The sequence below is a fragment of the Oreochromis aureus genome, linkage group 4 (assembly GCF_013358895.1).
Source record: "Oreochromis aureus strain Israel breed Guangdong linkage group 4, ZZ_aureus, whole genome shotgun sequence".
Lineage (NCBI taxonomy): Eukaryota > Metazoa > Chordata > Actinopteri > Cichliformes > Cichlidae > Oreochromis > Oreochromis aureus.
Window position 1 is genome coordinate 28,950,871 of NC_052945.1, and position 288,358 is coordinate 29,239,228.

A 288,358-nucleotide genomic window follows, 5' to 3' on the forward strand; every position below is an offset into this window, starting at 1 on the left:
CTAGTTTTATGCCACATGTAATGAGACTATATATGTATGTGTGTGTGTGTAGTCACTTGAGGTACTGTAATACTTATGTCATGTTTACCTTATAATAAAGTAAGAAGTAAAATATAAAGTACTATACTCCAGACTATCACAGCGAGTAAACATCTGGATCAAAACAAAAGAAAAATGAACTTTTGCCTACAATTCTTTTTTCTTGCCTCGCTCTGCTTCAGGTTTCAGGTTCCTAGAAAGACAGTTTTCTGCCACCATCGGGGGAACGAGCAGCCCCTGAACCCCCCAAAACAAATGAAGTTGAAAACCCACCGAACCCACCAGCCCGTCTCGGCTCCCTGCACTCCTCTCGTCTGCTCTCCCTGAAAGCCCCTGGGAAAAGGTTGCCAGCCCCCCACCACATCAACCACAGTGCTCTGACATGCCTGTCTTTGTGCACATCAAGGGGAACTCATCTTCAGTTTGTGCTGCTCACACCAGGAGTCAGATGAGTTGCTTGCAGAAAATACAGCCACACGGAGAAAAGCGTTGGTTTCAGTTCATGTGTCTTTGATTTGATTTCAGTCTGAGGTCAGATTCGGGCTCCAGAAGATATCAGTTCAGAAATGCCTTTTTTTTTCCAGTTGTGTCAGTGAGAACTTGCAGTGGGGAATTCTGACAATTTTGCTGACAATTTGGCAAAAAACTCAAAGAAGTCAAAGAAGTCTTCTTTGTTGTTAATGACAGTCGAACTCTTAAGCAGTGACTAACATCATTTAGGTAGATAGGATAGATGATAGAAGATGTTTTCATCTTGTACATTTAATTACTCTTTGTGGCTGACATTTCCAGACAAACAAGGGTATTCATCTTGTAAAATGATAAGCAATAGTGTAAAATTGAGAGGTCGTGTGGAGTTTATGAGATATGTAAACCGTGGTACTTTTCCCAAGTAAGTTTCAGAGAAACAGCCGAGAGTTCGTCATGCCCACAGGGGGCACACTGTTAAAAGCTGTACAAACAGGGCAAGCTAACATCTGGGCTAATTATAATCTGCATTTGATCATGGTACAGAGCAACCAAGCGCTGTGGCTTCTACTAAACTTACATGCCATCTGCACATATGCTGATTTTAAGTGGTTTTTATGAATAGTAACATCTTGAAGCCTGTAAGTAGTACAATTTAAGAATTTTTCTGCTGTCAGTCAAGGGGTTTGAACATTTTTGGGGGCTAAAATTTGGGCAAAGATTCAAGAGATTCCGCTTTTGCTCAGCATTCGCGCGTGCAAGCTGTAGAATGAGCTGTGAAATTCTGATCTATTTCTGTCTCTGCCTTCAGTTTGATTGGTTAATGTTTTTCTCTCTTCTGTCACTCGAAATAAGCCCGATCTTCCCTGGGAGGGTGTTTTTACCAGACATGGTATTTTTATTATGATCAAGATAAATGAAGAACTGATTAGTTTATGATACTGATTTCTGTGATATCAGTGTGATAGTACAGATCAAGTAGATTAACTTTTTTCCAGTCTTCTTTAGGCGTTTTAGAGAAAAGCAGACATGCTGTGCTGGGTACATAAAGGGTAAAGTACTTCCCCTTCAGTTCAAGTAAGGTAGGCTGTGTTTGATGTACAGTGAAAAGCACTAGTTTTTGCCTTTGCCATATATATGCATATTTATTTACTACTTTTCTTGTAGACTGTAGATTGTAGATTTTGTTCTGGAAACCATAATTAATATAATTTGGGATCATTTTCACAACGAAAATGTCACATGTTTGTAAAGTGTGTTCAAATGTTGGGGTATTTGTAAACTATAATAACTTGTACATTGCCATGCTGCAGTTTAGTTTGGCCCATTCAGGCGTTTGACAAACTGAGACAAGTAACAAAGAAAAACACAAAAAACAGGGGCAGCAGATGCAGTTTATGTGATAAAAACGAGTCATTTTAGCCGGTTGCTAGGTGAATGCTCGGTGACAAGATTGTGTCATAATATATCCTGCATAATTCAGCTTTTGTGGATATGAAACTAAAACAGTAGGAGTGTCTAAATGGTAAAAAATGGATTAGATGATTGCCAAGCAACATGATGACATAGCTGATGTAGATGAGAACCTTCAGGGGTCTAAAGATGTACAAGACTGCCAAGTTTGGCTGCTTAACTCCTGATGGTCTAGGAGGAGTCGTCTCACGAAGAAGCACCGAAACACACAGATAGACAGAGATTTGGTGCATGATAACAATGTGAAAACCCTTTGTCACTTCTACTTCGACTAACCTTTGCTATGCTTTAAAAACAAACCGCCTCTAGTACCGCTTTCAGACTTGTTACTTTGGTTATTTTAGTTAATTCTGGTAACTGTATGGGGTGGGCGGGGGTGCGTCTTGTCTTTGGAAGGAGAAGAAGGAAGTTGAAGTTGATTAAGCGACACAGTGACTCAGCTATTTTGCCTTTATTTTATTTACAATATAAAGATTTTTTAATTATTTAAATGATTAATTCCTTCTAAACATTTACAAAGTGCAGATTACTTAAAAAATACGATTACGCATAAAGTGTACGATTATAACATGTAATGGAAGGTTTTTTAAGGCTGAAAATGTTAGCTGTATGGGTTCAGGTATAATTTAGGGAAGAATAAAAAATAAAAATATAAACTAAAACTGTGTGGGATAGGGGGATACCACATAAAAAAACTCCCACACGCTCACACACACGACAGGTAGGTTTACTGTGTAACTGCTACCTCAGTATCTCAGAAGTAAAGGTTCAGATGTTCACATGAGAACAATGAGATATTCAAACTTTCCAGAGAATGCTTGGTGTATTTACAAGTACACCCACATATGTAGTCATTAAATCCAGCAGTGACACAAGCAAATTTCTCCCACATTAAATAAGGTTTCATCGTGACTTTGGCATCATGACAACTTAACCGATAGCCCCAAGACACCAGCTGATCAACCCTTTCTTTCTTTTATATTTTTACATTTTTATTTATTTATTTATTTTTGTTTAGGTTTGGATTTTACTGGGGTAAAAACCCCCATACAAAAACAAAAAACTCGTATAAAACTGTCTGTTAAAAAAGATGCTTACAGTGAAAATAACTCATTTTTTACTAATAGATGCGAATGGGTCAGGGTGTTTTGCCACCTCGTGCCTCCAGTCAAACAATGCTCAGCAGCCTTTCAAAATCAAATCAAATCTCTTTGTGTCATGTCATCAGTCGATGGGTGTGAGAAAGTGAAAAGAGGACGTTGTCAGCTACAAGGACACAAGAAACACTCTCAACATCCAGCTGCGCAATACAGAGGTAAGAAGAGCAATTTACCTGGTATCCACTTGTTACTGTGTCATAGTTAATCTCAGCTCTATTTTTTTCCACATTTCTATTTGCACCTAAAACATGACAAATGTAATCATCTGGTGCACTGTGACATTTGTGCAGGATATTATTTCAGTAGATAGCGAGGTTAAAATATTGTTACTTACTGTCACTCAGGCTAAAGCTACCGGAAGATTTAGAGGCAACATTTTTAAGCAAGTTTGAATAAACTAGTTTTACATCCATGCTGTTGCCTCGCCTAGTTGCCTTTTCTGTTTTCATTTTCAGGGTCTTCGCTTCCTTGTTAAATAAATGAAATTCTATAATGCTAAATTTCAGAGCTACAAATATTCACCCCTTATGCGGTGACTAAAACAAAAAAGGTCGGTCACAATATGAATCAGTTGTTTTCTGCACGCACTTGTTTCATTTTGAAAACGTGCGAGTCAACATGCGAGGTCAAAATCCTTAATGGCGCCGCTGCTGTTATTATTCTTAAAAAAAGAGAGAGAACATCTAAATATATTGTTTGCACTTCAAATAAAAGTATAAAAAGTAGCAGAAGTGTCAGTTTAGAAGATGTATGACACCACAACAGGGTTATCCTCACTGAGGGCTTTGTGCAGGTGGCAGGCTGTATTTGTTAAGGAAACCTCAAGCTTTGGCATTGTAACTGAACACGTACAGGTGCACAACATCTAAGTGCACGAGGCTCTAAAAGTGACATGAAAGAGTTGGCTTATCAGACTCCTGCAGCTTTCTGATACATGATTTTTTTTGCCTCCCATCAGTTCAGTCGACACTCTGCCATGCCAAGGTCGTTCCTCGTCAAGAGTAAAAGGACTCACCTCTTCAGCCCGTCTAAGGATGCCTTTAGACAGCAGTGCCTATCCCAGAGAGATGCTGAGGTGCCAGCGGCTGGGAAGGACGGCAGGCGCCGTGAAGATGCTACGCAGCTTTCGTCCCCCATCTATGGGGTCAAAGATTTTGCGGCCGAAGCCTACTTGCCGTGGAATCGGGTGGCGGTCCGCTCTCACAGTGACCCCACGCAGGACCGTTGGCCTTCAGGTATGAATATTTCTAGCGTTGTGTGTGTATGTCTGTGTACACCTGGGCTTGAAATACTACCGCAGTAAATACGCAATGTGTGTCAATGTGGCTTGTTATTTAAAACAATACTTTTATATATGAGACCAAAGGAATTCCGGTTACACCAAAGTTCTTTGTTTTTCTCGTACTCAAAGCCACAAAAAGAAAAGCAAAAATGGTTCAGAATGATTCACACATCAATGAACTAATGACATTTGTATTCTCATTCTTAAAAAAAAAGCCCCCTTGGAGAAAATAAATGCTCCTCTGCTGGTCTCGCCGTGGTTGGCAGACAGACACCAAGCATCTGAGAGAGAGCGAGAGTTGGAGAGACTGGTCTTCATGTTAGTCAACCACACATCGCACACTGACCTCAAATCCCCCGTCAGTGATTGCCCGCTGTGCGAGAAGGTAGGAGGCCTGTGGGTTGTGAGAATTATTAGTCTTTGCTGTCGATGTTCTTATCAGTGTCACAGAGAAACACACAAGTGGAGAGAATGCTCTGAACCGCTTCATCTGTCTGTGCGTTCTCATGAGGAGGAATTTGAAATGAGTCCTGATCTCTCTAAAACTTTGTGATAAGACGATTTTGTTTGCATTTAGAATGAACGAGTTCGTATACGATCATAAGCTGTATACTAAGTTTGAAGCTCATATCCAGAAAAATCTCTCTGCTTTTGAACCAACATCAATGACAGCCCAAAAAACGTTTATGCTCTTTGAATTGAACACCATTTGTAATCAGCTGTCCTGTTTCCTAACTGGAGCCCGGCTGATGTTGGATTTTTGAGCCCACACTGATTTCAATAATCTATAAAAAGACATAAAAGATTAAAAAACAAAACAGAATTTTGTTGTTGACCCTGTTTGTGTGAGCCGAGCTGGAAATATTTGCTAATGCCCTCCTGGACAGAATGATACGGAATATGTATTGAGGGTTTTTATAATAATTTCTAAATACGACAAATGTATTTTTGGCACATCTTATTATTGAACAGATGACACGTTTGCTTATAACAGCGGTATGTGTTCACAAGTTTGAACTATTTATTGTCATTTCTAGCAGCATCGCAAATACAAAAGGTTTATTACAATAAATAATTAATGCAAAGCTGGCTGACGCCTAACCCGCGTGTTCTCCAAATATTAAGAAAAGACCTTTTATTACCTTTATTCAAATGTTTTGCTGAAGATGAAATTCAATTTAAACAATCGAGGTGCTTCAATAGGCGCCATCTGGAAACAAACGAAGAGTGAGTGCAGTGTTTGCAGAGCATGCTTAGAAAGCTGAAAGTAACAGTTCATGCAATATTGCATCAACCTACATGCGCCAGTCTGATGCAGCCTGCAAGGAATATTGCGATTTACTCCAGTTACTCACAAAAACAATTGCACTTTTAAAGGATTGTGCACACTGTTTGAGCACCACTGGAGAATTGGCGCAGCTGTAGCTCATCATGTTTTGTGAATGCTTTGACATCTTAGGAAATGAGATAGATGAGATAAGTTATAACCCAACGACTGGAGACGAGAAGGAAGCAGCCAGCCCAGCTCTGCCCACGGTGCCAAAATCTGCTTACAAGCGCCTCTCGTTGTTTTATTATGGATCAAACAAATGAAATGCAACAGTACACTAACATTAGGCATTGATTAGTTGTTGCAATCAATTTCCAAGGCAATGGCGTTTTGTTACAAAGCAATTTTCCATACTCATGAGCTGTTTAATTCCCCTTATTTAAATTGCTACTCACTAGTATTCTTCTTCATTGTCTGCCTCCCACAGTCCCTTTCAGAAGTCTTAATATCAGGAGCTGGTCTACCGGTTTGTAATGTTTTCTCTTCTCCACTGGCAACATCCCCCACGGCCACAGACATCTCCCACATGCCCTTTGGCTTCAGAACAATCGGCAGCTATGGTAGAGCTAAGGTACAGTAGCCTGATAATACTCAGACTCATAATAAGCTGCAAAAAAACTCAACTTAATAGCTGTGTGTTTGTGTGTATAAATGTGCAGGAGCGTAGCTTTGGCTGCAAGGTGTGCGGAAAGGTGTTCAAGCGTTCGTCCACCTTGTCAACCCACCTCCTCATCCACTCAGACACTCGACCCTACCCCTGCCAGTACTGTGGCAAAAGGTTCCACCAGAAGTCAGACATGAAGAAACACACCTTCATACACACAGGTGGGTGAACGCAACAGTTTGATTTAAACCGTGCTCTTAAATGCTCCAGCTCTGAAAAAAAAATGTTCTCCTGCCCCCTTTTTTTTCCTCATCTGCTCAGGTGAGAAACCGCATGTGTGTAAGGTGTGCGGTAAAGGATTCAGCCAAAGCTCCAACCTCATCACCCACAGCCGAAAGCACAGCAGCTATCGGCCGTTCAGCTGCCCCCGTTGTCAGCTCAGCTTCCAGCGGAGGGTTGATCTACAGCGCCACCAAGAGACGCAGTGTGGTTACGGGGACATGTACACTCAAACCTGAGCCCACGAAGCAAAGAAAGTAAAAGTGGGCAGGGTGACATCTGTTGTAAATGTAAAAGTCTGAAAAATATGCTTTAAGTAATAATGCTTAGAAGGGAATAAAGGCGGACTGGTTTGCTTGAAGAACTCTACAGGGACATCTTTGATTAAAAAAACCTCCCAAAAGTCATTCACAAATGATGATAAGGTTATTTTCTAAAGATTTTTTGCAAAGCACAAGTGTTCTGAAGGTAATGAGATGTTATTTCCATTGCAATATACGTGCACTTGTGCATGATTGTCCCATTATTGACTGAAGAGCATGCTTAATGTCCTGCAGCTGGGTCATGACACAGATGACTCACGGTGATCACTCACAGGATTCCCCTTGACTACTGCATGCACATGAAGTCTAGTTTGAATTTGCTTTGTGAAAATAAAAGAAAAACACTTGTGTGAACATTTTGTTACGTGTTTAAAGTTGCAATATTGTTACATTAAAGGGGTCAGTCGCTTAAAAAAGAACAAAAGACATCCTTCCTGTTTTGGTGTATCAGCTGCAGAGTTGTGTGCCTTATCTTTAAGCTAATGGAAGTAATTGGTGTCTTGCGGCTTAGAGGAGCAGCAATGGCTAATTGAGAAGAAAAACCAACAAAAATCACACAGGAACTATTTTCTTTCTACACCAACCAGCCATCTATCTTAGCAGGTAGCTCCAAGACAGGCCATGCTTAAGGGAGCACATGTGTATGAAAGTGTACTGAGGCGGAAGATCGACCCAGAGGTCAAGTTTAAGAATGATCTCATTCCACCCAAACGTCAGCAGGTTCAGCAGTTTAGTTACAAATATGAGACGCATATTTATAACACAGGCTGCTGGGTTGAATTGCAAATGTGCGTTTTCATATCAAAATGTCGATGTTTCTATGCAGCTCCTTTCCTGTGATGTTGTGCTGTAAACTATGACCATAAGACATGAAAGGATGCCTCCATCATTAAAACCATTTTCTTTATCACGTGAAATGAGAGCTGCTGACGAGTCTTTAAGCTCGGAGTCTGTCCCTACAGAGCATCTATTATTTTTTTAAATGTATCAAATCAGACAATAATAAATATATCAAAGTAGACTGAGGGCTTAATTTTCCTGTAGTTAAATGTAATTTCAGTGTATTTTATTTAAAACTACAATCTGATTATATTTAGCTACAAAAGCTTAAAGGCAGTGACACTGGAATAAGGGGGTAAGAAATTTATTATACTGTAAGTAAATTTAAGTAATTTTGTAAGTAAGTAATGACTGTTTAAACATAACCCTCAAAATGAGTGTTTCCTGTAAAAGACTGGAAAATTAGGCAAAGCTAAACCGCTCCCAAAAAGGGAAGCGTACAATGTAAGATGCTTTTCAAGAAAATTATCAAGATATTACACAGTGCTTAAAACTACTTCGATGTCATTTCTGTCTCCTTCACTGTAAAGTACCAAGAATTTGACACTACTTACAGACTACTTCAAATGAGTTTGAGTATCATTATTGCTTTGTTTCCTGTAAAAACCTGACTTGTTACCCCCTTATTCTAGTGTGCCTACCTTTAAGTATCAGTAGGTTAGTACATTGAATTATTATAATTTCAAATAAAGTACACCGAGATTCCATTTAATGAAAGGGAAATTAAATCCTAATTTGCTGACTGTATTATAAAATGTTACCAATTGGACTTTTTCCAATAAGTGCAATACTGTTAAGTTACTGCGTACCATTTTTCCCTGATGCTTAATAGTGTCATCCTCTGCATGTGCAAATGGTGTTGGAGAGAGGACAGGACGGACGGGACTTAACAGTGAGACGTTTATTTAGGATGGGTGAAAAACCAAACAAGAATACAAAACAAAAGGCAAAAGGAGACTCAGACTAACTAAACTGGGCAAAAGTAAACACTAGGAACATAGAACATGGAACCTGAAACATGGAGGGAGGTGAACTGACGTTCCGGCGAGGGACAAAGGGGAACTGACACAGTGAGGGTGATTAGGGAAAGCACGTGGGAACACAGGAGGGACAAATCAGGAATGACGAGACAGGGGAAACCAAACTGAACACACACATGAGACGAGGGACTGCCAAAACAGGAAGTAGCACGCCCACCAAGAGGATAAACAAACATGGAAACACACGACAGACTGGAGGAGACAAAGGATGAAACAGAGGGAGAAGAACGTGGAGAGCACAGAGACAGGACGTGAGAGACAGGGCGAGAGACAGGGCGAGAGACATGACAGACGGGAGGGGACACCAAGCAACAAACCACAGACAGCAGGCCATTGGAGTGGGAACATAAACCGATAACCCTAAAGTAACTTAAAACTAACCCATAGACCTCTAATAATATAACAGGGAAATGACCAAACTATCATTTCTAGTGACAAGAACTAAACAAGAAAACCAACTTTATAAAATCAAAAAATAAATTTAACAAGATTCAAAAGGTCCAAAACACAGAACACAGTACCACAACAAATTCATGGTATTTCTTGAACTGAAACATCAAAAATGGGGAAACAAGTCTGGTCTTTTTTGCACGGTATCGGCCACAGTCTGAACCCCTGAGCAAGGCACAGAGATACATTTCACACCCCGGATGCTGACTACATCTCTGTGATGACTGCAGGATGTAAACATCATTGGCCCCGTCTCCGGTTGAGCTACGAAACAGCCCAGCAACACTTCTCAGTTTTCAAAGACAAAATTAAGGTTACTGCACCTTTCAAAATAAATCAGCACAACTTTGTCAAAGGTGTTACTTTTGTTACTTCAAACCCAAAGATAACAATCAGCCACGGCATGTTTCCCTTAAGCTTTGCTAAGCATGTCTTTGTCTATGACTTTGACGTTATGGTTATGCTCAGAACTTGCTTTACATTTGTTTTTGTGAGAAAAAGCTGAGATGGTTACATTTTTTTGAGACACGAGAGAGAAAGATTGAGACAGATTTTAGCTCATTTAATACTTTTTATGTTTCCCACATACACAAAAGATTTCGCACACAGATAAATGCAGTTTTAACATCCAGCTGATTCACAACATAAATAATGAGAACAAGTGTAAAAAGCTGACTGTTCAGACCGGCACACTGTGACCTCATCTTTGACCTCGCGTTCACTCTATGTGGGCAAAAACGGTAACGTGCTTTCAGAGTGACTCGCTCGACCATGTTTAGATTCTGTCAGATTCATATATGTGCCTCCACATGTGATGATTGGCTGCCGCTTTTGAAATGACTCTGCATCATGGTTGACAACACCACACAAGACAAAGAAGCTCCTTTTCACTTTGAGTCAAAACTCTTGACTCTTGGCTGCGATGAATAAGTGGCGCTGTATTCACTTTAGCATATACAGTATCAGTCCTCTTACATTTCGGATGCACGGCAACGAGCCGCACTCGTGAGGAGAAATGCCCACACATGCACGCACACACACACAAAGAGAGAGACAAGGCAGCTGCACACACAGAAGTTGCTGAAACCTCTGTCCCACTTCTCCGTTCTCAGATTTGCAGGAGGAAATCCTGAGAAAGAGATAAAAGAATAACACTTTTCAGACCTGTCGGGCATATCAAAGTTGAAATCTGCAGGTGCTCGACATAATGCTGATATATTTTCTGGAAACGACGGCGCTTCTAACCACAACAGTTTATTTTAAATGCACAGCTTTGACATTAGGTCTTTGCAGCCCAGCTGGAGTAAGACGTACAGTTCAACGGCACGGCGGTAGATGCACACCTCTTTAAGTGAAACAGAGTTAGAGTTTATAAGCTACCAAATGCCACTGCTTTCACTTTAATGGTGGTTCAGTCATCACCCCAAAATAACAAGTGGTCTTATTAAAGTGGTGAAGTATATGCATCAAATTGTATTTTTGCACTAACCATCTCATTCCCAAAGAGTTATTAGACAAATACTTGGGATTTCTCAGTATGGTGTGCAGTGTGTCCTCAAAAAATTGAGGAAACTGGACAAGTTGAACGCAGCCACAGCCATCTGTAAAACACGGCGGAGGCTCTGTCATGGTTGGAGCAGCATTTAAGCCAGAGGTGTGGAGGATCTTGTCAAAATTGATGGAATTATGGAATTTTCCTTAAATACAGCATCTCCATGCATGTAAGCCTTTCATTAAACTGCTGGACAGTAACAGAAATTAGGCTGACCCAAATCCTCAGCACAGCAATGCAGGTTAACTGTTGATTCTAGATTGGCTGTAAATATGGATCAGTGTCTCTCTGTGTTAACCCTCCCATGATCTGGCAACCTGTTCAGAGTATACTCCTCCACATGACATGTTCCCCCAAAACAGACCCAGTGAACTTCATAGTGATGACCAAGTTTTATATTTCCCCCTCAAACTAGGAAGTTGCACTGCCGGCACTCTCTTCTTCAAGACCTTTGATGCAAGCGTGATAGTTTAATCCGAATATGTTCACGAAATGTAACAGTAATAAAATATGTGCTTGACACAGTGTAACACATTTAGTGATTCCCCTTTGAATTACCTTCACCATCAGCTCTTACCTCACACTGAGCTCGAGGACTGATCAGACACTGAAGGCGGGTTCCAGATGTCGTGTTCTCCACGAGTCTGGTCTGTTAGATGATCTCTATAAGATGCTGGCCGCTCCGCTGTGGAATAATACAGAAAATATGGTGTATCCTGTTTTTCATCTTTGAAATTAATTTGGGTTTACTGCTAAAACTGCTCTCTGTTCAAAGCACACGATGCAAATTTAGCAGCGTGAATACATCCACAGATTAATATGCTTTAATTTCTGTGCCTTCAAACTGAAAATGTGAAATACGTGAGGTAGATGAATGAACAATACACACACAAAAAATATGTTTTAGATTCTGATCATCAGGAAATACAATGATAATATCTGTTACTGCTGATATCTGATATATATAAGTGAAAATAACTAAAAATATGATTTCCTTAACTGTGCTGCTGTTTCTTCCATAGACTTTCATAGAGTACTCTGTGACCAGTTGGTGTATAAACCTGTATTTAAATGAAACTTGATAAGATGACAACATACAGAGAACGCACAAGCTGCCTTCATTACCTGTATAATTGTAGATGCACCACAACCCCCCCATCAGACCGACACCCATTACAAAGGCAGCAAAGACGATTCCCATCACTGGTCCAGTCTCCACCACCTGGTCTAGAGACAGAGTGTGATATATATTTTAAACACAAAGACAGTAACATCACCAAAATACAGTAAATGATACTCACTGCTGTGCTCCGGCTCTGGTCTGGTCGGCGGAGTGACGCTGAGTCTCTTGATTCTTTGGCCAGTAGGGTTCCTCATTTTAGGTGACAGTGAACTAATAGGGTGGGTGACCACCATGGGTCTGGAGAGGTTTCTGATCTCACACTGAAATGGGAATACAGGAAAAGGTTAATGCTTTAGTTTTACTGGCTTCACCTTTCAATGTCATGATATCAGAGGAAAATGTAAGTGTTAAAAAGCGTAAATAATAATAAAGCAATTGTAAAAAGAAAGTAAACCCTGTTTCAGTTCTAAAGTTTTATACATCAGGGCACATTAAACATACTCTGGTCCTTAGCAGGTATGAAATGAGGTAAATATAACCTCAGAAGTACAAAACAAGACATATGAATCTGTGTCATTATTTATTCAACAAAAATCAGAAAATTAAATGTTGAAGCTGTGTGAGTATATCCCAAAATTCATTAGCTTCTGGAATCATCTTTTCAGTTTAATTCAAATATTTTATATAGTGTCATATCAAAACAGTTGTCTCAAGGCAGTCTGGTATAATAATAATATTTTTTGTATTCTTACAAAGTTGTTTCAGTTAACTGAGGTTTGCAGGCATTGATTTATGCACAGCTCTCTTAAGGCCCCATCACAGCATTTCAGCCAGAGTGAGGTCTGGAATCTGACTGGGCAGTTGTAGATTTGCAGCTGTGCTTGCAATCATTGTCTTGTTGCATGACCCAGTCTGGGTGAAGCTTGAGCTGTCGGACAGATGGCCTAACATTTGACCGTAGAACAATTTGGGATACAGAGGAGTTCATGGTTGACTCAGTAACTACAGCATGCTGGAAAACAAACCCAAATCATGAGGGATTTGGTATTCACCAAACAGCATAGCCAAACATCTCTACTTTGCTCCTGTCCTTCCAAAGCACATTGTTCCAGAGGCCTTTTGATTTGTTCAGATACAAATTTTCAAACCCAAGTCATTCTGCCATGTTTGTGTTCCAAACAGGTCACGCCTATTCAGTCTTTTTCTAGCTGCACTGCCATGAACTGTAATATTTAATATGCTAACTGAGTCCTGCAGAGTCTTAGGTTCTGAGATTTTTGCAGGTTATCTAACTTTAGGACCTGATAAGGACCAGATTATGTCCCCTGATATACAAAACGGTGTCCTGGTTTTTACCATGACTCTACTACCAAACTATAATATAAGGTTGCACATTCAAACATGTTTTTAGTGAATATTTGGCTCTTTATTGTTTTAAATAAAGCTGACCTACTTTCTTGCACAGCTTGGTGTGAAGGCTAACACGCTTCACTTTACCTACATTTTTTAAAATCTAAGACTAGGTAAGCTAACTGGCTCCTAGCTTTAGGTTTCTCAGTGAGCTTTCAAACAAATAATGGTTATTAATCTTCTCATCTAACGCTCCATGAGAAGCCTAACAGGCACTTTATACAAATGACCAAGCTACAGTTTCCCTGTTTCATGTTAGTGCTTTTGACAAGATGATTTATTTGCTATTTCTTCTGGGTTTTTTTACCTGATGCCCGGGTGATCTAGATAGAAGCAGAGGCATGCGTGGCCTGCCCTGACAGTCATTCTTTATGGTTTCCTTCATGGGTTCCCCTCTAGTTGAGTCAGAGACACAGAGGCGAAGGCTGCAGTGGAGGAACTGCATTGAGTCGTTATAAACTGGTCGTAGAATGAAGCTGAATCTTAAGGGCTGTATCTCCTCCTCCTCTCCCACACTCATGGTCCTCTTGTCTCTCCCTCCTCCACTTTCTGCTTTTTCACCTGTTTGATAAATTCTGCCATTTCCCAGGCCCTCCGTCTCTTCCGTTTCCTCTACTGCTTCAACGTTATCTTCAGTCTCCTCTTGCTCATGTTTTGACTTCGCACTGAGGGTCAGTGAAGGGTCAGAGGAACAGCCGTTACTTATCACAGTCCAGAAAGGCGATTTTTTGGGGTCTGAGAAAGAAGAGACTACACATGACTTCACTTCCACGACATCTGCGAGAGGTGCTTTAGCTGAAATCTGCAGCAGAAAAAAATGATGCAGAATACATCATAGTTATAATTAAGTATGGTAGCTTCATGTTCATTAGATTCATTTTAAAAAATAGGCTGTGAAGAAGTTAGTGCGACAGTTTACACGACAATATCAAATAGAAGCAGAGAAAAGACATGAAAAAGACCTGGACATAGACACGCTGGTCAGCGGTGATGACACACGGACCAATCCGCCTCTGCTCGTAGCTGTCTGTGACAAAAAGCTGCAAAAGAAGAACAGGCCCAGATCTGTGTCTGGGTGTTGGGAAGTGGCTTAGGTCTGGGGTGGGCCACAAGCCCTCTGGCACCCAGGGGACCAGTTCTGTCTGAACTGTGTTTACATTCTCATTAGCAGCAGCGCTGCTCGGAGGGCCAGGGACAGCAGAAAAACAGCTGAACTGAAAGAAAACAGCACAAGGTTATGTATGAAAAATCTTGCATGAAAACTGTAAAGTATGAGATGAATTTAAACAGACACACAGACGTCTCACACGTATGCCAAGTGGACCTTTGGACTTCTCAGTCTCATTGAGTGAAAGGATGGTCTGAGGTTTGTCCCTCCATAGTAACAGCTGGTCAAAAAGCACAAACAGAGAAATCAAACTCAGAGTCACTCTCAGTCTTCCCTCCTTCTCCTGGGGCATATCTTTCCACTATGAAAATGAGTCTTTCAGGTGGTGTTTTCCTCACAAAAGAAATTTCATTTCATCTGTATGCTGACGATTGCCAGCTTTATCTACCTTTTCAGTCACTCTGATAGCTCCTCGGTTAGACTCCTGCTTGATTTATCTTAGCGATGTTAAGTCAAAGATGGCTCTAAATTTTTAAAATTTTAATGAATATAAAACAGAAGCAATTATATTTGGTCCCAATCGTTCCTCTGGTACCCCAGATGTAGACCTTGCTGCTCTGACTCCTCACCTGAAGAGCTCGGTTACTAATCTTGGGGTAAAATCGACTCTGCACTTTGTTTTGATGGCCACGTAAATGAGGTGGTGAAATCTTCATCCTGTCCCCTCAGACGTCTGTCGAAGGTTAAGCCTTTTCTTTCCAGGCATGACTTGGAAACTGTCATTCATGCTTTTATAGCCTCACGCTTGGATTACTGCAACTACCTTTTAATAGAGGTTGGCCAGGGCACTCTGTCACTCCTGCAACTGGTGCAGAATGCTGCGGCACGGTTTTTAACTGGTAAAAGAAAATTTGAGCACATTACTCCGCTTCTGGCCTCGTTAAACTGGCTTCCAATTGAATTTAGGATCTATTTTAAAATCCTTTTACTGGTTTTTAATTCATTTTTACTCATTTTTAATTAATTTTTATTAGCTGGCCTTTGACTCAGTGGGAAACTGACAGTTATTTTATTGTTATTTATTTATATTTCTGCTGCACAGCACTTTGGTGGGCCATGTGTTGTTTTTAAAGTGCTATATAAATAATTATGGTATAGTATGGTATGGTAAGGAAGAGACACAAGGACAGATGAGCTGAAGCTCAGCATTAATACCAACATATTTACCTCGGCATACCAGTGAAACATACCAGTTTGCCAGTATGTTTCAAGGCTCAGCCCCGCCTGCTTCATCAGCTCTTCAGCCTCCCTGCCTGAATTCTAACCCTCAACAGCAAACTAGCCCAGATTGCCTCTTCACCTGCATTAACCCACAGTCTGCCTGACAATCTCCAGCCAAGTCAGCCTCACCAGCTCCACCTCTACAGTAATAAATGTCATACTGCTTGTGGGTTCAGCATTTGGACATAATTTGAATTCACTGCTTCAGCACATTTGCCTTAAGCCTGTGTTGTTTGTCTGTTTTTCAATCATGTTTCCATCCAGCCTCCCGCCTCTGAGGGGACATTTGCTCTCACTTAATTTGCCTCTGCGCAAACACCCATTTTAGGCTTGACCTCAGCAATGTTCTGGTCACGATGACCTGGGTCGCAAGTCTCACCAGGACAACTTCCACTTACCACAAATTCAAGGGGCTGTTATGCACCAAATGCCTTTTTTTCCTGTACCATGAGTACAGTTGTTTTGAACACAGACGCTTTCCTAACTGTGTGCTGAACGTTTTCCTGTTTGTCCCGTTTCCTCCCTCCAGATTTTTTTTATTTATTTATTTTTTGACAGCTTGTTTTGAATTACATCCACAGCGATGCAGATTTTTTTCAAAGACAAGATCTGTATCATTCTTTTCCTCGTGTGACAGAAGATATAGAGAGGAAAGTTAGGGTTTAAGTAACAAACAAAGACAGAAAATTCTCCAAAGTTTCAATGGTTTTTTTTTGTTATCGAAATGTCTTATCTCACCGTGTTTTTGTACTGCACCCCTCGAGGCTCTCCCAGGAGCAGGCCCTCTGTCCTACAGGAAATGACTGGGAACACTAAAAGGAAATGGCTCCCATTGGACTCAGCCTGGCAAGTCAGGTCACGCAGAGTCACGGCAGCCACCGGGACAGACAAGCTCTGAAAGAGAGCACTGATGTGAGGCACTACAGAATATCACAGTGTGAACAGCTGCTTTAGGTTTGTAACTGCTTCTAATTTAGATTTTAAAAAAGTTAAGACCTGCAGAATGCTTCTGTCCACCGTCACGCTGACGCGTCCGCCCTCACAGCTCACCGTGAAACCCTCCCGACCTTCTCCTGCTCTGCCGCCACTGTTCAGCCACTGCCTCAACCTGCGCTCCTCTGCCTCAGGAGGCCTCGCAACCAGTGGATTCGTCACTGAAAACTTATCTGTGATACAGAGAGGAGATCAAGAGATGAAACCATTCACTCACACATCAAAATCCTTCATTCAGCTGTAAATACTATGTGGAGTAAATACTATGGAATAGTTTAAGTGACAAAAGACCAAACAAATGATATATACTTTCTTTTGAGTAAAAAAACGAAATTCAAATGTTCAGTTCATACAGTCCGTTCTCACTCCTGAGGCGTAACATCCTGACGATTTGTCACGTCCCGCGGCGTGGCTGAGGAACGCGAAAGTTGACCTACATGCCGGGTTATGGGTGAAATCCAGTAGAATTACGGTCCTGGGGTACTACACATCCCAGCCATGTATTTCAGCCCTAACCATAACTTATCCCTAACCTTAACCAGCACTTTAATAATGTTAAATAGTGTTTGCCAAAGCGAGTTAAGCAAAATGAACGAACATGTGTAGATTGATTCCAAATGGTTCTCATGTGTCCTCATTTTTCCAATCTCGTCATTTAGGGACGTGTTGGGTGCCCGGAAGCGTAACATGTTGGCGATTTGTCAATATTACGCTTTGGGAGTGAGAACGTGTTGGTTCAGACACAGAAGAGTCCCGACCTGCTTCTCCCTCAGCCAGCCAGATCACAAAGTGATTGGCCAGGTCGGCCTCAGTGTATGAGGTCACCGTGGTGAAGCCACTCTCACTGGCCCAAAGGAGAAGGTCAGAGATGCTAGACAGGTCAGGGTCGAGTGTGCTGGCCACTGTTAGGCCAGGCTCAGCTGGGTAGGGTGGAGACACGCTGTTGGAGGACTGTGTAGACAGCAAGATGAAGCATAATACAAGTAAAGATCAAGTAGAGTCAAGGACACTATGGCACAGAGCAATACAATAAAGTATTTTAGACTATGGCCAGTAACTCTAGGACCAGCTCTTTTTAGATTTGATCACAATGAGAATGATTCGTATCCTTTGATTATTGTTGGCTGTGTGTTAAAAAAACAAAACAAATTCCACCATGATGGTGATGTAAATGACAGCTGATGCCCTTACATGAACAGAGATGCGACCCTGGACGCCATGAGCAGTAATGGCCCAGTTGACGGGCACAGAGCTGCTGAGAATCAACACAATCTTGTGCACTCTTGAGTTGGCCACTGGAGGCACAAGTGATACAGTCACCTCTACCTGCATGGAGCTGATGAAGAGTGGACAGAGAAAACAACGTTTAACCCAAACAGCATCATCTGGGGCCAAATAATTGAACTAGTACAGAAAAAAAAGAAACTGCAGTTCCTTGAATCACCACTGGGGGGGCGACTCTAGCGTTCCATGTCAAATTACCCAACTTTAAACCAGTTACAAATAGAGGTGGGTTTAAAAAATTGATTTCCCCGATTCAAATTGATTTTAGCACGAATAAAGCAATATCGATTCATGAAATCCTGAATCGATTTTTAAATATAAATGTATTTTGCCAGAAACAACAGAATCTCAGCTTAAAGCCCACAAAATGATTTTAACGACCACCAAACAGCTAAAACAGCAAATGAGAGCAGAAACGGATTCTGCAAAAAGACGTAAGCACAAAGCACGGATCGTTCAACTGACATCACGTACACGGACGGTGCTGAAAGCCGACATCTCACAGATTCTGATGCTGCAGGTTTTGTCACTTTCCGACCAAAATTCACTGAACCAGCAGCAAAAGAAGATCAAAACTACTTCACGTTCGATAAACATCGTCACTAATTCCCTCTTACTTTTGCTGTTTTGCTTCCACTACGATAAAATCCCACTTCCTGCACAGCTTTCTCTCTCTCTCTCTCTCAGTGTACTTTAAGAACAGTTTCCCGTCTCACATCTCGGTTTTCTGCATTATTCGCTTCCTTATTACGCACCAGTCGACTGTTGTGTTCAGCGCTGTTGCACGTTGTTTTTTGTTTTTTCTTGAAAATAACCTCAGACAAGAAAGCCTCATTTCTGATGTTCATACCAAAGAAACTTAAACTTTTACAAAATATGCCAAATTGCAAAACGCTTAGCTGTGTCTCTAATAAAACCTCTGTAATTTTGCTCAACCTACATCAGGTAATTTTCATATATATTGATTCACGGTTTGCTTCCGCTTTTAATTTTCTGCAGAATATTTTTAAGGCGATTATCTGCTAAAAAAAACCCAGGCCAGGAAAATCTCCTTCATGTTTTTCTGTGTTTTATGCTCTGTTACTTTGACACAAAGGCATCTGCTGTGATGACTCTGATGAAATCTCACAAATGTCAGCCTTCTTTTTATACATAGATATAAAAATATGGATATGTACCGATAAATGATCATAATTATAATATTTCTGACTGAGTCAAAATTGAATCGAATTGGGACCTTGTGAATTAGAATGAAATTAGTTGTAGAAATCAGTGACGATACCCACCCCTACTGACAAATATCATCATTTCTGCCTAGAAAAAGCAAGATGGAAAAACCCAAAATGCTAAAATAAAAAATGGCAAACAGAGAAACACAAAACAATGGCTACCATCATTTATATACAGGCTTTGGGTTTAACTCTACATGGCTGTAAATAGATGCTAATTTCTGCTTTTGCCAGGACATCGAGAGGCTGCTTGTTCTCACCCACAGAGGCCTGAGCCTGATGAATGGAGCTTGATTACGTGGACCTCAGGGCTAGCCCCGCCTACATGCAAGTGGGCACAACCGTGCACTTCCTGTGCCTGCAAGTCAGAGGTCATGTAGTTGCGAGAGATGAACATGGACTGCAGCTGACACACAGCAGGCAGGTTTGGATCTGTAATATGGAGACAAAGTAAGAGAAAGTTTTGAAATGGAAGCTGACCTAATGCAAAAGTCTGGTGGAAGCAAGAGGGGAAATGACTCATCAGACTCATAAGTCGCCAGATGTTTGCAGATGTTTGGATTCATCATTTGTTTATTTTACCGTAAACTATTTTTCATTTGTGGATATTTTTGTGTATAAAAACTGCAAAGCTTAAATACAAAATCACCACTAAATTTGATTTTTGAGTACAGGGATGTGGGTTTGGTGGCTCACCCTCTCCCAGTTGAAGGTAGACTCGATTGCCATGTGATGAGTGTGTCAGAGAGGACAGGTTGCCATGATGCTTCAGAGCCCAGCGATGCAGCGCACGGGGACGAAAAGGCAACGAATGCACCGTCTGGACGTGCAAACGCAGGGCGCTGGACTGTACGCTGGCGTTTGAGGACACCTAGCAGTTGAAGGCAAATATATAATGAATGAAACTGCATTGTGCGCCCAATCAAAACTGCTTTTCTGCACACTGACTGACCTGCACCAGGATCGGGAGGTTGGAGGGCAGTCTCTCGGCCTCCAACCACCAGGTAACTGGGACTTTGGAGATGAGCACTAGGTGGACAACCCTCAGAGGAGAAGGAGACAGAGACAGAGGCTTCATCAGCACTGTCACCTGTAGGGAGGAGAGGAAAAGGCAGTCCGCTGTACGTTCAGCACGTTAAAGGGTAAATGTACTTCAGACAGTTAGAGTAGCTCCAAAGCTAACCACATGTAGCAAACCTAACTTAAAATATACCAAACACATTTACAGCACTTGCACAAATAAAAATGTAACAAATAGAATAAAATAAAACTTATTTGTTAGTCTTCTATTTGTGTGGCTGTGTAAGCAGCTAGAGCAATTAAATACATTTCAGCATTTTTGGTTGGGAAGCTAACGCTACTTAAGATGTTTGGTAGCACTTTATAATATGACCCACAACTAACAGTGTAATTCCCCTGTAATTCCAGTCAGTTTCACTGTATTATACCTGAAATGACAGTGTAATTATATGTACCTACACAGGCTTCCCAGCAGATACAGTAGAATAAAGGGGTAGCAGTTCAAGTTTTCACAAGAAAGAAGAAATAATTCTATTGTAAGAGTCAATGTTTCCTCATTTTACAGCGTAAGTGTAGCTTGTTTTCCCACTAAATTACCCAGAAGTCACACATGTCTTACAACTACGTACAATATAGTTATTTCTTTCGTCTCAGATCATCTCAAGTTGTGTTTTTTAACATGGCAGTCAGTTCACTACACTCTCGTGGACTCTGTAGTCACAGATCTCGATCCAAAAGATCACCTTTGGGATGTGGTGGAATCAGAGACGCAAATGTGTGACGCTATCGTCTCAATATGGACCAACATCTCTGCAGCCCCCTGTTAAAGCTAAAGCTGTGCCTCAAGGAAGAAAGGTAGCTCTAAAGGCAATGGTGGGTCCAACACAGTTGCAGCAAGATGTACCTAATTAAAGGAGGAGGGAGTGTACATCTCCAATGTCACAGTGTACTAAGCCTGTAAATAATCGTCTGTTCCTCATCGTGTTTGACATTTCAGTTACATTTTTATCATAATTAGTCATTCTAGACTTACATGAGGTTTCATGGAACTTTGACCCTCTTCCTTCCCCCAACCAGTCACAGAGGTTTCTTCCTGTTAAAAGGGAGTTTTTCCTTCCCACTGTCATTAAGCATTTCCTCAAAAGGGGGTCATCTGATTGTTGGTTTTCTCTGTATTTTTGTGGGGTCTTTAGCTTCCCATACAAAGAGCCGACTGTAGATGTAATTTCACACAATATAAATAAAACTATCATCATCAATCATCAGTGAGAGCTTTTGCCATATTTAAAGAAATTCCCTCAAGACTGTTGTGACTTTTATTATAAAGAAATGTCCACAAGATCATGCTGAGACTTACTATTATTTATGTATTTTGATGTTTTCCCATAAAATCTGCCTTTTTATAACAGAATCAAGCTCAGTGGTGCTACAGTGAAATTCTGCAGGTAATGTCTTTGTGATGTAAATGGAATTAAATGGATTTAAAATGCTTATTTGAGATAGTAGAGATGTTTAAAACGAAACATTATCGTCACATTTTAAAGGAAAGCATTTGGCGAAGAAACCTTATTGTTCATGTGTGTTTCTGCTCTTAGGAAAGTTTACAATCAATAAGCAAGTGACTGGAATCAGGTTTTTTTCAAGCTTTCTTACAGCTTATTTGAGTCAGAAATTTAAAGCTAAACCTGGACTCAAATAAACGACCCCCTGCTCCTGAAGCCGGGGTCCTTGGTCTTTGCTAAGTAATTGTTAGCCGGCTACCTTGTTTTCTGGGCTGTTGGTCACTCTTCTTAATGCAATGACATGAGTCTCCTTGTTTCCGCGTTCTCTAGCAGCACAGCCGGGGCCTGCCTCGAACCTTTCCAGCAGACCCTGAACAGGGTGTCGAGCGCCCACTGGACCGGCGACCGAGCACTGCGGCTCTCCACTCTGAGCTGGAGAGGAACAGTGCATGCATCACTACAAAATGTGTTAAACCTGAAATATATATGCACAGGAAGTACATTCATATCTGCTGCAGCAGGGTGATCACTGTGTAAAATAACAAATAAAGACATGAGTGCTTCCCCATGTAGGCCTCGCTGAGTTTCACACTCTCCGTCTGTATTCCTCCTTGTTTCATTGTGTTTCTTCTCCTCCTTTCTCTCCCTCTAATGTGTGGGTGACACAGTACTCTGATGCTTCTACATTTGCACAAATCCCTGCCTGGGGGGATGGGAACTTGTCCAAGAGAAAACTATGTAGCAATTTTCAGTTTCATTCTGACACTTCAAGGAAAGACCTTTGACTTGGGCACAGGAAATACCACATTTACAATTCCCTACGTCTTCACGACACAGTCCTCATTGTTGCTGGTCTAGAAGATAAATACACATCTTGCTGTGTCTCCTGCTGGGTGTCGTTGGACTTACCTTCTGGGTGCTCCAAGAGGAAAGAGAGGAAGAATAAAGTCCATCCAAGTCCAGACAGTGAAGGCATCATGACAGCTTCTTCACCAGACTGACCGAATGCTTTTCAGTGTGACACCTTAAAAACACAATCATACATGCAGTTTATGTGTGATTTTTAACTTAGAGTTATCTCAGTATGCCTGTTTTGTGCCAGAACAGACAAACTTCAGATAAGCTTGATTAGTAATGATCAAAATAGGGACTGTTGGTTGAAAAAAGCAAGCAACCTTGATATACTCTCACTGGACACATTATTAGAGACATCTGTTCAACTGGCTGTTAATGTACATATCTCATCAGCCAATCACATGGCAACAAGTAGACATTGTCAAGATGTCCTGGTGAAGTTTAAACTGAGCTTCAGACCGGGGGAGAAACCTGACTGATGTAACATTGACATGGTTGTTGGTGCCAGACAGTGTGGTTTGAGTATTGCAAAGATTTCCCCAAACAATGATCTCTAGGACTTATAGAGAATGATCCGAGAAAGAGAAAGCAGCAGCTCTCAGGGAGAAAATGCCTCACTGATGTCAGAGATCAGAGGAGAATAGCCAGAATGTTTCAAGCTGAAGATGACAATAACTCAACAACCACGCTTTACAATCAAGGCATGAGTAATAGCATCTCTGAATTTACAACTCTCTCCCACATAAACAGGAACTCATCTGTACCCTTAATGATGAGTTTTGACACCTTAGTTAATATCAATAAAGACGTTGTTTGACGATCATTAGAATAGTTTCTGTGTTTTTCCAAGGGTAGTTGCATAGGCAGAGACCACCCTCAATAATTTCTGAAGCAAGCCCAGTCTATAACAAAAACTGCCCGGCTCAGAAAAGAGATTCAAGGGCTACTCTTAGTAGGCTTTAAAGGATAAAAAGTTAATGTACCCATCACCTGATGGGGGTGACACACCATCAGGTCACATCATGGATGTGCAGCAGCTGTTTGATGCTATCACATTAATATGGACCCAAAACTCTGAGTTTCCAGCAACTTGTTGAATCTTTGCCATGAAGACTTCATGCAGTTCAGACGGCAGAAAGCTGCTGAATAGAAAGGTGCACCTAATAAAGTGTCAGGTTTAAAAAAGAAGAAGAAGAAAACATTTAATAGCAATAATTAACAACCAATCAACCAAACATGTTCCTCCGGGAAAGATTTTTACAAAATGAAATGTCACAATAAAAAACAGTTTCGGTCTTTTAAATAATATAAAAATATTTCGTCAAATTTTATGAAATCAAAGCTTTTGTCAAACCATCCTGACTTAAGTGCACTGACCCCTGACTTACTCTGTTCAGCTTTTTTTTCCCTTTATGCTCGCAGAAATGCGTTGACATGGAGCAGAATGTGCTTGAGCATCAGTCTGATCCATGCATGGTCCACCAATTTACTGAGAAGCAGTCCATACTGCTCAGGAAATCATGCAACACATCCTGAACAGCGCTCTGTGTGAGAGCTGCTAACTTGATTCATGCTTTAAGATAGTGAAGCATTGAGACTGGTGTTCTCATAATTGTATTTTTGTGGCAGCTGTTAAATTCCAAGAAAGTTCCTGACAGAAAAGTCGTGCTAGTCGAGTCTTCAGGAAATTGCAGGATTCCTAAAAACTCTCTCCCCTCCAGCGGTCTGCGCTCTTGGGGTGAATACAGTCACTCACCTGCGGCGCTCCTCGCAGGGACAGGCTGACTGCTGGTCCAGCTGTTTGCTTCAGACTTCACTGTATTCACAACTCTGCGCACACCCTTCTCATTTCCTAAACACACTATCACACATCCTCAACATGTCAAACCGACCAAATACAGAAATAAGAATAAGGGGGAAAAAAGTGCAACTCTCAGCTGTGCGGGCCATCGGTCATCTTTAGCCCGCTGAGGTGCGCCTTGTAAGAAATAGATTTCTCCGGGTGAAATTCATTTTACACATGGAGTAATACCGAAGGGGAGGGAGGAGGGGGTGTCGGAGGGTGGGCAGCTGTAAAGACACAATTGAAGGGGCAATGGGAGGGACTGCGGGATGGTGTGACAGAGTGGAGAGAGAGACGGCGAGGAGAGGAATAAAAGGCTCTGGAGACGTCTCCAAACGTAGATGGTAACAGGAAGGAGGAGTAGAGGGAGAGAAGGAGGGAAAAGGAGGGAAAGAGGAGGACCAGGGTGGACCTCAGGAGTTTGACTGGCAGGGGAAATGTGAGGGTGATACCGGGAGGCGGGGTGGAGGGTGGTGGGGTATTAAAAAAAAATCAGACACACACAAACACACACGTTAACTGGCATGTCTTCTTCATTAACTGGCAGACATTTTTCCACCGTTGCTCAGCACGGTTTCAGATTTCTAAAGAAAACATGATAGCAAACCAGTAAAAGCCCACAGCAACTTCTCCCCAATAAGCAGCCTGTCAGAGCTTGTTCATCATCTATGTTATGTGTGGATGGGCAGGGGCGTGTGTTTTTTAGGAACACTGTGTTGATGGTAAAATGTTGTTTTTTCTTGGCTTTCAAAGTGGAAAGAAGTGGTAACAGTGAGCATACATAGTCACGGTTGTGATTTTGCTCACCTGAAGACCATAAGAACTGCACTCACAGTGCAGCTCCATCTTTGGTCTCCCCACCATCACTGCTGAGCCCGCTCGCTGTGCAGTGTGGTGTTGAACAGGCAATATAAAGTTTTTTTGCCTTCTGGCCAAAAATGTTGCTATGGGATAGTGATGTGTCGGTCGCGAACGAAATGGCTCTTAGAGCCGATCTTTGAAGTGAACCACGCCAGCCGACTCCTTATTGGGAGCCGTATTTTTTTTTCTTTCTCTCACCCCCTCTCGCGCTTTTTTTCAGCTTCTCTCCCATTGACTGTAGAAAACATGGACGACGCGACAGCTCCCCAAAAATGAAGCCAAAACGTCTCTATCGCCCCCTGGTGTCTGGCTGCAGTATAGGTCATAAACCCCGCCTCCTCCATGTTAGCGGATGGGACTGGGGTCAGACTAAAATAAATTTATTCTCCTTAGATAATTTTTTTCCAAAGATTCTTTTTTTTGTTTTCAATAGTTCTCATCATGCTGATTGATGTCCAAGGGGTCTCCTTTCCCATAAGTTTGATTCTAATTCCTACAGCGGCGATGTTAAATTGGGGTGAAACGTCATCATAGCAGCTTTGACTGACAGCTGCAGTCACGGAGAAACTTGCGTATCTCTGTTCGGGAATAGCAGATAGAGCGTAGGCTCTGAGAGGAGGGCCAGCGTTTACGCTACGAAAACACGACCGAGTGTTTTAACCTGACAGCCTGAGGTGTTCTTCAGTAAACTGGACTACCCGACTGAAGGACCCGAGGCCCCGCTGCACTTTTTAGGTAAGTTAAACGTGTTTGTAAGCTAATCCGTAACTACCGTCCTTAGCTAGGTCCGGAGACCTAGCTAGCTAAAATGAGCACTCGGCTGTCAGGGTTCGTTTAGCTAATCTGTGCAGGTGAATGAATTTACTAAAGAAATCAAGAGAAACGCCCCGGGCTGCTCAGTCACTAATTACTGTTACTGTACTTTTATTACAAGTATTATACTTTAAAAACAACAGGCTGCACCCTGCTGCAGCTCCTGTGCAGAGCTGAATATTAAATATGTGCAAACAACAGCATGTTTTCAGTCTCTTGCCACATCTGTAAAGACAGTAACATCTTTTTTAAAAGCTTGTACTTCAGTAACTCCCCATTAATCAGGAACTATGGATTAAAGTACTCTAGTGTACTGTAATACTGAAAAAATGTAAGAGAAGAACTTCAGATCCTGAGTGTGTGAGGACAGAAGAATCAGCTTCATTTCAATTTTGAGGGATAAAATTTATATCTGAGTTTGATGATTCTGTTCTCTTTGTGATTACAGGGGCTGCCCTCAGATTCAGACCTCAGCACCACCCGGTGACAGCAGACAGATCATCCAACATGTTCACATGTTAACTGCAAAATGAACTGATGAAAACAGTACAAAGGTTAAAGTACCACATGTGCTGTCAGTGAAAGCTGCAGCTGTTTTATTGATAAAGTTAAAGACAAAAAAACAAAAGGTTTAATCACTCATGTGTCACTATATATCAGCATTAACAGGACCTCAGTTTGGTGTTTCACAGAGCTGCTGATCTCAGACCTGCACAGCTTCCGTTTTAAACACTTGATGTACTCAGCTGCATGAAGAGCATATGAGATTTTCTCTAACACAGTTTAATAAAACATGATGAAGGTCAAAGGTTGTCAATTGTATGTTGAACTACAAACTTGTCATCTGGAGTTCTTTCACAGTTTTTTGCAGATAGTGTGTTATTTACCATAAAGTGATTAATATCTTTATGTAAAAGTCTGGAGCCTCTGGGGAGTATCCGAGTATTGACCCTGTGTATTGTTTGGAGTTTAGTCTGTTACTGTTACTATTTTTACCATTTCGTCTTGGAGCAACTGTAATCCACATAATTTCCTTAGGGATTAATAAAGTATTCTGATTCTGATTGTTTCAGGAGACATGACCTGCCCTTATCCAGTGACGCATCTGCTTACCTGTAACTTTTGCTCATTTCTCCTCCTCTTCTTTTCTCTTTTTTCTAAACTGAGCACCTGATGGCTTTGAACTTTTCTTGTCCATCTTTCATTGGTTTTAATTTTGCACTCCAGTATGAACACCCATCCCCCAACCCGAGGATCACCACAGCATCACCTAATAGACCTACACCTTAGTTCACAGATTCACTTTGTCTAGGGTTTATTTCTGCAATTTAACACAACCCAGGATTCAAATCATGAATACATAATGGGCTTGGATTGATAACATTATAAAAGACACGTGCTCTGTTTGGAAGCAGCCGGCTCTCCTCCCCTTTCGACGCGTTGTGTGAGACTTTAAATCATCAAACTGTAAATTATAAATTTTAAATTGTTATTGATCCCTTTACCCCTGGTCCTAAAGTGTATATTTATTTTCTTACTCTTCTTATATTTATTGTTTGTTTACTTGCACTGCTGTAACTGGAGCCTCGTCGTCTCGTCTCTCTATATACTGTACTGTATATAGCGGAGATGACAATAAAGTTTACTTTGACTTCAGCACAGCAGCAAGCAGGCGCACCGAGGGCTCTCGCGCTCACTTTTTTGCGTAGAATTTCGAAAAAACATCAGTACAAATATTAAGTCTGTACCATAATGTCTGGTGTTCTCGTGTTTGTTGTTGTTTTTTTTTTATTTTGTTTTATTTTGTGGGTTGGTTATTAGATGCTGCTCCAGCCTCCCAGAGAATCCCCCGCCGGCCCGCCCTCTCCTCCCTGTGCCGCAAGCAGCAGGCGCACCTCGCAAATGGAGGGCACCCTTACTCCTAACAAATGGCCATGCGAACACCAATCGATGCCTATGTAATCCCCAAAATGCGCTGGCATGATGTCGGGGCAGCATGGGTATGAGCAACTTTTTTTGGAGATGCCTGTGATGCTGCCCCCACCACGATGCTGCCCTGGGCAACTGCCCATATCAAAAACCGCTACTGGTCTTAGTTATTGTTTTAATTCTTTTATTGTCCTATCATTGTTTTACATTGTTTCTTTTTAATGACATTTTTATATTGTTAAGCACTTTGTGCAGCATCGTCTGTCTGGAAATGTGCTATATGAATAAATTTGACCTTGACCTTGACCTATGTATTACATTTTTAAAATTACAATACAAATTTAATGCCACAAACCTGAGTTGTCATATACATTTGTGAGCAAAATCCCCAACTGTTAAGATCTCATTGATATTTGTTAATGCTGTGATTAAATATTTTGACTAGAAACAAGACAAATATACTTGGTAAGATTTTGAGTTTTTCCAGTGTACCACCCTGACTGAGATCCTGCACTGCAAAAACAGTTATACTTGAAACAAGCCAAATATTCTTAAATCTGACGATAGTTTCTTGTTTTGAGGGAAAAAAATCTGCCAATGGGGTGAGCAAAAGTTGCTTGAATAGAATTGTTAAAACTAGCAAATGAATCAATGCCTTTTAACTAGACAAAACTGTCTAAAATTTATGCTTAATTGAAGAAAATTTGACTTATTACAAGGAAAGAGTCTGATTTGTTTTTTTCTTGATTGCGCTAAATATAAGAATTAAATCTCAACTCTGAGATCAATAATTAGAAAAAATTGCTGAGAATAAGACACCATCTGTTCAAAAAGCTACAAAAAATATGGGACTTTATCTTAAAGCAAGACACCAGAAGCACTCTTAGTTTTTGCACTTTTATTGGCACAGCAACGGGTCATAAGTCAACTTTAACAGTACTGAGGTCTAATTCCAGGAGAATCATGTCTAACATTACCTACATTTGAGCAGGGTACTGTGTAACATGGCAACTGTAAGAAGTGCATATTCCAGATACGTTTAACAGGAATAATAACAGTATAAAATACGCACGGCTGAATGTATCAAAAATACATCTTGCTGCAGCTTGAAGCAATCAGCATTCCAAATCCTAGATTGCATAACTTTTTAGAAGAACAGCTTTAAAGATCACACAAATAAATGTGTCTTACATCAAGATGCAGCGGTCAGCCACTAATCAGAAGGTCGGTGGTTCGATCCCAGGCTGCCTCCTGGCTGCATGCCAAATATCCTTGGGCATGATACTAACCCCATGTTTGCCTTCTGGTGGTGGTCAGAGGGCCCGGTGGCGCCAGTGTCCGGCAGCCTCGCCTCTGTCAGTGCGCCCCAGGGCAGCTGTGGCTACAGTGTAGCTTGCCATTGCCAGTGTGTGTGTGAATGGGTGAATGACTGAATGTAGTGTAAAGCGCTTTGGGGTCCTTAGGGACTGAGTAAAACGCTATACAAATGCAGGCCATTTACCATAACAGAGTGGAAAAGATTACAGCACCTGGTATTGCATAAACAGATTATTTTGATTTTGTACAAAAATGATGATTACTTCACATTTTAATATTTTTAATGATAACATTATTAGGTTTTTAATGTCTGTTATTGCAGAATAAAGATTTCTTATGAAAGTTTTGTTTTGTTTTGTTTTTATCTTTAGCGCCATTCTAAGAAAATGACCAGCATTTCTTAGAATGTCCTCAATGTTAGACACATACAGGATGTCATGCTGAAATGTAAAGCACTTACAATACAGCCCACTACAAGCAAATTATTCCAGCCTAATTGATGACATTTATGGCATTTGTTTTCTATGCTCACTGATATGCTGCTAAGTGCTTTGCTCCCTGCTTTTAAATCAGATGTCACTCTGAACATAAACACAAGCTACATGTGATGTCTCTGATGTGTATCTGTTTCTACCTGTGCTGATGCTAGCATGACTAAAGCTAGCCAAGCAGCAGTAAATATGTGAAGCAAGGCAGAAGGATATACTCATCAAATGAACAGGATCATAAGAATATAAGACCACAAGCACTGCGAAACAATGACACAACTATTTTTTTTTTCAATTTTTCCAATTTATTTTTTTCACAATTGTCCAAATGAGTCTGTGATTGGCCTTAGTACCGCTGAAATCATATTTATATACAACTAAATATGACTCAGCAAATATGTTTTAAATGGATGATTCCTCACTTGATGACAAATCATCCATTTCCATATTTGCTGAGTCCTAAATTTGATGTCAGTGAGCTTATCAGTGGTTGGTGTTAAAAAAAAGCCCCCAAATCCCCTATGAGCAAGCACTTGGCGACAGTGGAGAGGAAAAACTCCCTCTTAATAGGAAGAAACCTCTGACAGAACCGGGCTCAGGAAGGGGTGGCCTTCTGTCTCGACCGAGTGGGGTTCAAATGTTCACTGACAATTTAGTTGTATATAAATATGATTTTTAGGACGTGATGTTGAGACCAATTAGGTGAAATTGGAGACGCAGCCTGTTCTGCTTCTTCTTGTTCTTCTTCTTCTTAATTGGCAGTATCTCCGGCAGGCTCTTAACTTCAGTCTCGAGTTCAGCCACCTTGGCAGTGAGCATTTTCTGTTCGTTCAAGATTCCTGTACAGAGAATGCAGCTGACTCTTCTTTTCTATCTTCTGTTGTTCTGTGGTGCTTTTTTTTTCTTCCAGAGGCTCCTGCAGAGACATTGCAGTGGATGGCAGTGAGTCCTCTTTTTCCATCTTCTCCTGTTCTCCAGTGTCTTTTTCTTTCAGAGGCTCACATTTATGCATTTCATTTGCAGCGGTGGAATTTTGTTCTTTTTGCTGCTGTGGGATTTTTAGTGAGGAAGCTTTGGCTTCTTCCAGCTCTCGCTCAAGAGTCTCAACCTTCAAATCATGAAGGGATTTGTTGGAGCAGAGCTGGGATTTGAGGTCACTAATTTCTGTGTTGAGTGTCTCCTGCTCCTGCCTATGTTTAATGGCCTGTTCTTTGAGCTGATTTTGAGCTGCTAGGAGCTGTTTCTGGAGCATCTCAATCTGCTCTTGCTGAATTCTACATTGGACCTCAAAGTCAGCCTCCTTAGAGGACATCAGTCCTACAGAGTCAGTGTGTGAAGCCTCTGTGGTTGGAGTGGCAGACTCCACACACTGCTCTGTGGTATGGTGGCTGATTTGTTCCTGCAGGGTAACCATCACCTCATCCAGTTTGACAATTGCTTCACTGTCATTTGTGAGAGCCTCTGTCTCACTGATGTCATTGGGCTTATTACTAGAAGCCTCCTCCAGCTGCTCTATGAGGTCTTTAATTGTTTCCTCATGACTTCTCTTGTTCTCGTGCATTTGTGCATGAAGTTTGTTCACCTGAAACTGGTGATAAGAGGCCCTCTTGTTTGCAGCTACCATTTTCCAGTAAAGGTCATTCTGATGGTATTGGGAGGCTTCCAGTTGCTGTCTGAGAGCAGCAATCTCGTGCCAGGGATTAAACTGGACACTGCCCTGATGGGGTCTAAATGTGGGACTGGGCTGATATTGCCAAGTCCCTCCATTAGGCCCAGGGTTTGGTCTGCTGGGGTTCTTCACATTTCCCTCTCTCTCCATATTCATGTCCTCCTTTACATTTGAAATGGTGAGGGATTCAGCTTTTTCCCTTTCAGGAGTGGCTTCAGTGCTTTCTTGCATTTCTTCATTTTTCGGGTTTGCTCCATCACCCATGCTGTTTTGAGCTTCAAGAAGAGCCCGGGCATATGCCCGAGTAATTGGTCTTCTTGGTTCTTCAGCCACTCTTTTCTGTTTTTGCTTTTTTTGTTTCTTTGGTTTCACAACCATTTCCTTTTGTGGTTGTGCCACAGGAGACTTTTCAGGATTTGGTCTTCCGGATTTTTCAAGCTCAGGTTTTGGCCTTTGCAAGATTGTTATTTTTGGTGTGATGACCATTTCCATTTGTGCTTCTGCCATTGTAGATGCGTCAGCGTTTGCGTCTGCGTTTCTCTGCGTCTGCCTTGTCTTTGTTTTAACAACCAGGTTGTTTTGTGTTTCTGCCATCCGAGATCCACTAAAGTTGGTTGAATGTCTCCCCTATTTAAGGGTTTTGCCAGTAGAATGTGCACTGTGACTGTTCCTTTGAAGTGCTGTTCCTTTGAAGTGCTGTTCCTTTGAAGTGCCATGATTGGAACAATTCAAAATAAAATGCCTACAAACCTACTGTAAAGGAAAGGCTTTTATTTTGTAGCACATACTGAATTAGAGGGGGGAGGGGCAGAAGGGAGAGAGAGAGAAAGAGAGCCAGGGACAACAACGTCACATTAGAAAGGTATAGTAATGGTCCACAACTATTTTCAGTTGCGGATGATAAAGGATTCAGAAAGTTTATTCATGCAAGCCCATATGACAGAGAATGTGCATCTTCTTTTTGTTTTGCATATTTTTATTTATATTTAATTGTGTTGTGGTTTGCAGTGTTTTATGTTGTTTCACTTTAAATTTGTTTAAAAGGAAAAAGCTGAAAATTTAAATTGTTAAAAGTTGAAATGTAAATAGTTGGTTTTTGTATTTTAGAATTTATTTTTTACATTTTATGTGGAGTGAATAAATAAAAGTATATTTACGGTGGCCCCAAGAGACAAAACACGTACAAACTCCGAAGCATGTACAAACTCCAAAACATGTAAAAACTCAGAAGCGCGTACGAAGCACAACAGAAGTGCTCCAGGATGCTAGGGGCAGTGTTGAGCTTTTGTGTATAAATACACAAACAATACACATATGCTTTCAATTGTGTAATTTAAGTGATCTAGGTAGCTCTGTTTAGGAAGGTCAGTTAACGCTAGCAATGTGCTTTGGAGTTTGTACGTGCTTCGGAGTTTGTACGTGCCTTTTGGAGTTTGTACGTGTTTTGGAGTTTGTATGTGCTTTGTCTCTAGGGGCCACCATATATATTTATATGTAAACATATAAATAAATCCATGTTTTGTTTTTTTTTACATTAGTAATTTCTTTTGTGCATAATTTTATATTGTTGTTGATAATAAAGTAATTAAAGCAACAAAACAACCTGAAGAGCCGGTTGGGAGCCGAAAGAGCCGGTTCTTTTTAGTGAGCTGAGCCGAAAGAGCCGGTTCTCCAAAAAGAGCCAGAATTCCCATCACTACTATGGGAAAGGGAGTCTGAACCAAAGCCGTAGAGTTGTGAGCACAACAACTAAACAAGGAGATAATTCTGCTATAAATTGCAGAAAAGCCAAAGAAATCAGGCATGATTTCACGTTGTTATGGTAGTTCAGACAGTCCAAATACCAAAGTTTTGCTTAAGACAAAAATCTTAAACTGCGCTTTAACAAATGGGCATATCTTCTGAAATGTGAAGCCGACATGGATGTGCCTGAAACCTGATGTCTTTCTAATGGTCAGCAGGGGGAGACTCAGCTGGCTGCATGATGAAATGTGATTGTCCCACAGTGTACGGAAACACAAAACCTCAGCTTCCTCTCTCTTAAAGCTTTCCTGATGAGTCGCGGAGGAAAATCTAATATTTCCTCATGATGTAGAGTTTCGAACAATCCAAAATGATAACTGCACTTCATACATTTCTCTGATGTTTACAATTTCTACATCCTTGTTTTTTATACAGTTCATTAAGCCAATCTGAAATGAATGGGGGCTGTACCCAATCAAAATACAAAGATTCTCATCATATCGTTGTAGGAGATGTCACAGTAACAGTATTAAAATATAGAAACATTATGGTTACTCAGCTATGTATAGGTGCCATGTCTCCATTTGGGAGTCTTGCCTGGCGCAGGCCTTTCTATGTGGAGTTTTCATGTTCTCCCCGTGTCTGCATGGCTTCACCATGGGTAGTTCAGCTTCCTCTCACTGTCTACAGAGTTATGTCAGGATGATCAGGGATCCTAAATTGGTCATGGATGTGAGGTAGATAAAGTGTATCAAGTACTGAATGAATGCATGGTTAAATGTGGTATGTAATCTGAAAGGCTTTTAGAAGTCAGTAAGATTAACCTCCTAGGACCTGGTGTCCACATATGTGGACATCACATTTTGGGTTGTCCAGACCAAAATACTAAATTTTGCTCCACAAGGGCCTGATATCCATTTACGAGGACATTATACTGTCACTGTTCTATCGAAATTTAAAACGAATGTGCTCATATGTGCATCTCATTTTTCTCAGAAACAAAAATGAGGTAAAAGAAAAAAAAAAATCAAAAATGTTTTTACATTCATCAGGTCTCAATCAGCCAAAATAGCACAGAGAAATTAAAAATGCATGCCATGAGAAGAGTTTGGGTCTCAGGAAGTTAAAAAAGTCTGACTTACCTGGACAGACTGCGCAAACGTTGAGCAACCAGTCATTTCTTCATATTTTGCTAGGAAAATGGAAAACAGGTGCCATGATATATTGAAACACATGTAAACATACATGAAGATACAGCACATGAGGCAAAAACAAGTTTGTACAATTCTATGTGTGTCAATATTTGGTGGGACCACCTTTATTCTTTAACTCTCTGAGGCATCTTTCTTGTCATTTCTTTAAGTAGTCTTCAGGAAGAGTTCTCCAGTTCTTGAAGGACATTAAAAGCTTTTCTTTGGATATTTTCTGTCTTTGCTCCATTCTCTGTGAGATGATCCCACAGTGCTTCATTAATGTTGAGGTCCGGGCTCTGTGGAGGCCAGTCCTTGACAGTTCCACTGTGTGTTTTTCTGTCCTGGTGTCCCTTTACTGCATTGGCAGTGAGTTTGGGATCTTCATCATACTGAACAATGAAGCTGTTGCACATTAGATGCGTTTCCAATGGTGGATGAAAAACTAATGGTACATTTCTGAGTTCAGAATTTCATCAATTTTGACAAGATCCCCCCGACACCACTGAAAATATACAACCCAAACCATGACAGAGCCTCAGCTGTGGGTGTGGACACTTACTCTCCTGACCTCCTCCGTTCATACTGATGATGATTTGTTCACAAATATTCACAGTTGGATCCATCACGCCATCAGACCTGTTGACACGAGTTCTTGTGTAACTTCGTACACCTCAGTCTTTTCTCCCTGTTTGTCTTGGTTGAGATTAGCTTCTCCACAGCCAGCATTCCCCTGAGGCCATTTCTGATGAAATTTCAGGGAACAGTAGACGGATCAACTGAAGGTCCAGATGACTCACGTTCTGTGTCAGGTCTAAAGTAAGACTTTCAGATACTGTTCATGTGCTGTGAATAGTTTGTAGGCCAGACAATTCTTCTTTTGTCCTCCACTTGTCCAGTTAGCTCAGATTTTTTAAGGACAGACTGCACACCATGCCGAAATCTTTGTTGGTGTAAAAATACTATTTTATGTCTGTCAAAGTGTTTTATCTTAGAGTCAACTAAATAAATGGGAACAAACTGTGGTTTAGTGACAGGCTGCAAGTAAATAAAGTGCAATTTTTAAACATGATTCTTTGCTAAAATGTCTGTGTCTGTGTACTTTAATTGCACAATAGTTCCACTAAAGCACCAATAATGATACCAGCTGGGACCCTGAGTAACTCAGACATGTTTAGTCATCCTTTTATATTTTACCTGGGTTTTTTTTTCCGTCTAGGCCTTAGTGAACAGGGATAATCGATCCACTCCCCACATCCAACATGCTGTGAGGTCAGTGCGACACAAGAAAGAAATTACATGCACATCTGTGTGCTGCTCTCCAGCAAATCAGCCTTCAATTAAAGTAATCAGTGAAACTCTGGATGCATCTACGACATTCGCTCCTCAGTCAAAACTCTTTGGACTGTTCTTTCTGCTGCCAGTAACAGACTACATTGTTAGTTTTCATTTTTATTTCATTTTACTTATTGTTTAAAACATTTCCAATTGATTTTTTATTCATTTTAATGTCACTTTTAGTCCTTTTATTTGTTACAATATGGGGGTTTCAGGTATTACGATAAACACCGAACACTTTTAGCCTAACAAACTATTTGTACTGAAGCTTCCTGCTTGTTGGCAAATGTCACTAAGCTGATATAAAATTAAAATCAAACACACTCCCTGATTATTCTTATTTTATCTTAATTCTGTAGGCTCAAAACATTTTTTCAGATTTTTGTCTAGTTTTTCATTTTTCTTTAAGTGAACCAAAGTAATTCTTCACACTTCTTTTTGAGTTCATTTTTAGTTTAATATAAAACCACAAACCTATTGTAAAGAAACATTTTCTATGAAGAACCTGGAGTTCAAATTATTTCTTCTGTCTGGACTGACAGGTTTCCTTTATCGCTCACATGTGTGCGCGACCAATTTGCTGATGTAAGAATATAAAGCAGATATGTGTGTGTGTGTGTGGGGGGGGGGGCATTAAATCACCAACTTTTCCAAAGTTTGGGTTCACATTTTTACTGAGTCAACACATTTCACCAGCAAATGACAGAGGAAGAAACACAGATGAGGGAAAAACAAAACCTTAAAATCACAAAAATTGTAAAAGCTTCCTGTCTCTGAAAAACGATTGGAGTCAAAAATCTGTGTTGTACCAAAAGTCGGTGGGAACGCAAAGACGACTGAGCAAGACCCTCCACTTGCTCCTGCCTTTCTTTGGCTTAATCAAAAGAAGAGAGCCCCTCTTTCCTCTGGCTCCCCCTGGTGGTAATGTACGGGTGGTGCACGATTGCGGATCACGTGGATACATTCATGACTGAGGCAGGGGACAGTGCACACAGCTAAACACACACTGTAGCAGCAACAGACAGCAGAGATAAAGGGACGACAGAGTTGAGCAAATGCAGGAAGAAAAGAGCGCTTCCTGTCAGAATCATCACGTTTTTCACTCTTTGTGATTTTGAGGCTCTGTGAGCGTTTCAAACAAACAGCAAGATCTGATAACCTGGATTATCTTCAGTTCTTCTCATGACCCCCCCTCCCCCCAAGACAGTCTGTTTGTCACTGCCTATGTTTGGAACGCGCAATCATTGACGCTCGGCCCGGCCAGTGCTTCGTCTCATCATGAGCACATGGAGAAGAGAGTGATCCTCGCTTCTCATCAACATCAAGTTCCTCTGTGCTTTTACAGCAGCCTTTCACTTCTCAGTGTCCTCTCAGAGTCTGTGGCTGGCAGTGGGGAGCTAATAACCCTTTGACCTCTGACCCCAGACCTTAGCAGAGGTCAGAGACGTAGTCAAAATCCTTAAAGTAATCTTGCTCCCTACGGGAGAGGGCTCGGCGCTCGCGGGGCGGCGTGAGGGTGGGAGGCTCGTTGGTGAACTCCTCGTCGAAGTTGCTGACGTCTTCTTTCCCCCCGATGTTGGGAACGAACGGGGGCGGGACTTTTCTCTGCAGGAGCGCCTCCCAGTCCATTGCCTGAATGGGATTTAGGTTTAGGTAGCTGTCAGTCAACGTTCACACTGTCTCGCCAAGGAAAAAAAACACATTAAAGAAAAAACGCTCACCCTGAAAAAAGGCTGCTTTTTGACCTCTTCGGCATCCTTTTCTCCAGAACCGAGACGTCTTTCGGGATTTCTTCTCAACAGCTAGAAAAAAACAAAAATGTCACTTATGAGCACAAAAAAACGTGAAGACGTATCGAAAACTTCCTAAAAATCAAACAGAAATACACAAAAGCCCAAAATAATTTAAAAAAAGAATCGTCAGTCTGACCCGTCTCATGACGCCAATGGCCTCAGTGGTGAGGAAGCGCGGGTAGCGGACTTCATCGTTCACTATGCTGTCAAAAACCTCCTCTTCATCATCACCTGGGAAAGGAGACTGAAACAAACATTATACTTTACACGTCTGTAAAATCTGATTAGGTTAGCAAACACATAACATCAACCAGGAACAACTAATGATTGTAAATAATTTTTTATCTTTATGTTATTTCATCCAACATTTTGAATTCAGGAAAAAAAGGCTTCAAAATGTGACTTTTTTGATGGTTTGACTGAGTGAAATATCCCATTAATGCATGCAGGTGTCTGGTCTGTTTAAATAAATGTCTCCACTATGAGAATGACCCAGTGTGATAAAACGGTAAGTACTCAGCTATCAGGGAAACAGCTGCTTTTGTGACACTGGCTAAAAGTAAAGAGATAGCGTCTGTGAGAAGTCTCGTGAACAGGTTTTAGTCTTGGAGGTCCTGCCGACTGTTACTGCCTGTATTATGTTACAGCTCAGCTGATGGTAGAAGTAGAGGGACGAAGAGGACACAGATGAGACTGAAATATGAGGTAAGTTTATGATATAAGGCTTAATTTAATTATTCTAAAAAGTACAAAGTTTTATTCCACTATATTCTGTATCATGCTCATCATGTATTACAGTGGTATTACACTGTAACTTGGTTTAACGTTTAACCAACCACACACTCAATATATTTATGGACAAAATGCTGACTGCAAGTAATTTGATTACATGTAAAATTTTCATAGAATATTGATACACGAGTACAATAAAAATGTTACATTTAACGAAATCAGGTCAAATGAAATTTACATGATGGGTGTAAATTAAATTTATGCCATGGATTTTGCTTTAATGATTCATTATTAAGATAAATAAACATTAGAGTTTAAAAAGTCTGGTAATTCTTTGTTTTTTACATTCATCAGATCCCAACCAGCCCAAATAGCAAAGAGAAATTAAAAATGTATGCCATGGAAGAGTTCAGATCTCAGGAGGTTAAGTTGCTTGAAGACTTTTCACCTCTCATCCGAGAAGCTTCTTCAGTTCTAGGGTCAAATGGTGGAGAGTCCCAGATTTAAGCCCTATGGGAGTGTCCCCCCGAGAGGGACAAAGGACCCTGTAATGACCCTCTACCTAATCCCACGAGCCAAGGTGTGAAAACAGGTGTAGGTCACAATCAGCCAAGGTTTCGGGTGAACTCATTGTGAAACCTAGCCCCACCCTATCATGTGATTACCTGAGGTCAGAAGGCCCAGGACGTTGTACAACATTTTTCTAATGTATAATAATACATCTTAAGCGGCTTATGCCATATCATCATCATATCATATATCATCCTTATTTAAGTAAGACAATAACCAGACCATGTTACAGCACTAAAGAGTTTGGATGCCTAATCACCCACTGACTACCTCTGCTGCACGATGACATAAAAGGTCTTGATGCATGCTCAATCATCCAGGTAAGTAAATCTCCAAAAGTTGATTCTGTTCAAGAGACTGAGACTGAGACTGAAGAAGTCACTTGGATGAGTGACGAAACGTTTCTCCCACTGAAAACGCTACGTCCAGATGAACAGAATCAACTTTTGGAGATATGGGATATAAGTCCCACATCAAGCACGAAAGAGAAAATATTCTGCTTTCAAGCCTTAAGCTAACGGCTTCATCTGCTATCAAACGTTCTAAAGTGTTCTGAAACAGTAAACATGCCCCTGTCATGACTTTTTATGAAACCTAAAGATGGCATCTTCAGTGTTAGTGTTCCATTTTTTGTCATTTTATTTGACATCCAGGCAGGAGATAAGAAACTCGGAGAAAGATGGATATTCATGACATTTACACAACCTTTTCCCCACTCCGGTCATGCTCAGTGGGAAGCTCAGAAGCTGCTGCGTTCCAGGTAGTAAGTCATGTAACTCTGGGAATCGGGGATCATCTGATCCTCTGCATCTGAGCTTGGGTCATCGCTACATGGATCATATCTGCTATCTGACCTGATGTACCCTTTCTAACATGACAACAATCACGTGGGTGAGAGCAACGTCAGGAGAAAATGGCCATCGTGTGAATGTGGTGACTGACTAGTTCTCACCTCTCCCACCAGCATCTCATAGATGAGCACCCCGAGGCCCCACCAGTCGACTGCCCTGGTGTACGATGTGTCTGTGAGCACCTCTGGGGCCAAAAACTCAGGAGTCCCACAGAATGTGCTGGTCCTGTCTCCATAACCCATGCCTCAGAAAAGAAAGAAACAAAGGGTGACCAACGTGTGAGGGTTGAGTCGGATTGAACCAAACAGAAGGGAACAGAGGGTCAGTGTGATCAACATATGATGAACACTCACCTTCTTTACAAAGCCCAAAGTCAGCTATTTTAACATAACCCTCAGTGTCCAGCAGCAGGTTGTCCAGTTTAAGATCCCTAAAGGAAAAAAAGGAATCAGATTTATGTCGACTATTTCAAAGAGAAAGGAAACGTGTTGCGCGTGGAATGCAAAGACGGAGGCGATACAAACACTCACCGATACACAATCTTGTGGTCATGAAGGAACTGCAGACCCAAGACCACACAGGCAGAGTAGAACCTGTTGTACAGACGACAGAAAGAAAGACACACAGAAGAAAAGTGTGAAGCATGACTTCGGTCCCATTCCTCCAGGTGTATAAAGTCAAGCACTGAGCCATTCATGAAAGAATGAGTCACGCTAAAGAGCTCGCTGAATTCGAGCTTCGGTTTGTGAGATTTCTTCCCGCCTACATATCCCACAATTAACCGTGTTATTGTAGAGTGGAAGCATTTAAGACCAACAGAAGCTCAGCAACAAAGGAGTGTACTACGCAAAGTCACAGACGCTCTGCTGACTCAAAAACTGCTTCAAACCTCTGTACACTTTAACATCAGCAGGAAAACTGTGTGCCAGGAGCTTCATGGCATGGGTTTCCATGGAGGAGCAGCTCCTGTAGATACGATGTGTAGGTGAACCTATACCTTAGTATACATGCATGACAAAGCAGAACTCACACAGCACGTTGCTCAGAAAAGACGTCTGCATGTATGTGCATCATGAGGTCTCCTCCTGCCGTGTACTCCATGACAAAACACACATGTTCTGGCGTCTGGAAGCATGCAAACAGGTTGACCAGGAAGGGGTGGTGGGAGCCGTTGACGATCTCAAAGATCCGCTTCTCACACATCAGACTGGAGACGGACAGACAGAGGAAAGGGGGAGGGACGGGGAAGGAGGGGGGGTGCACATGAGACAATCATTGTGTAATTATGTGGTGAATGAGCTCTTGTCGTGCAGCAGAGATGTGGTTAAGGTGGTAAAGCACAGCTACCTCTCCACTTCATCACGCGCGACGATGTCTCCTTTCTTCAGGGCTTTGATGGCGTACTGGCTGCCGGTTTTTTTGTACTCCGATAGCAGCACCTGAAGAGTCCAACAAAAGCTTTCATTAATCACTTCAGAGTTTTTGCCGAGTAACTCTCTGCTAATGGAAATGAACTGGAAAAAAGTAACAGAAGGCAGGTATAATTCGGTAATTTTGTCTTTGTGATCAAAAAGCATATCTAATAAAGCACTCAGTACTCTCCCTCCTACCCAACCTGCCTCAGCCTGAAACCTAGAGCCTTTTTCTTTTCAATAAATCTAAACTTGGAGCAACACTGCATTTATCCGGGAGGTATTTTTGCAGTAGGAGTGAGTATTTAGGGAAGTATGGTGGTTTATTTGGTTCATCGTAGGTCTATTATGTGTTCCTTGGGCTTCGTTCAACAGTATGAATGGACAAATTTGTGCTTTATCAGTATTTTCTGACAAGAATATCTTCGTACTCTGCAACGAAATTTAGAACTGCCTTGAACTATGTCCAAGCTGGCTGAGGAAATGCTTTACCTAATATATTCTATTCTAAAAGGTAAAGGACTAAGCCTGATGTCAATACTGATATTTGGTAATCCAATATTCCAATATTGGCGAAAATGTTTTGTCTTACAGACACATGAAACATAAACAGATTTCACTAACAATTCTTATGGGTAGTTATTTATTTACTTGTTTACACTCTCCCCGACTCTGCTCAGATTAGCAGGTCGTTTTGTTTGTGGCTCCAAACACCTGTTGCCACGAAGGAAGTTACAAAGTGCCCTCTGGTGGACAAATAATGCAAAGTCAACACTCGTTAAACGATTAAAGGGTGCTTCCCTCATCTCTTCTATCATTTTTAAATGTTCATTTATCTGCTGTTATAAATGAAAACGTTCTCAGCTATTTACATCAACAGATCTTAGTTATTATAGATATATATATAGATATATATAGCTTAGATCAGCAGATATACTGGCTAAGATTAGTAGGTATAATTTCCCACTCACAAATCGGTTGGATTCTGTGAAAAATCCTTGAATTCAAAGCGCTCTTTTCTCTGTGATCCTAAGGTAAACGTGTTTCCTCATAGAGAAAAACTGAAGTGTGGCAGGATGTACGTTGTAGATTGCTAGCACTGATTTACAATCAGTCAGCTCTGCTACCAAAGAATGAGGCCCACAGAGCTAAAACAGGCTGAAATGCTCCATGGAGCTGCATGGAGCTTGTGTTTATCCGACACACTGCTAATATTAAAATACTTATTTACACAACAGATGTTTATTTTATCATTTTGCAAATGAAACACAGTACCTTCCCGAAGTGGCCCCTGCCGAGAACAGCGATCAGCTTGAAGTCCTGCAGGGAAACAGGTCCTCTGCTGGGTCTGCGAGAGGGAAATTACTATTATACAGCAAATGCAATAAATGTCTTTCATAACGTTCAACAAAATCTGTTACATACACCAAAATCTCGCTTTTTTGTTCTGCGTTTTAGCGTCTAACACAGTAAAGCATGTCTCATTCTGGGGTGACATATGCAGTAATCCATATTAATGATGACTCAGCGCTAAAATCAGGTGTTAAAAAAAAGAGGTTACAAAATATGGCCATATTGTGTGAGGGGGTGTCTTCCTGGTGTCATGCTGTGCTGGCAATATTGCAAAAGACATGCTCAGGTGTGCATTCAAGTGTGTGTGTGTGTGTGTGTGTGTGCGTGTGTGTGTGTAAGACAGAGAGAGATAAGGATCTTCGTCTATTTCCGCACCTGCTTAAAGAGTTGTGGGACCGTGATCTGATTGGCGTCTCCTGAACAGGGACTTCTGGTATGGACGGAGGCTCAGTGACCGGCGTCTGTTCCTGTGATAACAGGGGAGGGGAAATGTGAAACACCAGCATACTGAATGACAAGAGAGTACACAGAGGGGAGATAATACCAACAAGGGAATACAGCAAAAAGAGGGCAAAATGATGGCGAACATCTGTAGAAGCAGACAATCAGTCAGTGATGCTCATCGAGCCTGATGGTCGGATCCCCTGTTGGCCGACAGCCTCGCTCCTCCCCTCTCCCCTGTCCTCCTCGCTCCCCTCTCACTGCTAATTAGTTGTCTAAAAAACATCAGAGTAATTAATCTCATAATACTTCAACCCCGCTGAACACACCATCTGCCACGGGCCCCTCTCCGCCTCTGGCTCTCTCTCTGCTTGTCTAAATCTGTCTGTCTGCCTCCCTGCCCTCTTATATTTAAAGTCACACTAGCTCTGCTGGCATACAGTGTACTGACAAGCCATGTTGCACACAGTGCATAATATGGATCATTACATTTAGAATGCAAGGAATGAAATCACCAAATAAAAGCTTATATTTGAAAAGATGATATTTTGTCTCCTTGTTTAGTTCCTGTAATAATGTAATATTACTTAAAGGGAACATGGTGCTTTATAATGTAAAGTAAAGACCCTACAATAAGACAGAGAAAACTCCAACAATCAGACGACCCCCTATGAGCGAGCACTTGGCAACAGTGGGAAGGAAAAACTCCCTTTTAACAGGAAGAACAGGAAGGGTGTTCCCATGATGCATTGAGTATTTCTTCTTCAGTCACCTTTCTCACTCACTATGTGTTAATAGACCTCTCTGTGCTGAATCATACTTCTTATTAACCTCTGTCTCTCTTCCACAGCATGTCTTCTATCCTGTCTTCCTTCTCTCTCCCCAACCGGTCGCAGCAGATGGCCCCGCCCCTCCCTGAGCCTGGTTCTGCTGGAGGTTTCTTCCTGTTAAAAGGGAGTTTTTCCTTCCCACTGTCGCCAAAGTGCTTGCTCATAGGGGGTCATATGATTATTGGGTTTTTCTCTGTATGTCTTTTTTTTTTTTTTTTTTTTTTTTTTTTTAACCTGTCCCGTTTGGTTCTTTTGCCATCAGAATTATTGTCTAAAGGCGAAGAAAGATGCCCAACGGATTTATTTTTACCAAATGGACCATCCCAGCCTTGCCGTAATGGTCCATTTGATTCAGCTTTTATTGTTTATTTTATTTTCACTTGCTGAATACGGGACAGACTTGACTGGTGGAAAGAAAGGGAGAAAGAAAAGGAAAAAAAAAAAAAAAAAAAAAACCTGAGAAGAGGGACGGGAAAAAGGGCAAAAACAAAACCAACAGAATAAGCAGACAAAAAATACATATATCGATCACCTGGATCACCTGTTGAGAAAGAAAAAAGAAAGCAAGCAGAAGAAAACGAGAGTAATAAACAAGATCACAATGATATATGGGAATATGACAGTAAATACTAAATATTAAACATTATTGTGCAGCACGTGAGATCGACAGCGCACAGTGTGCTTTGAGGTAGGAGCCAAAAAGGGTGTAGTTTGTGTGTGTGACCACCCGTGTGTGCACCTGTGAGCATGACGCGCTTTTGTTTTAAAAGGTTCCTTCATGTAATGATCTGCTAGAGGGTGTGGGGGCCACTGGCCCGTCCTCCAGGGCATGAAGCAGGTATGGAGGAGATCAAAACTCCAGACATCCAGAGGCCCCAGAACACAAGAGACCAAGGAAGACCAACAGAGGGCAGCCGCGCCACTATACCAGAAAGAGCTGAGGAGAGTCCCAGATGAGGGGTCACTCAGCAGCCGCGGAGCAGAAGCCAGGGGGGGTTGCAGTGACGTGCCCGTGAGCTCCGCCGGCAGCCAGCTGTGCCTGAGTGACCGAGCCCCGGGCCGAGAGGCCAAGGGCACCCCATCCCAGTGGCCCGAGCGAGCCCCAGGCTCCATGCCCGATAAGCAGCCGCCAAGGAGTGGGCGGTGGGTACCTGGCGCGCCACCCCGGACACAAAGAACCACCAACGCACCGATGTCTGAGGGCGTCTGCCACCGGCAGGGGAAGTGGTGGGGGGAGATGGGCCTCCAAACCTTGGAGGGCCTGAGATGTCCCCAGAGAGGTGGCGTCTGATACCCAACCTGACATATAGACACAGACAAACAGGCACACACAGATACAAACATCTATTCCCACCCTCATGCTCTCATATACAATTACTCAACACTCACCCAACGTGGAGACAGACATAGAGAGACACTGTACATACAATCACACTCCCCAAGCGTACTCTAAGCCCCGGGTCTAGGTACCCTTGCCCCTGGATGGGGAAACTGCGCCCAGACCCAGGTGGTGTTACCTTTTCCCTGCGGTGGGAGAAGCAGACTGCCCCGACTCCGCAGCAGCAGACCCCAGTTGGACGGCCAACTCCTCCTCCTAGCCCCCCGCTCCAGCAGGCCGCAGAGAGAACGGGGTGTAGGAAGACTCCAAACCTCCCTCCACCCGCTCATATGTAGTGTTGATGTATGTGTGTTCTAAGGTGCATTTAAAACCCAGGAGGGCATGGTATGTTCTCTGGGCTCTGTATGTCTTATTGTAGGGTCTAGCCTACAAGATAAAGCGCCTCGAGGCGACTGATGTTGTGATTTAGCGCTGTATAAATAAAATTAAATTTTTTTCACATGCTAAAATATCAGAAAAAGGTCTGGTAGCTCATTGCCCACACAGTCTTGTATTTTTCATAATGTCCTTTTTTTTCTATAGTAGAAAATTTCTACAGTACGTACAGCACATACTGGAAAAACAGGAAAGTTTTTGCCATGTAATTGTTTATCTACTCCTTATTTACTTTGGTATAGCATGAATGGTCGTGGAGGACATATTAATCAATAGAAAAAGCTGCAAACTTATAAAAATATAGTTAAAAGTTCAAAATCTATGCACTTTACTTTTTCCAATTCTCCAATTCCAATTCCAGTGGGCCAGACTGGAATCTTTGCCGGTCCAATTCTGCCCCCCTGGGCCTTATGTTTGACATTAGCCTATTCACTTATGTAATGCAATTATAAATAAATTAAATGTTTTAATGTCGCTGGATTTAAACCAGAATAAATTGTGTATTTTTGATAATTGTTATAATCTTTAAAGCAGTTCCTGAAAATTCTTTTCCTTTTTTTCTTACTAAACTGCATTGTTTTCAATAACAACTGTTTCCCTTTTATAAGTAAGTGAAAATGAAATAAGTTTAATTTTCAGGCTCAGTTGGTTCTTTGCTTCGCTGCTACAGCTCCTCTATTTTCCACCTCTCTATTCTTCACTCCCACACTATCACCCTCTGCAGACTGTGTTCTTCACACTGGGAAAATCACACAGATTTGGACTTGATCAAATTAAAGCTCCCCTCCATCCAATTATGTCTCATTAAAGCTGTCTCCCTGAGATTTCAGTTCTCCATTTGGCTAATTATTCATTCTTTCTGTTTCTGTCTCCGCTCAGGCCCCTGCTAGGCCGGTCTTAGATTTCACTGCAGCCCACAGGAAGGCAGCCTGTATGACAGGGAGCACTGTTTTCAAGACAGAGGCTGCAGGTAGGAAAACAGGGAAATGGTAACGTGATAGTATAAAGATGCCCATCTTTCCCCCAGTGGAATCTCTGCATCTCACTCACCACGGGAGGAGGTGAGTCCACTACATCTGTCTTGACTTCAGGTTTGACCAGATGGTCAGTTTCCAGGTTTAGCTTCTCCACTGAGATTTCCCTGCAGAGTGCACAAAATAAAGAACAAAGGAAGAAAAAAACATCAAACTTTGTGGAGGCACAAATAAAAGCATTACCGTATTTTCCGCACTATAAAGCGCACTTAAAATCTTTTAATTTTAACAAAAATCGATAGTGCGCCTTATAATCCGAAAAATACGGTATTTAGTTACTGGTAAAAAATGAAGATGAATACACCGCCAACAATAAACTCAACTTCAAGAATACCTCTCAGGTGTAACTCACACTGTCTAAATGATGCAATAATAACAATAATAATAATGACAATATAAAAATATAAATAATGGCAGACATTAAAAAGTTCTTTAAAGCTACATAAGATCCACCACCCATTAGCAACTGATCCAAAGTGGTCAAATATTGATTCCTTTAATCAGCTGTACACTGATCAATGACCACGACTTAAAATAAACATATCCTAAATTAATAACTGAAATGCATTAAGGCATACCATATGCATTACAGTTCACCTGCAGTTACATACCCTGCGCTGGTTGTGAGCGGGCTGCTTGTGAAACTGGGCGTGCTGCTTCCGCTGGGGATGACGTTTCTCAGCAGGCGGACCCAGGTAGCGATGTCCACGTTCATCTGACGGGCGCGCAGGAAAGCTTTACCTAAACGTACACATTGCCAAATGTGAAAAAGAAACTCTTCAGCTCAGCTGTCAAATGACGTGACTCTATTGCATGTGACTTTATCATGTGACTGTATTTCGTGTGACTTTTTTTTTTCTTAATTTTTTACTGCTTTTAACTTGTACTTTTTGCCGTGATAAAAAAAAAATTCCCGCGTGTGGGACTAATAAAGGTTTATCTTATCTTTAGAATGTGTGTCTCGTAAATTAACAGATGATATTATTTCAAATCCTGTGGTTTATAAACAAAACTTCACATGCAGCAGGCTTGAAGCGAGTCAAATATAGCAATCTTAATTTATAATAACTGATGTATGTATCATTCAGCAATTCACTTTATTTATACAGCACCAAATCACAACAACAACCACATGAGGTTGCTTTGTATTGTAAAGTAAAGACCCAACAATGATAAAGAGAAAACCCCAAGAATCAGTGGGAAGGAAAAACTCCCTTTTAACAGGAAGAAACTGAACCAGGCTCAGGCAGACTTTGCTGCGACCACATGGACACAAAGGTGCTAGAGTTGAATTGCTTACCTTGCAAACAGTGGCCGATACACTTTACCCACTAAGCTATACCAAATAATTTTTTAAGACACGCATTCCTTTTCCTTTTAACCTGACGGCATCTGAATGTGTGAATGTGCACCCCGCTCAGACGTAACAACACGCAGTAATAATCACTGTCAACATGGCAGAAGTGAAAAAGCACGCAGGCACTGAGGGGAAATTACAGTTGTGCATTTGTCTCTCCAACATGCTGAGTTGTCAGCTTAGCTAACAATAACTTTTTAAACAGGGGAAAAACCCTGCCATGTGAGACACTCGCTTTAAGTCTATGCCTCCGACTAATCTGACAACATCCTCAAAGTTTTCCTCTTTGTGTTCAAAAAGGCTTTTGAACTAAAAAAAAAAACATTCAGAGAGAGCAAAACAGACAGTTTGAAGTTTTTGTTGGAGGTACATACAGACCTTTCCAAAACCTCCTCTCATGCTCATGTCAAGTTTTGAAGCATAAAATCTTCGCCACTGCTCACCAGTGCTGGCAATAATCCCAGTTAACACTAATAGGAGCTGCTTCAAGAAGCTCTTTGTTGTGCATTTATTACAAATCTGCAGCATCAGATGACAGAAACCTCTCATTAGCTTCTCCAAAGTGAGATGGCTGCACACATTTGCACGCGACGCAGAAAAACATTATTAATTACCAAAAATTAATAATCCCCGACATGCTGTCAGTGTCTAACAGCAAATGACACCAAGATCTTTACTTCACAAAGAGCTCTAAGCTTTTTTATTTTGCCAAGACAATTATGGATGTATTCCTATAACCTCTCTAATTATTAAGGCAGCTACCAAAAAACAGCTGCAGTTAAGAAAACTCTGACCTCATGCATTATACATCACTTGGCGTACTTTCCATCAGTTCTGAGTACATCTGAATGAAGCCGTGAGGAGCAATCATGCAAAGAGGATCCGTGTCTGAATGACGGATCGCAGTCACAGACTGACGAAGCCAGCGGTGGTGACTGAAAAGGGCTTAATGCACACACGCATCTCCTTCTTTTGGAGAATTCAAGTCTCCTTTTCCACAAGTAGATGGCGCTGCACGTGCACATGGTTTTACACAGCTCTAAAAATTGATCCACTTCTCAAGAAAACATGTGAAACAAGAAAAGCAGCGAGCTGGGAAAAAGATTTTAAAGTCCAAACGTGGATATAAAAAGGTTGTGTGTGAACACTGGAGCATACCGTGCTGCTTAGAAAAGACTTTCTTCTGCCTCTGGAGTCTTCGGCCTCTCTCTATGACTGGATTGAAGAAGGTCACCTGAAACATGCACAGTTACACGTTACAACTCCAGTCTGCGCCTGAGGTTAAAAACACGGCAACTGTGTTTTTTAGGTACTTTTGCATTTTAGTGTTTGCAGGCAAATATGAATGATGAGACTAAAAGGGAGCTGTAATGTTCACGCATGTGTCTGCCCAGTACCTCAGCCAGCAGCAGCCCCTGTGGCTCCAGTTCCAGCTGGACTTGGTGTCTTTGGTTGTCCAGGAAATCCTCCAGCTTCAGGTACTTCAGAGCACACAGGGAGCGATAATCCCTCCAGTACACAGCGATCTCCATCTCCCTGGACTAATCACAAAACACGAACATTTGATCGCTTCGATACATTAATAAAACCAAGTCCGCAGTTTTGCTTCAGGAAAACCGTTAGAAACAGGATCTAAGCTCATGCTTGGTTATCGCTATAGGAACGATCTTGGCAGCTCAGTGATAGTGTAAACATTTAACAGGCAGTTTCTTGATCGTGGTGGTTGTGTCAGGCTGTCAATGCAGAGCAACACAGTCTTCTTCACTATCTTTCTAACGCCCCTCCGCTCGCCAGATTTGCCTTTCTGTGACTTGGACAACTCCCTCCTCCCCACCAGAATGTAAATCTGGTTGAATGATCATAATTTTGACACACTGGAAGAGAACCAGTGGGCATCACAGAGGCACAAGGACGAAGAGGGCAAGACTTCCAGGGAGAGATTTATATATAGCAGCTGTGCTGGAAATCGTCCAGAGTTGCGCTAGAAGATGATACTGAAGGGGAAATGTGTGAATTTAAACCAGGTATGGCATTTGGAAACAAATCCCAGTGAAAAAAACAAAACAAAATCTCTGCTCTATTTTAAAATGAAGGTATTTTTCTGGGTAACAACCCATCAAATGCACTGTAGCATGTGTAAAAGCCCATGAAAAGCACTGCTTGACAGCTTAGGCTTGAATCACAGTATTTCTGTGACAGTGTAACAGATTGAGAGTGTGCTTTGTCGTACTCTTTCCAGCTCTAAAGTGAAGGTCTGGTCCCAGGCCTGCTCTCCAACTGTTCTCCAAGCTGTCTGACCCACCACTGTGTTCTCCAGCTTCAGCACGGCGCTCACTTCCGCTGTTAAAGATACACAAACGCTAAGTAAAAATGCCGACTGCCAACCGGGGGCTGCATTTTATTAAATTATAAGCCTTAAGCGTCAGTTTGTTTTAGTTACTACAGTCATCTAGAGTTTAATTTAATGGGAAAAAAAGACCAGGAACACTTACACGAGAGGTCCTCGTTCTTACTGGGGATCTTGAGGCTCATGCTGCTGGTGCTCCGGCTGTACAGGCCGCTCAGTTTGAATGAGGAGCGTCCATCTGGTGTGGAGTAAGAAGGCAGAACGACAGGGGTCCCTCTATTTCTCCCTGGGACGACCTCCAGCAGTCCCACACAGCCCAGAAGACGAACCTGAAGACTGCCTAGAAAGAAAAGGCAAAGAGGAATTAACCTTACGTTTTTCAACAATAAACTATGACTGAATATGCTGAAAGCTGTTTTATTCTCCTATTTATCCTGTCTACCTGTAAGGGGTGATGGTTTGATCAGGGTGCTGTACTGGTTATGGACATATGGGGTGCTGTGGCGGGAGCTGAAAGCTGAGGAGGAGGCCAGCACTAGCTCCTCTTTGATGAGGCAGGCTTTGGGATGATCCTCGGGCAGCTCCAGCAGTCTTTGTTCCAGAGAGCATCGGAGCAGGTCCAGACGCTGGGACGAGCCGCTCAAACCACACTGAGCCTGTGGAGCGCAGAAAGAACACAAAGCTGTGAGACTGGAGACAGAGTCCAGATTTTTTTAACATACTGTCCTGTGCTAAAGTCTTTCTTGTAAATGGTGAAAGTCATGTCCTAAAAAACAGGAAAAATCCAGCAAAGACCTGAACCAGGACCTGAGAGATTAACAGGTCTGTGGGTCAAATGGGCTTTCGGCTGAACCGTCAACTGTTCACTGAAGCCTTAAAAGAAATGGTTTCAGTGGATGCTTCAATAAACTGCTGCATCCATTTCCTATTTTTCTTGCAAAATGAGAGAAGGCTAAAGACTTCTGCATGGAACTGTAAATGTATGCACTGATCTTTTTAAAGACACTGACATTATTTAGCAATGCTTAAAGGAAAAAAGTCAGAATTAGAAAATGTAACCAAAAGGGAAAGTATCCATCTCCCTTTGAAATGAATACTCTGGATTATGTGGATGTGTTCGCACCAATAAAGGTACGGTTTTTTGCTTCTGCCTTTTCCAAAGAAACACTGACACTTTAAGGCTTGGTTCAGTATTTAGGAACAAATATTATGACTCTCACTTTGTTTTAGAGAGATACGTGACTGATACCACCACAAAGGTCCAGCTAGTAATTGGTTAGCATTGTTTAACTAACATCTGTGACTGGAAATTTTGAGAAGCAGCTAGCCTGGATCTGTTTAACTGTAACAACATTCAGCACAGAACTCAGTATTTTCTATTACATCTACCCAAAGGAGAGACCCTGTTTTCAGGGTTTAAAACAGATGATACTGCCAGGACAGTAGATCTCTGACCCAGAAAAGGGTCAACCATCTCCTCTCTTACCTCAGCAATGGCCTTCTTATCTTGGACCTTTCCCGCACCCAGCAGCCGCATCATGTTCTTGGCTCCCTCAGCCATGGCGTGCTCCACACGGTAGTGATGCCACAGCTCCTCCACACGCAGCTCCGCCCCACACAGGTCCGGCTTACCTGAGCCAAGGTGTGAACAACACACAACATGAACAAAGGGCACAAATGACTAAATATGACACAGAAACAGAAAGTTTAACGAGGCTTTTTTCCAACACTGCACTGGATCCTTTGTTTCCATTTGCTCATAAATGTAACCTTAAACACTGTGAGAGTTCCACAGGAGAAATCTAATTAAAGACATAAAACAAACAAAAGATGTTTTACACTTGGTCCCCCAATGCTAAAACCTCTGTGGTGGGGTTTTAAAGAACAGGCTGTTGATCCTCATCAAGCTGGAGACGGTTACAGAACCATATGTCACGAATTTGATCCTCACCAGTCAGATAAACTGTGTAAGAATGAAGGCCACTTAAAGAGCACTGTAACTCTCCACAATCTGCAAACCGGTCAGTTAGCAATGATTAGCTAATTAGCCAGGAGTGTTAAGGCCTGCGTAGCTTCCAGGAGGCTAAAAGACATTTGTCACGTTTATGAGGAATTTATCAGGAATCATCACCATCACTGAACACGAACAGTGTGCATTGCAGGTCTGCAAGCACAAAGCACTACTCTCATTAAGGAACCATGCTAGCCTGCTTGAATGAAGGCTAAATGATCTTTAGATCATTTCATCTGCAGATCATTTAGATGAAAGCTGTTTAAACAATGCTGTGTGGATGAATGAGAGCAAAATGGATTTCTCGGCCACGCAGTAAGACAACAATCTCCAAACACACAAGTTGCTCTACTCAAGTTTGTTTAAAGTCCTGACCTTAATCCCAAAAAACTACTGTGGAAATATCTGAGGTGAAAGGCTCACGAGATTGCAGATAACCCCCCCCCCCCACAGACACGTAACATTTGGTAATTTTGTCTCATGTGTCAAAGCAGTACAGAAAATTTTTCCAAGAGAAAAGTTCTGTCGTATCGTAGTACTCATTTGACATTGTGTTTTTGTCTGCCTCATTTAAATCAAACATGCAGCCTCTTTTATCTCTGGTTGAGGTCGCTGCCGACTTGTGGAGAAACATCTGACTCATATCTGGCGCCAGTAAACGCTCCACCGTGTCAGCTAGCTCGTCTGACACGCAGCGCTGGGTACGTTGTGCACAGGTCCTTGTGAGTGAGCGTGTAAAATAAACATTAAAGCTTAAATGCAAAGACTTCCACGGAGCTGAGAGGAACTGGAAAGTTGGGTAATACCCTCAAGAGTGACTGCATTTATGCACCAACAGTCATGTGATCCCTGTTAACATAAAAATGGCGAACTTGGCAGTTTTAAAAAAAGCTGAAGAAGCGACACGTTGGAAAAAAAGTGGCACAGACTACTCCTCCCAATCGAGGTGTGTGTCTTTATGTCAGCGAGCTTGGTGTCCTTTCTAGCGTCGCTGCTGATCTGAGCTTTGTTTTATCCTGCCTGCTTATTCTCTTTCATCTCTTCCTCCTTCCTTCCCAGCGCTTGGCTCTGTTGTCATCTCTGACTCAGTCCTTTCAGGCTCACTCCCTTCCTGGCTCCCCGCATCTGCTCGGCCTGCTCTCTAACCTCTGTTAAATGAGCCATGGCTTTTAGTTGTTGGGCAACATCAAGGGGATGCAGGAACATCAATAAGACTCTAACCTGAGAGAGTGAGGGGGCTGTAATGGACACTGCGCTTGTGTGTGTGTGTTTCTGACTGGAAGACTATACGCTGTGAAGTTCTGAACCAAGAATTGATCCGCCCGCATCATAAAATATGCAGTGTTTATAAGCTGAAAGACTGACAGGTGGAGTAAAGGAGGAACTGAAAGATGAGACAAAAGCACGATAGGTACTTTGGTTGTCCTCAGACTGCTCCGTTGCCTGCATGGCCTTTCGGATCTGCATGCGGATGATGTCGATCTTTGTCTTGCTGTCCTGCAGCATCTGCTGAGCTGTCTGGAGAAGCTTCTTGTCCTGAAAAGCGACAAGAGATCATGTCACAGGTTGAACACTGGAAGGTGCAGATGACAGTAAACATAGTGAGTAAGACTTTTGGCTGGTGGTTGTCATAGTTAAGTTACCTTGGTACCGCCACTGGAATATATTGGAATCATGTTCTCTGCTCCCTGTTTGACTTTCAGCTCAATGTTCAGCTGCCGCTCCAAAGCAGCTATGCGGTGCTGATTGGTGGACGTCTGGTTGACGGGTCCTGGAGACTTATTTGAATCTGCTAACAGAAAGAGAGTCGGGTCAGGAGGTCAGGTTGCTTCTGATGCAGTCTTTCAAACATCACTTTTGTCAAATGGTCGAACATGAAGCTAAAAAACTGTGTGCAGGTTTTCTTTTGTTTGTTTCTTTTTTACTTGTTTTACTCCATAAAAGGCCAACATACAAGACATTTATAAGTTTTTACATATTTCCTGCCTAAGGAGGCATCAGGTTTCAGTTTAAGTTTCAGTTACAAGTGAGTAAAGTTTATATATAAAGACACTTTCAGATCGGTATTTTCCATCCATCCATCTTCTTCCACTTATCCGGGGCCGGGTCGCAGGGACAGCAGCCTAAGCAGAGAAGCCCAGACCTTCCTCTCCCGGCCAACTCCAAGGTGTTCCCAGGCCAGCAGAGAGATATAATCCCTCCAGCGTGTCCTGGGTCTCCCCCGGGGCCTCCTCCGGGTGGGACATGCCCGGAACACCTCACCCAGGAGGCGCCCAGGAGGCATCCTTGTCAGATGCCTGAACCACCTCAACTGGCTCCTTCCGATCGGTGTTTTATGAAGCATAAATCTAGTAGCAGGAATCACCTAAAGCTAACGGATCTTTTTAAAATTCCTGACTTTTTTAGAAAAAAAAACTAAAGCTGAGAGTTCCTTATAGCTGAAACGGTGCATTATTCAAGCTTATGTTATCATCACATCATAACTACAGTTCTGGAGATGAATTAAGGTGTTGTTTTCACTTCTTAGTTTCGTTTCACAACTATTGTATAATTCTTAGGCACCATGTAGAAATATGAGTTTAGAAAGGTGCTGATCTGATAAAACAGGAATGGAATCCCTGGTGCCAAACAATTTACCTGCTAAACATTAGCCCTGATATTATGAGCATGTTGGTATTAACATCTCAGTGTTATCTAAAAGGAGGAAACACAAAAAGTCCTCCAGCAGCACAGGCAACATGTTATGTATGCTCTAAATCAGACACAGTAAAGCACCGTACCTTTGTTTTCTTCATGGCCTTTGACCACAATGTGAGCATCCAGCTCTTGGAGCTGAGCCTGGAGTGACTCAAGCTTCCGCTTGGAGCTGCGGAGCTGTGAGTCCACCTGCTGGGCATTCCTCTTGTCGGTAGTGGCCCTGCGCAGATTCTCTGCACCCTCCTTGATCTTCAGCTCCTTGCGGATCTCTCTGCGGATCTTCTCGCGGTGCTCATCCAGCCGCTGCTGCACACTGGAGTCTGAAAAGTCTGAGTTTTGGTCCAGACCGAGCTGCTGGAGCACTGACAGCCTGTCTGTGTCACTCTGAAAAAGGAAAAAAAAGGAGACGGTGGTTATTGTTAAAGAGCCTAAAGAGAAGGCAAAGGTGATTTCCCACAAGAACATGAAAAAAAGGTTCTATATTTAGGCTGCTGTGTATGAGAAGGATTATTCAGTTTGACCTAAGAAACTAACTTGCAGGGTGACATTTCCAGCTGAGAGCAAAGCTGAGGTTATGACAGTAAAAGCTGGAAACAGTCACCCTGCACATATTTGACAAAGTGAAGCACTGCAGGATAAAAGGAGAGGAAAACTGTACGTCTGTGAGAGTATCGTCAACATTTGAGACCTGCCAAGCTGACGTGGTGAAGCAGCATCAAAGCAGAGGCAGCACTTAAGAGTGTAAAGAGCTGAGTGCTCACATCAGCTCTCCTGCTGATCAACACTAACCAGATTACAGAAGATTAGAACAGCAACAATGCAAACTAAAATCAATCAGGGTCTCCTTCTGGACAGGTCACTAGTAAGCAAACATAATAGTAAGCATACATGAGATGCAATATTTAGTAGAGAAAAAAACATAGAATATCACAAGAGTTTAATTTGAGCTTATTTCCAGCATCATATTTTTTTTCTTGGTCACTAATAAAACAGTTTTATATGATTAACAGTTCATAATCATCCTTATTTTTCTTATACTGGGCCTTGGTGCAGCCCAGCAGTTCGTCCTATGTCAGAAACAAGCTGTTTTAGCGCCTTTTTCAGCAAGCCAACTTTCTTCTGATTGGCTGTGTGTCTCAAACAGAAGGTCTGAACAAAAGGTGGACGGACTGTGTTGATCAGAAGTGAATACATTTAGATGTAAAAGAAAGGAGGAAGGTGTTACATCAGGGGTGTCCAACTCCAGGCCTCGAGGGCCGGTGTCCTGCAGGTTTTAGATCTCACCCTGGGTCAACACACCTGAATCAAATGATTAGTTCATTACCAGGCCTCTGGAGAACTTCAAGACATGTTGAGGAGGCAGTTTAGTCATTTAAATCAGCTGTGTTGGATCAAGGACACATCTAAAACCTGCAGGACACCGGCCCTTGAGGCCTGGAGTTGAACACCCCTGTGTTACATGTTACATTAGCAGCTAACGCTAGCAAGCTCGGCTACCAAACTGCATCCCTAGATTGTGTGTGAGCAAAATACAGTCAGATACCTGCTAATATTAACTAGGAATAGTACAAAGTAACACAGTTTTACTCACAAAATCAAACTAAAAACTTCTTCGATGGACTGTACAATTAACAACGCAGGAAGTCAAACTGACGTTTTGCAGATATGTGATTGCTAGCCATCTGACATGAACTCTCATGCCATTCTGGATGTGAAACCATCATGACAGCAATGTAGGGTCATGTGATTAAGATCTAGAGACCAGTCAGTAACCATCTGGCAACCAGTCGTAAGGGAAAAATGAATATTCCGACGACCAGTTGCTGAGTGTTTGCTGGACCTTGATGGGAAATCCTTTGCTAAAGCCTCAATAAAACAGACATAGAGAGCGGTCAGTGGCCTCCTGACAACCACTGGTCACTAGGGAAAACTGTGTATCTCCAACCAGCTGTGGTTGCTTTGATCGGTAGCAGACTGCTGTGGTCACCCACAGTTTGAACACACTAACTTTTCTACAAACACACTAACTTTTCTACCAGCTATTCTCCAAGCAGTAGTGAAACTGTGAAAAGTGTGACACAAAACGGAAACGGAAAATGTTTGCTGGCAAAGTAAAAGATGCACCTTCCAGTACTGTCTGCACAATTGTTACTTAGAAGACAAATAGTCTCCATTTCTGGTTTGTGTCACAGTTTCTCAAGTAACTGTGTTTCTCTCAGTTTTTCTCAGCAAGTATTTGCAGTCATGTTGACAACTTCTATCCAAACTGCTGGCAGCCATGCCAATCTGATAGTGACCAAGGCAATCATAAGGATGCTTTTGGTGGAAGACCCTCTTTGTGACCCATTTCATCTAGTGATAACTAGCAGCCTCAAGGACACATTCACCAATCTGTTCAGAAATACACATTTTTACCACACAATATCATGTCCAGTACGCTAAGCAACTCTTGTGTATGATGTCACATCTCTAATATTTTTGACATAATTTTGTTAAAGCTGTTCCAAAAGGCACCAACAGCTATGGCTGACACTGAGTTTTATTAAAAAACCCTGCAGACAGACAGGCACACAGCCCTAACCCTCGCTAGCAGCTGAACACATGTAGCAGTAATAGATGTTCACAGCACAGAACAACACTCTATGAGGAGGTCAATAAAGCTAAAGCTTGTTTAAAACAACTTTTAAACGACCCAGAAATATTAAACAGTTATCATACACGTTTACCTGGCTGCCACAAATGTTCTCATTAGCTTTTTAACTCTTAGCAAATACCTGCTACCACGTTAGCCGCTAAGTTACGATTAACGTAGTGGCTAGTGGCTATGGCTAAAATAAAAGCTAGCTGAGAGCTAGGCAACAAATATTATCAGGCCTGCACATCTGTAATGTTAACAGACAGCCTTAATTTACCAAGGTGGCTGTAATGTATGAGTTACCAATAATAATAATAATTTGCAGCTAACTGGCTATAAAGATTAAAAAAAATTGTAGCAGGCATTTCCATTTCTTCCACCAAAGTAAATCTGTAAAAATGCTTATTTCATTACTGAAGTTGGACATTTTAACACGGGAGTTTATTGGTATCGATTTGTTTTTCGAGACGGCCACTGGAGGAACTTATTATTTTAAATTTGGCCATGTTTAAAGTAGGCATCGTTCATTTAAAAAACATATAAACATGACAGAAAATAAGGGAAAGCATAATTAACCTGCTCTTTTAAATTATGTGCATGGATTAATTTAAAAGTTGTTAACAACAGCTGTATCAGTTGTTACAGGCTACACCTTCATCAACGCATCGTGTAACTTGTCTCCCAGTAAAGCTGACCCTCAAATGCCAGTAGATAGCTAACATGTGAAATGGCCAAAAGGAAAAAAAGAAAGCAGGCAGCTCACAGTTGCTGTATTTTGTCTGTTTTCTTATAGAAAGCAAAATTTAACTAATGATACAGCGCACTAAAACCAGCTTCACGTGCAATGACCACAAGGCCAAATGCAAATAAAAAATGTTGATAAAGAAGCAAAAAGCTATGCTAGAGGCTACCAGTTTGGGAAAGGCCTCACTGAGGATTGGCGGCTCCAAAGAAGACTTTGACCTCTGTGCTTAAACTGATTTAAGCCGGTTGATTTAGCTCATATTTCGAACTCAGTATGATGATGTTGCGGAACAGGCGACTGGAAGTTAACTGGAGACAGCAAGCGAGAGTCATTAGATGGGGAAGAACTTCTATGTGTACCGACGGCTGAGCGTGGAAGGTGGACAGAAGGAACCTGTGAATCCGTGGAGCTAAACCTTTATGGCAGCAGATGGGAATGGGCACTGATGCATCCACAGAGCCCCCGATGACCACGCAGTAGACTTTAAAAATAGGAGAAGTTGGCTGGAAAAAAGTTCAGAGATACTAACTGAACCCTCTCCTGCCAACATGAAGAAAGAGGAAAGTAAGCATTTATAGGCATACAACAGGAAGTGAAGCGTTTTGTGGTGTGGCTCCGCTCCTGAACTTCAGATAATCTCCAGCGAACTCAAACTACAGCAAACGTCTTTGGCAATTTGGTCAAATTTGTCAACGCAACCATCATGAGGAGACATGGGAGATGTGTCAGTTGTGTTCTGCACATCTTTTATCTTACCCTTTATAAATGCAGCCCATAAAACCAAATAAAACCCGATGACACTAAAAATGAAACAAAACATTTTTAAACAGCAAAACCAAGATCAAGTAGGAAACTAAGTGAATTCTTTAAAAGCTGTTGTAACGTCAGAGGGCTCTCAGCTACACTGTGCTGGAGTTTAAAGACGAGCTGCTCAGGGCCTTTCCCTGCACTGTGCAGCCAGCTATCCAGCTTAGCGGATCTGATTACAGCCGCTTAGGTCTCCGTGTCCATCCAGCCACACACAGGCTACGGCTACAGCACTGTTCTCATTAGGCCATAATCCATCGGCAACACAATGCACTACAACCAAACCACATGGCACAGGCCGAGGGCTTGTGGGATTTTAACTGCAGATTTAATGCAATGTTACATCACTGCACAGCTCTGAAGCAATCAAACTGAGCGTGTCTCACAAACTTGTTGTTGAAAAAGGTCAACTATGTTATCTTGCTTGGTCTAGAAGAACAACAGACGCACTATTTTTATACACGTATATAGATGTAGGCATGTACGTATGCATGCACACGGCTGTATATTATTAACATCGCTGATGATGTGGCAGACCTGAACAGCATGAGCGCGCCAGCAGCGGCCATTCATGGCAGAAAAGAAAGCGGAGGCAGCGACACACCATGAACGGCAGGAAGGGAGAGTTTGCACTCTGACGTAGTCCTGCTCGACACAATACAACTTAATCCCTGGTGTTTTACAACAAAGAACCTCTGGAGTGAGGTATAAGACAAATCAGGCAGCAGGGTGAAATCACAACAGTGGACGGCAGTCAAAATTCACAAGTGATTCACTGTGAGACAGTAGATGTTTTTACAGGAAATGAACGAGGAAACTGACAGAAAAGAGAAGGGCCACAGTAACGCAGGGAAAGAAAGCGGCGGTGTTGAGGCCTGCTCCGGCCACAGTGGCCTACCGAAGACTCTGGATCACCCTGCTCAGGGCTATCAATCAACTGATCCCGTGGCAGGTCTTCCAATGCACAGTCCTCACTGGCCATCTTTGGCCTCCCTCCGGCTTTGCTCTTGGGCCACCTCCACACACACACACATACACACACCCAGCACTGACAGCAGCACCAATCAGACAACACAAAGTCCCACTCCTGCCTCCCCCAAATCCAGGATGTCCTTCCCGCCAGGAATCAAAAGCCAGGCTAAATCTGGAGCGAGTGAACGAGGTGGAGGAGAGGAAGAAAGAACGGCATAGACCGAGCCCCACCTCGCTGCTTCCTGTTCTGCTCTTTGCCAGATAGAGACTGAGGCGTCATGCACTCTGTACACACACACACACACACACACACACACACACACATTTAAGTGGTTTTGTAACTGAGAGAGCTCACAGTCACTCTGCTTCCTGCTACCGAGTCCCCATAGCTGAGAGACAGGCTGTTGTGATAGAGTCTACTACCAGAGCAAGTTCTTGTGTATTTTTGGCATATTCGTGCATATGGAACTATGATACACACACAGATTTTGTGCATCCAGGTCAGAATTTCTGCATAGATAATAAGACACTGTCAGAAAAAGTGTTGGATTAAGAAAATAAACCTCTAAGTGAGTAGGGATGTGTCAAAGGACAAGCTGATGGATCTGCATTCCCTGGCATAAAGACTGAAGCAAACAAACTCTTCTCACTTGAACACTAAGTCATGGATATCAAAAACCTGCACTCGGAGATTGCCTGCAAGTCTATTTGAAGATGGCACAAAAAATGCTGAGCAGTCACTTCCCATACACGAACAAGCAGTGATCGCACATCAGCAGCACTGACTGATCGCGGCTGTTCCTGAGGGCAATAGATGGTCTCACTGCTGCCTGACTTCTGTACTCTTCCTGCCAGCGACAGACAAGCAGGTCATGGGTTTATCTGACTCAGACACTCAGCAGCGCAGTGGCACTGACCTTCCAAGCCCTCACTGTGCGGCAGATAGCCCTCTCTGGCCCCCGTGTATCCACCATCGCAACAACATGAGACATGAGAAGGAAACCAACAAGCATACACAGTGTAGCATTTAAAGAGGCACCAAAGCACATCCAGTTCTTCATATTCACTCATTTTACAGCAGGGGGAATAGGAAGTGAAATAAGATGAAGTTATGCCAACCTATGCAAAGCACAGGCAGTTAGAAATGTTCTGATAACAGATGTCCACACTGTGAAACATATCTGTGTGCGGGTAATAAAACATTTCCTTACCGGGCAGCTGTGACTCTCAGTGGCTGGTGTTTTGCGTGGACTGGTAGCTGGGGAGATAGCAGCCCCCATGCATCCATGCTGTCTCTCACCTCTACAGATATGGCTGAGATGTCATCATTAATTCGACAGCAATGAAAGTGGAAACTTCCAAACTGATCTCAAACTATCGTGAAGCCTGTCAACACAAAACTGTGTCTCATTGTGTCGGTGAAATCGCAGGGTGTGCAGCTGCTAAAAGTGTACTGACCACATTATCAGGAACTAAGATCATATCACTTCGCATACACATACAGCTCTTAAAGTTACAGTCAGTTCATCTGATTAGGATTCAAAATTAACACATAAAATAACTGTCAATCAACAGTGCCAACCCTCAGCCTCCAAGGAGATCCACATAATGTATCAGTTAGAAAATCCTAGGTGACTTTCTTCTTCAGCTATTGCATTCACAGGATTTTCTTGACCTCTGACCTTGAGGTCAAAGTCACTGAGATTCAAGCTTGTCTGAGATTTTTAACAGATTTTTACATATGAATTTAAAAATCCTAGGTGGTGTCTTTCACAAGTTATCAAGTTAACAACATTTTCAGAAAACTTGACCTCTGACCTCTGAAGACTTTTCGGTGATTTTTCGGAGTGATTTGAAAACCCTACGACACCTTGTTTACGAGTTATCATGTTCAAAAAGCTGGATGTCAACACACGTCTTGGAGGGTCATGACAAAACCCCTTCAGCAGTTCATGGCTGTGGAGTAAAAACTAACAATTTAAATCAATTCAATTCAGTTTTTTTTACATAGCACCAAATCACAACAGCAGTCGGCTCCAGTCACTTTATATCGTACAGTAGAGACCCTGCCCCCCAGTTTTCTCTAAGTCGAAACTGACATTGCTTTTCAAATAACAGCTGAAGGAAGGAAGTTCACCAAAGCCGAGCTTTATTGTGTTAGCTGGCTCGGCAGAACCTAAAACCTGCATCATGACGGTGGTTATCAACTGTGCTTACATAAAGAGGAACCTTTCACTGATCATGTGACTCTTCTTCCACACAAAATCATCCCCATGAGCGACACCTGCGTCAATCAGAGACACTTATCAGATTATTATGATGACATAGTCAACAAAATCTGTAAAGAACTTTCACTCTCTGTGCTGCCGTTCATTTCTAAGAGCTCTGAAACTTTAAAACGGATACATATTTAAACATTAATGTTACCATCCCATAGCCTAATAAAGGAAATGTGGAAATTGCCTGACTTTGTTGGCAGATCAAAGTAAAATTAGTTTCAAGTTGCCCATATAAAACATATTCCCCCAGCAGATAATCTATACTGCACTTAAAACATGCTGTAAACAAGAGAATCAGGGAAAACGTGGCACTTGCAGTTTTAACCAACCAGGTTAACTCATGTTCAGCATCAGTCACCACAGTGATTTCGCCGGATAAAAAGAGAGCGACAGAAAGCTCGACATAGATTGCTAACCCATTAATCCCGCTTCGTACTACACCCCTCTGAAACCCAAGTTGTTGTTTTTTTAATTGTAAAACACAATACAATCTTCTCCCCATGCACTGTGTCCAGTCGGGCCACTATTTTTAGATCGCTCTACAGAAGTCCGGCTCTGTCCCCTTGCACGTGTGCATCTGTGATGCAGGCTGGATATCCACTGTGTCAAAACAGGAAGCTTTCAACTTGATTTTGCTGCTAACTTAGCATTTTAACAACTGTTTATAGCAACTTTTTTTAAAAGGAAAAAAACACCTCATGACAAATTTTAAGGCTTTTACTGCCTGAGCAGAAGTCTTCTTCCCCTGCAACCATGTACTCACTGTTTAGAGAGTGAAAGAAGGCTGTGAACAGCAGCAGCAACCAGACTGAGAGAAAAATAACAACTTTATCTTGGTATTCAGGATGAGCCTTGATGAGTTTGAATTGATAAACTTGATAAATGACACAAATATCTGTATGAAAGAAGGACAGTTTAACTCAGTTTTTCCTTGTTTGGCACCTTGTCCTCCATCAGCGATCAACACCTGCTTGTTATCCATAGCCTTTCATAACAATGACAGGGTACAGAGCAGGGTATTTTTCTGTGACCTGGACCGCGCCTTTCATCCAACTGTCCCTGCTGTCCTTCTCATGCTGGCCTGGAGAGTCTTAGCACCCTTAGCACCCGCAAATTGAAGGGCTGCCAGGGACTGGAGGCCTTAGACAGATGCTCAGACAAAAGTCTGACATCGAAAACATCATCTTGGCTTAATGAGATTAAAACACTGTGTAAATTTTACATTCCATCTGTGAATTGATTAGATAAGAAAATACTCTACATAGACTTTGCCATGGCGATATAATAGGATGAGATTATGAATCTGAGAGAGGAATTCCATCCATAATTAATATACTAGTGTTTAATCCTCCTTGATTTTATTTTAAAGTTCAGTCACTGCTAACTGGCTAGCCCTGGATCTTCTAGTCTTATGTTTTTCCCACCACATCGCGGTGGATTTCAATCCATCAGCTGCTCATCCAGCTGTCAGACTCCAGTGCCAAGAACAAGGACCACTGGCTAAAGCTGGAATTGTTTCTAGATGAAACAAGCCTATAAGAGTCAAAGTGTGGAACAAAACAACTCCCAACTGCTATCTTCATCTCTCTCTCTCTGCAACCCCTTCTGTCTTGGCCTGTCTGTATTTTCTTTGCTTTACACCTAGTGTAATAATAATAGTGTTACTCCCTCTTTCCTACCTCTCTTAAGCTTACCGTCCATCCATCGTGCACATATCTCTGGTAACAGAGGCTGCCCAGTGATGCCGGCGGGTGACAGAAAGCTATCCCTTTGATTAAGTTTTAATGGCCTGTCAACTCATCTTAACTCGCCTGGAGCTAAAAATAGAGATTAGGTCCATTTTGTTGGGTGTGCAGGCGGTCAGGGAATGCTTCATTCTGTGAGCACTAGCTCTGTCATTTTATTACTCACTCGCTCACAAACACCTGCAATTCACAGGCAACAATTGTAATGAGGAGGCTTGGGAATGGACTTTCTTCCCTGAATCGAGTTATGAATAATTTAATAAATGAACCCTAAGCTGCGTTTTGCATGAGGAGGCGTTTGTGTGCCTGAAAGGGGGATTTGGGATTTGTTGGAAGTTGATGAAAATACATTTTCTTTCATAAAGGTTAAAAGTGAAATGCAAGGTCATGATGTTCATTTTAGTGTGTGCAGATGTGGGCCATTTCTAAAGAAGCTCTGTAGTGTGATAAACCTCACCTGAGCAGAAGTGGATATTTATTGGAAAAGTCCAGACAGACTGGTTATTAGAACGTGAAGAATGAGCATAGAGACAACGAGGGAAGGTAAAAGAGAAAGTTAGGAGTTCAGATTTATCTTAATAGTGCCATTAATCTATTAAATAGTGTGTGTGTATCTGTGTCTAAAGGTGTAAGATACAAAACAGACAATTTGGGAGAAAAAAACATGCAACTTTTGAATTCTCCTCAGAAATCACAGAGGTATCAATCTCCTCTCCTTGATGTCTGCACAGAGCCTCATTCAAGGATTTAGGTTAAGAGGGGAGGTGGGGGATTTGTTTGGAGGATGAGGTGGAGAAGGACTAAACAGAGAATTCCAATTAATCCCTGAACTTACAAACACACACACACAAACACACTTCTGCCCAGCAAATAAAACAAGGCAATGGATACAAACAGAAAACAGTGAACAAGCTCGACCACAAAGATACATTAACTCTCATTTCCAAGACTCACACCCACAAACACACAGGCTTAATGTACTGTAACTGATTGGTAATGAATAAAACAGCACTGTAAAGGACCATGTCAGTTGGATGTTGAGGGTACTAACAGGAGGAAGTGTTGCTCTGCATGATGTTGGCACAGCAGATCAGAGGGAAGTTGGATTTCAAAGTTAACTTGAGGACACTGTTACAGTCAGCGAGACTGAGCCGACTCCTACGTGAGCCTAGTTTCACTACCGAGCAGTAGAGTTAGGTATGATCTTTGACCGATGCCATTCTGTCCACCAAAAGCTACAGCAAACAGATCAATCGCTTATTTTAGCTTTTGTCTTGCATTTTGTTTTCTTGCATTGCACAGGCATACAGTGGTAATAAATAAGAGAGAACCAGAAATAAGGGGGAATCTCGAGCCCCCCCAACTTACACACTTATCCCACATTCATCTACATTACATTCCTGGCCATTTTAGGACATTAAAGTAACAGGGTGCAAAATAGTATCATTAAATGTCAATGCATTGCAGACTGCAGACAACTAAATTCTGTTTTCTTACCCATCGCAATTTAAGTACATAATCCTAGCTAAGCTGGCTGCTGAGGAGTCCATACAAGTAGATGAGTCAGTGAAGCTCGCTTCTGACCGATGAAAGTGACACTGAGATGAGTTGTTGAGGATATCCTGAACTTTTCTATTAGTAAGCACTGCTGTTTTTGCCTCTGTTAGCCTCTGTTAGATTTTTTTAGCAGCTGTTAGATTTTGTTAGCCACTGTTAGATTCCATTAGCCACTGTTAGTTTCTGTTAGCCGCTGTTAGTTTCTGTTAGCCGCTGTTAGTTTCCGTTAGCTGCTGTTAGTTTCCGTTAGCTGCTGTCAGTGAAACTTTCTTTGAAAATTGTTGGACCCGGACATTTAGTGAATAAACCTGTCATATGATGGGAGGATGTAATCAAACTGTTTTTCAGAGGGGAAGTTTGAGTTTTAGGATACTCGAGCCATTGAGGGGCATAATGTTAGCTTACAACCAACTTTTGCTGTATTAAATAGCTTGTTATCAACTGTCTGGAGAATGGAAGGTTAGGTTTTTTCTTCATCACCATCAGTTTTAAACTCTGCAATTGTGTTTCTGCACCATTACCCAAGACTAAACAGGACTTGCAAATCGTGGTAAGTCACCCTTAAGGACATTGCTGGTCAAGGAATTAAACATTTATACATTTTGAATCAAATTTTCTCCCCACTGTGAAGATATTACCGCCGTTTACGTCCCAATCCAGACAGTTTTCTTTTTGCCCCCATATTTCTTTGATGAGTGATTACCCTTCTAATTTGACTTACACAGCAATATGAACGTTTTTGTTGGCATTTATGACTCAATGCAACCCCAGTTTCAAAAAAGTTGGTACACATGTAACCTATGTTTAAACAGAGTAAATAATATGATGATTCTCTAAAACTAATTGGCCTCTATTGTGTAGAGGCTATATAAGCTCCTAGGTCATTTAGTAGGTATCAATCTCTTCATCTTCTCATAGGAAAATGAAAAAAAGTTCCTTTTACGTTTAACAGAGAGCATGCATAGTAATAGCTGGCTTTGCAGAGTATAACACATGGAGTTTTACCATGCAAGAAGGCTGCCATGGAAATTAGGCAACATACAGTCATGCTCAATTTTAAATATCAAATATTCTTCTTTTTAATCTGTTTTTTGGAAATGCACAAACCTTATCGCAGTGAAATACTAAATCACTGCAGTTCCGTTTTAAGACCAGGAAAACATAAACCAAGCAAATCACAAAATTATTTCAGCCAAATTCCCAGCTGTTATCGAATCTGTATAGGGATTTAAACTCTTGCCCTCTATGAATGAGTTAACTGCTTACAGAATGTACCTTGGACTGTGTCTGTGTGCTGCCTGTTAATCCCTAAAATCCCTCATATTCCAGGGAAATTCTCTAGCCAAATCTCCTTTTTGCAAAGTGCAACACTGCCGTACGTATATGTGCTGTACTGTACTGACTTCACGTGTATGAGGGGAGAAGATTCGTCACGTCTGAGAAGACAGGAGACAAAATGTGCTCCGGGTTAGGTCACGAAAAAAAGCGACTCGTGTCCGAGTGCACATCTGTGTCGTCCGTGAGTTTCTGAATGTGCAGCAATGTCCACTTCACAGCCGGGGAGGAGCTGATCGACATGCACGGCATCATTGTGAAAGACTCTATCTTCTCAAGAGACTTCAGTAAACACTAATGTGTTTGTGTTCCCAGCTTTGTCCATTGTGAACTCTCCTGCAACAAACAGGCGCTCTGTTCAGGCTCCTCAGGAATAAGACAGCATAAAACCCCGAATGGGAAAAGCTCCACAGTCCTCATAATTAATCTGCCTCTGTCTTGCATGTAACAGAAGCTTAGGATAAGATAGAAATAAAAATGACACAGTTGAAGGATTGTGAATATTTCCAAAAATACCATTCTTTTAAGCCCGTTTTAGTCCAACCTTATATTAAATTTTGTGTGCAAGGCAACATCATCTTAAACATTGCTTCTATGTAGTATATTTATATGTCATTAACATGCATGAAATAATACATCCAAAAACAGAAATTTAACTTGAACTTCTCAGTAAAATAATAAATGACAAAAGGACCGAGGCACATTTTTTAAAAATACACTATTTACCGCATTTATTTGCATCAATCTTATTTCAGCTCAATGTGAGTCATTACTGCATACTGCTGTTATTTATGGTCATGCTAGACACGCACTGAGGGAACCTCCTCTCACGAAAACACACTCGCTTAAGTTTGAGTGTTTCTGATAATGACATGCTATGTTACGGTAATAACACAATAACACCTTCCTAATAAGTGCTAAACTGAACAGCAGGAGCGTGAGAAAGAGAGGAAAGCATTGTCATTGTCACTGAAGCTTTTCTGCTGCATACTCAGAAAGAAAATCTTTGGGTATAGCCGGCTTAAAAGACCTCCAAACTGCTGACCTTTTGTTAGTTCTCCTGCTAGCTGCTGCTATAATGTGGTGAGATGAAAACAGAGTAACCGAATTGAATAGAACAGGTGGTTTTCACCCACTGTTTAACCAATTCGGTCTTTTAAATTTGTATCAGACTGATCCATATCCCAGATTGGTGCATCCCTACTTGTGGGAAGTTATACATCAAGACCACCCCTTACAGAGTAGAGGGCCAGTGATGACAGATTTGGCGTTAACTAAGTAAGAAATGACAGTGTGGAGGAGCTGGTATGTAAGCGGGTTGCAAAGTGGCTTGCAAAACTGTATGCAGGCTGAATCAGCTAAAGCAGCAACCCGTACATGAGATTTGAGGTTATATATGTGACATTCATTGCTCAAGAGTTGTCTACCATATTGACACGATAAAGCCACTGACTGTTAGGCAGAAATAATCATTTCCAAACTGGCTTGCAGAGGTTCCTGAAGGTTGATCTTATTGCTAGCACATTTCCACATTTGCTTGTAGTTTTTCATGTTTGTCTGCTCTCTACCTACTGGCTGTGTGGCAGTAAAACTTAAGAAAGTCCAAAGCAAACAGAAAATAGAGACGGCTTCAAAGCGCTGTAGCCAACGTGTTTAAAAGGCACAATTTTTCTTTGACGGCAAACAGTCTCCATTTCTGGTTTGAGACTGGTCTGCAACCACCTGGCAACCACTAGTTCTAAAGTAACTTGTGGTTGCTGGCAACCAGTTGGGGAAGGCACTATGAAAATTATTGCTATAGCCCCAGCCACACAGACATTATTTTCATAGTGCCTTCCCCAACTGGTTGCCAGCAACCACAAGTTGCTTTACAACTAGTGGTTGCCAGGTGGTTGTAGACCAGTCTCTAGTTCTGTGTGATTTTGACCTGCTTCACTTGAGCCTATGCTGCCACCATGATTGTCACATGTCCAACGTGTCTAGTGGTCACGTGTCTGCAAAACCTTGATAACACACACAGAAGGGTATCAGCTGAGCCATCAGCTTACATGAGCCGGTATTATGTAGCTTGCTGGCTGAGCTTGACCCCTGGTGTACACGAACAAACGCTTTGCTTTTGGAGATTTGTAGTTATTTTCTTTTAAGCTAGCCTATTCAGTGTGTTTTTAAAGAGCAGCCCCTGACCAGCTGAGAGGTAAAAAAAGGTCAGTAGAAATGAATGCAACAGACATAACCCACTTTTCCCTGAATGCGCCACTGAGATGCACCTGCATATAAAAAAGGCAGAAAACAAAGTTGTTGACCTACAACAGTCAGCCTGCATATGGGTGTTACTCAGAGGAGAACCCATGAGGCACTTTGCAGTCAGAACTGCTTTAACTGCATGCCTTTCTCCATATTTAAAAGCGATTTCAAGTTGGGTATGGGAACGGATGGTGCATTACACTCAAAAAGACTGAAAATATATGGAATATCTCAAAATAGGACAAAATGGGGAGGTCACAAAGGAGAAAAGGCACATGATATCAAGTATTGTAGGAAGTGAGGTAATGTGCACAAAGACAGAAGCCTGAAGGGAGAGGAGGCAATAAAAAGCTGATTCATTCTATAGATTAAAGTCACACAGGTAGATGGTACGGCCCCATTTAGCAGGAAGTAACTTCCTGCAGATTCGATTTTAAGGAATTCAACTTTGTGCTTCTTTGTGGATGCTCCATAACTGAAATCTCACAGGAATCCCGCGGCCTAAAACATGAATGAGCTACAACTGCTGCAGGATTTGCTCCATTACTGTATTCCTCCCCCCACTTTCCCCCAACTTCCTGGTACAAATCCAAACTCAGATGTTGTGTAAATCATGCACGGATGTCCATGAGAGATTTCATCAGAAAATCATGTGTTTTAAATCTCACGTTATTAAGATGTTGTCCCACAGCGTCTTCCGGCCTCTTGCTCCTGAATCTAACGGGTCGACAACAGGCTTTGTGACACATGCTTTACTCAATATGCTAACATGTCACCTACAGTGATTATCAGAGGACAAAGGGAGCGGAAAGAGACACACTGTGTAATGGAGTGGCTGAACCGGCGTGATGGTAATGGACGAGAAAGATTAAAAATGATTATGGCAGAAGGGCTGAGAGGGATAAGAGGTCCATTCTATAATGCAGACGATTATCCTTCTTTACTGATGCTGTTGATTATGACAGCAAAGAGCTTGCAGCAGGAGGAAAAAACAAACACGCAGAAATGTTTGCAGATTTGTATGATCTTGGTTGTACTATAATGGCTAATGAAAACAAGACCCCATTCATCAGGTCAAAGTAGTCTGCAGAGAGTAGTCTGCACATGATGTGGCACTGAAATTTCTGGTTTGCCCAGCCGCTCATCTGGGGTTATGCAACGGTGAAATCCTGCAAGGGAATACTTAGTACTTACTTATTCAATATGCTTAGGTGCACTGCATGAACTTCACTTTTAAAAAGGCTCAAAAAATAGCTAACAAAGCATTATCTAGGAGCTATTTCCAGATGTGGATTCATGCACCAGCAGCAGATAAGCATATGTGGATATGACTCAAAATAAAGCACTGTTCATATTTATAAAGTAGCACGTCTGAGCAGCAACCACTAGAGCTAAAAAAAATGCAGAAGAGCCAAAAAACTGCAGTCCAACCATGCTCAAAGCCATGATTATGATACAAATAATTATGCTAAATAATTTTACCAAAACCCCCAAAATCCTACTGTTTGCTTAGTAAACCCACCTTATGGGCGGGTTATATGTCAGTCAACAGCATCCTGTGCTCTCCTTAGTATTTACTTCAATCGCTCACTGCGAAGATGAGAAAAAAATGTATTCGAGCCCGACTTCACAACACTGGCACGCTGCAGCTGTGGCTCAAGAGGTTAAGCCGGGTCTACTAATTGAAAGGTCGTGGTATGATCCCTGGCTCCTCCAGTCTGCATGTCGAAGTGTCTTTGATTACGACTCTGAATACCGAGTTCCCCTGATGCATGCAGCTCCACTGGAGTGAGTTTGTGCATGAACCTTAGAATGAAAGCACTGTACCAATGTGTGTATGAATGGGTGAAAGAGACTTTTGGTATAAGTGCTCAAGTACCAGTCCATTTCAGCAGCCTGACTTTCTATCATTACTAATCACCACATCACTGCCAGTTTGCATTCTATCAGCAAATCAAGAAGTGCGTCTTGGAAAAGTGAGCGTCTGTGGGGACACAGGTTTTGGATACAATGATAAGACTTCTCGTAGGATCAGTTTATTATTGGTTCTGGAATTTCAGCATGTGTGTTGATAAGAAGAAAAATATAAAAGTTAGAGCCATGTGGAAGCAGTTGTTTTGTACAATGTAGTACTGCCGGTCGGAGCTTATTGGAAGGAAAGGGTCAAGCCAGGGATCATAAAAGTCCGAGACTGCCCGTGGCATATCACAATACGTATCCATATCAAAGCTGGTGCGGCCCGTCAACTGGCTCAGTAACAGAACTACGACTCAAGCTTTCTCTTTTCTGTCTTCTGTTGGCTTTCCCTCTTCATTAAAGACTATTTATGCTCCTCCAGTTACAGCTTTCATCATATCCTGTGCATTGTTGATATCTTGGGGGGAAAAAACCCAAACTAACAATGGCACCTGGATGCTTTTTGTTCCTCGGTATCCCACTGTTCCAGCAATTCAACCTCAGAGACTTTACTAACAATAGCTGCAGTTTGGGTTACATTCTGAAGGGTGGGCTTGTTGTCGGGCTAACCAGCTACTACCTTTGTCGCTCCCTCTCAAGAAGGTAATAACAGCATTTTTTGTTCCACTTCTCTCAGACTTTTACAGCTTCTGGGTGGACAGAACAGACAGCTTGCTGTTGCAAGCGACATCATGGCCGAGCACGCCGCTGCTCCCACGAAGCCTCAGCGTGGCGTGCATCTTAAATCCAACACCACCCCTGCAGCGCTACACACAAGCTATCACATGACCTCTGCATGGTGGCGAGGCAACTCATCTTATTGCCTCAAGTGGAACCACAATCAGGTCACACAGGACAGGTTCCTCTTTCTCTTTACTTTAGCATGTGCCAACCTCATCGTTTCTACCGTGTACGTCATTTTGCAACACAAAGGTCTCGGCGTCCAGCTGCCATGTGCTGTCATGATTTAAGTGAAATAAGTCTGAGTGTTCTGAAAGCTAAAATAAAAACTAATCCCCCAAACAATCAGCAGATTGACAGATGTTGAAAATGAGCTTTAACTCCAGACCCCTAGCTGATTTTTTCTTTTAAATGTTTGCAAATAGCTCTAGTTTAAAATTGCATTGTACTAACAAAATTATAAGTAAAGCTACAGGTTCAAATTCAAGTACAAGAGAGAGGACTGGCCGATAAAAATGACCCGTCCAGTTTTAACTTTATGTGGAAGTCCAGTGGAAGTGACCAGGATTAGATATATCGTACATAAAACTGATACATTTCTTTGGCTACAAAAAAATGAAAATATCTTTCAAGCATTTTGAAAAATGAAGGCAAAGTGGTGCTTATACACAGATGGCTGCCCATCCCTGATCCCGGAGTTTTTTCTTCCCAGTATGAGCGCTTGCTCACTGGGGGTCATCTGATTGTTGAGGTTGGAGGAGGACTCGTAAAACAACTCAGTCTTTATGGTCTCCAATATTATTATCCTTAACTTTAAAGAAATACACATGTTTAAAATGTAACTAGGGGTGTGTCTAGACTTCACCTCGGCTACAGGGACGTCGAGCATGTGTTTGTTAACAGCGCTTCTTCATCTAATATTTGTGGTGGATGTGGTGTTTAGTGGCCGTGTTGCCCCCCGAGTATAAACTTGTTCTAAATGTGAACGAATGTGCAGCAGCCGGCATCAGTGACAAAACCATACACAGGGAAAGGGCCAGACCACATATGGTCAAAAGTAAAAATAATTTTTACCTATGTAATTTCCTTCTTCAGTGTTGTATTTCCGGTCCTGCAGTACAATAATTAGGTTAAAAAAGGTACTACACATCTGATTTTGGTGTCTTAGGTCAACAAATGGTTTACTACTTTATAATATCTTAAGCTCAAGCTTCATCACTTCTGACACAGTTTAACAAGGCTCGCAAAATTTCAAAATCTCTGGTAGCCCTTCGGGCAGGCCCTCTTCAGTTTTTGGTAGCCCAAAATAAATTTAAGTAGCCCGAATAAAAAAGAGAGCAATTTTTTAATGTTTTGTTTCCTTTACAATATTATACATTAAAGTATAATATTGTAACTGAAACAAAAATTAATCAGAAAGTTGTTAAAATACAAATCACAACAACTGTATAAAAATCACAGTCATCAACTCAAATACTTGTTTCTAATTGAACAAAAATTTCTATGAACTTGTAAGAACTGTGTAGAACATGAATCAGTCTGTGTCAGATCCTGAATCTGAAATTTCCACTGAAGTCAATGGTAAGGGGTGAGTGGAACCAAGATCTAGGCCATTTGCTTTTTGAAGTTTGCAAAGACTGCTAAATTTTGACAATGGTAGTTCACTCTTTGCAACATAGTACGCTTTTGAAAGATTTTTCAGGACTTCTGCTTGTGCTTGGTTTATTTTTTAGTATGTTTTTTGCAATTGCTGTTTGTTCTGGGAAAGATATTGCAGACTGAGCAATAATGCATTTCTTGCATTTCTCATGGTCTTTCTTAAAATTACTGGTCCCAGTTACAAAGGCGCTTGTCGACTCAAATGAAATGAAACTCACAACACACCTGGCAGAACATCATGTTATTTAGCTCGTCATATTCCAGCCACAGAAATTCTTTTGTCCATGAAACCAAAAAAGCTGAGCTTTCTTTTTGCCTCATAGTCTGATTTGTCATAACTTTTCCGTTTTGTGGTAGGCTTTTATTTGGCTGCCCCTTCTTCACCCTGACCTGTCTTATTTGGCTCAGCAGAACTAAAATACCGGCGTAAATCCTGCTGCTTTTACACACGTACTTACATAACGGTCAGCGATTCTCTGCGCAATCAACCTCTCACATGTTTAAGCTTGCTGTGGGAGATTTCACTTGTCACGTTTGAATAGTAGCTAATGAGTGATAAGACGATGTCAGAGGAACTGGTGCGCAATTAATCGTCACTCACCAATCAGTGCTGCCGCTCTCTATACACCGTTCGCGCTATCGCAAAGTGAAAGTGAAAGCAAAAAACAAGCGCAAATTCAAACGCGATTTCAATATGTCACATATTGGCAGAGGCTCATCGATGCCAATGACATAATTACTCAGCTACATTTTCGAAAGAATGCAAAAGCACTGACATATATTTTCCCTTCCTATGATAGCCCGACGGGCAGGGCTGAGATAGATTTTGGTAGCCCGACTGGAAAAATCGCTAGCCCCGGGACGTCGGGCTAGCGATTTTGCGAGCCCTGGTTTAAGGAAATAATGTTGCCACACATCCATGAAAAGACTCATCCAGATGACATTTGAACATTTAGTACACATTATGACGCTTGGAAAAACTCATATTTACTGATGAAGATTTTTCCAACTTCTTAACAAACTGCACTGAAATTTTTTTTTTCTTATTTATTCTTTGTTTTTGTTTTTTATGATAAAATTTTGAGTCATCTATCTTGTGGCTTCTCCTTTTTACCTCAGTGAATGGTCTGGCAGTGCCAAGCTGAGGTAAAAAAAAAAAACACAGTCCAAGCTGTTTCACAAGCTCACCTCAGCCTCAGGGCCCTCTGGCATCACAAAACTACTTTAGCAACCACTCGGCGTTGATGGCTCCCTTCCTTTGTGACCTTCCTGTTCTTGGGTAATACTGGCAGAATTACCACTTCCACAAGGAACTTACAATACGCTGCGCTTTAAACGTAACATCGTTTCTGCAGCTTGTCCTTCTTAGCGGTACAATCGTGTAATACCACAATCCCTTAAGGCTCTGAAACACTCACCAAACCAGCTTAGAAAAAAGCAACAGTCTGTGCTGATGGTTTTCACCAGTCTTCCTGCTATAGTTATAGTTTTGCTTGATATCACAGATAACTAATCCTCTGAAAGTCTGCGGGGTGACTGCAGCATCAGCTGGTTTGCAGACTGGTCGGCTGACTTTAAACACGACCGGTGAACTGTTGGGAGGTGCAGCCATTAGACTGGAAGACGGGGAGTCATGAATTCTAGCTGACATTTATCAGAGTTTTTTTCCTACCCTGGCATTTAAGGTATTAGTATTGCTCTCTGGCACTAATTGGGACTTCGTAGCTCCACCCTAATGAGCAGTGCTACTGCTAGACACATCTATTGGTTTTATTTATGAATTCCATTAAGATTTGTCCATCAATACTTCAGAAGCTGTAATGCAGCAGGAAGCTTGCTGACTGGCGTGCCTGTGAGACAGACAGATTTCTGCATACACAGTGTAATCCTGGATCGAGGCAGGAGGGGCTGGATGCTGGGGGGGAGGTGGTTGTATATGTGTTTGTGAGCCTGCGTGGGTTACTGAGGGCTCTACCCTCCTAGGAGGTCAGCGACAGAGTTGAAGTCCACAGTCTCATAATCCTATTATCCATCGCAGTGGCAGCTGGAGAAATCATGTTGAGCGTGATGCAAGACATCACCGAGTACTACGACACATGTGCTGCCATTAGCCGACCTCATCTAGCAGCGCTTCTGCACGTGAGTATTCTCAAAGTCGTCAAATGCCATTAAAGACCGAGCCGCTTCCCCCCTCTCTTGGATGATCAATAAAAAAGTAATTTGGAGCCCTCGCTCCGACAACACTGAGAGAAGGAGCAGCGGCAACTCCTCTAACTTGCCTTGTACAGATAATAACTGCAGGAAACCAACAGAAATAAAGAATTCATGAGGGAGAGGCCACAGAGTGTATATAGCAGCTTCCAAGCTATGTTATCAGTTCAGTGCAGGAAGCTGGATTTACACTTCTTACAGCCATCTGATGAGAGACGGTGGGTCAGCAGATAAACAGGCTGCAAATCAATGAATGCAGGATAGAGATGGCAGAGACGCGCTAATAGTTAAGCTATATTCTCATGATCTCGTGATCTCATTCAGAGAGAAACAGTCATTTTAGTTGTTTTCTTTAGTGTGAGACCAAATTCTTCCAACAGTGCTGCCTTAATGACATCCTGAGGAGAACTAAAAGGAGGAGACTGCGATCAAACGAGCGCAATCACCACATCGATGTGTCTTGGTCCAATCTGACAGGTCCAGCCTATCATCATTACCAACATGGCCCCTTGATCTCAATCAGCCATTGCTCACTGGCTGTGCCGCTGCTGCTGCTGGCCTGCCGGGATAATGACTGAGCCGTTTGTCATTGTTACACAGGGAGAATGAATTCATCATAGTGGGCAGAAACAGCTCAATTGCAGCCCGGGCTACGAAGGAGGAATAATGGATTCAGTCAGGGGGCTTTATAAGCTTGAATGTGTCATCAACGCACCGGTCACCAGTCAGTTATCATCTCTGTGTGAAGTTTAGGAAACAAAGGGAAAACTTACTGCTTATTCTACTTACATTTTTTTAAAAGCACAGTTATTTTTATGTCATTTTAAAGGGCAGTGGTCATTACTGTGACAGTAGTACATTGATGAAATCAGTGATCATGAATATTTGTGTTAATTTAGATAATAATTTAGTTCAGTAACCATCATTCCTTTGTTCCAACTACACACTGTGCTATCTGATGCAGCCTTATTATATTTTAAGGCTCATTTATTATTAGAATACCTCTTTATCAATTATGTTAATGTGCAATATCACAGATCACACTGCACCTCACAATGCACCTGCTCCTCAGATGGCATGTATGTGTGTATGTATATATATATATATATATATATATATATATATATATATATATATATATATATATATATATATATATATATATATATATATATATATATATATTTATTGTACATATCTTTCTTGTGTAAATGTTAATGCCTGTGTTATTGTGTAGATTTACAGAGAGATGCCAAACTGTGTTCATTGTTCTTATAACAGTGACAATAAAGAGCTATTTTATTCTATTCTATTCTATTCTATGTTAGGGTAGCTGAACTTGATGTGCAAGAAACAATAATATATGGAAAGTAAAGTTTCTGGCCTTTTGGTGTTTGATTAAAACCTAAAAGCGAACTTTCTTTTGAACTTCCTTAGAGAACCACAGGTCCCGGGTTACACAGGTGCATACTACTCCCTCCACAGAACAGCACAATTTGGCTTACAGGCACATCTAAGTCTGCCATTTGAGTACCTGTGAAGTATCTGATTTCTCTAAGTGAACACTCAGATGTACTTGTCATCTTTTCAGAAGTGCACCAGCATCTCACTCTTCACTTTCTCTTCTGGTTACTCAGTTTGGTCTGTTCTGTGAAGGGAGTAGCACACACCTGTGTATGAACTGTTGTTTTCTGTATTGCTATTTCCTGCCTTCTTTTCTTCAACTGGGCACATTAAGTCATTGCTTCTTTAACGAGCATGACAGTTTTCTGCTATACTAAAACAGTTTGATCAAATCACTGATAAAAAATGAACACTTCACCATAACACTGAAACAATGAAGTGTTTGCTACTAAAAATATGTCTCTACATACCTATGTGGATATCTGAGTAAAAGTCATAAATGATTAATGATTCCTTTGATCATCGTCAGTTACAGTCCACATCAGCATTACGTTATATTAGGTGGAAATAGTGTCTTTCTCCTAATGACTCTTAATTTTTTAACCTAAGAGGAAGTCATTTGTGCCTACGTCAGAGGAAACTGCACTACTACTGTTACTCCTTCAACACAGGTTGTTTTTCCAAGCATTGCAGTCATGATATAGTAATACTAGAATACAAAATATGGTATTAATGCAGTATAACTAAAACTTGGCAAACTCGCCAGAGTAAAATGATACTGTTTTACCACCATTCTTGCAGCATTAACACCGCTATAAAGAATATATTATTAAGGCTATAATTAGTTTATAAAGGCAAACAACTTCTCTGATTCATTTCATGCTGGTGGCAGTTTGAGTAAGGTACTTTTTCTGAAAGTGGCACACATGACTGAAGGCAAGCTGAAACGTCTTTGGCCCATATTATCTGCTTCTGTTGATCCCCATCCCCACATTGCAGTGTGCTTTCCAGTAAACATCAAAGGAACCTTCTCCTTGAAAAAAGCTATTACATGTCAAGGAATACTTGAGCTCTCGCTCACAACAAATGATTCAGCAGTGCTGTATAATGACTGCAATCTGACTAAGTGGATTTCTGAGAGAAACACTTGCTGATGCTTTATATTAAAAACAAAAAAACATAACAAAAACAAAACATATTCGCGCTTGCAGCTGAAGGCCACAGGAAAGACGAGTGTCAAATCAAACACATGCAGGTTAATGCTTGTGTACAGAAACAGGAAATGTGAGTGCTTTGTGGTTCTAATTGCACGCTGTCACACATCAATCACAAGCCTTTCTTATAGCCATTTCAGCTGTCCACATCAAGTAAAAGTATTTCATACTCACAAAGAAATCTGCACATGCTCTCTGCAGCAGTTTAACTTTATGACTGGGGTTCTTAACCACAGAGTGCTGCTGCTTAACCTGCTCCTGGAAAGAGCTGAGCTGAAGCGTCCTTTAATTTTTAACATCCTTCTCCACCGTGTCCTGTGCTCAACTGATACTAGGGTAACTGTGAGCCAACCACTCTGAGCTAGACCTGCGGCTCTGACACCACAGCACCCTCCATGACCCACCCCTGACTCCACCCGAGGGCAACTGCTGTGTCCCGCAGAGGGAAGTCCTGTTGCTTAATTTGGCAAATCAGAAGTGTAGTAAAACTGGAGTGGAAGCAGAAAGAGCAGCACTTCCCCCCCCGATAATATGAATAAATGCAGATAAGCTGTTTGCAGATGTGGATCGTTTACTAGACTTGGTGCTGATTTTCTAATAGTCCAAAGAGAAGGTCTTTAAAAGGGCATGCCAGGCAGCATAGCTTTAAACAAGGATCAAAAGTAAAATGATTCAGTGGATGAACAGCAGCTATTTCCATCTTTAACTCTGGTTCAGCTTTTCCACTCACACGACTCCTGGATGCTATCAACATCTGAGCTAAGATAAAGTCTCAAAATTGCTTTCTTTTAATTACCTCTGGCACATCTCTCACTAAATGTAATTAAGCTGTCTCGAACTGTGCATAATGGAAACTGTAGGCTCTAGCATTTTGGGCACTGAGTGGGCCTGGTACACTTTTTTTTTTTGAAATGAGCCTTTTTATAAATGTCAACTCTGCGGATGTATCCGAGCATATTCGTCACCAGGCATCAAAAACATTGAGGTTTGCAATATTTGCAATCACAGACACCACACATACAGCGAGGCTGCAGTGATGGGAGTCAGCTAAAAACACACATCTGCATGCACACAGCAGCTTTCACACAGCAAGCAGGAAAAAGTTGGAAACTCACTTGTAGCTCACTGAGATTGGCCATCATGCCAGCGACAAATGAGATGACTTCTGCTACCGTTTGCCTCACTTTACAGCCCTCGGATCATTGCGGCTCCAGTGGCTAAATGCAAAGAGTCCAACGTTGGAAGTCCTGTAAAAATAATAATAAGTTAAAAAAAATAATCCGAATAAAGGCGCAGTCTGATGTGGGGAAGGTGGGTGAATAAAATGCTAACATGGTGACGCCTGGAAAAACGACAGAGGAGCAGGTGGACAGTGGAGAGAGGGGCAGACCATCACCTCCTGGTAGCAGGACGTTAACTCTCGGACTCCGGGCTGCATCACGCAGACAGTGCGGGCTGTCCTGGAGTAGTGTGAGGAGGAGCGCTGCTGCTGCTGCGGGGATCCTTCTCATCGTCAGGGGAGGAAAGCCCAGTGAGGAAACCCGACACCCGCCAGGATTCACCGAAACACCCAGCTCTGCTGCCTGGAGCAAACAGAGGCCATCTTCTCCCTGAAGCGGCGCGCTCCGGCTCGGCTCTGCGGGAAGCTGGGAGCCGGTTACTGTTGCTGCTGGGTAGGGAACACAAGCGCTGAAGGCATACGGAGAATATAAAAATAGGACTTCCTGCTCCGACCTTCAAAATAAAATACGCATCGGCGATCACACGCACAGTGCATTGAATGCAAAAGCTAGAAATTTGGCTCTTAGAAAACTTTAGGTTAAAATAACTGTGGAGACTTTCTATAGCTGTCACACTCACAGTGATACTTTTATAGAAACTGGAGCATACGCACAGAAGCATTTTTAAATCATTAAAACGCGTTTATTTATTTTTAACCAACTTACCACAGAACAGGAAGTCAACAGTCTGAGCCGTTTATAGTACACATAACAGACCAGTCACACAGGACAGACAGTCACACAGGACAGACAGCCCTGCACTGCATTAAACACTAATGTTGTGCTATGCTGCTATTTGTGGTACAGATCTGACACCAAGTAAATACAGAGCCCCGATACCGACACGTAAGTAGGTAAGAGCAGTATGTCATGATTTATGAGATGACACTAATTCAATGTAATTTTTGCTTACTATAATAAATAGTTAACACAATAAAATAAACCGTTCAGCTTATTGTGTATTTTGAAAAATAGTTTTTTGAAAGTCTGGTATTTTTGTCTCTAAAGCACTCAACTTTTCTGCTCCAGGCTATAAATAAAATAGAGGTGACAGTCGACACAAAAAGGTTCAGACATTTTTCACAGTGCATATTTAAGTTTTTTTTTTTCATTTCCAAAAAGAAATGTATTCAACATAATCCAGTGGGCCACATACCAAAGTTAGAGGATAGAAACAAAGTATCGATCCAATTACCCTAGTATCAATCCGATACCACTACCAGCGCTGGTATCAATACTATCAATATTTGGATCGATTCGCCCACTTCTATTAAACATAGCGGCATAAACACACTAAAGAGGAGATATCACTGTTTGAGCTCTTGCGGGAGCATACGGCATTTATTTCAAATTGTATGTCCCAGCAGTTAATAAATAATCCCCTAATAAAACGCTTTAATTTGGCAGCAAAGTCGTGTGGGATTTTATTTTGAAACCAGCACAGCCTGGTTCTGCTCTTATTGCGCATTTCTTTGGTCAGCTTGACGTAGCTGGAAAGAGGCGCAGACCGTTGCGGCAGCCGAGCGCCCTCCTGCTTTCATGTGAGACCTGTTGATCACATTTGAACACATCACTGTGCTAACCTGCTTGTAGGACCACCAAACTTCATACAGTCAGTGTGTGACTGTATGAAGTTTGGATCTGTTGAATTTGTGCACTGCAGCTTACTGTATAGGTCTGAGTTAAATTAAACTGATGATGTCTCTTCTTCTTATAAAATCAGTGTAATGGCCCTTTAAGCTGCTATAAAGGAACTATCAGTTTCTTTATGTTTATTTTGTGTATAATCAGTGTAATGCATTCCTTCTTTTCTACAGGATCAAACAACTCCTGGGGCCATTGCTAAATCATGCCAGAGGGGAAGACTGGCCGACCTACTCTGAGCACTACAGCTGTAGATGAATGATGAATTGTGAATTTGACGTCACTGCAGCAACAATATGACCACTGTGCAGCCAAATCTCCTCACTCAAGACAGAAGAAAAAGAAACTTTGAACCTCTTTCTTATTCATGCATTACATTATTATGAATGAGCCACAATGCACACTTTGTGAATGAACACATTTTTAATCAGGTAGCCAAACAGTACAGTTTTGTAAATATGCCACTTTTTATTTAGGACCAACTCTAAGCCTTTAACCAGGTTAGCGTGGTTTCTTTATTATTTATGCTGTTCTGTGTGTTTTTCTGCCATGTCAAGCTATGCTGTCAGCTCTCAGAGAATAATGTGACCTCTGACCCTGCATGCTAAACGATGTTGAACTAGAAAAATTGTGGAGGGTGAAGGCAACAGTGTTCCCCGTGGTAATTGTAACACGTGGAGTAGTGACCCACAAACTGGGCAGGGGGCTCCAGGAACAGCTGGGGCAGTGGTGCTCTCGGTTGGGTGGATACCTTGAGTCTGGCCGCAGTGTTCATCCTGAGCTCAGTAGATGCGTCTGTCACTGCAGGAGGCTGGGCATCATCTAGTCCACTTCCACTGCTCTACCAGGGTTGGATCATTATGTCCATACTGTCCTCTATACCTCACTATACTGTCACATACCAGTATAGTGAGGTACAGACGTTGTTAAGGTTAGTTGATGTGTGAGCCACAGCTTATGTTACACACTCTTCCTCATGTTGTGAGGTAGACTTGCTGGATTCAAACCTCGACCTGTTGTTCCAAAGATGCCACTACACTATCCAGCTATACGTGACATGGTTACTCACTGTGGCATTTCTTATACTTTCAGAAACCACTTATGTCATATTAATGGCAGGCATCCTAGAGAAGAGACCACTCCCATCGGGATATGAAATGGGTCCAAACTATACCAGCAAAACAAAACTCCTATTAAAAAGATAGCGAATATAGTTATTTCTGTTTAGAGGTTAATGAGCTCGTACTGTATATATTTATTGTTATGTTAATCTGAAAACTTACTGAATTTTAGATATGTGGTGAAAAAAAGTGTGATTTTGCATCTGAAATGTAGCTGAGTAGAGGCGACATTTAAAATACAATGGAAACAACTTTAAATAACTACAAACTATAATAAGTGTTTGATGACACAGCGAGTTAACTCACCTTGGTCTAACAAACCCAACAGACGGCTGAGGGAGACATACAGGGTGAGTGCAGACTGTGTACACCCACACTGTCTTTGTGGATGGATTATGGCTGAGCTCAGAGTGCAGGAGTAGAACTGGATTTTATTTGTGATATAGATTTCTGTATGAACAGACAATTGGTGATATTTGGACCTGGGATTTTTATGGAAAACAATATTTTTCACTAAGCAGCACTTAGAAATGTAAGCAGTGCTATCATATGATTAATATGTGGCATCTACAGTGTACACACAGTCTTCAGGTACTGGGTTGGACCCCCTTTTGTTTTCAGAAACACTTTAATACTTCACAGCACAGATTCAACAGGATAATAGAAACATTCCTCAGAGATTTTAGTCCATATGGTTGCAGATTTGTCAGTTGCACTTCCATGATATTCCACCTCATCCCAAAGATGCTCCGTTGGATTGAGATCTGGTGACCGTGGAGACCGTTTAAGTACAGTGAACTTGTTGTGTTCAAGAAACCAGTTTGAGGTGATTTTAGCTTTGTGACACTGTGGTCATAAGGTATGGGCATGGTCAAAAACAATACTAAGTTAGGCTGCAGTGTTTAAACGATGTTTAAATGAAGAAAGCAGCTGCTGAGTGTACACTGAGTTAACCCCTCATCAGTTACCGTACATATATAACCCCGAGCAAAGGTCCTCTTCTCTTCTGTATGAAAATAATCAAACTCAGTGTTTTTGAGTAGCTGCTTCTCATTTACATCTTTTTAAAAAATTGTTTGTTTTTCAAATGACATGGATTTTAAAACAACACTATAACCAACTGATTTAAAGCAGTTTTATTTAATATTGAAAGCATAAACATTTTGACATTTTATACTTTAAAATGATCTGGAACACTGGCACAACAACAAAGAAAGCTTCTCCAGTACTAAAGAAGAGGATGACGATCACTCGCACACTGAATATCAAAGTACTGAGAATGTAAACAGCGATTTTGTATGGATTCATAAGAAATTCAATAGCAAAGGTACACAAAAATATCTGTGTAAAGTGTCTTGAGGCAGAGTAGACTGTACTTTGACAATAAAGGTGCACATATAAGTCTACTCTAATAACACATGCACTAGTTATGCTTGTATGTTGATCTTTTCAGAAAAAACAAACTCTTAATGATATGATAGATAGTAGCATACAACAGCAGAGGCCACATAACGAATGCATAATCCAACTGTAGTACAAATATTTTTGGAAAACTATATTCTGTATGCACTTTGAAATATAATCTGCTTTTTAAAATATTCATTTAGGATACTTCAGACTCATATAAACGGGCACTTTGCTTACAGTAGCAGTAGATAAAGGAAAGGCCTATTAGCTAACATATATATATGTATAACTCAGATTAAATGATTTCACTGCAAGAGATTCACAGGCTGTGTAAGTGGAAGAATAGGTCAGTGTGTCACACGTGCTGCCAACAGGTGGCGGTGTTTCTTCACTTCGATCATCCCAGACAGACGTCACCTACCTTGTGCAGACACAAAGAAACACAGGTGCTTTTTTTCTCTTCACTCAACACATTTAAATATCAGACAGCCTGCTATGTTCTCATTACCTGACTGATACACGTAAACACCTCTTTCAAAAAATATGATAACAAAGGGAAATATATAGAAACTCTTAACAGACTATATTAGTATACTTAATAAAAGAAATACATAGGTTGGTACTTGGACTGCCCTCCAATCCCCACAGCCTCAGTCGGGGGCCTATACAGAGTGGGTGCATCGTCTCATCTCCGCACCTCCTCTTCTTCTCCCCCCACCATGATGTCATCTGTAACCTCGGAGACTCCCTGAATACCGGGCGACCCAGGAAATGAGGTTATAACTTCGGAATGTGTGAGGGAGGACAACTCTCCCCCCCGCCAACCAGCCTTGCACCCTTGTACGCCTTCCCTCACCCCTCACAGCAGAACAAGGAGCGCCCTTCTTCTCCTTAACGCCTCCCTCTTCCTCCGTGACTGACAGCTCTATTAAGTCCATGAAAACCTGCTTGTCCAGTATAGTCACAGTAACACAGTAACACTGACCAGAGACTGGGTTTGTGGGAGGACACAATACACCGATTTAGGTATTTCACCAAGCAGATTTGGGGGGATGTAAAAGCCCACAAAAAATATTCATCTATCAACAGTACTGGCTGTGTAACACAACACTACTTACCTGTATAAATACTTTGGCAAAGACCATAACAGCAAATAAACAACGGTAGAAATCAGTGCAATTTGTCATAGCTCAGTCTCTCGTTTGAGAGAGCGACCAGTGTTTGGTCTGGATACAAAAGAGACAACAAAGTGGAGCGCTGCCCCCACACGACACAAGAGACAACAGGGCTAAAGTAGTTCCAGTGCATTTCAGAGTAAGACAGCTGAGGACAGATGTTAAGTGCTTCTGGTAAGGAGAACATGCTCTAATGTGAGGCGACAGTATGACAGTATGCATGTCTGGGTTACAGTAATCAATTACATGGGGTCATCTACAGTGAATATGTTCTACTACAAGTAATGAAATCTGTTGAAAGCCAAGTTGGTATGGTCTTATGGTTAAATCAAGTATCCGGCTTATCCGTAAAATTCTTGTATGGCTTCAGTAACGATGGCACATTAAAATAAGCAGATCAGATCTGTGAGAGTTCAGTCGTATGATGCACGCTGCTCATGAATAACAGCGTGAGATTTTGGCACAGCATTAGACGAGTAGATCAATATCATCCTTTTGGCTCTGGTGTGTGGCTGTATCTAGAAAATGCTTTCTGCAGCTCTCCTATTTCTATTCCAAGCCCCTCCCATCGGTGAACCTCATCACATGAACTCAGAGCCTCCAGAAATCCACACCAAATCCTGGTGTCAGCAGTTCATCACACAGGAGGGGACCGTTTAACCCCATCAAATAAAGGTCAGTTGTCGTCTTTGTGCTTTGCTTCCATACAGATTTCTTTGTGAGCTTATTTGGATACATTTCCCTCCATCTTTGCCAGTAGATTTCAATTTCTTATAATATCTGTGGTTCGACTGAGCTGAACAGCAGTGAGAGTGGTATCAATCTTCTCACCTAACCCCGTGCCAAAAATTAAAAACAGATATTCGTAAATATGTGAAACTGTTCCTCGCACCAGTTCATTGATGTGCTTCTCTGCCTCCCTTGTTCAGTGATGGGTCTCCACCTCGACCACGGTCCAGTCACTGATTGGGGAGCTGCCCTGGCTGTCTGGGGAGTAGCTGCTGACAGATGTGACTGTAGCGGTAGGAGGGCTGAACTGGGGAAACAAACTGGGCCACATGCTGCTCTCCATGGGGCTTAGGGTTCCCCCGGTCCCCACAGGGAGGAGGAGGAGCGGAGGGCAGTCTGTATCACCAGACAGCACCAAGGTCTGGTTGATGAGCTGCTGGACCATGTCCACCTTCTTATTCCATTCCAGTTCCTGTGGAGGCACCGGGCGCAGCTGCTGCTGCCGGTGGGGGGACCGCCCCCTCCTTCCCGCCTCCCCTCTGGCCTCGTCCTCTTCGTCGCTAGTTTCCATGGCTTCATAGATGGTACAGAGCCCCGAGGAAGGGGAGAGCATCACTCCGGTTGGGCTCCTCCTGAGCTGCTGTTGCTGCTGGATCTGTTTCTGCTGCATGCGGTACTGCTGCTCCAGCTCCAGCTGCCACTGCAGGACCTGCCTACGGTGGCGGTGCTCCTGCTGTTGCTGCTGCAGCTGCAGCTGGAGGAGCTCTCTGCGCTGCTTCTCCAGCTGCTTCTGTTGCTCCAGCCTCAGACGCTCTTCCTCCAGCCACTGCCTCTTCTGCCTCTCCTGCGCCTGGCGCTGCTGCATCTCTCTCAGCTTTTCCTGGTGTTGCTCCAGCCTCTTCAGCTGTTCTCCGCCAGTGCGACCGTCAGCGGCAGCACTGGTCAAAGATGGAGGGGGAGCAATTTTGGCGAAATGGGCGGCAAGAGTCGGATCAATAGGCCTCCTGTTGCCCGGGACCATTGCCAAGTAGTGACCATTCGCTATGGGAGCTGCAGCAGTGTGGTTCTGGTTCTGGTTGTCTTCCTGTGAGTGTTTTTGCCATCTGTGAGCTTCATCCACTTCATATCTCTTCCAATCTCCTGTGGGACAGTCAAGATCACTTGGTGCATCCGTTATAGATGCATGCATCAAACAGTACGGGTGGTACAACAAGGGGCCAGGAAGGAGGAGAGATCTGACACGAATGCAAAAAGGTGTAACAAAAAAAAGAACAAAAAAACAAGGGAAGGGGCTTCCAAAATAAAAGTGATAGAGGAATGCTGAACACCGCAGCTACAAACCGGCACAATGAAACACATCACACAACACTCAGTGCAATGCAACATGTTTCCTCTAATGCTACACCTTTGTTTCATATAGGACCACTCGGTTGAGTAGTCTGCACCAAAATCCCAGTCTCACATTTGAGGTGTCATTCTCAGGAACATGATGTCTGTCATGCAGGACAGTAGTCATATATGCGATTCACAGTAGAGTACAGACACATGGGATAGAATTGATAAAAAATATATACAGAATCACAGGAAGTTGATCATATCAAGATAACGTGTGGTTTTAATAATGTAGAAAAGTAATTAAACTAACTTCAGTGTACGGTATAATCACCAAGTCAGGGAAGCACAAACCTGAATCAAGTCGTTCATGGTGTCATGAATGTAAATTTAGTATTTAGGAAATGACAAAAGCTGGTATTTTAGAGACATCTAAGCTACAGCTGTGTCAGTGTGTGTGTGTGCTGTGGGGTCAGGGTTTCAATGAAGAGCACAAGGCCTGACCAGAGAGGAGATGGTACTATTTATAGTTGCATATGTAGCGAACGAGGATGCAGATTCATCTCATGCCCTTCTGCACATCCGATTGGCTAAACTCAAACTGGACCTACATTTTAAGCAGCACGAGTCATCCAACTGTTTTATACCTGCAAGCTGCTTTGCAAACCACCTCCATTCCACCTCTCCCATTTATGTCACTGCTGACTTAATGTCATGTTCATCATAACTGGTGGTTTTTCTGCCGGCGGGGGGGCTTCTTGATATGTATGCAAATAAAGAGCAGAGATGCTCCCCCTTGTGCATTACTGCAGGAGGGAGAATAATCAGAAATGCTGCTAAATTTGTTCTGTAGAGTTTTTGAGCACGGGTAACCTTCATGTCTGGGCCTCTTTATCTTTGTGAAACAATGGGTACAACCTGCTACTACAGCTGTGACAACTGGCAGTGGCAACGTGACAAGAAATGTAGCAATGTGCTTGTGCAAAGACGAGGAGGATGAGGACCTTTAAGTGATCATCTTAAATGCTTGTTTCTAGTGTAGGATTCCCATTATGCTGACCTTCTTCTGATTGGCTGCTGCTTTTCGGTGGGGCTATTGTGCCAAGTCAGAGCTGTGAGCCTGACGTGAATATATTAAGGTCATATTAAGGAAAAGTATATTTTGAGGTTATTATACAGCTCTAAGTAGGGCTGCTCAATTAATCGAATTTTAATCTAGATTACGATCTGGGTTTTCAACGATCATTAAAAATGACTGAGCCGATTATTAGCACCTCCCTCGTGCTTTACTCTCGCGCTGCTCCGTGTGGCAAATCGAGCGCGCCTCTCTGCGTCTTGAACACGCGTCACAACAATTAAGAGGACCCGAGGGAAGCTCGGAAAGCTAAGCAGAAGTTATTTGGAGAGGAGAGGATAATGGTTGCTGAAGAAAGAATGCCGTTGGTTGAAAAGAGAGGTAAAACGACTTCAGTGGTGTGGAAACATTATGGGTTTGCGGAGTCAGACGTGGATCAAATATTGTGCAGTATTTTGAAGTTCACTAAACATAGATGTTTACATTTTTCATTTATTTTTTATATTGCAAACATTTGCACTGTTATCAGTATTTGCACACTATTTTATATTATTTTTTGACAATCTTTAAAGCCATTATTCAATACATTGTTATTGTTAAATAAATATCGTCAAATAATCAAGATCTCAATTTCAGTGAAAATAATCGTGATTATCATTTTTGCCATAATTGAGCAGCCCTAGCTCTATGAGTAGGAAACTATCTGAAATAGAGTATTTAGAATGCTTCTACTGACCATACTTGAAACTGTGGCCATGTTTAATATGAACATCCACCAGTATGTGACAGTGTGTATGTGACGGTAAAAAAGGAAAATCATAACAGATCCATTTAAATGTTTTTGAGGTGCGACAAATGCATCTCTCAGCGGACACAGAACACCTTTGTTTGTTTACAAGAACCTTAAGCGAGCACTGCCTGTCAGAGAGAGAGAGCGCTCTGAACGTTGTGTTGGTGGATCTGAAAAGTTCACAAAGGTGTAAGCGTGCTGAAGATCTTGGATCACCTTTTTACTTTGACCAAAATTCCATCTAGACACAACACCATTGAACAACGGCCACATCACTTCCTGTTTAACAGCAGTTCCCATGGCGAAGAATAAGAGACGCCACTTGGGAAATACTGTTAGATAAACACACACACACACACAAACACAAGGAGTTCAGACATGCTCGGATCCATAGGGAAAAAACGAAACAGGAACAAAAATACCTTGCAATGATGTTTTAATGGAATTTTGAAAGATAACCTAATGTGAACCATTCATTTCTGAACATCATGTCTAGTGTAGAATTGTTGCAAATTTCCAGGTAGTACAGAGTCTTTGTTAATTAAACATGCAATATACTGTTGAAATAGTAAACCAAACGCCCACTATGAAAAGGTTTCAGAGAGTGTAAAGCTGTGATGTGGAGATTATGTAGCGTCTCATCACGAATAAAAAGGCTAGCCGTTAGTCTCTTCTTGGAACACAAATGATCTGCTAACTGAGGCTCGAAGCTTGAAGCCACTTAACCAAACGCCTGAAACACATACTGTACGTGACTGCACGTTATATACCTTAACAACCTATGCAAAGAGCAGTAGAACCTCTTGAAGCACACATTAAAAGCGCCACCAACTGCAATCTATTGACCGCCCCCCCACACACACACCTACGTCAACTAATCTGTAACGGCAAAATAAAACCTGCTGTGTTAATATCTAGCCTTTATTTTGATAGCTAAAAGTTTTGAAAGCAGAACACAAACCTTTTAAAAAATAAAAAAAAAGCGACTATCGCTATGGTGCTGTTGAACATGGAGTGTGTGTACACAGGGAAGGGGAGGACCAGGTTTTAACAGAAACCAAAACAAAACAAAAAACCCAACAAATAAGCAAATACAAAACAACAACAAAAAATCATTGACATTTGATTGGTAAAAACAGTAGGATAAATACACAATGAGTCCATATTATTCCGTCTGTGTGTTGTCTTTTTTTTTTTTCCTTTTTTCGGTTTAAAAGCTCAGTCGCATTGGACCAATCAGTCAATACCCCATCAGGGGCTACAGAATAAGCAGGGTTACTTAAAAAGAACATCCTACTAGAAAAATGGAGTTTAAGCCATACACTCATAACCGTGACCATAACAGTATGAAAGAGGGAGGCTTCATTTAAAAATTGCTACAGTCATTTTTTTCCTTCTTTAAAATCTTTTTTCCTACAATCTTGCTCTCCTTTTTTTTTCTTCTTCTAACCATCTAACCCAATTGGAGAGAAAACAAAAGAAAAAAACAGGTAAAAGGGGGAGGGTTGCAGGGAAAAGGTGCATTCCAGGGGGTAACAGGAGGGACTTATACGTTACCTGCCAGAAAACTATCAGTCTTATCAGATATGGTAGAGTAGTAGGACGCCTGGTTGTCGCCGGTGTCTCCAGATTCCTCGGCCTCGACTGGATCGATGTCCTCCAGCTGGTCTGCTGCAATCTTCCCTCCGAGCATGTAGTGGTGGTCATCTAGACTGGGATGGTTGTCCTCCGGGTGACCCAAAGGCATCAGGTCCACAGATCTGCCCAGCAGGTCCTCTGCAAGGGCGGAGGTGGCAGCTGATGGCAGCGTCAGCTCCTTGATGAGGGAGGGGTCCTTGGCCTCCTCTGGCAGCTGCTCCTCGTTCTCCAAGGAGAAGATTCCAGGGCTCTTCCCGCAGCTCTCAGCCATGGAGTGGGCGTTGGAGTTGGATGTGGTGCAGTCGAAGCCGTAAGACGCTACAGAATTGGCTGACTGAGGGGTGGCCCCGCCCCCATCCTCCTCACCCTCTCCAGCTGGTGTGTCCCCAGCCTCTTCATCCTCCTCGAGAGCAGGCAGGCTACACGTCTGAGGAGGACTCTCAAACCCGGCACTTTCATCTATCATCATGGGTGCTTCAGGGTCATTTATTTGCATCTCCCCTTCTGTATCGCTGGCCTCGTCTCCCGAGGTGGAAGGGGAAGAAGGGGCGGATGCAGGAGCAGTTGGGGGTCCGGTGCCCAGGACCTCGTCGGCGGGGAGCGTCTCGGCTTCCTCCTCTTCTCCGTCGCCTTTTTCTAAGTGAATACCGAGATCCTGCTCCATGTCAGGCTGGACCGAAGCAGGCACTGGGGTCTGCTGCTTGTCAGAGCGGGACTCGACTCCAGAGCTGCTGTCATAGTCACGGAGTTCCTCTGGAGTGCTTGTCTCGCTGCTGCTGTGGGCTGCCAGAGCTGTGCCGCTTAGAGTGCTGGACTGGGACATGCCTACAGGTGGGGCAGCAAGTAGGGTGGGAGCCTCTGCAGGAACTGGACCCTTTGTCTCCTCATATGATGACTGATGGAAGTCGGTTTCTTGCTCCATCTCAGGAGCAAAGGATGGGGCGCTGACGTCCAAACATGCCTGGGCAGGAGACTGGGTGGGTGTTTCAGACTCGGCAGCACCGTGGTCGGACACGGGGCTGGGGGAGGAGACGGAGAGCAGTGAGGCTGGCTGAGCCCAGGTGTCACAGAAGGGGTTGGTCTGGTCCCAGGAGGATGCAGGGATTGAGGGCGGAGGACCTGATTGATTGAGGTTATCTAAATGCGCCTCCTCATTAAAGTCATCCTCATTCTCACAGCTCTCCATCACTCCTTCACTGCGCATTTCCACGTCTTCATCCTCTTCCTCATCTTGCCCTTGCTCTTGGAAAACTTTATGGTGTTCGTCTACCCTCTCAGAGCTCAAATCCATATCATCCACCCGCTCATCCTCATCATCCTCGTCCTCTTCTTCATTGGCTAGAGTTTCCACATTGGGAGAACCCATGAGGTTACCATCTCCCTCAGAACCACGGAGGCTAGTGTCAACCAGGGCATCTGAACTCTGGGTGCCCTCCAGAATTGCAGTATGCTGGGTGCTACTAAGGTCAGAGACCCCCTGCTGTCGGCTGCTGGTGCAGCTGCTCACATCCTCGGAGTCCATCCCAGACAGCAAGTCGTCACCGTGCCACCCTGTTGAACCTCCAAAGGCAGAGGAGCGCACCTGGAACTCGTCAGAGGGCTGAGATGTGCTCATGTCAGTGATCAAGGACGAAGGCTGATGGCCCAGTCTCCTTTGTTCCTCATCTTCATCATCATCATACTCTTCCTCATCATCATCCTCGTTGATTTCCTCATCAGCCTTTTCCACGGCCTCCTCCTTTTCATGAGGAGAGATCAGGCCTCTGGGGCTGAAATCATCCAGAGGCGAGGCACCCAATAAGTGAGGTTGCACTATGTTATTAAAGGCCTCGGGAGCTGCAGGGGTATGCATAAACAAGTTTTCCTTCTCTTCTTCTTCCTGCTCTTTGTCCTCTTCCTCCTCTTGTGTCTCCTGAGCCTCAAACTGCTGGCACTGTTCCTCTTCTCTCTGGAAGTTCATCATACTGCTTGGGCTTTGGTTCATGTTCCAGGGATCAGAGAGGACATGGGTGCCCAGGAGAGAGTAGGCATTCTGTTGGTCTCTGACAGGAGAAGCAGGGCCTTGTGGGGAACAAGGAGGAGACATGACGGTAGTACCCAGGGAGTCGTTGGCAGGCTCCTCAAATTTGAAAGGATCTATCTGTGCAGGGAGCTGAACACCACACACTGCTTCATGGACCGGTTCTGCCTCCTCCTCTGCTGGTGAGTCAGACAGGAGAGCTACAGATGCCTCGGGGGATGGTTCTTCTTCTTGATGTGAACTTAGTTCTTGTACGGGCTCTGGTGTAGGTTCCCTGACAGGCTCTGGAGTAGGTTCCCTGACAGGCTCTGGTGTAGGTTCTCTTTCAGGTTCTGGTGTAGGTTCTCTTGCAGGTTCTGGTGTGGGTTCCCTGACAGGCTCTGGTGTGGGTTCCCTGACAGGCTCTGGTGTGGGTTCTCTTACAGGTTCTGGTGTGGGTTCCCTGACAGGTTCTGGTGTGGGTTCCCTTGCAGGTTCTGGTGTAGGTTCCCTGACAGGCTCTGGTGTGGGTTCTCTTACAGGTTCTGGTGTGGGTTCCCTGACAGGTTCTGGTGTGGGTTCTCTTACAGGTTCTGGAGTGGGTTCTCTTGCAGGTTCTGGTGTAGGTTCCCTGACAGGCTCTGGTGTGGGTTCTCTTACAGGTTCTGGTGTGGGTTCCCTGACGGGTTCTGGTGTGGATTCCCGTGCGGGTTCTAGTTTTGGTTCACAAACTGATTCAGCCACTGGTGCACAGACTAGTTCTGGTTCTGGTGTGAGCTCTGCTGATTTTTCTTCAAGAGTTGTAATGGATGGCTCCACAGCTACTTCTGCAGGAGGCTCTGGTTGTTCTGGCGCAGCAACAGCTGCTGTGGCGGCAATCGCTGCTGCAGCAGCTACAGCTGCGGCAACCTCCTTTTCAGGTTCAGCGGCTGTGGCAGCTTTAGGGGCACGTTTAACAGGAGTTGGTGTGCTGCTTCCCACAGTTTTCTTGGGGCTGGAGGTCTTGGTTTTGGAGCCAGGAGTCTTAGCTGGTGTAGGCTTGCTCTCTTGTGTTTTGGGGCGGTTAGGTGTCTTTGTGTCTGCTGGCTTGTTTGTAGCAGGCTTTTTGGTAGTGACCTCTGATTTTGAAGCTGACTTGGAAGTCTCGGATTTTACTGACTTCGTTGTAGAAGAAGGGCGAGTAAGGGGGGAGTCTGCAGGCTTTTTGGCTGCTGGCGTGGATGGTTTGGTGACATCTAGAAAAAACACACAAAAGCACAGAAGGGGTGGTTTAACAATATGATATTGTAGAAAATTAAAACACATCATTGATCATTAAACCCACAGTGTAATGTTTAACACGTTTGCCTAATGTACAGCCAAGACCCAGAAGAAAAACCCTTAGAAGGGTTGTGTCAGGAAGAGTATCCTTTGTAAACAGGAAGCAGACAAACAACGTTTAATTGAGCCCTTCAAAATCACCACTGAGTTTTCTGTAGTTAACACTGTAATCAGGCCAAATATATGGAGTATAAAATTGAAATTAATTTATTTATTCATTTATTTTGAGATCTCAGAGCCATAAAACACATATCAATGTTACACATAGTTATAACATACTAGAGCGGGCAGACATAAAACATTTTATGTTTTAATGTTTTATTTTTACATCCATCTGAGGAAATGATTGGTTCACTTTACTATGGACAACCCTTCACTCCTGTTTTTAAAGTTCAGCCACTGCTCACCAGCCTGTTTTGTCACATGAGGGCAGACTGGTCAGGTTGCTGTGACGGGTATCAGTGTCTCTGATCCTGTTTCAAAGCCAGAATTCAATGTCTTGTTTTGCTCTAGAGACCTGCTGTAGGGCCACTCTAACCAGACTCTGTAAGATAGAGAGCTGGTGCTGCTTGGAGTCTGTCCACAGGATGAGGAATATTTTGAAGTGGCCGCTCCATTGCTGATAATTACACAGTCTTTACGGTACAATTTACCAATTTATTGAAGACTACGGAGTGGGTGTGCCTCTTTCATGTACATGCATATGCATGTATTCAAAATGTACTCCTACGGTACTTCTCTGTCGCCACTCTATGATATGTTAACAGATGATCTCCTACCACTCTTACACCGATGACACCCAGCTGTACCTTCCATTTAAAACCTGGTGATCAGACTTGTGGATGCCTAAAGTGCCAGTGACAATGTAAAGTCATATATTTGACCCAAAACATGAACAAAGTCTTAATATTCAGCTCTGCTACTGCTCCAAAACCTCTTTGTGTTTGGTTTAAAAGGCACAGATGCCAGTGGTGGGCTGACAGCTGATGCTAACAGTAGTTTTATTGTTCATTTTCTCTTTGTGGTTATTTATTCTCCCTTTTGTCCCAGTAACACAGAGAAAGACCTTTAACACACCATCCCTGAATAAACACTCATTCAGAAGTCCTTTTTCCCAGCGCACAGCAGGGAAACACAGGTGTTACTAATGACATTAATTAATGTTCATCTGTATTTAGTGCAGAGCTTTTATCAAAACGATTATTCACACCTGTGTTTACCTACTAGTGCATGGAAAACGTTTGTCGGAAACATCATCTCGACTCTTGTTTTGTTACAGGTAGTCCTATCTCCTCTGCAGCTGGTGCAATCTGTACAGACTAGCACCCCATCACAACTTTTCCAGATCTGCTTTTTCATTCATTTATTTATTCATTTTTAATCAAGGGGTGTCTGTTGTTAGCCCGAAACTATGGAAGTACCCGTCATCCAGAGCTTTATTCATCACTGGCATCTTAAAAACATCTCTTTTTCTTTAATGTGTTAGTAGTCATAATGTTTGCTATTAATTGCTATCAAATGCTATTGTGTTTCTTTTCTCATTTCTTTTTCCTTACCTTTTTTCACAGGGGTTGTGGTTTTGGATGTTTGAGATGGAGGTTTGCCACCAGAGGGGGTAGTGGAGGTTGGTTTGGGGGTAGCCGGCTTGGCGGCGGCAGAGGGGGTTTTAGGAGTGGCAGGTTTGGTTGTAGCAGGGGAGCTCTTGGCGTTGCTGCTAGTAGGTGGCCGAGATGAGCCCGTGGCAGGGCGAGGGGATGAAGTTGTGCCGGTTGTGGGCCTGAAGAGACATAACAGAGAAGAAGGGTTAGCAAATACTAAGCTGCACTACACAATATGTCCAAATCACGAATGAGACCGACAGTGAAATGAGTTTAACAGACAGTGAATCCCCTGGTTACAGAACTCAGGGAATGGAGATTAACTGAAAGTGACTCAAGCATTTGAGTTTTTAAAGTCACCCACATCTTGGGGCAAACATCAAGTCTCACCCTGACTGTGTGCTGATCAACCCTGTGCTCAGAGTGCTTCAGAACGGCTCTGACAGCGAGCAAGAGCTTGACATGTCAGCAGCAGACACTTCTACTGCTAAAGGGTACCTTAAGAAACAGCATACACAAAGGCAACAATGCTTGCATAGCTCGCAACACTAACATTAAACATACATAACAATAATAATGAATGCAATATATAATGGCTGATTTGCAATCTTTCCAGACAACAAAGGGTATCCATCTATTTTAAAAATGAAGTGCAGAGTAGTGCAAACATCTTCTGTAATAATAAATTAAAGCATGTGCAAATAGCCAACGCACTGACCTGATTAGCTGTTGCAGCAACGCTAAATACAATGAGTCAACGGGTTCACATAGGGTAGACACCTATTGAGACTTCCCTCTTAAGGACAGGAGGGTAGACATGAATGATTCAGTACTGATTTAAAAGCCTTTACATTAGTTCCCTGTCAGTTTTTGTAAGGATTTTCAAAAGGCACACTAGTAATGTGCAATCAGGGCAGCCCCTGAGGTGCTTTGGCACAAATTTATTTCATTTGTTTTTGTTTTTATTTACAGATACAGGACAAAAACTTTATCTTTTGAGCCTTTGGAGCAGTCAGAAAACACGTGATACCAACCTAAAAGTGCCAATTAAGTAAAACATTTATTCCTCTAATCTTGAATTTTCTTACACAGTTTCTATCCTTTGGTTTTGATTATTAGATTTCATTAGTTTTATAGTGTTTTATTGTCTCAAAAGCCTTCTGAATTGCACTAGTATGAAGGCAAAGTTTCTCCAAGTCCATGACAAACTCCTCCGGGGACAATAAAGTTGTGGAAGGTGAGTCAGAGCGGCCCCAGAGAGGCACACTGACCCCAGTTGATCCCCCCCCTTGCCCACCTCCCTCCTCACAAGGGGGTGATTCTTTGGGGCAGCGTGCGTCAGCTCTGCCTGCTCCGGCTCTCCTGGCCTAGATGCTGGCTCCTATGTCACGTCTGAGAGAAGTAACCTACATCTAGTAGTCCTGACAGGGCTGTGGTGTGCAGTCTCTCGGGCCCGCGCTACACTAACTGCCTGTTTCTAAATAAAGAATTGAGTTAATACTGGCAGAAAGAGAACAGGCAGCGGGAGGGAGGTGGAGGGAGAGTGAAGATGGCTGGGACCATGTTAATCTTTAATACTGAAAGGAGAACAAATATAACTCTTCCAAATCCACCACCACCCCTCCCCTCAGCTGGAAGCACGGGCTATGTTAAAGGCACGCTCACTTCGTAAAGGCGAGGAAGTAGCGTGTGCTATTCACAGCCTGGCAAATCTACGGGAATACGGTGTGGTAACATGAAATGAGAGTGACGGGCGGAAACCCGATAAGGGTGTGGTCAACTCGGAGGTTCAAAGAAGCTTTTGCAGTTGATTCACATCATGCAGAACTGGCTCTGGGGCAGTGGGGCATTAGTGTGTTACTAATAGTGAGGCTGCTGGATCATGTCAGGATCGTGCTGATCATTCTGATCTGTGATTCATTAGTTTAGCATGTCTGAAGCCGACTGTGTTTTCTGCAAAATCTGGGAGTTAATGTTGCTCACGTTCTAGTGCGTTCACGGGGAATTTTGCTATGGAGGGAATGTAAAAGCCACAGGTAGAGACGTTGGTGGAATGCAAACGCTGCACTTTTGATAAAGTTCTTACCTTTTAACAATAAATCCCTAACTCCATCAGCCTAATATGTCCATCTCAACTGTAAAACCCCGCCTTAGTGAGTAAGATACTAAGATTTTAAGCTCTCAAATTTGGAATCTGTTCTAAAGGACAAAAAAAAGAAAAAAAAAAGATGCTGTCTGAATTAGAGAGTGAAAGATGGGAATTACAGGGAAAAGAGAATGGGGAGAATTAAAAGATAGAGACTGGCATTAGAGATGAAGTATGCTAATGGGATATTCAGTGAGAGCATTCACAGTAATCTGCCTGATAAAAGGAATGTGGATAATCCAAAAAGGCAGGAGGACTTTAAAGAGCGCTGGAAATTAACCAGGTCACTGAAAAAAGAAGGAGGCGCGACGGAGACAGTGAAGGAGATTTCTGTATAGTTGTAACGCGTATCTACAGGCTCTCAGTCCAGTTTACTTGGATCGGTATTTCTTTACTTGTGTTTATGTTCTTGCATTGGTTTTGATTATTTATTACCATGATTTCCTTCCTCATTGTCAGACATGGCCGTCTCCACATTCACAGAACGTAAGGCTCCATCTCACAGTAGAATTAGATCTTGTGTGTTCCAAGATTAGTTTACCACAACTTGGCTTGTGGTGACGAGGCCTAAACACGGTGATGCTTGCTTCTGTAATTAAGTTCTCTTGTCAGCCAAATGACTGAGAAGACTGCAGGACTCATTGTAGTCTTTAAATGATGCGCCTACATTTAACTCAAAGCTTGTGCTAAGGGAAAGAAGCTTTGTTTATTGTTCTCATCCCACCACAGGCCTCGCTCAGAAACACTATAAATTGGGGCTAAAGCAAATTGTTCAACACGACACCGAGAAATGGACCGAAGCTGAAAAATCAGATGACTCTCATTGCTACAGGCGCCCGAGGATCACTGACAACACTTCAGCTGAGAAAGGATTGCTGTGTGCAAAAACATGGCTGCCTGCTGGTGGTGCTTTGTTACGATCCAACGGGATTCGGGGCTATGATTTAAATAATGAGATCGACAAAAGGGGGAGGCAAATGAGTAATCAGGAGCAAAGCAGCCGTGCAGGCAGACATCTTCCCTGCAGCACAGACGGCCATCTACGGTGGAGACGAGCTTCCTTCTCAAAAGACAAGCAGATAAATTAAATTATGATGCTGTGATAATTAAAGAGGCAGGATCACCCTTCCATTAAATGAACCTGATCAGAGCTCTGCTCCTTAGAGCGCTTGTTCCTTTAATAAGGTGTTTTTATTTAAGACAAAGGTTGCAGTTGGGTAGCCTTAAGCAATGCAGGTGTCTATCTACCTGCCTGTTACACTGCTCTGCAGCAGGGAATGAGCACCTTGAGGCTCTATGATTCATAACCTGGATGAAATTTCATCTAAACCTTATCTAAATGTGAATCGAAGAGAGTAATCACTGCAGGCAGGGTACTACACTTCAGTTTATGTGAGGGATGTGTGCGACTCCTCGGCATACTTAGTTGGTTAAATGAAAGCACAAGATCAGATAAATGTCTGATCAAAGATGTTATGCAGTCACTCACCACTACTCACCGCTGCAGCTCTTACGCTCTCTGAGGGGAAGTTAAAAACAAGTAAGGTGGAAGCTAACACGGACGACAGCTTGATGGTTCTGCAGTACTTTGATCCACAGAGTCAGCTGTTGTGCTTCACGCAGGCTGCGTCAGAGCAAAGTGGCATATAAGCACTCGACTAAAGCATTCTGCGCTCACGTGTGGATGTGACTGCCGGTGCTAGCTGTAAATGATTTATGCACGCTTCAAAGTGCCACACATCTCTCGTCTTGTGTTGACAACGTTTAACACGTCTGTTAGATTTCGCTCAATTCTGGCGGATTTCTGCTTTCTTACTCTCTGACTAGTTTCCTCTTGTTTAACCCTTTATCACAGAAGTATCATACAATCAAATAAATCTCATCTTTCAAGAACCATTTTAATTTTCTCTGTTGGCCAAAATGATTAAAGATTTATAGTTATGTGGAGTGCACATGGGAAAATCTAGGAGGAGCTGATTTTTCTGTTCACACAGCAGCACCTTGTGAATGCTTTGTGCTACTCTGATACTCCAACAATCCTGTAAAGCTCACCTTCTCCCCAAACTGTTTTTTTCTAGCTTAAACAGAACAGCATTAGGGTCATTTATAGAGCGCCCGTAAAATGGGCCACCTGCCGGAACCATGATAAATAAAGGCTGGGTTAAATGGAAACATCTCCAGTGGATGACCTGTTTAACCAGGATGCAGGGTGGATAAAAACATATCACCTCTCTAGTCTTTGAAATGTTTGACTAAAAACTGCAGTGTTTGAAGAACTGCCACGTCTTTACCATGAGTGGAACACCCACAAACAAGTCTGCCTCACATTCAATCATACTCTGTCCCTCCCTCCGATTACTAAATCCATTTAGTAATTGGCTCTGCGGCTGCTCCCTAATAAAATCATGGCAGCGGGACTCTGCTTCATGGAGTGGTTGGCCACACCCGTGGCACGAGGGAAGATTTACAGCCTGCACTGTACGCTGTCTGTCTTCATATCGGACTGCTGAACACTGTGTGGGACGAGCTGCTGCTTACCACACAAACCAGTGTTGGACCGTTACATCAGCAGTAATTTGTTAGATCACGAGGTGGGCTGCATTCAATCCCCTCCAATAAAAATTTATCATCCCCGAGGGACCATCAGCGAGGAAAACACCATGACTAATGTGGGAACATGGGCAGCTGAGTGGGCAGCATAAAGGTGATGAAAAAAAAAGAAAGATCCTGATAGCTCAAAGGCTACCACATCTACTTCTCTGAGTGCATTTATATACTTTGTGAGCACTGCATGCCCTTGATCTGTCCTCTGATTTCCAACAGGGCAATTTTTTTCCTTTTGGTTGAAGCAGAGCTCCTTCCTCCTTTCTCCACCTCTGTGCCTCTTTCTCAAACACTCATTTGCTGCATGTAGAGCCCTAACACGACATGCATCTCTGGCAGCAGTGACGCGAGCTCATCAGTGACCTACGCAATCGCAAAGCATCCATTCTCCACCGCCACCATTTTTGTCTTCACGTCACTACGCCGCAGTTAGAGACGGTAGAGCAAGTGGGAGAACCCGGTTCGGCGTCACGTGACCGTGTACTACGTGTCCAGCGAGCGCACGCGTACACCTCCCTTCCCCCCACCTTTATCTCCACATCATACACAGCAATATATCGGCAAATGAACACATGCTCTGCATTCTAATGACATGCTGTTTCTCCAGTGCAATCAACCGTGCACACACAAAAGGACCTATAAGGGGAATGCACAGTGTGCTGCAGTCTCCTATTGGGCGGTTTTCATGCTAGACACCAGCACTCAAGTCTCAATGCAAAACAAGAGAGAGGCAAAAAATTGGTAAATATTCATGCACACAAACTGGGACATAAGCTACTAGCACACACAGCTGCATGTGTAGATAATATAATGTTCAAAGATCCAACAGTGATTTCCACTTTCTGTGTTTTGACACAAATATTTTCCTTCATATGCTACATGCTGTATGCAATCAGCATCAAACAGCAGGTGCACATATAACAAGTATACACAATTTAATGAGTGTCCAGACACAACACCTTTATGAAAAACAGAGACATGCACATACTATAAAGTGAGCAGGTAGCTATACTCATGCACATTGCAAACATGCTTAACAAGTTTAAGCTTGATGCTGGTGATGTACTGCTGACACAACAGGCTTCATCTTCATTTGACAAAGCCATCTTTCTGGTAACTTTAAGTGTGCGATTATGAGGTTAAAGAGAACGGAAAGGATGAGTTACAAGAAAGAGTCCCTGCTGTGTTTAACGTAACTCAATTTTGCAAAAAACCCAAACCCTCCGGCTCAATAGAGAAAGAAAACATTTATAAGTGGCCTCAAATTACATAGATTGATGTCACTCTGTGAACCAGCATTTGCTGTTTGTCTGATAAGTGAAATCTGCTTTGGATGGAATTAAATCAACTGAGCCTTTAGAGTAACACTGCATAAATTGAGAGCCCCAGTGTGTGTGTGTGTGTGTGTGTGTGTGTGTGTGTGTGTGTGTGCGGCAGCAACAGGAGGAGGAGAGTGCGTCTGATGTGGCAGTTAATGTGTCTGTTGAGCTCTCCCCCACTCTGCCGATGGTAGGCCTGAATTACGGAGTGAGTGAGGTAGGAAAAGGGCAAAATCTAATTAAAGCTGAAATTTATGGCCCTGTCAAAGCACATCACATTTACTAAAGCAGACATGCACATACACACACTTAACAAAGCATGCCCACAAGGGTACAAGGGGCTGTCAGAAGAGCCAATCGTGACTAATAGTTATACTTCTCTCATGGGGATTCATGGAGATCTACTGCAGGAGGAGGCTTCTCTGGGCTACACATCCAATGCATGAGCACATGCACCAATAGCACTGAATATTGCATCTTATATGCACTTAGATGCATATAATTACAACCTCAGCTCAGTCTTTTGAAAAAAGTGTCCACGTTACCTTCTTAGCCTATTAGCTAAAGACTTAGCTTGGCATGCTTACAAATAATAATAATAATAATAATAACAGAGAATGTGTTAAAATTTCAATGTAAAACATGGATATTGACATGGATTGATATGAAGACTGACACAAGTCACGCTGGATAATAAATGGATTTCACCCTGCCAGCTCCCCAGTACAAAGCCTTTGTAATGACTGATGGAGGCGATGTGGGAACAGAGCAGCCTTTAAATGTCTGAAATGGCAAATCTGGCCTCAAACTGTGACATGGTTGATGTGTGTGGAGGTGGGGCGGTTGGTTAATAATGCTGTGCTGGATTAATGTAACAATATCAACCCTCTATAATGCTAATTGTGTGACACAGACTGAACAGCGGATGTCTGCACGAGCACTATGGTTGACAGGAAAGAGTGAAAGGGGTGAGTGTTTTTCCACTTCCAATCTCTAGCAGTGAGTCATTGGTAACCTTAATTTTACAAAGCAACGAATTAGCACTTAGCTGACCTGAGCGTACCTGAGATATCAGCTTAACAGATGCACCTTTTAAAATTTCTTTCAAATGGAACAGGAGGCTAATAACACCGATTAGCTAACCTGTTACCAAATTCAAGCAACTTCAATTTTAGAAAAGCGACAAAAATGATTTTAGCCATTAAATGAAATTTTAAAAAGTACAGAAGAGGCAGGATACATGCAATTGTGTTGCAAGTCTTGATAATGCATAGTTCGCCCACAGTTTGGGCACTTCACAGTGTCCCAGTTAGCAACACACAATCCCACAAAGACAATAACCTGAGAAGGATCGGGCAGTGTAAGCGAGCAAATAAGAGAATTACATGTAACGAAGGGGAAACTGTTTATGTAAAAATAAATAAATAAAAATCATCCAGCATCTAATAATCATCAGTCAGCGCCAAATAATTAATAAATGTTAAATTCATAGTTAATTCACTTTTACTATTACCAATCAATAAAATGATAATAAGTAGGGCTGCACGATTAATCGTTAAAAAATCGCGATCTCGATTCATACTTATGTGCGATCTCATTTCCAAATGACAACGATTTAAAAAAAAAAAAAAAAAAAGACTACGACGATTGTACCGCATTTTGATCCGGGACGTAATCTGCATGAAAACAAGCGCTCCCTCTTCCTGCTCAACAAATGACAAGGGCGGAGCCTTATACCACGTGATACAGAAGCTGTGCAGTGATGCTCAAATTGGCAGGGAAAAAACAACGGAGAACACGTCAGGGATGACGAGAAAGTGACAGGAGAAAATTCGTCCTGGTCAACCAGCCAAACATCAATAACGGGAACCTTATACAGCGCTTCCCTATACACGTCGAACTCCCGCAGGCACAAAGAAATTACGGAGGCTATTACTTATCACCTGACCAAAGATATATCAACACTGTGCAAAACGAGGGATTTAGGAAAATGATCAACACCCTAGACCAGTGGTTCCCAAACTTTTTTTGCTGGGCCCCCCTTGTTTAAAAAGAAAAATGTTCGCGCCCCGACCCCAGCAGGCGCGCCACAGCTGCGCACACGCACACGCACAAACACATCCTTCAACCACACACACCCATATTTTGCTCCATTGCGGTTTATTTCACACCTCAAACATTTATTAAACAATTAAGCAAATACAAATAATCTGCAATAAATTACAGGTAGTAAGAAAATAAAAAACAACTCTTTTACGCTCCGTCCGCACCTACACGGGTATTTTTGAACGCGCAGCTGTTTCGGGCACATGTAAGCGGCGATCGAATCACCGAGAACGGAGATTTTTAAAACTCCTTTTTTTGCGTTTACGTGTGGACAAGGAATACAGAGTTTGTCACGCAATGTCAAAGGTATGTGCCTTTTTCACGTCACACTGTGCGCCACGTTATTGTTTACATGAGATGAATTGCAGAATGGCAGATAGAGACAAAATACTGTTAATCTGACTCTGCAGGTTTTACACGCTTACATATACAGGCCATTACTGTCCCTGCATTTAGAAAGGCAGAGGCATCACGGTGTAATTATTTTACATGTAGTTGTTTTTTTCCTGTGTAATAATGTTCAACATTGCTATCAATACATTTTTCAAAAAACCCTCTACAAAATGGGTTCAAAAACATAAACAACTGTGGGATACTGTTTGTCCGTGATTTGAACAGCCCAGCGCTGCTCCCGATGCAGGGAAAACTAATTCTGCAGGGAGACCTACCTCAGCACTTGTGCAGGTGAAACCAAAGGGAAGATATGTCTGTGAAGGTTCTCAGTCATCCAGGTCATCGTAGTCAAAGGAGTTTGCAAAGAAAAGCGTCTGGACTTCTTTGAGTTGCTTGAAGACGTTTCACCTCTCATCCGAGAAGCTTCTTCAGTTCTAAGGTCAAATGGCCGAGAGTCCCAGATTTAAACCCAGTGGGAGTATCCCCAAGGAGGGACAAAGGACCCCTGGTGATCCTCTAATCACATGCGCCAAGGTGTGAAAGTGGGTGTGGGACCTAATCAGCCAGGGTTTCGGGTGAGCTCATTGTGAAACCTGGCCCCACCCTATCATGTGATTTTCTGAGGTCAGATGGCCCAGGATGTGAGTGGGCGTTAAGGCGTCTGGGGAGGGAACTCAAAACTGGATTATAGATGGCAGACAGTTGGTGTCGTAAACCACCGCCTCTGTTCAAAGATGGTCGCTCACAGTGGACATAGATGGCCTCTTTCACTCCTCTTTCAAACCATCTGTCCTCTCTGTCCAATATGTGAACATTGGCATCCTCTTTCGAGGAAGAAGCTTCTCGGATGAGAGGTGAAACGTCTTCAAGCAACTCAAAGAAGTCCAGACGCTTTTCTTTGCAAACTCCTTTGACAAAGGGAAGATATGCTTCACCATATTTTCTAGTCTTTGGCTTAGAATGAAGTTGGTTTGGAAACATATTCAGCAATGCTTCATCTCCTGCTTTGCGTTTGTGTGGGTGCCCCGTGCTAGCATTGTCCGAGCGTTGTTTTTGTTTTTGTTTTTTTTCCCTTTTCATGCCGCGCCCCCCCTGCAATAGCTCTGCGCCCCCCCTAGGGGGCGGGCCCCACACTTTGGGAACCACTGCCCTAGACAAACGCTACACAGTGCCGTCCCGCAACTATTTTTCTATTGCTGCACTACCTGCTCTATACACGCAGTGTCGAGCAACGGTGGAAACGGAATTTCAAGCAGTACAACATTTTGCGGCAACCACAAAATGTGAGGCATTTATTGTTTTTATGTTTATTTATTGTTTTTATGTTCAGTTTCAACTGTTACGAAGTTGATGTGCAGTTAATAAGTGCAATAAATATTTATATTGGAAAAGAAAATCGTGAGAGAATCGTGATCTCAATTCTAAGCAAAAAAATCGTGATTCTCATTTTATGCAAAATCGTGCAGCCCTAATAATAAGTCAGTTAATCTATTTAACTAGTTTATATAATAAGAAATGTAATTCTATATAATGTTATGTTTGGTGCCCAATAAAAAGAGGGAGCAACAAGATTCGGATTAGTTTGGGACATATAACATTGTCTGTGCTGTGTATAGATATACTCTGTGTTTGTTGTTGGTTTGTGATAAAGGTTTCATTATTCATCAGTGAGCCTGACCTCACACCCAGGACACGAAACACTAGCTGGTTAGTCAAAGCTGCTGGCGTGTTAGAGATACCCACGAGGCGTTAGTCCTGTGATCAGTGTGTCAATTTACTGTTTATTATTCATGGGGTATATAAAGTGTTACCGATTTCTAAAGTTAAGATAAAATGTAATTATTACATGTTTTAAATTGTTATGTGATGCACAACTAAAACACCTGCGAGTGAGTTTCATCTGCATAGATAAATTGCTGATTAAACACTGGTAATGAACTAACTACTGAATACAGCCCTAACCCTGATAGTGCTCATGTGTGTTTAATGGTTTTATATTTCCAAAGAGTGGAGACTGATGCACAAAGAATACCAGTGGGACGTGACGGAGCCAGTCGGTATGACAGAAATGAAATCATCAGAGCAGTTCATAAACACTGCACATGAGTATTGTGCACCGCAATATAGATTATCAAAGTGCCCTTGTGTAACTCTTTTTAATAAGATGTTTGCACATCAACCATTGCATAAAGCTGTAATCTGAGTGTAATCTCCTCAATCCAACTGTTACCCGTGGCACAGGGAGAGTGAGAGAATGGACGGGGGTGGGGGTGGGGAGGATCTAAAACATTTTGCGGGTCAGGTGGGAGAAAGTGGTTGGCAAACCAGTGTGTGCTGGGAAGGCAAACATTAGTATAGTGAATAGTATTAATACAATCTATAACATACTGTCAGTGATTTAATAGGGAAGAGAACAGGGGAGCTAGCCACAAACAAAATCGAGCTTTCCTCGTTCATATAAGGACCATCTTCGGGAGCGGGTATAGCTTACCGTAAGGCCCTAAGGCTATTATGGCTCTGCACTAGAGCTGCCACGATTAGTCGACTAGTCACGATTACGTCGACTATCAAAATCGTCGACGACTGATTTAATAGTCGACGCGTCGTTTGAAGCTTTGTAAGATCACAAAAGACGCAGGAATAAGTAGTAGGATTTAAAAGTGTAATAACGGACTGAAACAGAAGATGGCAGCAGTGCATGTAAAGGATGCCAGCTGCCGTTAAACCCCGAAGAAGAAGAAGCTGTGTCCCAGAATTCATAGTGCGGCCCTGCTCAGTTTCCAACAATGGCGGCAGCTAGTTAGTTTTAATATTACTATTATTATTCTTTCTGGGTCACAAAATAAACGTTTAACATATTTTCAAGCTGTAAGTTTTACGTCCAATCGATGCATGATCTGATTAGTCGACTAATCGCAAAAATAATCGGTGACTAGTCGACTATCAAAATAATCGTTTGTGGCAGCCCTACTCTGCACTTTCCCCCAGCTTTCTTGTCTTCCCTCTGCTGTCCAATCTAAAGAAAAGGCTTTAAAAAAGACTGTCTTCCATTCTGTTACAGCAGCAAATGTGTGTCTGAAGGGTATTTTTTAATGTCAGCAATTATGATATTTGACAGTGTTTAGAACTCCTTAATTTGTTATTGAAGAACCATAATAAACAGATATATCTGGATCATTCAGGTAAGGAAATCCAATGAAGTTGATTCTGTTCATCTGGATGTTGAGTTTTCAGAAAAAACCATGTCTGCTGTTGAGGCAGTAGCTTAGCTGGTCTTTAAGGAAGATACTGCCATACTGGGAAATCCACTCATTACTTTCTTGTTATTAACCTTTCTAAATATACTGTTACCACTGTCATGTTAGCACAAAGTTGCAAAAAGCAGTGGGCTAGCTTAGCCTAGCCTAAAGAATACGAGAAAGAAACAGCTAGCCCTGACCTGATCTAATGTTTTCTAAGCCCACTAAGCACTTTGTGTCAAGTTTGACTCTTTTAAGATGCTATTTTTGGACACTTGCTTTTTGGGTGGATTAAAAACATGTTATAACAAGATACTGTAATTAGTGAGCTTTAGAGGAGTTAGTGGGCAAGAATGGTTATTACCTCTAAACTGAGCTAGGCTAGCTATTTCCTTCCTTTTAATTTGGTATTATTTTCTAAAATGTCCAACTTTTAGCATCTTCCTGGGAATGCTTACATGGTTGATCTCTCAGAGGCTATTTGTTTACTCCAAATAGTGCAATCTCTTTGAGATGGTGTTTCGAACTTAACAATGAGTCTACACACAGACATACCAACAAGATGACATAACACGACAGGGAAAAAAAGAAGGCTTTGCATGAACAAAACAAACAAAGTCAAAGACGAGGCAGAAGGATCAGCTATTCAAAGAGCAGCTAGAGTCCCAAAGGCTCCTCTGCCTGATCATGATCATCGCGGCCTCAGACAAAGGCCTCCTTCAGCCTCCTCTCTTGGTCTGTTGCCAAGTCACCTCAGGATTCGGCACCATGCATACAGTGTGACTCAGGTGAGGAACACATGTTGATCTGATTTCCACATAAACATAGTGTCACAGCACACACTGCCACACAGAAAGAGCAAAAAAAAACAAACCCAAAAAACAAAAAAACCCCGAAAAATATCTTGTTCTTCGTTTCATCTTCCCAACGCTCATCCTCCCCTCTCTAAATCCCTCCCCAAACTTGTTTTATTAATAATGCTGTATAATGATGAAAGCCTGCAAGGCATTACTCTAAGGCTTGTTCTGACATTGCCTCGTTGCTGGCCTACTTATGCCCGGCCCCTGCGAGCCTGTATGTGGGGGACCATTGTCCCCAATTCCCCCAGGGTGCTCTTTCTTAAACAGCGCCCTCTTTGAACCTGTAGCCAAGTGAAAGCCTTTTGAACTAACTGCTTCTCACTTGGCACTGAAGAGCTTTGTAGTGCTTAACTCAGTCCCTGCAATTCTTATCAGTTTGGTCATATAGTTGCATTTGCAGCTGTTCTTGAGCAAATTTTGAAATTTCCTTTCAAAAGGAAAGAAAGAGCACTGAACAGTTTTGCCTGGAGGAGTCTGCGGGTGAGTTATAGATAGCAACCTGTGCTATCTACAAACGCACAGAAAGTATCTTTGTGTGTGCTTGTATGTGTAAACAGATTCACACACTTGAGCACGGCTGAGGCTTCAGTCCAACACAAATGTCACACCTACCTGGTTGTCTTGGAAACGGGGGGCTTATCGGGTTTGGGTGAGGCAACAGAGCTGGGCTTGGTGGAAGTTGCAGAGGCAGGCTTGGGAGCTGGAGACAGGACAGGAGAGCAGAGGAGGGGAAAAAGGCAAGACAGCAGTGTGAAACAATAAGAACATTATTATATGCTGTAGTATAGAAGTATATAACAATATTTTCCTCAGATATAGGTCAGGCAGACATAGCTTTTATCCAGTGTGTCAGAAGGATCTAGGGCAAAAACATTTATAGTTTAGCAGGAGTCACTGTAGCTCGTCTAATATGTGAGCTGAATTCATCTGATGAGCAGCTATATGCACATCATCCCATTACAATGAACACTCCTCATTAGAGCTTTGAAAACATTTATTGTTATGCTTTCTGTGCATGTGCACGCTCAGAATTATATTTGTCTTTTCACGCTGATCTTGATGACATTTTCACCAACCTGAGGGCTTTTTAGCAGCAGCTGCTGCAGCGGTATTGGATTTGACACCATTTGCATTTGTGGATGGTGTCTTTTTGGCTGCTGTCGTTCCGGTGGTTGACTTTGCACCGTTGGTGGCAGGAGCAGCCCCCGTGGCTTTCTTCTCAGACACTTTAGCCGATGTTTTGGAGGCTGGGGCGCCGGCAGTTCCTGTTGGTTTTTTGGACGAAGCTGAGGTCAGGGTGCTCTTTTTGTCCGCTGCAGGCGTGGTCTTCTTAGCAACACCGTTGCTCTGAGGTTTGGACACACCGTTTGCGACGCGGCTCTGCGATGTGTTGGGCCGTGAGCCGGTTGTAGCCTTGGTTTGAGTTGTGTTGCCGGGTTTCATCTTGGTCGCGGTCTTGTTGGTACCCTTGGCTTTGGGGTCTCCCGAGGTCTTGTTGTTGGTCTTGGCAGCTGGGGTTTCCTTGGCCTGGTCTCCCTGTGGTTTTTCCTGACCTCCTTCACCCCCCAGCTGCTGTGGCATCGCCTCTTCCACCCCGCTGGCTGCCTGATTGGGCTCCTGGTCCCCGGCTGGTGCGCCATCATTCACTGGATTGGATTCCAATGTTTCCATTGGCTCCAGCGCTGCCGTGGCAACCCCATCCGGCTTCATCTCCCCTCGAATGGTCGTGGTCTGACACTGCAAGGCAGGGCTGACTGGGGTAAGTTGCGTGGGACGGCCACAGGTCAGGTGCGTTCTGCAGATGTTAAGGGTTAGTCTGGAAGGAGAGAATATACAGAGAAGCTCAGTTAGTCAGCAGCAAGACCAGACATGAAAAGCAGTTCTCACTGCTATCAATAGATGGAGGCCCAGGAATGTTGGTACCCTCAGGAATCAGATAAAGGATAAGCTTATATCTTCTAAGAGCTTCAGCACCACACATTCAGAAATACTTTTACATAAGTATCTGAGAGGTGGAATAAAACTGAAAATGTGCAGAAATAGAACAGTATGTTTCATTAAAGTATATAAGAGAGGACTAAACTTATACAGGATATGAAAAACAGACAAAATTAGTACCAACTAATAGCAAAATGTGCGTGAAGTCTCAGGAGTTATAGAGGGAAGGACAGAACAACATGTTTACTGCAGAAACAACACATTCTACTAATAGCCTTCATTCATTTCAAAGCCAGCTGCACTGCAGTTGCAAACGGTCCCCTCTGTGGCACAAAAAAGCTCAGTGACACACTTGGCCAGTGTTGCTGCGATGGTTTTTTCTTACTGCAAATGACATCAAAGTCACTAGTGTGGAAGACTAGTTTTCTAGGATAGTACATTTAAGGGAGTGCAAAAAAAAAAAAAAGAGTTTATCATGCAGATTTGCATGCATGCACACAAATGTACAAGCCACCTGTAATAAATGTTAATACAGTCAGCTTCTATAATGGATGTGAACACAGCCTGCTTCCATCTACTAGGCTAAAATGGTTATAAAAAGAAAAGTAGCACGAGGTGGGAGAAAGACTTGGATGTGTTTGCTAACTGGGTCAAGGCAAGTACAATAAACCCAATAAGCCCAAAGGCAGGCGGGCAGTTTGACTGATGGTATGCAAACAGAGCAGTCAAAGACATTATTGAACATGAAACCTATGAGGCCTGAAAATGGTGAAAATCTACAATAAAATAGGTCCACATATCTAGTTTTTCCCCAGCTACTTTTGCGGGGAAGGATCAGCAGAAAAGGGCAGACCTTCACAAGTTTAAGAGGAGCGGGGTGGGTTGGGAAAAGCAGGAAACTGGCCTGCTGAAGTTTACAAACAGAGCAAGGAGCCGGCTGCGAGGAAGGCTAAGCAGTGAGACAAACGCTTAGGCAATACAGAGGCCGGCCCAGAGGAAGAGGCTTGGCCTGTGGAGCATGGGAACAGAAAGAGAAGGTGGGAGAGAGAAAGGGAGAAAAGAGACGGGGAGAAAAGAAAAAAAACCAAGACAAAATGAGATCACTATTGGCTTATGTTTGCTGGTATGACGTTAGGACCCAGACATCAGTAGTCATCCCAGTTTCCACTGATCTAAACTTGTATGCGCACACTCACTCTCCTATTTCGAGACGAGAGGACAGACTTCATCTTTATGCCGATGGCTTCCTGGAAACAATTCCCGCACTCACTTCATCTTTCCTTCCCTCATCTTCGGTCATCCACTACTCATCCCCTAAACTCAATCTCAAATGTCAAAAGGCCTTCTTTCTTTCTCTATTGATCCTTGCTTTCTTCCAACCATACCCCCCACCCACCCACTCCCCTTCAATTTCCTTCCTCCCCCCAACTGCTCCCTCCATCCCCTCTGTTCTCTGTTTGGCTTTGCACAGATGGCCGGAGCAGCTGAGCAAGGCCAGAGGGGGAAGGAGAAAAGGATCCATGTATCCCAAACAACACATAAGAACAGATACACACAGCTAGTGCAACAGGCCACTGCTCAAAACAAGCAAACAGGCTGAGAGGGAGCTGACGGGTAGCTGCTGGGAGGGACTCATGGTCACAGGAAGGTTTTTAAATGCCACAAAATGTGGGTGGTTGGTCACAGATTTTACCAGAAGGGCAGGGTGGCTGATGAACAGGGAACGGAGCAAGGTTTGAAGCAAAAGATGTGGGTTTGCTTTCAGAACAACTTGCTGTTCGTCCTGTCTTTTGTTAATCATCCGCACTTGTCTTGTTCAACATTTTAGGAAAAACCCTAATCTTCTTTTTTGCCTAGCATTAGATTTTAGGGATGATTCATATAAGTGGATGTGGATGTGCAGTATTCATCAAGCTCATCAATAGCATTCAGGAGCACCTGCTCACTGTAATAATCAGTTATCAGTTAGTTTAGCAATGCTACTTGGTGTTCTCTGTATTATGTGGCGGTAAACGCCAGGCTAGGAGTTTTTAGTTTTTTGTGAAAAGCTGACATAGCAGACTGGCTGCAAGATCCAGCTAGATAGTCACCATTGAGACAGGAAAAAAAGTAATGCTACAACGGCAGTTGGGGGGCCAAGCCATGAACAACATATTTGCAAACGTGTGCAATAAACTTGTGATCTTGTTGCCTCTGAAATGGTTGCTTTGAAGACGGGGACCAGGCCTGTAACCACTCATTGTCGGCTTCCATCTTCAAAGTGACTTTGGTACGTCAAGATGGCAATAAGACAACAAAAAGACAGAAAAGTCAGTCTGCTATCAGTTTACAATTGAACGGAGTCAAGTGGACACAATCTGTTTGCAATAATATGATGATAACTGTGTTAAATCAGCAAAAATTGCAAATCCTTTCTCATCTGCATACACAATCTTTCTCATTTAAAACTTTTATTCAGACTCCAGCAAGAACTCCATAGATTTGAAACAGAAATCCCACCACAAATAGTGACACATTCTGCATAAAGATATATGTGCTTGGCAACCTTGCTTTATAGTCAGTGTACAACACAAGTTGGCAACCAGTTTCCAGGCTTGAGCCTCTCAAGTTCCGCTCATAGCCACTGACTGTGCTAAAACAGACTGCAATATGTTGTTAATATGTCTGTGTTTATAATTAAGAGTCGGGTGACCGGTGGAATTTCCTTACAACCAAAAGTGATGTTAGGGGCGTCGAACCGTAATCTTCTGGGCACCTAGTAAGTCACTACAACCACTTGCAATCGGTTGCCGAAGGTAGAAACCATTGCATTGAAATGGTCCCATCCTGTTTTTAATCTAATATGACTGAGCCATACATAGTAAAGTAGTTCAACTGATAACATCTATTTCTTTGAAGAAACAACCGTTATTTATTCTAAACCCTGCTCCACCAGGTGAAACGTGTTCTATAGCACCATAATGTGTGGGGCTAAGAGTAGCAAGACAATACACTTTGCACTGAACACTTCCACATTTTGTTCAACAACAACAAAACAAAACCTCATTCAAGTTGTCCCACTTCTAACCTTGGCCAGTTCCTTTGTTAACAGAAAGCCATGTGATCAGCTTTGTATATCTAGAGTTTCATTACCCAAACTTCAAGGCTTCATTTCAGAGTTAAGTCCATGAGTAAGTACAGAGCTAAAGTAGTCACAGCTACACAGCTTATATCTGGCAAAACAGCCTGATATATCAAAGACAAGTGAATGTTTAAGTCTTCAGGTAATGACATCAGGTTCTTTATTAAATTGTTATATGAGAGCAGTTATTTCAGACCTCATTTTTTCCCCATTTAAGATTTTGGGTGACCTACAACATGAGATACTACACCAAGGATCAGAAAGAAAACACTCCCTAGTAACAATTTTAGTAACAACGTAACAAAATATTTGTTAAAAAAAGAGTAAAAGACAAAAGCCTGTGTATAAAAAAATCAATTCAATTCAGACCGAGTTCTAGTCAGTCGCCTCAAGGTGATTTATATGGGAAGTTAGAGATCTTAAATAATACAGAAAAAATCCCAACAAACAGATGACCTGCTATGAGCAAGCACTTGGCGAAAGTGGGAAGGAAAAACTCCCTTTTAACAGGAAGAAACCTCCAACAGAACCAGACTCAAGAAGTGTTACGATGCTTGACCACTTGGGTTAAGGTGAAGGAAAAATGACCCCAAGAGTGCAAATCAGCAAGAAACATCCAATCATAAGCTTAAAATGAGATCCAGAATGATAGATCTTTAGGCGAATATCAGCCTACTAAAAGATACTGATATCAGAATTTTTCACCTACAAAATGGTGAAGATATTTTCTCCAAAACATAGTCAGGCTCTGCTTAAAATTCTCGCTCTTGGCCCACTAATGACAGATGAGAAATATATAAAACATAAAGGGACAGAAGAAATATATTGTAAAAACAATAAGCCACAATACAGGATCTTCACACTCTAATCCCTTTAGCATTTTATTCAAACTCACCACACTCGTACTCCTTAATCTTTAATACAAATCTGGAATAGCTATTAACACTGTGACCTAACGTGACACCAAAGTGAACCAGGAAATAAGACTGTATCTAATCACTACTCCCTCCTCCTCTCTGTTTCTCAGACTCTGGTGTGCAGTTTATGTTTGGCTGCCGCTCTTCCCACAGCAGACTACAGCATCTGGCCATGATCTTCGATTCACTGCTCCTCTCCAAATTGTGTGTGCGTGTGTTAGAGAGGGAGATAAATCCTGAGTGCATGTTCACAGCCACAGGAACATTTCTCTTTCTCCTGCAAGTTTCCAGATAGCTGTGAGATTGTACTTGTTCCTGGCTCTTTGGCTCATACACCCTCCCTGCGTCATCAGGACCATCAGTCAATGGTAGGCATAAACAGGCTGGAAACCAACACAAGAATGTATGTTTTTTCCCCCCCATTCGCTCTCAGAGAAACTGACGGAGTGAGGCATCCAGGCCACATTAATACACTATCGTGATTCCAGAAGCTAAATAAACAGAACTGAAGTTTAAGAGTTCATGTTTAGTTTGCTGCCAAAATGAAATTGCCTCCTGGACCTTTAATACTCCAGTATCCTGTTAGTGTTTTGCTTTTTATTTGACCTGTCTTTTCATCAGCCTTTTCTTGCCAAGTTCCTCCTCCTTAAACTCCTTGGTTTCAGTTTTTTCGGTTGTTTTTGGACTATTAAAAGAAATATGAACTCATTTATAAACTATAGTGTGCACTTTCCCATATTTAAGCCCTTGGGCTTAAACATTTCTGCTATACAGTCCTCCTCAATGTGTTCCAACAGCTTTACTATCCTAAATTTCAACCTTAATTAATGTGTCTCTCCCAACTGAAACATCTTCATTGCACTAATGCTATTACAGGTTTTCATTAAGCCTAATTCAATTAAAAGGAGTTATAATTTTCCAAGAGAGTGACATGTTGCTGTGGGGGCAACATTTTAAAGGCTGAGCGTGATAAATGAGCCTTTTCAGACCTTGTAAAATAATGTTACAAAAAACTGGACATCTGTTTTCTACAAGCTGGGTATAATAGTTGATTTCCATTCGGTGTGGTCCTTTTTTTATTTATCTACGGAGGATCTTATTGAGAATGCCTCCTTTCCAACTTCATGCTTTACATGTCCTCCGATGACACACATTGGTACAGCTGTGAGGCATAATTCTGGCATTCTCCAAGCAGCCTTACTAAAGCAACTAGGAATTAATTTTTTTGTTTCACTGGCACTTTAACTATAGCAGCTGGAGATGGTTTTACATTCAGAGAGCTACAATGAGATTACAATAATCTCTCTAACATTATATAATGACGGACTTGCTTTTTTCCCCTCATGCAAACAGTGTAAGTCTTAAACCTATATCTTCTATGTTGAGTTTATCAGGTAGAGCGTTCCCCAGGTGTAACTGCCCCTAACACTTGTGCTGCTTTGCCAAGAACCCACACCGTCTGTGAAATCTTACATAATACACAAGCAGGCATTTTTATCCCACATGGGACAGAATGTATTCAATGACCTGAGATGTAATGTCTTTAGATTTGAGACAGATGGCTTTGTCAGCTCCATTTCAAAAATGTTTCACATTAGGCACAGTGCACTGTGTGAAATGTTTACACCATAAAACGGTTAAATCTGAGGAGACTTTCTGGTCAAACTACCTCAGAAGAAGCAGCTGCACATTATCAGCTGTCCTGACCTTCCGTGGCCTCAGCAGCACACGAGTGCGGGCGAGGGATCTGCTGCAGAAGAACTACTTCCTTCACAAAGAGTGGGTTAGATCGGCTGCTGGCTCTGTCTAACTTTGTTTACATAAAAGGTTAATTTTTCTTATTTACCTAAATAAGGCATCCGTTACAATTTATAGTAATATATACCCAAGGGAGATTTTGATAGGTACACCTGTTCAGCTGCTGAGTAATCCAATCACATTGCAGCAACTAGCCGGCAGTTCTTTGGGTAAAAATGCCTTGTTGATGTCAGAGGTCAGAGGAGAATGGACAGACTGATTTGAACTGACAGGAAGGCAGCAATAACTTAAATAACCACTTGTTACAAACAAGGTGTGCAGAAGAGCATCTCTGAACACATCGAACTTTGAAGCAGATGGGCTACAGCAGCAGAGGACCACACGGGTTAGCGTATAACAGATTTAAACCAACAAATGCTCAAATATAAAGACTAAACAAGGATGAGTCTTTTTAAGGGGTTAATTTCGCTTGGCTTGTTGCACTTGTGACCCTTTTTCTCATCAGTGCTGAAACAACAGCTCCTCCGAAGAAACAAATATGCAGTGAAGCAGGGATGTTAAATCCATTTTACACGGTGGGCCACATACTGGCTGAACTCCCCTTTCTGTCAGTGTAAAGAAATCTAACTGCACATTTAGCTGAGATATCTTAATGTAAGAAAAAGATGTCATCTCAACAGTGTTTCTTAGTTTCTCGACATGAAAAGAAACATTGCTGCTATAAATGAAAGAAACGTGACTTTAACTGTGAGAAATGAATGTGTAAAATTACAGAACAGGATAAAGAGAAAGCTGAAAATGCCCTTTTACAGTTAACCAAAAAAGGTTAAGTTAATAGCAGCAGACAGAGGATGAAGATACATCTCCACCCTCTATGTCTGAGTGATTATCTCACAGCAAACATTAAATGTCCACCCTCTGTGTTTTCAGCACTGTTGACTTTGTAAAAATGTGTTTGTCGGCCTCTCCAGTGGGTCATATGCTCGCAGCGTCCAAGCGGCGTCCTACACCGAATTCCCTGCAAGCCTCAATGATGAGCTGCGCGGTAACTGAGAACAAAAGAAACCCACACAAATACAAAGACAAATGCACTGGTTCAAGCGTGGAATCAGCAAAGACCAAAAATGGACTCCTTTTTTTCCCTCCCTCCCATCGTCACCCTCACACACACACACAGCTCACATTCTTTGTGTGATAACCATTCACTGGACGAGAGGCGGGGTCCACCCTGGCAGTCCATCACATACAGGCGGTGTGATAACCCCTGCGTCACATTCATGGCCATGTTTAAAGTTCAGCTACTACAGTCCAAAATCCCTCATGCAGTTTTCTGTGTACTGCTAGTGTGTATATATATAAACACAGAACGTTGCCAACACTGTTATCAGAGGGTGTTTTTGAAGCTGATCTCATTTATGGGATCAGCCTCTTGCAAGTTTGCCTTCATGCAAACTGTGATATTTGTTTATGTTGTTTTTGGGGGGGGGGTTATTACAGCTCTGCAAGGTGAGAGCATCCTCCTAGGCATCATCCCTTCCTAATTCCCACACTGGGACATAAACAAAACGTGTGTGTGAGGGTGTGTGTGTTCTCACTTGTGCGTGTATCCCAGCCACGCTACAGTGTTTAGGCCAAAGCTGTCAGTAACTGGAAGGCATCCAACTCTGCTGAGGGATCGAAGTTTTTCTGACTGTCTAGACACAAAAATGGCGTTTGTGAATAATCAGGTCATCAGCATAGTTAAACCGAAACCCTGTATTTCAACCCCACCCCCATCTTTGTGTTTTTTTTCCATCGACTACGATCTACTACAGTGTGTTTGTGTGTATATCAGCTGTACTTATTGGGAACACAGCAGTTTACATTTAAAGATTGAAGAGGGAAAGAGAGAGATGTTCTTAATCACAGCAGGGTTGCTTTGATTCATTATGCAGATTAAAATTAATAAGATGCAGTGTCGCTTATTAAGCTAAATGATAAGCGAATGTCAACTGTGCTCCAGGACTGTGGTCTGCCTTCACGCCTAATTGCAGACTTTTGGCCTATTTTACACAAAAAGCCTAAAATCAAAGTGTGACACCCCCACCCCCACCCTTCCCCATCCCACCTCCTTCCCCATCCCACCTTTACCAAAGCCAACCAACTGCCCAAGAGCGTGTATGAGTAACTGTGGTGGAAAGACAAGTCTGCTTTCACAGTGCACAACTGTGTACACACACATATGCATTCTGTGAGCCTTCTTCTCTCCTCGGGGTGTACTCTAAATAGTAGTGAAAGGGAGGGATTGTGGGGGAAGGAAGCAGTGATGGTGATGAGTGCAGTGGGGGTGGGGTAGGGGAGACACAAGAAAAGATGCAAAAAAAAAAAAAAAAAAAAAAAAAAAAGGAAAAAGAAAAAGCGAGCTTGTGTGGATGATGTAGCACGCTGCTAATGCTGACACGCACTTGCCTGAGCTTGATCGAATCATTCGAGGCATAACTAATGTCTCTTTAAGAGGATAGATGGTTCAAGCTGTAGTCTATGTGATTAATCAGTCTTTTAATTTATTTAATTTTTAGCATTTACTTTCTCTATGAAGATGAATATAATTTCAGTATCTTTGCTTTATGCCACTTACTTAACTTTATGTTTAGAACTGCCTAAAGAGCGGTAAGAGAACCATTAGTCAAAGATTTGGAGGAAGAAGAAAACAATCAATGAAATCTGCAGTTTTTATGTTTAGTAACTATTAAATTATTGTGAATTATGGTCTCAGCATTAACCAAAATAATCCTCAATGAGATTTTGGTGGCATAGCAAAGCAGCTCTGGTGAGCAGTGACAGGACGGGATGTTGGTGGGTCAGGGTTACTTTTTAATGAGCATGCGGTGGCCTTTGACCCTGGATTTGACCTGCTTTTATCTCCATAAACTGCGAACACAAGATAAAGGAGAGTGCTGTGTGCTCTTTAACGCCCCTCCTGCCTCTGCCCACTGCAGATTTACTGTTGAATTTATAAAATCAAGTAAATTCATATTCATATTTTCAATAATGGCACACAGTTTGGCTGTCAATCTAACGTTGTCTTCTGTTCTGCATTTCACATTCAATGGCACAAAAGCTCCAAACTTCTGTCTTCAAAGCGCGCAACTCTGCAGAGCTGCTTGAATAATTTACGGCTAACTTGCCTGCAGCCTCACTGCTCATGGGTGAGCGGGCTGATGCAGACTTGACGTGGCTTTACTTGTGACTGTGACCAGAAATTATCGAATGAGGTTGACCGTAGGCATGGAATTATGATTACGTATAACTCCTGCTCTCTGAAAAAAAAAAGGAGGGGGGAGAATGACACATTCAAGATGCCACACGCTGGCACGGTGCCTCAGATTGTCCATTCAACCTACTCTAGATTACAACAAGTAGCCTCAGTCAGCTCTCCATCCCCAATCAGGAACACTGGGCTCCATTTACTGGATTCATCTTTGAAATGGATATTTGCATGATCCTCCATCCAACCCATAAATGTCTTTTTAGCTTTTCCAAACTTTTTTAGAAAACATTTTTTTACCATTAAAAGTTATAGTGGTTCAAGAGACTTAGATTGTGTCTGTGGTAGAGTGTAGTTCTAAACTACAAATATGGAAAAAACAAATCTACAATAATCAGCTGCCTCTCCAGTAAGCCTCTGATCCTGCAGGTGTACCACAGTCCAGAACTGCAGCTGGCGACAGCGGTCTTTGTTTTGCTCTGCAGTCTTGGTAAGCACAGTGTTGGGACACGTAAACAAGTTCTCCACCTGCTGCAGGTTCTCTAATGGAGTGGCCTCTAAGCTCTTGAGGACTACCACTGCCACCTGCGGCCCAGGACAATGCACTTGGAATCTGACCAGGGGAGACTATCTGGAGCGGCGCCTTGAATGACACAGAGGATCGCCACAACAGAGACTGCTCAGCCAAGAGGGGATAACTACTGGTTAGAAGCGACTGAACATTCAAAATAAGAGCAAAGCCATTCTTTTGCTTGCAAGAAAAATGCTAAAATGAATCTGCAAATATATCTGGACTTCTATGTGTGGGTAACACTGGTATATGTTTCTTTGTTGAAAAAAATAATAATAATGAAAAATAAGAAGCAGAAGAACTCATTTATTAGTGGGATACAAATCAAACCAGTCTTTATTTGAGTCCAAAGAAGACAGGGCTTCAATTGTGTACAAATAAAGCCCTGATACAGAATGTGGGTTTAAGATAAGGAAAAGAGCAAATACATAGCAATGGCGCTGAGGAGGCTGGCAGTGATGCACATCAGAGACATCTGACTGCTGAATGTTTCATCAACTCTCAGCCACATCTTGGCAGAGTACTAACAACAGCAGCATCAGTCACCGATCTAGAGCCAGAGATGAGATATTTCCTTAATTATACACTAACAGGTACTCTACAGTATCCTTTATGACTATAACTCAGTTGGCACAAGGAAGTTAAAGTTTATATCACTTCATCGCTGCAGCCACAGACTCACGCCAGTGCCACTTAGTGGGCTGGTTTCGTTGCATGTGACTGCCTCTTCCGCAGCTTCAGCACTCAACATAATGGCTGGCAGCTCATCCATGAGATAAGAGACTGATTAATACCAAACAAATCCCCATGCACATGATGAGGATGTGCATAAGGATGAAGGAAATAAACTGATAGGTATGCGATGTAGTGGCTGCATGACACGCCGATAAATCCAGCTAGATGGCTGTGAGTGGCGCCGCTACCTTAATGCTAATCGCAGCTTTCATTTTTTCCACCCCTCAAACACCCCCAACATGAGGTCAGGAAAACCGCCTCTGTCCCACACACAAATAAAGTGCAAACAAAGCCTGCCGCTCTCCATGGCATTCCCCACAGACTGTGGGAGGGATGAGTGAGCAGGGAGAGAGACAGAGTGAGGAGACAGCCAAAAGGGAGGAGGGAGACAGAGTGAGTGTCCAAAAAAGTCTTTTGCAAAGTGAGAAATCTGGCTGATAATGCAACTTTGTTTCTTTTTTAACTTCTCTCTTCTTTTAACATTTTTTGTATTCCCCAAACTCCAAAACTAGATCAGATTATATGTGTTTTGATTGTGATAGTCCAGCTGGTTGTGGACATTACAGGCTCTGTAACCCTTTAATCTATTTACCAACCTGTCACAGAACAAATGTATATCCTTTGCTGTCAGTGGTAAGTGCTTCAAATTTGACCCACTTAACATCTCCAACATTTAGTTCTCCTGTATCTGCTACAAGTTGTTAACTTTCATTAGCATTTCATGGCAGCACTCGTACTCTTTTCCTGTGTGCACACAAGATACAAGATAGCACTATTATGCATTTTCCTTTTGATCTAAGAGTCGTGTACTCTACTACCTTAAGTCTAATTCATGTTGTAGCCTGGCATCTTTACGTTCCACTTTCCTTTGATGATGTTTACACCCTTGCTAGGCATTAAAATATCTAGCATTTTTCTCCCAGACATCACATGGAAAATGTACCCAAATGGATGGAAATACGATTAAAAGAGAAATACTTTAAGGATGTGGATGCCATCAGTTCTCCAGACCTACCTCTTATAGACGGCACGACCAAAGCAAACATAAACACCTGTCTCCTTCTTTGCTGCTTGTCAAGTGAACTCCTTAATGGTGTATAGTACAGTCATTCCTACCGAAAGATTTCCAGTTGTTCCCTGGGCTGCTCAGTAAGACAAACTGAGGCATAAGAAATACTCTGCAAGTCTTTTTTCTACTTTTCTTGGCTGAGAGGGAGCAGCAGATTGTGTGACAGTCACCTGGATCACAGAAACATGTGATCAGAAAGGCTGGTACTAATCCTTAGGACTCTTCAGGGGCACTAAGATTTTACAATGTCATCAAGTGAGCAACCGAATTAAGAGTTTACAATTAAGAGTTTGTTAATGATGTAAATGCGATAAAAAAACAAAACATAATAACAACTACTGAAAAATTTTAAAGCAAAGGGTCAAGAATAATAATGCACCCAATATGTCCATGATGCATAGTAAACCCCCCCCCACACACACACACCAAAGAAAAGAGATAAAAAATATACACAGTATGCAAGCACTTGAAGCCTTTGGTTCTCATAGTGTGGTACAGGGAAACTCAGCACCCTGGGGACAGGAAGATTAACACATGACAGAGCTCATTAACCCTGGACAAAGAGAGATGCTAATCTTGAACAGTTAGCTTCAACTGTCCACAAACTGTCCACAGAAACAGAGAGAGGGGCAAGGAAGGCAGGCAAGAAAGAACAAGGAAGGAATATGAAGCAGTTAAAGGGGCCTTAGTATGTCCCAGAAAGTAGACAATACTGTGTGGAGCCAGGGCTGGAGGGGCAATCAGCCCCACAACAATAAGGGTGGAGACAGATCCCAACTACAAACAACGGCCCCAATGGCGAAGGCCCTACTACAGTCTGGCTGAGCTCCACCGCCTGCAGGGGCAACCAGCAGGGCAGCGCAGAGCTCCACTGTGTGGATATCGATCGCACAGGAGAAAGTGGGGAGCCAAGCAGGCAACTCCACAGATGGCCAGGGCAGTGAAGGAGACAGAAACAGACAGAGGAAGTGCATTAGTGAGGCAGGTTCCTCTGATGCTGTTAGCTCTTCCCTCTGGGAGATAAGAGAGATGTTGATGACATGGTTTTAGAGAGAGGACAGCTTTAAAAAAAAATTTAAAAAAAAAGGAGGGGGGAGGGGAAAATAATGACAGAGAAAGACACAGAGAGAGACGGGGGACCTAACAGAGAATCTAAAGCTAATTTGTAACTTGAAGAGCTGCTGGATCATCTCCATAATGGGCCGTCTGCCCACAAACAAGCTCCTCTCAGGGGGTAAATGAGATCAGGCCAGCCCAGGACCAGCTGGTGGCTTGGATCAATGACACCAGATAGAGCAGATACAGAGACAGGGGAAGAGACCAGAACCGAGGCATCTGGACAGAAGGGCAGAAATGCTGCCCAAGAGGCTCCGGTGCTCTCTTGAGATTTACAGAGGGGGGACACGGACTTCCGCATGCAATGTACAACCGGAACGTCTCTGTCCTTAAGAGGATTATGCCGTCACGTTTTAAGTGGAACGTGGCACGTTCCAGATGGAATCTGATCTCTTGCAGGATGGCAGACAGGTTGCATGGTCAGGCTGATCGGCACCTACTGAAAGACATCCTCCTGAGAAGCACACATCTGGCCTTAAAATGGCACATCTGTCCAGGACAGAAACACTTATTTAGCAATTCATAGGAAGTTGGTGATTTATGTTAGAGCAAAGAATGAAAAAGGCAAAGCAAGATTTATGTCAACAGGGTAAACTGTTATGACTGAGAAATAAATTGGCTGTTACAGCTGCTTATGGTAAGCACCAGTGTCAGGCACAAATGCCTATCATTCCTGTTGAGCCTGTGGTGAGGGTAGGCTGGGTAGACACTAATATAATCTTGACCAGTTTAGCCACAAACACACGGCAATGGCGATGTATGGACGGCGTCACTGACTCCATTATCTCAGAGCCAAATTTGTTAGAGGAGATTGAAGCAACCATCAGTCTGGACCAATTTTTCAACTATATCGAAGACCAGATTGCACCAAAACGCAAAAAAAAAAAAAAAATCAAGGCGCCACAAACACAATGTGCCATGACAAATCTGGTCTTGAAGCCTAGCAACAGGGCTGTGAACCATGTCCATTATCCAGCCTCCCACCAGAGGAATTCAGAGAGCCCAAACACAGCAAATTACTGCAGCTGCTGGCAAATACAGACTCAAAACCGCGTCGCCAGTTGCCAACTGCATGCCCTGACAACTGCGACGCCACCAACCGAGGCTGCTATCAAGGCTAGAGCGGCCAGACGACAGCAAAGTTTATCTCTTCTTTGTCCTCACTGTGAAAATTCAATGCGGTGCCCGCGGCGGTTTCCTCAAACCTCAATCAGTCAGCAAACAAAAGGAAATGCAGCCAAACATACTGTTTCTGTTGGTGTTTTGATAATCTCCAAACAAGAAGCTATTGTGCAGCTGTTGCCATGGATTAAAAGAGAGCTGTGGGGCGATAGTGGTAATTTCTAATGAGGCCATAAAGTGCAAGGGCCACGGGTTCAGGCCGAAAAAAGCTCGATGACCACAGGGCCAGTTTTGTCCTTGTCACTGCTGAGAAGTTCAGAACTGGGGGGGTGTCATTCTGAGTCACACACCCACCAACACCAGGGCTTTGACTAAGGGCGAGCTGACACACAGGTCTATTAATGCAACAACCATCTCCCCCTCTCAAGACCGAGGCATGGGTCGAAAGGCCAGCTTAGGGCAAAATAGGTCATTAGAATTTAAATTGCCTTGAAACAAATGCTTATGAAAGAGCTTTTCTTTGAAAAAACTAAAACAGGTATGCATATTTCAGATATTTTAGGTATGTTTTGCACAGACAAACGCAGGGGGAGAGACACAATTACTGCACAGTTTCTCTCAGTGAATCTACAAGATCTAAGCAAGCATTTATAACATCCTTTTATTAAAGATATGAACTACAACCATTGAGTTAGATAATTAATCTCGTTACCACATGGTTCCTGTTAACGGGGCTCTAGTATAAGTATGCTCATTCACAGTTCAAATTTATTTTGTTTTATTTATTTTATTTATTTTGTTCATCCACTGTCTGAAAAAAGCTCTTTTAGCCATCTTACCACTATCTTAAACGCAGATGTCTTTTGACTGGCTGCACCTAGCAAAACATAAGATGGGCGGGGTTTATTTGCCTGAGCATGACCATATTAGGACTATCTGCTCTCACTGACATCATACAAAGTCCAGAGTAGAAAAAAACAGTTTGAGACCTTGTGATTAGTTTTACATATGGTGATTTTATCATTTAAAACTTTGTGTTTTAAATGGAAGTTGTCAGGTTTACTTTAAAGTGATTAAGTAGAAATCTGAAGCAACTCTTCATTTCATTTAGTGGACACATAGTAGTAGTAGCTGTGCGGGCTATGGGAGACTATTTGAGACAGCGGCGCTTAGTCCTCGTGGACCGCTAACACTGTAGACACCCACACCCTTGATTCCAACTCCAAAAGCAGACAAACGACAGAGGGATAAATGTTAATTTTTAAAAAAATACAATACAAACAAAGACAGAGAAGATACAACTAGAAAGAAAGTAGATAACTCCATCAGATTTTTCCTAATTACAATGATCCGCTTCATTGTTTAGCTTCTGACAAATCCCCTCCACACACACACACACACACACAATATGGCAATAATCTCCACCCTCCAAGTAATAATCTTTCTGAAACATCTTAAATAACTTCATAAAGCTGAGTGTGGTTTTCAATGGCAGATAAATTTAATTTCACATGATTGCATTAGGCTGCATGTCTGTCCTCCATTTGCCTGCCTCATCCCACTGACTCCATGAGTCAGCCATTCTCTCATCCACGCACCAGAGAGAGAGCGGGGGGGGGGGGGGCGGCAGACTCATGGATGGCTTAGCCCACCCCCTGACTTAAGAGTCTTGGAGGGTCTCCAAACCCCAAGCCTGAAAAGTGTCCGTATTAGTTGCCCTGGGATGGCGTTTCCTCACGGTCGATCGCTGCTCATTATTTGACCAAGCCGTGCCCACCGAGACCACAGAGCTCGAGACAATTTATGTCCCTTGTCTGAGCCACCTCTGGGGGAAAAGAATACAGTTGCAGACTGAGGATAAAGATTTTTAATGCTTGCATGTTTGCAGTTTATTAAACGCTCTTGGCCAGGCTTTGGGAACTGTCAGTGTTTTCTCCTCCCTATTGTTCAGCAGAGAGGGAGCGTAATCTGTCTTGCTGCACTCACTCACCCAAAAGAAAAAAAAAAAAAAAGGAGTCAGCGAGGGAGCCCCTCCAGCCTTATGCCACAATAGCTGATCACTTTTTGGAGACGAGGTGGTGGTGATGGTGGGGGAGTGACATTAATCACCTCTGATTACATGCCAGCATGAGACTGTGCACAAACTCTCTCTGAGATTTACACTCTCCCTGCAGGATCTGCGCAGAGATTTGCTTTAACATGCTCCAAATACGCCCAAAGTTGGTCTGTTGAGTTAAAACGAAAGCTGCAAATTTATTAGCACGATATCTGCCAGCTTCTTTCCCCCCACTGAGACGGCTGAAACATTGCTCAGCAACTCACACTAGTTGGCTCATCACAGAACAATGGGCAACCGCGATGGAGGATGGAGAAGGAAGGGGAGGTCAGAAGAAGGGAAAGTTTAGAGGTTAAAAAGGCGGATAATACAGTCACACAGCGAGAGGAAACACTCTGAAAATAAACAAGAGCGTGGATTTAAAGGCATTTAGCTGTTTTTCTTGTTTTTTTAGCTTTGGTCTAACAGGTCCTATGAGCACTTCAAGCTACCATGCAGCCTGCCACCGCCCCATCAAGCCCCTTTGCACGGGAATCAAAGTGACTGAAACGGAGCGGCTCGCCCTCAAAAATGATGAAGTGACACTAAAACAAACCCGTTTGTACATTTCCGACGCAATTATCCAGTCACACAAAGAGCGAGCCGGATTCCACTGCGCTGCTTAGCGTTAATGTGAAAACACGAGTAATAACATAGTAAGCAGAGCAGACACTCCGTAACGGACGGCAGACATTCATTTTAAACTGTGGTTTTAATTAGCTAAACATGACTTATTAACTGACAATAGCATGCTAGCTAAAGCTAAAGAAATCTCGACCTTACCGGTTAGTGCAGCGACGAGCTAGCAAAATCCTCTCCAGCTACGCCCAAGTGTTAGCCGGTACACCCAGACTGGATCCTCGAGTCCGGCAAAAAAACGACAGAAAGTGAGGATGGGAATTAAAAACGAAACCGGGAATGAGGGGCGGAAAATCGCGGGAGAGCTGAGCAAATGGAGCCGAGACGTCAGACAAAAAAACTTCTAGGTCTCAAGCGCCGTTTTTCACAAGTGATGCGCGTTCCCTGAAAGGAAGAAAGGAGGAGAATGAGGCTTTGCTCCTCTCTCACACACACACGATAGTAGACCGGTGAACGGATGGATGGACAGGCTGAGGAGAGGGCTGACGCCGCCTTCAGGTGCCCCTGGAAAAAGTGGGAATTGTGAGAGGTTTCAGTATGAAAGCATAACTAAATCTGTTGACGTATCTAGAGCAATTAGTTATACTTGACTGATACTGATAACGTGAAGGGATCGTTGGATTTTTGTTTCGTTTTTTGCCGTTTTACCCTCAGTTAATGCTACTTAATAAAATGAATACCATTTACATGTCTCGAAGGACAATAAACTACATAAAGCTTCAGTATGCAGCAGGTTAGCAGGTAGTCCATTTTTCACTATGGGTAACAAAATCCACAAGCATCACCAAATAAATAAATAATAATAATAAACACTTATTATTATTATTATCACTATTATTAGTATTATTATTATTATTTTAAAATTTCAAGATACCCTAGGACATTATCAAACCATAGATTCAGCCCAAGTGAGCTAGTTTATGTTATTTTACTTGTTATGCTCATTTTTAACTCCATGTTTTTATTCTTTGAAAACTAGACCATCCTCTTCAGGGAGCCTATACCAGCTGTCACAAGGTAAGAGGCGGGTCCCAGGCTGACACAGGGGAGAACTCCACAGAGAAACGACTCCAACCCAGGACCATGCTGTGAGGCATCAGTGTTAACCACTGCACCGCCATGCTACCATGCAGTTAGTTGATAATAAACCCAGTTTATCTTATACCTGGCGTCCCCTTTGAGTTCAGTCTGAAAAAGAGTTTTAGCCTCATGTTAAAAAAGTAGGTTTGAACAGCAGGTGGGTGTGGCCTGCCTGAGATGACCATATTAGGATTACCCTCTCTCTATGACATCATAAAGAGTCAAGAGCAGAAAATGCCTGTCTAAAACTGAGAATTTAAAAGACACTGAAGGATGACATGTTGTCTCACAGGGATTATTGATACATATATTGGCTTTATTATTTGAAACTTTAAATTGTTTGATTATGAGGATTAACTATTTCAAGAGCAAACAAGTGCAAAGCAAGAAAAAAAAAGATTTCCTGTAATGACGAGGATGAGATATAAAGTAATCAAACAGACAACGGGTATGAATTAACAAAACTCCCACAGACCCACAGAAGACATGTCATGCCTGCTCTTAGCACTGAAACTGTATAATCCCACATTTATTGAGAAATAAGCATGGTGAAACACACACGAAACAGGTGGTAGAGAGCCTGGACAGGTGGAGGTTTGGACTGGAGAGAAGAAGGATGAAAGACGGTAGGATCCAGACAGAATACATGTGTGTGAATGAGAGGGAGATGGACGGAAAGGTGAAGCTGCAAGGAGTAGAGATAGTGAGCGTAGGTGAGTTTAAATACCTGGGATCAACTATCCAAGGCAATTGACTGCGCACAAGAGAGGTGAAGAAGAGAGTCCAGGCAGGGTGGAGCAGTTGGAGACGAGTGTCAGGGGTGATTTGTGACAGAAGGATAGCAGCAAGAGTCAAAGGAGAAGTTTAAAAGTGAGTGAGTAGTGAGACCTGGCATGATGAGTGGTTTGGAGACGGTGGTACTGACACAAAGACAGAAGGACGACTTGGAGGTGGCAGGCCTGAAGATAGTGAGATCTTCCCTGGAAGTGAGTATCATAGACGGGATTAGAAATGAGTACATCGCAGGGACAGCTCATATTGAGCAGTTTGGAGACAAAGTCAGGATGTTGAAGATGGAGCTCCCAGGCAGGAAAAAAAGAGGAAAACTTCATAGGAGGTTGCTAGGGATATAGATGTTTCACCGTGACGACCCATAAAGGGATCAGCTGAAAGAAGAAGAAGATCAATTGTAAACTGCATCATGTTTAAAAAAAAGTACTACTCTCTGTCTTTCTGTGAGTCTGGGTCTTTCTGTGTTGCATGGCAACATCTAGCACATCCCGACGCCACATGTTCACTGAGGGAAAAGAAAGGATGAACTTACACTCCCAGTAAGTCTTTCTTTTCGTCCTCAGAAACAGGAGCTCACTATGAGTCCTTGAAGGCAGCATTCACCAGGACAGCGCGCCATACTGAAATTGAAAAGGGTGAATAGCAGCAGAGGAGCTCTGCTTTCTCTAAGAGGAGCCAATCACCTCCCAGCCTGAGGGATTATTCAAATAAAGGATGATGTCACCTCTTGCAAGTCACCCTACTCTCTTGTCCGAGTTTCTCCTGGCTGTCTGTTGCCCTCCCTCTAGGCCCCTCAGACCCTTTTCTTCCATTCTCCATGCTCGACTGAACACACACACTCATGCACGCTCACACACACACATGCACACACATTACTGCTGCACCCCATGCATCAAGTTGCCTGCATTGTCTGCCCTCGGTGCTACTGTTGCATCAAGAATTCAAAAACCTTCATTGCATTTCAGACCTGTTGATTGTAATATCTGGAATATTTTTCATGTTTCTCCTTAACAGTTTCATCTCCCACGAGGCGTTTCCAAATTGAAATTACATTTCTTTTGTTTTTTCTGGAAGGTCTTGCACATTCTTTTGTCCTCAAAGTCACATTTCCACCAGCCAGATCCCAAATGCCCACCTGCCCGTCGCGTCAGCCTGTCCCAGTTGGAGCGAACAAATCTCAAATTGGATGACACTAATTGAAAAGGGTGAGGCAGCCAGCGGGAAAGGAAAAGGCAACCAAAGAGCAGAGCGTAGAGTGAGTCTGGCTTTCGGTTAAAGTTGCGCGTTTTCTCTCAAGTCACAAACAGATACCGGAGGGCATTGTTTCATTCCCTGAAAAGCTTTTGTTTCTTGTGCAGCGTGCTCTTCACCAGAACAGAGCTTTTCATCAGACACAGTCTGGGTGGGCATGCCGCCTGTCTGTCTGTCTGTCTGTCTGCCTGTCTGCTGCTGCTGCTGCCTCTGTTGCTTAGCTCTCAGCAGCCGCCTGCCTCCTGTCTGCATGAGCCAGGCTTTTGTGTGCTGGTCTGTTCTAAGATAGGCTTCTTTTCATGTCCAGCCTGTGGTGTGCTCTTCCTTTTCCAAGTGCTGCAGAGGTGAGATTTATTTAGGCTTGTGTTTCTCGCCTGAGCTCAGGGCGGAAACGTACAATTCGATGTATGACACTACACCGCTCACCTGCTTGCATGAAAACCTGTTATTGCCCTTTATCCCTCTCGATCAGATGTCCAGAGGCAGCTTCGTTTCTCTTCCTGCAAAGTGGATTGACCTCAGATTTGTCTGTTTGAAGAGGGTGTGTTGTGTTGTCTCACACCAACAAGATTAGTTAGTTGTTTTTTTTGTTTTGTTTATTCAAACGACAGATCAAGATTGCAGCCACATACTGTAGAAATGTGTGAATTTTGTCGCGTCAGTAAAGCATGCAACTAAATGGAAGGAGACCAGGAAGAAGGCAGGGACTCGGGTGCGTTCGATGCCTGCTAAGTTGATGCTGACGGACGTATTGGCATGGTCAACCGGGTGCAACAAAGAGAGGAAGGCGGTGGTGTGCGGCACCGGAGACAGGAAGAGGCAGGGCCGTGTACCCCGCTGCACAGTTCCCGTGTTATTTACCTCATTGTTTTTTTGTCCACATAGCCCGCAGTCCAGCTGGGGCGGCTGCAGCACAAAAGGGGCTGGCGCTCAGTCAAGCCCCCCCATCAACAAAAACCAAACAAATCTGGCCGCTGGTCAAGAGTCTGCAACCTTTTTTGCAAAACTCTTACACAACACATTAGTTATTTAACAAGCAGCAGATACAGGCATGCTCTAATTGTGTTTCACATATTCCAGCATGTAGCAGTCAGATTGCACAGAGGTCGGAATCTCGAGTGCATCTGATACATCCCAGTGTTGGTGTCGTCCCTGGATCATTATAATTAATGTTGGTCCAGGTTCTGCATTGCAAGTCACCAGTCATGTTGTTATGATGTCATAGGTTTCCAATGTGGAAAAAAACAAACAAAAACGGGTCGGAGTTAGGGTTGGGGGTTTGCATGTGGTTGTGGTTAGGGTTTGGTGTGTGGTGTGATGATGTTTCTGGGATGCCTTAACCGCCTGCAAGTTAGGGGTTGGATGGATTGATCCAAATGTCGATAGTATCGATACCAACACCGGTATTGGTATTAGATCGACATCATCACAACAGGATTGATGCTTTAGCTTGTTTGTCTCCTCTAATTTCAGAAGGAGACATGTCTGTGCAAACACCTCTCATGCTGGCACACTTTACGCTGCCCTCTCCTCCCTGCTCTGCTTTTTTTAGTTGTGGTGCAGTCACATGACTCAGCGGTACTGAGCAGCAACATGTAGGCTCAGAATTTGCACATTTGTCCTTTGTTTTAAAAAATAAACCTCATCTCATAAATCATGGCATAAGCTGTCTTTATGAGTAAAAAGTATCGGTAATGGTATCGGCAATACTGGCGCGACATTTATTTGTTATCTGATCAATATGACAATCTGCAGCATAGCACACCACTGCTGCCAGCCCTCTCGAGCCACCCAGGAAAGCAGCTGGCACTAAGAGACACACCCATTATTTTCCCCTAAAGATATTCACAAATCAACCCCCTTTTCAGACAAGTGTCTCCCAAATGCATGAGAGCTATCACCCTGCACAGCACTTCACACTCCAATAGCATGAATATCATTATCCCACAAACGGGGTGTGTACGTGTGAACAAATACCAGGCGGATGCAGGTTAGTGCACGCCAGTGCAGCTGCTGCTCTCTGTGCACAACGTGGACTCCCTGAAGACCACAACGTGCCAGCACTGCATGTCATTAACATACAGGATGCTTCTACAGCCACTGAAAGGCAACATGTGATGAAGGAAGGCAACGAGACCCTCATTAATGGGCCATCATCACACAGCAGGCGTGTTCTTTTGTGTGTATCTGTCGCCCACAGAACACGATGGTGATGATAGTGACGGTAATATCTCGTTGCAAGGATTCATATCCACTGTGGTTTTTGCTCTGGTCCTTTATTCAAAAAGGCCCTGGTCAACTATATTTGGCATGCAAATATCGTTGACCAGGTAGAAGCCATTTGCAAGGCCTCACCCTGCAGCCTGCTTTCTCTTTGGGACTGTTTAATCAGCTCCAGGCTAAAATCTGATGATGTTAAGAGCATGCTGGCCAGTTCCTCAGCCAGCCCTCGGCTGCATCTTTGAGTGAATAATTGATGCAGGTTCTGAGGATATTGGAAAGCTGTAGCAGCTCACCTCACTAAGAGGAGCATCTGCTTTGATCTTAGTCTATCACATGCTATCTACTTCCCATCTTCACTGTGTGGTTTTGATTTAGCTGAAACAGCCACCCTCTTCCTCCATTTATTTCATGCTGAGTTGCAAGGTAGTTTGTGATTATGGCAGACTCAAAGTTTTAAGTACTTTACTCAGCGTAATTTAGCTTTTATAAGGGTGATGTTTTATCCCCCTGCTCTTGTCCACCAAAGTGCCTGTGTTTTGGCTTCCTGTTATTTCCTTATTGCTTCGTATTGCATAGATTTCCTGTGACTGGTTGGCAGTTGGCTTCAGACAAGAGCCTGCTCTCTCCCTCTAGTGGTGCCAGACTACCACAACACAGCACAAGTTCATCAGACTGCAGTGCAAGTTTTTATTTTTTAAACTTAGCAGCTGCTTTGGTCGCGAGGCCATGACATCAGTCACAATAAAACCGACATTTTGAAATGAAAATATTGTGTTATTTGTTTTCATTCACATAAATTGCCCAATTTATTTAGGATTAGTCCAAGAGATGTCATCAGTGTTGAGCGAGCCATGACATTTTTTAAATTCTTTTTTATTTTGCGTTCAGAAGACAACATCTTTACAAAAAAGAAAGTAAAAACCTGTACAAATTCCTCAGATCGGCAATCTTGCACTTTCTTAAAATTAGGTAAAAAATAATTAAGACAGCATGAAAAAAAAGCAGCCAAACAAACACAGTGAGCAGCTGTTCCCATTAAATCAAAACAGACTTAAAGAGCTTTTCCACAAGTGTCAGGAGAACACTAACAGACATGTTGCATTTATAGTGCATTGTTCCACTGTGATATACAACTCCTATGTGGCACATTATATCACAATTATAGGTTGTGCATCGGTCTTTAATTAAGAGGAAATAAATGTGCACAAATGCCGCTTAAAACCTCCCCGCTATTTATAACTGTAAACAGCATCAAAGTAAACAAATCAGTTCACATTAAAAATAATACAAATGCCAGATATCTGTTGCATTTCAAAACCCCTTGTTCCCGTTGTCCTGATCCAGTTTTTGTGCACTGAAAGCCGTTCATATCACCCTATGCAGCATACTGCATCTTCACCACTACTTCAAGTTTATATAGGTACTTCAAGAGATGTCCTTATCATTCATGAATAAAATAATGGAGCCATTTCACACATAGCTTCAACAGAAAGAGTCTAAGTGAACCATTATATAAAACAGAGATACAACTGTGCTGCCTACAATCCAAACTAGCATACAAAGACAAAATGTATTAGCTATATATTTCAGGAAATATTAAAAAGAAAATGTTTGGACTGGCATTTGACCTTTGGAGATTTTCCCTGTACTATTGTTATACTGTACAACTGTGTAATTAGGAAAGAAATGAGGGGGAAAAGACTAAAAATGAACAAGAACAGTTTAAACCAAAGTCTTGTGACTGTAACGTAGCTATAAAAGCTACTAGCCAAAACTGCCTTAGTTAAAGCGAATTTAGCCAACGTCTTCTCATTTACTAGAAAATAAAAATTCAGTTTTGATATTCCAGCATCTTAGTAACTGAACTATACAAAAATAATTCAATACTGTAATAGGGAGGGGTGAGAAAACATTTCCCGCTAAACAAATGCTGCTAAAACAAAATTAGCCTAGCTTAGCAGAGTAGCAGTAAACAGAACCAGGGCAATTCCTGTGAGACTACGCGGTTAAGCTACATTTAAATCAAACATTTGAATGTATTTTTAAACCATTAAAAAAGTCGCTGGTTGAAAAGAACAAGAGAGGGAAGGGAATCAAAAATTCATTTGGGTACTGAATAGTCTCCTTCATTTTTTTCCTTCATTTTTTTCTTAGTCTAACAGCTACAACAAATTTAAAGATTTTTTTAGTGCAACCGTTCTGACATTAAATATAAACATAAATGCAGGTATTAAGGAAAAAAACCATCACTGATGTCATTAGACAGCGCCTACATTTACATATTTCATTGCTAAAAGGCTGCTGTGAAAAAGGTCTACTACCAATTAACATAAAAAGACATAAAATTATTTATCATCTTCAGTAGTTACTGTATGTTTGTAAGGCAGCACATTCACCTCACATGTTCTAGCAAAGCACACCCTGCCTTGCAGTGCATTAGCACAGACCTACACCTGCCACCTTATAGCAGAAACGGTTCATACATATTGATGACTAGCTGGTTGGCCGCAGGGCTTGTCCTTCCTCACGCGGCTATCATCTCCTTCCAGTCACAGGAGGACGTGAACAATGGAGATGAGGAGCAAGGAAATTGAAGTGGAGTGGAAGAATGGCCTTGACTGTTAGCCAAAGCATATGTACTGCAGTTAATGATCAATCTCGTTTTTTTTCCAGTTTGCCTGGCCTCACCCTTATGCCTAAAATCCACAAGACATACACATATTTACATAATCAAGACGTATGAAAATCCTTTTGCCTAAGTAGCCATGCGAACAATAAAATGATCATGAAAACCCTGTAAATGGTGGATCATTCAAGCGAAACTGTATCCTAATTTGACCCGACAGACCCGGTGTCCAGCCTGTGTTTACCGACATTATGCTTCTAGCCATCAAAGCCCGACCGACCTGACAAGCCAGAAAGACACAATAAATTATTCATACAGTACAGTACAAAAGCTGAAGCAGGTAATTGGGCCTTTAAGTGTTCAGTGCAATCTACCATTCCAGCACAAATTAAAATGCAAAATTCAAACAGGGTCAGCGGGGGACAAAGTAGTCCAAGGTCACTCAGTTCTGCCTCAAGACGTTAATCGTCCCTCTTTGCTGGGTGTCTGGAAAAAGGAGTGGAATAGCAGCCAGCTACTGGAGTGGAACTATGGTGCTTTAAAGACGGGGGAAAGAAAGACTCCCATGTCCTTCAACGTACACGCTGCTTACTCCCACTGTGCTTCTACTAGGTCACTGTCCTCACCACTCACAGCAGCAGAGGAAGGAGCACGATGAGGCTTCGGGTGCACGGAACTTGCCAGAACAGGGCGTGTCCGTGCACTGTGCAATGAATGCATGTAGATCTGTGACGTGTGCCTGCTCCTGTGATTGGGCCTGCAGGAAGACAAAAAAGCTGCAAATTTTCAAACTGCTATTGTCACTTACTAAATAAAGTCCACGTATTTATCGGTAAAAATCAATAAATACATAACTGCACAAGTATCCTGCCTTAATCTAGGCTCACATTTACCAATATTAACCAACAGCTATGATCATTATCTTGATTTAGTAGATTGGCATTGGGAAATTGGCAAAGTAGAGGAGATGTTGATGGGAAAAATTTTTGGTTTTAGATTTTAGCATCTCTGTGACCTTGTTCATATGATTAGAAAAAGCACTCAAACCACCACCCAACAGTATAATAAAGAAACAAAGCAGCATCTGTACCATAATGGTGTCATAAGCTCCGGTGATGAGTGCGATGAAGAGCGACAGCACCATGTAGATGAAGAGGGAGATGAAGGTGTAAAGGTAGATCTGGCTGAAGGTCCACACCAGCGTGCCGCTGTGCTCCATCTCAGCGAATGTTACAAACATGTCGTCTCCATTGATCAGAGAAAACAGGCACTCCGACACCATGGACAGGGAGCGAAACTGGATATATGGAGTCCAAGTTAGCATGATCATTTAAAAAGGAAAGTTTTGCAGTATTACAGTGTTTTTATTTATTTTTTTGGCACGGACTACAAAATGGACTTCTAGAGAATGTTTCTGTGTGAAAGCCAAATATCAATTAATCTCACATTCATTGAATTACCGTTTTTTTCGGACTATAAGGCGCACTTAAAATCCTTTAATTTTCTTATAATCCGGTGCACCTTATATATAAATTCTGGTTGTGTTTACTGACCTCGGACAGATTTTAGGTGGTACACGGCGCTCAAAAATCTGTCAAAAAATGTTTTAGTACGACTTTGGTAAACTACGAAGCCGCACCACTCGATGGATTGTCGGAGCATTACAGCTACCGTAGTCAGGAGCCTCACGGAGTAATCTGGGTCCTAAACTCCGTCCGCTTCAGGTCCCAAAGTCAAACGAACACTGTGGCTTCACTGAGAGTGGAAAACTGCCTAAATGCTTTCATCTTTAATAAAATGATCAGCGTTGCTGCTTTACCAGGTGTAACAATTAAGTTTAACATCCAGGCATCCATGAAAACAGAATTTATTACATTTAACGGAGTTAGAAGTTAGCAGAAAGTTAGCTCGCTAGTTTCCACCTAAATATAATATAGCATGTTCTGACTGAGGGATTTCTGAAACAAATTAAACGTACAGCTCTGCTATCACGTCCAACATAAATGAAGACAGAAAACTAAACAGCAGTGATTTTTGAAGGGTTACTGAAGTTGGGCTAGCTGGTATATAATGATGTGCTACGTGATCGCTAGCAACTTCCCGATGGTTATGGACAAATGCAATCGCATGGCAGGATGCTAAATGGACCAAATTACAGTCAGGAGAACAACTGAGATAATCCATCCATAATACGAGGTTAGTCATTAATATACTGCAACAACATGGGAATAGAGCAGCTGCCAGAGAATTCAACATTAATGAATCAATGTTACGGAAGTGGAGGAAGCAAGAAGAATGAGTTGAGTAAAGTTTGACTTATCTGACTGTTTTGTTTCGCTTAATGCGCTTTATAATCCGGTGCGCCTTATGAGTGAAAAATATGGTAATGCCAAGTTATATCCAGTATTTTTGATGCACATATTAGCATATTTATTTTTTTATTGAGTCATTTAATTATTTTCATTTTTTTCATTTCGTTTTTAATTTCAGGAAAGCTGGCCCTTCATATATTTCTACCAGAATTGATTACATTATTTTGCTTGCATGCAAAAAGCAATATCCTAACAAAATGCTGCCTGATTCATATTTAATAACTGTCAATTTTCTCCTCCCATTAATTATACATAGCTAAAAAATGACATGCTGGGAGGCAGTTTATCATAATTAGGATGCTCTGACATGCAATTCTGCTCTGAGTGACTCACGCCTGCTCACTCCTGTTTAGAGACACAGCTGTGTGCATGCACTACCTTTGCATGGTAGGGCCCCAGCACTATCCAGCCACAGAAGCAATATCCCAAATAAATGGCGGCCGCACAGCAGCAGAAGCGGATGACATTGGGAAAAGCAGCTCTTAGAGTCACAATCAGGATCTGTGGGACAGAGAGAAAGGGACCAAATAAACTAACTATAAATATATTTTAAAACATATTATAAAAAATTTGTATTAAATAATACTGTCAGCATTTGTGTGTGTGCGTGTTTCACGAACATTGTATTTCTGAAAGAAGCTGAGGTAGCGGATGACTCCCACCCACACCAGCAGAGTGGACGTTCCCAGCAAGATCCCACAAACATCATATGATGACAGATTCTGCATCACAAGGAAGACATCATTACTTACTGAAAACTGGGAATTTTACATCTCAGTAGGGGAATAAAAAAAAAAGAAGCTTCTTTTACAGTGTGTACAAAGCTGCACACCGTCTCACCGATCACACATCATGTTACCTTGGACTCTATCCCAATTTTGATGAAGCTGCCGATGATGGTGAACATGTCACTGACGATGAGCAGAATGTACCAGCCGTTGATGAACTCCATCCTGTCTCCCCAGCTCACGCTGCGGCCCAGTTTGTGTTTGAAAAACTGCACGTACTCCTGGGTAAGGAGATGGGAGATGATCAATGGGGCTTTAAATGTGATACACACAACCGGAAAACTGGGAGACCGTGAAAGGCATTTAACTACTTCTCTTTGCCTGTGTGACTGTTATCATTATGACATTATATGTGTTGAATATATGGCATCAGGGGGCAACAGTGTTGGTATTGCAGGATGTAATGTTTGCTGTGATCTCATTAGTGCCACGGCCTCCAGGCAAGCGCTTAGAAAAATGACAATCCAGCAGAGCGAGCAGTGCAGACCAGTCTCATCTTTCACAGTGGCAAGCGAAAATTGGAACTTCTGTAATCGCATTTCACGCATGATGACTAACTTGATACACTGCACCCTTGAGAAATGTAATGATAAAGATTTGAAAGCTCATTTGCGGCTCGATATTTTTTCTGAGTTTTTCACTTTGCACAATTTGCTGTTCAGAACAATTTATCTTATCCTGGGTCTGTTTGCAGCACTTTAGTTCATCCACTGAAACTTTTTTTGCTTCTAACTTTAAGCCAACTTTCTTCTGATTGGCTGCCTGTGAAAAACAGAAGATCTTAAGCTTCTTTTTTTTTATTCCCCTACTGAGATGTAAAATTCCCAGGTTGGCGGGGCTTATGTGCTCACAGGTAGTGCTGTGCACCTAAGATGGCCATATTAGGGACATCTGCTCTTGGCAATATTTTTTGTGTGTCCTCATTTGGTTGTTAATATGACACTATAAGAAACTACAGTTCCCCAAATGACACTTGAGGCTGGCTGTAAAAGGGATTCACTTCCACCAACACTATGAAAGATGTACTTCACCCACTGGTTTTAGACTCTGATTTGAGGCTTTAATGTAACCAATGCGATTGTATTTGGATGAGAGGGTGAAGTGCTAAGTTATCCATAAAGTGTACGAGTGCAATGCAGAGTCTTAATTAGTACCTCAACAAAAGTTGCAACTTCAAGCGGTCAGTCCACTTGGGTCCATTTTGAAAGACATCAGAGGAGAAGTGAAACTTTTTACAGCCTCCTTTTGGTCTCTGTAGCATATTTTCCTCCTAAATTTGGAAATATCTCTCCCATTTCCATTACTGTGCTAAAGTCTTGAGTCACCCCTCTTTTTTTTGGTTTATATTTTGTGAGTAAAATAGGTGCAAAACTTTACTGAAACGTGCAAACATACATGGAAATAGAGTAGATAAGCCAATGGTATGACCATGTATGACCAGGTATGCTTTTACACTAGCAGTGTGTTTGGGATCTTTGTCATACTGAACAATGAAGCCATTGCCAATCAGATGCTTTAACAATGGCGGATCAAAATATGATGATGATGTTACTTTTCTATGTTCATAATTTCATCAGTTTTTGACGAGATATCCAACATCACTGGCTGACATGCAACCCAAACCAGGACAGAGCCTCCACCATGCTTTACAGTTGTAAAGACTCATTGTTGTACCTCTCTCCTGACCTCCTTTGTTCATACTGATCATCATTTGAACCAAAATTTTCAAATTTGGATAAAGGACCTGATGCATCTCTCAGGTACTGTGGAAGGTCTGTGCTGGAAGTTTTTCATACTTCTTAAGACATGATTTTCAGATACTGTTCAGCTGCTGTAGACAGGTTTTTAGGCCTGATGCTTCCCTTTTTGTCTTCCACTTGTCCAGTTTCCTCAGTTTTTTAAGTGACTGCACAGCATGCCAAGATAGGGAACATTTTCCACTAACAGTTCTCCGGGAATCACTTTGTTGATATAAAAATATAGTTTTGTGTTCGTCACAAAACTGTGATATTTTTCATAGACTCAGCTAAAGAAATTGGAACAAACTGTTTTTTGGTGTGCAGAGACAACACCTGCTCATCCTTTGAGTTAGGTTACTTTTTCATAGGTCAGTATTTCTTAACAAAGAAAAAAAATACTTTTAAAATGGTCAGGTACAAGGACTGAACTAAAAAGAAGTGAAAAATCAGCTAATGTCCAAAGAAGAAAGAAATCCTTGAGAACTATCGCTTAAAACTACTTAGAAAGTCTGTCTCCTTGAAAGCAAAGTATAAATATATTAGGGGTGACTCAAGACTTTTGCAGTAACAGACAAGACTCAGTACTGTAAAATGTATTAAGACTTAATGTATGCATTATTAAAAAAGCTAGACAGTCTGGCAGGCAGGTGGTGCTATTTTTTGACCAGGCTTCACTTCCTTTTCTTGGGTTAATGGTGTTCGTGCCTTACTGTGCGGGTACACACACAAACAGCCTGTCCTTATCTGAGCTCCACTTTTGTAGGCCACTGAACACTAACAACAGGTATTTGTGTCTGTGCAAAGGGCCCATGCAGTCTATGGATACATCTTGGTATCCAAGCTAGTTAAGGTTGACTAACCTATCACTCTGTTCTCCTGTCCAAGTAAGGTTATATGAGGCAAACACTGGGACGGCCAAAATGCCAAACCCAAGGCTTCAAAAAGGCAATGTCAGTTGTGCTATGTGCAATATCCATTTCAAAATATACATTTCATAGGCTAACATCACAAAAACAAAAAAATACAGAAATGATTGGCCAGTTTTCTTACATGCTGCAGGAGGACGCCTCTGAGGATGGAGCGTCCACACAGCAGCAAGGACAGCACGCAGACGATGGCCACCAGCACATCAAAGAACTCCTGCGCGTAATTCTCCGCTGACAAAAGAGGACAGAAATAAAAGGGATCAAAGGCAATTAAAATAAATGAAGCGGGAGGTAAATAAATATCCCCCCTAACCACCAGTCACTCACCACGCCCAGTCACATTAGGGTCTTTACACTCCTTAATGGAGGCACGGTTCTGAAGACTGATCGTAACTTTACCGCTGTGCGCCCTGTTATCCATCACAATCTGACGACAAAAGCATGAACCATGTGACTATTAGCATGCAAAAAAAACTACATCTTTAGTTTTTCTATACTGTGGGATGTTGACTGAATTAGAGATCATAGAGGAGCTCACTGTGATAGCAAAGGTGTAGCAGTCTGGGATTTCATTGTTTATAATGGTCTGAATGTTGATGGCCTTCAGCTGGAAGTCAATGGTGACATTGATCAGCCTGGGGAGGAAAGAGACATGCTGAGAATTCAATGTGCAGAATTCACATCGCAAAGAAAAGTAATGCCTTTTAATACCAAAACACACAAACAGACAGAGTCTAACTTGTGAAACAAGAGAGTGAAATTCTTGTAGTCACTGTTTCCTGCAGCAGTACTGTACGTCAGTGGGTCCAGTCCAATGCAATCTGGAAAAAGAAAAATCAGAAATAGCAAAAGGGGAACCAAGTCATACATGATTTTTTCCATATCACATGAATGCCACACCACGGTTTATTTTTACCACTACATTTATCATGCATTAGCCATAGCCATCTGCCAAATCAGCAGATGTGTGCAAATAACCCCTTTCCCAGGACCGGACACGGTATTTTGCTACTAAAGTGGAAAAAAACGTCTGTGTTTTTCATTACAGGACTCAAGTCTTTAAAAGTAGGGCAGTTGCAGGGCACTGGAGCAATAACACAGTGACTCACTGACACTATTGGTTCCTTAAGGGCCAAGAAAATACTGGCACTGGAAGAATGTGCAGACAGACGTGTAACAAACAAGCAGACTTTAAAACGTTTAAAAAAAAAAATCAAAAGAAGGATTATCCTACCTGTGACAACATGTGGGTCGATGTCAAACGTGTCATTGACGGGGTCGATGGTGCCCCTCCTAAAGTACCTCTGACAGAGGGAGAGCGCGCTTCCGTTAACGCCGACGCCCGGCACATAAGCGTACCGTCCCAGTGAGATCTGAGGTAGAGCCAAGTACTGAAGAGGGAACGAGAAGCCGAGAGGTGGAATTGAGTTCGAGAAAACATCTGTCTTCTTTATGCGATGTTAAACTTTTCACGTTCAGAAAGTAACAATGAAGCTCTCACTAAAAAGGATGTGGTTCAGTCAGGATGGCAACACGACAGCAGCATCTCTTTGTTACTGGAGGTGAGAATCACCAGACACCCCAAGATTTGATATAATCATGATAAAAAATTATTGCATTTTTATCACATTTATTAACTTTGTGTTATGTGCTTGGTATGGAATAAGATATGTTACGATTTATCACCAAGTTGAACTTTGCCAATATCTTTTTTACACAATAAGATGAAGTTATTTTACTTTAATTTGAAATTGCAAGCACTGTCACTAAAACCTGCATTAATGTTGCCATAAGACAGATTCAGTCTGCAATTACATGCAATGTGTTTCTGATAATACACCAAATAACTGTGATAAATTCTAAGAAATTGGATCTGTTGCTGTCTACATAAACAGAAATTCACATTTAACAGGAATTTATATATAACTGTCACATTTCGCTCTGCAATGTTCCTGTTCTACAGGAATATAAATACAACCAGCTGAGTCAAGCCCCCTTGAGTTCAGACTGATGGCAACATGTTGGCAACATTTCTGCTTTTATAAATTAGACAGCAGTTATTTGCAAACCTTCAACGGTCTTTCTGAGAGTGACTGCAATCAGTCCAAGTAAGACTGCAACTGTTTGCAGAAAGGTTGCCTCCTATCGGGTGACCTGTGCAATCAGTTGCAGAATGCGAAAAAAAATCCATACAATCACCAGGTAGCTGCTGATTTTTTTTATGGATGCAAGGAGGTTGCTGTCCTATTTGTGGTCATGTGACTGAGCCATTAGCTTGCTCTAAATTAGGAGGTAGCTTTAACAAGCTAAGTGTGTCCAGTGTTGGATGGTTTTTCAGTTAAGCCCATTTAATGTAAGTTTTCCATGGCTAACAACATCTCAGGATGGTGGCGCATGAGATGAGCCTTCTTGTTCGTAGTATTCCAGACTATTTTAATGAATTTAATAACATATCAAGATTTGGTGTTGCTGTAGTGATCAATATCACCACAAAAAATATTGGGATACTCTATTGGACTGACTCCACCCCACCCACATCTGTGACTGTGCATAACCTACAGCAGCAACTTTTTCCATCTGACTACTACATCCACTTCTTCATTGTCTGCAAATGCAGACAAACAGACATCAGCTGCAGTCTGTGTTTCTAAGCTAAGCTAGTAAACATTGTAAATGATACAACTGCTAAAGATAATAGCTCAGCTAGCTTTGCAGTAGTCCTGTTTTCCCCCCAAGACTATGATAAAGCTTTGTTTTGTTGGCTTTTTGTAGTGTTACAACAGTGTATTAGGGGCCGTTGTTAGTAATAATACCACAAAAAAACAGTTGAATATCAAGCATCTCTAATGTATGCGTGGCTTAAAAAAATCATTCCTCTGACCCTTGATCTAATGTAAACTGAACTCAGATTTTAAAGCATATTAATGAAAATTCTGATCATAATAATAAATCAAGAGATCTCAAAATGTCTCTGCATGGTTGGATACTTAATGTGATTATTAGCAGGCTACCTGCTTTATGGCAAAGTTGATGTGGCTGTGCATCTCCTTCTGTGTGTGGACAGCGTGGGGACTCTTGTCCTTGTAGCCCTTCAGGAAAAGGTGCTTGAATGCCGCTGTGTTTTCCTCTTGAAACGTCACAACCATCTGGTTACTCAGTCCAAACATCACCAACTAATAGACAGAGCCAGAGAGCACAGGCACAAGACAAATGAGTTGAAACACTTGGGCAAATGCAGAGAAGCAGTCGCCGCGCAGTTAGAGTAAAACACAGGACACGATCGGGTATTTGCATTCTGAGCCTACAGAGTATTCATGTTAAAGCAAAGGGCTGTATCCACCTGCACAGTCACAATGATGATTTTCAGCAGCTGCAGGCCAAGTTTGAAAGGCTTGCGCCCCTTTGCATGATACTTGTCACAAGGGCTCATGAAGAAGTACTTGAGTTTCCTCCTCAGGGCCTCCTCCTCCCCTTCTTCCTCCTGCTGGAAGAGCTTGGAGCCCACAAGGCTAGGAGGGCGGGAGCTGCCACTTCCAAGAAGATCCTGGGAGCCATAGCCTGATACGGAGGAGAGTAGCCTGTCCTTCTCTGTTAATAAAATCATTCATTTTGGAAAGAAGCTCAGCATTAAAGAGGTACTCAAGGGTTACTAACAAGTGACAATATACATTAACCCCTTTCATCCTGGAAAAGCGGTTGGAGAGTGTCTTTAATTCTGTTACTTAGCAGTGTTAGCTGGTCTCCCTGCCTGTATGTGGTGCAATTTCACAGCTTCGTATAACCAAGCTAATGTGTAAATGCTCAAAAATGATCCAAGCATGATCCAAGATTACCACTTGTAGCTCCTGAAAAACAAAAATCCAGTATCTTAATGATTAGAGTATTACATAAAATCATTAAATAAAAAAGAGTTTACAACAGATAAAATTCCAGGTTCTGAAAAGCATGTTTATTTATTATGTTATTCTGTTCCCTTTCAGACTGTGCAATATCACCCAACAGTACCTTATTGAATATTTGTTTCATCCCCCCATCATATGCTGCTACTCCCTTTATTCTATTGCACAATACTATGTCACTTTCTAGAATCGCCTGCACTGATAATTCAGTTATTTATTCTCCAGGATACAGTTATATATATTACTTCGTTAGAGTTATTTGATACTATGTCTTGCACTATCCTACTGTATATTACTGTATACTACTATTCTTATTGTATATATTGTATATCTTATTCATCTGTTCCTCTGTCTCTCCTGCTGCTTTGAGCATGTACATGACAAAAGAATTTCCCTCGGGATAAATAAAGTTATTCTTATTCTTATACACTGAATCCTTCTTTGGTTCTTCATAATGAATTACTGTGACATGGAGGCGATCAGCTTTTATCACTGCTGACGTGTCACTGAAGCTCAGGTTGCTTTGATAGTTGCCTTCAGCTCGTCTGTGTTTGGGGTCAAGTGTTTCTCATCTCCCTCCAAACAGTACCTCACAGATTCTGTGTGGCCTTCAGATCAGTTGAATCGGTTAGCTAATTAAGCACGTGTCTAAATGCCATTTGGTAGTAGTTTTGGAACCAATGGCACCCTGCTAGAAAAGGAAATTGGCATCTCCATAAAGCTTGGCAGTCAGAAGCATGAAGTGCTCCACTCCAGCAGATGACATGGCACCCCAAATCACCACAGACTGTGGAAATGTCACACTAGACTTCAAACACCTTGGGTTCTGTGCCCCAGGTAAGCTCTTCTGACATTATCTCTGGTTCAGGAGCGGTCTGACATCAGGAACGTGACACTCGCAGCTCCTTTCTCTGCCAAGTCCTTGAATTGACTTTTCTCAAGGTTGCAGTCACCCCCGTTGCTTGTGGACATTTTTTTTTTTTTCCTTCCTCAACTTTTATCAACATGCATTCTGTGAACAGCAAAACAGCTGTCTGTGGCTCATCCTGCTGGCATAGAGGGAAGCCTGTCAAGTCAGCAGTCTCCCCTGATTGCAATTGCATGTTCTCAACTAGACTGAGAGACAGGCAGTATTTATACTGTATCTGAATGGTAATTCCCCCAAAGTCAAAATAAGATAAAAAATAATTCGAATTATCCTGCTGGGTCTCTTAATAGCATTTTGATAACTCCTTGACTGTATAAATAATTTTATGTGATTATCATCAAAACAAACATGGCTGAACTGTCCATGCTATTCGATGACGTCACCTTGGGCTCGCTAACTGTGATGATTTTAAGGACCACTGGTTGTAGATTTCAAAGCGGAAACCTTTAAAGCGTTTATTTTCAGACTGCTGGAAGCTGTCAGTGTAAGGCTTGAAGGCTTTTCAAGACAATAAAAAAAATAAAAAATAAAACATTAAATGTCCAAAATCGGCGGAATGATCCTTTGAGCATCGAGTCACCTGTGAATAAATACATGGAGCGGACGTGTTTCTTTCATTGTTCGATAGGGACTCCATATGAATCACACCTTAGCAAATTTTCACAGATGGACCCGCCTCTTTAAAAATAAATAAATAAACAAATACATGAAAAATAAAATAACGTAATATGATGTTAGCAAATAAATACGTACCAATCCGTGGTACAAAGAGTGATACAGGTGAACAGAGATAATAAAAGAGAGGACTGAATATTGCCAAACCTGTGGCGCTGTCTTGGATGCAGGTGTAACTAGAAGATGCCATGGTGATGCGTTCACGTTCGCACAGGAGCAGCGGAAGGGTACATCACACTCATAAAAAGCGAGTAGAGAGCAGACGCGGGTTCATATTATTTGTTTACATCGTAAAATAAAAGACGATTGCTGTCGCAGTCTGCGGATGACACATAGGTAAATACGTCGCCGCTTCCTTATGACCACGTGACTCCATCATGTGACTAATGCCTAGCCTGTAAGCTATTGCTGCTGGGAGGACTAAAGACGTAAACGCCAAAAAATTCAGGGCAAATGTTGAGCTAATGTTCCGGTTATGACTCATTTTTTGTTTTGTTTTATGTTTTATGACAGTTTTATTAATTAAGACTTAAGATAAAATAATTATTTTTTATTGAAGAGAACTTACGTTTGCGCAAGTAGTTAATAAGTTAAGTCATGGTGAAGGGAAAGGGGTGGTTTTTCGCTTTTTGAGAAATACTGGTCTCATCAAGAGGATCTGAGGATTCAGGAGTGAAGTAAGATTAAAAGCCAAGAGATGGCAGTAATGCAACATGTTTGGATGCAAGCTGCCGTTAAACATGAAAGAAGAAGAAGAAGACTGCCTCAGAGGTTGTCTAAGAGAATATTGGGAGCAACAACACTATGAAGCCCAAAGAACACACCAGACAGGTCAGGGATAAAGTTATTGAGAAATTTAAAGCAGGCTTAGGCTACAAAAAGATTTCCCAAGCCTTGAACATCCCACGGAGCACTGTTCAAGCCATCATTCAGAAATGGAAGGAGTATGGCACAACTGTAAACCTACCAAGACAAGGCCGTCCACCTAAACTCACAGGCCGAACAAGGAGAGCGCTGATCAGAAATGCAGCCAAGAGGCCCATGGTGACTCTGGACGAGCTGCAGAGATCTACAGCTCAGTTGGGGGAATCTGTCCATAAGACAACTATTAGTCGTGCACTGCACAAAGTTGGCCTTTATGGAAGAATGACAAGAAGAAAGCCATTGTTAACAGAAAACCATAAGAAGTCCCGTTTGCAGTTTGCCACAAGCCATGTGGGGACACAGCAAACATGTGGAAGAAGGTGCTCTGGTCAGATGAGACCAAAATGGAACTTTTGGCCAAAATGCAAACGCTATGTGTGGTGGGAAACTAACACTGCACATCACTCTGAACACACTATCCCCACTGTCAAATATGGTGGTGGCAGCATCATGCTCTGGGGTGCTTCTCTTCAGCAGGGACAGGGAAGCTGGTCAGAGTTGATGGGAAGATGGATGGAGCCAAATACAGGGCAATCTTGGAAGAAAACCTCTTGGAGTCTGCAAAAGACTTGAGACTGGGGCAGAGGTTCACCTTCCAGCAGGACAACGACCCTAAACCATAAAGCCAGGGCAACAATGGAATGGTTTAAAACAAAACATATCCATGTGTTAGAATGGCCCAGTCAAAGTCCAGATCTAAATCCAATCGAGAATCTGTGGCAAGATCTGAAAACTGCTGTTCACAAACGCTGTCCATCTAATCTGACTGAGCTGGAGCTGTTTTGCAAAGAAGAATGGGCAAGGATTTCAGTCTCTAGATGTGCAAAGCTGGTAGAGACATACCCTAAAAGACTGGCAGCTGTAATTGCAGCAAAAGGTGGTTCTACAAAGTATTGACTCAGGGGCTGAATAATTACACACACCCCACTCTGCAGTTATTTATTTGTAAAAATGTTTGGAATCATGTATGATTTTCGTTCCACTTCTCACGTGTACACCACTTTGTATTGGTCTTTCACCTGGAATTCCAATAAAATTGATTCATGTTTGTGGCTGTAATGTGACAAAATGTGGAAAAGTTCAAGGGGGCCAAATACTTTTGCAAGCCACTGTATAGAGATATCACTCATGTCTGTATATGAAGCAGTCAGCAGACTGTTAACTTATTTTAGCATACAGGCTGAAATAAAAGGTGGATGCTAGCTCTATTCACACAACCACAACTTCTGATTTCCGCATTCAAAATGTCTTTGTTATATTGGGTAACATCAGAACCAAACTAAATCAAACAACCACAATTTCCTCTTCTTACTTATACTTCTCATATTTTTATTAAGGGACACAAATGCATGAGTTGTAAACCCATACTCGTAGCTTTCCTCAGTAGCATTTAATGCCGCATGGCTTATTTGGAACACAATTTCCCATGAGTCTCTGTCCATTTCAGGTTAATTATGGCTTATGTCAGATACATCAGGGGGACAAAAGAGGGCTGTGTGGTTGTAGGATCATGCCTAAGCCTGCTTTCTGGTGGGCTCTAGGAACATAGATGTGCTCCCAGGCTGAAACTACAGAGTTGTAAAATGGTCATTCAGCTAACTCATCATCTGCAGAGGAATGGTTTATTTGAAGAGATTCATTCGGGTTTCAGAGCCCATCACAGCACAGAAACAGCTTTAGTGAAGGTTACAAATAATCTTCTTATGGCCTCTAACAGTGGCCTCATCTCTGTGCTCGTCCTGATAGACCTCAGTGCAGCGTTTGATACTGTTGAACACAATATTTTACTAGAGATTAGAACACACTGTAGGTATTAAAGGTTCTGCGCTGCAGTGGGTTGAATCATATCTATCGTGAAGATTTGAATTAGTTCATGTAAATGGGGAGCTTTCTTCACACACTAACATTAGTGCTGCGATTTGTTATTTAAAAAAATGAAATAAACTCAATGTTAGTTATTGTTATAGACATTACAGTCAGACCTGGAAATGACCATATTTATTTCCCTCAGTGTAACAAATATGTCCTCTGGACATAATAAAAATTATAATATTCAGCGCATGTTTTAAATATGTCTGTGTTAGGATAAGCTAAGCAGCTTTTGTTTGCTTAAAAGCAGCCATGTCATCAAAAACAACCACAACCTTCCAGTTTTTATTTGTAACATGTAAACATCTTTGTGTTACATAATGACTCGATGACAAGACACTAAATACAAAAATTTATTTTAAATAACACTAAACTACTTCCTCTTTTCCACAGATGCTGTTTAAAGAAAAACAACTCAGCTTAGCACCGCAAAATTTCTGGGCCCAAGAACTGTATAGATTTGGAAGATATAGCCTGGTGGTTGTGTTGTTAGCACAGAATTATTAGCCCCAGATTATGAATGCATTTTAAAAAAAAAAACAAAAGCTGAGGCTGAGCTGGAATGAAATAGAAAACAAACCATGGACTCATACAGCCACTTGATCCCACTTGTCCAGCTCAGGGTTGCAGGGAAAACCTTGGACCCGTCTCCTTAAAATATTTTGTCCCTAAAAACAAGTCATGTGATGATTCATTGTTGGTTATGATTTAATATTATCATAACCAGCGATACTCTACTTTGTTGGCCTCCTGTAGCCAGCTTGTAGAGTAAAACAATAACAATCAAATATTTTAAAAATGGTGTGAAAGGGCTGTCAAATAGAGCCCCAAAGTTTTTTTTTTTTTTTTAAATTCTGGCAACTATTGCTGCATGAAAGTTTCATGCAGTATGCTTAAAACGTTTGTCGGTTGCAAATATGTGACAAAAGAAAAACTTCAAAATAAAACCACATCAGGCAAAACAGTAACGAGATGATCCACAAAACCATCTAGGTGCATATTTTCTGCTCTACATGAGGCTCAGTACAGCACAGTGATCCATTTATATTGTCACCCTCTCTCTTCAGTTACCACAAGGAGACAATTCAGATACAAACACCAGCCTGGGCCTCGATGACTTATCCTCATCCTGTACAGATTTACATAACAACTCTCCCCCTCCGGTCTTTCTTATCTGCCATCCAAAGCCTTGTCCCTGGCTATAACTGACTCGTTAAACTTTATCATCAGCGTGGTGCCTTTGTGCCAGTGGGCAGTGACCTTTGCGGGAAAGCCACTGTGTGTGAGGATGGCCTCCACGATGCCCGCAGTGAAGGCGGCGCAGTTCAAGCTGCTGTTCTCCTTGGGCACGGAGATGTACGCATTAATAAGCGGCTCTTTCTCTATGATGTAGTACGTCTTGTCGTCATCGTTGGCCTGCTCCAGCTTGTCGGCTTCCTTTCCGAACAAGGACTTCCACACGTTAACCTAAAAGCAAGATGACTGTTAAGAGTTTGAAAATAAAAACGGTTACTCGTGCATGTGGTTACAGTTGCTCACCTTGACAAAGAGGAGCATGTTCAATACTTTGGTCTCCCTCTTCCCGTTCTTCTCCCTCAGCACCAACACATCCAGCATGCTGGCTCCCACGCTCTGGCCCATGTCTGCCAGGCGTGTCTGCAGCTCCGACACGGAGTACACGCGGCTCTGACAGTACTGTACCATCTCGGAGAACAGGAGTGCAAAGGCGCTCAGACTGACTTCAGTCTTGGGTCGGGTCAGAGGGCGCTCAAGGATGTTGGATTTCCCTCGAGTGAAACGGGTGTCCATTTTCTGTTGGGGAGTAATGGCAGTCATTGGTTTACATGTTCTGATGCGACGTTCAACACCGTGAACTAAACTTTTTTTGTTTTGGCAAGATTATGGAGCGCACTTTCATGACAGCTAGTGGAGAACCGGCAAAGGCTTTATACTTTTGTGTTGAATCTATGTAGACCATCTGACATCACTGGCACAAGTTGCCAGCATTTATATTTGAGCGTAGTGTGCTATCGCTCTTCTGTCATTTGATTACTTTTTGGTTGCACATCACCAGCTTCCAGTATCTCCTCTTTCATAGGCTGGTGTGCTTTCCCTCAAGTAGTGAAACAAGTTTATTGTGTCAAATATTAGAGACTAGCCTTTCATGCGGTTAAAATTTGCGATGATCAGTAAAGGCAATATACATAAGTGAAACGCAGGGGTGCTAATTTAGCTTTTATATACTGATATGCTAATCATTTACAAAAACGAGGCACTAATAACATGGGAATAAATGTGTGGCCGCAGACTCACACACCTCTCATTATAAAATGTAATTCCAGGTATGACTTCACCACACAGACACACGTTACAAGCTTTTTGCAAACACCATGGACCTGCTGAGTTTCTACAGACACGACAGCTGATCAGTACTGGCTGTTAGCCATCGCGCTACAACTGTTAGCCGACACTCCCGATAAAGATTATCCTACACATACAACAGCAGTTATGGAAAACTACGCTTTTACACACAGAGTATAATATTCTGCAGCAGGTTTACTCATTTTCAGAGACGTATGTGGAACATAAACGCACCTTGTCAGAGCTAAATCAGCTGATGTCAGTTCTTCTTCCTCCTCTCTGCCTTCTTCCTTGTTTGACAGCTCAACATTACCCACAGTTAAATTGCATACCGCCATCTAGTGGCCGGACTCTTTAGTGCAACAACACACTGCACCCTGCTTTCCTTACCTTTTTCCTATATTTTTTTTAACAAGCCATCTTCATCTGGCATTATCGACCATAACCATTCTGACGTCTCCCCTTTTTACCCCCAAAAGACCTAATTTTCCATATCTATTATTATTATTATTATTATTATTATTATTATTATTATTATTATTATTATTATTAGCACTTTTAATTTTTATCGCTTAAATTATTACTCTGGTCTTACTAACTCCACCATGTCCTTCTCATTCCTGCTTTGAGGAGATCTTTATTATTTACATCACTGACCTTTATTATCTGCATCCCAGACTTTCTGCACTGTACTTTACACTTAGACCTCCACTTCCTGTTCTTGTAATCATGACACAGCCGCAAAAACCAGTCTGAAACTTTCTTTCTTGACTTTCTGCAGTGCGCACATGTACTGTGACATGATTTCCAGCAATGATCGTGTCACCATATAGACCTCAGTGAACATGAAGATCTTTGCGGTACATTTCTGCGACTGCTGCCGAGAACACACGTGATTCATATTTTTTTGGGACTTCCACAGTTTTGCAGCCTAACGCTGTGTTTTGTCCACACTAACATGAACATGTGTATTGCCTCACAGTGGACTCCCAGTGATTTGTACTGTAGTGAACAGTCTTCTGCAGGCTGCTGTTATTTCCAGAAGCTGCGGCACGCAAAACGAGATGACTGAGATTTATTACAGAACTTGAGAAATTCTTGAAAATGTCCAAGTCGGTCACTGTGAGGTACACGGGAAGACCTTGACCGCTGAGGACAAACAACTTCATGCTGCTTATATTACAGGTGCCAGTTTCCCACATTGCTCAGACGGCCACACCAACAGATTAAACTGAGGCCTATCTACTCTGTGTATGTGTGTGCGTGTGTACAACTGTTACATAACCACTCCCTTTACTGCATGTGATAAATAAGAGCGAGCCATTAAGGCAGACACATTTGAGGTGCGGAGCTGAAGGTGTTCACATCTCAAGATGGACAGAGTCTGCTGGAAGCTGAGCCTGGTCTTTCTGGTGCTGTTGGTCAGCACGTGTGTGGAGGGTAGGGTCGCTTCACTGTTTTCACCTGTTTTATGAGCTCGATTGTATGCATGTATTCAGATCAAGAAACTGTATTTGCTTTCATTTTCTTTCTTTCTTTCTTTCCCTTGGTGACTAATTCCATGCTCTACTTGCGTGTCTACAGGTCCAAACTTCTTTCAGTTTAAGGACTCGATTCTAATCTTATGCAAATAGAAAACATACATTTCCAAGGAGGCGATCAGCTTTTATCATTTTGATAACAAAATCTTTTCTCTTTCTTGCCAAAATAAAGATTTCAGCTGCCCAACAGGCTGGGGCCTCCTTTGTCATGTTTGCTGTTTTTACCGTGATTCATTTGTTTTTTGGAGGGTGACAGGTCTGGGGCGCGTGTAGGCCAGTTTAGTCGCACCGGGATGGGTTTTCTACCGAACCATGCTGCTGTAACACATGCAGGATGTGGTTTGTCATGTTCTTGCTGAAGTAAGCAAAGTCTGCCCTAAAAATCAACCAACCAATCAAAAAAAAAAAAAAAAAGAAAAGAAAAGAAAAGAAAGTATTTTTGGAAATGGCTTTGTGTAAGATTTCTTTCTGACACTTCTTTTTCACCTCTGAGACCAAGAAATGGGCAAAATCGTTCTCAGCCTGATAGGGGGAGAAATGCCAGCTGTAGCTTGGCCTAAAGTCACTTCTGATTATGCTGAAAAAAGATTTCTGTGGCTTTTTCCTCCAACTGGAGCTCATCTTGTTTCATTTAATCATCGAGACAACTGCTGGAACAGTTGGCTGGCCACTTTACTTCCCACTTGTTGAGCATAATAAAAACACTGCAGGCAATATTTACTTCTTTTAGTGCCGCTGTTCCCCTCGCCACGTCTCCTTTGGTTAAATCAGTTTGTGTTTAAACTTATGAACAAAGGAAGGTTTGTATGGGGGAGAAATGATGGGCTTTAATTTGAATGAAAATTTTTCTTTTTTTCTCTTCAGCTTCATTTTCATATCGGATGGAAGACTTCATCAGTGCAGTAAAGCAGGTGGAAGATGAGGACCCTGGGTCAGAGCCGCTAGCTGTGTTGAAGCGGCTGCGTCGGGCAGCTGAGGTCAATGACCCGTTTATTCAGTACTTCCTTTTCAGTGATCTTTCTGGGGTGCCTGAACTGGCTGCTAACCTTTCAGATTACATTAGAAAAGCTGTGCATCACAGGGTGACAGAAGACGCCAAAGAGGAAGGGGTGGTCCTAACTCCTGATGGTACCACTGTTGCCCTCAGACCGCTCCTCCTGGGCATCGAGGCCGGTTTACTCGCCAAGACTCGAGGACGCGTTCGAGGTCTCTACCAACTTGCTCTGGCCAGAGATCTGGGCCTTTCCCTCCGGCAGAGTCCAACTGTGACGCGGCGTCTGGGACCCGACGGCTGCTGGGACAACCTAAGCTCTCCTCAAGTGTTCACCCTCTCGGACAGCCCCTCCCTGCTCACCACCGCTCAAGTCAACGGAGGCATGGACGGCGTCGTGCTGGGGCTGGAGGTTTCTGACAAATCCAGACGTCCTCTCAAGCTCAGCAATCTGCTGACAGAGTACTACTGCCACCAGCTGGAGGGAAAAGGACTGGACACCGCCCCACGTCTCATCAGCCGACGCCGCAGGGAGAACTTCAAACAGTTGAGTGTCCCGCTGCTGCTGACCAGACAGGTGGTGAAATCTGTACAGCTGCAGCAGAGTCTGACAGGACAGTCAAATATGGAGAGGAAGGAGAAGAAGGAGCTGATGAGAGAGGTGAAGGAGGGGATGAAGGAGTTTGTCCATATGTACATGGGTGAGCATAAAACCAAAAACACAGACCAAGTGAAAGGATTTAGAACAGCAGTGTGGTCTGTGAACATTACATAAGAAAGTTAAGAAGGTCCATCAAAACACGAGCATAACGTCACATGTAACAAACTCTGATCTGTTTCAGATTGCCCACCCATCGTTACTCGGTGTATGTGGGGTGCAAAGCCGTACATAGGAACACCCACCAACCTCGCGCTGCCTCTCTCCTTCATGTTCATCCACCACACTAGCACGCCCAGCCAGCCCTGTCTGACCTTCGAGCAGTGCTCTGCAGACATGCGCTCCATGCAGCGTTTTCATCAGGAGGACAGAGGCTGGGATGACATCGGATACAGGTACGTGGACGTTCTCACACGTGACATCTTCGCGCCCAGCTCACATCGTCTAAGAGTCTCTGTCCTCTCCAAAAGCTTCGTTGCGGGCTCCGACGGGAACATCTACGAGGGCCGAGGATGGTACTGGCAAGGAGCCCACACCCTCGGCTACAACTCTGTCGGCTACGGCGTTTCCTTCATCGGAGACTACAGCAGCGTTCTGCCCTCTCAGCACGCCATGGAGCTGGTGAGAGACCAGCTGGCAAGCTGCGCTGTCGGTGGCGGGCGACTCATACCCACCTTTACCCTGATGGGTCACAGACAAGTGGTGAACACCGCTTGCCCAGGAGATGCTCTGTACAGTGAGATCAAGACCTGGAAACATTTTGGGGTATGTAGGAATTTTGAAGTGTGTGTGTGTGTGTGTGTGTGTGTGTGGTGTTTTTCACCACAAGATCCTAACATCACTACTAAAAAAACCTGTGATGGTAATGTAGTCTTTCTTCTAGGGTTTCTAAGGGGTTGTTGTACATTTATCAGCTAATGAGAAGTGTTATCAGACATTAGATGGGTTGCTATGCAGCTTGTTTATCTCAGTGATTGTCCACAGATAATGCCTTAGTAAGCATTCAGTGCATTATCAGTTAAAATGCCTATTTCCCCTCATGTATATTAAACTACTCCTGATGTGGTACTCCAAATTGTTGCCATTGTGGGTCATTAACGTGACTCATCACTGCGCAGCACTTTTTCTTTCATCTGAAGTTGATCAAATCTCTCTGGCCTTATTCACCTTCAGAAGTAGATGAGTTCTCCCAGAACGTTCCACAAAAATGATCCACTAGGGCTTCCTACTCCTCCGCCTTCCTGTCAATTACACATCCAACCACTGCAGAACTGTCAGAGTCTTTCTGTAGGTGGCATGACCCAGAGTTACGGAAAAAGTCTGAGGTGTACAACAGGAACGGAGAAAGTGTAGTCCCCAGAGGAGCTCCCGCACTGCACATCGCCAAATCAGACAGAGCCGTATCTAATCTCACAAACTGCAGTCAGTAGCAGTGGCTGAATCATGTTAAATGCACTTGAGAAATCAAAGAAGGTGACCCTCACCATGCAGCAATTTCTGTCTAGATGGGAGGACACTCTCTGCAGCATGTAGGTAATAAAACTGTGATGCTGTGAAACTCAGGGTAAGGATTTTAAATAGCAGCATTAAAATAATTGCGCAGGTTTTTGGATCCACAACTTTTCCTGATGTAGCTCCTAGTCAGGGAGGTTAGAAACCTCCTCCCACCTGGTTACTCAAAGAGAAGGAACCTTCAGAAGTCCTTTGTGAAGATGGTGCAACCTGAGTGAAGGTCGACCGTTTCATTTTACTCATCGAGCCTTTATGGCAGAGTACAGGGTGGCAGCATCATGCTATGTGGGTGATTCTAGGCTGTGGGAACAGGTCAGAATTGATGGAAGAATGAATGTAGTGAAATAAAGAGTCTTTAAAGACCTGTTGCAGCCCTACTTTTATTCATGCAAATGCTCCACTCTATTTGGCCTTCTTATATGACTTACTTTCTTTTCTTTTGTTCTTTTTCTTAGGAGGTCCAGAAATAAAGAGGCTGGGATAGACCAAAACATCACACAATAAATATTAGACTTATATTTATGGGCTGCTTTGTTGTCATTTCTTTTTCACTCTGTGGCATGTGTTGCATTAAGTAAGTACCTTCTTTTGGGATTGCATCAGAAGGGCTGGTAACACGGTTGAAGCAATTAATATGACGATGAAGTACATCCAATGCAAACTGCTGGCTTTTAAAAAAATTCTTCCTGAAACAGTGACTGTTGTTAAAAAAGATTTTTTTTTCAGTTAGTTTTTGATATTCTTCTACGAGACTTCAGCAGAAGTCATGTATTACAGCTGATTTGCATAAGTGTTCTCTGGCTGCTGACATTGCTTGAAATTTCTGACCGCTTCTCCATGTGAAATTCCTTCTGTTGCAACATGTTTGAGGCTTTTCTTGCATGTGCTGCCCATTCCAAATCCCCCACAACATTTCAGTGGGATTCAAATCTTGGCTATTTCACAACCCTCCATTTCTTCTTTTTGAGCCATTCCACGGTGGATTCGCCAGTGTGCTAAAGATCCCTGTTCTGCTTAAACTTCCATTTCTGGTTTAGCTTTCAGACTTTTCACATAATTGAATCAATGACCAGAAGCTCCTCTCCTCTTTGCCTGTATGTTACATGAGAGCATGCAAAGACTCTACCAACTTGCTCTGGCCAGAAATGTGAGCCTTTCCCTCAGGCTAGTTTTGGCATACAAAGCCATTCTCTCTCTCCTTGCATGCTTTCCATGCAGATGGAATTTTAGACACATGGACTTTGACACCAACACTTGCAAGAGGAAGTCCTCTGATGACATTTTGGGGTTGTTGTGAAGACTCCTTTTTGTTTCTTTTTGGCCAGGCAAGCCAGTTTTTTTTCTTTTTAACAGTGAAATTAGTCATTTGAAATAATGTGGCGAGTTTTGAATAAAATGCCTCATTAAACTCACATTAAAGTCAAATGCTTTGCTGAAGGTCTCTTCAGAGCTTGACGTGGCAACAGCAAACACTTCAACAGCAAAAAGGACGGCAGACCGGCGATGTCAAGAGTTTATATAAGAAGTTTGCAATAACAGGACCCTGGTCTGGAATACCTGAATGTGGATCTGATTAATGATGGTATTTTTTTTTAAATATAATACTTACTGGAATCATGGAAATACTTCAGGTTGTCTGATGTTTGTTTCTTTTGACTGTCACTTTTATGTGTTGTCTTTCTGTTTCTAAAACGATCAAGACTTGGGATGGAGTGTGTCACCTGACTGTATACTTGTGGGTTTTATTTTGGTAATAATGATATACTATGTGTTATAGAAACTGTGTTAAAAAAACAAAAACTTTACTTTCATAAAAAAATCTGAATACTTTACTCAAGTTACATACTTTCACAGTACTTTACCTTAGTACTTCACTTTTCAGTTGTTTCATTATATATTTGCAGATGATACACTGACTCTACTAAATTTCAATTATTTGATACTTTAAGGTACTACTTACATTATTTCTTTGTCAATACATTATAATGACCATTATTACTAAAGGGTAAACTGACATTAATTAACAACAACATAAATATTAGGGCTTACTACAGTTGTTTTGTATGAAATTATTATCATGTGCTATGTATAAGTAGGCAGGGGTGGTTGCACCGCGATACACCACAACACTGGGGACTGCAGTTTGTGTCCTGTTTAGTCACAAAAGCAGTTGTGTTCAAATTGGAATTTGTCCATTGAATCAAAACACAATGAATTTACAGTAAAGTCAGTCTCATTAGTGCTTCGAGTTCAGTCTCACTGATCAGTAATGTACAGAACAGATAATAACATTTGTAATCATTAACCAAACACAGAACACAGTGTATAAAGTGTTATGTGTACAGATGTCATTGTCTCATATCATCTATGATGCAATACGCAACACAATTTATAACTCATATATAAACTCGAAACAAAGATCCTACTAATAATAGCATAACTAACGACTGGCAAACCAGAATATAATTAATCATTACAAAATGACAAAATAAACAGTGACACCGTTCTGTACAGTAAAGTGTAATTAACTAAAAATGTATTAGCAGTGGTTATTACAGTGTTATATCTCCCTGAGGAAATTCCCAAACTGCCCATAAGTGTAGAAGGTACTTAAAAAACACCTTCACCAGTTGCAACATTTAAGTGATGTACATATTAATTAATCAAAAAATGTATTTTTTGAAAGTATGCCTTTGCTTTGATGTTTAACTACAGCAGTTTTGCTTATTTTAACAAATGAAATCATGCACACAGTGCTGAAAACACTGAGCTCACGTATCGACAGCTCGATTCCAAATTGCCGTTTTCTGTTGGTCTTACTCAAATATCTTTCTAAATCACAGTTTTGCAAACTCAAATTGCATCATTTAGCACGCTCTGTTCACCTAGGAACACTGGGCTTCAAAATGCAGATTTCCAATGAGTCATTCTGCATTTATGCAAAGTCAATTCGAAGAACATTTCAGTCATGTGTCAGAATACAAAAGGGATCTTAAGTGACTTCTCCAGGTGTTAGGCAAGAAGATGGAGCAGCAGGAACACAGACAGTGGCAGGCAATTTGCTTTTTGCTTTTTTGTCAGTTCAGCTGAAGAGCTTTGTGTGTGTGTGTGTGTGTGTGTGTGTGTGTGTGTGTGTGTGTGTGTGTAACATGGCCTCAAGAAGCCTCTACTGACCACTTCTGATGGTAGTGTTTTGAATCCATCAGCAAGATGTCAGTTTTTCATAGCTGTGTGTATTGTTTTTGTGGAAGGAAACAGTTTGAGAGGACGGAACGTGGTTTTGCAAGAGATGCAAAGTAACTTATCAAAGCAGTGACCTTCGTTCATTTCGTGCAGAGAATTTGGAGAAACTGACCCACAGTTTCTGAAAATTGACATATTGCAGCCTTATTTTGAAAATGTTCAAACAACACAAGAACAAAAAGAAACAAAACAACACATAATGATCATAATCATAATAAATAACATGTTCAAAAAGGAGCAGGAAGAAGCATTAGCTTATTTAATGCCCCTTTTTCACTATTTAGTAACTCATAATCATCACTTTCCCCCTTCTGTTTGCCCCCTAACCTGTCATAAATCCTGCCTTACAATTTGTTACATGTATTTGGTTTTAAAACCTAAATGTATGCTAAGAGATATGGATATTTACAGATATATACATAAACACACATATATGCACTCACCCTTCTCCCTATACTTTGTGAAATCTCTATTTTTGTACCGTTTGTTTAAACATTTGCGTTTTCATCCTCTGCACACACAAACACGCAGAGCAAGGTGTGACCAACAGGGGGCGCAGGTTGACCACATATAACAATCGGAAAGGCGTATATTGATTTTTTAGCATTTGGGGGATTTTGATACACAAAGTAACCGACAAACATTGTTCAGATGTTACTATCACAGCGTTATTACATATTATGATACGCAAATATGTCATTCACAACAGCGTTACTATGGAGAGCCACATACGTGTTGACAAATGTACGCAGATACCGCATAACCTTTATTTATAGTATACCTATTTACACAAAATAAAACGCATTTAAAGAAATATTATTACTGTGGCGTGCTTACGCTGCTCACGCGTGTATTTCCCTCCGAGAAAAAAAAGAGTCACCGTGATTTGATCGCTGTGAATAAAGTGTCCGCCACATAAATACGCACAGAATTAGAGAAATGAGCCTGCGATCGAAGCACTCGTAAAAGTTTGACTTGGTAAACTTGCCCCCGGTGGGTTACTCGAAACTCTTCTCGTCACCCTCCCCGCTGACGTTTACGTACGCAGCCGTGGCGTGCCTGCAAGCCAAATAACATGGAGTCCTCTGCCTGGCATCTCCAAGGGATCCCTGCAAAACACCCGAGCGCCGATTAAAAAGAGCAAGTTCCTCCATGGGAGCAGTCAAAGCTTCTTGCCAGCATCGTCGCGGTGCGTAAAGCTTCAGCTCCGTCCTCAAAGTATGACGAACGGTGCTTAAAGAGGCAGCCTTTCCCTGCGATCCGCAAACCAGGCCGATTTCAGTGAGTATTTGCACTAAAAAAAAAACAAACCCTAAAAAAACCCTGCAGTTTATGGGCGTCTGGGTTTCAAAGGCAACGTGCACGGATGCGTTGTTGTTCCAAATCACCTGACAGCGACCGGATCGATAAGAGCCACGTCCTCTGAAGCGACAGAGGCCAACCCGTGGGACACCTTGATGTGCCCGGGCATTTTCCTGTCTTTTTTTTTTTTTTTTTTTCTAGAGGGGCAGCAGTGAGGACAAGGGCCTGAATATAAAGGCCACTTATTTATGTAACCATTCGAGCGCTCCGTTTCATTCTTTAAAACCAGACATATTGTGAAAATAGGTCAGACAGTCCGAAAGCTGCAGCTGCCAAAAAATTTTTAAAAGGAGAGAAAATACACAAGACAGCTGAACCACGACAGATTCTCCAGATTAAGCCATTAAATGAGGTTTTATCTGCTGATACATGGTGTGTTTTATGCTGGTTTAAAAAGCATTCTACGTGCAATTATCTCCAGGAAAGTTTTCCATCACGGAAAAACTTCAGTGCGAGTTCATGTGTGAATGTTTTCCAGAAGGAGAGGAGGCTGCACGATGTAGGCAGGCTGTTTACTAGTGGGACTCCATACTGTTCTCTGGGGGGGGGGGGACCATGGAGCCAGAAGGGGAACCCCTAACCCCAGGGACCAGCTATGGGCCCCCACCCATCGACTCAGCACAAAACCCCGTCACCCCAACTTTCCTCAACAGCACCTTAGAGGTAAGGCATCTTTTTTTTTCTTTTTTTTTAAAGATATGGTATTAAGTGCTGCCATTTTCACCCCCATCAACAATAAATTTTTTGTTTATTGTTACTACTTTCTAGTCTTCATGTTCTCCAAATCTGAGAGATGGCCTGATGTCTGCCAAATGCTCGTGGGGCCTCACTGGGGAGGAGGGCTCCAAGCAGAGTGAGGGCCCCCAGTCCAGTGCAGACCAAGGGAGGAGCGCACAGAGGAGATTCAAATCCTCAGCCTTTCCTTCCTCCTTAAGCTGGGACTCTGACTCTGAGAAGGAAACACTAGATGGTAACACACCTGTTGCACGCATGTAAAAACAATGATAGCAGTGCATTCTGCTGGAAAGCTAAATTAGTACTGAACCTATGTGCCTATCATTGTTGTCCCCTTATTGTTTTAAATGTTTTTCTGGTGTAGTCAGAAGTCTTTCAGTTTGCTCTCTCTGTAATCTGCTCAGCACTTTCTTTAACTGTGGATTTTACCTGTGAAGCTGTGAAGTGATGTTTCTGTGGTTGTGTGTTTTGTGCGCTGTCGTGCGTCAGAGGAGGAGCTACAGAACTTTTCTAACCCTCACGGTCTGGCTGCTCACAGTCCAGGATCTCCTTCTTCTGGACTAAGGTGAGGAGGAGGTGGTGTAGGAGGAAGGGTGATGAAATTTGACTTTAATGGATACCCACATAGAAAAGAAATATAACATTTAAAAAAGTCCCGTTAATTTCAAGACATATATAGTCATGAAAGGTGCTCCTTTAACATTTTTTATTTACAGCATAATGTTTACTTGAGTCATATTTAATAAATATCTTAAGAATTAACAGAGAAAAGGGGCAGCTTTCATGAGTAAGTAGTTATCCTTTAAAGAACTATAATATATGACTCATGAACAGTCAATATATTATTTTTTCTTTTCTATAAGGGTATGCAGCAAAGACTTTAGCAATACTAAGGTCATAAGGCAAAGTGGGCCTGGATACCAGTTACTTACATTAACTGGTTGCTTACTCAGTGCTGAGTGGGAACTTTTGAAAGAAACAGTGGTTCAACATTAGCAACACTCTTTAGCTGAGAGGTGGCTCAAAGCTATTGAGCGCAGCTGTTAGCTTAGCATAAAAGCACAAACGTTTAAAAGCCAAGCTCAGTTTGAATAGGTCTTCATTATGGCTAACTTTACTCTGTACAAAGATGAAGGTGCTTTTGTGTTTCATTGCATATTGCATATTCAGATGGCTGCACCTCCCTGAGCCTCTGCAGGACATTTCTTCCTGTTAAAAGGGAGTTTTTCCTTCTGAAGTTTGTCCTTCACAAGTGTTTGCTCAGTGGCGGTTATCTGTTTGTTGGGGTTTTCTTTATTATTGTAGGGTTTTTACCTTACAATATTAAGGGCCTTGAAGTGACTGTTGTTATGATTTGGAAACTGAACTGAATTTATTTTAATTTGAACAGATGCTATAAGCTAACTACAGCCCTGAGAGTCAGCTAGCTCTTGGATAAAAAACAAGACGATGGTCTGCTTCTAATTTCACTGGAAGATTTATTTGCAGGCTAGTTTGCAGCTTTTACATAGAGCAGTGTTCATATTTTGAAAACCCAGCTCATCCCTGAATTGTCAACAAATGCCCTTAGCTAGCTAAAAACAATAAATTTTAGCTCCCTGAGTCTAGTTAGCTGTCAAAAAGCTGCTGTTACCTATTACCTAAGTGAGTTATTATTGCTGGGTAAAGCACTTACAGCTTTCCCAACAATCCACATTTCTTAATAAGACAAGTGCTTAAACTTGTCAACATTCTTAAATTACAGCAATATAGTTTACAGTTTAGTACTTGCTGTAGTAAGATATGCTGTAATAATATGCTGTACAAGTTAGCATACCTTCTCAAACAGGCACCATAAAGCATTTCAAAAACATAGGTCTTGGTTTCCACCATTGAGAAAACAAGAAACAATGATGGAAACTGAAGGCCTACAACAGTCTTATATTAAAATGGGCCTTTCCTTCTATGTAGCCCTTATCAGAGAAGTTAGTTACTTATATATAGTTGGGTCCATAAGCTTTTGGAGAAGTTCAGAGCTTTAATTCAAGTTGTTTAACAAAAACATTGCATGGACTTTCTAGGAATTACAGTTATTTTTTAAACATTTCCCCCCATTTTCAGAGCCACAGAAGTATTTGGACATACAGCAAGTAAAATAAGTATTGAACACGCCACCAATTTTCTAAGTAAATATATTTCTAAATGTGCTATTGACACGAAATCCTCATCAGATGTCAGTAACAACTCATTCAGTCCACACATGCAAAGAAATCAAACCATAGATGTCCATAAATTAAGTGATCTTTAATAATGAGAAATGACATAGGGAAAAAGTATTGAAGAAAGGGAGGTTCAAAAAGGCATGGGAAGTCATATCAGCAGCTGAAATCTCTCAGTAATCAGAAAGCAATCCTGCCACTTAGTGCAAATGAATATCAGCTGGTTCAGTCTCAAATGATGGCCTATAAAAGATGTCTCATTATCAAGGTGTCACATTAGAAACATATTATGATGAGTAAAACCACTCAGCTCTCTCAAGACCGTTGCAACCTTATTGTTGCAAAACATACTGATGGCATTGGTTAGAGAAGAATTTCTAAACTAGTGAAGGTTCCAGTGAAAATGAAAAGTAATGCACGCCATATGCAAGACTCCATTGCTGAAGAAAACTCATAAAGGGTCTAAAGTTTGCTGAACTTTAGACCCGCTTTAGACAAGCCTGTGAAAAACTGGGAGAATTTAGACTGGTTAGATGATGTTTGGAGGCCAAAAGTCACTGCATACCAACAGTAAAGCTTGGAGGTGGGAGCATCATTGTGTGGCTGTTTTTTAGCATACAGCACTGGCATGCTTCGTATAATTGAAGGAAAGATGAATGGAAACATGTCCCGGGACATTCTTGATAAAAAAATCTGCTGCCACCTACCAGGATGATGATGATGAAGAAATGAGGGTGGACTCCGAGTTGCTTTCAGAGAAAGAAAATAAGGCTGCTAGAATGACCCAGCCAATCGTATGACCCGAATCCAATTAAAGATGTGTGGAAAGAACTAAAGCTCAGGGTTCAAAGAAGGGACCCACAGAAGTTTCAGGATGTGAACACTGTTTGTGTGGAAGAATGGGCCGAAATCACACCTGAGCATAGTTTCTCCACACAGGAGGAGTCTTCACGCTGTCATCACCAACAAAGGCTTTTGTATCACATCATTTATAGACATCTATAGTCTGATTTCTTTGCATGTGTGGAAAATTTCATGTCAGTAGCACCTTTAGAAATATATTTACTTAGAAAATTGATGACGTGTTCAATACTTATTTTATTTGCTGCAAATATAAAGACTCTAGAGTCTTTATATTTGCAGATTCTCTAGATTCTCATCTAATACTAGATGAGAATCCTTTGCAGTAGGTGACTAGACCACATAGACATACCCACATGCTGTTTCCTTCCTTGAGATGCTTGCTAGGCCTTTACTGCAGGCTCCTTTAGGTACTACTTGTTTGTGGGTGTCTGCATTCAGCTTTGTATTAAATAACTGAAAACTGTTCTCCTGCATTCAGATTAGGTAACTGGACTTTTAAGAATATCCTTATTCCTTTGTCTTGAGAAACTCTGAGTTTCAGTTACTCTGAGTAATTATCCATTAACACAGTAAAGTGCAGTTCCATTAGTTTTGCAGCATTTATTTGAATCTGAGTATAGGCCTGTACACTAAACGTGTATTTTTTCTAATCTATATTTCTAATCTTTTTCATTTTTCATTTTAACCTCGTTGTAAACCCTCTGTATTTCCATTCATGAAGGCGTCTCTTGATTGTAGACTTTGACAATGATACGTCTACCTCTTTGACTGTTCTTAACTTGGAAAGGAATTCTGCAATCATCCAATTTAGCTTTCTTCTGTGGCCTTTCAAGCCTTTTGGCGATGTGAAGTTGGCCAGTGCAATCATTCATTTTAAGCATGTACCAAATTGTTTACTTGCCCACTCCTTTCTTCTAACTTTCTGATAAGTTTATTTTGATCTTTCAGCCAAACGATGGCCCCTCTCACTTGCAACACCTCTTTGGGCTTCATTTTCAGAGTTCTAGTGAACGGATACTAAATGCAAGTTGAATACTTGGAATCGGATCTAGATAGATCTGCTTATTTTGTCAAGGAATAACAAAGGAACAGGCCTCACCTGGCCATGAAAGGTCCAATTACTTTTGCGCCTGGCTGTAAATCCTAAACAGTCAATGGAATTTTTTTTAAACCTCTCAAGTTAAAGTTGGAAGTTTGCACTTTAGTAACGTCTTGATTGTTTGATTTAAAATCCACTGTGGTGATGTAAAGAGGCAAAATTAAACCTAATTAGACCTAACTGTATGTTATGAACTTGCATGTTCAACTTTTGCATTTAGCTATAAATTAGATGCACAGGAATCTTTCAAAGAATTATTTTTACCTGATTCTTTGAAAGATAGCATATTAGTGTATTTCCTAAAGTGCCGAACACACTATTGTCTTTACTGAAACATATTACAATTATAGTTATATAGTGGACATAATGTTTAGACTCTCAGCTTTCATTTGTGGGGATCCACAGTCAAATTCAATGAAGAGTTTCAGCTCCTTAATGCAGGCCACCGTCTTTTTAAAGGGACTAAAAGTAATGGGACAATTGACTCAAAGGCTATTTAACAGACAGATGTGGGAAATTCTTTCATTATGTCATTATAAATTAAGCAGATAAAAGGCCTGGAGTTCATTTGAGGTGTGTTGATTGCATTTGGAAGATATTTCTGTAAACAGACAAAATTCGGTCAAAGGAGCTGTCCATGTAGGTGAAACACGCCATCCTTAAGCTGGGAAAACAGAAAAAAAAACATCCAAGAAATTGCTATAATATTAGGAGTGGCAAAATCTACAGTTCGGTACATCCCCAGAAAGAAAGAAAGCACTGCTGAACTCAGCAATGCAAAACGACCTGGACGTCCATGGACGATAACAGTGGTGGATGATCACAGAATCATTTCCATGGTGATGAGAAACCCCTTCACAACAGCCAGCCGAGTGAACAACATTCTCCAGGAGTTAGGCGTATCGATATCCAAGTCTACCATAAAGAGAAGACTGCATGAAAGTAAATACAGAGGGTTTACTGCAAGGTGCAAGACCTCAAATTTAGAGAAGCTAGATTGGACTTTGCCAACAAAAACATCTAAAAAAAAAGCCAACACAGTTCTGGAAAAACATTCTTTGACAGATGAAACAAAGACCAACCTCTACGAGAACGATGGCAAGAAAAGGCGTGGAACAGCTCATGATCCAAAGGACAACGCATCATCTGTAAAACACGGGGGAGGCAGTGTGATGATTTGGGTGTGCATGGCTGCCAGTGGCATTGAGACACTAGTGTTTATTGAGGATGTGACACAGGACAGAAGCAGCCGAATGAACTCTGAAGTGTTCAGAGACGTACCGTCTGCTCAAATCTAGCTAAATATAGTTGGGCGGGGTTTCGTAATAGAGACGGACAATGACCCAAACATACAGCCAAAGCACCCCAGGAGTTTATTAAACCAAAGAAGTGGAATATTCTTCAATGGCCAAGTCAGTCATCTGATCTTGACCCAATTGAGCATGCATTTCACTTGTTGAAGACTTTGCACAGAAAGGCCCTCAAACAAACAGCAACTGAAAGTAAAGGCCTGGCAAAAAAGGGTTCCCTCATTAAAAAGAAGAAACCCAGCATCTGGTGATGTCCAAGAGTTCAAGACTTCAGACTGTTATTGCCAACAAAGGGTTTTCAACCAAGTATTAGAAATGAACATTTTATTTTCAGTTATTTAATTTGTCCAATTACTTTTGATCCCCTGAAATGAAGGGATTGTGTTAAAAATGCTTTTAGTTCCTCACATTTTTATGCAATCTTTTCTTTTAACCCACTAAATTAAAGCTGAAAGTCTGCACTTCAGCTGCATCTGGGTTATTTCATTTAAAATCATTGTGGTAATGTACAGAACCAAAATTAGAAAAAACTTGTCTCTTACCAAATTTTTATGGACCTAACTGTAGTTTAAAACATTCCCAGCATTTCCATGTTTATAATTACACATCCCTTAGTTAGCTAAAACCCACGAAATTCCCTGAAAAGATGGAGGACTTGACCTCAGCGGTGGCAATGGGCCTGAGAATAAGAAATATGAGGCCACACATGATTTCTGATTTTTTCCTGAATACAGGCAGATACTTTATTTTTTATTACGAATATAATGTCATTATTTTTCTTTCTGATGGCATCCAGACTTGATAGTGAAGATGACCAAGTACCTGATAAAATGCAGCACTTCCATAGTAAGACTGGCATGTCTACACCCGCTGAGGGGCACAGTGATAACAATGAGAGCACAAAGACAGAGGAGCCAAATACATCCCAGCCTGGCCAAACAGAATGTAAGTACCATACTGAATAAACTTAGTCTGCCTGCACACTCGATAGCTTTCTTTTTTAAATCTTTTCTTTCACTGAGAATTCTCCTGCTTGCTTTGCAGTAGCAGACAGCAAAGTCTGGAATGTATCTGAGGGAGCTGAGCCATTCCTGTCTAAAGTAAAACCAAAGGAAGGTTGCCAAATGGAGGAGGAGGAGGTGGTGCTGGACAACGGCAAGGGAGAAAAAAAGCCCAAGGGAAAGGAAACCAAGGAGCCTGAGAGAGATGTGTACACCTTCCCCGGAGACTCGGACCAAGAGAGTCCCCCTCCTGCCCCCTGGGCTCATTGCACATTCATTCAGCGGTGCAGAAAAAAGAGGGTCTTGCTCAGGCCCTTCTCAGGACTTGGCACCTTAAAGCGTACGTTGCCTGAGACTGCCAAATTGGCAAGACCTAGTCCTCAAAAATCTGAAACAGTACAGCTGAATCGAGGTGGAGGGGTTTATGACTTTGAGGAGGTCAGCTTTGGAGAGGGAGGGGTGGAACCCATAAAGTTCAGAGACAGAGGTGGGATAAGAGACAAAGAAGGAGAAGAGAGTGGGGTGGAGACAGATAAAGAGATTTTCACGTGTGTGGAGTGTAGCATTTATTTTAAAAAGCAGGTCCACCTGCAAGAACACATGATTGAGCACAATCAGAGTGGCGCAGGGGGTGTCAGGCGGTTAGGAAAGGGCAGCCGCTTTCGGTGTATTGAGTGTGGATGGAACCTGCCAAATCGACTTGCACTTGCTGACCACCATAGAAGGCACGAAGAGTCACGACTGAAGATCCTGGAAGAAATTGAGAAACTGAATGAAAATGGGAAAGCAAAAGAATTTCAGACACTGGACAGCAAGGTGTTGAAAAATAGAAGCATAGACCCGACAATTATAGAAAATACCAGCCAAGGCTCAATACTAAGCAAGGTGGTAGACCCAGACACGGTCAAATCTCCACCTCTATCGCCAGTGTCAACACTGGATATAGACCCAGGAGTCCTTGACCTAAATGCACCCCCGCTAAACTCAGTTCGAACCCCAACTCAGACCCGAGCTCTCTCTGCCTACCGTCGCCGCTTTGTCTGTACCAAGTGTAACTTCAGCACAAGAACATCCCAAGCACTAGCTAATCACTCCAAGACCCACACCAGGAAAAAGCCCACTCTCCAATCAGAATCTTCTTCCCCTGGTTCACCACCCAGTTTGGCATCTACTTCCCTGACCTGTGGTCACTGTGGCTTCCTGACCTCAAGTGAATCCATACTGAGGGAACACCGGGCACTCGTTCATCCAGGAGAGATCGACGAGTCTGGACAGCATTTAAAGCCTAGTATGGGAGCAAGAATTGTAAAACCCAACCTAGACCCCGAGTTCGTCTATGAGTCCGGATCTCAGCATGATGCAACTCAAGGCAAAAGCCAGCAAGCAGTTACTGCTTCTGATGACAGCAGAACACCAGACGGCACCACAGCTCGGCCTGTGAGACAGGTGGTCTTCAACAGGAGATTCAGCACAAGAGGCAAGACTTGGACTGATCTGGCCAAGCTTGACACCACTGTGGATGGTGAAAAGCTGCCTGAGAGTGAAGAGGAAGAGCAGGACCAAGATCAGAAGTCAGAGTTTAAGACAGAGCTGTGTCGGGAAGAGGAAAGCTCATCAGTGGCAGTCAGGCCTCAGACCAGAGCACGATCCAACATGGGTGAGACTAAATAAGAACTCCATTGTTAATTTCAGAATTATAGTTTACCCTTGATTGATAGGAATGACTAATAATTAGCTAATTATTATTATTATTTATTTATTTTTATTCAGATTTCTTGATGTGCATGCAGTGCCTGCTGTTTGAGTTAGAGTTCTTGATAATTTTAATCAAAAGTGCATTTTCTGTCCTTGATAGATGATGGCTCATCGCTGCAGAGTGCTCCATTACCGCTCTCCACCAAGAAGAGCGAAAAGAACGATGACAAGCAGGAAACGGAAAAAGACGGGAAGGTTTTCTTTCTGAGGAGGAGCACCAGGGTCGCTGCCGCTCCTGTAGAAATTGACAGCGACGACGACGAAGACATTGACGAGGAACGTGTGCGACGTTTCCTGTCAGAGGGCGTCCTGGATGAAGACAAAGACGAGATTGATGAGGACACAGAGGCGCTGAAGAGCGTGGAGAGGAAATGCCCCTACTGCCCCGATCGATTTCATAATGGAATTGGGCTTGCCAATCACGTGAGAGGCCACCTGAACCGTGTGGGCGTCAGCTACAACGTGCGTCACTTCATATCCCCGGAGGAAGTCAACGCGATTGAGAAGAAGTTTTCTTATCAGAAGAAGAAAAAAAAAGGTCAGCACCCTGCCGCATGTGTTTTATTAGACTATGTAGATGTCTTTGCAGATTTGGAACCCTGTCTTTTTTATTGTGTCTGGAGTAAAACATCTTTACAATGAAGACTCTGATATAGGCTATCATATCTCACTTAAATACCCTTTTTTTACATTTTACATGACAAGTTTTTACATTTTTTTCATATTTTTCTCCCTGTTTAATTTTTTGTTGATGTGATGAACACTTTGAGAAATGTGTATTGACTTTCTATAATATAAAGCAGTGGTTTATAACCTACTGGCTAGTTCTCTGGCTTAAACCATGTCCACACATTTATGCCTATTTTTGTACCTGATGTTTGCAGATGTTCATGTAGCTAATCTGATAAATTTACATGTCAGCTAGCTAATTAGCTAGTGTTAGGGTCATCATGACTAATGATGACTTAAACCTCCAAAAGTTAACCTGCTTGTCTCTTCCCGTGTTTTCTTTGTTTATGGTTTTTGGATTAGTTCAAGTTCAAATTCAAGTTTATATATAAAGCACTTTTAAAACATCTGTTGACCAAAGTACTGTACAATAAAAATAGTCAAGGCAAAAGACATAAAACAGGATAAAGGTAGAAGGGAATAGAATCATAGAATGATAATAAATAAAAACAATAGTAACAGGCTCATACTGATTTAAAAGCAAGAGAATAAAAATGGGTCTTTAGAAGGGTTTTAAAAGTATCCAGTGTTGAGGAGGTCCTGATATGCAGAGGCAAAGTGTTCCACAATTTATGAGCAGTCACCACAAATGCCCGGTCTCCTCCGTGTTTTAATTTGGACCTTGGGACAACTAGGAGCATTTGGTCTGCAGACCTCAAAGATCTTGCAGGTGTATACCAGGTTAGTAGATCGGAATTACATTTTAATAAATGCAATCCCACGTTCGCTCTTTATAGAGACTCTTTACCTTCATATTCTGCTTTTTAACAAGCAGAAAGCAGACGCCAGAAAGTTTAATCTTTGATCTGCATATTCATATGCAGATATCTGTTCATACAGATAAGTCCAACAGTAACCCAACAGTTGGTGGAGGCATTTGACTTGAGACCACCCAGATAGGGGTGCTAAAGGAAAGTTCTCTTGAGAGCCATGATTATACGAAGTTTCATGGCAGTTATTTTTGCGGTTGGCTTGACCACAGTGGTAACTCAGCAAATGACCAACAGACCAACACACCAGCATTGTGGTGTGTGGGGTTTTTTTTTTAATGGAAAAGCTGTTCTATCAATTTGTGGGGGTCAGAATAAAAAAACAAACAAACAAAAGGTTGGGAACCACTGGCATGACGTGCCTTACTTCACATTCAATCATTTGCATTGCTTCTTTCCCCTGTAGTTGCCAACTTTGACCCGGACACTTTCAGTGTGATGCACTGTGAGTTCTGTAGTGCTGGCTTCGATACCCGGGCTGGCCTGTCGAGCCACGCTCGGGCCCACCTCCGTGACTTCGGCATCACTAACTGGGATGTTACCATCTCCCCGATCCACATCTTGAGGGAGCTGTTCTCCAGCAGGCCCGACCTCGTAATCCCCACGGCTCCCCCTCGGAGTTCTGGCTCTCCAGTGGAGGAGGACGAGGACGATGATGAAGACGAGAAAGACCTAGAGGATGAAGGGGAGGGAATTGTTGAAGTAAAGCTGGAGGAGGAGACAAGCGAAAGGACCCTGAGTGCTGCTGTTTCTGATGTGCTGCCTTCAGCATCTCCGCAACCCTGGAAGAAGCAGGACGGAGCAGAAGAGTGTAAAGGTAGACTGAGTTTCTATTATTGGTCCATCTTTAAAAGTGGGAATGTGATAAACAGACCTTACTTATTGGTTGTGTGATTAATCTGCTGGCTGCTGATGGCTCTGATGGGTCACTACCTGTCCATGTTTGAAGTTTGTGCTTGGCTCTCTGTTGCCTCATAAAACCAAGATAGAAGGAGATCATGATAAAGCTTTAAAGCAGTTAGAAATGTGTTTTGAAGTTACTGCCTGTCCTCGGTGTAAAGTGTTGGAGTCAGGTGGCTGCTGAGAAAAATCAGCCTTTGCGCGAGTGTGTGTGTGTGTGAGAGAGAGCTGGAAAGAGTGAGAGAATCCCTGATGCCCATGGTTGATGTGGCACTCGGTGCATTTATCCCAACCTCCGCCTCCACTCGATTGGTCACGCCTTAGCTTAGCGGTGCATATGGGGGCAAAATGGCTGCTTCCACCTCCCCGCAGACCCAAACAATAGCGGAAAAACTGTCTGGCTTCAGCTGCCGGGAGTCCGATGCACTGCGGTTGCGGACCGGTGAGTACCGCGCGCCGTAATTCCCGTGCACCGCGTGCCCTCGGATCGCGCGGCGGCGGCGGCTTCTTTGCACTGCACGTCTGGCGCCGCATCTTCTGTCACAATGTAGCCAGATAACAGCCATTAAAAAGAAAGAAAGAAAGAGAGAGAGAAAGAAAGAAAAACTCTTTATCACGTTGGAGACCGCGTAAAGAAAATGAGTGTCGCGTGCAGGTAGCCTGTGACACGCATGTCAGAAGCTCATAAAGCGGGTCATTGTTATTGTTTCGGGTGTTCCTGATTTTGCATGCGGGGATAGATTGTATGCATTTTGCTTGTTGTGATACTGTTGTTGCAGTTTGTTTTTTCTTTTCAATACATATATGTGTGAGTGTGTGTGTCTGTGTGCTTTCCCCCCTCTATTATACACGTATCGAATGACGTCCAGTATTTCCAATGCTGCAGGATCTCTAAAATTACCTACAGTTGCCCAATCCTCGCCATTTTACTTTGCTTTGATTTTTGATAGAGGACACGCTGTGCCTTCAAGTGCATGCATTTGTGCATGTCTTTTCTCTCTCCCCCTACAATAAACTGACCGCGAGAATAGTCGGGAAACGTGGTAACTTTGTTGACCCAAGTAGCAGCAGTTAGTAACCGGTAATCTTATTGCAACTTATCCGGATCAACCAAGTATAATGGAAGTATCACTTTTACTTGGAAGTGTCGGGTTGCTCACTCTCTCTCCGCCCGAACGGGCACAAAGTTAGCGTTTGCCACTTTGCCTCCGATCTTAGAAATTAGCCCTGTGATTATTTGGCGTTGTCTTTAGCATAATAAACGGTGTTATAACGCTGCGTTCCGGGGTGTCACATCGCTGCTCTTTTACAGTCAAGAGATGAACTGACAAGCGCAGAGCCGCCCACCAGACAAAAAGCATTGTCTGTCTCCACGTCTCTTTTGATTTACCGATTTGTCGCAGAAAATGGCACTTTTGTCCCAGGAATGTCTGACTGCGGGGAACCAAGACTGCCGCGTTTGTTTCATACTGTAGTGCAGTTATTACTTTTTTTGTTTTGTTCCTTGGCTTTTTTTTTCTTGACAGGGATTCATTACTTGAATTGTTTTTATGCATATTTCCCCCACAGAATGCGCTGCTGTAACAAGGAGTGAGAAAATAACAGGGCAATGAGCTCACAGGACTGAGCTGATTTTTCAGCTCACAGCCTGATTCTTTTCTTCTTTTATCCACATATACATGCATTTAATGCGTGCATATGCGTTTGATGCAGTTTATTTATTTATTTCCCCAATGTATAATTAGCTTTGAGATGCATCCCTCAGACTGCTATTTAATGTGATTTGTCATGACATTCATCACTTAGCCTAATTACTGTGGATTTTCTGCACTTAACACGGATACGGTTGTGTTTTTAGGCGATGACGGGGAGGGAGCGGAGGAAGAAGATGAGGAGGAGCTGCAGCAGCTTTCAGCCCTGGACGGTTTGAGCTCAAGCCCTGGGAAAACGGGGCCGCGCGGTGTGAACACGGACAGCCTCTCTCCTGGGGAGGATGCAGACACCACGGGTGAGGCAGGAATGTGGGAATGCTGACCTCAGAGTGTTTACAGGGGATTGGATTTGCTACAGCCAAGCCTCATCATAGCTGTCAGCGGGAAAACTGTAGTGGTAACAGAGATGCTACAAGAGAGGGGGTTATCACAAGGGAAATCCTGAGAGGAAGACAAATCTTTTAGGGGGTAATTAGAGCACCCCTAGTACTGTGTTACTTGTATTCTGGGATATCTGTGGTCTCTAGAATAACCCGTGCCACCTGCTGCTGGTTTTAAAATTGGGGTGGCTGTCGCTCAGGAAGTAGAGCAGGTCGTCTGCTAATCTGAAGGTTGGTGGTTCAATCCCTGACTGCTCCAGTCTGCATGCCAAAGTATCCTTGGGGAAGATACTGAACCCTAGGATGCTCCCTGTGTGTTCATCAGAGTGTGAATGTTAGATTATGATGAATGTGTGTGTGTGTGAATAAGGCTCGTAGTATAGATGCTTTGTATGCAGAGTAGAAAAGCACTATGTAAGCGCTCAAGCTGCCTAAAAACCGATGTCATCTGTAGCGGTTTGAAATATTTATAACATTTGTAAGACACAGCTTATTACCCAGTCTTATGCCGTCTTTCACACTTGTGCAGACAACAAATTGAAGTGTGAGGTGTGCGAAGCTCAGTTTGAGACCAGGCGCGGCCTCTCCATCCACGCCCGCTCTCACTTGCGCCAGCTGGGCATCACCGTTTCAGACGGCAGCGGGACCTCCATCGAGCTCCTTCGCCGGATTGCCAAGGAGCGCAAAATAAGCTCGTCTCTTCAGGAGCCGCTCGTAGCCGAGAGCCCCTCCCCGTCCGTTGCCCCAAAAGATGAGGACATGGACTTAGACGAGAAACCCATCCCTCTGTCCCTCTTGGCCAAAGCAGCAAAAGCAGTGCCGCCCTCGTCCTCCTCTACACCTTCTCCGGGCGCCTCTCCAGCTCCGGCTCACTCCGGCTCCCCTTCCTTGGTAGTGAAGAAAGCCCCCATTTCCTCTCTACTACCTGTGTCTTCCCCCTTGCGCTCTCCTGAGCACAAGGCAGGGGGCATAAAAAACCTGACCTCTAACCTATCCGGCTCAGCACCCATTGCAACAGCCAAACCCCTCTGGGCGCCCGAGGAGAATGATGCTCCTCTTAACCTCAGTAAGTGTTGCTGCCCTAGCTGATGACTGTTTTATCTGTTCATTGCTTCATGTTTAGTCATTTCTTTCTTCTGTTCATAGCACTGGAGGTTGACCCCAACAAAGACATTGTTTGTCAGCTGTGCGGCGCCTGGTTTGAAACCCGGAAAGGCTTATCCAGCCACGCTCGAGCCCACCTGCGGCACTTTGGGGTGGAGTACTCAGAATCCAAGGGGTCTCCCATCAGCCTCCTGAACCAGCTCATCGACACGGATGACTTTAAGCACAAAGCCAGTGCATTGCAGCTCGACAACCACACAGAGCCACGGAGCCTCGCCACCACTACGCTCTCCTCCTCAAAGCCATCCTTGCTGACACTCTCCTCCTCTTCCTCTTCATCACTCCTCTACAAGGTGACCACGACCGGGAGTGGATCAACATCCAAAGCTACCTCTTCCTCTGCCTCATCTATACTTGGCCCACCTGCCAAGCGTCTCAAGTCCTCTTCCATGCAGGTCTTCCGCCTCAGTAGTGGGGAACTCATGGCCCTTCCACACAGTGAGTGTTGTAGTATCCATGAAATTAGACGATTTATACAGGCATAATGCTTTCTCTGTTTAACGCAGGGTCAAACATTCTCATCCCTAAGGTGAACCTCCAAAGGAGATAGGCTGTGAATTCTGTGGGGAATATTTTGAGAATCGCAAAGGGCTGTCTAGCCACGCTCGCTCTCACCTGCGTCAGATGGGCATTACCGAGTGGTCCGTCAACGGCTCTCCGATCGACACCCTGAGGGAGATCATCACGAGACGGGGCCTGCCTTGCGCCCTCCCGCTAAAACCTCTCAAAACCCCACCGCCATCTTCTCCAGGACCGCCCCGTTCCCCCCTTTCAGTGTCCTCTTCTCCTTCAGCTACTCTCCTCAGTCGTCTGCCCTTCGCCTTCGCCCGCCCCTCCAGTCCTCAGCCCGCCGTGTCCAAGTCGAGCTCGGCTCCACCGACGCCTTCTAGCGGTCTGATTCTCAAGCTGAAGCCTGAGCCGGTGCAGGTAGAGGTCACCACGCCTGGAGCTGTGGGGAGATCTGGAGGGTTTTCAGCTGAGTCTCTCAACTCTAGCTGGAGGAGCTCTGACAGTGCGTTTCCTCTCAACTTAGGTAATTCTAATCCTGTTTTGTCTTCAGTGCTTATTTAACAATTGTAAAGGAATAATTTATAGATAAGGGAAATCACTTTCAAACCTACTGGCATGTCTAGTTTGTATTCATTAATCATTTATTATTGTTTGCTTCACCGACTGAATTAACCTCAGTTTAGTCAGGAGCATTTTTTAAGACAATCAGCAGCTACTTGGTGCAAGTCAAGCAACATCTCTGTAAATAACAGCATAAAATCACAAACTGTTATTTCTGATTTTAGTTCTTTGTACAAATTATTAAAAAAACAAACATTTTAAAAGTAGGTAAATTATTATTAACTTTTGGCCTAAGGCATGCAGGCTGTTTTCCCCCTTTTTGAGAATATGTGGTAAGTTTTACAGAGCATAGACTGTATATAAAAGATGGTCTTAACTACTGTACAAGTTACTTAGCAATGTCCTTTTTGAAGCCTCAACCTCAGCATCTTTGTGTGATGGCACTGGGTGCTCATGGGCTAACCACTTTTCAGTCAAAAATGATAGCAAACCTTGATTTACAGTGGACCCTCGTTTATCGCAGGAGTTACGTTCTAAAAATAACCCGCGATAATTGAAATCCGCAAAGTAGCCAACTTTATTTTTTACAATTATTATAGATGTTTTAAGGCTGTAAAACCCCTCACTACACACTTTATACACTTTTCTCAGACAGGCATGAACATTTTCACACTTTTCTCTCTTGTTTAAACTCTCAAAGTTCAAACCTTCGTAGAAAAATAAATCCAGTATTATAGGATGAAACCAAAGATCAAACCCTGTTTTCAGGTCCAGAACACGGGAACAGAGCAGCTGCCAGTGAATTCAACATTAATGAATCAATGGTACGGAAGTAAGAGGAAGCAAGAATGAGTTGAGTAAAGTTTGACTTATCTGATGGTTTGGTTTCGCTTAATGCACCTTATAATCCGGTGCGCCTTATGGTCCGAAAAATAGGGTAACTTCTACCTTCCTTTAGCATGTCCAGAAGTCCAACTTTTTGTGCGATGGTTAGCATCTCCCTCTGCCTTTTGGGTGCTACCACAGGTGTCTGTAACAGTGCAAAATGTTTCGTCAACATTGTTGTGTTTGTTGGGGAGAAAACTTACAAACATACAGTGCAGCACGTCAGAGTCACACTGCTAGCGATTGAAGATTTATGTAAATTTGACAAGCTGAACGCATTCGGTACTGTGCAGGAGACACGGCATGGAGGAGATTGATTGACAGTGGTCTACAGCTGATCAGGACGCAGAACACAATGCACTGTAAAAAAAAAAAAGCATGCAAAGTTGCATAAAGTAAATCCGCGAAACAGCGAGGCCGCGAAAAGTGAACCGCGTTATAGCGAGGGACCACTGTATTGTCCTTTTACACGATGGTTACAAAATTAACACCATGTTTTATTCACTAAAACGGCACTACTAGTCAATTTTGCCCATAAACGCATCAGGAAAGTGTTTGCTGACGTCATAGTTCGAGTGAGCCATGGGTCATGCCCATAGGCTTCCATATAACCTGATGTCCCCCTACTGGTCATTAGAAAAATTACAAGTTTAAGACACCTGGCAGTTACTTCCACCTTTACAGTCTGTCGTACAGATTAGAGTAGGATAGGTCTTCTCGTGTATCTCATGTAATGCTAAACAAACAATGCATGTAAATGTAGTGTATTCCTGGTAAAAATAACTGTATTCGGTAGTCGTGTGTGATCCACTGTATGTGATAATAGAGTGCACATTTTCACCTGGTATCTCTTTAGCCATGGCCCATGAGGTGGAGCCTACGAGGGATATCCGCTGCGAGTTCTGCGGGGAATATTTTGAGAATCGCAAAGGCCTTTCTAGCCACGCCCGCTCCCACCTGCGACAGATGGGCATCACAGAGTGGTCCGTCAATGGTTCGCCCATCGACACCCTGAGGGAGGTTATGCACAAGAGAGGGGTGGGTGGCTCCTCGCAGTCAGACCAAGGAGTGAAGAAAGAGTTGAGCCAAGGAGCAAACAGTCCCTCGTGGGAGAGCACAGGGGGCGCCAGCGGCTCCGAGGGTTTGGGCGCTTCGGGTTACCAGTCCTCCAAATTCCGTAAATCTCCTCTCAGCTTGCTGCAGTCAGGGTCAAGGCTCCATAAGCAGGGTGTGGGGTCTGTGGGCCCATCTGCTACCCCATCTGCAGGGAAGTTTTTCAGGATGTCCCCACTGGGGAAAAGGCCTCTGTCTGAGGAGGCCCAGTCAGCGGAGACTGCGCACTCATCTCCACATCAGCTTAAGACTTTCTCATCCCTTCCACATGATTTCTCCTTCAAAAGAAAACCTTCCCCAGACAAGCATGCACACCAGGGTAAGATGCCGTCTTTTTTCCACTTGCCCTGAACTTCATCTGATACCGATCATTATCCGCTAAGAAAAGGTCTTCTCTTTACTCCTTCCCTGTATTTTTCAGATCCCAGTTGTGAGCTGTGCGGCTTCTTCTTTGAGAACCGTAAGGCTTTAGCCAGCCACGCGCGAGCCCACCTGAGGCAGTTTGGCGTGACCGAGTGGTGTGTAAATGGATCACCTATCGAGACGCTTAGCGCTTGGATGCGCAGCAGGCCGCAAAAGGTGTTGGAGATGCACCGCAGCTACATGCAGGGTAACCGCACCGCCCTCAAGAAGGTGAGGAGTGGCAGTCAGTCTTTGGTAACGCATTTCAGCCGAATAACTCAGATCAGTGCAGCAAGCCGAGCCGCTTGGTCTTATTTTAGGCCTGTGATACTTCAAAGCCCGTTGTGACTGCTGTGAACATTTGATTTTAAAACAAAAAAACTGGAAGTTGTAAGCGGAGGAGCCCGCGCCTCAGACAAAAGTGTCACAGCTATGCAGCGAGAGATCATAACCCACTGTGCTACTTTCCTGACACACTCACTTTCCTCTCAGTGTCTTTGAATAGGCGTCATGCTCGGAGATCTAACGAGCCCCAGCTGGTGGCACGACAGACATTTTGTGTCACGGAAAGCCTCAGACGTGTTGTCTCGCAGCTTTGAGCCTTACTGTAGATCCTGTGTCTTTTACACCAAGCAAAAATCACTGTGGGGACAGATGCCAGAACAACTCAGCTATTGACTTGATAGTTGCCATAGTAACCAGGGTGCCTGGCAGCTTATGTTTCATCTTCAGATAAATTATGGCATGCTGTTGATAGAAGAAAATGTATGTTTTTTTCCCCTTTTTTTCCCTCCCCGCCTGAATTAGTTTCTGGTGCATTTGCGTCACTGTCACACCTTTTCCCTGAGTGGTGATGTGACACACATACAAAATGGATTACCTTTTAAATGTCCTTGTAATCATATTATTTTTTCATACAGACGTAGTCAAACCAACCTCGCTGTAGGATTTGATTGGCCTAAGTAATGACTGATGTCATGGTTAAAAAGGGTGTAATAATATAAATACCATTAATATTATTAATGAGCTAATAAACCCGGGCAGCTATTTGACCTTTTCAGTGGAAAGGACGTGTCGCTTTTATTTCTTATTGCTTAATATGTTTGACATAAAGAGCAGTTCATTTTAACGTGACATCTTTGTGTTGGGGGGAGATTTTATCCACCGATAAAAATCCACAGGGAAAAACACCCCATTAATGTTAGCTTGAAGCTAATAGTGACTAGTAAAAACACATCTTTATATACTACATTCAGTTTACAGTCATAAATGGGTTCAATGCTTTAACAACACAAAGAATACAAAAAATTAAAAAGCTAAAGGAAAATAGATGCAGTGATATATTGAAACGTGCAAACATTCATAAGGCAAAATCAGAATTTGTACAATTCTAACAAGCATCAGTGTAAATATTTAAGTAATATTTAGGCAGCTTTCTTGTCAAGTAGTCCTCAGGAATAGTTCTCCAGGACATTCAAAGCTCTTCTTTGGATGTTTCTGCCTTTCCTTCTGTTCTCTGTCAAAATGATCCCACACTCCTTCAGTAAAGCAAGCAAGCAGTTCAAGCAAGCCTCCACTACTTCTTCCATACATATTAACGTTAATTTGAACAAAAAAATATTCATCACTCTTATCAAACTGGTTTTTGTTCAGATTCTTGTGTAATTTGGCATAACATCAGCTTTCTTCCCTGTTTCCCTTCCTTAAGAATGGCTTCTTGACAGTCACCCTTCCACCGAGACCATTTCTGATGAGGCGTCAGTGAACAGTAGATGGATCAATTAAAAGTCTAGATGCATCTCTCAAGTCGTGTGTCATGCCTTTGCTGGATTTTTCTGTTTCTTAAGGACACGACTTTGAGATACTGTTCATCTGCTCTACTTTAAAAAACATGACTCATTGCACACCAGGACAAGACCACTTTACAAAATTGCAAGAAGGTCTGGCTCCTTAGAAACAAAACATAAAGAAATGAGTGGTGGCTCAAGACACACATCACTGTAGGTAGACATTAAATGCATGAACCACAGCGCTCAGACTTTCCTTAAAGCCTTAAAGTGGAGTAAATATGGCTATTTGTAAGCAGGTATAGACTTCATATTGGAAAGGTATGGCCTGTGTCTTATTTGTCTGTTTCATCTTTTGTTCCGTCTCTCAGTTCGTGATCATTGCTGCTGGCTGTAATGGGGGTCACCGCCCCCGATGCTTCTGTTAACACTAGCTCCAGAAATTCAGTATTTGTCTGGTTCTACACTTTACTGGTATGATATGTTGGAATGATTCTAACCAGTATCACAGGAAAAAAAAACCCAAAACGGTAATGGTGTCATCAACCCAGTGAGTCTGGACTGCCTTGGATGAAGAAATACTGCATTAGCACACGTTTTGAACGCCCACATTCGGACAACTTTTGTGATGATAGCTGTTTTTTATAGACATGTAGACCAACACTTTCTGACCAGTCAGTAAGGTCAATATAACTTATATAAGTAAGTTTGCTGATCCAGGCACTATTTGGGATAACTGATCTAATTGGAGCTGTTTTGGCAAAACGTTTTGCCACTAGTCAGTAATGCCCTTTGGGCGATAAAGAGGCCTTTCTAACACTTTCTGTAGCGAGCTAAACCTGTCTGTCCTTGATTGAGAGATCAGTCACTCGTCCTTGGAGATCTTTTCGGCTCGGTTGCGTACACAGCATGACAGGTTTCCAATGATTTAAGTCAGGGGACCATAAGAGCCCCATCAAAGCCTTCAGTGTTTCTTCGAGTACATCATCGTGGATTTTAAGGTCTGCTTAGGCCAACTGTGCTGTTGCAGAAGTCGCCTCTTTAGTTTCGGTGTCTCAGCTGTGTGACATTTAAAGCTGGAGATTTGTTGATATTTGGGGGAATGATTCTTAGATTTTCTTCGTAGTATATGTGCCGTTTTCTTAGGCAAATGTTGGGTAGACTACTCTTCTAAAAGAGGAAGTTTGACGTCATTAAAATGTGTTTTCTGAGTTTGTATTTATTTACCAAGACTTTGTATCCGTACACTATAGCAAACAGTGTGTATTCCTTGAGACTAGATGACACAAGTGAGGGGTGGATCTGCCCATATCCAGCTTTATTGTCTGTTTTACTGTAAATGGGAGCATACTTTGCAACAAGAACAGTGAGGTATATGAATCAGAACCTGAAACTAGCAATTTCGGCAGTAAACTCATTAGAAAAGCGTTTAATGAGCTTATAGATCAAGGGTCATTTTCTCAATAGACTTTTATACATTCTGACTTACAATCATTATGCAGCCGCACATTCCTCCAGCGCCTATTTAAAATGCAGGTTTAAGGCACTTTCCCATTTGCTTGACTTTTCAGACCCAGAGGCCGTGTCTCTTCAGTATATTTAACTAAAAGCCAGTTAGCTAGTTAGTTTCATTGGCGTCATGCGCCACAGCATATCTTGGCTAGTATCTGCCACACAAACACAAAATCGGAGCACATACTTAGCACATGTGTTTCTAATCACATTATTATTTTTTTAATTATAATGTAATTATATTCACCTATAAATATTTAAAGGTAAGTGCAATGGAATACGTTTTTTTTAGCCAGGTTTTTACAGGAAACAAAAAAATAAGTATACTGAAAGTAAATTTAGGTACTGCGTAAATAGTTTTAGGTAGTACATGAGTAATTTAAAGTATTGTATAACTTTAGGTATTTTATAGGAAAGAAGACAAATTGTTCTGTAAGCAGTTTTAATAACTGCAGAATGTCTTGGTAGGTTTGCAGAAAAACACAGTATTTCCCCGTCTCGCATCAAATGCTGTACTTTTCAACATCCGGGTGATATTATGGAGAGTCTTGGCGTTGCTTTACTTCCAGTTATTTTACAGGAAAAGAGACACTCCTTTTCTTTAAAAGCCAGTTTTAACAGTGGCTTAATTCACCCATAATAGGACCCTCACCCTGAAACACACAGCTTATGTACGATGTAAGTTTGGGAAATATTGTTTGCATTTCTCCAAAATTGCAGTAAAATTATACACTTAAAATTTCTACTGCAGTACTTAAATGTACTTACATTACATCACAATTTGTTTTCTTTTCTGTAAAATACTTTAAGTTATGCTATGCTTAAAATTACTCATGCACTACCTATAATTGCATACGTAGTACTTAAATGTACTTACTAGTATAATTATTTAATTTCTTCCTGTAAAAACCTGACTTGTTACCACCTTTTTCTGGCCTTCCTACCTTTAAGGAATTTGTAGGTAAATATTGTTACATTGTACTTTCAAATAAAATACACTGAAATTGTCACGAGCTGTGTTATAAAGTGTTAACTTTTTTGTTGGTCTCCAAAACAACAATGGCTAGGTTTGTGGTTTTCACTGATGGTTGAAACTCCCATCAGTGAGTTTTGAATGTTGTCCATATCTGCAGTTATCCACGTTATTAGAGTGAGTCTGATGCTCAGCTCAGCTCAGCTATAGATCCCAATTACTTGTGCCACATGTGACAGCACTGCAACTGATGCATAGGTGCCAATAGAAGTGCAAATTAGGTCCATTTATGTCTGCAGATCTTTGGGCTTCCTTATTATTCAGATTTTTTCATCCATTTGCTTTGTAAAGCTCATTGGAGGGTCTGTTAATTTCTGAGTGCTTGTATTTTAATCAGACTTCTAATTAGTGCTTCATAGATGACAGGTGTGAGAGAAAGGTCAGCAGGAACAGCTGGATATATAGTCTGTAATGTGGTAATTTTAAAATAAGTAGAGAGAATCTTTTCTGTTACAGCTGCCTAATTCATTAACACAACTAGATTGGTTGTAGTTAGATGCACTGTCCAGACTGTAATTATTGTAATTATGTGGACAATTACACATTTTTTGCATAAGAACTGAAAGAACTGTGTGGGAGATAAAACCCTTTTAACATGTAGTGCTCAGATTTTAGGGGTTCAAACATTCTGTGAAAAAGTCTTGAGCCACCGCCTCATTTCTATGTATCTTGCTTCCAAGGAGTCCAGTAGTTCTCCAGGCTTTCTGAAGGTCTTTGAACTTGTCTTTGTTGACCAGCTCGAGGGATGAACCAGTGTTGTGTCTACACATAACGGACATCTTAGCAAAGAACCAACTACCTGTTGCAAAAAACAAAATTTGCCCCATTATTTAACTGAATCTATTAAAAATGTCAAAGATGTATAATCAAACTGAGAGACATAAAATTGTATTTTTGCACCAAGAAGGTGAACCCCCTAAATAATTAGGCTAAAACTGTGTGTTCTTAAATTCATTAAACTGGACAACTGGAGGACAAATGTAGTGGGCCTTAAAAAAACAACCTATAGCTGAAGCTGAAGTCCTTAAGAAATCTGACACTGAGAGGTGGATCAGCCAGTGGTCCTGGGAATCTTGTTAGAATTGATGTAATGATAAATGCAGAACTTGTGAGATTATGAAGAGACAAAGTCAGTATTAATCTAAATGTCACCACATACCTCTCAGACACAGGTGACCATCTTTTAACTAACTTTGTGTTGATTAACAGCTGCTGAGAATAATTTGTGTCCAGGTACTTATGAACCCCACCAATATGGGTGCTGTGTACTTGAAAGGGGCTAATTACAGCACAGTTCTCCTTATAGCAATATAAACTTAATCTACAGAAAAAAGATACACAGATGATGATGATATAAACCCACTTAAATTAAAGAAAGTGAAGATAAAACAACAAAAATTATAGTAGTTTAAATACTGTCTCTGCACTAAATAGGAGGCTAATGCTACTTCCTGGCTAGCTTAAATTAGCAAGTCAGTCCCAACACCGGGCCAGGAAATTGTTAGCAGATATCTTCCCCAAAATGACTTCAAAAAAAGTCACATAACATTTTAATTAGTAAGTAATGAGCTTTAGAGGAACTGGTGGTAGATTTTGTTACCTTTGGATAGAGCCAGCCTAGCTAACCGTTTTTCGACTTTTTTGCTTAAAACTAAGCTAACTCTAGCTTCCAAGTTACATATTTACTCTGTAGATATGCCTTATTGGTATATAGGAAGAAATTCAAAGTCTTATTTGGGTTTTTATTTACTTTTGTTAATGTGCCAGTGTTTCCGTTTACATGGTAACCAAGTATACCAGGACTCGCCAGTCTTTTTGTAATTTACTGCTGATAGGATCACTCATTTTTTCCATGTTCCAGAAGAGCAGCTCACCGCTCACTGCGGATTCTGATCATATCCTCCCCATCTCATCGCAGAAGGCTTCCTCTTCCTCCTCCTCCTCTCAGTGGTCTTCTTCTTTGGCTGTCAGCCTGGTGCGTCCACTGAGCCATGAGGTCAGCCAGGGCTCTTCCAAGACTGCAGAGGAAGAAACTGGTACCAACTTCCAGGGTGCTCCCATCAGGGCTGGTCGCAGCAGTCCCAGTCTCTCGCGGCTCGGCAGCGGCCACCCGCTTCAAGCACAGGTGGCGCGCAGTGAGCTCAATGTCCGCCTGCCTAGAGGTACGTGAGGATAGAGCATATGTCTTGGCTCTCAGTGACATAGGTGCATACATATACAATGTATTATATATTCTCAAAAAATCAGTTGTTAATACTGGCATTAACAAGCCCTTGACAGGCGAAATTACCCTAATTTTTCCCTTTTTTCAGTCAGTGTTTAACCATTTTACATTATATTGTTAAGGAAATACAACAATGTTATACATCTTTTAGGTTTAGGCAGAAAACTGAACCTCTTTTGACTTTAAATGACTGAATTGCCTCTAAGCTATACTGACATTGAAGCGTTTTGGTGCAGCTCTACTTTGCACCAACCTCGTTTGTTACCTCCTCCTCTTGCTCAGGTTTTGAGCGTCGGCCATTGAAGCACCCATCTTGCCCGGACGGAACAGAGAGGGATAGTGGCCCTCCTAAGCCCCCGCGCACAGGCACCGTCCCCGCCCTGGTGCCCAAACCACCCTCCTACCCGCTTGTCAAAGTGGTGGGCAAGTTCTACACCCTGAAGTGCCGGTATGTGAAACTTGTGTCTTGGGATATAGCTTTCCAGGACCCAGGAGAAACTGTCCAGGGCTCTTAGCATTAGAAATTTGGAGACTGTAGCATTAATAGGACTGTCTGCCTATGTTTTAAATAGTCTGTTAATCCCCCAAGCAGCAATCCCTGTTCCCACGCCCTGCCGAGCAGTACTCCACTTTTAGTTGCTAATGCACTATATTGAGAAGAGTGAACCATTTGGGATTTTCAGGGAACATGAATGAGCGCTTAAGTTCTGATATAGCTGCAGCACAAGTGGCAGAATGAGAAACCCCTGAGAGACAGAGAATCTGGCTTAACGGCATCAGATTGTGTTTTATCTCTTTGTGTTAGAGCATAAGTAGTTGCAGTCGTTTTACTGGCTATCGGTAACACCGTAAGTGATAATTTCCAGCCTAAAAAGTGTTTTTGTTCATCAGATTCTGTGAGGTAGAGTTCCACGGTCCGCTGTCGGTGCAAGAGGACTGGATCAGACACCTCCAGCAGCACATTCTCAAGATGAACTACAACAAGCCCGCTGCTGCCAAAGCAACAGCCACCGAACCACCTGCCCTAGCTGACGATCCAGCGCCGGTCCAGGCCTCTGTCCCAGCCTCCACCTCTACCTCCAGAACCACCTCTACCGCACCGGCTCTCACTTCCACCTCAAACAGCAACACGACTCCCAAGAGCCGCTCCCCCTCGCCCGCGGCCGAGTGCGCTCCTGCCATCACTGCCACAGAGATAGTTCAAGTCTCAGAGGAGCAGCCAACCCTAACTCCAACTCCTATTCCTCTCCCCACCCAGACAGCGTAAGCTCACATCCATCACCTGTACTCATTTTATTTCTTCCAGTTTCTACTTGTTCACCCGTTTCTGTCCTTTGGCCTTCACAAAGTGGTGTTTAGGAGGAGCATTCTCCCTCCCAAAGAGCCCTCTGAGCCCCAAGCACCTTTTGAAGCAGCTTTCTAGACTGTTACTAAGTCCCGTTGCCATGAGAACGAAGCTCCACTGGCTTATCTGCACACCAGGGATGGGTGATTACGGGAAATGTCCAAGGTTATAAGGAGAGATGGACTAATGTTTGTGTTTGCCTTGTTTATATTGAATGTTCAGATGTGGATCGTTACTGTACCTCTCTCATTCACTGGGCGATTTAGGGTTTAATATAGCCCTTTATTAAACTTTAACACCTTGTCTACTACAACTTCCCCTCCAATCTTCTACTTATGAACAGCGCATTAAAAGACCTGTGAGATTTTGACCATTTCTACCAGCACGTTGGTAGCTTTGACTTAGTCTCTTATCCAAAGGTCCTGACTGAGATTAAGCGACAGTTCTAATCATGCTAGTCTTGCGGTTTAGACTTTAAACATGTGATAACACTTAGTGTTAATAAAGGCACTTTTAATGTGGACACGCAGCACTTAATGATACAATTTGAATAGGTTAATATGAAATAGGGATGCACCGATATGTGGGCCTAACACTGATATTGGTTGATATTGGCCTCGTTGAACGATATCTGCTGGCAAATAAGATGGGATTTACAGGTATCGGTGGGTGACATTTACCTGTTGTGATTAAAGGGACACAGCATGGGAAAACCAGACTAAAGTCACTAAATTTTTAAAATAAAAATTTCAAACTGTGCCTGATTTTTGAAATATTGTGGTTTGAATTGACCACAGGTAAAAGATGGGAAACATTGCCAGCATCACGTAGGAGGCAAATTTTTCTGGTTGACTGGCTCAGCTGTGGGGTTTTTCCCCCAAGTGCATTTTATTTTCAGTTTATCCATCAGAAAATGTTCAATAAACTAAATTTTTAGGCATAGTTTGAATAAATATTCCGGATAGTAAAGTTAAGGTAACAAATATTGGAAATATTGAAAAGTCAATTAATATATATTTCTTTGTTCTCCTAGAACGGGGGTCTGCAACCTTTACTGACCTATTGTGCAGATATCACGATATCCGCTAATAAATACAAAATTTAAACTTGAGCCCACTGATATCAGCCAGTTGAGCCTTCTATTTCCTGATAGATTTATAATATATCTAATATATCTATATTGGCCTTTATAACAACCAATAAATGAAAATGAAACTAAAGATGAGATGGGAAAAACACCCTTCATGTTATGAATGTTATGAGTGTTGCACAGTTTGGCCACCAGAGGGCACTCTGCAACTTCACTGTTGGCTACAATGTATAGAACTCCACAAAAACAACAACCAGCTGATGCGATGAGTCGGGCAGGGCAAAGAAATAATTGCACATAACAAATGTTAGACAAATCTGCTTATGTTTCGTGCATCTGAAAGCACAAAAATTCGAGTTTTTAAAGCACCGAATATTAGTACCGGTGTTGGTCTTAGAAATCCTATATTGTTCAGGCGCCAAATTTAAAAAATTAGTCATAGGAAATGAGCAAAAGAGCCACAGGTGTGCGACCCCTGTCCAAGAACAACAAAAACATACAAAATTAGATAAAATGCTACCTGTAAGGTCCCGGAGTCAGTGCATCCCTAATGCGGACTGACAAAGACGCATTCCGACTGACTGAAGGAACAAAAAGTGGAAGCACACCCCAAAAAGGGAAACTCTTTACTCTATGAAGTAATACTCTCCCCAAAATATATGTTTCACTTGAATGTAGCTTAAAGCACCTGTCAAAACCTTATACGCACACATTCATACTCAAATCAAACACAGGCCCGTAATACAAATCCAGTAACAGTTTTATCTTCCACGATGTTACAACTCCACAGCCTGCTGTTTTCAACAGATAGGGCTGCAGTTGCTTTTTAATCTTGGGGACGTGAGGCCACAGTGTTCAAGGTTACACATCTCCATTCACAGTGTTGCCATTTTCTACCTGCCTTTTTCAATGTAACCCAAATTATTTATTTATTATGTTGCTTCTGAATGTGGTAAGCTAGGTCATTTAAAAGCTAGAGTATAACTTAGGAATGTTTTTGAAATAGGCCGGCGGTGCGCTTTTATGCCAGCGCGTTCGTTTGTATGTCGGTGTACATACAGAGCAAATGTGCATTCGTTTCCCCATTTTAAAAGAGAAAGAGAGAGAGACAGACGTAAACGCGCTCGATACAAAGACACCTCATTAAGGTCAAAACGAACTAAATGTGGGAGCCTGTCTGGACTTACATGCATCCATCGTCTTGTTAGGATGTGCCAAAGAGCCTGTTTACTTCCCTGTCTTGCCTCTGTAAAAGCTGTTTACATTGGACCTGATGGTGGAGGAAACTCTGCACAGCTACCGGGTTCCCCCAGGGCCCCCCACGCAGAACAATGGACCGAACCAACGGTGGATCTGCATCCACCGTACGTGCCGTTCGCTCCCCCAGTTTTAAAGACTCGGGCTGCTGAAGCGGCTTCTCGTTTCCGTGGGGGTTAGATTTTTCCAATTAAACGTGAACACAAGCCAAACTTGATTACAAAGCAGGGCTCTGGAGACCCGTCAGCCCTCAGTCCAAATGCAGAAACGCAGTCGACCTCGGCCTCCTGAGGATCGGAGGTCTATAGTCTCTCTCATATCAACCTTGAACCGAAGCGGTAACTCAAAGGGTCCATGTAGGCGGGCAACCTTTTAGAGTTTGTTCCAGTGTTGCCCATGTTTGAAACATGACTGTTTGATCCAAACGATACCCTTAACCCTTTTATGGAGTATAGATGCATACTATATACAGTAACTACATGTACTTAAGAAACTGTTGATGCTAGTAGAGCCGTCGGCAGTTCTATTAGCGAGGTAGTTTAAAAATTAAGTGATCTTAATTCCTCTATTGTGATTTGATTTCAACATTTGATGCTATGTATTTTTTATTGCTCTGTGCATTTCTGTATTTGCAGTCCTGCAAGGTGAATCTTAGAGTATTTTTTATTTTATCTGTTAGTCTCTCCAAGCTGAAACTTTTGGTGCTGGCGAGTGCGTTGTAGGTCGGGAGCTGGTTGAGTGACTGAACGCGAGGAAGACCTTTTAATATGATTGTCACGTCCTGGTATCAAAAGGACTCTAATAAGCGGGCCTTAAAGGGGACCACTTTGCAAGGTGAGATATAATTCTTCCTGTCTGCATTCACAGAGTAATAGACACTGTTGCCTCCTGCAGGTTTGTGGCTGCACTGCTGTGTGAGGTGTGAATTGGAGACCGGTGCATTATTAGTTCCCTTTTAAGATCACCCGATTAAGCCTCAGCTGGTGTAACTGGCTGTTTTGTGTGTGCGCGTGTGTGTGAGTGCGCGTGCGTGTGTGTGAGTGTTAATTAAAAAAAGATAGATGACGATGTTAACTGAGAAGAAAAAGATGCAGTCGAGAAAAGAACTGTACTGTACACAAAGGGTTAAGTTTTAAGTAAATCAACTCCAGAACAAACAATAAATGTGATTTCAGTTTCAGACACCGAATCTTTGTCTTTATTGTTACGTTGTTGCGTCACACGGCGATGATTTTTGACGGCTGTGTCCAAAGCTTTTGGTTAATTGTTTTATCAAACCGCTAGGGGGAGCTAGAATACAAGCTCCAGTTTGCATTCATTTGAAGCAGGTTTGGCATGCACCCCAGCTGTAGGTGGCAGGAGGGAATATTAGTTAGCAGTGTTTCAATGATCTCTGTCTAAATCACAGAGCGTAAATAATAAAACAGCAAAGTTACTTGAGAACGGTGATCAGGATCAAAACGCCACGGCTTCAGCAGGCGTCGATACACAGCCTTCAATTTTCATTCTTACCCCTGGAAAAGAACTAAAACTAAACACTGAGCTGCTCTGGGGGTTTTTGATCATGGCAGCTTACAGAAAGGAAATCGAGTAAAGTGAAAAGGGGAAGCGGACACATTTGTGCATGCTCTAATTTCTCCATCATACATGGGACCGATGTTAATAAAAAGAAAAAAGCTATAACACAATATAGTGAAAACTATCCACTTCTTCAGATTAATGTCAACAGATGACATACAATGTGTGTTATTCTTCAAAAAAAAATAAACAAAATAAACCAAAATGCAAAAGCAGCGTGTGCAAAAGCTCCTGATCCAGCTGCCTGAAGAATCAGCTTTAGCAGCGAGATCTTGAAGTACTTGTTTTCTGTATGACTTTACGAGTCTCTCACATCACGGTGAAGGAATTTTCTTTACGGGTTTGCAGGAATTCATTTATTGATAGCTCTCTTAAGATCCAACTCAGGTCGACTTTGACTTGACCATTGCAGCACTAAGCTTCTTTTCTTTTTCAGCCACTTTGTTGTAGATTTGCTGCTGTGCTCAGGATCAGTTTCCTGTTCCATGACCTTGTTTCAGTCCAGTTTTAGCTGTTATTTGACTCCAGATTACTTTGGTATACGGAGGAGTTCATGCTGGACTCGTTGACTGCAAGATGCCCAGGTCCTGTGGGTGCAAAACAAACCCAAATCGTCACCCCTTCACTACCTTTGTGTTTGTTCAGATGCTGCTTTGCCAACCTAAACCATGTTCTTTTTAGGAAGAAGAGTCTTTCTCCTGGTATCCCTTCCAGACAAGCCATACTTATTCAGTGCTTTTCTCTTCTTTTTACTCTCATGAACTTTTAACATGCTAACTAAGGCCCGTAGAGTCTGAGATGTAGGTCTTGGGTTATTTGCAGATTCTCTAGGCATTGCATGGTATGACCTCGGGGTGAATTCACAGTGGATGTGCTTTTCAGGGAAGATTGGAAAGTGTCCCGAATCTTTTCCACTTGTGAATAATCTTCCTTACTATCGAATAATGGACTTGAAATTATTTGGAAATGGGCTCAGAACCCTTCCTAGACTGACGAGCAGCTACGATTGCTTTTCTAAGGTCGCTGCCGAAGTGATTAATTGATCAACTCCTAATGATCAATTGATCAAGTGCATCTGACCGGCAGCGCTGACCTCTGACTGCTACTTGCTCTTAATTCCCGTGGAAGCAGTAAAGGTGCATTTAGTTTGTCACACACTGCTTCTGCATTATGGCTTTGATTTTGTTCAATAAATGATGACACAGTGTAATATGTCGTGTTGTTGTTCACCCGAGGTTGCACCTAACTCATTTTAGAACCTGCTAAGGACCAGATTGTTTTTATGTCCTGATACTTACAATCTTAGAACTGATAGAGGTGGCACTCTGACTGTGTGCTGTGTGAAAAAGTTTACCTGCACTCAGCTTCACAGTTCCCGTAGCTCTGCGGAGCACTTAATAGCACTTTAGCATCTTTTATCCAGTAGCAACAAAAACAATGTAGCAACGAGCTGTTGAACAAAGCAGAGCACTCAGCAGCTAAAGGAGAGTGAATATTGGGCTTTTATTTCCCAAGTGATAAACATGCCTCTCAATGAACGCCAAGCATCCGTCTCCCAAATACATAGCCACATCAGAGAGCTTTGCAGATCGGGTTTTCCATGTACATGGTGAGTTGATCTAGCAGTCTAAATACATCCCTGTTTATGCTTGTTTATTTTTGACATACCAGCTAACATTTATTTCTTTCACTCTTTTTTTTATAAACCCTGTTTTGGGTCTTCACCAGTGTGAGAGAAACAGTTTATGCTTTCAGCTACACCAAACTCTGATGCTGACTCAGTCAGTCTGTGGTTTGATGCTGAAGAAGTAGCAGTAAATAGAGCAATTTTACAGATAATGGCTTCCTGCTGCAGGTAAAACAAGACAATGAGAACAGTGAGAGTGACTCAAAAGAGATGCTAAAAATCTATACTGGAGTTGATGGGAAGTAGAGAACTGAGTAATATTTCTTCCTGTGTTTGTCAGTAGAAGCAATGCTTTTCAAATACAAGTAAAAATGCAATCCAATCTTAAGACAAAACTGTTGTTACTTACTGGTAAAGTGCAGAAAAAGCCTAACAAGGCTAGCCCGTGTGCCCTCCTCAAATTCTGAAACCTTCATGGGCAAAAATGTCCACAAAATCTGCCATAAAATCCTCATGCAGCAATATTTTTTGTTGCTAGCTGTCAATTTATTTTGTCACTCAAGTTCATTTAGAGAAAAGGGTCACTGTTCATGAATACAGTTACTCTGAGTTTGTTTATTCTGTGATGAAACGTTTCTATCTTGATGGAAATGATCTCCTCCAGGATGACCGCGTCTCCATTCAGAGGGTCACTGCATTTTTTGAGGAGTATGAAAATGATATGAATCATCTGGTCTCTACCCCGGTGAAGCCTGCGGGAGAGTTTTGTCACCCCCTGTTCAACACCCCCTTAAAAAAAAAAAACTGCAAATCCTTCACAGGATACTTTTTCAGATGCCTGGATCATTAGGAGAGTGCTGTGTATTTATACTCCTACAACATGTGCTCAACAGCTAGCTGCTGATTTATTCTGCTGTTGCTTGAAATATTGGGTCCTGTGTTTGTTAAAATCCCTGTAAAGAGATCCATTGTGTGCTGATCAAGTCAGAAAGTGGAAAAATATAACATGTCTGAGATCATTCTGGGGTACTCATCATTAATTAACATCATTGATTTCACTTGAAGACATGAATGTGGCTAACAAACATCGATCCAGGAAGCACAGAACATTTAGTCCGTGTCTGTCCTGCAGGGTCATTTGTCTCCTCCCTGAGCTTATTGGCAAACATTCGTAGCCCCTACGCCCTCCTCGGGTGTTTTTGTACATTTATTTTAATTTGGTGATCATTTTGGCTGTACTACAGCTGGTGGCATGAAGGTTTGAGGGAATCTTTTTAGCAAAATGTTTGAAATCCAGTGTCTTTTACTCTTACATGTTATCCATACTGTGTTGATGCATTTTGCACCCTTTCGACACCTTTGTGGACAAAAATGTACACATGTAAATCTGTCACAAAATCCTCATACAAGAATATTTTTTTCTGCTTTTTTTTTTCTTCCATAAATCACTTAATCAACTCGAGCCCTTATCAAAATGATCAAACATTATATCATTTTCACAATTTTAACTCCGTAAATGCCAGTATCTCTCCAGGTACTGCTTCCTGTCACAGTCCAAAGACATACAGTTAGTGGGGATAGGTTAATTTCCCTTAGGTGTGAATGTGAGTGCGAATGGTTGTCTGTGTCTGGGATAGGCTGCAGCCCCTACACGACCCTGAAAAGGATAAGCGGAGGAGAGTGGGTGGGATGGATGGACAAATGCCATTTTAAACACATTAATTATTCATTACTTGTTAAAAAAAAAACAACCCCAAACGAATTATTTTCCATATAATAAAAAGCACCAGGAGGAAGCATTGGTGGTGATTAGAGTCTTGGAATCAAAGATTAGCAACAAAACTGATTTGATTGCATTATTTTGTGCAGTATCTGATACTCTCGACACCTTCATGGCCAAAAACGCCCTTCACTTCCAATGAAACTACTTTTTTTTTTTTTTTTTTTTTAAATCTTTGCCTTTGCCGTATAAAACTTTACTCTGCAAGTCAGTATTTCATTTTGAAGAAAACTAGTGATATTTGACATTTCTACTGTTTTCCACCAGATTAAACCTTGTTCCCATTGTAGGCCAATGCATGAAATGCTTGTAGTTTTTGTATTTTTCTGTGTGTGTGTGTGTGTGAGTGTGTGTGTGTGTGAGAGAGAGTGTGAATCTGTAAACATTTTGATAGTTGAAAAAGTCATCTTGCAGGGATGAGTTTGAAGAGGTGCTTCTGCCTCTGCTGTCCTCAAAAACAAACATTCAAAAAATACAGAGATTATTTAGCATATTCTCACTCCAGAGGATGAGCCACAGTGCACCCATGTTGTTCCCTCCATCTGCAGCGAAGCAGATTATTTAAAACATATATTAACCTTTATAGCCTACCGTATAGTGTCTGTAATTGGTTAATTTTTTTTATTTTATTTTATTTATTTTTGTTAGAAAAAGAAGCCCAGATGTCCTAATTTTATTCTGGAACTTGAAAGCAGCTTAAATTTGTGGCTCTGTGCGAAGCAGGTCTCAAAACCTCACGCGGGCATGTGACGTGATCTGTGCGTATCAGGCTGTTCGTCCACACGTATAGAAGGTTTTATGAGCGAGCGAGCGAGAAGTTAGAGAAGTGACGTAGTTTTAGACATTTGTGTGCACAGAAAGGTAAAATGATCGGACTCGTGAGTTGAACTTATAATAAATTTTGCGTAAACGGTGAGTATTTATTCAGGTTTGGATGTACGCATTTGTAAAATAGTTTTAAGTGTGCTCAGATTGTTTTGTATTTGTGTGTCATTGAATCACTCTTTCATGCATTGGCCTACAATGGGAACAAGGTTTAATCTGGTGGAAAATAGTAGAAATGTCACATATCACTAGTTTTCTTCAAAATGAAATACTGACTTTACAAAATACATAGTTTTATACTGCAAAGGCAGAGAGATTTAAAAAGGTGGTTTCATTGGAAGTGAAAGGGGCGGATGGATGGACTGACGACGAATATGTCAGAGATGCAAATGTTTGATAAATGCTCAAAAGACTTTCAAAAGACACTAGAGTCCTCCTCAAACCTTTTCCATTAGCACTTAACTCCTCGTCAAATGCTCAACAGACTTAAACTAATACCAGTGAAGAAGGAAATATGAACACTGCTGAATTTCCTTCTTCACTGGTATTAGTTTAAGAAGGAAATTCAGCAGTGTTCATATATGTCCAAGACTCTAATCACCACCAATGCTCCCTCCCTGTACTGTTTATTATATGGAAAAGAATTTGTTTTTTGCAGGGTTTTTTTTTTAAAACAAATAATTAATAATTCAATGTTTAAACTGGCATTTAAAGAGGTAAAATTGTAAAAATGAAATAATTTTGATAATTTTGATAAGGGTTCAAGTTGATTAAGTGTTTTATGAAAAAAGCAGAAAAAATATTCTTGTATGAGGATTTTATGACAGATTTTATGCGTGTACATTTTTGTCTACAAAGGGTGCAAAATGCATCAACACAGTATGGATAACATGTAAGAGTAAAAGACACTGGATTTCAAACATTTTGCTAAAAAGATTCCCTCAAACCTTCATGCCACCAGCTGTAGTACAGCCAAAATGATCACCAAATTAAAATAAATGTACAAAACACCCGAGGAGGGCGTGGGGCTACGAATGTTTGCCAATAAGCTCAGGGAGGAGACAAATGACCCTGCAGGACAGACACGGACTAAATGTTCTGTGCTTCCTGGATCGATGTTTGTTAGCCACATTCATGTCTTCAAGTGAAATCAATGATGTTAATTAATGATGAGTACCCCAGAATGATCTCAGACATGTTATATTTTTCCACTTTCTGACTTGATCAGCACACAATGGATCTCTTTACAGGGATTTTAACAAACACAGGACCCAATATTTCAAGCAACAGCAGAATAAATCAGCAGCTAGCTGTTGAGCACATGTTGTAGGAGTATAAATACACAGCACTCTCCTAATGATCCAGGCATCTGAAAAAGTATCCTGTGAAGGATTTGCAGTTTTTTTTTTTTAGGGGAGTGTTGAACGGGTTGTGTATAGATGGGTGACAAAACTCTCCCGCAGGCTTCACCGGGGTAGAGACCAGATGATTCACATCATTTTCATACTCCTCAAAAAATGCAGTGACCCTCTGAATGGAGACGCGGTCATCCTGGAGGAGATCATTTCCATCAAGATAGAAACGTTTCATCACAGAATAAACAAACTCAGAGTAACTGTATTCATGAACAGTGACCCTTTTCTCTCAGTGAAGAGGATAAATGAACTTGAGTGACAGACGTTAATGAACCGTTTTGTTCCCGGACACCCAGGACATCTTTTCCTGGATCCACGTCTTCAAGCAAAAGCAATTATTCTGATCAGTGATGAGGCTGATGGGTTTGCTCTCCCTTGCATTACATGAAGGGATAAGCAGTAAACTCAAATCTCTTTTATTATTTATTTATTGTTTTAAACTTATGTGACACCAGTGCACCGCATCTATACACACACACTTTGTCAAAGCAGGTTTGTATAGATTTTACAGCGTGGGCAGATGATTCCGGTGACTGAAAATATCCTGGGACCAGAAGTGCTTTTTTCCCTCTCTGCTTTATTTGGAAAAGCTGCTCCCACATCCATCCAAGAGCACCAAACTGTCCTGTGACGTTCCTGTGAACATCTGTGTGTGCATCACATTGTTTTTATTCTCTCCAGTGATGGGAAATTCACTGTGGGATGAGACGACTCAAAGAGGCCACACAAGAGTTCACAAGGGTTCGAGACCTGAACAAGATACAGCAGGTTGCTGTTGCAAACTGTTGACGGTAATATGATAGAGTTTTAATAACGAAATGCAAAGGCACGGTCTTAAATATGGAAAACTTAAATCTCTGGAGACACTAAAATCACCTCAAATCCAGCATTCTTAGCATCTAGTACCAGTTAAAGGCCCCTGTCCTCCAAAAGACACCAGACAGTATTTATAAGCTAGCCGTGCTGTTTGTATATCACTGCCAGGTTACTGATGAATGTATGTGTTTCTCACCTTTCTGCGGTTTGGATTCAGGAACTGCCAAACTGGTCCCAGCCCCTTTGGACTCCTTTTATGGTCTGCTTCCTGGAGGATTTTGCCAAGTATGTTGGGAAGAAGGGGGAGTGTTGCCTGATGTTTGGAGAATGTTTTGATTTTAAGCAGTGTGAGAGCAGGGTCATTCTCCATATAATAAATATACTCGCCCACTGTTAAATTACAGTTGGCTTTTGAATTTTTGATTAAAGGGCGCTATAAATACATCTGCAGTTAACTGCTGTTTCCTGGAAGGCCAGGAAAAATTAATAGCTTTGCTATATTGTTGAATTCTACCTATCTAACTGATGGAAGTAATTACTCTGATTAAGTTGTGATTACTGGTTATGATTACTTTTCGTGTTCCCAGATTTTTTTTTCCTCTGTTCAGCTTCTCTCTCTTAATCAGCACAATTAAGTAATTTCTAGCGGTTGATCTCAGTGCTAGTCTACAGCAGCTGATGACTGCTTTCACATCAATACAGTAACTGCTGACCCTGCAAGCTGCTCAGCAACCCACCTCCATCACCATCAGTTCAGACTGTGGTGAAGAATAACCAAATATTGACTTTCAAGGTTGTTAGCATTGTTTTTTTTGGCTTATATGCTGTTTCCATGAATGCTTGAACATTTCAAAGAATCACTGATCCTATTTCACATTTTCCTAGCACAAAAACAAAATGAGAAATGGCTCACGGTTCTTGCCCAGCGCTGTATGTTTTCATAAAAAGTTTTCACAGCCTGACGTTTGCATCAGCTTTTCCTAGAGCTGTCCAGAGTAAATTCCATCAGAGAAAAGAAAGGATCAAGTCCTTTAAGAACAAATATTGGTAACAGTTTTATTTATGTTTGAATAAAAAAAAAAGAGGCTCAATTGACAGTAATTACGTGTTGGGTTGGATCTACAAAGAGAAATATTTCACCATGACTGGTGCAGATGCAAATGTTACTCTCTGACTGCCGGCCAGTACACAAACACCTTGCGCACATGAGACGCTGCGGTCTGAATCCAAATAAAAAACAAGACTGCCATGTAAGAAAAGTTACACAACACCAAATAAACTCTGGCGCTTTGTCACTGAGGCACAGATGGTAATTGTTACAGATGACTTTTCTATATTGTAAATAACTCCCTTTGGATTCAGTCCGTTAAGAGCACACGTCATAATTTCAACCGTGATGTGTCAAAAAAGGAATGTGAAAATCCGTTTCTGTTAAAAAAGCATTTATCTTTGGGTATCTGACTGTACTGTAAACATTTAGAAACAGCACCAAGCTAACGCATAAACAACCTGATCCCTGAGCAGCAGCGCAAATCTTTTTTGGAGCGAAATCTCTGCGGCCTTAATTCAGCGAGGTCATCGCAGTTGACTGCGGTCATTTTGTTATGGAAAAAAAACGAAAGAAAGAAACTCGAACCAAAACAGGGGTTCAGATGAAAGCAGGAGAGGTCCTTGAAGTTTTTATCAGAAGATGCTCTGTTGGTAAAACCAAAGTGATGATCTTTTGATGAACTCCAGCTTTGTGCCCTTGGCAAGAGTCGCCACATTTAACAAGTCGCTGCAGCTGTTCTAATTCCTTTATCACACATCAGACAGGAAACAGGGATTATCATTCTTTTTACTTTGGATGTCCAAAGTCAGTATTAGATATCTGACTTCTAAAAACCTAAAAATCAAGCAAATTTCTTTATGATTGGATCATGGACCTGAATGTACAGGAAATTAGGAGTTTGGATTTTGAGAAAGAAAACCATCACCCCTTTGAGAGTGCAAAAAGCCCTTTAGTGCTGCAGCGCTTAATAATCCATTAAACCTGTGCTATATGCAGACAGTGGAGCCTTTCTGAAAGGGAAAAATACTTTACACGTGCTGCAGAATATAGGAAAATGAAAGTGGACATGTGAGTGGGGCTTTCAAGCTTTCAAGTATTGCATGAACTTTAAAAATAAATGCGAGATTTATGCTGAGAAGCTGACGCTATGAGGCCCACCAGTGAAGAGGCTCTTTTAATTTTAGCACCTAAGTTATTGGTAGATGGAAGAAACTGATGCAGCTGTTGTGAGCAGTGGTTCAGTGTGACTTGGAGGAAGATAAACAGTCATCGCACTCATCTTCCTGCTTAGAAAGAGTTTATCTGTGGACATACAGTGCAAACAAGTACAGCTATTACCTTGAAGAGGTCAGACGGGAAAAGCTCTTAAAACAGACAGTTTGCATGGAAACCAGCACTCAGAGCTCATCAGAGTTCTGTAAGCAAAATCATTATTACCAAAGGAAATAGCAGTTCCAGTGTGACTTGGAAATGACGAAGGAAACGCAGTAATTAAGAAGAAAGGAATGAAAATTCTGTTAAAATAGGAAATCTGGGAAAGGAAAGATATTCCAAACTCTAACAATACAAAGGGATGTAAACAAAGGAAGAGAAAGAAGAAATGCATCGGCACTTAGATTGAGTCACACAAAAAAATTAGCAATTTGTTTTCACTGGGGAAAAAGAAGGGTTGCGTTCAAGAATGCTCTGAATAAATCTCATTGCATAACTGTGTATAAAGCAGGGAAAGCCTACGTCATGACAACAAAGGAGAGGAGCTACGAGTCACTGAGAATGCGCTGTTTATGAAAATGCCAACTAAACAGCACTGAAAATGATGTTGGCATCGTAAAACAGGAAAAACAAAGATTGGTTTCCACTTTGAATGGTCTGCTGTGAGGGACAGTTTTAGCTTTGATTTTTCATGTTTTTAATTAGTTTGTTATTTAGCACCAAAGAGGTCAACAGAGAGGATGCAGAAGTAGAAACTGTCTGCATATTTTACACAGGGACTTTGATTATGAGCCGTAATGTTGTAATCATGCAAAGCAGCCTGGAATGCCGCATTATGTCATATCAATGATTAGAATATATTTTACTACACACACGCAGCACTTGATGGCTTAATTCAAGACTTAAAACTCTTTATTTAAGTACTTTTTGAAATGTCAGTGATGAGACTGAGTTAATCAGAACCAGAACCATGACTGGCTGTGCAGTTCACTGGTACAATGGATTGCATTATTATCCAAACTTTCAGCCCTGGCATTGTAACTTCTGACCAGAGATGGGCACTGTAATGTGATTACTTTTTCAAGTAGCAAGTAAAGTAAGGGATTACTATTACAAAAAAGTAATTAGATTACTGTTACTTTCCCGTAAGCACACTGTGTTACTGCGTTACTAAACCGTGATTTTGTTTGTGAGAGTGTCATGACAATGACGTACGAGCGTGCGATGTCCGTGGTAGCAACAGACGTGTGCAGATCAACAATGGATAATATGGAGTGCAGGAGAGAGTACGACCATGCAGCGTCTAAAGTGTGGAAGTACTGACATTACTTTGAGTTTGATTCTGTACAAAGTGACAAAAACATGAGCGTCTGCTGTTCACTCTGTGTGGGAAGAAAACTTTTTTCTACAGCGAAAAATTAAACTTCAAATCTGAGCAAGCACCGAGCACGGCGCCACGGGAATGTGAAATTCACAGAGAAATCCCCGGATCCCTCCACTGACATGACCGCTGCTCCACCGGGCAAACCTCCGCCTGCCCCACTCCTGCTAAACAGGTAAAAATAGATTTAAGAGCCACAGGACTTAATGCTGCTGACTCTTTGATTTTATTTATGTTTTGCCGTGTTTTACTTGCATCTATTTGAAAAGTCAGTGTAAACACAAAATATTATTTTATTTTATATGCTGGAATACGCAGAAAATAGGTTTAAATGTTAAACACATTTCTTCAAGTCAAAGACAGTTGCACATAATTTAACTTTTGCTTAATGCAATGTGAATAAAATTAAAACATTTAAACTCATAAAACTAATTTTTAAAAGAGACTTTTCCATTTAAAACCATTTTATATGATGGATTATGCAGAAAAACATAGAATTGGTGTGTTGCTTTATTACGTGTTCAGGTTGTGTATCATTTTTTAAAATAGTAACTAAGTAATAAAGTAACTAATTACTTTTGAAAATAAGTAATCAGTAAAGTAACGGGATTACTTTCTTGGAGAAGTGATCAGTAATTAGTAAGTAATTACTATCTTCAAGTAACTTGACCAACACTGCTGATAAAGTGACAGCTAAAATCCTGTTTACTCAGAGTCCAAAACCACAGCTGCACAATGCTGACAAATGCATTTGTTTGCCTGACTTCACACACATATGAACCTGAATGACAGCCAATCTTAACGCATAGGCCTTAATGTAATGTTGCACCACCCTTTGCACCCATGACAGCTTAAACCTTACTGAAAAGTCTTTCCATAAGGTTCACGGGTGTGTTTATGGAAATTTTTGACCATTAGTGAAGTCGGACACTGATGCGGAACAAGAAGGCCTGGCTCACAGTCTCTGCTCACCTCCAAAGGTGTCCTGTCAGGTTGAGGTCAGGAGGTCAAATACTTACACACCAAACTTGCTTCACAGACCTCGCTTTGTGCACTGGTGTGCAGTCATGTTGTGACAGGAAGGGGCCGTTCCCAAACTGCTCCCACAAAGCTGGGAGCATGAAATTGTCCAAAATATCCCGGTGTGCTGGAACATGAAGAGTTTCTTTCACTGGCACTAAGGCGTCGAACACAAATACCAAAGCAAGAGGAGCTCAACCTTAAACATAGCAGCAGTCATATTAATCAGTTAAACAGTGATGGGGAGTGTTTCTCTGCAGAATAATTACTTTTACTTCTACACTTTCCAATAATACAGTTTTATGTGTACTGAGGTGTTTTCACAGTGTTTTATTCCCTCTTTCCTAAAGAAATTTTTTGAAAAATTTTTCCACTACCTTTAATCATCAGCTAACAGTAAGTAATATTTGGTAATAGTGCAGATATTGTTTTAATTATAGAAGTAATAATATTTTAGAATTCTTCAGGCTGGACGTTTGTATAGAGCGGACAGGCAACACAAACGGTATGCTTTAATAGATCCAGTGTAAACGGTGGAGGAAGATGCCTGCTCGCCTTTCTGTGAATGTCATCCCACACCACTGCTAAGTGGTTAAGAAAACAGACACCTGACTGCATTCTGTGATATTGGTAATGATGTGAATATTGACTCACAAGCATGATTTACTGGGAATGTCAGCCAAAAAGAGAGAAGGCCATCAATAACGTGAACCCATAAATATAAAACAACAGGTCGAAGCTTTTCATTTTTCCATGTGAGGTCACTTTATGTTTGTTCTTCTCAACATAATCCAGTTTTATCCTCATCACTTTTAAATCCTTTATTTGAAAAAATAATTTAAAGTCCAAAAACACAATTACAACATGATTAAAACTGGATAAAGAATAATTTTCTGGGTCAAATCAGGTCGAGACTACATAGTCAATCAAATGCTAAATACTTCAGCTGTGTTGTTGAATTTTTAAGTCCATTTTTGGTGTGAGAGAGAGCGAGAATCCTGTCTTTAAACTGTTTTGTGCTCTCATGATTTCAAGGGGATTAAGGTCGAAGGATAGATTTAAGTAATTCAATAAATTAACTGTATAAGCATATTCTTTTGGCCTCCTTTTGGGGTTCCAGCACCATGATGCTTCCAACTATTCTCCTTTGTTTAGTTTTGAGTTTAGTTTGAAGAACCCAATGAAAAAAAGAAACTGAGGGTAAAAACAAGTTCCCATCTCTCTGTAGAGATTAGATCTTTGGATCCCTGAGGTGCCACTTGAAACGTCATAACCGGACTATTGTTAGCCTAGAAAGTTACACAAAAACAGACCAAGACATCCTGAACGTACACAAACTTTAGAAAAAACAGGAAATGCTTTGGACAGACTGTCAAAAAGTTCAAAGTAAACAAACTGGAAAGTTGGTCAGACAATCACAAGTACCACTGATAACATTTCACCTCAAAGTTCCCAGCAGCTCTCTTTGACTTGCGGGCATAAATCCACACTTGTTTAAAATACATGTCCCATTTGTTTAAAATTCATCAGTTTGATTTGTCAGCTGAAGCCTCATCCACTGATGAAAGTGTTAGATAATGGTGGAAGTAAAGTGCTGTCTGAGAGACCACTCTGAACCTGCACTGAGCTCATGTCAGGGGTATTTATGGTCCACTGCAGTCATTCATGACACAGAATTCATAGTCGAGTGCTCGAGGTGATACTGACCCACCTGGCACCACTCTGGGACAGACTCTAACATCTCTGCAAGTCTTTACAACAGTGTCACAACAGACACTGATGGATTTCAGAGGACTGATGACTCAGTGACTTCTCCTCCAGGCAAGTCAAAGGTCAAGCCTGACATTTAGATTTAAGGGAATTGTGTTGGTTGGTTGGTTGGTTGGTTGGTTGGTAGGCAGGCAGGCAGGCAGATAGATAGATAGATAGATAGATAGATAGATAGATAGATAGTTTTGTTCCAAAGCACCAAATAAAAGTGTTCATTGTTCCCTTGCGGGAAAGATAGTAGGGTCACCTGGTCCAGTAGTTAGGGCTGGACCAGGTGACCCTGAATCCTCCCTTAGTTATGCTGCAATAGACGTAGGCTGCCGGGGATTCCCATGATGCATTGAGTTTTTCCCTTCCAGTCACCTTTCTCACTCACTATGTGTTAATAGACCTCTCTGCATTGAATCATATCTGTTATTAATCTCTGTCTCTCTTCCACAGCATGTCTTTATCCTGTTTTCCTTCTTTCACCCCAACCGGTCGCAGCAGATGGCCCCGCCCCTCCCTGAGCCTGGTTCTGCTGGAGGTTTCTTCCTGTTAAAAGGGAGTTTTTCCTTCCCACTGTCGCCAAAGTGCTTGCTCATAGGGGGTCATATGATTGTTGGGTTTTTCTCGGTACCTATGAAGCGCCTTGAGGCGACTTTTGTTGTGATTTGGCACTATATATATATATAAGTGGAATTTAAAATTACAAAAAGTAAGAACAACATTGAAAAGGATGTCTATTTCAATAGCGGGAGTTAAATTTTGGAATGAGTTAAAAGAAGAAATAAAGGTCAGTAGTGATATAAACCAGTTTAAAATAAAACTCAAAAAAGAAATTTTAAATAAGTATAAGAATGAAGAAAATGCAATTAACCCAAGACAGCAGTCAAACTGATGTTTATTTTCTTGATTTTCTTGTTTAACATGACAATTTTTTTTTTTTTTTTTTTTTTTTTTGTGATGTTATTATGTTCTAAGTTGAAGGCATTGTAAACGTTTTGTTGTTCAAATTTAGATGATGAGGATGTAAACCTGAGGGGGTAGGGCTAAATAAGTATATACTTCAGCCTACTCCTTTTCAAACAACTGCATGGAATGATTTTATGAAATGTTGGTGAATGTATATGTTTGAAATAAAAATGAACTGAACTGAACTGAACTATATAAATAAAAATAAAAAATAGAGTTATCTACAATGGAAAAAAGGACACTGAGTAATTTTCCGCTCGTAAACACTGGGTCGTGACATCCAATTGGATGCTACTTGAACATATAACACCTACCACAACATTCCTGCAACTACGTGCATCCCTTCACAGCAAAAGTATTCTCTGAGGGTAGTGACCTCTTTCATCGAGATCACAGCACAAACAGTGTTCAGGAATGATGTGTGGGATTTAAAGAGTTCAAGTTGACTTGGCCTCCAAGTTCTCCAAAGCTAAATCTCATTGAGCATCTGCGAGACGCTGAAAGGTCAAGTTGAGCCTTGGCTGCTCCGTCTCACAGCTGTGAAGACTTAAAGGATATGCTAGCAAGATTTGATGTCTCATGCCACAGGACACCGGCAGCTCTTGTTCAGTCCATGTCTCAGCAGCTCAGAGGTATTTTGGGGGCAAGAAGGGGACCTGAGTTTAAGCAGGTGGTTTTAATATTGAGACTGATCGCTGTGTGTGGTCAGGGAACTTCCAGTTTGGATCCAGGAAAACTTCTTTTAATAACTTTGTTACATTTGCAGACCATACGCAGAGGTAGCAAAAGTACAGGCATTCTTTATTTAGAAGCAAAGTTTAAAAAAAATACTCCAGTAAAAGTTGCAGTACTGAAGCAATTTCATTGCTCAAGTAAAGGTGAGAAGTGCAGACTCTAATGTACTAAGTAAGAAAGAAAAAGTTGTTCGTTGAAGAGCAATTCTATCAAGTATTTTGATGCAAAGGTAACTGAAGCTCATTTATATATTAATGTAAAATATTAGTGCACAAGAATACAAATGTTATTCCAGTCTAAGTTCTAATTCTAATGAATGCACTCAGCTTGACTCTACCATGTAGGACACAAGCAGTGAAAGAGAATTAAAAACAAAAAACTGTTTTCTGTTTCCCACATCGTAGAGGGTGACTTTGCCTTTACACCTAAGCAGAGAAATGAGAACAGTAAGGGGTTAAAGTGAGATTGGGCAGGTGAGGGAACCCTACACGACCCCCACAACTCACACTAATTTCTGAGCTCTAGTTATGTGATCAGCTGACCTATGCTGCTGCTGCTCTTCTGGATTTACACGACTGAATTCAACGACATGCAAACAGATGTTTCCTGAGCTACCGTGGCAGATTTCCATCCAAGTAATGAGTCTATTTTGAAAATACAAGGAACAGAAAGTACAGATGTTTGTGTGAAGGGAGTACCTAGGACAGTAAAAAAAAAGAAATACTTAGGTAACAAAGTGTTTGTTACTTCTTTACGTGCCATCTCTGGCTATATGTACACTCGACATGGGAGATGGTATGGGTTTAATAATGAAGGAATAAATTTGCAAGTATTTATCATTAAAAGAAAAAAGGGAGGAGTTATTAAAACTTTTTCACATTACTCTCTAACTCCTCTACATTACACATATTAGTGAAAGTTGTTTGTAAGAGCAATCTTATCTGATATGATGATAACTCACAGAAACCCATTTACTTACCAATGCTGGCTCTCTGTCCACAAATGCTTAGATGGTAACTGATCTTACAGTAGTGAAAGCAGAGCCAGCTGCAGTTTTTCTAGCATGCTGATCAGTTTCCCATCAAAGAGCACAGGTTTATCCACTATGTGCACATTCTCATTGTGGATAAACCTGCAGGCTTTGCATGATAAAAAACCTTTATCAGTTGAACCTTAATGGCAGGTATAAATATAAGTGAGTATGAGACAATGTTACAGTGGTGAGCATAGTGACCATTGCAGCAGGTATACTGGGGTCTAAAGGGAGATAAATCACTTTCACTCCCTTTGTTTTAATTGATGTCTATTTTTTCCCCCCGATTTCGCTGGTCAAGCACTACTTGCCTTGCTTGCCCAGCAGGAACTCCACTGCAGTAAAGGTCGCTAAAAGATTACAGTAAAGTCTGACTGCTCATTTGCTTTTTGTCTGTATTTTTTCTTTATATATATTTTTTCTTTGAAATAAATCTAAAATACAACTGTCCCCGGCTTATTTTAACATTCTGGACAAAAATATGTTGACTTTTAAGACTTTACAGACAGGATCAAGATCACTTATTATCAGTTCTTTACAGGTGTAAAAACAAGGGCTTCCTAGAAAATTTCTTGAAAGTTACAGCTTTCAAGTTTTACGCTACCATAAAAAAATCTGTATTTTCAATAAATAAATAAACCTAATCCCCAGATTGTCCAGCTATTTAGACAGCTGTTTAGAGATGTTTTGTATACAAAGCATTTGATACTGCATCTGCAAACAAAACCAAAGGTTTCGAATAGTTTACCAGCATACTGCATGAAGGTATTAAGCAGATAAACTTAAATGCATGAAGAGGGAGCAAAGCTATTTTTAGTTTTTGGCCTATGCTACTGACTTGATCTCTCAGCATTTAATTCTATAAACTCACACAGGATAGTTAGACACTTAGCAGAAACAGCTTAACAGTCTGGCACTGATCTTCCTCATGACGCCTCCAGGGTATCATTCATCATCTGGGGATACGTGAGTGGGTTGGCTAGGACTTCAATATTTAACTAACAGCTATCTGTGTGGCCTTACTGAAGACTGATAAGCTCCCTAAAGCTAAAAAACTGCTTTCTGAATCTGATAATGTGCCCCAGACTCACAGTCCTATTAAGACAACCCTTAGTGTCAATGCCCCTGTTCAGATGCACATAAAGCATATTCAAGTGCTGAAACTGAGAGAAAAATGAAGCAATATCTCAGTTGCTGTCAGGCTGTACATATGTGTATTATATGCTGGCTTCTGTTTGTGTTGGTGTTGTGGGCATTATTTATTCCGGTTTCTCAGCGTGACTATGGCTGCTGACTAAAGTACCATTTTTGTTCACAGCACTACTGCAAAATGTTTGTCTTTTCAGTCCCTCTGGAGTAGATATGTTTATAGTGGGTGATGTGCAGCTTTAAACAGACTTGACCGAGAAACAGAAAAACGAAACTGAGGTGTTTTGTTTTTTGTTGCAGGCTCCTTGGAGATTAATAACGGATATGAATCTCCTTGGAAAAAATTGAACTACATTTGACAAACTGTCATTTCACTGTGAACTTCTGCTGAATTTCATTTATCAAGATCAACAGAGTAAACAGTTGAATGGCCTTTAACTTCCCATCTGACTTTTATGAATTTTCCGAAAAATTCCATGGAAAAGATCCAATTATTATTATAAATTAAGCAATACTTCCCGTCCCTACTCTCATCAATTTTTTCAAAAAATAAAAAATGTTTTAAAAAAAAGTATTTTAAGGTATAAAGGTGGGGTATGCTTTTAGATGTTTTTTGAAGGGCCAATATCAAAAACTGGTTGAGCTCTGTCCTTCAAATATAACTATGTACTCTCAGGAGTCCTCAAGTTAGCGCTGAATGACGGATGCTTGAGGTCCCTAAAATATTTGGATGTCTGATCCCTGAGGGCAGATTTGGAGGCCATTTTGCATGGAGGGCAATGATACTTCTCATTTCCCATTTTCTCATTTTCCCATTATGAATTTTTGCAAATACTCATTTATACAAGAAGACGGGATGGGTGCCATTTGTACTTGGTGTCATACTTGAGGAATACCACATTGAGGTTGGAGGAAAAATGTGTTTTCCCCACATTCACCTCTTGTATATTACAAGTAGTGCTGTCAGCGTTAATCTCGTTAAAATGAGGTTAGCTGCATGGCACTGACGCGTTAACGAGCTAACTGCGCTTACACGTTGATGCCCTGCAGCCCCACGCACAGGGCGATCCGCGTTAACGAGCTAATGAAGATTTGCTGCGTTAATGCGCTTATGGCGTTAACGTCATTTTAACGAGATTAACGCAGACAGCACTAATTACAAGCTGTAAATAAAATACCTACCTTGAAAACTGTGGTTTCTACTGGCCTCTGAATCTGATGTTAGAGATCGGACTGTCACTGAGGGTAATTAACAGAACTTTATTTCTAAGGGCAAGACAATAACGCAACTGTGAACTATAAAAAATACTGTGAACTATGGGGAATAACATGAGACTTTAATAGCCTAACAAACAGGAATGATGCTGAAGTATGTGAAATACTAGATTTACAAAGGCACTGGGGAATGTTATAGAGGGGATTGGCACAGGGCCACGGGACAGGAAACAAGACCAGGAGGCAGTTTGGGCTCCAGGAGGAGGTGATCCGTTGAGTACTGCGACAGGAGGGCAGGCAGGTGAGTGAATCCAAGAGGCGCTGTGATGCAAAGAGCTGCTGAGTACAAATCCGCTCCAGGAAGAAGGAGTGTATTGTCAGAGGATGGAGGTAGCAGACAACAGGATGGCTGAGGGTAGGAAAACAGGTTGAATAAATATTTCTATGAACAAAATCTCTTTCTGTGAAATGCTATGGCGGCCAGCACTAACTGTGGTTAGCTGAAGACTTGGCGAAGAGTAGTGGTGAGCGTTGGTCTTAAGTACTGGCTGCTCAATTGCCAGCAGGTGTGGAGACATGCAGGAATGCAGCGACTCCACCCAGGGGTGGAAACCGTGACTCTGTGGAAAACCCCAGCACTCACCCAGACCATGAAAAGGACCTCTAAATATTTTAGAAACTTCAATCATGTGTCAGTGCATATCCATAGTTCCAGACATTTACCCTAAAAATCTGAAGGACCTATAACTCAAGTAGCTTCCTAGATAATGAAACCCAACCTTGCCTCTTTAATTTTATCTCCAAACCACTCAACCTGAATTGTCCTTCTGATCAATGCCTTTATAATTCTCTGCCTTGTGGTCACTCCCAATGAAACCATCATAGCATGTCCAAACCATACATGGCCGCAGATCTCACTACCATCATGTAAACCTTCACTTTTACTTTTTCTGCTCTTCTTCTGCCACAAATCACCCCTGAAACTTGCTTTAAACTACTCCACCCTGCCTGCACTCTCTTCTCCACCTCCCCTCTGCATTCTCCATTGCTTTGGATGGCTGAGCCCAGGTATTTCAGATCATCCTTTACTCCATCCATGTTCCACCCATCTCCCTCTCATTCACACACATGTATACTGTGTTACTTTGAGCATACTTCCACCAAACATCCTCGTCGACATAGACTCCTGCCTGACCTCACTGGTTAAACCATCCATCACCATCACAGACAAGAAGGATCCCAGCTGATCCCAGATGTAGTCCCACCCATCTGTAGCTTCTACCACACACCCGACCACTGTCTCACTGTCCTCACAGATGTCCTGCATCAGCCTTCATCTGGATGTAAGCATTTCCTTTCCTCGGATGATTGAGCATGCATCAAAACAGTCAAATTTTTTGTCACAACTTTCCTGATAAGAGGCTTTGGTGCATATCTTGATTCAGATTTGAGATGTCTACATGACTGAGCTAGCTGGACTCAAAACATGTTGTGTTTCTTTTGCGATATCTGTGCTTAATTATTCAAATCTTCTTCACTAAACTGAACTGAAAAATAAAATTCAAATGCAATAAAATTCAAATTAGTCTGGAGTTACAACACTACACTGATTCTGCTAAAGACAGAGTGATCAGGCTCCACATGGTGAAACTCAAGTCTGTATATCTCTCGCTTTCTTGGTTTTATGTTTCCTGATCTGAATTCCATCTTTACAGTGTAATGCTATGTGTCTGAGGTTTATATTACAATGGTGCATTTCTTCTGAGGGAATGAGGGGATGCTGAAACTGATTGCTCATGTGCGTCAATGGGACTGATAATGGCAATTTGTCCCAGTAGGCCTGAAGGCCGTACAGCACTGGACTCAGCTTCAGTGCAATCAGCTTTCACATTATTCCCAAATGGGTTCACTTCCACTGTGCTGCAGCAGTAATGGTGGCTGCACTTGTGAGCATATGACATAAAGCAGCTATAAGGTGTGCATGCAACAGATCTTTCATTGAAGGCACACACTGTCTGATAAAAAAGAAGGGCAGCTGAAAAATCACCTGAGATACAGGAAAATCTAAACACCTGTGCCACCATAACAAATAAACAAAACATAAACATCGACTTTGGCTCTTACACCATCTGTTTTGCTGACATTCAGAAGGAGGTGATTTCTTCCTGAACTCTCCACAAAGTTCCTCACCAGCTCCCTGTACTCCAACTCCTCCCCACCCTTAATACACCCAACCACTGGGTGGTATTGATTTTTTTTTTTTTTAAAGAATGCTGACAAAAAATAGAGAATCATACCTGAGCTTGTATGGTAGTAACCTGTGTATCTGCAACCAGATTCAGTTTTCAGTAACAATTTTGTTAAACAGTTGTAAACATTCTTTGTCTCTACATTCTGTAGTTCTGCATCTGTCTTGCAGTTTTTAGTGCTAGTCACTGTCCGGTGTCTCATTCGAGCTTTAAGTTTAAGTATTCTCATATCGAGAAGTTGGTTACGAATGTTTTTAGGAGACGTGCCACAAGCAGAAGCAACCAATGTGATGACGATAAAGAATTCCAGGTGAAAGACAACTACGCAGCAGGGTAACTCATTTTACTGCGCCCAGCTACTGTATGGTTAAACGATTTGTACCATGTGGACCACGAAATCAGATTACCGCTGCACTAGGCTTAGTGGAAATGGTGCATTATTTCCTGTTTGGACAGTTAAGCGGTGCAGGTTTGTGTTTGACTGCTGGTTGGTTATTATAGAAAACTAAAAAAAAACCCCAAAATGCTAAAAAGCTGTGGAAAAAAATAAACAATCTAGTTAACTGGAATGGATAAAAAGCTAAAGACTTTAGAAAGTAAACAGTCATAATGATAGCATGTTTTAGGTTTGTGGCCTGCTGACAGTAGTTTCAGTTTCGTGGGATGTAAATTTAACATTTCACAAGTCGCCAGGATGGCTAGGACTGGCACACAGAAAAATTATATTCCCATTTAGGAAAGTTCAATGCGTCTGTGCCAGGTTGCTGATGTAATAATCAGCATCTGGAGAGGTGAATGATGATTGACCACAGCCTGTAAAGATCCAAAGTCTGGTATCCCTGGAGTAGGATTATGCCAAAACACATTAGCATCTCATCACCTGCTTTATAATGGCTTGTTCCATCCATTCGTTCCACAGCGGGCATCGAGGGTTACGCAATTTCCTCGTAACTGTGAGTCACAATGTGTCCCTTGCTCCCATGGAGATGAGGTTAGGATTGCTTTCTGGGGACATCCCATCCATTTCAACCCACTTTCAGTCATCAGTTTTTCCAGATTCGGGGTCATTGTGTCCTCGCCAGCTTCTTCAACCACTCGTCTCGCTCACCTTGCCATTACGATTGCTTTGTCTGTTTTTCTGAACTGGTTAAATATTTATGTGTAATCTGAAACAGCGATTTAAAATTCAAATAAAATGTCTCGGCTTCATGGATTTTGGTAGTGCGCCCTGACATTTTGAAAATTAACTGATCGGACAAGTGAAAAGCTATAACTGCTGTACGCACTAGTTCCATATAATGCACCTCAGAGAGGTAGCAGATTGTTTCAGAGGCCTCCGACATCTTCTGGTTGGGTAAAAGAAGCTGAGTATTGTATCCTGTTCATACGTCAGTGAATTCTCAAAAGTTACTATGTAAAGCTCAGCGAAATGGGTTGTTGTTTAGGGAAGGCGATAAAAAGGTCCGGTCGATGAGTTCCAGTCTTACATTTTAAAAATAGTGACATTTTCTGGAAGGTTCTTACACATCTCATTTGTTATTCTTCACACTGACTGCTAGGTTATTTTCCGCAAAGCATTCAGTGGCTCAAAAGCTTCAAAAAGTCATTACAGGGCCTGACGCCGAGAGCCATTTCACTCTGACATACTACAGTCCATCTAGTTTCAACAGCGTGGGTGAAATGAGTGGGAGCTATTTCCTCTTTTTTCTTTCTTTTTTTTTTTTTTTTTTTTTTTTACAGACCTATACCTAAAGACATGCTTTCAGCTCTGCCAGCCAGTATTGATCTGTTTAGATGCTCTCTGAAGTCTGGGGATGCATTAAGAAAAGGAGTGCTCCCAGAGCCACTCCATGGATAAAAAGCAAATGCAGTGAAATGTTAATTAGACAGCAGGAAACGGATAATCTGCTCATCCACTCATGATGAATAGAGTGCATAATGAAATAAGTGATGCTCTCTGCTGGAACAGTTATGAAACTGTGGTGTGAGCTCCTTGCATGCTCAGACGGTTTTATGAGTATTTTTATTATTTGTATTTAAACATGCACTGCAGCAAATTAAGTATTAGCAATAAAGTATGTGAGAGCGGGACTAGTTGGCAAACTTTTCACACTGTTTTATAGTTCTTGGTCACAAGTTAAAAAAGACAAACTGGTACCAACGGAAATAGTGAAAACATGGAGCCAAAGAATGAAATGACAAATGTGAATAATGAGCATTTTTTAACTGGCAGACACATGCACATTTGTATTTTAAATAAACAACAGTTTGTGTGGGGTGATGTGTATGTGTGCATGTGTTGGCCTCAGTCTCATCATGATTGACCTTCTGGCAGTATCTGCTTGGCATCCTGAAAATTAAAATTTTATGAGCAATGAACCTACAATCCTGATGGAAACTAAAGTACACTTTATATTAATATACCCCATGAGTTATAACTTTTTAATATCATATTCATTTTATTTAATATACTAGCAAACTGCCACTCTATCTATGGGTGTCTGCTTTGGTGTCAGATCATTAAACAACTGTCAAGAAGAAAACATAATTACTTTTTCTTAACTGTGGTTACATAAATAATTTCATGGATTTATATATACATAAGTTAACCCATGTATACCAACTCCATCCACATTAAGACAGACTTCTGTGCTGAATTCCTGTCTTTATGGCCCAAAATTAATATATACATTTTATTTCTCTATGATGTAGTTCTAGAATGTATATAAAGGGAGGAAGACTTATTTTTGTTGACGCAACAAAATGAACAAGTTCCCACCTCAGCACTTCATCGCTTGCAAGTGTTTTGCATACATGGGTGTGATCATGTCAAGAGGATGTTATTTTACGGTAAATCTGCTGTAATTTAAGTTAACAGTTTAAAACATGTTTTAAAAGTAATATATGGAATATATTACTAATAGTGTAATACTGTGAGCTGTTTGTTTACCATTGTTCAGTCTCCGCAAACAGAATATCTTGAAGTCCATTTACCCCAAATTACATTTTAACTTTCTTTATGAGAATACTGCAATTCCTCAGTTGGTTATTATTGAAAACCACAGAAGTCCTGGTCATGGTGGCCCATTCCTAGCTAAACCTTGACGCTGTTCTTGGCCTAGGAAACACTGCAAACCAGAATGACTCAAATGACTGTTACAACACTTAAAAAAATTATTTTAATTTAATTTAATTTAATTTAAAAACCCTGATGAGCCTTTGTGAAACCTATCATGGGTTGATACAGTACAGCAACGTTTTAAATTTGTGTACATTCACTTTGTGCTAAGTGAGGCTAAATTAGCATGGAAAACATGCTAACTGTAACATTTCTCCCTGTAGTTATGACACTAGGACACAACAAATCAGCGTAGGTCTTTTTTGTTTTCAGACATTACTGAATTAATTACAATTCATATTAGAATTCTGCTTTTCCTACAACTATAACTGCAAATTACACTTCCCTCACTATTAAGCAATTGATTTAAATGCTAAATGCTACATCTGACACTGTTAAAAATGTAAATGAAATTTGTGGTTTGGGAGAGCAGGAAGCTTGACAGCACCACTAACAGCAGGAAGCTGGCTACTTCAAAAGGGAGTGTACTGATGTTACTGAAGAACATTTCCTCCCTAACTACTTAAAGGTTTGCGTAAATTATGGGGAAATGCTCAAGAAACGGCAGATAGACATTATAGATTAGCATCTACATTTGTACATGAATAAATTGGAACAAGAGACTGGCGATACAACTGGATAACAATTATGCACATAGATACCATAGATGACCTGATTTTTTTTGGAAGTGCCCAGAAGCAGAATTCGACTGTTTTTAAGGATCATATCATTATCTGCTTTCCTGTGCATTGTACTTAGTTTGTAGATATGCCATTCAGACTTTATCATTTTTCTCTTGAAGCTGAATTGAAAGTTGTGCGCAAAAGTCTAAAGTCAACACTGATTCCTTTGTATTTTGTTAAGAAGATATGAAACAGATAGATAGAAGTAGTTGACAGCCATTGGGCGCCCGGGGAGCGGTGTGTAAGGACGGTACCTTGCTCAGGGGTACCTCAGGGTAGCCTTTCAGTAGATTAGAACCCTCAACCCTCTGATCATGGGGCCACCACTCTACCTACTAAGCTATCCCTGACCCTTTACACAAACCCTTTTATTTGGCTTGTTTTAAAAGTCATCAGTGGCTAGTTACAAGAAGTGTTTGTCTTCAAGGCAGAACATGTGCACAACTATTCATATTTTTCAGAGCCAAATGAAAGCACTGGTGCTGGGGAGTGTAAAAGTGGAACTGATATGGATGCGTGCCATCCAGCTCGGTTAACCATAGTTCAGAAAGGACTGCAGACATTATTAATGGGTATTTCTTTTATTCTTTGATCACAACACGGTAACCACAGCAAATCGCAGAGCGAGCCAGAGTGTTTTTTACTGCTTGGCTCTAATGGCCTACATGAATCTGATCAATAAAAACGTGTGATGCGAGTAATTCTGGAGCACGCTGGACTGTTTAGTCATCACGTTGATTGTGCGTATGATTATTCTCTTTCAGCGCCAAATTCCATGGCGAAAAGTTTCATACACTTTGTCATCATCATCAAAACGGGGAGTTGACATCACGTCTGTCTGATTGAATGTTGTTTGAGCTTGCTTTATTTAGCCATAATTCCAGCTTCCAGATGTTTGTGTGTTTTTGTCAGTGAGAATCGTGAGTCATGCTTTCAGGTTTTCTGAGCTCCCTTTAAGGACTGGTGAACATTTAGGCCTCATTGGAAAACCTTTTTTTTATAATGCTCCACTATCAAAGAGGAAGCAAGGACACAGTCCTTCCTTAAGCAAAAGGATGTTTAATTTTACTAACAAGCAGAGTTTTGGGCAACATGTTATGGAGGCAAGATGTCCTCAGATGTGAAAATTAAACATCCTTTGTCTGTTTTCTAAAGTTATATGACAGAAACTGGGTCAAATTTCTTTATTTTTTAAGCTCACTGGTTGGTTTAGGTTGAACATTTTCTGCACGTTTAGCCTGTCTGCTGTCCTTATATGACCAGTCGTGTCTCCTCTCAGATCGGAAGGGCTGAACAGAGGCGAGATTGTGAGAATTGCTGGGAATAACAAATTATGTAAACTAATGGGTCTGTAATGGACGCTTTCTGTGTATCAGTGAGACATAATTAATGCCACAGATGTGACTCTGAACAGGACTGTTCAATTTTAAATGCAGGGAGGGAAAGGCCAGTGCTAACAGACATGAGGGAAATGTCAGGCTGTATATACAGAAAATTAAACAACATTTTTTGCATATTTCAAAGTCGGTACTCATACCAGTTTGAAATGATCCTGGCATAAATAACTGAATTTATTTAACGATGTGAAAATATTTGATATTACAAGATAAAACACTCAAATAGGACGTTTGTTTTGTAAAGAAAAGCTGCAGTCCAAACTACACTTACGCAGAAGTTGGTGGTTGTTGATGGAGCTGGTTCAGTTGAAGGTTGAAGCGATGATGCTTTCAGCAATGTTAAGATAAGCAGCTTGATCCAAGAGCCAGATTCTTTGGGTATTCAAAATTTAGAATACCAAATGTGCTAGTCATCTTATAAGGCTAATGCAAAAAAAAGAAAGAAAAAGCACTGGATCAAAATATGAAGGAGTGTCGATCCGACAGTGTAGGGGAAAATGTACAGCGCTGTGAAAAAGTATTTTCCCCTTTCCTAGTTTCTTAGTTTTTGTATATTTGTGAGTGCAGTTTTTAAATGATTATTTCACTTATTTAAAAAAAAGCCTGTGTGTAAAAGTAATTGCCGAACCTGTGTTAAATTATGAAGTAAATGTGATTACCCAGATTAATCACAGATTAATCACTGGCCTGATTACTGCCAGACAGAAACTGTCTGACAAAGTGAAGTAGGCTAAAAGTAACACATCAGGCCACCAGAAACTCAAGAACATGAGAAACAAAGCGATGAACTGAACCACGGTGAGAACCATAATCCACAAATGGAGAAAACTTGGAACAGTAGTGAACCTTCCCAGGAGTTTACCAAATCACTCCAAGAACGCATCAATGAATCCTCCAAGAGGTTACAAAAGAACCCAGAACAACAGCTAGAGAAGTGAACAGTCCAGGTCAGAGCTCATGATTCAACAATAAGAAAGAGAATGGGCAAAAATGGCATCCATGGGAGATTTCCAAGCAGAAAACCACTGCTGACCAAAGAGACCACAAAGGTTCATCATAAATTTGCCAAAACAACATCTTGATGATCCCCAAAGACTTCTGGGAAAATACTGAGGACTGATTGTGGATTGTGGACCGATGAAACAAAAGTTGAAAGTTTTGGAAGGTTTATGTCCCGTTACATCTGGTGTAAAACAAATACAGCCCATTTTGTAACTGGAACACAGATGGTTTGAGAGAAGAGTAAATGAGTCTATTTATGTCCTATTTATGTCTGAACAGAGGTGGAGCCAGATATCAGCCATGTACCCTTGAGATCCCATCCCAGTCCAGAGTGTTCCAACCCCCATTCTTGATAAAACTTGTTCAATTTGAAATTGCATGTTGGGATTCACGAGTTCCTAGTCCGAGTTTTCAGTTGGAATGCCCCTTTCAAATCAGGCTTCGACCTCAGAAAGTTGGAGCACCGTTGGAGTGACCCTGATGTAACAATCCAAGAAACTGTCCTACTATTGCTGTGTATTTTGACTCGCTAAATGACTCATATGCAGAGCCCTTGACTGGGCTCTATCCATGAACATGCTGCAGCGGTGTTTTTAAGAGCAAGAAAACAAGCACTCCACTGTAAATGCCAGTGATGCAAGAATGGTAAATGGCCTGTATTTATATAGCGCTTTAATAGCCCCTAAGGACCCCAAAGCGCTTTACACATCCAGTCATCCACCCATTCACACACAGGTGATGGCAAGCTATGTTGTAGCCACAGCCACCCTGGGGCGCACTGACAGAGGCGAGGCTGCCGGACACTGGCGCCACCGGGCCCTCTGACCACCACCAGTAGGCAACGGGTGAAGTGTCTTGCCCAAGGACACAACGACCGAGACTGTCCAAGCCGGGGCTCGAACCGGTAACCTTCCGATTACAAGGCGAACTCCCAACGCTTGAGCCACGATCGCCCCACAAGAATGTCTCTACTATGCTGGAGCAAAACAAATCCTGTTTTTCCTCGCTTTACTGACTTTACCACTGGAACACACTTAATTTGGGAAAGACTCGCAGCTCTCGACTTCCGAGGTGAATGGAATGCAGCATCACACCTCCACCCAGGTGACCGTAATAGGACATGTGATGGTGCGGTGGGCAACGTCTCAGAAAGGACTGACAACTCAGCTCATGTGACTTTTAACAATCACATGATTGCCTTCATTTCAAGTGCTTAAGAATGCAGAAGAAACGTTCTTAGCGTCTCATCGCCTGCAAAAAGTTTGGCCTTTAAGCTGTGCAGTAACTTTTTCAATTCAATTCAGTTCAACTCAATTTAGTCTTATTTATGTGTAAAAAATCACAACAGTGTCACCACATGATGAACTACATACAAACCAATTTTACTGGAGCCTCTTTTAGAGCTATTTAGAGGTTTTTTATATATAAATTTTATTTCATTTGTTGGTGTTGTTGTTTTGAACTCTTGCTATTCTCCCTTACCTGTCTGCCATGTCAGAAACATAAAGGCATGAATGGCATTACTAAAGGTGAAGTCAGCTTAGTAGAAGAAGTGGTGCACCAAAGGGCATGAGATTATAAGTTTTAGTCACTAATTTTATTTTATTTTAATGAATAAAAAGCTAGAAAACAGTTCTTTAGCAAAAACTTTCTTTTAGTAGAAATCCAAATTAGAACATCCAGGAGACATTTTTGAAGTACATCGAAGCAGAATCTGCAATGTTGGTTCAACTTTCACTTTCAAATTATTTTTCATCCATGACTAAACTTGGAAAAAAGACCAGCAGTTATTCAACCAGCAGTTAATTAGACTAAACAGGGCATTTGAAGTTAAGAGTGATGCGAGTGGTCCACAAACATGTGTCATATTCAGCCTCTCTTGGTAAACCTCAGTAAATCACATGGTTGATTAAACAACTATGAGCAACATCACTGTACTTCACGCTTAAATGCTGCTGAAAAAACAAAAATCAAACAAACAACAAAACCCACACAGATCTAATCCAGTGATTAGTGCACAGTTAAGAGTCTCAAAGCTGAGAGATATTTATATAGAGAAATTTCCAGGCTGTTTATCTTACTGATGAGGTCACAGAAAGCAATTTTTCACTTGGTGACAGTATAACGGGAACTGCGTTTGTGCCAGATCTGAGACAAAATCAGTTACATAACGATTCATTTGTCGTTCTCTTTAGAGTTATCAATAAGAAAACACTCCTCAAAATTCACATCAAAAGATTCATCTGTGAAGAAACTGTGCCCATCCAAAATCCCACGGATTCAGGAATATAATCTGTGACTATGAAGCTGTAACTAATGATGGGCAGCCATCATTCACAGCTGGCCAAAGAAAGAAGCTGACCTTAAACCACATATAAGGGCTAAATGGAGAATGGTTGACTACAAAATCGAGCTTAAAAAAAGTGTCACAAAAACTCACTCCAAACAAAAGGAGTGAGAATACAACCAGTTACAACACTCAGCACAAAGTGTGTCTAAAGTGGGATGGAAGGCTGGGAGTGTATTTATATACTGCAGGACTGATTAGCTGAGTGGAATCCAGTGGGTGGAAAGGAGCGATAGCTCAAGTGACACCATTGGTGGGAATACTAGGCAGCTCAGAGCTTCCGGAAAATAAACAGACCAAATGCATGACTGAATCAGTTCTGGTATTTCCCTTAAAATGTAGTATTTGTCATGCTGGTGTTCATCCACCTGTATACAGTATCTAGTTGTATAAATACATGATTATGCAGGAGGTCAAGGGACATTTTACACTTGCGTGTGTACCAACCACACTCACAAACAGAGATATGGTCATGTGAAAAAGAATGAAAAAGAGACTACACCTTCCCTCAGTTCTAAGGTTTTATGTACCAGAACATAAAAAAATGAGGTGGTTATTATTTTTAGGAGGTGACAATAACATGATGGAACAGCTGCAGAAGTGACAGAAACCGAAACATGTGAATAATTGCATGGAGACATGGTTAAAAGCAGTGGAGGATTCGTTGGTGTTGTGAGGAATCAAAAGATGCAGTTCTTCATCACTATTCGTTTAATGCTATAGATACAGCTGTTATTCTCCGTTTACTATTAGCAGCTGTTGGCAGCTGTTCTATCACATTATCATCTCCCCAAAAACACTTCCAATTTATTTCTTGACATTAATACAGTGCATTTGACCTTTCAGAGCCACTGTACAGCTACCTGCTAGATATCTGCTGGAACTGGACCTCGGGAATGTTGGGGACACTCGACACATTTCAGTGGAATACTCAGTGAACTACAGCTTTTCTGTGTTCCAGTTTTGCTTTTGTTACGTAGCACTGATTAGCAGTTATCTATGGCTGTGTGACATACCCATATAGCTATGCATACAGCTTGATAACCAAATTAGCTAGCATTAGCTGATAACTTCACCCTCTAGTACAAATACAGTCACTAAAACAACAAAAAAACCTCAACATGGCAGTAGCCAAAAATGGAATCTAGCGACCTACGTGTGAAAGCACGCCTTTTATGATATCAGCAAGACTGCTACACTGTGATGACACACCAAAAATGGCAGAACAGGAAATATGTGACACACATATCCTTCAGGTTATAATGTGGTATTGTGGGAGGAGGACTTCTGTGCGGCCTTTCATGGCAGCTTTAATGTGCTGGAGGAGCAGAGGAGGCAGCTTCTGGTGAGACTCCACAGCTGTGCGGAGTAACAGGAGGGCCGCCTGCAGCCTGACCACAAAAGGAAAAATACAGCAGGGACTCACACGGTCACGTAGTAAATTCAAGAAAGTGAGAGAGATTATCTTGGCAAAACAAACGTCGGGACTCTTAAAAGAAGATGCATTTGAGCTGCACAATAAGTCTGAATGGGCTTCGTTTAAAATCTCTCTGACACATTAATGTATTCCACAGAAGACCATGTGCTCCTCAGCAAAAACAGCAAACACTTTGATCTTAGTAAGATTCCTAATCAGGGAGCAGAGCCAATGCACTTCTTAGTTAAAAGAATACTCTGGTTTTATAGCGCTGATATTATCTGAATTTCATTATTCTACTTCTCATTACCTGTCACCTACATGGGGCAGAGTAGGAATGGAGAGGGGGTTGCAGAAAGTTGAGTTTTTTTATCGTTCATCTAAGAAAATGACAAAGAATTGCTGGATGTGCCCTGATTTAGTTTGAATTTCAGGATGATGGGTTGAGGTCAGGTGAGGCGTGGCAAGGAGGTCACTGGTCTCATTGGACAATCTGATACAGGATGTTTGACGCTTGATGGCGCCTTTGACGTCCTTCAGTTCATTGTTTTGGTTTTATTGCCCACAACTGGACCTCACGCTCATCCACCCTGTTTTAAGCTATTTTTAGTGAATACCTCCATCGTGTGCCAAGCGCAGCCCTGCAAATTGTAGTCATTAGAGAGCATTTATAAAGTGGCCAGACACGTAGCTCAAAATAAATGCTAATTTACACAATCTGAAAGTTTCGTCATGTTAATAATCTGTTAAAGTCTTTAATCCACTGTTAAATCTGCTTTTTTTTTTCATTATTTATTTTTGTACAATGTTTAAAATACTTGCTCCTGACACGCAGATCATTGTGATCCTTGGCTGGAAACACTGAATGTTGTGTCCCTCATCACAGTGGCCAAAGAGAGAAAAGTGTTGAGTGACGGATCAGACCCTCCCACCCTGCTTGCTTATCTCTAAACATATCCAAGTCCTATTATTAATGCTGCAATATTGTGCTGCAGGCAGAACAAGAAAATGATGAAGTGAGCTGGGAACACAGGGATAGTGGGCTTCACTGTATCTGAAGTGGTTATTGTTCTCACATAATGTCTATTGTTGGGAGTCTGCTGTTTGCCTCTGCTATACAAGTCCCGTGGCTCCGATGAGGCTATACCACTTAATAACAATTGTCTTTTACAGAAGCACAGAAGGACACACAAGCTGTTTCTCATTGTTTTCATTGAAAAACTTTTAGGAAAGTTACCCTTCTTCCCCACTAATGAAAACTGGTAACACAAATCTACCAGTTTCAAGAGTGTTATAATGATTAACATAAGAAGTCTGCAACAGAAGATTTAGATACATGCTCCTATCATTAGCTGTCCATATTTCTGTGGTAAGTTAATCCTAAGGGCAATTGGGAAGGGATGGATCAGTGGTTTTTATAGTGGTGTGCAAAAGAAGGATGAGAATGATGATACTCAGGGGGCTTAAATGTCCAAAAGTCTGAGCTGAGATTTTGCTCAGTATTGACATGATAGTGTCGCAGTTGCTGCAGATTTGCTAGTTGCACATCCATGATGTGAATCTCTCGTTCCAGCGAATCCCAAAGGTGCTCAATCAGCTTGAGATCTGGTGACTGTAAAGGCCATTTGAGTACAGTGAGCCATTATGAGATGATCTTTCTGACATGTTGTATTATCCTGCTGGAAGCAGCCGTCAGAAGATGGGTGAACTGTGGTCATAAAAGGATGGACACGGTCACCAACGATGCTCATGTTGGCTGAGGTGTTTATGCTCAGTTGGTACTAAGAGGCCAAAGTTCAATAACATTTAATTTCCTGATTTCTGTCTGTGTCTGGGTTGTGAGGACAGACTAAGCAGAGATGCCCTGACCCCGCCTCTCTGGGCCACCTCCTTCTGCTCATCCTGGGGGGACGAAGAGATGTTCCCAAGCCAACTAAGAGATAGAAGTTTGCCAGCATATCCTGGGTCCACTAGGGGAGAAATTCCTGGGAACACTTTGCAACCTTTCCTTTTAACATCTGTTGCATCAATATTTAAGGGAGTGTTGGATTAGTAATGTATAGCCTGCACAAACTGAAATGATGATCCTTCATCTACCTTCAAATAGGTAGGTACACAGGAATACGGAGGTAACAAGTCAGGTTTATACAGGAAACAAAGAAATAATTATTCTGTCAGTAGATTTAAGTAATTGCAAGTAATGTGTAATTTTATGTAGTACATGAATAATTTTAAGTAATGCATAACTTTGGTTATTTTATAGGAAAAGAGAAATAAATTATTCTGTAAGTATTTAAGTACTATAAGCCATTTTAAGTACTGCATACCTTCAAGTATTTTACATGTGTAAATTCTTATTGCTCTGATTTTTTTATTTTTATTTAATATTAATTAAATTAATAAGCTTGATTGATGCTCTATTATTCAGTGTTTGCTTTTTATGATGCAATCCTTATTATTAGTATCATTTCTGTGTGCTTTGCAGAAAGTTATGCAATACTTAAGATTACTCATGTACTATGTAAAATTACTTCCACATTATTTAAGTTTACTTACAGCATAATTATCATAAGCAATATAATTAATCATTAACCATTATAATGAATGACAATAACTATTTTTAGGAAATATAATAACATTGTAATTTCTTTTTTTTAATTTTTTTTTTTATTGTGTTGTAAGATTTTTTTTTTTATTTTTTATTTTAACCTGTCCCGTTTGGTTCTTTTGCCATCAGAATTATTGTCTAAAGGCGAAGAAAGATGCCCAACGGATTTATTTTTACTAAATGGACCATCCCAGCCTTGCCGTAATGGTCCATTTGATTCACCTTTATTGTTTATTTTATTTTCACTTGCTGAGTACGGGACAGACTTAACTGGGGAAAGAAAGGGGAGAAAGAAAGAGGGAAAGAAAAACAGCGGGGAAGAGGGACGGGGAAAAAGGGCAAAAAACCAAAAACCAACAGAATAAGCAGACAACCTGGATCACCTGTTGAGAAAGAAAGAGAAAGCAAGCAGAAGAAAACGAGAGTAATAAACAACATCACAATGATCTATGGGAATATGACAGTAAATACTAAATGTTAGACATTATTGTGCAGCACGTAAGATCGACAGCGCACAGTGTGCTTTGAGGTAGGAGCCAAAAAGGGTGTAGTTTGTGTGTGATCACCTGTGTGTACACCTGTGAGCATGGACGCGCTTGTTTTTTTGTTTTTGTTTGTTTGTTTGTTTGTTTGTTTGTTTTTTAAAAGGTTCCTTCATGTAATGATCGGCTAGAGGGTGTGGGGGGCCACTGCCCCGTCCTCCAGGGCATGACGCAGGTATGGAGGAGATCAAAACTCTAGACATCCAGAGGCCCCCAGAACACAAGAGACCAAGGAAGACCAACAGAGGGGCAGCTGCGCCACTATCCGAGAAAGAGCTGAGGAGAGTCCCAGATGAGGGGTCACTCAGCAGCCGCGGAGCAGAAGCCAGGGGGGGGCTGCAGTGACGTGCCCGTGAGCTCCGCCGGCAGCCAGCTGTGCCTGAGTGACCGAGCCCCGGGCCGAGAGGCCGAGGGCACCCCGCCTCCGAAGAGGCCCGAGCGAGCCCCAGGCTCCAGGCCCCGAAATTACATAACATTGTAATTTCAAATAAAATACACTGAAATTCCATTTAATTACAGGGAGATTAGAACCTCAAATGATCAAAACTTCACATACATAGGTCAGGATGCTGAAATTACAATAACTGAACTAAGCAGAGCAGAAATGGACTCTTTCTTTTCAAAGATCATCACTAAAGAAAAACATTAATATTTCAGGCAGGAGGAAAAAGCTTCAGTTGGATGTTGTTTATGTGCACCAAACACAATGGATGGAAACCGTCCCTTCCGCAATCCTTGAATGTGCAGGATTCCAGCGCAGCATCACTTTCAATTCGAGTCATGTGTATGCTTTTAGGTGGATGGTAATTTATTGATTTGTTAGATTTTTTTCGACTCTTTCAACGAGTGCCTCTTGATTCTGAAACAAAAATCTATTAACAGCAGAAAACCACTCTTCTAATTTGATTCTTATGCAGCATTACTGCAGCAGCCGTTTCTAAATAGTCTTTGATCAATAAAAGATCCCGGTGGTGCATGATGATAGGGCAGATTAAATCACTGAGTATTACCTCATCTAAAAGGCATCTGGCAAACGAGCTGCTGCTACATGAGTGGATGTGCTTATTTGCCAGTAAAAGACAAAGCATCTGGAGGCGCTCGCCAGTTTCCATTTTGAGGCCAGGGGAGACGAATACGATGACAAGCATTTCTTTGATTAGGTTTGTTTCTAAAAAAGAATCATTTAACATCTAGTACGACTTTATTTTCACCACAAAATGGAAAATGAAACATCATCAGATACAGTAAAAATATATATTTATTCCCAAAATGCTGACTTACATGTAAATTTTGTTATGTTATGTTCAGTTCATACCAAGCACATTTTCCTTAATGATTAATTATATGAACGAATAAATCTTAGATTTTGCTTCATGTTTATTAAGGCTGAAGAATAATTTGAGTGATGCCTACAAAGACTCAGAAGTAGATATAAAAAACACCAGCTCTTAGAAATAATGTATTGTTACATCATTTCAGACTTAGTTGGTCCACACTCATGTATCTCAACATCTCTTATGAAGGAGGATGAACAGTAATTGATTTGACTGGCTTGGCATGTGTTTGACAGCTCCCAGAAGTTTATTATTGTAATTGGTCTTTAGTGAATTATCAGATTTGCTCTGACATAAAAGCTTTGGTGATTACTTCAATTGTCCCCTCGGTCCATTATCAGATCAACATTTCTGTTGTCCTCAGCTGTAGCTCATTAATCACTCTTAGCATTCTTAGATACACATATCATCTAAAGCTCAAAGTACAGCTTCAGGCTTGGTATGGACTTTAAGATCAAGCTCAGCGGTGCTGTTCAGGAGCACTATATTCTAACCCCAGGGTCTCTGCTCAGGCATCTCATTCGGTGACTCTGAGGTCTGTCAGCATTCCTTATTTTGATTTGTGACCTCGCTGTTCCTTTTTAGACTAAAGGCAAAAGGTTGCCAGCATATCCTGGCATCCTGGCTTCATGGCATCCCCAGAGGGATGCCATGAAGAGTCATATTACTGCTTTATTACGGGATACTCATCAAGTGGTATTCCTGCTTTAGTGTAAACCTGGTCTCAAAGGTATTTCCAAATGATGATGACGACCATTAAGCCCCATTTCATATTTTATTTTCTGTGTAACCTTTTAAGTTATGAGAAGCACAGACTGCACTTGCAGTCCATCAGCTGATGTGGACAGCAGTATGCACAGAGCGGATGCTGAATGGTTAAAAACATGGTTTAGTCAGGAAAGTGAACCAAAGGAGTTTTATCCCCAAAAACAGTCATTACAGTGAGAGGTCTGAATTATTTTAAACAGTTACTTTCACTTCACTGCAAAGAAGTTATTTAAATAGTGACATTCCCATCAGAGTGTTTGGCTTTTCTGATAATGACTTCCATACAGTGAGTCAGACACAAATTCATTGTGCGCTTTACTGTTTTGTCATCCACTTCTGCGCCGCACAGTTAGAGGGCTTAATGCTGTAGATCACGGATGACACATAAACTTCCTGCAGCTGCATCCTAAACTGGAACTATCAGCGCTCAGTCAGTGAGCTTTGAGCTTGCAGGCATTCCTGTGGCTGCTTTATTTGCTCATCCAACAGCTAGTATCAGAAGCAGTGGGCTGGAGTAAAGAGGTTCAAGACAAGGATGAATTTAGGTGAAGATGTGCAGAACATATTCACTGAAGTTAGCATGCAAATATAACACAAAACGCTGCCCTAAATAACTAACCAAAAAATGAAATCATTATTATTATTTTAATTCCTGATGTCCTCGTATTTTTCAGCTAATGAATGCTAATTTCTAGAGTGGTCTGCCCTACTTCATTATGAAGTGAAGAAGGAGATAGTCTGTAACATGACCATAAAGGACCTGTGGGTACTTTCAAATCCCTTCTCTTTAGTGCTCTCTGTTATACCTGCCTGTCCAAACACTCAGCAAAATCCTACCTACAGGTCAGGGTTTGGGTTTCCATGGCCAAGCAGCTGCATCCAAGCCTTGCATCGCCAAGTGCAATGCAAAGTGTCAGATGCAGTGGTGTAAAGCATGTTGCCATGGACTCTCGAGCAGTGGAGATGTATTCTCTGGAGTGATGAATCATGCTTCCCAGTCTGGCAATCTGTGTGTGGGTTTGGTGTTTGCCAGGAGAGCAGTACTTGTCTGACTGCATTGTGCCAAGTGTACACTGTAAAATATAACTTGTTGTTTCAACTTAAAAATATGAGGTAAAGGGCTGCCTTAAAATTTTAAGTTAAGTCAAGAAATAGAGTTTGTTCTTATAACACAACCAATTGTTATCTTAATGAAAAATCACATGTTGTCTAAACTTTCGTCTTAGTTTAGTTGACTGAGATTTGTTAGTCAGTTCAACTCCTTTAATTGTCATTTTACTTGGGAAAACCCTTTCAGCTAAATTAAAATAATCTATTGTTTAAACTCTTGTCCTAGTTCAGTTGACTTGGGTTTTTAGTTAATTCAAATACTTTAGTAGTTCTTTTAACTTAGGAATCTATTTTAGCTTAACTAACATAATCTGTTAGCTAAGTTGATTTAAGTTTATTAATTAACTGAGCTCCTTAAGGTAGCTGAGTGAACTTGTAAATCAGTTTCATTTTAATTATCAGAGTTGATTGACTGGATGTAAAGAAAAATGTGTATTGAACATCTTAAGTTTTTTTTTTTTTAGCTTTCTAACATCCATTTCAGCAAAACTACCTGTTAGGTTTATCTTAGATCTCAGGTTTAAATATCTACATTCCTTTAAATTAATTTTCTGTTGTTTACAGAAAAAAAATAAAACCCACAGATTCCATTAAAGTCTATCTGATCATTTCATACAGAAAGTTTGTTTTAAGAACATGACAAGACAATTACTCATGAGCACCCAACATTCACCATTTATTGTGCCATCTTAGTCATCTGAGAAACAGAAAAATCAGTGACGTAGCTCATCAGGCTCACAATCCATCAAAACTCAAAGGCTGCTCCCTGTGAAACAATAAATTTGAACTTGGTCTTGAGCCCAGTTTGGGTGAAGATTAAATTCTGACCAATACTCTAGGAGCAGTAGTGATTCTTGTGAAGTAACAACATAAAGTCTGCATTAATGTAATGTATCAACGGGACACTTGCTATTTTAGAAAAGTTATTCTTTACATTTGCAAAATTTTTAAACTTCATTGTGCTCAGTCACACCTGTTAGCATAAAACTTGAAATATTAAAATAGTACAAAACTTTTGATAAGTGACAGTAAAGATCAGTTTATAACAACTAAGACATCAAACTCTTGTATGTGTCTTCGTTTACAATTGCAACAAATTCCACAGAACCAATATCTCTGAAAATGAGCGCATGCTTCTGAAACATTTGATAAGATGGATATTTCAGAAACATCAGTTTGAGTCTGTTCAATTGCAAAACAAAGGAAAACTACTGACTTGCATGAGATAAGCATCTGCAAAGTCCACCATTATATTGTTGTTCACATAAGCTTCTTAAACCATGAACAAATTGTCTAATCTGGAATGTAAAGTGCAGTCATTTAGTGACATACAAAAGTGAGAATGAGAACTTGCAAGAATAAAAAACAAACAGTAAAATAAAACTGTCCTTAACACTGAGGCAATTGTATGCTGTGAGCATACAATTACAGTTCTGCATGGCTTTCTGCAAGAGTCTGTTTCTTAGACCATGCACTAGTGAGATGCACTGCCTTCCACCAATGTTCATTAGGATGTTCTGAATGACTTCAAAGATGTCCTTAAGTTCCTTTGGATAGTCTATGTTGAGGGCAAAAGAAGGCCCATCAGCATGGAAATGGCACTTGAGACATTCCTCAGATTAGACAGGATTACTGCCGCCTCAAGGACAACCAACACATCGATGTCTTCTTCTTTCACCATCGCAATGCCAACTTTCATCCTCTTAGAAAACGTGTCTTCAATACCTGTCGGCTATAAAAGGGTTCAAAGACAAAAAAAAAAAAAAATTACACAATTACAATTACACAATATCCCTTGTGCTTAATAATTCATGTCTTTCCAAAGAAGAGCCATACTGATGCTTTGGATGATGGTGATTGGCTTTGGGTAACACTTATTAGTTGTTAAAGTTTTTCAGAATGAGATATGCACCCCATGTTACAAATCCATTTCTTGCTTTAAACAAAGACCATGTTCATAAATAACTGAGCATGTCTTCAATTGCAGAATTCAAACAAAATTTTCAATTTAAATGGTAAATGGCCTGTATTTGTATAGCGCTTTACTAGTCCCCTAAGGACTCCAAAGCGCTTTACACATTCAGTCATTCACACACATGGGTGGATGACTGAATCGTGACTCAAGAGTTGACAGTTCGTCTTATAATCGGAAGGTTGCGGTTCGAGCCCGGCTCCGACAGTTTCAGTCGTTGTGTCCTTGGGCAAGACACTTCACCTGTTGCCTACTGGTGGTGGTCAGAGGTGGTGCCAGTGTCCGGCAGCCTCGCCTCTGTCAGTGCGCCCCAGGGCGGCTGTGGCTACAATGTAGCTTGCCATCACCAGTGTGTGAATTTAAATCTACTTATGCTAAATATTGGCTGTGCTCTAAACCAAATCTGGCTGAGAATACATGAAATGTGCAAACTGCAGCTACACTACAGGATCAGATTATGGCTCCATAGACAATGCTTCTTTAATCAGTTTATTGATTAAAGTTTATTTTTTCCCCCTATATTAACAGCATGAAAAAAGAGCATATAGACATGGCTGAACAGGTTGCATAATTGGCACTGAATATCAACATCCACCTTTACCCAGCTGCCCAATGACTCTGGGCCAGTAACCTTTAATTGCTTACCCAGTCTACACAGTCTCTTTTCCAGGGTCCAGGACATTTCACCAAAGTATTGCCCCCACAGCTGTAGCCGCCACTGCAGCCCCTTAAATATCCTAATATCTCTGCCATTACAATATACAATGTGAGAAATCAAAGCGTAAAGCTGAAGTGAACAGTACAGCAGCGAAATGTCAAAGACCCTGGTGAAGAAATGAATAAACACAAGACACTAATAATATCAATCCTAGCTTGCCAGTTAGTTTCTCTGAAACCCAGACCAAATCCAGTGTCAAAGATCTTGTAATAATACATTTGGTGAGGAAAAAGTACACATGTTATCATGTGGCATCTATTGTTTCATAGATGCCACATGTTTAATTTAAAATTCACTGTGGTGCTGTCATTATTAAATTTACTAAAAGAAACAATGCTAACCTTCACAGTCTTGAAAGTGTGTGAGGGATCTTCCTTTAGAAAATGAGGTCCTCTGTCCTCTTCCTTTGTGTAGGGCTCTGGTCAAAGAAGTCAAAAGAAAACAAAAACACTTTTTAAACAGTGTTTATAAAGCATGTAGACAGCTCCAAATTCACAGCTTTTTGATGCATAATTCCATCAATATATGATTATCATTGGAGATTTTGAATCAGGCTTATCAGGACATTCAAGTAGAATATGATATCCAACCTACCACCAATATACATAGATTCTGTAAAAGTTACCACACTAAATGTCCGGTTGTGAAATATGATGACAGACTTTACTTATCAGCTTTCTTTCAATGAGTTCATCAGTTGAACTGGATAACCTAAAACTTAAACAAAGGATTAGATTTCGCAGTTGAACACTTACATCATCACCGAAGCATCTTATGAGCCTAGTTAGCCCTCCTATGCCGCTCTTGATTTTGAACAGCTCCACGAACCTCTCCATAATGGTCAAGCACAGCAAAAAGGAACCCTTTCAGGTCAACAGATGTAAGACGGGCAAATTCTGCTTCAACCTGAGCAATAGAAGAAGAGGGGTGGAGAGTACAGACAGAATAAAAAAAAAGATTCTTTGAGACCCAAATTTAAGCAAACAGTCATCTGAGGCCCATTAGAGAAAACACAAACACACAAAAGCAAACAAACAAAAAGATGCACTTTACCTGCCGTTCAGCGAACAAGGAAGTTCAGAGAACAATAAGGTCTGTCTCGAAATCTTTTAAAGTAGAATGATTGTGAAAATGACTTATGTGATGTAAAACTTTAGTAAACGTGCGATTAAAAGAACACTGAGTAAAAGGACAAGTAACAATTTCCTTATTCCTCAGATGTTTACCTTGATGAGCAATACTGTTTTAGTCCAACTGCCTCATTAAAGTTACACAATAGGCTTTTTACATTAAAGCCAGCAAGTCCATTACATACTCCCTTTTAGATCTGAAATACTGTGCAGATTCTGTGTATATGTAGTGGACAGCAATTTACCCAAAAGAGCATAAAGTTTGCAAGTCCACCTCATTTAAATGACAAAGACAGATGTGATCATCTAGACCTGTGAAAATAAATTAATGACAAACTTGCAGTTATGGATGTTATTACAACCACAAGAACCTAAACAGTCTGCTCCATTGCTTTTGTTAATGAATCATTTGTTGGTAACACGTCTGAATATTTAGTTTATGCCACCTGCATGTGATCATCAATAGTGCCATATTACTTCTTAAGAAGTACCCTGACACTACAATTTTTATATCATTTGTTCTACAGAGCTATTAAGTTACAATATAATCTGTGGTGTTTCCAGTATGACAAAATGCACAAATTGTAACTTACCATTTGACTCCACTGACAAAAATAAATCCCCAGCATCAAGTTTGGCTTCACAGACCTAAAATAAGTAAAATAAAAAATATATGTTATAATTATATTGTTTTCGCCATTTATTCATGTTTGCTAATTTTCTGACATATAAACAATGTTAGTTTTGTTACAATACAGAGAATGCAGTTTAATTAAAAGGTAGATTATGCAAAAAAAAAAAAAAAAAAAAAACTGCAGTATACCATGCCAAAAATCAGTGTCTCTGATGCCAATTATTTTATCACTACAGCTCTTTTAGTATGGAAACTCACACAATCTAGTCATACTGATCACAAGAGTTCAAAAATAAGTCAAAATAGTGAGCTGTTGTTAAGCATAAAGCATTTCAGGGTAACAAATAACTGCACAATAGAATTAAAGCAAAAACTAAACATACTGGAGGACTATCTGATAAAACTAATATAATGCTGGTTTGTAGACCATATTTTGTCTCAGTCCTCAGTGCACTCTTGCAGCTTAGCATGCAGCAGTTAATAACAACTTAAGTGATTACATAGGGGTAAACAGATGACAACAAGCATCCGAGTCCTGCCAAAAGTTCTTTTGAACCCAGTCAGTTATTGGAAATATTGCCAAAATGAACTTCCACCAAAATACAACAGCCTGTGAACTTGAAAGAAATTTACAAGTACAGAGACAATATGAAATAAGCTTTATTAATTAGCTGAGTTAGCTTGCTAATATCGCAACAGTGGTTGAGTGCACAACCTTAAAGCTAGCGGCACAATACTTGTGATTTGGTCAGTGCCACATTAAACCCATAAAAAGGCCATGTGTCAGTTTATTAGGTCAAGTTTGGTCATGACATACAAGCTGGACCTTGTCCGCTAAAGCTACATTAGCTAAAGCAAACATTTCGTAAAAGAGAAAAACACACATCATGCCATAGATTCAAAACATGTTCCAACTTTTGTAGCTCTCTTTCCTTATAGTTATAACCAATGTTACTCACCTTGAAAGCATATTCCAAAGAAGACGATTAGAAAACGTCCAAGTAAAGTGAGCATGTCGTTAACCGCCAATTCCCCATGATGCACCTCGGTAGCAGTCACGTGAGGCAGTTTTGAATCCTGCTGTGCTCAACTTACCCACATTGTCAAGTTCACATAAGTTGCTGATTTAGCTGGACATGAGTTTTCAAGTTAGCTTTTTTTGGTGTAATTGGGACGTTTTTAACTTGTAATTCTATGTTATAACAACAACTTCAGTCATCTATCGTCAAACTGATATAGAATAATATGTTGAAACTAGAAAGTGCATTTTCTGAAGAAACTGCAGTGTGAATGCTTGAATCTGAATGTATGCACTGAAATGAATTAATTGCTGAATATTAAGCCAAAAATGTTGAATGAGCTGGAAAATACAGAGTTTTTAAACTGAAAACAAAAGTGCAGAACTTTTGAAAGCTTATGTTCACACAGAAGAAGCTGGAAAATAGCTGAAAATGTTTTAAATGTAAATTAGAAAAACCTAAGTAATGAGAAAAGAAAATTAGAGTCAGAAAATATCTGAATGAATATTAAAAGTTCATATTCTTTGAATCACTGAATGACTAGAATGTGATCCCTCCACTTGGATCCACACAGTTTAAAAAGTTTAAATCTCTGAGCTTTGAAAGACACTGTGTTGTAAAGAGAACAACGATGGCTTCGTTTTGAGGGTAAAATGATGGCTGTAGAGCAAACACTGTGGACACAGCAGCAGTTGAAAGAGAAGTGTTTAAGATGATTCTTGGCACAGTGAGAGACAGAGCTCGTTAGGCAGGCAGGTGTGAGCCTGGTTGCTATAGTGACTGCACCCAATGGCTCCATACACACGCACACAGACATGCACCTCACTTTTGCTGCTTAAAATGAACAGAAAAGTTAGGCGAAACAAATCGTTCCCAAATGAAAAGTACAGGTCCTATTGACGAAATTCTTTCACCGTGAGCGGCAGCAATGTCCAGTCTACCTAATTCTCATTTTTCATGCCTGTGGAGTTTATTATATGGACGTGGTGACAGTGTAAAACACCATGCTCTTCTGATTTTCAAACGAACCTTCTGAGCCATTTTAACATTAGAGTCTATGGAGGAGTTGGAGGGAGGAGGCTGTGCTTTGGTGACATTTATGAAAGAACCATAACACCTAGTACAATAGTAAACACATTGGATGAAAGAGGACAGCGATGGCTACGTTTTGAGGGTAAAATCAGACCTGTAGAGCAAACGCTGCGGACACAGCAGCAGTTTTAAAAAGATTTTCAGATTAATTTTTTCGCTCCTCTCACTCTGGCAGTTGAGCTGTCTCACTCTAGCCCCAACATTCCGTCCCATACACACCCATTATAAACTCTGAAACGGCTGAAAAATCATCATGAAACTTAAACTGGAACTGAAGAAAAAGTATAATAGATATTGAAAAGATAAATACAAGTTGAATAGTTGAATGTCTTGTCTTCGTTTTAAAGTTTGAATGGTGGCTCTATGTCAACGTATGTGGAAGTAGATACAGTTTGAAAATGAGTAAGTTGAATGAGAATTTGAAGGGTCTCCCCATTGAAATACATGGGAAATTTTGTTGAAAAAGTTGAATAATTTTAAAAATATAAATGTTATAAATGAGAAAAATAGAAGCAGTCATGTCCAAAAGAAGAGGAATCTAACGGTGTTTGAATGGTTTTTCTAAGTTGAACGGTTTTGAAGGAGATAGATGCCAAAAAACGTACGGAATATATAATAATAACTAGAAAGTGCATTTTCTGAAGAAACTGCAGTGTGAATGCTTGAATCTCAATGTATGCACTGAAATGAATTAATTGCTGAATTTTTAGTTAAAAATTTTGAATGAGATGAAAAATACAGAAATTTGCACCTGAAAACAAAAGTGCTGAACTGCTAAAAGCTGACAAGCACAGAGAAGAAGTTGGAAAATAGCTGAAAATGTTTTAAATGTAAATTAGAAAACCTGAGTAATGAGAAAAGACTATTTAGAGTCAGAAAACATCTGAATGAATATTAAAAGTTCATATTCTTTGAATCACTGAATGACTAAAATATGATCCCTCCACTTGGATCCACACAGTTTAAAAGGTTTACATTTCTGAGCTTTGAAAGACACGCTGTTGGAAAGAGAAGAACGATGGCTTCGTTTTGAGGGTAAAATGATGGCTGTAGAGCAAACACTGTGGACACAGGAGCAGTTGAAAGAGAAGTGTTCAAGATGAATCTTGGCAGAGTGAGAGAGAGCTCGTTAGGCAGGCAGGTATGAGCCTGGTTGCTATAGTGACTGAGCCAGGGCTCCATACACACGCACACAGACATGCACCTCACTTTTGCTGCTTAAAATGAACAGAAAAGTCAGCCCCAAACAAATCCTTCCCAAATGAAAAGTACATGTCGTATTGACAAAATTCTTTCACCGTGAGCGACAGCAATGTCTAGTCTACCTAATTCTCAGTTTTCATGCTTGTGGAGTTTATTATATGGACGTGGTGACAGTGTAAAGACAGCCTGCTCTTCTGATTTTCAAAGGAACTTTCTGAGCCATTTTAACATTGGAGTCTATGGAGGACTTGGAGGGAGGAGTCTGTGCTTTGGTGACATTTATGAAAGAACCATAACACCTAGGACAATAGTAAACACATTGGATGAAAGAGGACAGCGATGGCTACGTTTTGAGGGTAAAATCAGACCTGTAGAGCAAACGCTGCGGACACAGCAGCAGTTTTAAAAATATTTTAAGATTAATTTTTTTGCTCCTCTCACTCTAGCAGTTGAGCTGTCTCACTCTAGCCCCAACATTCCGTCCCATACACACCCATTATAAACTCTGAAACGGCTGAAAAAAACATCATGAAACTTAAACTGGAACTGAAGAAAAGTATAACAGATATTGAAAAGATAAATACAAGTTGAATAGTTGAATGTCTTGTCTTCGTTTTAAAGTTTGAATGGTGGCTCTATGTCAACGTATGTGGAAGTAGATACAGTTTGAAAATGAGTAAGTTGAATGAGGATTTGAAGGGTCTCCCCATTGAATATACATGGGAAATTTTTGTTGAAAAAGTTGAATAAAATTAAAATATAAATGTTATAAATGAGAAAAATAGAAGCAGTCATGTCCAAAAGAAGTGGAATCTAACGATGTTTGAATGGTTTTTCTAAGTTGAACGGTTTTGAAGGAGATACAGTACAAAAAACGTACGGAATATATAATAAAATATAATAATAACTAGAAAGTGCATTTTCTGAAGAAACTGCAGTGTGAATGCTTGAATCTGAATATATGCACTGAAAAGAATTAATTGCTGAATTTTAAGTTAAAAATGTTGAATGAGATGAAAAATACAGAAATTTTCACCTGAAAACAAAAGTGCTGAACTGCTAAAAGCTGAAATCCACACAGAAGAAGTTGGAAAAGAGCTGAAAATGTTTTAAATGTAAATTAGAAAAACCTAAGTAATGAGAAAAGACTATTTAGAGTCAGAAAACATCTGAATGAATATTAAAAGTTCATATTCTTTGAATCACTGAATGACTAAAATATGATCACTCCACTTGGATCCACACAGTTTTAAAGGTTTACATCTCTGAGCTTTGAAAGACACGCTGTTGGAAAGAGAAGAACGATGGCTTCATTTTGAGGGTAAAATGATGGCTGTAGGGCAAATACTGTGGACACAGCAGCTGTTGAAAGAGAAGTGTTCAAGATGAATCTTGGCAGAGTGAGAGAGAGCTCGTTAGGCAGGCAGGTGTGAGCCTGGTTGCTATAGTGACTGAGCCAGGGGCTCCATACACACGCACACAGACATGCACCTCACTTTTGCTGCTTAAAATGAACAGAAAAGTCAGGCCGAAACAAATCGCTCCCAAATGAAAAGTACAGGTCCTATTGACGAAATTCCTTCACCGTGAGCGGCAGCAATGTCCAGTCTACCTAATTCTCAGTTTTCATGCCTGTGGAGTTTATTATATGGACGTGGTGACAGTGTAAAAACACCATGCTCTTCTGATTTTCAAACGAACCTTCTGAGCCATTTTAACATTAGAGTCTATGGAGGAGTTGGAGGGAGGAGGCTGTGCTTTGGTGACATTTATGAAAGAACCATAACACCTAGTACAATAGTAAACACATTGGATGAAAGAGGACAGCGATGGCTACGTTTTGAGGGTAAAATCATACCTGTAGACCAAACACCGTGGACACAGCAGCAGTTTTAAAAAATATTTTCAGATTAATTTTTTGCTCCTCTCACTCTAGCAGTTGAGCCTTCTCACTCTAGCCCCAACATTCCGTCCCATACACACCCATTATAAACTCTGAAACGGCTGAAAAACATCATGAAACTTAAACTGGAACTGAAGAAAAGTATAACAGATATTGAAAAGATAAATACAAGTTGAATAGTTGAATGTCTTGGCTTCGTTTTAAAGTTTGAATGGTGGCTCTATGTCAACCTATGTTGAAGTAGATACAGTTTGAAAATGAGTAAGTTGAATGAGGATTTGAAGGGTCTCCCCATTGAAATACATGGGAAATTTTTGTTGAAAAAGTTGAATAAAATTAAAAATATAAATGTTAAAAATGAGAAAAATAGAAGCAGTCATGTCCAAAAGAAGAGGAATCTAACGGTGTTTGAATGGTTTTTCTAAGTTGAACGGTTTTGAAGGAGATACAGTACAAAAAACGTACGGAATATATAATAAAATATAATAATAATAATAACTAGAAAGTGCATTTTCTGAAGAAACTGCAGTGTGAATGCTTGAATCTGAATGTATGCACTGAAATGAATTAATTGCTGAATTTTAAGTTAAAAATGTTGAATGAGATAAAAAATACAGAAATTTGGACCTGAAAACAAGTGCTGAACTGCTAAAAGCTGACAAGCACAAAGAAGAAGTTGGAAAAGAGCTGAAAATGTTTTAAATGTAAATTAGAAAAACCTAAGTAATGAGAAAAGAAAATTTAGAGTCAGAAAATATCTGAATGAATATTAAAAGTTCATATTCTTTTAATCACTGAATGACTAAAGTGTAATCCCTCCACTTGGATCCACACACTTTTAAAGGTTTACATCTCTGAGCTTTGAAAGACATGCTGTTGGAAAGAGAACAACGATGGCTTCGTTTTGAGGGTAAAATGATGGCTGTAGAGCAAACACTGTGGACACAGCAGCAGTTGAAAGAGAAGTGTTTAAAATGAATCTTGGCAGAGTGAGAGAGAGCTCGTTAGGCAGGCAGGTGTGAGCCTGGTTGCTATAGTGACTGCACCCAATGGCTCAGTACACACGCACACAGACATGCACCTCACTTTTGCTGCTTAAAATGAACAGAAAAGTCAGGGCCGAAACAAATCGCTCCCAAATGAAAAGTACAGGTCCTATTGACGAAATTCTTTCACCGTGAGTGGCAGCAATGTCCAGTCTACCTAATTCTCAGTTTTCATGCCTGTGGAGTTTATTATATGGACGTGGTGACAGTGGAAAGACACCATGCTCTTCTGATTTTCAAACGAACCTTCTGAGCCATTTTAACATTAGAGTCTATGGAGGAGTTGGAGGGAGGAGGCTGTGCTTTGGTGACATTTATGAAAGAACCATAACACCTAGTACAATAGTAAACACATTGGATGAAAGAGGACAGCGATGGCTACGTTTTGAGGGTAAAATCATACCTGTAGACCAAACACTGCGGACACAGCAGCAGTTTTAAAAATATTTTAAGATTAATTTTTTCGCTCCTCTCACTCTAGCAGTTGAGCTGTCTCACTCTAGCTCCAACATTCCGTCCCATACACACCCATTATAAACTCTGAAACGGGTGAAAAAACATCATGAAACTTAAACTGGAACTGAAGAAAAGTATAAGAGATATTGAAAAGATAAATACAAGTTGAATAGTTGAATGTCTTGTCTTCGATTTAAAGTTTGAATGGTGGCTCTATGTCAATGTATGTCGAAGTAGTAGGAGTTTAAAAATGAGTAAGTTGAATGAGGATTTGAAGGGTCTCCCCATTGAAATACATGGGAAATTTTTGTTGGAAAAAGTTGAATAATTTTAAAAATATAAATGTTATAAATGAGAAAAATAGAAGCAGTCATGTCCAAAAGAAGAGGAATCTAACGGTGTTTGAATGGTTTTTCTAAGTTGAACGGTTTTGAAGGAGTAGAGTACAAAAACGCGTCACGGAATAGATAATAATAAAATAGAACTAGAAAGTGCATTTTCTGAAGAAACTGCAGTGTGAATGCTTGAATCTGAATGTATGCACTGAAATGAATTAATTGCTGAATTTTAAGTTAAAAATTTTGACTGAGATGAAAATACAGAAATTTTCACCTGAAAACAAAAGTGCTGAACAGCTAAAAGCTGACAACCACAGAGAAGAAGTTGGAAAATAGCTGAAAATGTTTTAATTGTAAATTAGAAAAACCTAAGAAATGAGAAAAGACAATTTAGAGTCAGAAAACATCTGAATGAATATTAAAAGTTCATAATCTTTGAATCACTGAATGACTAAAATGTGATCCCTCCACTTGGATCCACACAGTTTTAAAGGTTTACATCTCTGAGCTTTGAAAGACACGCTGTTGGAAAGAGAAGAACGATGGCGACGTTTTGAGGGTAAAATGATGGCTGTAGAGCAAACACTGTGGACACAGCAGCAGTTGAAAGAGAAGTGTTTAAGATGAATCTTGGCACAGTGAGAGAGAGCTCGTTAGGCAGGCAGGTGTGAGCCTGGTTGCTATAGTGACTGCACCCAGTGGCTCCATACACACGCACAGAGACATGCACCTCACTTTTGCTGCTTAAAATGAACAGAAAAGTCAGCCCCAAACAAATCGCTCCCAAATGAAAAGTACAGGTTGTATTGACAAAATTCTTTCACCGTGAGCGACAGCAATGTCTAGTCTACTGAATTCTCAGTTTTCATGTCTGTGGAGTTTATTATATGGACATGGTGACAGTGTAAAGACACCATGCCCTTCTGATTTTCAAACGAACTTTCTGAGCCATTTTAACATTGGAGTCTATGGAGGAGTTGGAGGAGGAGGCTGTGCATTGGTGACATTTATGAAAGAACCATAACACCTAGTACAATAGTAAACACATTGGATGAAAGAGGACAGCGATGGCTACGTTTTGAGGGTAAAATTATACCTGTAGAGCAAACGCTGCGGACACAGCAGCAGTTTTAAAAAAGATTTTAAGATTAATTTTTTTGCTCCTCTCACTCTAGCAGTTGAGCTGTCTCACTCTAGCCCCAACATTCCGTCCCATACACACCCATTATAAAATCTGAAACGGGTGAAAAACATCATGAAATTTAAAGTGGAACTGAAGAAAAGTATAATAGATATTGAAAAGATAAATACAAGTTGAATGGTTGAATGTCTTGTCTTCGTTTTAAAGTTTGAATGGTGGCTCTACGTCAATGTATGTGGAAGTAGATACAGCTTAAAGAGGAGTAAGTTGAAGAAGAATTTGAAGGGTCTCCCATTGAAATACATGGGAAATTTTTGTTGAAAAAGTTGAATAATTTTTAAAAATATAAATTTTATAAATGAGAAAAATAGAAGCAGTCATGTCCAAAAGAAGAGGAATCTAACGGTGTTTGAATGGTTTTTCTAAGTTGAACGGTTTTGAAGGAGTTAGATGCCAAAAAACGTACGGAATATGGAATAATAGATAATAAGAAAGACTAGAAAGTGCATTTTCTGAAGAAACTGCAGTGTGAATGCTTGAATCTGAATGTATGCACTGAAATGAATTAAATACTGAATATTAAGCTAAAAATGCTGAATTAGCTGGAAAATACAGAATTTGTAACCTGAAAACAAAAGTGCAGAACTTTTGAAAGCTGATTTTCACACAGAAGAAGTTGGAAAATAGCTGAACATGTTTAAAATATAAATTAGAAAAAGATGAGTAATGACAAAAGAAAATTTAGTCAGAAAACCTCTGAATGAAAAACAAAAGTTCATATTCTTCTAATCACTTAAAGAGTGGAATTATGTATTATAAATCTCTAATTCATAAAAAATAATAAAAATAATTGTAAAACAAATTTGTTGAATTGAACTGAAAAGATGAACAAACATTCTGGAGAAAATACAAGCTTTAATATCCAGGATAATGTTTTTCAGGCATATACACATGTGTATATCATGTTTAATGGTATTACATACATCAATTTGTTTTGTATGTCATAGAAAATAACATAAAAATCTTAAGTCATATTGTACAGCTTCTTTCTGAAAAGAACTTAAATTAATTCAACAAATGTTTTTTTTCGAAATACAATAAAAATCATTTTAAAAAGAGACGTTTGCAATGTTTTAAGGTGTTAATAATCTGATCCTGTCATGTGTCTGTTCAACTTTAGTTTTTGGCACAGACTCGATTCTTAAAGAACAAATTACCAAATAATAAACAAATAAAATTGAAATTAAAGTAGCTTTTTTTGTTAAACACTTCACAGGAGAATAAATAAAAATAACAAAATTAAATAAGCAAATAAAAATAATAAGCAACATATGAAATACATGAAAATTCAACTTTTAAAACCACAATCCTGAACCTTTAAATTGTGTTGGTTTCTTAGAACATGGCTGAACAGCTGTTTCTATCGGTCTACTGATCTGTCTACACATCTTTTATTACTCATTCTTTTTATGTTTTATTGTAAACAGTGTCCACACAGTGGTAAAAGAGAACTGTATAGAGATTTTTGAGTGAACTCAAACGAAAGCCTAAGGTGGTGACACAGTTTAACACATACAAATAATCAAATAAACACATTAGTCCTTTTTGTGGATAAATAAGTATCATTAGTTTACAGCATTGTTCAGCCATGCCACTAAATGCTTTTTACACAGTGTTTTAACCTGGGCTCAGACACAAAGTCACAAATTTAGTTAGTCCCTGACTTTGAGTTGTGGTTATGACTAATTATTATACACAAGGCTTAATCTATCTGAACTCTAAGGACACAAATATGAAAAAACCTATACTTACCAGCTGATACCCCACACTACACACTAGGTGTGCCATGTGACCTGAAACTTTGGTACAAACTCATCATAATTATTCTGTTAACACTGTTTCTTTAACACTGTTTGTGTTGCTGTTCAGCAGTTTAAAATGTTTTAGACTGGATTACATGGAATGAATTTGAGTTCTCTTGGGGTTTTTTGTGTGTTTTGTTCTTAGCAGATTCTTTCTTTACATACTGTTGAATTCCAGTTACCACATTTCTGGTCATATGACATCCTGAGTGCCCACTTAAAAAAATCCCCACAGTTAATTCAACATTAAAACAAAATAAAAATATGTTAAATAAATAAAGGTTTGCTCTGTGATGAAATGTTAAATAAGCATACATTGTACAGAGCACTAACAATGAAAACAATCCTTTAGCCTGTTGATCAGAGAGAGGCAGTCATTATGTCCATTTAAAACCTGTAATCAAAGAGCACAACATTTCTGTGAAACTATAAAGTCCCATATGATCCTCATCATGTCCAGTGACTTCAGAGTGGATCCTCCCTGTCATCCGGCCAGTGTTTGATGTGTGGCAAGCAGCACAGAAGCAGGATAGCTGAGGACTTTAAAAGAAGAGCAGAAAACAGGAACATATGTAGTTGTAAATGTAAATATCAGTGATACTTGTCTTGTCAAAGGGAATAAAATAATGAACTTACACACTCATTTAGGGAGGATCTTGACACTGCACAAAGGAGGCACAGTCAGTCTGACAATGATGGTGATCTGCAGGGATGTTTTCCTGCAGCAACATTCCTGCCGACTGGCCATATGATCCAGAGTAGTTGGTTTGCAATAAACAGAAAGGTGTATATGTTAGGTAGTGTGCACTTAGAGCTGGTCCTAAGAAACAAACACATCCTGTAATAAACTGAATACCTTTAGTAGTGCTGCTGCAAACGTAAAGCCCTTCTATCATGTGTGGTTTCAAAGAAGGTGTTTTGTAGGCTCAGTCACAGAAGCTGTGCAGTCTGTTCAGTCCTGAGTGTCTCAGCTCTGAAGGGGATGGATCACAGAGGGAAACACCTAAGTACAGATATTAAAATACACTCAAAATAGCACTCATAAGGTCAAGTGAAAACACAATTTAAACACTTTACAAAGAATTAATACATGTTTCCATGAAAATAATGTCATTAACCCTTTTTGTTGTGAGTAAATCTCACCGACTGCTAGTGGGACAAGCTAGAAGGAGGACTTATCACAGAATCTCTCCTGTGCTCCAGATGTGAAGTCTCACGCCTGATCGCACGGCGATGAAGATGGTGATGATGAAGCCTCTCTGATCTGTGGCATTACAGTTTCTGGCTGCTATGTGCTTCACACTGTTGGATTTTACATGTGAAGCTTGGAGAAGACACAGGAGGACTGTGTCTCTCTTAACAAAAAAAAAAAAAAAGAAAAGAAACCTAACAACCTCCCACCGCACTCCCCCACATTCAACTCCCGCCTACTCACTCCACTCAACTCCCCAGCCTCACACCATCCAATGTCTATACAAATGTAGGGTATCAGCTGGTAACAAAAAGCAAGTGAAACATATGTAGTACATATGTAACACTGCTGAAACATTTCTGGCCAGAAATGTGAAGTTATCAGCCAGTGCATTTATCATCCCAGACCCAGACCCACCCTGATAAATGCACTGGCTGAAACATGATAAAAGCTCATAAAATGTATGTTTCATCGAAAGATTTGTCCAAAAATATAATCATATACTTTTGAAAAAGTTTAAAGATTATAATAAACTGAAATCAATAACATTTTTGTAAATATTATTTCAAAATAGAGGCACAGATAAACTGGCTTAACTGTCATTATTGCTGTAATTAGGTTTTTTTTTTTTTTTTTTTTCTTATTCTTTTTTTTTTTTTTTTTTTTAAAAGCAACCTTTAGTCATTGTTGTTTATTCAGAAACAATGAAGAAGCTGTTGAACATTTATGTGTTGTGTGGGCAATCCTCTGGTCCACCCTCCTCCCTCCCAGCCACAGTGAGACTGGGGCAGCCTGGCAGGATTTTGAAGCCTGGCTGAAGAGAGGATATGCCTGCACGGTTCGTTTTAAACTGCTATATTTGATTTTTCTGACATTCATAGATTACTGATTTTTAGATTTTCTGTAATAAATATAATTGTCATATTTTACTGATATCATTACTTAATTCATGTAATTGTATTTTATGTAAAAAATTCAAACATTATACTGCAATGCAGGGCATTTTTTCTTAAGTCAACTTTTAAATATCGCTCTACTTTCTTAAGTCATTCAAAATATAGAAATTACTTACTGTATTCAAAGATATAGTTCATGAATCATCACAGGACAATACACAGTATACAGGGTCATGGTAACTATGGTAGGTCTTCATGACTCCAGAATGGAGACATCGCCTGGCTGAGAAATGAAAATTAGGTCAAGCAGTGTGTTCTTCTCTGTGGTAGGGGCAGTGATGACCTGTGCGTATCCCTAGATTCAAACAGCTCCAGGATTGGTTTGTTTGCACTGGATAAAACATTCTCATTAAAATCACCACACACTATGATGGGATGACAGTCCATGATCTCTAATGAGTCTAATAGGCTTACCAGGTTTTTCAGGAATGGCCTCAGAGTGTAGTCTGGAGGTCTGTACACAACTGCAATCAGAGCACTGACTGGTGCTTCAACCTTTAAAGCCAGAAATTCAAGGTCAGTTACATTATGGATGTACTGTTTTTCATGCACTTGAAAGTCACTTTTCACATAAACAGCAACTCCACCACCACTTCTGTTTGCCATCTGGGGAAAGTTTGTGTAGGACAGGTGTCTGTTGCGTTTGAACAAATTGTAATTTTCCAAGTGGAGACTCTCTGCGACAAAAGAGCCCCGCAGGTGTGTTTCTGTTAGGCACAAAACATCTGCTAGACACAATTCATGGTGATTCTTGATGTCATTAATGTGAGCTGGCAGTCCCTCTGTATTATGATGAACAATGGTGAAAACCTCTGACCTGCTCAGTGTTTGTATCACGTGTAGAAGAGGCATCATGTCATCAAGGTTGGCTTGTCTCATGTTCTCAAGCGCTGCAGTGATTTCTGGATTGGTGAATATTTTTTCTCCTCCATATCAAGAAGATACAGTCCACTGAGAGACGCCACTCTACTGACAGCTACGTAGGCCATGCCGGGCTCAAAATGCTCTTAAGAGAGACAACAGCTGATGTGGTTGTCATTCCCTGTACCTTATGTATTGTACATGCAAAGGCCAGCTTCACTGGGAACTGTCTTCGCACCACTCCTTTCTGCTTTAGATTCTCTTCTGCTCTCTCAATGTACACCATGTCGCCTGCTGGTGTTCGGTTATTCTTTCCAGATGTCTCATTATCCATTTTAAGTCCAAGCTTGATGATGTGTTGGTCATTTTCAGAGTAAACTACTCTAAGTAGTTTTTCAAAAGCTCCATTAACCAAACCATTTTGTATGTCAATGTTTCTGGTGAGCATGACACGAGCTCCTTCTGCAACTTTCAGTGTATCTGGTAACTCGTTTTTACCTCCTTTCAATGGTCTGTCTTGTAGTGCCATTCTGCCAGTTCTAGGATCTTTTCTATAATCATCTGCATGGATGTCAATGATATGAGTATGGAGCAGAGCCAGTGTTGCAGAGTTGTGCGCATCCACTTCTTTATTAGTTGCAAAATGTGCAACGCATCAGTCGGACAAAGGGCTGGTTCAGTTATGGCCTGTGACAACAAATTTCTATCTGCTTCGCAAAGCACATCCAACTTTCCTTTCACACGGATTCTGTTCAGCATCTCAGCAAAGACAACATCATCTTTCTGACGATAATCTCAGTCAGAGTGATCATCTGAAAATGCTCCCGCCACAGGTCGATCTCGGACGGGTCGTGCACACAGAGAGGTTTTGACTGTCGCACTGGGGTAGCTGATAGAAGTCTCCAACAGCAATGACTGACATGCCTCCAAAGGGTCTCCGAGTCCCTTTGATCTGTTTGAGTCTTGCATCTACATATGCAAAGAGATGTCTTGACACCATAGACACTTCGTCAATGACGATTATTTCAGCATTCAAAAGTTCTGATCTGACTTCATCCAGCTGATTGCCAAGTCCCTGAATGGGAGGTTTTAAGCTTCTAGGAGCTTGAGAAGAGAATGCAGTGTTGTTCCAGAAATGTTAAATGCTGCAGTCCCAGTGAAAGCAGTTAACAGGACAGTGGGTTTTGATATGTCAACGTCGCCTGCATATCTGGGCACTTTGCTCAGTATCTTAGATGCTTCTGAGTAGATGCATTTGATAAGATGTGATTTTCCTGTTCCAGCACCACCATTAATATAAAAGAAAACTGCTCTGGATTTAGAGAACAGACCCTTTTAATGCACCAGTCTCTAACTGCATAAAATATGCAGGCTTGCTTCTTATTCAGATTCTGAAACATCTGACGAACAATGTGGGATCAATAGCAGGGGTTCCCTGATGGCTCTGACTGTTGAAGCATCAGCCTGACGGCTGTAGTCGGGCACATCTTCCTGTTCATTTTCATTGTCTCGCTCTCTTTCTTGTTCAACAAGTGGCAACCTTACAAGATCTGATTCAGGTGCCAGATTACACCATTCGTCAATCACACCTCTGTTCTGCTCATATTCCTCAACAGCGCCTCGATCTCCTCACTGTTTTTCTCATATTTTCTCTGTTTCTTTTGACAATGTGTTGCACGTACTCAAGACGGTCAGTACCTGGTAGGTGTACACAGCCAGCACCATAGAAAGCCTGATAGGTTGGCAACGATGGATGTTTTCAGTTCGTTGTCTGAACGATGAGGAAGGTACAGTTTAAGCAGTCTTCCATAATATTGCTCTGGATTTTTTCTTGTGAGCATCGGTGAAATCTGATGATAGCAGGCTTATCGCTTTTTGCGCCTTTGCACAAATCCCATCTCATTGAGAAGGGGCAAAACATCTTTACCTTTTGTCTGTTGGCCATAGACAATCCTGCAAGTAGCAGCAAAGTCTGCCATGCACATCTCCTCATACTCTGGTGTTTCAGGTCTGGCTTTGTATTTGTCATTCAAAGATGTCATCCAAACATTGGAAGACTCAGGTGTTGTGTTGTCCAGAACTGACAGGGGACGACTCATTTTCACAGGATTATCATCAGTTGGAATGAATATTACAGCACGTGAACATTGCTTCATGTGAAGACCACATGCACGAGCAACACACTCCTGGGCACTGATCTCTCGCTTCTTTGAATATGCCTGCATGACGGCTCTCATTTCATCACACTCATTTACACTGTCTTTATGGGAGTTCTCAATGACAGTTTTCAGGTACTCAGAAAGCCCGCCTCTTTTTTTTGATATATATTTCATTAAATAATTTGCAGCGCCGAAAGCATCTAAAACAAAGCTTATGTCGATATTACTGTTCCAGGCTTCAAGCAGATGTGGATTATAGCTGTTTATCCAAGAGTCTTTTGGATCACGCTTTAGTATGATCGTACTCCTTGTGTTCATTTTATTCAGGTATCTCTCATATTCTGCATGTGTCAACTTGCATCTTGCCAAGAGCTGCTCTAAACTCATGGAAGCAGTTTCAGGCTCATTCAGCAGCTGGTTCAGTGGTCTGAGCTTGTTCTTTGCAGTTTCTACCTCCAGTTCATCATCCTCACTGGGTCTTGTGATCATCGTCTCATTGCAGGGTGGTTTGGGAAAACCAAAACGGCACCCAGAGCTTAAACTCCTAAAGCACGTCTTTGTGTGGTTCTTACTGTGTTTTTGCACTTCTGTTACTTTCTTGTACAGTTCAGGTTGTTTATGTGGATCAGGCAGCTGAGCTGTGATGTATTTGTTTATAAAATCAACAACAGTTTGATCATCATCATCCTCAAACACAGGAGCACCTTCACCCACAGGAGGCAGTGTATGTGTGGGCTTCCTCTGTGCTGAAACTCCACTCTGTAAAAGTAGTCAATGACTTTGCCAAGTGGCTCTGCAGGAGATAAGAGTAAATCTCTGAATAATGCTTCAACTCTCTTGTCAAACATGCGCATTGTTGTGACAGGATTGCTTCTCAGGATGTCACACTTTGCTGACCAGTCAAGTCCTTCAAAACTCACTTGTTCACCTTGCTGCCTTGTTATTGCTTCAATCACTTCAGGCCAGCGCATTTCAGCAGCTGAGAATGTGCAAAAGAACGTGGGAGTTCCCAACTGTCTGATCATGGCAAAAGATCTCTTGTTGTTTTCTCCCAATAGGCTGGGGTTCCTCTCAGAGGCTGCATGAATCTCACTGCGTCTTTATTTCTCACCAGTTTCTCCACCTCATGTTTATCTTGTAACATGCCTGAGGTTATTTTTCTCCCATCTCTGGTCAAAGGCTTTGCCTTCCTTAACTGTATCGTCATGCTGGAAGTAGCCAAGTGTATTTCAGTCACAAACTGTGCAAAGAACAAATAGTTTGTGTCTTTGGCAAAACGGTCATCAATGCAGAAAAGTCTTGATTTGAAATACCCACTGGGGATACTTTGATCAGCCTTCTTTCATCAAGTGTGTTTTGGCCTGTAGGAAACTGCACAGGAAGGCCATGGCCTCCAGTTTAGGTGTTTTGAAAAAACTTATTGGATTGTTTCTCTCTGCAGGAGCAACAGAGTAGATTCCTTCACTGAAACATAATATCTCCTCAGCCACATCAGGGGCTGCAAACAGGACTCGAGTGCAAAACCACCATTAGTCAGTCCATCTGCTTGCTCTGAATCATCTCTCATCTGTTCACATGGTTGTTCACCATCACAGGGTAACATGTCGATATTCTGTTCATTTTTATTTTGTGCTTCACTCAGTGCATTTTTCTCACAGCTGTCAATTTCCATTAAATCAGCCTCATCGTAATCGTCCTCATTCATGTTTTCATCATCATCATCATCCTCCTCATCTTCATCAGGAAGTGTTGATCACACAGCTCAGCATCATCTCTGATGCTCACATCCTTATACTGTGGATGAATCTGCTTGAGTTTATGCAGTGCTTGCACAAGTTTAGACCAGCTTACAGTCTGAAACAGCTGATGACCTTTATAAGACAAGCGCCTCTTCAGTTTAACTCTCATGACTTGAGAATTAATTCTTAATCGAGGCAATGCTTCAACAGTTTCCTGTACCTCTGATGGGACACAGACCACATTTCCTCTAATTGCTCTTTGTCTGCCTTTGGGAAGAGGAATAATCTTGGCAAATGGTATGCACTTGGCTATGAGATGTCTCTCCAGTATGTTGAGATCAGACAGTTCAGGTGGAATATCAGCAAGATCCAGTTTATTGGCAACAGCAAGTACTGGCATGGATCCATTTTTAAGATGACTGTGGCAGGTGTGACAAATCCACTCTCTTTCTCTCATCAGGCACATTGCACTGCTCATTTCTGCAGTTTTCATCACAAAGATGAACAAACCTTCCTGTCAAACATGTTGCAACCACATGTGGATTTTTCACATAATTTGACCTTGTGCAGGGTCGCACTTGGTTTGGAAATGAAGCCTTGAAACAGACAGTACATGGGTAAGATGGTCCAGCTTTGATTTGTGATTTGAACACAGATATGGCCTCGTTGATCACACTGTTGTCGCTCTCTTGGGTTTGTATGTTCACCCATCTGTATTTCTTTTTATTTTCATGGCACATCTCATATTGTGCATAATCCTGAATGCAAGATTACTTTGATACCTGTCTCGCATTAGTTGTTTCATTAGTTGTCTGTGTCTTACTCTGAATGCATTGTCACGTGCATAACGCTGAGTCACTCGAGATCTCTGTCTCTCTCTGAATTCTGGGCTCTCTTGATACCTTTTAGTGATATAGCTTTTTTTGCTTTTGTCTAAATTCAGCATTGTCACAGTAGCGTCTTTTAATATATTGTTGTTGTTTCTTTCTAAATTCATTGTTCTCACAGTAGCGCCTTTTAATATATTGTTGTTGTTTCTTTCTAAATTCATTGTTCTCACAGTAGCGCCTTTTAATATATTGTTGTTGTTTCTTTCTGAATTCATCGTTCTCACAGTAGCGCCTTTTAATATATTGTTGTTGTTTCTTTCTGAATTCATCGTTCTCACAGTAGCGTCTTTTAATATATTGTTGTTGTTTCTTTCTAACTGTAGCATTCTCAGAAAAACGTCTTTTAACATATTGTTTTTGTTTGTTTCTGAATTCATCATTTTCACAGTAACATCTTGTAATATATTGCTGTTGTTTCTGTCTGAATTCATCATTCTCAAAATAACGTCTTTTAATATACTGTTGATGTTTCTGTCTGACTTCAGGATTGTTTTTATATGCCTCGCTTGTGCAAGATTTTTTCTTTTCTTTGTAATCTTTATTTGAAGCATATTTTTGTCGTTCTTTCCTTTTTTGGTTTCTTTTCTCTGATTTCTGGGTTTCTCTGATGCCATTAATCTTCTTTTCATTTTGTGCCTTTGTTGTTTATTAACCTTTTTCAGTTTTTGTAAAACTATATCAGAAAGATCACAGGCAGCAACATTTGTTATTGCAGCATTTGATTGACATGAAAAAGCATCATTTGATGGAAAGAAATTTAATTCACTGCATAGTTCTTCAGTTGGTATATTAGGAGGTTCATTCTGATCTTCATATGATGTGAAATTAGTCATGTGGACTTCTTTTTGTTTCACCAGTGGCGTACAAATGGACATTTGACAAAAGATGTTCTCAGTCAGACCAGTGGTTGTGTTTCTCCTTGAGTAGAGGAGTTTGCTTCATCAACAGTTGTATCAGAGTGAGTAGGTGCCACAGCAGTGGCAGCTGTTGATCTGCAGACTGTGTCTGTGATAGTATCACTCAGGTTGACTGTGCTCATACTGTAGAACTGCACAGGCTTCAGTTCATAGGTACAAGAGGGTGATATCTCCATCCCTTCATAAGAATCCTGGAGCCTCTTAATCATGTCACTGAGGAGTGTAAATTTCAGCATCACAGCTGTACCACGATTACGTGACTGTAGTGGTAGAGGAAGACCACTGGCTGTTCTGGAGTGTGGATCAAAGAAACCATATTTGCCTGATGTGGATCTGAACACCGCGATACACAATCCACTCATAATCAGTAAGGCATACTGCACATCTGACAACAGGCAGCTCAGTCCTGCTTCTAAGCTGAGAAAGGTATCTACTGCCTCCTCTGGAGGTTCTTCAAATGTCCCATACCGGGAAGGCTGTGTCATGTCGACATGATACATAGACCTGCGAGCATCAACTTTGTCTGGCAGCTCATCGGTTGCCAAATGAATACTCTTGGGGAATCTTTTCTTGGCCTCTTTGTACATCACATCACCTTTATCCAAGACCAGATTAAGGTCAGCTGTAGTTATGTTTTCATTCTCATGAAGGAAAGCAAGAAATGTGAGTGAGTTACATGTGCACTGACTGTTTCTGGAGTCTCCATATTTGGGATGAGCCTGACTGTGAGATGCACAGACATGTGTTACAGAGGGCTGGTTTTCAAGGTTCACTCTTTCTGCATGAGATGGCCCTGCCACATCACTGTGATGGCCTCTTTTCACAATATCAGCATAACCCACCTGTGGGGCACTTGACACCTCAGGTTGGTCTCTATGGTTTACCTGATGTTCATTAAATGCATGCTGCAATCCAGTCTTTACAGCATCTGCATAGGATACCTGTTTTACATGTGCAGGAACATGTCGACCTGCCTGTTTGACACCATCAGCATTGGTCTTTGCAGACACACGGTCTTCTGCAGAGCTCTGAGGAGAATCACACTCAGTTTGTTCACATGTTGGTACTTTGTGAAACTCATGGAACTTCTTCCAGCGTTGTTTTGCAGCTTGTGACTTTTTCTGCTTTTTTTGGCATTTTTACACACCTTTAAGTGTTTCTGTTAGTCTTTAGAAAATGTATTCAAAAACAAGAGTGGCACACAGCAGGAGATGTTTTCTTTGTCTTTATATTTCAGTTTTTATTTCTCAGAAACAATGTCTTTGTTTGTTTGACAGTTTGTCAGTCGAGAGAATATTATGTACTCTCTTTATTGGCTTGGCACAACTTAGCAGCAAGCCCAGAATGAAAAACAGGTAGAGAGAAAATTTAGAAGAGAGAATAGACAGAGCAGGAGAGACACGGCTGGGAAATGACAATCAAACCGTGAATTAGAGTTTTCTTTATTTGTTCAGTTTGTTCTCAGGTAGAGGCAATATGCACTCTTTATTGCTTTAATGGCTTGGCATTTTCAGCAGCAAGCCAAGAGTGAAAAACAGGTAGAGAGAAAATTTAGCAGAGAGAACAGGCAGAGCAGGAGAGACACGGCTTGGAAATCAAACCGCAGAGTTTTCTTTGTTCAGTTTGTTCAAAGGTTGAGGCAAAATATGCACTCTTTATTGCTTTATTGGCTTGTGCATTTCTCAGCAGCAAGCCAAAGAGTGAAAAACAGGTAGAGAGAAAATTTAGCAGAGAGAACAGAGAGAGCAGGAAAGACACGGTTTTGAAATCAAACCGTAGAGTTTTCTTTTGTTTGTTCAGTTTGTTCAAAGGTTGAGGCAAAATATGCACTCTTTATTGCTTTATTGGCTTGTGCATTTCTCAGCAGCAAGCCAAAGAGTGAAAAACAGGTAGAGAGAAAATTTAGCAGAGAGAACAGACAGAGCAGGAGAGACACGGTTTTGAAATCAAACCGCAATAAGATTCTTGGTTTGGCAAAATTTCTCACAAACCACAGGGTGAAATACAGATGGAAAGAAGGCAGAGACAACAGGTGGAGCAGGACAGAGGATAGAGGGGATGGGGGTTGGGATGTGACAGAGAAGACTGGAGATCTGGTCCTTGTTCTTCTGCACACTGTGAACAAAAAGAAGAAAAAAAATAATAATTTTATTAAAATTATATCACATGGTAATTGTATGAACTAATTGTGACTACTGAAAAGGACAAAACAAATATTGAAGCTAAACTGTTGTTGGCTGCCATGTGCAAAAAGTTGCATAATTGGGCACTTTTAAAAGAATATTTATTTAAATTCAGCAATAATATTTTTAATACAAATATGATTGAGTGAATCATTAACTAATCACATGTAGTGTGACTACAAAATGTACTGAAAAAAATATTTTAGCCCAATTGTTAAGCTGCACTTATGTGTATTTATTATAAAATTGTGTTTAAAAGGTCTAGTTTGAATGAAAGATTGAACCCATCACTTTACAGCTTATAAAAGTCAGATTATTTTTTTTATTTTGGTATACTTCTCTTACAGTATGTGCACACCTACCAGGCAAAGCACAGATGTCAGTCAAGTTCCTGAAAGTGTAAGACGAGAAATAATGTTAGTTGTCTGTACAGTATTATTAGACTAACAGAAATACAAAGCCCACATGACATGATACACTGAACTTATAGTCAGCAGGTTATGGAATAATATAGCACACCAACAGACACAGCAACCATTTTATAATTCAAACTAATTACCTGAAGTATTTCCACTTATGTAAGGCTACTGTTCGACTGTTACTAGCCTTAGCATTGCTGCTAGCGCTAGCATTCCGCTAGCATTAGCACTTCAGTTAGTGTTAGCACTGCAGCTAGCGTTAGCATTGCAGCTAGCATTAGCAATGCTGTTAGCGCTAGCACTCTTACTGTTAAAACTGAGCCACAATGGCAATAATAAAGCTCATTTGTTACTTTTGTCTCACTGACCGCCAAGAAATATCACAGGAATATCACAGGAATATTCTTTTGTCAGTTAACAACTGCTAGTGCTAGTGTTAGCACTATAGCTAGCGTTAGCATTGTTGCTAGCATTAGCATTGTTGCTAGCATTAGCATTGAAGCTAGCGTTAGCACTGCTGCTAACAGCAAAACGTCATAAACAAATATAAATGATAGCGAAGGTTATTCTTTTTTTTCTTTTTTTTTTATTCTTTGAACTCTGTTGGACTTGATATGTGAGTTTAAATGTCAAACATGTATTTTTATCATCATAAAAATAAAACAGTGCAGTACTGAGTGTACTGTACTTACCACAGCAGAGAGCAAAGCGGAATGATGACAGTTGGTCCAGTGATGGGTTAAAAATAAATGAGGCGCTCAGGTGGTGCTTGGAAATTTGAACATCAGTTTGAACAGCAATAATGAGCATATACATGTCTGTGTTAGTCTCTGTGTGTAAGAGACATAGAGAGATAGAGGGAAAAATCCACTAGACTAGTGTACAAATTGGTACTTTTTGTATAAGCGAATGAGTGACATACAGAAAAATATGGCAACTGGCATTACATGAGCAAATAAAAAGTATTTCATTTTGAACTGTTTTGTGGGTTTTATTTTAAGACTACTTTAAGTTTGTTAGTGGGGAGATAAACTATACAGACTATAAACACAGACAATAAAGGAGATTAGATTAGTTAAACGTTAGTTAAAATGTGGGAAAATCAACTACAGACAGGTAGATGCTGTAAGCTTTAATTATCCAGTCAGAAAGGATGATTTTAAAGTCATCAACTGACTCCAACTGCCCAGATCTGAAAACCTATGTGCCAATCACAATGCTCTACTTAGTTGGCATATATACTAACTACTGACCCCTGTCAAAACTGTCTTATTGTACCTATTGAAAAAGTTAATCTTACTACAACTGCTTAGATGCAGCAGACATTTTTTAGGTTTAACCTTGGCAGAGTGAGAGAGAGAGCTCGTTAAGCAGGCAGGTGTGAGCCTGGTTGCTATAGTGACTGCACCCAATGGCACGCACACAGACATGCACCTCACTTTTGCTGCTTAAAATGAACAGAAAAGTCAGTCTGAAACAAATCGCTCCCAAATGAAAAGTACACGTCGTATTGACGAAATTCTTTCACCGTGAGCGCCAGCAATGTCTAGTCTACTGAATTCTCAGTTTTCATGCCTGTGGAGTTTATTATATGGACGTGGTGACAATGGAAAGACACCATGCTCTTCTGATTTTCAAACGAACCTTCTGAGCCATTTTAACATTAGAGTCTATGGAAGAGTTGAGGGACGAGGCTGTGCATTGGTGACATTTATGAAAGAACCATAACACCTAGTACAATAGTAAACACATTGGATGAAAGAGGACAGCGATGGCTACGTTTTGAGGGTAAAATGATGGCTGTAGAGCAAACGCTGCGGACACAGCAGCAGTTTTAAAAAAATTTTAAGATTAATTTTTTGCTCCTCTCACTCTAGCAGTTGAGCTGTCTCACTCTAGCCCCAACATTCCGTCCCATACACACCCATTATAAACTCTGAAACGGCTGAAAAAACATCATGAAACTTAAACTGGAACTGAAGAAAAAGTATAACAGATATTGAAAAGATAAATACAAGTTGAATAGTTGAATGTCTTGTCTTCGTTTTAAAGTTTGAATGGTGGCTCTATGTCAACCTATGTTGAAGTAGATACAGTTTGAAAATGAGTAAGTTGAATGAGGATTTGAAGGGTCTCCCCATTGAAATACATGGGAAATTTTTGTTGAAAAAGTTGAATAAAATTAAAAATATAAATGTTAAAAATGAGAAAAATAGAAGCAGTCATGTCCAAAAGAAGAGGAATCTAACGGTGTTTGAATGGTTTTTCTAAGTTGAACGGTTTTGAAGGAGATAGACTACAAAAAACGTACGGAATATATAATAAAATATAACTAGAAAGTGCAATTTCTGAAGAAACTGCAGTGTGAATGCTTGAATCTGAATGTATGCACTGAAATGAATTAATTGCTGAACTTTAAGTTAAAAATAAAAATGTTGAATGAGCTGGAAAATACAGAGTTTTTAACCTGAAAACAAAAGTGCAGAACTTTGAAAGCTGATGTTCACACAGAAGAAGTTGGAAAATAGCTGAAAAGTTTTAAATTAAAATTTGGAAAACCTAAGAAATGAGAACAGAAAATTTAGAGTCAGAAAACATCTGAATGAATATTAAAAGTTCATATTCTTTGAATCACTGAATGACTAGAATGTGATCCCTCCACTTGGATCCACACACTTTTAAAGGTTTACATCTCTGAGCTTTGAAAGACACTGTGTTGTAAAGAGAACAACGATGGCTTCGTTTTGAGGGTAAAATGATGGCTGTAGAGCAAACACTGTGGACACAGCAGCAGTTGAAAGAGAAGTGTTTAAGATGAATATTGGCAGAGTGAGAGAGAGAGCTCGTTAGGCAGGCAGGCAGGTGTGAGCCTGGTTGCTATAGTGACTGCACCCACTGGCTCCATACACACGCACACAGACATGCACCTCACTTTTGCTGCTTAAAATGAACAGAAAAGTCAGGTCGAAACAAATCGCTCCCAAATGAAAAGTACAGGTCGTATTGACAAAATTCTTTCACCGTGAGCGACAGCAATGTCCAGTCTACCTAATTCTCAGTTTTCATGCTTGTGGAGTTTATTATATGGACGTGGTGACAGTGGAAAGACACCATGCTCTTCTGATTTTCAAACGAACCTTCTGAGAGCCATTTTAACATTAGAGTCTATGGAGGAGTTGGAGGAGGAGGCTGTGCTTTGGTGACATTTATGAAAGAACCATAACACCTAGTACAATAGTAAACACATTGGATGAAAGAGGACAGCGATGGCTACGTTTTGAGGGTAAAATCATACTGTAGAGCAAACGCTGCGGACACAGCAGCAGTTTTAAAAATATTTTAAGATTAATTTTTTCGCTCCTCTCACTCTAGCAGTTCAGCTGTCTCACTCTAGCCCCAACATTCCGTCCCATACACACCCATTATAAACTATGAAACGGCTGAAAAACATCATGAAACTTAAACTGGAACTGAAGAAAAGTATAACAGATATTGAAAAGATAAATACAAGTTGAGTAGTTGAATGTCTTGTCTTCGTTTTAAAGTTTGAATGGTGGCTCTATGTCAACGTATGTGGACGTAGTAGGAGTTTAAAAATGAGTAAGTTGAATGAGGATTTGAAGGGTCTCCCCATTGAAATACATGGGAAATTTTTGTTGAAAAAGTTGAATAAAATTAAAAATATAAATGTTATAAATGAGAAAAATACAAGCAGTCATGTCCAAAAGAAGAGCGATCTAACGGTGTTTGAATGGTTTTTCTAAGTTGAACGGTTTTGAAGGAGTAGGAGTACAAAAAACGTACGGAATAGATAATAATAAAATAGAATAATAAAGATTAGAAGAACAATACTGTGAATGCTTTTACAAGCATTCACACTAACTAGAAAGTGCAATTTCTGAAGAAACTGCAGTGTGAATGCTTGAATCTGAATGTATGCACTGAAATGAATTAATTGCTGAACTTTAAGTTAAAAATAAAAATGTTGAATGAGCTGGAAAATACAGAGTTTTTAACCTGAAAACAAAAGTGCAGAACTTTTGAAAGCTGATGTTCACACAGAAGAAGTTGGAAAATAGCTGAAAAGTTTTTAAATTAAAATTTGGAAAACCTAAGAAATGAGAACAGAAAATTTAGAGTCAAAACATCTGAATGAATATTAAAAGTTCATATTCTTTGAATCACTGAATGACTAGAATGTGATCCCTCCACTTGGATCCACACTTTTAAAGGTTTACATCTCTGAGCTTTGAAAGACACTGTGTTGTAAAGAGAACAACGATGGCTTCGTTTTGAGGGTAAAATGATGGCTGTAGAGCAAACACTGTGGACACAGCAGCAGTTGAAAGAGAAGTGTTTAAGATGAATATTGGCAGAGTGAGAGAGAGCTCGTTAGGCAGGCAGGCAGGTGTGAGCCTGGTTGCTATAGTGACTGCACCCACTGGCTCCATACACACGCGCACAGACATGCACCTCACTTTTGCTGCTTAAAATGAACAGAAAAGTCAGGTCGAAACAAATCGCTCCCAAATGAAAAGTACAGGTCGTATTGACAAAATTCTTTCACCGTGAGCGACAGCAATGTCCAGTCTACCTAATTCTCAGTTTTCATGCTTGTGGAGTTTATTATATGGACGTGGTGACAGTGGAAAGACACCATGCTCTTCTGATTTTCAAACGAACCTTCTGAGCCATTTTAACATTAGAGTCTATGGAGGAGTTGGAGGGAGGAGGCTGTGCTTTGGTGACATTTATGAAAGAACCATAACACCTAGTACAATAGTAAACACATTGGATGAAAGAGGACAGCGATGGCTACGTTTTGAGGGTAAAATCATACTTGTAGAGCAAACGCTGCGGACACAGCAGCAGTTTTAAAAAATATTTTAAGATTAATTTTTTCGCTCCTCTCACTCTAGCAGTTCAGCTGTCTCACTCTAGCCCCAACATTCCGTCCCATACACACCCATTATAAACTATGAAACGGCTGAAAAACATCATGAAACTTAAACTGGAACTGAAGAAAAGTATAACAGATATTGAAAAGATAAATACAAGTTGAGTAGTTGAATGTCTTGTCTTCGTTTTAAAGTTTGAATGGTGGCTCTATGTCAACGTATGTGGACGTAGTAGGAGTTTAAAAATGAGTAAGTTGAATGAGGATTTGAAGGGTCTCCCCATTGAAATACATGGGAAATTTTTGTTGAAAAAAGTTGAATAAAATTAAAAATATAAATGTTATAAATGAGAAAAATACAAGCAGTCATGTCCAAAAGAAGAGCGATCTAACGGTGTTTGAATGGTTTTTCTAAGTTGAACGGTTTTGAAGGAGTAGGAGTACAAAAAACGTACGGAATAGATAATAATAAAATAGAATAATAAAGATTAGAAGAACAATACTGTGAATGCTTTTACAAGCATTCACACTAATAATAAAGATTAGAAGAACAATACTGTGAATGCTTTTACAAGCATTCACACTAACTAGAAAATGCATTTTCTGAAGAAACTGCAGTGTGAATGCTTGAATCTGAATGTATGCACTGAAATGAATTAATTGCTGAATTATAAGTTAAAAATGTTGAATGAGCTGGAAATACAGAGTTTTTAACCTGAAAACAAAAGTGCAGAACTTTGGAAAGCTGATGGTCACACAGAAGAAGTTGGAAAATAGCTGAAAAAGTTTTAAATTAAAATTAGAAAACCTAAGAAATGAGAAAAGAAAATTTAGAGTCAGAAAACATCTGAATGAATATTAAAAGTTCATATTCTTTGAATCACTGAATGACTAAAATGTGATCCCTCCACTTGGATGCACACAATTTAAAACATTTGTATCTATGAGCTTTGAAAGACACGCTGTTGTAAAGAGAACAACGATGGCTTCGTTTTGAGGGTAAAATGATGGCTGTAGAGCAAACACTGTGGACACAGCAGCAGTTGAAAGAGAAGTGTTTAAGATGAATCTTGGCACAGTGAGAGAGAGAGAGAGAGCTCGTTAGGCAGGCAGGTGTGAGCCTGGTTGCTATAGTGACTGCACCCAATGGCTCCATACACACGCACACAGACATGCACCTCACTTTAGCTGCTTAAAATGAACAGAAAAGTCAGGCCGAAACAAATCGCTCCCAAATGAAAAGTACAGGTCCTATTGACGAAATTCTTTCACCGTGAGCGGCAGCAATGTCCAGTCTACCTAATTCTCAGTTTTCATGCCTGTGGAGTTTATTATATGGACGTGGTGACAGTGTAAAAACACCATGCTCTTCTGATTTTCAAAGGAACCTTCTGAGCCATTTTAACATTAGAGTCTATGGAGGAGTTGGAGGGAGGCTGTGCTTTGGTGACATTTATGAAAGAACCATAACACCTAGTACAATAGTAAACACATTGGATGAAAGAGGACAGCGATGGCTACGTTTTGAGGGTAAAATCAGACCTGTAGAGCAAACGCTGCGGACACAGCAGCAATTTTAAAAAATATTTTAAGATTAATTTTGTCGCTCCTCTCACTCTAGCAGTTGAGCTGGCTCACTCTAGCCCAAACATTCCGTCCCATACACACCCATTATAAACGCTGAAACGGCTGAAAAAAAACATCATGAAACTTAAACTGGAACTGAAGAAAAGTATAACAGATATTGAAAAGATAAATACAAGTTGAATAGTTGAATGTCTTGTCTTCGTTTTAAAGTTTGAATGGTGGCTCTATGTCAACGTATGTTGAAGTAGATACAGTTTGAAAATGAGTAAGTTGAATGAGGATTTGAAGGGTCTCCCCATTGAAATATATGGGAAATTTTGGGTGAAAAAAGTTGAATAAAATTAAAATTATAAATGTTAAAATTGAGAAAAGTAGAAGCAGTCGTGTCCAAAAGAAGAGGAATCTAACGGTGTTTGAATGGTTTTTCTAAGTTGAACGGTTTTGAAGGAGATAGAGTACAAAAAACGTACGGAATATATAATAATAACTAGAAAGTGCATTTTCTGAAGAAACTGCAGTGTGAATGCTTGAATCTGAATGTATGCACTGAAATGAATTAATTGCTGAATATTAAGCTAAAAATGTTGAATTAGCTGGAAAATACAGAATCTTTAACCTGAAAACAAATGTGCAGAACTTTTGAAAGCTGATTTTCACACAGAAGAAGTTGGAAAATAGCTGAACATGTTTAAAATATAAATTAGAAAAAGATGAGTAATGACAAAAGAAAATTTAGTCAGAAAACCTCTGAATGAATAACAAAAGTTCATATTCTTCTAATCACTTAAAGAGTGGAATTATGTATTATAAATCTCTAATTCATAAAAAAAAATAATAAAAATAAATGTAAAACAAATTTGTTGAATTGAACTGAAAAGATGAACAAACATTCTGGAGAAAACACAAGCTTTAATATACAGCATAATGTTTTTCAGACATATACACATGTGTATATCATGTTTAATGGTATTACGTACATACATCAATTTGTTTTGTATGTCATAGAAAATAACATAAAAATCTTAAGTCATATTGTACAGCTTCTTTCTGAAAAGGACTTAAATTAATTCAACAAATGTTTTTTTTTTTTCGAAATAGAATAAAAATCATTTTAAAAAGAGACGTTTGCAATGTTTTAAGGTGTTAATAATCTGATCCTGTCATGTGTCTGTTCAACTTTAGTTTTTGGCACAGACTCGATTCTTAAAGAACAAATTACCAAATAATAAACAAATAAAATTGAAATTAAAGTAGCTATTTTTGTTAAACACTTCACAGGAGAATAAATAAAAATAACTAAATTAAATAACCAAATAAAAATAATAAGCAACATATGAAATACATGAAAATTCAACTTTTAAAACCACAATCCTGAACCTTTTAAATTGTGTTGGTTTCTTAGAACATGGCTGAACAGCTGTTTCTATTGGTCTACTTAATCTACTGATCTGTCTACACATCTTTTTATTACTCATTCTTTTTATGTTTTATTGTAAACAGTGTCCACACAGTGGTAAAAGAGAACTGTATAGAGATTTTTGAGTAAACTCAAATGAAAGCCTAAGGTGGTAACACAGTTTAACACATAAAAATAATCAAATAAACACATTAGTCCTTTTTGTGAACATGGATAAATAAGTATCATTAGTTTACAGCATTGTTCAGCCATGCCACTAAATGCTTTTTAACACAGTGTTTTAACCTGGGCTCAGACACAAAGTCACAGATTTAGTTAGTCCCTGACTTTGAGTTGTGGTTATGACTAATTATTATACACAAGGCTTTATCTATCTGAACTCTAAGGACACAAATATGAAAAACCTATACTTACCAGCTGATACCCCGCACTACACACTAGGTGTGCCATGTGACCTGAAACTTTGGTACAAACTCATCATAATTATTCTGTTAACACTGTTTCTTTAACACTGTTTGTGTTGCTGTTCAGCAGTTTAAAATGTTTTAGATTGGATTACATGGAACGAATTTGAGTTCTCTTGGGGTTTTTGTGTGTGTTTTGTTCTTAGCAGATTTTTTTTTAACATACTGTAGAATTCCAGTTACCACATTTCTGGTCATATGACATCCTGAGTGCCCACTTAAAAAAATCCCCACAGTTAATTCAACAGTAAAACAAAATAAAAATATGTTAAATAAATAAAGGTTTGCTCTGTGATGAAATATTAAATAAGCATACATTGTACAGAGCTCTAACAATGAAAACAATCCTTTAGCCTGTTGATCAGAGAGAGGCAGTCATTATGTCCATTTAAAACCTGTAATCAAAGAGCACAACGTTTCTGTGAAACTATAAAGTCCCATATGATCCTCATCATGTCCAGTGACTTCAGAGTGGATCCTCCTGTCATCCGGCCAGTGTTTGATGTGTGGCAAGCAGCACAGAAGCAGGATAGCTGAGGACTTTAAAAGAAGAGCAGAAAACAGGAACATATGTAGTTGTAAATGTAAATACCGGTGATACTTGTCAAAGGGAATAAAATAATGAAAATGTTAACTTACACACTCATTTAGGGAGGATCTTGACACTGCACAGAGGAGGCACAGTCAGTCTGGCAATGATGGTGATCTCCAGGATGTTTTCCTGCAGCAACATTCCTGCCAACTGGCCATATGATCCAGAGTAGTTGGTTTGTAATGAACAGAAAGGTGTATATGTTAGGTAGTGTGCGCTTGAGCTGGTCCTAAGAAACAAACACATCCTGTAATAAACTGAATACCTTTAGTAGTGCTGCTGCAAATATAAAGCCCTTCTATCATGTGTGGTTTCAAAGAAGATGTTTTGGAGGCTCGGTCACAGAAACTGTGCAGTCTGTTCAGTCCTGAGTGTCTCAGCTCTGAAGGGATGGATCACAGAGGGAAACACCTGAGTACAGATATTAAAATACACTCAAAATAACACTCCTAAGGTCAAGTGAAAACACAATTTAAACACTTTACAAAGAATTAATACGTTTTCATGGAAATAATGTCATTAACCCTTTTTGTTGTGAGTAAATCTCACCGACTGCTTGTGGGACAAGCTAGAAGGAGGACTTCTAGATGTGAAGTCTCACGCCTGATCAGACGGCGAAGATGGTGATGATGAAGCCTCTCTGATCTGTGGCATTACAGTTTCTGGCTGCTATGTGCTTCACACTGTTGGATTGTACATGTGAAGCTTGGAGAAGACACAGGAGGACTGTGTCTCTCTTAAAAAAAAAAGAAAAGAAAGAAGCCTAACAACCTCCCACCATACCTGCCCACTCAACTCCCACCCACCCACTCCACTCAACTCCCCAGCCTCACACCATCCAATGTCTATACAAATGTAGGGTATCAGCTGGTAACAAAAAGCAAGTGTAACATATGTAGTGCATATGTAACACTGCTGAAACATTTCTGGCCAGAAATGTGCAGTTATCAGCCAGTGCATTTATCAACCCAGACCCACCCTGATAAATGCACTGGCTGAAACATGATAAAAGCTCATAAAATGTATGTTTCATCGTAAGATTTGTCCAAAAATATAATCATATACTTTTGAAAAAGTTTAAAGATTATAACAAACTGAAATCAATAACATTTTTGTAAATATTATTTCAAAATAGAGGCACAGATAAACTGGCTTAACTGTCATTATTGCTGTAATTAGGTTTTTTTTTTTTTTTTTTTTTTTTTTTTTTTTTTAAAAAGCAAACGTTAGTCTGTGTTGTTCTCTCAGAAACAATGAAGAAGCTGTTGAACATTTATTTGTTGTGTGGGCAATCCTCTGGTCCACCCTCCCTCCCTCCCAGCCACAGTGAGACTGGGGCAGCCTGGCAGGATTTTGAAGCCTGGCTGCAGAGAGGATATGCCTACACTGTTCGTTTTAAACTGCTATATTTGATTTTTCTGACATTCATAGATTACTGATTTTTAGATTTTCTGTAATAAATAAAATTGTCATATTTTACTGATATCATTATTTAATTCATTTAATTGTATTTTATGTAAAAATTCAAACATTATACTGCAATGCAGGGCATTTTTTCTTAAGTCAACTTTTAAATATCGCTCTACTTTCTTAAGTCATTCAAAAATATAGAAATTACTTACTGTAGTCAAAGATCTAGATCATGAATCATCACAGGACAATACACAGTATACAGGGTCATGGTAACTATAGTAGGTCTTCATGACTCCAGAATGGAGACATCGCCTGGCTGAGAAATGAAAATTAGGTCAAGCAGTGTGTTCTTCTCTGTGGTAGGGGTAGTGATGACCTGTGCATATCCCCTAGACTCAAACAGCTCCAGGATTGGTTTGTTTGCACTGGATAAAACATTCTCATTAAAATCACCACACACTATGATGGGATGACAGTCCATGATCTCTAATGAGTCTAATAGGCTTACCAGGTTTTTCAGGAATGGCCTCAGAGTGTAGTCTGGAGGTCTGTACACAACTGCAATCAGTGCACTGACTGGTGCTTCAACCTTTAAAGCCAGAAATTCAAGGTCAGTTACATTATGGATGTACTGTTTTTCATGCACTTGAATGTCACTTTTCACATAAACAGCAACTCCACCACCACTTCTGTTTGCCATCTGGGGAAAGTTTGTGTAGGACAGGTGTCTGTTGCGTTTGAACAAACTGTAATTTTCCAAGTGGAGACTCTCTCACACAAAAGAGCCCCGCAGGTGTGTTTCTGTTAGGCACAAAACATCTGCTAGACACAATTCATGGTGACTCTTGATGTCATTAATGTGAGCTGGCAGTCCCTCTGTGTTATGATGAACAATGGTGAAAACGTCTGACCTGCTCAGTGTTTGTCTCACTTGTAGAAGAGGCATCATGTCATCAAGGTTGGCTTGTCTCATGTTCTCAAGCGCTGCAGTGATTTCTGGGTTGGTGAATATTTTTTCTCCTCCATATCAAGAAGATACAGTCCACTGAGAGACGCCACTCTGCTGACAGCTACGTAGGCCATGCCGGGCTCAAAATGCTCTTAAGAGAGACAACAGCTGATGTGGTTGTCATACCCTGTACCTTATGTATTGTACATGCAAAGGCCAGCTTCACTGGGAACTGTCTTCGCATCACCACTCCTTTCTGCTTTAGATTCTCCTCTGCTCTCTCAATGTACACCATGTCGCCTGCTGGTGTGCGGTTATTCTTTCCAGATGTCTCATTATCCATTTTAAGTCCAAGCTTGATGATGTGTTGGTCATTTTCAGAGTGAACTACTCTAAGTAGTTTTCCAAAAGCTCCATTAACCAAACCATTTTGTATGTCAATGTTTCTGGTGAGCATGACACGAGCTCCTTCTGCAACTTTCAGTGTGTCTGGTAACTCGTTTTTACCTCCTTTGAATGGTCTGTCTTGTAGTGCCATTCTGCCAGTTCTAGGATCCTTTCTATAATCGTCTGCATGGATGTCAATGATATGAGTATGGAGCAGAGCCAGTGTTGCAGAGTTGTGCGCATCCACTTCTTTATTAGTTGCAAAATGTGCAACGCATCAGTCGGACAACGGGCTGGTTCAGTTATGGCCTGTGACAACAAATTTCTATCTGCTTCAAAGCACATCCAACTTTCCTTTCACACGGATTCTGTTCAGCATCTCAGCAAAGACAACATCATCTTTCTGACGATAATCTCAGTCAGAGTGATCATCTGAAAATGCTCCCCGCCACAGGTCGATCTCGGACGGGTCGTGCACACAGAGAGGTTTAGACTGTCGCACTGGGGTAGCTGATAGAAGTCTCCAACAGCAATGACTGACATGCCTCCAAAGGGTCTCCGAGTCCCTTTGATCTGTTTGAGTCTTGCATCTACATATGCAAAGAGATGTCTTGACACCATAGACACTTCGTCAATGACGATTATTTCAGCATTCAAAAGTTCTGATCTGACTTCATCCAGCTGATTGCCAAGTCCCTGAATGGGAGGTTTTAAGCTTCTAGGAGCTTGAGAAGAGAATGCAGTGTTGTTCCAGAAATGTTAAATGCTGCAGTCCCAGTGAAAGCAGTTAACAGGACAGTGGGTTTTGATATATCAACGTCGCCTGCATATCTGGGCACTTTGCTCAGTATCTTAGATGCTTCTGAGTAGATGCATTTGATAAGATGTGATTTTCCTGTTCCAGCACCACCATTAATATAAAAGAAAAACTGCTCACATTCAGAGCACAGACTCTTTTAATGCACCAGTCTCTAACTGCATAAAATATGCAGGCTTGCTTTTATTCAGATTCTGAAACATCTGACGAACAATGTGGGATCAATAGCAGGGGTTCCCTGATGGCTCTGACTTCTGTTGAAGCATCAGCCTGACGGCTGTAGTCGGGCACATCTTCCTGTTCATTTTCATTGTCTTGCTCTCTTTCTTGTTCAACAAGTGGCAACCTTACGAGATCTGATTCAGGTGCCAGATTACACCATTCGTCAGTCACACCTCTGTTCTGCTCATATTCCTCAACAGCGCCTCGATCTCCTCACTGTTTTTCTCATATTTTCTCTGTTTCTTTTGACAATGTGTTGCACGTATTCAAGATGGTCAGTACCTGGTAGCTGTACACAGCCAGCACCATAGAAAGCCTGATAGGTTGGCAAAGATGGTGTTTTCAGTTCATGGTCTGAACGATGAGGAAGGTACAGTTTAAGCAGTCTTCCGTAATATTGCTCTGGATGTTTTTTCTTGTGAGCAGCGGTGAAATCTGATGACAGCAGGCTTATCATTTTTGCGCCTTTGCACAAATCCCATCTCATTGAGAAGGGGCAAAACATCTTTACCTTTTGTCTGTTGGCCATAGACAATCCTGCAAGTAGCAGCAAAGTCTGCCATGCACATCTCCTCATACTCTGGAGTTTCAGGTCTGGCTTTGTATTTGTCATTCAAAGATGTCATCCAAACATTGGAAGACTCAGGTGTTGTGTTGTCCAGAACTGACAGGGGACGACTCATTTTCACTGGATTATCATCAGTTGGTATGAATATTACAGCACGTGAACATTGCTTCATGTGAAGACCACATGCACGAGCAACACACCCTGCGCACTGATCTCTCGCTTCTTTGAATATGCCTGCATGACGGCTCTCATTTCATCGCACTCATTTACACTGTCCTTATGGGAGTTCTCAATGACAGTTTTCAGGTACTCAGATAGCCCGCCTCTTTTTTGATATATATTTCATTAAATAATTTGCTGCTACCGAAAGCATCTAGAACAAAGCTTATGTCGATATTACTGTTCCAGGCTTCAAGCAGATGTGGATTATAGCTGTTTATCCAAGAGTCTTTTGGATCACGCTTTAGTATGATCGCACTCCTTGTGTTCATTTTATTCAGGTATCGCTCATATTCTGCATGCGTCAACTTGCATCTTGCCAAGAGCTGCTCTAAACTCATGGAAGCAGTTTCAGGTTCATTCAGTAGCTGGTTCAGTGGTCTGAGCTTGTTCTTTGCTGTTTCTACCTCCAGTTCATCATCCTCACTGGGTCTTGTGATCATTGTGTCATTGCAGGGTGGTTTGGGAAAACCAAAACGGCACCCGGAGCTTAAACCCTAAAGCACGCCTTTGTGTGGTTCTTACTATGTTTTTGCACTTCTGTAACTTTCTTGTAAAGTTCAGGTTGTTTATGTGGATCAGGCAGCTGAGCTGTGATGTATTTGTTTATAAAATCCACAACAGTTTGCTCATCATCCTCCTCAAACACAGGAGCACCTTCTACCCACAGGAGGCAGTGTATGTGTGGGCTTCCTCTGTGCTGAAACTCGACTCTGTAAAAGTAGTCAATGACTTTGCCAAGTGGCTCTGCAGGAGATAAGAGTAAATCTCTGAATAATGCTTCAACTCTCTTGTCAAACATGCGCATTGTTGTGACAGGATTGCTTCTCAGGATGTCACACTTTGCTGACCAGTCGAGTCCTTCAAAGTTCACTTGTTCACCTTGCTGCCTTGTTATTGCTTCAATCACTTCAGGCCAGCGCATTTCAGCAGCTGAAAATGTGTAAAAGAACGTGGGAGTTCCCAACTGTCTGATCATGGCAAAAGATCTCTTGTTGTTTTCTCCCAATAGGCTGGGGTTCCTCTCAGAGGCTGCATGAATCTCACTGCATCTTTATTTCGCACCAGTTTCTCCACCTCATGTTTATCTTGTAACATGCCTGAGGTTATTTTTCTCCCATCTCTGGTCAGAGGCTTTGCCTTCCTTAACTGGATTGTCATGCTGGAAGTAGCCAAGTGTATTTCAGTCACAAACTGTGCAAAGAACAAATAGTTTGTGTCTTTGGCAAAACGATCATCAATGCAGAAAAGTCTTGATTTGAAATACCCACTGGGGATACTTTGATCAGCCTTCTTTCATCAAGTGTGTTTTGGCCTGTAGGAAACTGCACAGGAAGGCCATGGCCTCCAGTTTAGGTGTTTTGAAAAACTTATTGATTGTTTCTCTCTGCAGGAGCAACAGAGTAGATTCCTTCACTGAAACATAATATCTCCTCAGCCACATCAGGGGCTGCAAACAGGACTCGAGTGCAAAACCACCATTAGTCAGTCCATCTTCTTGCTCTGAATCATCTCTCATCTGCTCATGTGGTTGTTCACCATCACAGGATAACATGTCAATATCCTGTTCATTTTTATTTTGTGCTTCACATAGTGCATTTTTCTCACAGCTGTCAATTTCCATTAAATCAGCCTCATCATAATCGTCCTCATTCATGTTTTCATCATCATCATCCTCATCATCTTCATCAGGAAGTGTTGATCACACAGCTCAGCATCATCTCTGATGCTCACATCCTTATACTGTGGATGAATCTGCTTGAGTTTATGCAGTGCTTGCACAAGTTTAGACCAGCTTACAGTCTGAAACAGCTGATGACCTTTGTACGACAAGCGCCTCTTCAGTTTTACTCTCATGACCTGAGAATTAATTCTTAATCGAGGCAATGCTTCAACAGTTTCCTGTACCTCTGATGGGACACAGACCACATTTCCTCTAATTGCTCTCTGTCTGCCTTTGGGAAGAGGAATAATCTTGGCAAATGGTATGCACTTGGCTATGAGATGCCTCTCCAGGATGTTGAGATCAGACAGTTCAGCTGGAATATCAGCAAGATCCAGTTTATTGGCAACAGCAAGTACTGGCATGGATCCATTTTTAAGATGATTGTGGCAGGTGTGACAAATCCACTCTCTTTCTCTCATCAGGCACATTGCACTGCTCATTTCTGCAGTTTTCATCACAAACATGAACAAACCTTCCTGTCAAACATGTTGCAACCACATGTGGGTTTTTGACATAATTTGACCTTATGCAGGGTCGTACTTGGTTTGGAAATGAAGCCTTGAAACATACAGTACATGGGTATGATGGTCCAACTTTGATATGTGATTTGAACACAGATATGGCCTCATTGATCACACTGTTGTCACTCTCTTGGGTTTGTCTGTTCACCCATCTGTATTTCCTTTTTATTTTCATGGCACATCTCATGTTGTGCATAATCCTGAATGCAAGATTACTTTGATACCTGTCTCGCATTAGTTGTTTCATTAGTTGTTTGTGTCTTGCTCTGAATGCGTTGTCACGTGCATAACGCTGAGTCACTCGAGATCTCTGTCTCTCTCTGAATTCTGGGCTTTTTCGATACCTTTTAGTGATATAGCTTTTTTCTCTCTCTCTGAAATCAGTATTCTCATAGTAACGTCTTTTAATATATTGTTTTTGTTTCTGTCTAACTTTAGCATTCTCACTGTAACGTCTTTTAACATACTGTTGCTGTTTCTGTCTGAATTCTCCATTCTCATAGTAACGTCTTTTAACATACTGTTGCTGTTTCTGTCTGAATTCTGCATTCTCACAGTAACGCCTTTTAACATACTGTTGTTGTTTCTGTCTGAATTCTGCATTCTCACAGTAACGCCTTTTAACATACCGTTGTTGTTTCTGTCTAACTTCAGGATTGTTTTTATATGCCTCGCTTGTGCAAGATTTTTCTTTTCTTTGTACTCTTTATTTGAAGCATATTTTTGTCGTTCTTTCCTTTTTGGTTTTCTTTTCTCTGATTTCTGGGTTTCTCTGATGCCATTAATCTTCTTTTCATTTTGTGCCTTTGTTGTTTATTAACTTTTTCAGTTTTTGTAAAACTATATCAGAAAGATCACAGGCAGCAAATTTTTTATTGCAGCATTTGATTGACATGAAAAGCATCATTCGATGGAAAGAAATTAAATTCACTGCATAGTTCTTCAGTTGGTATATTAGGAGGTTCATTCTGATCTTCATATGATGTGAACTGAGTCATGTGGACTTCTTTTTGTTTCACCAGTGGCGCACAAATGGACATTTGACAAAAGATGTTCTCAGTCAGACCAGTGGTTGTGTTTCTCCTTGGAGTAGAGGGGTTTGCTTCATCAACAGTTGTATCAGCGTGAGTAGATGCCACAGCAGTGGCAGCTGTTGGTCTGCAGACTGTGTCTGTGATAGTATCACTCAGGTTGACTGTGCTCATACTGTAGAACTGCACAGGCTTCAGCTCATAGTTACAAGAGGGTGATATCTCCATCATTTGATAAGAATCTTGTAGCCTCTTAATCATGTCACTGAGGAGTGTAAATTTCAGCATCACAGCTGTACCACGATTACGTGACTGTAGTAGTAGAGAAAGACCACTGGGTGTTCTGGAGTGTGGGTCAAAGAACCCATATTCGCCTGATGTGGATCTGAACACTGCAATACACAATCCACTCATAATCAGTAAGGCATAATGCACATCTGACAACAGGCAGCTCAGTCCTGCTTCTAAGCTGAGAAAGGTATCTACTGCTTCCTCTGGAGGTTCTTCAAATGTCCCATACCGGGAAGGCTGTGTCATGTCGACATGATACATAGACCTGCGAGCATAAACTTTGTCTGGCAGCTCATCGGTTGCCAAATGAATACTCTTGGGGAATCTTTTCTTTGCCTCTTTGTACATCACATCACCTTTATCCAAGACCAGATTAAGGTCAGCTGTAGTCATGTTTTCATTCTCATGAAGGAATGCAAGAAATGTGAGTGAGTTACATGTGCACTGGTGGTTTCTGGAGTCTCCATATTTAGGATGTGCCTGGCTGTGAGATGCACAGACATGTGTTACAGAGGGCTGGTTTTCAAAGTTCACTCTTTCTGCATGAGATGGTCCTGCCACATCACTGTGATGGCCTCTTTTCAACAAATCAGCATAACCCACCTGTGGGGCACTTGACACCTCATGTTGTTCACTAAATTCATGCTGCAGTCCACTCTTTACAGCATCAGCATAAGATACCTGTTGTACATGTGCAGGAACATGTTGACCTGCCTGTTTGACACTGTCAGAATTGGTCTTTGTAGACACACTGTCTTCTGCAGAGCTCTGAGGAAAATCACACTCAGCTTGTTCACATATTGGTACACTGTGAATCTCATGGAACTTCTTCCAGCGTTGTTTTGCAGCTTTTGACTTTTTCTGCTTCCTTGGCATTTTCACACACCTGCAAGTGTTTCTTAGTCTTCAGAAAATATGTTCACAAGATAAGAGTGGCACACACCAGGAGATGTTGTCTTTGTTTTTATATTTCAGTTTTTATTTGTCTGAAACAGTTGTCTTTCATTTGACAGTTTGTTCTTCAGTCGAGAGATATTATGTACTGTCTTTATTGGCTTGGCACAACTTAGCAGCAAGCCCAGAATGAAAAACAGGTAGAGAGAAAATCTAGAAGAGAGAACAGGCAGAGCAGGAGAGACACGGCTGGGAAATCACAATCAAACCGTGAATTAGAGTTTTCTTTGTTTGTTCAGTTTGTTCTCAGGTAGAGGCAATATATGCACTCTTTATTGCTTTAATGGCTTGGCATTTTTCAGCAGCAAGCCAAGAGTGAAAAACAGGTAGAGAGAAAATTTAGAAGAGAGAACAGGCAGAGCAGGAAAGACACGGTTTTGAAATCAAACCGTAGAGTTTTCTTTTGTTTGTTCAGTTTGTTCAAAGGTTGAGGCAAAATATGCACTCTTTATTGCTTTATTGGCTTGTGCATTTCTCAGCAGCAAGCCAAAGAGTGAAAAACAGGTAGAGAGAAAATTTAGCAGAGAGAACAGACAGAGCAGGAGAGACACGGCTTTGAAATCAAACCGCAATAAGATTCTTGGTTTGGCAAAATTTCTCACAAACCACAGGGTGAAATACAGATGGAAAGAAGGCAGAGACAACAGGTGGAGCAGGACAGAGGATAGAGGGGTTGGGGGTTGGGATGTGAGAGAGAAGACTGGAGATCTGGTCCTTGTTCTTCTTCTGCACACTGTGAACAAAAAAAGGAGAAAAAATAATAATTTTATTAAAATGATATCACATGGTAATTGTATGAACTAATTGTGACTACTGAAAAGGACAAAACAAATATTCAAGCTAAACTGTTGTTGGCTGCCATGTGCAAAAAGTTGCATAATTGGGCACTTTTTAAAAGAATAAATATTTAATTAAATTCAGCAATAATATTTTAAATACAAATATGATTGAGTGAATCATTAACTATTCACATGTAATGTGACGACAAAAATGTATGAAAAAATATTTTAGCCCAATTGTTAAGCTGCACTTATGTGTATTTATTATAAAATTGTGTTTAAAAGGTCTAGCACAAAGTTTGAACCCATCACTTTACAGCTTATATTAGTCAGATTATTTTTTTATTTTGGTCTACTTCTCTTACAGTATGTGCACACCTACCAGGCAAAGCACAGGTGTCAGTCAAGTTCCTGAAAGTGTAAGACGAGAAATAATATGTTAGTTGTCTGTACAGTGTTATCAGACTAACAGAAATACATAACCCACATGACATGATACACTGAACTTAGTCAGCAGGGTAATTATAGAGTAATATAGCACACCAGCTGATACAGCAGCCATTTTGTAATTCAAACTAATTAACTGAAGTATTTCCACTTATGTAAGGCTTATGTAACGCTACTGTTAGACTGTTACTAGTCTTAGCATTGTTGCTAGCGCTAGCATTCCTGCTAATGTTAGCACTTCAGTTAGTGTTAGCATTGCTGCTAGCACTAACACTCTTACTGTTAAAACTGAGCGACAATGGCAATAATAAAGCTCATTTGTTACTTTTGTCTCACTGACCGCCAATAAATATCACAGGAATATCACAGTAATATTCTTTTGTCAGTTAACAACTGCTAAGGCTAGTGTTAGCACTATAGCTAGCGTTAGCATTGTTGCTAGCATTAGCATTGAAGCTAGCGTTAGCACGGCTACTAACAGCAAAAGTCATAAAGCACTCTTACTGTTAAAACTAAGCCACAATGGCAATAATAAAGCTCATTTGTTACTTTTGTCTCACTGACCGCCAATAAATATCACAGGAATATCACAGTAATATTCTTTTTGTCAGTTAACAACTGCTAACACTAGTGTTAGCACTATAGCTAGCGTTAGCATTGTTGCTAGCATTAGCATCGTTGCTAGCATTAGTATTGAAGCTAGCGTTAGCACTGCTGCTAACAGCAAAATGTCATAAACCTATATAAATGATAGTGAAGGTTATTCTTTTTTTCTTTCTTTATTTCTTTGAACTCTTTTAAACTCTGTTGGACTTGATATGTGAGTTTAAATGTCAAACATGTATTTTACCATCATAAAAATAAAACAGTGCAGTACTGAGTGTACTGTACTTACCACAGCAGAGAGCAAAGCGGAATGACGACAGTTGGTCCAGTGATGGGTTGAAAACAGATGAGGCGCTCAGGTGGTGCTTGGAAATTTGACCATCAATTTGAACAGCAATAATGAGTATATACATGTCTGTGTGTTAGTCTCTGTATGTGAGAGACACATAGAGAGAGAGAGGGAAAAATATACTAGACTAGTGTACAAATTGGTACTTTTTGTATAAGCGAATGAGTGACATACAGAAAAATATGGCAACTGGCATTACATGAGCAAATAAAAAGTATTTCATCTTGAACTGTTATGTGGGTTTTATTTTAAGACTACTTTAAGTTTGTTAGTGGGGAGATAAACTATACAGACTATAAACAGAGACATTAAATGAGATTAGATTAGTTAAACATTAGTTAAAATGTGGGAAAATCAACTACAGACAGGTAGATGCTGTAAGCTTTAATTATCCAGTCAGAAAGGATGATTTTAAAGTCATCAACTGACTCCAACTGCCCAGATCTGAAAAACCTGTGTGCCAATCACAATGCTCTACTAGTTGGCATATACTAACTACTGACCCCTGTCAAATCTGTCTTATTGTACCTATTGAAAAGTTAATCTTACTACAACTGCTTAGATGCAGCAGACATTTTTAGGTTTAACCTTGGCAGAGTGAGAGAGAGCTCGTTAGGCAGGCAGGTGTGAGCCTGGTTGCTATAGTGACTGCACCCAATGGCTCCATACACACACACACAGACATGCACCTCACTTTAGCTGCTTAAAATGAACAGAAAAGTCAGGCCGAAACAAATCCTTCCCAAATGAAAAGTATAGGTCGTATTGACGAAATTCTTTTCACTGTGAGTGCCAGCAATGTAGTGTCTACTAAATTCTCAGTTTTCATGCCTGTGGAGTTTATTATATGGACGTGGTGACAGTGTAAAGACAGCCTGTACTTCTGATTTTCAAAGGAACTTTCTGAGTCATTTTAACATTGGAGTCTATGGAAGAGTTGGAGGAGGAGGCTGCACATTGGTGAAATTTATGAAAGAACCATAACACCTAGTATAATAGTAAACACATTGGATGAAAGAGGACAGCGATGGCTACGTTTTGAGGGTAAAATCATACCTGTAGAGCAAATGCTGCGGACACAGCAGCAGTTTTAAAAAGATTTTAAGATTAATTTTTTCGCTCCTCTCACTCTAGCAGTTCAGCTGTCTCACTCTAGCCCCAACATTCCGTCCCATACACACCCATTATAAACTCTGAAACGGCTGAAAAAACATCATGAAACTTAAACTGGAACTGAAGAAAAGTATAACAGATATTGAAAAGATAAATACAAGTTGAAAGGTTGAATGTCTTGGCTTCGTTTTAAAGTTTGAATGGTGGTTCTATGTCAACGTATGTGGAAGTAGTAGGAGTTTAAAATTGAGTAAGGTGAATGAGGATTTGAAGGGTCTCCCATTGAAATACATGGGAAATTTTTGTTGAAAAAGTTGAATAATTTAAAAATATAAATGTTAAAAATGAGAAAAATAGAAGCAGTCGTGTCCAAAAGAAGAGGAATCTAACGGTGTTTGAATGGTTTTTCTAAGTTGAACGGTTTTGAAGGAGTAGGAGTACAAAAAACGTACGGAATAGATAATAATAAAATAGAATAATAAAGATTAGAAGAACAATACTGTGAATGCTTTTACAAGCATTCACACTAATAATAAAGATTAGAAGAACAATACTGTGAATGCTTTTACAAGCATTCACACTAATAAAGATTACAACAACAATACTGTGAATGCTTTTACAAGCATTCACACTAATAACAAACAGCTAGAATTACATTTTACAGTGTAAAGTTTGGTGGAGGGGGGATTATTGTGTAGGGCTGTTTTTCGGCAGTTGGGCCCAGCCCATTAGTTCCAGTAAACTCTTAATGCTTCAGCATACCAAGACATGTTGGACAGTTTCGTACTGCAAACGAGTCGGGTGTAGAAGAACTTGACTGGCCTGCACAGAGTCCTGTCCTCAACCTGACAGAACCCCTTTGGGATGAATTAGAGCAGAGGGTGCTAAGGCCAGGCTGACACCATATTAAACCCTACAGCTTAAGTTCGGATGTCACTTAAGCTCATGTGCATGTGAAGGCAGATGAGTAAATACTTTTTGGTAAAATAGTGTATCAATTTTTCTGGTAAATAATTATAAGCTTTGTGAGTCACTGGAACCTTCCTGTAACTCTAATGACACTATCTACCCTAAGCAAGTATCTGGGGTACTGTTATTGTTTGGCGGGCGCATTAGTCATTTTCCAGATAATATAGTTGAATGACATACTTGCAAATTAGCTGATTTTCTAACTAAGTGATTACACATTTTTATAAATGGTACCTGCATATGCACTGTAGTGTAGACAAATAGGTTTTGCTCTCTGCCCTCTCCAGGAAGTTTCCCCAATTGCATTTGGACCACGGCACTATGGGAAACAAGCTCGAGGTCAAGAGGAAACTGCAGCAGGAGATATGATGGCTGATACAGAAATGAAAAAGGACTGCAAGTCAAACAGTTTGACAGTTCAAGGAAGGCAAAAGGAAACACGAGAGATAGAATCTTTCAAGTGTGTTATTGTCTCAGTTTGTGTACAGACTCTCTGGCAATATGAGAAAGAATGTGCACTTCAAAGGGCGCCACAGATACTTGTCAGGGGTTTCTTCATGACCCAGCCTTCACATTTCACCCAAATATGCCATTCAAAGAACGTGACGAATGGCATTAGCTACAATGTTTATAAGTATTTATTTATTTAAAATGTATTGAGCCAGAATTAGTTTTTAAATATTTAAAATTTAAAAATAAAATAAAACATTTCCTGGTAAATTTTCTGTAAAATTTGATTTTGCAAGAACCAATACACACACACACACACACATACACAGACACACACCAATGATACCAGAGAGTAAAATACTATTCACAAGATACACTAAATGAACTCTAGAAACTTCAGAATTGCACATTTCAAAACTTAATTAACAAAACTTCAAAACAAAATAAATCAACAAATAAAAAGCCAAAACATTAGAACAATAAACTGTCACAATCACTGTGAGTCGAGCAGTCAGATGTGTCTGCATTTAATTTACTTAGACGAAGCCGCCTCGATAAAATTCCTGGGATTTTGCAGTATATTTAAACTGCTCTTCGTTTGAGCTGGTGGTTCACATGTTTTTTTGCTAAGCAAAAGGTTGCTGGTTCAATTCCAGCCAGAGACACAGGTCCCCTTTGGGTTTTTCTCAGGAAGAACATCCTCTCTGAAACTCTGCCAGATCAAACATGCGGAGCGACCCTTTGTGACAAGCAAGCAGCTGAAAGTAACAGCTTCTTTAGTATTTGCTGGTCCTATGACATCTTTTTAATGTTGCTCCAGGACCATCACTGCACCTCATAGAAAATTATGCTTTAATGGAATATGTTGTGAAAGTCAAGAAAGCTACTTCCCATATGTTTCTGAATAATGTAGGCACCCAAGTTGGGGTGGAGTTGAGGAGGGGGGCGGGGTTAAAATGAAGGCTGACTCTAAGACAATCTGAGCTGAGCATGATCCGAGCAGCTGAGCGGTGATGGGTAAGACCTCAATGACAGACAGCATCCAGTTTGTGTAAACATTACAAAGAAAATAAATGCATACATAATAATTAAGCATCAGTTCTATACTCAAGGAGCTTTGCATAAATGATTTAGTGAAAAAAGAACATAAAAAAACTAGAAAGTGCATTTTCTGAAGAAACTGCAGTGTGAATGCTTGAATCTGAATGTATGCACTGAAATGAATTAATTGCTGAATTTAAGTTAAAAAATTTTGAATGAAATGAAAAATACAGAAGTTTTCGCCTGAAGAAAAAAGTGCTGAACTGCTAAAAGCTGACATCCACACAGAAGAAGTTGGAAAATAGCTGAAAAAGTTTTAAATGTAAATGAGAAAAACCTAAGAAATGAGAAAAGAAAATTTAGAGTCAGAAAACATCTGAATGAATATTAAAAGTTCATATTCTTTAAATCACTGAATGACTAAAATGTGATCCCTCCACTTGGATCCACACAGTTTAAAAAGTTTAAATGTCTGAGCTTTGAAAGACACGGTGTTGGAAAGAGAAGAACAATGGCTACGTTTTGAGGGTAAAATGATGGCTGTAGAGCAAACACTGTGGACACAGCAGCAGTTGAAAGAGAAGTGTTTAAGATGAATCTTGGCAGAGTGAGAGACAGAGCTCATTAAGCAGGCAGGTGTAAGCCTGGTTGCTATAGTGACTGCACCCAATCGCTCCATACACACGCACACAGACATGCGCCTCACTTTTGCTGCTTAAAATGAACAGAAAAGTCAGCCCGAAACAAATCGCTCCCAAATGAAAAGTACAAGTCGTATTGACAAAATTCTTTCACAGTGAGTGGCAGCAATGTCTAGTCTACTGAATTCTCAATTTTCATGCCTGTGGAGTTTATTATATGGATGTGGTGACAGTGTAAAACAGCCTGTACTTCTGATTTTCAGACAAACCTTCTGAGCCATTTTAACATTGGAGTCTATGGAAGAGTTGGAGGAGGAGGCTGTGCATTGGTGACATTTATGAAAGAACCATAACACCTATTACAATAATAAACACATTGGATGAAAGAGGACAGCGATGGCTACGTTTTGAGGGTAAAATGATGGCTGTAGAGCGAACATTGTGGACACAGCAGCAGTTTTAAGAAAAGATTTTAAGATTAATTCCCCCCCTCCTCTCACTCTAGCAGTTGAGCTGTCTCACTCTAGAGCCAACATTCCGTCCCGTACACACCCATTATAAACTCTGAAACGGATGAAAAACATCATGAAACTTAAACTGGAACTGAAGAAAAAGTATAATAGATATTGAAAAGATAAATACAAGTTGAATAGTTGAACGTCTTGGCTTCGTTTTAAAGTTTGAATGGTGGCTCTATGTCAACGTATGTGGAAGTAGATACAGTTGAAAGCGGAGTAAGTTGAAGGAGAATTTGAAGGATCTCCCCATTGAAATACATGGGAAATTTTTGTTGAAAAAAGTTGAATAAATTTAAAAATATAAATGTTAAAAATGAGAAAAATACAAGCACACATGTCCAAAAGAAGAGGTATCTAATGGTGTTTGAATGGTTTTTCTAAGTTGAACGGTTTTGAAGGAGATAGAGTCCAAAAAACGTACGGAAAAATAATAATAAAGATTCAAAGAACAATACTGTGAATGCTCAAGCATTCACACTAATAAAGATTTAAAGAACAATACTGTGGATGCTTAATCAGCATTCAGACTAAAAAAGAATCCTCATTCATATATGTCATGTGACAGCCTAATTCCTATGACATCATTACTACGATGGTTCTTTCAGATCAAAGGCACATATATGCCTTTGATCCAAAAGGCTTAAATAGGGGTGCAATCCTAAACTTTTAGTCCGTTTATTTGCAGCACTAGTGTTCACAGCTTTCAAGCATACGCCTTAGAAACATTTTGAAACAGTTGGCTCTTTTACACAGTCATTTTATCAAGACTTCAACATGTCTGAAAGAAAACACAGCAAAAAACCACAAGCTTACGCTGGCTGTCCTCTCGAGGTTGCACAGCCAAATTCCCCAAATGACGTTTTACCCGTCCGAAGGGCATCCGCTGAAAGTCGGCAGGTAAACCAAAATCTAGAGGACAGGATTAAACAAATCCAAGCAGAAAAGATTCAACTTGAAGAGCAGTGCAGACAAATGGAGACCCAAAATAAACAGCTGGAAGAAAGGCACAATGGATTTGTCAAGAACCAACAAGTCTTGCAAGTAAAGCTTAATGAAGCACTGCACAGAAATGCAGAAATGGTTCATGAGAATAAACAACTGGACACTAAATACAGAGAACTGGAGGCCCGAAACAAAGACTTGGAAGAAAGGCACAAGGAAATGCTCATGAACCAACAGAAGCAGCCCAACGTGGACATCATAAATGAGGGCTGGGGAGTAATGTTTAATCAAGCTAAGCAGCGGATTGTAAGCCTGATGACACAAAAGAAGCAGAACATCCATGAGTTAAGAACAATGTCCTGCCAGCTTCAACAAGCACAAGCTGTTAGTCTGGAGACCCATGGGAATCTCGAACACGCTGTCAACCTGAATCAGCAGCTGCAAGTACAGCTTGATGAAGCCCTGGAGAAAAACCAAGAGCTTCTTCAAGAGAAGAAACAGCAAGACATAAAGGAGAAAGAGATGGAATGCAAACTTCACAACATGAAGAAACAAAATGAAGTCTTGCAAGTAGAGATTAATGAAGTACTGCAGAGAAATGCACAAGTGGTTCATGAGAAGAAACAACTGGAAACTGAATACAGAGAACTGGAAGGCCGAAATAAAGACTTGGAAGAAAGGCACAAGGAAATGCTCGTGAACCAACAGAAGCAGCCCAACGTGGACATCATAAATGAGGGCTGGGGAGTAATGTTTAATCAAGCTAAGCAGCGGATTGTAAGCCTGATGACAGAAAAGAAGCAGAACATCCATGAGTTAAGAACAATGTCCTGCCAGCTTCAACAAGCACAAGCTGTTAGTCTGGAGACCCATGGGAATCTCGAACACGCTGTCAACCTGAATCAGCAGCTGCAAGTACAGCTTGATGAAGCCCTGGAGAAAAACCAAGAGCTTCTTCAAGAGAAGAAACAGCAAGACATAAAGGAGAAAGAGATGGAATGGAAACTTTACAACATGAAGAAACAAAATGACGTCTTGCAAGTAAGGATTAATGAAACACTGCACAGAAATGCACAAGTGGTTCATGAGAAGAAACAACTGGAAACTGAATACAGAGAACTGGAAGGCCGAAATAAAGACTTGGAAGAAAGGCACAAGGAAATGCTCATGAACCAACAGAAGCAGCCCAACGTGGACATCATAAATGAGGGCTGGGGAGTAATGTTTAATCAAGCTAAGCAGCGGATTGTAAGCCTGATGACACAAAAGAAGCAGAACATCCATGAGTTAAGAACAATGTCCTGCCAGCTTCAACAAGCACAAGCTGTTAGTCTGGAGACCCATGGGAATCTCGAACACGCTGTCAACCTGAATCAGCAGCTGCAAGTACAGCTTGATGAAGCATTGGAGAAAAACCAAGAGCTTCTTCAGGAAAAAGAGCAACAGGAAAAAATGCAGGAAAAGACACAACTTATTCTCCAAGACTTACAAAGGAAAAGTCTAGAAATACTCGCATGTCATAATGAAATGAGGGAGAAAACCATTGAACTAGAAGGAGAAAGGGGAAAACTGAAAAAACAATGCTCAGGCATGCAGTATAGGATCAATGACATGCTGAGAAAGAACGCAGAGCTCAAGGAACTTAATAACAAGTTGAAGTGCAAAAACAATGACATGCAGGTTCAAGAGCAAGAACTGGAGAAAGCGCATAATGACCTGAAGTGTATGCTTCAAGAAATCCAGAGCAGAAATGAGGAGTTAGAAGACATGTACAACAAAGTACAACAGAGGAATACAGACATGCACGAGGAAAAGCTAATACAGGAGGCAAAATCTAAAGATCTGAAAGAAAAGCTTGAAGAAAAACAAGCACAATTAGAAGAACTGGAGAAAAAATGCAAGAAACTTGAGGAGGAAATTACAGTAACAACTGAAGACCTGAAAACCCTCATCCTACAGAAAAAAGAGCTCCAGGAACAGTGCCTGAAAAGAAGAAGAAACGCTTGGTTTTTCAGGAGGAGGGACCCTCCTGCTTCCTCACTTGATCATAAGGTGGTGTAGCCTGGTCTTCCTCCACCGCTTTTCTATCTCCTCACCCCTCTACCTCCCCTCTTGCCCTTTCTCTCCTTCCACCTCTCCATCATTCTCCATTTTTTCCTTTCTCCCCTCCCTCACCCCCCAACTAGTCAAGGCAGATGACCCTCCCTGAGCCTGGTTCTGCAATAGGTTTCTTCCTTTAAAGGGAGTTTTTCCTATCCACCGTCGCCGAGTGCTTGCTCAGAGGGGATTGTTGGGGTTTTCTCTCCTCCTTTCTATCCCTTTCTTTTCACCTCCCCTCTTCTCCCTTTCTCTCATACCACCTCTCTCCATCACTCTCCGTTTTTCTTTCTCCCCTCCCTCACCCCCCAACTAGTCAAAGCAGATGACCCTCCCTGAGCCTGGTTCTGCAATAGGTTTCTTCCTTTAAAGGGAGTTTTTCCTATCCACCGTCGCCAAGTGCTTGCTCAGAGGGATTGTTGGGGTTTTCTCCTCCTTTCTATCCCTTTCTTTTCACCTCCCACTTCTCCCTTTCTCTCGTACCACCTCTCTCCATCACTCTCCATTTTTCTTTCTCCCTCCCTTCTTCATCCTTTTTTTTTTTTTTTCACCCTCACTTAACTTATTCTTAACTAACAATAAACACAATCAACCATATTTTTACTTGTGTCAAATCAGTGTCTCTTCATTCAAGAATAATTCATCTTAAGAATAAAAACAACAAATGGGTAATAGCTGTGTGTGTTGGTGGGGCGGCATATTTATGTTTTATATTTTAGCAGTATCTGTCGTGATCTGCTGGTTTGACTCACCCAATAAAGAAATGCATAGACAAAAAACACAGAGTTATATTTCTCTTATGTATGAGGACAAAATTTCAGCAGATGTTTAACAAAGTCACTTAGTGTGAAAAGCATTCACACTTATTAGTGTGAATGCTTGAAAAGCATTCACACTAATAAGTACTGTGAGATTATTCTGTTATCATATGTTACCTTATATCTGTAATCAAAGTAGTTGAATTATGATACTGCTGTAGATCATATTATACCCCTTAATATAGAGTGTGTGATCAGTATGTAGTTTTAGTTTGCATTATACTTCTGACTTAAAAGAGTGTGAAAATCATTAGATCTATTGGATTGACCTGTATTATTCGACACTGTTGAACGTGTTACACTGTTTCTTGACATATTATACTGCTGAATCATGAAGAGAATGTTGGGTGCAGAAGGCCTTGTTGTTCTGATAGCAGAAGAGACGACCACATTCCATACCCCCACCTTTACAGAGAGCAGAAAGACAGGGAGCCGAGGTCATAACTTAGGCGCCGTAAGAGAGAAAGAATGTGAATGTTTAGGCTTTTACGACTAGGTGGGGGCTACTAGAGGCTATAAGAAGCTGAGTAACCCGTCACCATTTTGAGACTTGCTGTGACCCTCTGCAGGCAGGTCTCCCCATCATGATGGTTCTTATGCTCTTAAGTGTTGAATTATATGGAAATAAATAATTGTTGATTGAGCATTTATACACCGAGTATTGTCCTTCCTTCAGCCCAAAGATTAAAAGAACTGGGAGATTTTAACAACTTGGTGCCTGGTGACCCGGATCTTTGGTGTGCTGAGGAGGGGCAGATTTGGCCTGTGGTGAGATCGTGGGGCAAGGCGAACAGAGGGCCGGCCTAAACAGAAAGGTAAGCACAGCCTGTTGTATTATAAATACCAAATGTGCATATTGGGCTTTCCAAATTAATCTGTTCGCTGAGTTACACGTATTTTCACATTAAATTTGTCGGTGTCTGGTTTTCGGCACAAGATACTAACAACAAAAGTTGAGGCTGAATTCCAGTGTGTTAGATAAACTGCTTCTACCAAGATACTAATAATATACTACGTTGAGTCTAGTTGCAGCCCACGTTACCTTCCACATTTAACTTTGTCTAAGACTGGCTTCTGTTGCAAGAAACGGGGAAAACTTCTAAGACACAACCAAAGTTTAGCATATGAAATAGAGGTGAAATAGAGTCTGACTTGTGGTGCGCTTGCATTTCAAAGGTGAGCTCAGAGGTTTCTGTGTGTGTTTCTGCGTGTGAGACGCGCTCTCTGTGTGTTTCTGTGTGTGAAATATGAGCATGGTGACAGTGACGGTTGATGTGTGATTAGGAGGACATTAGTGCGAAGAAGATGCTTTAAGATCAAAGGTTGACGCCTAGTGTACCTGTGGAAATTAATTTTGCCCTGGGGTTGGCTCCCCCACCGTACGTTGGACGCGGCGTACGGACCAGCGTCGTCTGGAGGTCCAGGCTTATCACCTGAGAGCTGAGGGCCCTCAAACGATAACAGAGTAACACTGGAACGGCCGTGTAATCACGGGTTCACATTTATTCTGGAATAGAACAAGAAAATGCTTTGTCATCTAAGGTTGAGTTCTATAGTAGTCAAAAGAAAACCGAGGTTAGAGTCCTCATTTCTTAAAATAGAGGTTAGAGTCCTCGTTTCAGTGACGTTTCAGTGGTTAAAATTGTTGTGTGCCTGTCCCCTGATAACGTGAAATTAAATAAAGAGGGAATTTGGAGCCACATAGAGATAGACGGGCAGAATTGGGTGTATTACTCTGTGGTGTAATCTTAATAAAAAAAAAAAAAAAAAAAAAGGAGTGAGAGATAGTAAGAGGTGTGTAGTGGAGAATTATTGAGAAGCAGAGAGAGGAATGTGTTGGGAGACTGACGTGCAGTTTGCGCTGTCAAGGTGGGCGTGTTGCCTGCTTATCTGTTTAACAGTGATGAAAATGATATTAAATAAAATCTCTTAGTGTGTTAATACAGGAAGCTACGGACCTGGACCAACTGCCCCCACAAGCACAGCGGCCGAAGCAAAATTATAGTAATGGGAACCACACCCAGCACGAATCAGCAGCTGTGAAACAGACAGCAGCGAGGAGAGAATTAGAGGAGAAATGAAGGTTTTAAGAGCACATGAAATTGGGTTGAATTTTGGGGCCAACGGACTTGTGGAGGTTGGGAAGGCGTCCGAGCATCACAACAAAAGGTGAAACAAAACACACACAAGCAGAGAAATGTGAGAGAAAGGCTCCTTTTAAGGTAACGCCTTGTTTGAGAAAAAGTTAAAATTAACCTGCCTAAAATGCACACACATGCAATGAAAAAACAGCTTACACTCATGAACATGTGAAGATTTTCCAGCAAGATCAAGCAGCAAAATTAACATACTTTTGTTGTTAAATGATGAAGTTTATGCATTACTAACAAATAAACCCTCTGGGTTGCAGGACAACAATTTAGCTTCAAAGAAAAAGAGAAAAAAAAAAGGGGGAGAGAAGGCTGACACAGGGCCTGGCCCGGTGTTTCTCCCCTCGTTGTAACACAGCCAACACAACATCATTTTCCTGTTCGTACACTTCTGTTTGTTTTTGTTTTGTTTTGTTTTTGTTTTTCTCTTTATGTTTAATTACAGGCTGCTTTGCCGGCCCTGAAAGCCGAGGCTGACCTGGACTCCTGCTCTCCCCTATACGTGACCCTGACCAAATGCTGCAACAGCTGGACCCACAACAACAACCTGAAAAGGTCAACAGTGCTGCAGGAATGCGATCTCATGCAGCAGAGACGGAGAGCACTAAAACCTGAGGCCCGTTTCACTACACGGGGGAAAATTCTCCGACAGCTTCAGCTGACAGAGCTGTGACGAGACGCCCGCCAAGCCCGAATGAAAAGTAAGGCCGAGCAAAAGAATGCTGACCTTGATAACTCTGCATTTACACTGTGCAGGACAGTGATGGACCAACACGGCAGCAAAATGAGCGTGACAGAGACAGGAGGAGCAACTGAGGTCAAAAGGCACCTCAGAATGGACAAAAACACAGAAGAAGATGCAGGTTTCACCTGCAGTGAGCATGGACATTGGAGAAAGGACTGCCCGATTGGGGTCAGAACCAGGATGGACAGAACTTTGAGCAGCAGCAGCAGCAATGGTCGCAAACAGACTGAAAAAGGAGGAGGGCAGGACCCCAGGGCACGCTTCAGGCTGTGGTTTACCCAAAACACCAGAACAGGAAAGTGATGAACACACACACACACACACACACACACATTGAAATGCTGATTCAATTCACTGAGAAGTGATCCACACACATACACATACACATGCACACGCTTGTGCAACGAAGAGTGATGCGCGACACACACACATACACGCTGATGCAATGAAGAATGCTTTGCTAACAAATGCTTATGCTGATATGCAAAATGCTGCACACAAACATCCCAATACATAATTTTTATGAGGCCATTGATTATCGTTGATTACTTAAAATGTGTTTTATGTCACCCAGAGTACATTTATGTAGATTTTAGGGGTAAGGTCTAAAACAGTTTGGTTATGAAAACAATGTCTGTGCGTGATGTCTGTTTATGGCTCAAGGCCTTGACTGAATTCTTTGCTGTGCTTCATACACAGCCCTGATGAGGAGCAGTGGCACAGAGTGAAAATGATGAATTAATAGTGTAAGTTTAGGTCGGAGTATCGGCATTTTCTGTGATTGAGATTTAATTCAAGGAGGAACAAAGGTGCTACGGTACCTGAGGTTCTCATGCCTTAACAATATTGTCCCGGCAGGAAGCAAAACGTTCCTGTGAATTTCTGGTTGATTTTTTGGTTTTGCTTAGCGCTAGCTTAATTTTATCAGTGAGCTTTGGCTTGTGTTCTTTCTCTAAGCAAGAGAGGGATAGTTTTATGCTTGGACATGTCTGCAATGGGCCCTAGTTTGTGTTATTTTTATTAGTATTTTGTTGGTTACGTTTGTGTTTGCTTTTGTTACAGTGCACTGAGATAAGAAAATCTGAGAGGTGTGATCCACCGGTGGTGATATGTTGTGAGTTCATGATTTAACAATCAGCTCTTTAAACCAGGCCTGAAAGATTGAAATTTAAAGCGCTATAAAATATTATTACTGTAAACAGTTGCAAAGTGTGCTTCTCCATGATTGTAATTGGCTTGGGAGAAATTCACTTATATGGGACACTGATCACATAAGATAGTCCTGAGTCTAAAAGGATTGCAGCGAGTCAATCCAGTCCAAAAAACAAGGAATTGTTTTCCTTTAAAATGATGACGTCATCCTGCTGGTGATGGATGCTCGAATAGGTTGCGCGTGAGACTCCATTATCAGCAACATCTGGTATGAATGGGTGTGAATGTATGCATGTGACTGGACTGTGATGGACGGACTAAAAGTTTTGACTGACTTGATACTGAGACAATGACTGCACCAACTTTAGGATTAGTAAATGCCGACAAACAATTCACCCAGCCGGCAAGAGGAGGGTGGATGCTTCGCTTTGTTTTGTTTTGTTTTTGCAGGAGCAGGAGGATAAGAGAGACCGGAGGAGGAGACTGTAGCTTCACATGAGAGTGTAGAACTGCAGATTTAACCCGTTGGTTGCTAATTTTGAGTTCTGAGATATGATGTCACTAACCTTCTCTTTTAATTTTCTAGCTCCGATGAATTGACACATGGGAGTGTGTCAAAAAGGGGGAAGTTGGGTTTTAACATCAAACAATGGTTTTATGAACATTTTTATGACTTTATTTGTGTGTTTAATAATTTAGGTATGGTAAAACTTAAGCTTATGATATGTTAGACTTAGGAATGGTTCATTAATTTTTGATTTCTTTTACACACACATAGATTATGATTAGAATAAGTCCCTGGGTCAGAGAGTCCTGAACATGATATTTTAAACCAAATTTGCATCACCGGAAGAACAATGGATAACAACATTAGATTATCAAGGCTAGGGAGAGAGGTGTTTTGGTTTTCTGTCTCTTACAGAGAGAGGAACAGACACCAGACGAGGTCACGGAGATATGAGGACCCTTCACAGCAGAGACGGACGTAGGGACTCCCGAGACAGCAACTGGGGTCAAGTGTCATGGCGTTTGGGCTCCTCGAGAAGATGGATCCCATAAAACACAGCAATAACCATGAAGGGATTGGCAAAAATCCAGGAACACCAGACCAACGAGGTTCGAGAGGATCTTGGTAAAATGGGGACACGGCGGTGACCCCAAAATACACAGATCTTTGGTTGAAATCGGGGCAGAATAATCCCCTGATCTGTGCAACGACTAAAGGGTGGTCTAACCCCGGAGGTCGAAGAAAGAAGCTGAGAATCACCCAACTGGAAGATACTGGTAGCTGCAGCAATAAAAATAAGGTTAAAAGCTCCTTAGACAGAGGTTCTAGTCTAAGTACATTTGAAAGGTATAAGGTGGCATCAAAATGGGGGTGGAAAACTGGAGCACCAAAATAAAGCTGTGGGAGTAATGGGAGTGTCATCTGTACTTTGGTGTTGTAATCACAGTTTTTCTTGCATCTGAACTGCGTAAACACAGAGGTCATTCTACATATGGTCCACCCATAAAGGGGGACAGAGGGCCTCAGGACCAAGAAGAACTGGACCTTGTACCGCTGGAGTGTATGTTATAAGTGATCTCTTTTTTAAGAGATCAAAAGGGGAATTGTGAGATTATTCTGTTATCATATGTTACCTTATATCTGTAATCAAAGTAGTTGAATTATGATACTGCTGTAGATCATATTATACCCCTTAATATAGAGTGTGTGATCAGTATGTAGTTTTAGTTTGCATTATACTTCTGACTTAAAAGAGTGTGAAAATCATTAGATCTATTGGATTGACCTGTATTATTCGACACTGTTGAACGTGTTACACTGTTTCTTGACATATTATACTGCTGAATCATGAAGAGAATGTTGGGTGCAGAAGGCCTTGTTGTTCTGATAGCAGAAGAGACGACCACATTCCATACCCCCACCTTTACAGAGAGCAGAAAGACAGGGAGCCGAGGTCATAACTTAGGCGCCGTAAGAGAGAAAGAATGTGAATGTTTAGGCTTTTACGACTAGGTGGGGGCTACTAGAGGCTATAAGAAGCTGAGTAACCCGTCACCATTTTGAGACTTGCTGTGACCCTCTGCAGGCAGGTCTCCCCATCATGATGGTTCTTATGCTCTTAAGTGTTGAATTATATGGAAATAAATAATTGTTGATTGAGCATTTATACACCGAGTATTGTCCTTCCTTCAGCCCAAAGATTAAAAGAACTGGGAGATTTTAACAGTACATATACAGTGTGTGCCAAGGCCACATGGTGAAAGTCACCTTCTTTGATGTCTCAAGTGCATTTAACACAATTCAGCCGGTGCTACTGAGAGAGAAGCTATAGGAGATGTCAGTGAACACCATCTCATGGACTACTGACTAACTGACTCCATTCCTGTGCACCTTGTTCACCTCTGACAACTCAGATCACGCCATCTACAGAAATACTCTGATGATTCTGCTGTAGCTAGATGTATTCAGTGCTTCTGAATGTGAATAGAGATGGGGATTGACTTCAGAAGGAAAAGGAGGGCTACACGACCCACGTCTATCCCGAAACACAATGCTGATGAAGGGTAAAAGTACCCGGGCATCCACATTTTCATCTGGCTGAACTGGAAGACCAACACAGGCCCTAAGGCTGGATGCAACCTGCACACTTTTTTTACACTTATACAACTGTTATCCTGAATCACAGATAATCCTGACCACCCTCTGCAACACTTACTGGACTGGCAGCAGAACAATTCTCTAACAGACTGATGCAGTTGCACTGTCACGATGACAGATATAAGAAATCTTTCATAGTTTATTATTATTTCATCATCGTTTCAACAGCTTTAA

At 41.2% G+C, this 288,358-nt stretch overlaps 9 protein-coding genes and 3 long non-coding RNA genes across 26 annotated transcripts; 5 read left to right on the forward strand and 7 right to left on the reverse strand.

Moving 5' to 3' along the window:
* The first annotated feature begins 1,027 nt into the window (after positions 1-1,027).
* LOC116326901 (zinc finger protein Gfi-1b-like) lies at positions 1,028-7,688 on the forward strand. Of its 2 annotated transcripts, XM_039610820.1 has the most exons (7): positions 1,028-1,148; positions 3,209-3,295; positions 4,099-4,375; positions 4,638-4,807; positions 6,180-6,323; positions 6,412-6,577; positions 6,678-7,688. In XM_039610820.1, the coding sequence occupies exons 3-7, from the start codon at positions 4,117-4,119 to the stop codon at positions 6,872-6,874; spliced, it is 936 nt and encodes a 311-aa protein (XP_039466754.1). In that variant the 5' UTR covers positions 1,028-1,148; positions 3,209-3,295; positions 4,099-4,116; the 3' UTR covers positions 6,875-7,688. The 2 variants fall into 2 exon arrangements, with proteins under 2 accessions (XP_039466754.1, XP_031604199.2); XM_031748339.2 differs by lacking the exon at positions 1,028-1,148 and having other exon boundaries at positions 2,872-3,295.
* Positions 7,689-8,684: 996 nt separating this feature from the next.
* On the reverse strand, positions 8,685-24,640 carry engl (endoglin, like). 2 transcript variants are annotated; one of them, XM_031748341.2, is made up of 17 exons: positions 24,402-24,640; positions 22,700-22,814; positions 22,050-22,222; positions 20,221-20,358; positions 19,965-20,139; positions 19,529-19,700; positions 17,947-18,091; positions 17,514-17,706; positions 16,759-16,928; positions 16,501-16,656; positions 14,681-14,761; positions 14,336-14,587; positions 13,681-14,175; positions 12,142-12,283; positions 11,966-12,067; positions 11,418-11,525; positions 8,685-10,417 (listed from the first exon to the last, which is right to left on the reverse strand). In XM_031748341.2, the coding sequence occupies exons 2-16, from the start codon at positions 22,767-22,769 to the stop codon at positions 11,419-11,421; spliced, it is 2,571 nt and encodes an 856-aa protein (XP_031604201.2). In that variant the 5' UTR covers positions 22,770-22,814; positions 24,402-24,640; the 3' UTR covers positions 8,685-10,417; position 11,418. The 2 variants fall into 2 exon arrangements, with proteins under 2 accessions (XP_031604201.2, XP_039467598.1); XM_039611664.1 differs by lacking the exon at positions 24,402-24,640 and adding an exon at positions 23,629-23,728.
* LOC120440066 lies at positions 16,553-22,256 on the forward strand. 5 transcript variants are annotated; one of them, XR_005612944.1, is made up of 6 exons: positions 16,553-16,674; positions 19,503-20,410; positions 20,752-20,854; positions 20,943-21,143; positions 21,698-21,733; positions 22,121-22,256. It is a non-coding gene; the product is annotated as an uncharacterized LOC120440066 (long non-coding RNA). The 5 variants fall into 5 exon arrangements; XR_005612945.1 differs by having other exon boundaries at positions 16,582-16,716; positions 20,943-21,161; XR_005612943.1 differs by having other exon boundaries at positions 16,582-16,716.
* An 11,852-nt stretch (positions 24,641-36,492) lies between the features above and the next one.
* pkn1b (protein kinase N1b) lies at positions 36,493-80,127 on the reverse strand. 5 transcript variants are annotated; one of them, XM_039611326.1, is made up of 23 exons: positions 79,879-80,127; positions 79,598-79,729; positions 55,122-55,422; positions 53,985-54,133; positions 53,757-53,877; positions 51,817-51,962; positions 50,773-50,986; positions 50,476-50,670; positions 50,214-50,323; positions 49,381-49,524; positions 49,142-49,217; positions 47,238-47,367; positions 46,643-46,733; positions 42,923-43,014; positions 42,470-42,542; positions 41,130-41,221; positions 40,813-40,989; positions 40,313-40,375; positions 40,136-40,212; positions 39,884-40,026; positions 37,766-37,873; positions 37,558-37,638; positions 36,493-37,468 (listed from the first exon to the last, which is right to left on the reverse strand). In XM_039611326.1, exons 2-23 carry the CDS (start codon positions 79,622-79,624, stop codon positions 37,265-37,267), a joined length of 2,814 nt encoding a protein of 937 aa, XP_039467260.1. In that variant the 5' UTR covers positions 79,625-79,729; positions 79,879-80,127; the 3' UTR covers positions 36,493-37,264. The 5 variants fall into 5 exon arrangements, with proteins under 5 accessions (XP_039467260.1, XP_031604163.1, XP_039467258.1 ...); XM_031748303.2 differs by having other exon boundaries at positions 79,815-80,127; XM_039611324.1 differs by lacking the exons at positions 79,598-79,729; positions 79,879-80,127 and adding an exon at positions 61,409-61,630.
* Positions 80,128-89,454: 9,327 nt separating this feature from the next.
* On the reverse strand, positions 89,455-127,028 carry wu:fb95e10 (nucleolar protein dao-5). The gene is made up of 5 exons (XM_031748314.2): positions 126,730-127,028; positions 109,334-110,073; positions 108,870-108,957; positions 95,549-95,769; positions 89,455-93,907 (listed from the first exon to the last, which is right to left on the reverse strand). Exons 2-5 carry the CDS (start codon positions 109,965-109,967, stop codon positions 90,582-90,584), a joined length of 4,269 nt encoding a protein of 1,422 aa, XP_031604174.2. The 5' UTR covers positions 109,968-110,073; positions 126,730-127,028; the 3' UTR covers positions 89,455-90,581.
* Positions 127,029-132,787: 5,759 nt separating this feature from the next.
* On the reverse strand, positions 132,788-146,714 carry mcoln1b (mucolipin TRP cation channel 1b). Its single transcript, XM_031748333.2, has 13 exons — positions 146,032-146,714; positions 143,723-143,970; positions 143,394-143,555; positions 141,617-141,773; positions 141,122-141,203; positions 140,921-141,017; positions 140,710-140,809; positions 140,507-140,613; positions 137,789-137,938; positions 137,550-137,651; positions 137,308-137,430; positions 135,648-135,854; positions 132,788-135,314 (listed from the first exon to the last, which is right to left on the reverse strand). The coding sequence occupies exons 1-13, from the start codon at positions 146,072-146,074 to the stop codon at positions 135,180-135,182; spliced, it is 1,713 nt and encodes a 570-aa protein (XP_031604193.2). The 5' UTR covers positions 146,075-146,714; the 3' UTR covers positions 132,788-135,179.
* Positions 146,715-148,940: 2,226 nt separating this feature from the next.
* On the reverse strand, positions 148,941-151,353 carry LOC116326924 (trafficking protein particle complex subunit 5-like). Its single transcript, XM_031748368.2, has 3 exons — positions 151,273-151,353; positions 150,217-150,489; positions 148,941-150,144 (listed from the first exon to the last, which is right to left on the reverse strand). Exons 2-3 carry the CDS (start codon positions 150,484-150,486, stop codon positions 149,848-149,850), a joined length of 567 nt encoding a protein of 188 aa, XP_031604228.1. The 5' UTR covers positions 150,487-150,489; positions 151,273-151,353; the 3' UTR covers positions 148,941-149,847.
* Positions 151,354-152,347: 994 nt separating this feature from the next.
* pglyrp6 (peptidoglycan recognition protein 6) lies at positions 152,348-156,262 on the forward strand. The gene is made up of 5 exons (XM_031748372.2): positions 152,348-152,478; positions 153,444-154,271; positions 154,413-154,623; positions 154,699-154,993; positions 156,196-156,262. The coding sequence occupies exons 1-5, from the start codon at positions 152,412-152,414 to the stop codon at positions 156,208-156,210; spliced, it is 1,416 nt and encodes a 471-aa protein (XP_031604232.2). The 5' UTR covers positions 152,348-152,411; the 3' UTR covers positions 156,211-156,262.
* A 139-nt stretch (positions 156,263-156,401) lies between these two features.
* si:ch211-194b1.1 (protein Wiz) lies at positions 156,402-189,863 on the forward strand. 4 transcript variants are annotated; one of them, XM_039610984.1, is made up of 18 exons: positions 156,402-160,264; positions 160,824-161,008; positions 161,114-161,315; positions 161,570-161,645; positions 167,348-167,496; positions 167,596-169,209; positions 169,408-169,845; positions 171,213-171,623; positions 173,565-173,714; positions 174,328-174,864; positions 174,945-175,400; positions 175,492-175,995; positions 177,775-178,350; positions 178,453-178,664; positions 184,627-184,927; positions 185,272-185,437; positions 185,881-186,252; positions 186,339-189,863. In XM_039610984.1, the coding sequence occupies exons 2-18, from the start codon at positions 160,901-160,903 to the stop codon at positions 186,346-186,348; spliced, it is 6,282 nt and encodes a 2,093-aa protein (XP_039466918.1). In that variant the 5' UTR covers positions 156,402-160,264; positions 160,824-160,900; the 3' UTR covers positions 186,349-189,863. The 4 variants fall into 4 exon arrangements, with proteins under 4 accessions (XP_039466918.1, XP_039466920.1, XP_039466919.1 ...); XM_039610986.1 differs by having other exon boundaries at positions 184,684-184,927; XM_039610985.1 differs by having other exon boundaries at positions 160,827-161,008.
* A 51,965-nt stretch (positions 189,864-241,828) lies between these two features.
* On the reverse strand, positions 241,829-242,467 carry LOC120439974. Its single transcript, XR_005612895.1, has 3 exons — positions 242,188-242,467; positions 241,968-242,071; positions 241,829-241,871 (listed from the first exon to the last, which is right to left on the reverse strand). It is a non-coding gene; the product is annotated as an uncharacterized LOC120439974 (long non-coding RNA).
* A 19,256-nt stretch (positions 242,468-261,723) lies between these two features.
* LOC120439975 lies at positions 261,724-263,323 on the reverse strand. Of its 2 annotated transcripts, none has more exons than XR_005612897.1 (3): positions 263,227-263,323; positions 261,870-261,986; positions 261,724-261,754 (listed from the first exon to the last, which is right to left on the reverse strand). It is a non-coding gene; the product is annotated as an uncharacterized LOC120439975 (long non-coding RNA). The 2 variants fall into 2 exon arrangements; XR_005612896.1 differs by lacking the exon at positions 263,227-263,323 and adding an exon at positions 262,154-262,201.
* A 15,001-nt stretch (positions 263,324-278,324) lies between these two features.
* On the forward strand, positions 278,325-280,618 carry LOC120440034 (myosin-10-like). Its single transcript, XM_039611588.1, has one exon. It carries the CDS (start codon positions 278,390-278,392, stop codon positions 280,616-280,618), a length of 2,229 nt encoding a protein of 742 aa, XP_039467522.1. The 5' UTR covers positions 278,325-278,389.
* Positions 280,619-288,358: the final 7,740 nt, after the last annotated feature.

Excerpts from the sequence above, each read along its gene's own strand:
- LOC120440034 (XM_039611588.1), top strand. The coding sequence starts at position 278,390 with ATGTCTGAAAGAAAACACAGCAAAAAACCACAAGCTTACGCTGGCTGT.
- LOC116326901 (XM_039610820.1), top strand. The coding sequence starts at position 4,117 with ATGCCAAGGTCGTTCCTCGTCAAGAGTAAAAGGACTCACCTCTTCAGC. Across the intron at positions 4,376-4,637 it reads GCAGGACCGTTGGCCTTCAG|CCCCCTTGGAGAAAATAAAT; the intron begins GTATGAATATTT and ends TTAAAAAAAAAG. Across the intron at positions 6,578-6,677 it reads ACACACCTTCATACACACAG|GTGAGAAACCGCATGTGTGT; the intron begins GTGGGTGAACGC and ends TCATCTGCTCAG.
- pkn1b (XM_031748299.2), bottom strand. The coding sequence starts at position 60,207 with ATGGCCAGTGAGGACTGTGCATTGGAAGACCTGCCACGGGATCAGTTG. Across the intron at positions 50,671-50,772 it reads CAAACCATCACCCCTTACAG|GCAGTCTTCAGGTTCGTCTT; the intron begins GTAGACAGGATA and ends TTTTCTTTCTAG. Across the intron at positions 37,639-37,765 it reads CCATTGGCGTCATGAGACGG|CTGTTGAGAAGAAATCCCGA; the intron begins GTCAGACTGACG and ends GTTTTTTTCTAG.
- LOC116326924 (XM_031748368.2), bottom strand. The coding sequence starts at position 150,486 with ATGGACACCCGTTTCACTCGAGGGAAATCCAACATCCTTGAGCGCCCT. Across the intron at positions 150,145-150,216 it reads ACATGCTCCTCTTTGTCAAG|GTTAACGTGTGGAAGTCCTT; the intron begins GTGAGCAACTGT and ends TCTTGCTTTTAG.
- si:ch211-194b1.1 (XM_039610984.1), top strand. The coding sequence starts at position 160,901 with ATGGAGCCAGAAGGGGAACCCCTAACCCCAGGGACCAGCTATGGGCCC. Across the intron at positions 161,009-161,113 it reads TCCTCAACAGCACCTTAGAG|TCTTCATGTTCTCCAAATCT; the intron begins GTAAGGCATCTT and ends ACTACTTTCTAG. Across the intron at positions 174,865-174,944 it reads TGATGCTCCTCTTAACCTCA|CACTGGAGGTTGACCCCAAC; the intron begins GTAAGTGTTGCT and ends TTCTGTTCATAG.
- engl (XM_031748341.2), bottom strand. The coding sequence starts at position 22,769 with ATGATGCCTTCACTGTCTGGACTTGGATGGACTTTATTCTTCCTCTCT. Across the intron at positions 17,707-17,946 it reads AGGGTCGCATCTCTGTTCAT|TCCTCCAACAGCGTGTCTCC; the intron begins GTAAGGGCATCA and ends CTGTCTACACAG. Across the intron at positions 11,526-11,965 it reads GTGCATCTACAATTATACAG|CGGAGCGGCCAGCATCTTAT; the intron begins GTAATGAAGGCA and ends ATTATTCCACAG.
- mcoln1b (XM_031748333.2), bottom strand. The coding sequence starts at position 146,074 with ATGGCATCTTCTAGTTACACCTGCATCCAAGACAGCGCCACAG. Across the intron at positions 141,774-143,393 it reads TCAACTTTGCCATAAAGCAG|TACTTGGCTCTACCTCAGAT; the intron begins GTAGCCTGCTAA and ends TTCCCTCTTCAG. Across the intron at positions 135,855-137,307 it reads TGGGGCCCTACCATGCAAAG|TTTCGCTCCCTGTCCATGGT; the intron begins GTAGTGCATGCA and ends CCATATATCCAG.
- wu:fb95e10 (XM_031748314.2), bottom strand. The coding sequence starts at position 109,967 with ATGAAGCCGGATGGGGTTGCCACGGCAGCGCTGGAGCCAATGGAAACA. Across the intron at positions 95,770-108,869 it reads CCCGTTTCCAAGACAACCAG|GCCCACAACCGGCACAACTT; the intron begins GTAGGTGTGACA and ends ATGTCTCTTCAG. Across the intron at positions 93,908-95,548 it reads CACAACCCCTGTGAAAAAAG|ATGTCACCAAACCATCCACG; the intron begins GTAAGGAAAAAG and ends TGTTTTTTCTAG.
- pglyrp6 (XM_031748372.2), top strand. The coding sequence starts at position 152,412 with ATGGACAGAGTCTGCTGGAAGCTGAGCCTGGTCTTTCTGGTGCTGTTG. Across the intron at positions 152,479-153,443 it reads GGTCAGCACGTGTGTGGAGG|CTTCATTTTCATATCGGATG; the intron begins GTAGGGTCGCTT and ends TTTTCTCTTCAG. Across the intron at positions 154,624-154,698 it reads TGGGATGACATCGGATACAG|CTTCGTTGCGGGCTCCGACG; the intron begins GTACGTGGACGT and ends CCTCTCCAAAAG.